The sequence below is a fragment of the Choristoneura fumiferana genome, chromosome Z, assembly GCF_025370935.1.
Source record: "Choristoneura fumiferana chromosome Z, NRCan_CFum_1, whole genome shotgun sequence".
Taxonomy (NCBI): domain Eukaryota; kingdom Metazoa; phylum Arthropoda; class Insecta; order Lepidoptera; family Tortricidae; genus Choristoneura; species Choristoneura fumiferana.
The window spans coordinates 6,795,165-7,083,522 of NC_133472.1; the positions used below are offsets into that span (position 1 = coordinate 6,795,165).

Genomic DNA, 288,358 nt, shown 5'->3' on the forward strand with positions numbered 1-288,358 from the left:
TAACGAATTTCTCGGTTGTTTTGAGGTTGATTGCACTGCACAACGGAATGGTTTCACGAGAAGAACGGGATCGCGAATCTTATACTTAGAATTTGATTATATTTATACATATTTGCAGGTGCATTGTTTGCAGGTGGTAGGACCTTGTGCAAGGTCCGCCCGGATTGCTACCACCATCTTGCTCGCTAACCCTGCCGCGAAGCAGCAGTGCTGGCACTGTTGTGTTTCGGCGTGGAGAGTGAGACAGCCGGTGAAATTACTGGCACGTGAGGTATCCCATCTTGGGCCTCTAGGTTGGCAACGCGTCTGCAATACCCCTGGTGTTGCAGATATTTATGGGCGGTGGTGATCTCTTACCATCAGGAGACCCACTTGCTCGTTTGCCATCCAGTCGAATAAAAAAAAAAAAAAATATTAACCTGTCCTCTCCCAGAGGCACAAATTTGTGCCCAAATTCCTTTGATCCTGTTATCCTGGAAGATGACAGATTAATAAGTAGGATAGGGACATGAAATAAAATAAAAAAAACAAGAAATGATGCTGGCGGGACGCTAGTCTCGTCGTCGTGTTGTGTGCGCGCGTGTCGCGCTGGCTGCTGGCGGCGGGCGCGCGCCGTGCCGCAGCCAGGGTTGAAACAAAAGACGGTCGCATTGCCGGCCAAGGGCGGGAAATTTGTATGAAATCTTTTTGCAGGCCGCTAGAGTGACCGCGCGCCGGCAGCTGGGCTGTAACACTTGTAACACAATGTCAGTATTTCATGTCATGTTTGAGAAAAATAATTTTAATATTTCTTATTTACATAAGTACTGAGATTGTATACTAGCATTATAGCCAAAAATAATTAAGTCATAAGTCATTTATTTGCAGAAAATAGTGTACAATAAGATAGTGGATTGGAATAATAATGACACAACTATTTAACTACACAGTAGCATGCAAATTATTAAAAAAAAACAAAACAATTATATAATTCAATTATACAAGTAAATTAAATACTATATTCATTATAATAAAGATTATGTAAGCCGTGGTGGCCTAGTGGTTTGACCCATCGCCTCTCAAGCAGAGGGTCGTGGGTTCAAACCCCGGCTCGCACCTCTGAGTTTTTTCGAAATTCATGTGCGGAGTTACATTTGAAATTTACCACGAGCTTAGCGGTGAAGGAAAACATCGTGAGGAAACCTGCACAAACCTGCGAAGCAATTCAATGGTGTGTGTGAAGTTCCCAATCCGCACTGGGCCCGCGTGGGAACTATGGCCCAAGCCCTCTCATTCTGAGAGGAGCCTGTGCTCTGCAGTGGGACGTATATAGGCTGGGATGATGATGATGAATAAAGATTACCCTTTGCAAGACAGAAATTCTTTGATGGTGTAGAGTCTTTTTTGCAGTAGCCAATTATGCAACGTTCGTATACATACCCTATATGGCAGGCTAGTTATATTTGTAGGGACATGATTAAATGTTCTTATGGCCATGCAATAACAATTTTTGCTGCAGAGTTTGGAAACCGTTTTGGTATTGACGGCTAGGTTGTGCATTTTTGCATAATTTTGTTTGTGTATTTCGTCCTTGGCTGCATTAAATTCCTCAGAACAAGATAGAACGAGTCCGTATTTACATACGGAACCAATAGTAAAGTACGTAATTGCTACTACGAGTAATGAGTGATCGGAAATACCTTGACAATTTAACCGCTGCCAATATTCTCAATTATCGACAACGGTATCGTTAAATTTAAGTGTTGGAGTAAATTTAAATCAACGGTATCACGTTATCATACTTTTAAAAACCCGGCCAAGTGCTACTCGGACTCGTGCACGAAGGGTTCCGTACCATTATCTATACAACATTATACTTTTTTTAGCATTATAAAGAAGGTAAGCGATCTTGACGTGTCTTTTTATTGAAAAACACTTTTGAAAAATAAGTCACAGCAAATATGTAACAATTAGCAAGGACAATGATCATTTACATGCTTTTGGTATCATAAGTAATAGTTACTGATTTTTTCTAAAGGTGTTTCAATAAAAAGACTCGTCAAAAACACGAGCGAACCTACTGTGTTAAAAATAAAGTTGTGTTAAATACTTGTGATGTATACATATCATTTAATAATATTGTAAATCTGTTTAAAAAATATACCTATACCTCGTTGAGTTTCTTGCCGGATTCTTCTCAACAGAGGTTTTTCCGAACCGGTGGTAGATTTTTTTTTACATTCATATGTGCTTGTTATAGCCTAAATTGAATAAAAATATTTTGACTTTGACACTTTTTATTTCCCGCGCGGTGTTATGTGTGCCCTCTTTTATGTTAGCTCGAATATTACAACCGGTACCGCCTCCGCGCCGCGCCGCACCGCCCCGCCACCGCTCACTGTGTGTTTCAAGCTTTAATGGTGTGTATGCAGGTCCCTAGGCCCGCGTGGACGGCTCAAGCCCTCTCATTCTGATGTCTGTGCCCGACAGAGGAATTATGTAGGATACAGTGATGAGACGAAGTATCTACTTCAGTGGCGAAGCGTCCAAGAACCCTATTCCCACCGGCTTGCCCAGTATTTACAAAACACCCGACTTTGTCACTTCAAAGTTCAATATCTCAAAAACGGCTGAACCGATTTTGATGAAACATGTCTAGGAACCATCGCTAGAAACCCTGATTTCAAATAAAAACCGCACTCAAATCGGTCCACCCATTTAAGAGCTACGGTGCCACAGACAGACACACATAGCGGTCAAACTTATAATACCCCTCTTTTTGCGTCGTGGGTTAAAAATAGGACAACAGGACTGCGTGGAATTCGGTTACCTCGCGCTGTTCCCTCGGAACTGTGCATTTTTCCGCCTTGAAATTAGCCTATGTCACTCTCTGGCCATAAACTATTTCTATGCCAAAAATCACGTCGATCCGTCGCTCCGTCTTGACGTGAATGACGGACAAACATACAAACACACACACTTTCGCATTTATAATATTAGTATGGATGGATGAAAGCGATCTTTGCTTCTTAGGTATGTATTTCTAATTTGGATGCATTCCATTATAACCGCGTGTAGTTATTTTTAGAAGCGCCATTAACGAGATCAAAAACGCCGACGACCACATTTGTTTCCCTTTGGTCTGATTTAGAGTGAAACTTAAAAAGAATAACGAGTCTTCTAGTCATCAAAAAAACCTTGATTTGTTTGCTTTGAAATTCTGACTTTGTTAACAATGTGAACGTGGCGTATACAGCTTCGTCACTGCTTTTAGCAGTAAGTACTTCCCAGAGAAAAGTCCACGAGTGGCGACGACGAGCCGGAAGACGAAGCGTTGGCAGGCCTATCACCAGGTGGACTGACGACATTGTCAGAGTTGCGGGAGACCGGTGGATGCAAGTCGCGAGTTGTCGTTCACTGTGTTGTTCTAAGGGGGAGGCCTATGTTCATGATGACGACTACCCAGTAGCGTGAAGTGAATATTTTCGCTAGGTAACCCGCAAAAACTTAAGCTAAAACTGCTGTACTGAATATGAGGTAATCAAATAGCTGGACGTCTGGAATAACACATAGTGTTCTTTTTATCCCGATATTTTCATGGGATAGGGATGAAATCTCGAAATCTCAAACTCTAGGATTAAAGGATTAAATCCACGATGTAATTTTTGGGAATGCCCATGGGAATTTAATGAAATCCCACAATTTCAATTCAACTGCCGGATTTTATGGATTACGCATGCGCAGACACGGGTTAAGTCTAGTTATTCATATTCTAAAAGTATTGATGTGGTGGATCTTTAGACTTGAGCATCAGCAAACAACATACCTCGGTCATTCTCAGTAATCTGCGCACCCGTCTAATTACCGTGTCTCCTTTTTCCTGTAAAACCGACTTGGTAATTAGACTAAGTGCACAGGTTTGAAAAATAGTTGGCAGCCATTTTAAATCCTCTGTGCAGTCAAGTATATTCCCGTGTCACTATTGAAAGAAGAAAAGAAAAGAATAAGAAAAAAAACATCTATTCACTGGTTAAGTACCAAAAAAATATGCGAAAAAAGGCGACACGGTAATTAGACTGGCGCACAGAGGAATGAGGATGGTATAGATTCCGCTCTAGCGCGTGAGACAGAATGAGGGCTATCGCGAATGAATTCGCCGCTAGAGGCGCTAGTGTAGCGTGAGGTCTCCGAAATGTCAAATCTCATAGTTTTTGGGTGAGCTACGCGGGTTTATTTATAATTAGATTTTTTTTGTGAATATTTTGCATTACCTGAAATTTATTATGGCAATTATGCGTTACGGGGCAATGAATGTCTGTGTTTTGAGACAGTTTTGTCTTTTGGAAACTTTTGTCCTCCCTTTTTTCCCGAACAAAACGGGACTAAGCAACACCGTGGTTGCTGGATATTTTTATGGTACGGTTTTAAGGTTTTTTTTTTTTTATTGGACTGGATAGCAAACGGGCAAGTGGGTCTCCTGATGGTAAGAGATCACCACCGCCCATAAACATCTGCAACACCAGGGGTATTGCAGACGCGTTGCCAACCTAGAGGCCTAAGATGGGATACCTCATGCCCAGTAATTTCACCGGCTGTCTTACTCTCCACGCCGAAACACAACAGTGAAAGCACTGCTGCTTCACGGCAGGATTAGCGAGCAAGATGGTGGTAGCAATCCGGGCGGACCTTGCACAAGGTCCTACCACCTGCCTTTTACCCCTGCCCCTGCCTTTTGCTGTGTTTTAAATATGATTTTAATCTAAACTTTGTTTTAACGCCCGTAATAACAGACTCTGAAAGCCACACTTAAAAACCTCACGCAACAGTGCGCCATCTAGTGAGACAAAAAACGATAGCCCTCATTGCGTTCGCTAGTAGCTTCAAATTTGCCCGGTCAACCTTGTCCTTTAACCTGCAGCCGGCAATGCATTTCATTCGCCGCTGACGTGTTCGCAGATTAATGGAATGGGAGTATTTAGAATGTGGCCTACATAGTACTGGAGTATTATTGTACCCGGCACGCAGCAACTCACTTGGCTCGCCTAAGACATCGACGTTGTATAATTCACCATGCCAACAGAATAAATTAACACTAAGATAACTGCTGAATATAATATAGGTACATAAAAAAAATTGGTGGGCTCTGGAGGGATACTGCTTTAAATCCTTTTGTTAGCTCAGTATACTTAAAGGAATCATTATTTTTTCATCATACTTGCTCGTAAACAGTGACGTAACATGCAGGCTACCTTGGTTGCAACCCCCCAAATAAAACCCTCGACCTTAATGTGCTTCTCATGAAACCCGTGGTCGGTAAATGAGTCATTGCCCATACTAATTTCCATGTCATGAAGCCCAAGGTCGGTAAATGAGTTTGTTTACTGCATGGCGCGCTGCTGCTCCGTGCGTGCGCTGCACACGCACGCCTGCACATGCTGCGGAGGGGGAGGGCGGCGGGGAGCTGGCGCGTTCGGTATCGGCAATTTTTGAAAAAATATTAGTTTTTTTTACAAATATACAATTTTACTCGCAAATGTGATGAAAAACATTGTATGTCGCACGGGCGGTAGGTACTAGAATTACGAACATCGACTCATTAAAGCCCTCAGTCTTCGACTTCGGGCTTCTAATAGACTCTCGTTCGTAACTCCTTATTTACCGCCCTTAAGACACAATGTACTATTAAAGGAAGGAAACTGTATCATTTAATTGGTTTTATTAGTTTTCTTTCATGTACACGCGTTCTTCGTAAATAGACGATAAAAGAAAATTAATGTTAGATTTCACGTATTATTTATAAAAGATACTTAATATGTTTAAAAACCATGGCACTGTTTATTTTTTAACTTCTAGCTGGCTCGATTCTCGGGTGAGCAAGCAAATAATAGAAAATCTTTGGATGCACTGGGTTTCTTGAAAAAAAAAAAAATGTTTCCTTAAAATAAAATCAGTTACTTTTAGGCAGTTTACCTCGAGACCTATCAATTTCTTCTGCGTTGAACATTTGAAATTTACTACGATCTTATCGGTGAAGGAAAACATCTGTCGGAACTGCATAAACCTGCGAAGCAATTCAATGGTGTGTGTGAAGTTCCCAATCCGCACTGGGCCCGCGTGGGAACTACAGCCCAAGCCCATTGTGAGAGAAGGCCTGCGCCCAGCAGTGGGGCGTATACATTTAAGCTGGGATGATGATGATGATGATGATGATCTTATATTTACTTTGTGTTCTTGCATGTAAGTCACGCGCAGGTGCGCCTGCGCCGCAGGTGCGCGCGCAGATGGCGGGGCCACCCCTCGTGCGAACGGAAGTTTCGCGGGAAAAAATGTTCACGATCATTTAGTTCGACAGAAATTAGATTGTCATTTGAACTACGTTTTTGGGAAGAAGTCTGAGCAGAGCTTTTAAAGCTTACCTACACCAAAGATTATTTAATAATTTACTCTTAAGATCCCATTGTAAAATCATGAAATCATATTTTATAACTAGCTGTTGCCCGCGACTCCGTCGGCGTAGAAGTATGAAAAGTTTACTTAATATTCTTAGACCTAGGTACAGAATATCATCATCATCATCCCAGCCTAGCACAGGCCTCCTCTCAGAACAAGAAGGCTTGGGCTATAGTTCCCACGCGGGCCCAGTGCGGATTGGGAACTTCACACGCACCATTGAATTGCTTCGCAGGTTTGTGCAGGTTTCCTCACGATGTTTTCCTTCACCGCAAAGCTCGTGGTAAATTTCAAATGTAATTCCGCACATGAATTTCGAAAAACTCGGAGGTGCGAGCCGGGGTTTGAACCCACGACCCTCTGCTTGAGAGGCGATAGGTCAAACCACTAGGCCACGCACGGCTTCAGAAAAAACACAAATACAGAATATACACAAAAAAAACATTAAAATCGGTCAAGCCGTTTCGGCGGAATTTGATCACAAACATTGTGACACGAGAATTTTATATATTAATAATATCTACGAGATAATAACCATAAATATTCGATTTTGGTCAGCCTCAGTGAAATCAGAGTTTCGGCAGAAACGAAATTTTGATGGACAGAAATTCGACTGAAACCGAAAGTGGGTTCAAAGGCTTTTACCGACACGATTTTTACAAAGGGGCCCTAGTGAAAAAGGGGTTAATTCTGCAGTAGTTGAACAGCTGAATTCGACTTAAACCCCTTTACACATAAAATAGAAAATAATTTGTTATTTCTGCAGACTTAACCCCTTTTTCACTAGGGTCCCAATATGGCCGTTTGTAGCGTAAATTTTTAGACACACCAACAAATTTATTTATACGTAGTAGTTGTACGGCTTGCCGTGGCATTATGCTGAGTGGGGACCTGTTTAGCGTCATGTAGGTATGTCTTTTATTTCTTCTATGTTTGTTTTTATGGCATTAAATAAATGTATTTTCTTTCTTTCTTTTTTAACCCTCGGTGCGAAGTCGCACTTAGCTCAGTTTTTATAAGGCCAACATTGCCTCACTCGCACTGGCTTCTCCAGACCTTCACAACTCCCAATTTTAACTTGGAAGCCTTTAAAATGCTTAGTCTTGTCTAACTCTGTAAAAAACCTGTACTGGTCAAAATAAAACCATTTATAACAGTACTCGGTCCATAACTCACCGCCACATAACGGGAACTTTCATTATAAATCATAACAAAACATAACACTTACTTATTACTGCGTTACTATCGGTTCGACTTCACCGAACTCGTTTGCTTCTCACTTAACTGAGTCGAATCGCCTTGAGATGGTTTTTTGACAGGCGACATATTGCTAAATGGTGTTAGTATTGTGAGGTCCGTTTAATGTTACTGTCTTGCTTGTGATTGGCAAATTTAGTAGGTAAATTTAGTTGTCTAATATACCTTATACTACCGCTTCTAAATACTACCGCCAAATAGCCTGTCACAGAAATCCAGATCAGTATACTCAGGTCAGATGTTGTTAAGCGCGAACGTTTGCCTCCCTTTGGAATTATGACTGATTTGATATCTGTTTTTCATTATATTATGACTTTCAATTCAAAAATTAGACGACTAGATACGCACTCAGTGATATTTCTATTTCTCTTATTATCATAGTTCTGAGGTTTCACTTTAATGATCTATTTAACTATTTAACTATAAAATAGCGTCCAATGGTAGCACCATAATTACTCAATAGAGAATGGTTTAGCACTTATTAATATACTGTAAGTGTAGGTACGTTATATAAGAAAATGGATTGCTATTGTCAGTTTTATCGTGAAAGTATTGTCACATGATTGTAACAGGCGATAAGATTATCTGCTTTTTTGTGCTCACCTACCTGCCTTGTTTTTTTTACTAAGTTATACCTCTTAGAGTTAATGAGGTCAGTACTGAGTACTCAAGTATTCGTGATTTGAATATGGCTGGCCTTTTGACTCTACCTTTTTGTTTTATACTCTTGTTTTTGTTATGTTGACATTTTTTTTTGCATTTATATGTTTAATATGTATATAAGTATGTTTATTCGTTGCCTCATCATCATCATCATCATGTCAGCCGAAAGACGTCCACTGCTGGACATAGGCCTCCCCCAAGGCTCTCCACTCAGGCCGGTCTTGTGCTTTCCGCATCCACCGCGATCCCGCGATCTTAACCAAGTCGTCACTCCATCTTGTTGGAGGCCTACCGACAGCTCGTCTCCCGGTCCGCGGACGCCATTCGAGAACCTTCTGGCCCCATCGGCCATCCGTCCTGCGAGCAATGTGTGTGTGTATTCGTTGCCTAGTTAGTAAGTATCCATAGTACAAGCTTTAGGTCAAGAGGTGTCAAGTGTCCATGATATTTATTTATTTATCTTGAAAAGGTCAAAATTTACATTTACATCAGTGTTGTTAGAAAGGTGCGCTTTGTTTTCACATATCCAGATATTAGTGGAGATGGTTATTCCCCCGATGGAAAACCAATCTATCCTTGCTGGTGCTGTTCCATCAGTGTCTCCCCTTGGCCCAGCTTGGTGTTGAAAAACTTGAAAACGAGACCATCTCATTGGGCAGCGTCCTTTCTACCCATGGAAAGGTCATCGATCTACTCGGTAACCATTAACTGCTCAAGGTTAGGCGCCGATTTTTGAACAATGTGATCCAAGAACAACAGAAACCCTCGCATGGAGGTTGAGTCTTGCTTTCACGATGTAAGTACCAAATTTTCAAGCTTCTAATCTGTTCAGCTTTTTAAGCGTGAAAGAATTACAAATGAACAAACATATACTTACTTTAAAAAAATCACATTTATATTAATCCTAGTAATAAAAAATAATCTTGTAAATTCATTTTGACCCACTTTTAGTGGTCGGATTGACTTGAAATTTAGTACACATATTTATGTGTGCCTAAGACCATGGAAATGTGTACATTCAGCAAATAATTATTTAAGAGGAAATTTGTATTCCATGCATATTCCCTATTAACACATCCATAAACCAACATTACACAGGTCACATTTTCACGGTTCACACGGCGAGTGAAACCGCTTGTCACTGCACTTTATAATTGTGGGTACTTTCTCACGAGCCCATACGAAACACACGATTTACGCGCCGCTTCAAAGCGACAAGGTTCCGATGTTTATCGCGATGGCAAAAAGTTGGAACCGTGTTGTAGCGATGTGTGCTCGATTAAGTGAAAATTAGACGACGATTGTGCTTTATAAAGTAAACTGTGATGTAATTAAAGTGAGGAATCTCCTATTCGCGGTTTAGGTGAGATTACGTTTTAATATCGTCTACTTAATGAATAATAGCTTGATGTTTGTGAACTTTTTTAATTTCTTGCGCTATGTTATTTTTTGTAAGTGTACCACTTTTTGTCTTAAAAAGGGTCTAGAATTGAATTTGTATTTTGTATGTTTGACTACTATTCTGTGCAATAAAATCGAACTTCTTTTGCATCTGTGTTATTCGAGAGTAGCTTTGTTTCATTCGTCTCTTTCGTTCTTACCAATACGCACGAATAGCATGACATTATTTTGCCACTACAAAATACATACGACAAAGATCTTAAAATAACCATCGCTACCAGCTTTCAAATAAGCATCAAATCGGTCCACCAGTTTAAGAGCTACGGTGCCACAGACAGACACATAAAACTATAACGTCGAAAAAACGTGGCCAATAACGGAACTAACGCGGCTATCTTGTAAAATTTGTTGGTCCTGAAACTCGCTGTTTGTATTTCATGTTTGCGATTTTGAATTTACATTTTGAGTTTAAAGCTCTCTAATGATTGTTGCACTATCTCTAGCATAAAGAATCAGTGATGTGATTAGCGAAAGAATGAAAAACAGGAGCTGATAATATAGGTAGCGACATCTAGTACAATGAGTCAAAAACTAAGTCTTCGCTAGTGCATCATAGATGACTTTGAACAAAAGACTGTCTTAGCTACTCACCGCTAGATGTCAACACAATCTTGTAACAGTGAATGTTGCACACTTTCATCACGAAATTGAAATTGACATGCACACACGAACACGATACGATGTTTCGAGTACCGTACCGGTGTCAGTAGGGCTACTACGATATTCGAAGTTCGTATCGTACCGTCACTCTCACTCTCGTATGAAATAATATTAGCGTCAGCGGGACGGTACGATACCAATTTCGTAGTAGCCCTACTGTTTATTAACGAGACAATGTTTCTCACGTGCATATTGGGCATTTCTTTGACATGTTTGACACACTTGATGTAATCGCGAACCGTGATTGTTGAGCCACTGGCAGTGGCGTAGCTACCAAGGGGCTAGGCGGGGCAGTGCCCCGGGGCCCTCAAGCTCAGGGGGCCCTCGAAATTCTGCTTTATAGCTGATGATAAAGTTGCTTAGCATTTTTAAAGTATTGTATATATATAATGATTTTACTTCAAAAAACCTACCAGTTTTGATAGCAGTGGGCCCCATTTTTTTATTTGCCCCAGGGCCCTAGGTTACCTAGCTACGCCACTGGCCACTGGCCACTATTCATATTCTCGTAGTAAATATGGTCACTAATAAAAATAAAATAAACTAGAATAGCATTTAACGGCGAAATTACGCACAGCGGCTAGTGGCTTAACAATCAAGGTTCGCGACTATACCTCGTGTTCAATTTTAGTCAAAATAAAAGTGCATGCCATATCGAGACGAGTTTCAGCTCCGTTTTGGTAATCGGGTTTTTGTTTCTAATTTGCCAAAGATAGAGGCGCCCGTAACTTCAAAACGACGAATTTCTAACACACCTCTTTTTGTGGCAGAGATTAAAAAGTATTATATACATTCCGTTGTGCCGCAGACAAGTAACCATAAGTTTTATGAGTAATCTGGTGTCCCAACGGAGCATTTTGCGATTGTTGATTTACCTATGTGGTTACGATTATACAATATCTCAACTTTAGCTTTAAAAAAAACATCAAATTCGGTCAGTGGCAGACGAGAAAATGATACCATTTTTGTCAAAAAACAACCTCTTTCCACTAAAGCATAGGTGTAGTCATCTGCATTATAATATCTACCACAGCGGAGCGCGCAAAAATATCTGACACGTCTTACCGGCCCTAGAATTAAAGCCGTATCACGTATTTATTTACGCACGAGTTGTTGTGTCAGATATTGGTGCTAGTGTCTGTCCAGTTCTCCGTTCCGTCGTGGGTAACAAGGTGATACAATACAAAAACGGTAAATATTTATCAAATATTTTATTTCCTTTAATGACATACTAAAACAACACTTGTGAATACAGCTCACTCTAATGCTTTCGTTACTTAAATGCTCTTGCATTCGTACTAATAGTTTTGACATAAAATTAGGGCCGGGCCAGACGTGCGCGGAACGCTTTTATTTTTTTTAAATTACATCCTTGCTTTTTAAAGCTACAGGCACATTCCTGTTGCGAGTGACTGAAAAGTAACGCACAGAACATGAGAATGAATATTTTATGACTGAATTACTTTGTTACTATTTTTTTAAAACGCCAAACATAATATTACTGTAGCCACAATGAACTAGCGCTCACGCAAATGTAAAATAATTAAAAAACAAATAAATATTCATAATATCGATAGAGATCACAGAATACTTCAGAAATGGCAGTATAAAACAATATTGAAAATATTATAAAAATCATAAGACTGAATTATCTAGGTACAAAGAACATTTTTTATAACGTGTGATTTTTGATTCTATGGCGACTTCAATTTTGCCGTTATTCTTGCACAGTATCTCAATTTCGCGGCAATAATTCAAGAGGCTTTATTAAATTTAATAATGTCTTTTTACACACTAGTGCATTGCAAACGCTCAGTATCAGGCATGTTACGACAATACGCTATTACTCCGCTAATCGGCGACGCATCACTAATTACGTAAGCTCGTGTGGATTTGTACACTGTTATTAAAATGTATAAATAATAATACTATTAAAGTAACGTCAAATCACCCTATGAACTATGAATAACATTTTTCATCTATTTCATACAACCCTCGGAAGTACCCGCATACCTTCTCCTGTACCTGTTCTTGCGTTCAGTACCGTCTACTACGAAAAGATCGATACGGCCAAAGTTACAAGAATATGTATACACGACTTTATTGACTTAACACGAAGGTCGTGTATACATGTTTTTGTAACTGACCGTATCGATATCTTTGTATTTAGTTGACTGTACAAACGTAGATAATACCCCTTCCCCATTGTATTTTCTCGGTATCTTTCAGACTCTTGTATTCAAATTCCTCGCTAGCGCAGGAGTTCTAGAATATTCTTTTCTAAGAATATTTCATGTCTCTAATGTGAAATGATCAAGGATTTTCATAAGGTGATCGGACCTTACGCTCTCACTTTTTTTTGTTTACATGGTGTTTGGTGTTAGTGGTCTACCGGAGGCACCGGAGCTAACTTTACAAATAAAAAATACTCTCGCAGAACAATCTGTGTACCATCAGCCAAATAAAGTTGATAATCGTTTGCATGTCATAAAGCAATAATGCTAATAGACGTGTCTGTCAACTTGAAAGTTCGACTTTAGCGACATAATTATTTGATAGGAACTTGTTTAAAAATTGATAGACCATTTATTTGGCTGATGGTACCAGATAGTGGAGACTAATGGGTTTTTGAAAGGCTTTAGCGATTATCGTTATTGGATGGAATTTTTTTATATATCATTTTCTCTTTCTGACTTCTAATTATTTAATTTTGTATGACTAAAGCTAAAGAATAACAGAAAGTAAAACGCTGCATCGATCAAAAAATAAACTATTGAACAGCCGTGCGCGCAGATTTATTACCAAGCGGTTACAGACCTTACATTTCGATACAATATAATCTAAAACCTAACTCTAACATTAGGATGATCGTTAAATTATTCGATAGATGTCGCTACTAAACTTTTCCACCAATCACAGACGAATAATCTGTTGCAATGCAACGACATCTATTGGCGACTGGTAACATCCTACTTGTATTCTTTGATACTAAATATAATTTTGAGTTATACAAAAACTTATAATATAAAAAAGACTTGTCTGCAATTGTTTTTCTTACTATTCAAAAAACAATACACATAACATAATTTTTAAAAAGCTCGTATCAATGTAATAAAAGAAATATAAACTACACGCTGTAAGGTAGGGAACTTATCAATTTTGAGATACGATCTTTTTTCGTGACATATTTTAATCCTAAATTTAAATCATTTTAAAATCAAGCAAATTATTAATATCAAATTGATTGAATGGAATAAAAATATTGTGCATAAATAAAAATAAAATAAAAATCAAGACATCAACATTGAAATTTAAATTGACAAACATAAATTATTACTTTAGGTCCCTATCTTTTTTTCATTTAGTTATAATTATTATAATCCAATTTCACGGAATCTATAAACCGTTATTTGAATACAAATTTAAATCTTAACAACTAGACACATAATATTTTCATACGAATACATATAATATGGCAGATACATACGCTGCCACTAAAGTTTTTTAGACAAAATTAAATAATGAGACAAAATAAACAAAATATATTTTGTCATAATCATCATATTTAGTGTAAATAGAATTAAATTAAAATAAAATTAACATTAATAAAGAAGAAATAAGTTACAACGACACCACTCATGAGAATAATAAGTAATACCAAAGCACAGAAGGGACACTCCTTTTAAGAATCGCTGTAATATCAAAATATGCTTGACAGTTGTAGTGCTGTGTCCACTACCCTTAGAATGAGGGCTTTCCGACAGGTACGGCCGTTAAATGGCGTTAGTATCATGAAGTGAGTTGACACTTGTGTCACTTTAGGAATTTGTTTAAAACTAATCTCAAGCAAGGTTGTAACGTCAAACGGGCACAGGCTGTCTTAATGGCCCCATGTGACGATATTTTGTTTGTCAGAAGCCCCAATTCCTTCAAAGCGTCACGTATTATTACTCATTACTCTCATGTAAACATTCTTACACAGAAGTCCATCCTAAATACCTATCCACAGTCATATCTGTGCAATACCTTAACCCTTTCTAACCCCCAAAGGCACTCGTTGCTATGGCGACCAAAATAAATGGCCACACGAATTGCTTTTTGTTCAAAAAATCTGTCATTTCCTTCCTTTTTGTTACGTGTGAAAGAAAATGTAGTGACGCTCTTCTGATGGCCAGAGTATACAGGGGTACCAGATTTAAAAAAAAAATCAAAACAAGTTTCTTTAGCAATATTTTGATGTAATTTGTCCCAAGGTATTATTATTATTAATAATGCTAACTGACGTTATAAAACGCGAACTGGCGAGAGTTCTCATCTTTATAAGTATCTCACGTTATAAGTACCTAAGTCGTTTCTCCATTAATATATCTCTAGCTCTTAATGTTAGACTAAATATACCATAGATACCACCAGAACCATCAGAAGAGTTTTCATTCACAAACTACATAGAACAAATAAACAGTTCTTTCGAGCTACCTTTCTTGGGGTAAAACCTTTTATTAAACCTCACTTAATCTTTGCTATCTTATCATTCAACGGTCATATAGTAAAATAATTATTACAAGGGGTTTACAGCGAAAACTAGGCGTAAGTAACGAACGTGAATTCAGTCTCTTTCTTATCCATTTCCTACCAGCCGAGTAAAAAAGAGACGCAGAAAGGATTAATACAAATTCGCTAATCACATAGTAACCTTGAAATGTTCAAATTAAGTATTAATAATATTCTAATACATATGATTAATAATTGTAACTGGCTAATGTCTGTACACAGGAGAAATTTAAGAAAACTTCATATAAAGGTCTTTACACTGGCATTAAGTTTGAATTCCTTTAGATAAAAATTTTTACACGCTTTCAAAATATGTAATTACCTTGGTAAAATTAGCAGTTGTTTTCGTTAGAATAGGAATATACTGACCACAGACAATTAAAAAAAAATTTTTTTTACTTTAAAAAAAAAATCATTTTAGTCATGTCCATATTATTGCGAACAATGACTCCCGGTCTCCCTGATAGATTAGCGTCAAATCGAATTATAAGTTTATTTTTTACTATTTCATATTTACTGACAATGGCCAGTTACAATAATATTATATGTAGTATAGATACCTAGATAGATATAATATATCAACAACGTTTTATTGTAATACAATGACTAGGACTAGGTTATGTGCACATTTAGATATCCGATACATTGTCTAAGCACACCTTAACGTTTATAACATATAAATTTTATAATTCGCCAGCATCGTCATCCTGTTTCAGTACAGTCAGACGTCGAAATTGGTGAGCGGATTTGGTGTTAAATAACATACACATACGACTGTACTATGCGTTAGAAATAAGATTAGGACAATCATGTGTTAGCTGTGTAATTGAAGAGCGTTTATACCAGCTGAGCTGGCAACGTTGCATTTTTGTTAGTTTTTCTCGATTATTCCATAAAAATTGAATGAAAACTAACCCTTTACGACTAGCTTTAAAAATATTCATTGTCAGGTATGTATTCGATAGCTGCTTTTCATTCTGTGGTAGTATGCTCAAATAAATGGGGCCTTATAAACGGTTAATAATGTTGTCTGGTAGAACACTTCTTAATATATACGTTAATGTGTCTACTCCAATAATTATTCGCCATAGACTTTTATTTTATTTAAAAACCGGTCATAAACATTAACTCGTTTTTAAGGAATATAAAAATCTATCACGAATAATTATTGGAGTAAACACATTAAGAAGTGTTCTATCAGGCAACATTATTAATTTCCATTCAATTTTTATGGAATAATCGAGAAAAACTAACAAGAATGCAACGTTGCCAGCTCAGCAGGTATAAACGCTCTTAAATGAAAAATGATGTCTAATTAAAAAAAAAAAAACAAATATATCTCCACATATATTTGCTATAATTCCTGTGCCAACTCGCATAGTTTGAACGGCGCACGTGTTAATTTCACAAAATTAATGCACGCTCAAAATAAAGTTCAATGCTAAAAGAACGGTCGAATAAAATGTTAGAAAATTGGTACAACCTGGCAATACTTGTTATAAGCAAACCCAGTCTTAATGTTATTTGAAACGCACTGTATTGCCAAATCAAGAAGACGCCTGGTCGTTCTGATCTGTCGCCCGCGGCCTCTCAACGTTGTATCGTGAATATTCGGGACTGGGGGCTACTACGAAATTCTAAAATCGAAATTCGTATCGTACTGTCCCTCTCACTCTCGTATTAAATAATATAAGCGTCAGAGGAACGGTAAGATACGAAGTTCGAATTTTGCACTTCGTTGATAGGGCCAGTCCTTAATGTTCACGAACAAAGCATTATGACGCCGCGGGTAGCGAGTAAGAATGACCAGTGCCCTATTTCAGGAAGCTACAAGTTACAATTTACAAGCGGTAGTCTTTGTTTAACAGTATGCATTGAAAAGAGACTACCGCTTGTAATTTGTAGCTTCTGAGCCACAGGCCCCTTTTATCACAAAAGTTACAAGTGCTACAATTCTACATAATTGCCACTTTTTTGTACAAGAAACTTACAAACATGTACTTGCAACTTTTGCGGCCTGAGCGTAAAAGGGCTTCGCAGACCATTCTGAGCTTCATAACCGCTCATCCACTTCTGCTAACCTTACCACGAGTTAGTTGAAGTTACTGGCGATACTTCGCAATGTTACACAACGGGCTGTGATTAAAATGCATCGCCTTGAAAGTAAGTTCTAAATATAACATTACAATAGGACATAGATCAGCCAATTATTAATGTTGCGCTTAGAATCCGCATCAAGACTGAATACATTTAACATCATGTGACGACGGCAACGAGGCATGTGGGAGTCAACGTGGTCTCTAACCAGATAAATCTAAATAAATAGACAATAAAAATGGATATAAATTCTTCTGTTAACGCGTGTCGCCTCTATATCACTATATAAAATGTATTCTGTGACGTTAGTACTGAGCTTCTTCTTCTTCTTCTCTTTTAAAATATGGCTTTTCTATCCTAATTAATAGGACAATTTCGCCAGTGTCAAAGTACTCTCTTTGAGAGGGACGTTGTACGGTGATTGTAGTTTTTGCAACTTGATAGTAAAATTCCAGAAACCACGTGGAGACAACTTGCGCATTAAAAAATGACAGACACGAGAGCAATACAGAGTTTTGTGATCACTGTTCACTGTTAAGGTTAATCGCCGCATAAAACACTATCAAAATTATACTTCAACTAGCCAAAGAAACAGAAATAGCAAATTTAGATATTGTCTACATCCGCCATGTTCGAATGCTACAAATCGAATCTCTAGTACTGAGCTACGATTCACACCTTGCTGTGATGCGTTTTAGGACAGGTCGTACTTTGACATTGACATGGACCAACGTAGAGGTATCTGGCTCCGTTATAATGTAGCCGAACTAATGGATCAAGTAACGGCTGTCATCTAAAGTCGAGGATTATTTGTAGAAAAAATTACAACACAAACACTTCTGGCGGCTCACCGACAGGGATATGGACACGCGATTTTGGAACTTTTATTGTCTATTCATTTGAATTTCTGTGACTACAAGGTCAGTGTCAAAAGTAACTGAGCCTATTATGTGTTTGTCGTACGTCTATGCGTTAGTGTAAAATACGAGTGCGGTTAATTTGCGACTCATAATTGCCGACCCGGATTGAATGAATAATAAACCTGGTAATTCGTACTCTTATATAGGACAAATTATTGGAGAACATGTATTATCAGGTCGTGCATTCTGGGTCGATAAATAAGCGGTCATACATTAACCGCACCATCAAATACTATACAACAGCTTGTTGCCGATACCCGCCGCTAGAGGCGCTGCCGAGTCGCCTATAGTAATTGAGAGTAAGTGCAAACGCGTTCATGTTTTGCTGTACTTAGGTACAATACAATACAAATATTCTTTATTGCATACCACAAATCAGTACAAAAAAACTTATAATATAAACGCTTAGGTACATTATAGGTTCTGAATTTAGTATTTTTCACATTGACACACTATATAACCACATTGCCGTGCACGTTTAAAAACAACCCAACTTTACAGTTACTAAGAACCCAGCTACATTTTTTTAAAACACTATGTCGCCTACGATGTTAGGTATCAACCAGTCATCCGACTACACGTGTCAAAACAATGCTGCAATAACATATTCATTAGGATAGAAATAAATAAATAGTGAAGAAAAAAAAAACTATGCGAACTCAACATGGAATGGAGTCGAAAGTTTTTTTTTACTATCATGCTAAAACCATCGAAAACATTTTTTTTTAAATAGAAATCGCCTCAAAAAGTACCAGAGAACAAATTTAAAATAATTAAAAACAAAAGACGAATAGACGAGTCGTATTAATTTTACACCAGCCGGTACGCCCATGAAAAAACTAAGTAGCGAGATCGTTACCAAGCTGGGCTTCGGTGCCGTCGACCCATCGGGATGTTTTCGATGGCGGTGCCGCGGCGGTGTCCACTGTCGACTTGCTAGACGTCAAGCTCGACCGGTAGTGTGCGTAGTTTTGCGCTTCTTCCTTCCTGCGGGCCAGGAGGTCCAGGTTGTAGGGGTCAGAGACGCGTCGGTCCACGCTCGCTTGAGCTAGAAAGGGACCTGTATTTAGTAAAAGAATCATGGTAGACCGGTGGCGGATGCAGAATTGTCGTTTCAGGTTACCCCGATTAACATCAAAAATTAGTGTAGTACATAGAGAGAAAAGTTAAAACACCCGAAATCGAAAGTATATGAATTATATATATAAAGAATTTTTTAAAACCGTAAAGATTTTCGGGGTAGGGTTTGATACTGCATCTCCTGGTTATACTCAAGTAATAAAAAAAATCGAAAGTAAAAAAAGTAAAGTAGTACAAGTCAATTCACAAGAGCTGGCACGAATGGATTGAACGAAAGTAATGTCACTTAGACATTTTTGTAGGGAAATGACAGATACATGACATTTTCACATTTGTGTGAATGTATTCAAAAGGTACTTTCATTCACTCACTCCATTCATGCCAGCTCTTGTAAATCGTCCTTTTAAAACAAATAAATCATACATAAGTATAAAATAAATGTATATAAATATTTCGAGTTTTTTTTTAACTAATAGCGACTCCATGCTTTTTAGAACCAAGGCGTGCTACCAAAAACATGCTGGCAGTTTGTCGTTAGTACCTTGGCCATGTGTGCCGGTGAGCGAGCCCTGTCTGCGGAGCTGCACCGGCGCGGGCGCCTCCGACGGTAAGTAGGTCTGGAAGGAGGGACGATTCTGTGTCGCCTCCATTATGGATCCTGGAACGAAATGTTCACACTGTAGTGCAATGACACCACAAATCGATTATTAAAGTGATTTATTCTGCTTTACTTAGCCGAGGTTCGTATCAATGAACAAATCTTTTCCTTGCAAGATGGCCAAGTCTGTACAGTAGCCATCAGATAGGCACTTCGGAGCGAGGTGGTCAAAAATAAAGGAACATTTACTCTATTGTAAAGGTATTAGAGTTGTTCCGATATTTTTGATCCTCCCCCTCCGAAAATCTGATGGCGACAGTACAGTCAGATGACTGCTTTAATATCCTGACAAGTCCTACCGGCTCTAGAAATAGATTCGTATTAAAAATTTATGCAGATAATAAGCTGTATTTCACTCCCACATGAATTCGATTGAACTCCCCTGTAAACGTTTCCATACATTGATCGATGTTCAAAGTGTACCGCGTCGTAGGCGAGACTGCATTTTGGGCCGGCACACATATAGCGAAGAGCAACGCAGACACTTTTTCACTGCCAAAAAAACCTCGCTGTTGCACGGGTTGAAATCAGATCGAAATTTAAATAATCTCCGCAAGCGTCGCTTGAGCATCGAAGCGACATGGGCGTGCGCATTCTCGTAAAGTACGATTCCCACTGATTCGTAACTATTACAATTAAAGTCAAGTCATTTATATTCATATTTGTATTTTACTTTTAAACTTCATTAAAAATCCTATATCCGTAACCGTAACCGGTATTATGTTTGACATACATATATCCGTATCCATATCTAGATCCGAAATTTTATATCCATAACATCCCTGCTCTGGATCTACTGGTTGCCTGCGACCAGAGCGAGTAGGTGAATTCGAAGACACGCAACAGAAGCCGAACGAAGCCTATCGGAGGCGACGGCAGCCGAACACAGCCGTCGGAATGCGCGAGGAGTCGACCGGCCACAAGCGGTGTAAATTCCATTCAAATATGTAACGTTAGTACGGCGCAGACGTTCTAAAATCCTTTGGCATCTGGTAAATTGCGCTAGGACGCCGTCTGGCCCGATGCGCTCAGTGGGAATCGTACTTAACCTTTTGGACGCCAACGACTTATATATATTCGTCCATTACTTCAGTGCAAAAGCAACCTTCGTCCAATTGTGTTAAGGTTCAATTTTAGGCATGGCAATATAGAAGCCTGGCGTATGGGTGATGTCTTTTGTATTTGACGTGGCGGCGAAAAGGTTAACTCGCAGGCATACGCTTCGCTATATGTGCGCCGGCCCTTTGGATCAAAAACTCCGATGAAAAACATTGAAATGGTTGTTCCATCAAACAAACCCAATAATCTCCTGAATTAGGTAGCTTCTGGATTATAAAAATATACTATTTAGTCCGTCAGTAAAGCGAGTTCAAAGTTGGGGAGTGGGGACCTGTGACGTCACCCGCAACTTTAACTGGCTACACCTTCGTTATTTTTCGGTTAATTGACAAAAGGAAAGATACGCTTCTAATATTTTGTGATAATCTACAGTATTTTTTTTTAAATAGCCTATACAGTGTCCCACTGCTGGGCAAAGGCCTCCCCTTTCCCCTTCCACTCGTCAAAATTCGGCAAAATGTTGCCAGTCCGGCTGGAATCGCACTTAATCGTCCCGCCACCTTCTTTTAGGCAACTTATATATATTTTTTTTATATATTAGACTATTATTATAAATGTTCTAATCAGATTCTTAATTGTCAAACTCATATAAGAATCGCATAAGAGACTGACAATATTTTTTGCACTACATTTTACAATCCATAAACGTAACGAGAAGTAGTTCTGGATCTACTATTTCATTCATATATTCAGAAATCGCTCCGTTGCTTATACGATTCTTATTAGAATTTGTTACATTTATAATGCCTTCTCTCGTTACTTATTGGGACTATGCCATCGTTGTATCATTTTCATTGTAATATAACTCTTGTCGTAAATGAATAAGTTTAAATTTGACTTTATGGTATCGTAAGGGCAGTGGAGTGCGTTTTAACAACCTTTATATTATATATTGTTATTTTTAGTTTTATGTTGTAAATATCTGGATGTTTTATAATAACTCTGACAAGTGAATTGGGCACCTTTGTTCCTGGTTTGACGCGGGGCTGTTTATTTGAATGACTTTTTGTATTTATCTGAGCCTATAGTCACTCATAAAACATTAATTGATCTTATGTATCTCTTTATGCAGAAATTATATCGTACTATAACCACTATAAGCTAGCTAGCGAGATATCTAGCTACTATAGCTATACTATATCTAGTTAAATTGACTGATCAAGGAATCTTATAGGAAATATTGAAGTATACTCGTAAATATTGGGGTTAATACTAAGACTAAAAAAAAACGAACAGGCGTCATTTCACTACTCATTGATAAATGTAATGTGACAGATATCTGTGATGACACCTCTTTTTGTTTTGTACGAATAAACAAAGACAGCATCACATTTATCTGTCACATCAAAATTAGTTATAGCAGTTATAAGGCAATTCAAAGGTTACAGAAATAGCCCAAAATTGTTGTTGTTGTTGTACAGTATTACAAAACAATATAACTATTTTTTTATATTATGACAAATGAAAAAAAATCGGCACAATTAAACACGTTTTTATTAAAAAAAAATCACAAAAAAATAATGGCAAAATAGAAACTTGATACCTTTCACTAAGTTACATCACAACTACGTATATTATATATTCAGCGGCAAAAAATTGACGTACACTACATACAAAAGTTCCTGTTCCTGCATACATTTGAGGGCCAGATTTTTTGCCGCTCAGTATACTTTGTTACAATTGCTGTGGAGTTTTTAAACAGAAGCTAACTACAAACTATCTTATTTTAGGTATACGACGAGCAAAGTTTGCATTTGGTTTCTCGAAAAGTCTAATGCCGCGTGTCTGAGTAATGAATTGAGAGCGGTTCGACTAATGAGGCTGACATATTTCATTTGTTCGCACTTGGTACAAAAGAAATTCGAAAAAAAAGCTCGGACCGAAGCGATATACCGGAAAAAAGAAATAATTTTAAGCTGTCCGTAATTATCACTCGCTTTACTATTATAGTTCTTAATATCTGGGAACCTAGTGAAAAAGGGGTTAAGTCTGCAGAAATTACTCAGCTATTTTCTATTTTATGTGTAAAGGGGTTTAAGTCGAAATCAGCTGTTCAACTTCTGCAGAATTAACCCCTTTTTCACTAGGACCCCAGATATTTGCTAGTGATTTAATACGTCTCATTATTATAAATATTTATATCAAACTTCTCGCAGCGTAAGGCTCTAGGATCACTTTGAAATTTTATGCCTGGGAGATATTTGACGTTGGCATTTGACATTTAAATTTAATTGGCATTAAAATGTAAAGCTATTAAAAAATCCACAGCAATATTTATATAACAAAAAAACACACATATTTAAGTATTAAAATATAATCAATTTGGCACAATTTTGGCATCACTCAATAATGAAATAATAAAATGTTTTATTTAAGGAACCCTTATTTATTTAAGGAACTGTTACAACTTATACTTATAGTTTCGCCACGTCTGTTTTCTTTTTTACAATAAATTAATTAAACTCAGTATTAGTGTATTAGCTTTTTATAGCACGTTAGGAACAGCACTGTTTTAGCACAACGAAAAAAACTGCCAAAAATGACAATTACACAGAACTTACACTTAAAAAATCTGCGAACTACTGTTATTCACAAACAAATATTAAAAAGCTAAAAAGAAATGGTATAACTTCTGAAGTATGGACTTAATTATGACGAACAGTTCATAAACGTTTTTTCTATCGATACTGTCATAGAAAAAACGTTTAATAGTTCCACACTTACAATTATAATGCTAGCTAAAATACATGAAATCATAAAAATTAAAAACAAAGTAAACGAACAAAAATAAAAATATCGAAATGTTAAAAGAAAAGAGATACCAACGAACTACAGTAAACAATCAGTCTTGATGAATGGGTGAGCAGAGCAACGCATTTGAAAACACAGAGTGAGCAAATTACAAAAATAAACACTATTCTAATGATACTGGCAATTATTAAAAAAATCTACATACTACGCATGTTTCGAGGTCAATGAATAAACAACGCAACGAATAACTAACCGGCAAGTCTAGGCGAAAGTGATAGCACCCTATGAAGTGTCTGACAAAGAGTCTAGAAATGTATAAGATCCCAGAGTATCAATTTGAAAACGTCAGCGGTGGTAAGGCTATGTTCCCTCGGCCGCTTGCGTTCGACTCCATTACACACCGCTCTAATAAAAAACTTATTCCGTAATACCAACTTCAACCAAATACCTAAATATACACGATGAGACAAAACGCTTAATCAAGACAAATCTAATGGGCAGACGATTAAAATTACATATATAAAAGTATGCAGTTAGCTGGTTGCTTAAATTTAGTTTTATTATTATTTAATTATTCGATTATTTTAAGAAGCTCCACTGCACTCGAGGTAACTATAACATCCTGAAAAAATTGCTAATTTTTTGAAAAAAAAAAACTTGTTTTTTACTTGGCAATCTTCACACATTTCGTTACGTCGATGGCGTCAGACCGATGCGTAAATGCGAAGGACAACGGCTATAATCACGATAACCGCCGAAATAACTATTGGAAAATAGAAATAATGTTAGTACTTTTAAACGCATCTAACCCTGACATAAAAAATAAGAAGTACGTATTCAATTGTTTGAGATATATTTATCGTGTTTGAGGACTTTAAAGTTTTTATGGCAAAATGAAATGACAGATAACAACACACAAACAATACACAACAAAATCGTGACAGATCATTTTTGTTTTTTTGTGTCTGTGTTTATTTTTTGTTTTAATTTTGTTGTATTTGTGTGTATTTGTGAATGTGAATAAATGTCTTCTTTCTTTCTTTCTTTTTTCTTTTAGGTATTGAGTTCCTATATCGATCGGTAGATTCAATCATCGATACTATTGTCCACCTTCAATATTGTAATAACCGTTTTGCTATATGATATTTGTATTTGCATATTTATTTATTCATAAGTAAAGCTAAGTACCTAACCTTCCAACACACCGTATTGTTTTGATAACAAAAGTAGATAAGTTCAGTACTTTAGAAGAGAAGTATCGATAAGGGAGTTCATCGGTATACAAAATACCTGTTATTTTATTTTGCCATAAAAACTTTGAAGTTTGGTTGTTTCCAATAAGATATAGCTTGTAATAAATAGTTAAGGTAGCAACCGTCACCTTTAAAATTACTTGAGCAAGTATTCCGTAAACATTCATCATCTATATTTATAAGACTACTCGTATATGTATACAAGCTGTTAATTATACAACTGACAACCCAACTCCCCAACTGTCTTAAGTTTAATGCATATACTTTACAAACACGTTAATTATTTCAAAAAATATTCGTATGTTATGCTTCAATTGTATTTTTACTTGATTTCTAATTCTAAAATCGTAGTTTGCTGTCAGAAAATCAAAACTAACAGGAAAATGGCTAGTATTAAATTATCAAAATAATATGCAATCTCGCTGAGATGTAACTTTTAGACTAGGCATAGTAAAAGAGCGATTAAAAAAGCAAACTGGTTTAAAGTGTAAAGCAATCGATTTTACTCTCAATTCTACAATCTTTAGGTTTTCAGTTATTTTATTAACACCTTGTACATCTCCACCTTTTACCTTACTCTTCAGCAACCGTCACCTTTAAAATTAGTTGAGCAACTATTTCAGGTACGTCCATACTATAGATACATTCGTGAACATGTACAGTCAAGTGTAAAACTGTCTCTATTTGAACCACTCAAAATATTTTACCACGGCCTTATTACATTTTTAAAAGGCTCAATTTGTCTATATTTTTGCACTCGATTTTATACTTTTATATCTACACTTTTAACAGCGTTTGCACATTATCTGATCCGATATGATAGCTGCACAAGTAAAATGTATGAAATGTATCAGATTGTATATTTTTTTTATTACTGAATGTATTCTAGTTAATGATGCCAGTTTAATATGGCTCTTCCGCACAGTAACAGGTAACTTGCTTAAATTTTTTCAACGTGCTCATATCGAGCAAGGAAGTTGCATCTGGCCCTATACTACAAAGTGCAAAATTCGAACTTCGTATCTTGCCGTCTCGCTGACGCTAATAACTACGAGAGTGAGAGGGACGGTACGATACGAACTTCGATTTACGAATTTAGTAGTAAGCCCCCTGTCCGAATATAATTCAGTAGGTGGTAACCCCAAGCGGTAGGTACCCTCAAAGTGCCACAAGTTACCATATAATGGCAAATTAAAATAAAAGCAGGCACTTTTTCATAATTTTGATAATAATTGAATTTCATTAATTGCTCGCGTTTGCGTAGAATTCTTTGATGGGAACTATGCAATTTTCCAGGATAAAACTATCCTATATTCTTCCCTGGGACTCAAGCTATCTGTATACTGAATTGCATCTAAATCGGTTCAGCGGATTAAACGTGAGGAGGTAACAAACAAACCAACAGACTTACAAACTTTCGCAAAATAACCAGCAAAAAAAAAAACGAAAAAACATTAATCTCGAAAAAGGAAAAAAAATGGCCAATACCAATTCACACGTTCTCGTCCCAACATCGTATCTGCGTCCAACACCAATATCGGATATGATTTTGTGAAAGCGCTCTTACAAAATAGTGAGACAAAAAGTGTGTTACAGATCTAGTGTAATGTTTTCCCATCGTATTTTCTCGGGTAAGTTCGTATTTATCTTGCTTTTTCAATGAGGGGTTTCACAGTGGTGAAATGCCGCTAGATGGCGTTAGTATCGTGTGGTCCGTTTGACGTTTGCTCGTGATTGGCTATCGCGTATGCATTCGCCACTAGAGGCGCTAGTGTAGCGTGAGGTCTCCGAAATGTCAAATCTCATAGTTTTTGGGTGAGCTACGCGGGTTTATTTGTAATTAGAATAATTTTGTGAATATTTTGCAATATCTGAAATTAATTATGGCAAATATGCGTTCCGGGGCAATGAATGTCTGTGTTTTGAGTCAGTTTTGTCTTTCGGAAACCTTTGTCCTCCTTTACTATGCAACACTGTGGCATACTCGATATTTTATGGTACGGTTTTAAGGTGTATTAAATATGATTTTAATCTAAACTTTGTTTTCACGCCCGCAATAACAGGCTTTGAAAGCCACACTTAATAACCTCACGCAACAGTGCGCCATCTAGTGAGACAAAAAACGATAGCCCTCATTGCAAGCAAACGTCAAACGGATCTCACGATACTAACGCCATCTAGCGGTATTTCGCCTCTATGAGAACCCTCATCAGCTTCAGTAAGCTAGTTGAGAAATCAGGATAAATACGAATGTTTCCGAAACATACGATGGCAAAACATTATTCACTAAATCTGTACATGTCATTCTTACTCTTCACCCATTAATACCTGTCTCAACCACATTCGCACCTTATAGTCCACAAACACATCTATCAGCTAAGCACTAAAAACCGACATCGGCAAGGCACTATTTCTTAACGTAGTATTACTTTCAGGTCTTAAAATAATTCACCTACATTATAATTTATAAACCAGAGAGCGGAATTCTCATGGCAAAAATCAAACGTGAATAGAGTGGGAAATGGATGAAAATTTTAGAAACGCTAACCTTTCTAATTAACAGAAAAAAATATCAGATTTTTAAGTAGCATCAACTAAATTTAAAAAAATTGAAAGATTTTTTACCGAAAAATTACGATAGTCCGGTCGGTTACGGGTTGTTCCATAGCCCAGAACAAAAAACATTAAAAAAGAATTTATGTGTCTTTGACTCGTTCGTTTTGGCAGTGACACTCTTTACCGGCCCGGATAATACCGACATGGAAATACCGACCCTGTTTTTCATGTAGGTACACACACACCCATAGAAGCTCATGTCAGTTTCTATGGGCGTGTACATGAAAAACAGGGTCGGTATTTCTATGTTGGTATTATCCGGTAAGTAGTTCCTTACTGACTTTTAACATTAACCTCTTATAATGCAATACTAAGTAAAGTTAAGTAGTTTTTATAATATGATTTGATGTTGTATTTTATTTAAATGATATTCTTTATTTATTGCTGTTAATTATTATTAACGACAGGGTCCTAATGATAGGAAATAAAAAAAATGCAACTTTTGTTTTCTTACACTATACACATTATTATTAATTTTTTGCTTAAATGTGGATTTGATGATTATTTTAGTTAGTAAATAAATAAAGACACGCTTCGTAAATATATAAAACTTATCGATAGTCGATAAAATTCAACGTTCCAACTCTATTGACGTTCGATTTTTGCCATGAGAATTCCGCTCTCTGTTTATAACCCACCATGCATTGTTTGGTCAAGCTTCTAGTGTCCAAGGAATAGGAATCATGTCGTCAACGTACAAGCGGCACTTGCAATAGCATTCAGTCTCTTTCTACCCTCACTTATACAGTTTAACAGAAAAAAATGGTGTAAGACGTCGGGCCCTATAATGTTTTACTACTACTAAGAATACGATTGAATTAATGAAGAAGGTGTCTTCTTCAAAATTCAAAATACAATCGCTCTATTCAAATAGTTATGTAAAACAAAAGATTTTATTCCGAATTAAGTTTATATGTACCTATTACGTGTTTTTTTTTAACTTATCTAACATACGATCTCTGTCAATAATTAAACAAATCTATCTCTCCTCATTTCTGGCCAGACATAAGTGCAAGCAGTGGAATTGGAAATCCAGGGGTCTTTGCCCAGCAGTGGGAAATTACCACACGCTAATAAGAAAATAATATTTGTACGAGAGTTACTGTTTTGTTTTTAATAATTTAATTTCCCTGTAAATTTAATAAATAATAGTGTACCTTAATTATAATAGTTTAGGGCCAAAAAGATCTTCGCATTAGGTACATTTTCTTTTACAGGAACTCCTCGCTACAGGTTACTGCTTGTTGTTGCCTGGAAAGACGCGTCGTTCATTTTAAAAGGGAATATCACAGTTTTTTTTTATGCAAAGGTCCTATGCTCCAACGATTAAATTAAAAACTAATTTAATTAAAGCCCAATGTGTTTTTCTTGTACTGGAATGCAGTTTTTCTAATTCACAATATCTTTAGAAAACAAGGAAAAGAAATTTGGCTTGTTGTATTTGATTTATCGAGATATTCTTTCTATGACGACCAGATGGCCTAGTGGTTAGAGAACCTGACTACGAAGCTTGAGGTCCCGGGTTCGATTACCGTGTCGGGGCAGATATTTGCATGAAAAATACGAATGTTTGTTCTCGGGTCTTGGGTGTTTAATATGTATTTAAGTATGTATCTATATCTATAATTATATTTATCCGTTGCTTAGTACCCATAACACAAGCTTTGCTAAGCTTACTTTGGGACTAGGTCAATTGGTGTGAATTGTCCCGTGATATTTATTTATTTATTTATTTATGAGCTTTTGCATGCGACGCTATAATCATTTCAGAAACTAACAGACCCCTTTTTTTTCAACAACAGGTAGACTCAAAGTAGCAACAAATCGAGGAGTTCCGACATTTATTTTAGAAACCAGTAGAGCCCTTTTTTGTTTGGCAGTAGACTCAACGAAGATGCAAATCGGAAAGTTCCAATTTACACAACTGGCAATTGGAATGTCCCAAGTTTTGACAACATATAATAAATCGAAAACTATTCGGAGAAATAGGCTTTGTGAAGCGTTTTCAGAAATCAGATTCCAAAAATGTGATAAACTAAATTAAATAAACAACATTTAAGTAATGACCCTCATTTGACCCCTGCAGTGTCTCGTCACAAAGGCAGTTATAAAGCAGGTCTACACTCTTAAGCAAATTGACAGTTTGAAATGTTACTGTCCTGCTTATAATAGCAAAGAGTGACAAAGATAGAACTTTAATCACATGATGCGCACCCGGCTTTAAACAGTTGTCAATTATTGTAAAGTCCGAAATGTATACGAGTATATCCAATGTATTTTTACAAATTAAATTGTATTGCAGACGCGTTGCCAACCTAGAGGCCTAAGATGGGATACCTCACGTGCCAGTAATTTCACCGGCTGTCTTACTCTCCACGCCGATACACAACAATGCAAGCACTGCTGCTTCACGGCAGGATTAGCGAGCAAGATGGTGGTAGCAATCCGGGCGGACCTTGCACAAGGTCCTACCACCTGCAAAGTGTTTAGGACCCTAAGGCGTGCTTGAATTATTGTCAAATTGTAATGCCACAGATTATGTTATGTACGACCTGTTCCAAAAATATGATAAACTGAATTAAATAAACAAAATTTAAGTAATGACATAGCTGGAAAAATATGCAAATTGAAGTGGCAATGGGCAGGCCACATCGCTCGAAGAACAGATAGCCGTTGGGGGAGAAAAGTCCTCGAGTGGCGACCACGAACCGGAAGACGAAGCGTTGGCAGGCCTCCCACCAAGTGGACTGACGACATCGTGAGAGTAGCGGGAAACCGGTGGATGCAAGTGGCGAGTTGTCGTTCATTGTGGCGTTCTAAGGGGGAGGCCTTTGTCCAGCAGTAGACGTCTTCCGGCTGATGAAGTAATGACCTTCATTTGACCCCTGCAGTGACCCGTCACAAAGGCAGTTATAAAGCAGGTCTACGCTCTAAAGCAAACTGACAGTTTGAAATGTTGCTGTCCTGCTTATGGTAGCAAAGAGTGACAAAGACAGAACTTTAATCACATGATGCGCACCCGGCTTTAAACAGTTGTCAATTATTGTAAAGTCCGAAATGTATACGAGTATTTCCTATGTATTTTTACAAATTAAATTATTAAATTACTACGTTACAAGTAAATATAAAAGAATTTAAATATCAGATTTTCATAAAAAATATCTCTTTACTATCACACCATTAAACAAACATAGGAATAATCGAAGCTAAAAGAAGAGAAATAAATAAAACTATTTGTCATGCGTTCATTTAGGACCCTAAGCCGTGCTTGTATTATTGTCACATTGTAATGCCACAGATTATGTTATGTACGACCTGAATTATTCTAGGCAATGGGACGTGGCTGTCTCACTGTGACGTCATCCAGCGTAATTCGTTAAAAAAAAAAAGAAAGTTAAATACTCATCTAAATTCAAAATCGATGAAAATGGTATCTTAAAATATCCTATTTTTCCCAAAAATATAGGTTATTTTTTTTGGTGCATCCCAATTGACCTCAGTAAACTGTAGCACATAGTAGATAATATAACAGAGACACCACCTAGTACAAGCAAATGGTATCACCCTAATATTGGCTATTTTTTTTCCCTTCGATTTTCCAATAGATGGCACCAATGAGAACACAAATAACACGATACGTATTGCCATCTAGTGAGACACTAAGGATACGGTACACTGACAACAACCAACAAGCTGACCAACTGAGCCTAGACGACTAGAGATACGCATGATGTCTCTGTCTTATTTACGTCGTTAGAAGATAATGGCATGTTTCTCTCAAATAGTTTCGACGAATGTGTGCAAGCGCGGGGCAAGCCCAGCAAGCGCATTCCGGTTATTCGCCATCTGACGTCTCAATTGCAAAACACTTCGAAAGCCTCATAGCAGAAATGTAGCCACATGTAGCCTATACTTTCGTATTCTCAATTTATGTGTTTCTTATCTTCAAATTAAGGAGTTGAATTAAGGTTGATGTGAAGTTGTGTTTTATAAACACAACTAACATATTTTATTTATTTAGCATATTTTATAATATGCTAGTCTTTATTTTTAATCTCAATATTTCTACTTAATTCGGCTTATTTACATTTTATAATTTACAAATGTTAATGGTAGTGCCATATATTGCTGTTTTTTATTATTAAATATAGCTTGTAGTGGTTGGTAGGCCATGACTGTAGTAAGCTAGTTGAGAAAGCAAGATAAATACGAACTTTCCGGACAAAATACGCACACATCTGTACTCACGGAAATATGCATGTATCGCACAGATGGACTTTGCGTGTGGGGTTTTACAAAATTCCCCTGGGAGTTCCCGAAAATTATATCGTGATCTTCATTAAGTTTGTGTTAAGAACAACTGAACAAAATTTCATGACTCTAAACCTAGCGGTTGAAATTTCAAGATTTTATCCCTATCCCGTGGGAATATCTGGATAAAAAGTAGCCTATGTGTTATTCCAGACGTCCAGCTATCTACGTACCAAATTCCATCCAAACGCGCCCAACCGTTTTAGCGTGAAGAAGTAACAAACATACACATACACTTTCGCATTTATACTATAAGTAAGATAAGTAGGATTCGACTAGCTCACAAGCCGAGCTAGTTTCTACTAAAGGGCGTACGCTAGATGGCACGGGTGCACTGCGCGGGCGCACGCTTGCGGCTACGGGTGCAAGTAAAATCCGTCTGCGCTGCTCATACTACATTTGAATAGGCGTTCACGCGCTCCATTTAAACCGCGTCAGCTAACGTACTGCGTGTAAGCTAACATTGGGGGCGGCAGGCGTGAGCTTGCCTTAGGAATCCAAAAGCTTAATGGTTACTTGACCTGAAATGTATATTTCAGAATCAACTTTTTTATGACGGTGGAAGCATTTTACACTTCCACTGAATGTAGATATACTTAGTGTTTAGTTTTGTAACTACGGCTAAGGGGAGGGTATTATTATTCTTTTTTTTCGCGGCGCATTCTTTTTGGCAACGTTGGTCTTGCCGAAAGCGCTGGTTGTTTAAAAAATGACGTGTAAAAGTGCCCATTGCGGCCTATTTACTGAATAAATTATTTGAATTTGTAGGCCCTAAGTGCCACTGATCCTAGCATACGGCACGCTGATGATTATGGTCGCGGATCTAAAGCATATCAGTACCCAACCCGAATACCTTAGACGGGAAAAAAGCGTGTACATTTAAATAGTGAGTGTATTATTGTTTACATGGTCATTTATAATATTAAAAAATCCTTTTCAGCCTATTGGTATTCTAGCCTTAAGGTAATTCCTTAAGTTATTTTAGAACCCCCGCACATGAGTCAAGCGGCAACCGCTTGAGTACGCTGGCCAGATTATTCCCGCAATGTATAGAACAACATAATCGTCACTCTGAAAAATCTTATTTCCCAAGCATGTCAACATATATACGAGTACTAAACTGAACCTTAAAGCTGTTAGAGCAGAGGTTATTTTACAAGCTTATTGGTTCTGAGATACGAGCTCTTTTTAAAGTAGTGACGATATGTATTACAAGCCTATGCCATACTGTCTTTAGTTTACATAAAAAGTTAACCAAAACCAACATCCCTTTTAATAATTTGCAGAGACGATAATGACGAAAATAACCATTAAAACGCTGTATATTCGCCCTTCTAAATTCTAACTGGACGTTGTTATGCAAACAGGAACCAACCTACACCTCCCCCCAAAGTTTAGATAAGTATGCAACAATACTAGTATTACTAAAATGCACCTTCTATCAACTCGATAGATAGATTTTGGGGGAAGCTGTATGTTGGTTCCTGTTTGCATAACTACGTCCAACTTTCTAAGCGGTCCATTTAGGCACCTAAAGGAAGAGCACGTAAAATATGAACAGGATGTAGGCGAGGACGGCGATTGCGTCCCATCCGAAGAGAGCGACGGCGATCAGAAAGCACTCCGCGTGACTATACTTCTGCTTGGGTTTGTTCTTAGAGCGGTACAATGCGTGTTTCTTACCGAGAGTGCGGACGAGCCAGGGGGCGACGGTTTGCTTCGTGTTCATCGCTGATTGGACCTCGTTCAATGCTGCGTTTAGCTGGTGGCTCAGCTCCTGTAATGGTAAGCGGCCGTTATTGGATACCGGTCTTTTACAAGCATTTACAGTTCCAGTGAATAATAGTGAATTAGTAGTATTTTGGCGGATGAGTTCGTAGTATTTATAGCTTTAGTAAAATTTATAGTAAATACGAACTTTTCCGACGAAATACAATGGCTATAAATTATTCACTATATCTGTATTTATCTTGACCTGTTTTTTTAATCAAATCTTGCAAGTTTATTTTGGCCTATTTCCAATGGTCGGATTCGCTTGAAATTTGGCATACATAACGTAATTTTTTTTAACATAACTTTTGTTTGGTTGAAGAGAAGGTGAAGGAGTAAAATAACGCATCGATATTAGTTTTTTTCTTTTGGAAATTAGACCTTTTTACAATCGCCATTCTTTATTCTAAGGCGCAGATGGTGCCATTTGACAGTTCAAGTCTAAACATGAAAGTACCAAGTACCAAGTACGGATCCATATCGGCTCGCATACTTATTGTAAGACCGAATGTAATGTTTGTCAGAATTATCGTTTGTCATAACTCTTTATTCTCTGAATCCAATAATTGTTCAAAATTTTTATAAATCAAACCTAACCTAACCTATAGTTTTTTATAGAATGACCGTTTAAATTTTTCAGAAAAAATTCAAGGTTTCAGTCAGAAAAAAAATATGACAAACGATGTTTCGGACAAAAAATACGGTATGAAGCGCGTAAGTAGCGAAGAGTATGCGAACTTTGGCGCAGATGAAAACACCTGCAAGGGGAAAAACGGAAAGCGCACATAATGTACCTGGTTGCTGCATTGGGCTTGCACGTGCGCCAGTTTGACTTGCGCCAACTCCAGTTCCAAGTCGCGCACGCGCTGCATCAGTTGCGCTTCTGTATCGCTGTGGTTTTTGCCGTCACCTTTTGGCTCGGTGTCTGTGTAATACCATGCTTACGGTCAAGGACAAATTCAAATTCAAATTCAAATGATTTATTCAGTAAATAGACCGCAATGGGCACTTTTACACGTCATTTTTTAAACTACCAGCGCTTTCGGAAAGACCATCATTGCCAAGAAGAATGCGCCGCAAGAAACTTGGCAGAAAGTCATTTTTTCATAATAATATATACCATACAGGGAGGCTCATTTAGAACGGCCAATATGGGAAAGTCTAAAACCATAAGGCTGAAGACCTGTTCTTTGGAACCATGTCATCGATTTTAATAACAAGAAAAACTGCATTCATACATTTTAAAAAAAAACTTGTACTCAACTCGGGAATCAAAACTGGACGGTTTGAAAATAAAACTTACATTATTAAAAAATATGAAATACAATACATTTTATTCATTCTAGATGCCATGTTTCATACTAGTGCGAGTATTTATTGCTTATGACCTACACTACCGATATCCAAATAGAAATACCTAATGTATGTTTGATTTTTCAAAACGACCGGGTTCGATTCCCGAACTGAGTACAAGTTTTTTTTTAAATGTATGAATGCAGTTTTTCTTGTTACTAAAATCGACGACATGGTTCGTAAGAACAGATCTTCGTATGTCTTATAGTTACAGACTTTCACATACTGACCGATCTAAATGAGCCAACCTGTAAATTTATTTCATGTATTTACATGGACCAACTCCCCCGGACCACTATGAGTATAGCATCGGGGCTTTCACGAAAAGGGCTTATACTTTCTTAGGCCAGTAACTCATTAAGTACTTTGTACTCATGGGCAGTGGAGATCATATCCCATCAGATGACCCGCTTGCTTATTTGCCTCCCTCGCATAATAATAAGACAACAAGATCTAAAAATATCTATACACCTTTATCATCATCATATCAGCCATAAGACGTCCACTGTTGGACATAGTCCTCCCCCATAGACCTCCAGTTGCTTCGGTTGTAAGCGGCCTGCATCCACCGTGAACCCGCGGCTTTGACCAGGTCATCCGTCCATCTCGTTGGTGGACGTCCTACGCCGCGCTCGCCGATCCGCGGTTTCCACTCGAGAACCTTTCAGCCCCAGCGACCATCTGTTCTCCGTGCTATATGGAATGCCCATTGTCACTTCAATGAGCTAATTCGCTTGGCTATGACGGTACAGCCTTATACCTCTAACTAACCAAAAGGTCGATGTACACATAGATTTGACGCTATGATTGTATACATACATTAATAATGGTGAGGGTTTAGGGCCTCAGGAAATATCCCACGTGATAAATTTCAAAACGAGTATCTTTAGTGTAAATATTTTAATTTACGCTTGATTTCGAGTATGCTTGTATGACTTCTGTTAATTACTCACAGTCACCGTTGCTTGCTTTTTAAACCGATTTCAATAAAGGAGTTTCTCAATTCGATTACATTTAGTTACATCCCAAAACACTCCCTATGAATTCAGATACTGCTTCGAGACTTTTTTGTCTTTGAAGTACCAATACAAAATAGTAGATTATTGTCGTGGCCTGGAAGTAGGCAATTGCTGGCTGAGTATGAGTATTAAACGGACGAGCTTGCGAGTCCGTTTAACTAATACGAAGCCAGCAATTGCTATTCCAGCCGAGACTAATATAAAGCTTTTCTCAAAAATGGTGAATAATTCTGAAATAGAATAAACTTTTTCTCAAAATATATTGTAAAATTTAATTTTATTCCAATATTTTTCTTATGCTTTCCCGCCATTTTTCATTAAAAATAAACTGCAGGTGTATTTTTCCACCGAAAACACCACAAGCTATTTCAGACCCAATGGAAAAAGTCCGGAGTTCCAACAAAATATCTGATACCGGCCATTAGACTTGGCTGTATACGACTTGTGTCACATTTCCATGGCCTTTTTAACTTAAAAAAAAATGTGACTGGTGCAGGCGCGCTAATTCATTATTGTCGAGCTAGCGCGCCTGCAATCGTTTTAACTTTTTAATTTTTCGCTGACCATAAACTATGCACTTCACCTTCTGATATGTAAAGAATAATGTCAACTTTTACGGACATTTTTGAGAAAAGTATATTTTTCACCAACACATTAAAAAAACTTTGTAAATACCTTTGTTATCCTTATGGGCAATTTTGGCGCTGCAACTAACACATTCCTTAACGTAAGCCTGCAAATAAAAATAGTGTTATTATTATACTACATACATGATTGCATAGGTGTTTATAAATTAAGATGGTTGGATTAGTTTGATTTAACACCTCTGTAATAATACATTGTGTCTTAAGAGCGGTAAATAAGAAATTACGAACGATAGTCTATTATAAGTCTGATGTCGAAGACTAAGGGCTTTAATGAGGCGATGTTACCACCCGATTACTGAGACTCCGCTGTCTGTCTTTCTGTTCATCCGTCCGTCTGTCACAGGGCTCTATCTCTCGAGTCGTAATAGTTAGACACTTGAAATTTTCACATATTATTTATTACTGCGGCCGCTATAACAACAAATACTAAAAACAGAATAAAATACATATTTAAGGGGGGACTCCCATACAACAAACGTAATTATTTTGCCGTTTTTTGCTCGATATTAATAACGCCGACGCTAGATATATGCACAGAATCTTTGGTTGTAAAATCACTTTAAAAATAAATAATTAAATCAAAATAAAATAAATATTTAAGGGGGGCTCCCACACAACAAACTTGTTTTTTTTTTGCCGTTTTTTTCTAATGTCTATTGTTGTATAAATACGGATGGTATCTATACAACAATAGACACACCTTCGTGCGCGAGACCGACTCGCACTTGGCCGGTTTTTAAAATAAACAAACTTACATAAAAACTTTTAAAAATAAATTAATTTAACAAAATCAGCCCAATTTTTTTTGTGGATGGCGGACTCTTATTTCATAATTTAATACACAAACGTACAACACCATAGCGGCCAGCTAATAAAGCCAAATATGTTTTACGTTAAAACCATTCAAAGCTGTTATTAATATTCGTCGGGTAACAAGCAAAAGTCACTAACAGCAAACAGTGGAATATTAACCTTACAATGCTATGCATTAGTTGGTTTATCCCTCTTGACTTTAGCAGTAATAAGTGACGTCTGCTTGTCACCCTACGTATCTTCCCGATAATATATAGGATATGGCAAATCAGGAAGTTGTCAAATACCCTGGGACTATCACGTAAACGTAGATGCTTGTATAGTATAGTGACTATACTATACTATAGTGATACCTGCAACTGGTGCACTTGGCGGTCGAGTCGGGCGCAAATGTCGCGGTAGTCGCGCGCCACGGCCGCGTGCGACGCTGCATCCTTCTTAGCCAACTCCAGTGCGACACGGGCCTGTAGACGAATAAACATTAGCCGCTGATGCACTAGCTGATGCACTTGGGTCGATTCCAGGGTATATAGTAGCTCGCTACCTGGCCATTTATATTTAAAGTTGTACCCTGAGTTTATATCTCCGATTTTAACAAAATTTGGTCCATGATTCCGAGCTGTAAAAACAGGGTCTCCAGATGTGTCACCAAAATATTATGTCTCCGTTCCGTTACGATTTTTTCTTAATAATTTTCGTAACGGAACGGACACATCCATACAATATTTTGGGGTGACATCTGGAGACCCTGTTCTTACAGCTCAGAATCATGGACCGAGTCTACCTCCCAAATTTTGTTGAAATCAGAGACCGGACAACCCTTTCCGCGAGAAAAGCCTTTCAATGGGCGTCTCTTAAACACGGCTAACCCATTGAAAGACTTTCCAGTTTGAACTGCTAGCCCATTCATTTGACCCCTACCCCTACCCTACCCTTTACCGAAAAACTTAGCAAAAAATAAAGCTAACCCTTTGCAATTGCTTACTGCTATTCTATATGCCTTGCAATCCCTTAATAAGGGTTACCCTTATCATTTAGCGCTTTTTATAAAGCTTTACCTTTAGTAATGTCGTAGTTGAGCCTTGCGTGAAAGAGACAGATTTAGTATATCGTCACTACTTTGAAAAAATCTCGTATCTAAAATCAATATGTCTCAAAATTTAACCTTGATGTAATGTCTATAAAGTTCACTCAGAAAAATTATCTATTTTAAGCTAAGAGTTTTTTTTAAAGTAGTGACGATATATCTACGCTAATGTATACACGTAGACGATTTAAATTAGCACGCTTATCTGCTAAAAAGGCCGCCCTTTATAAGGCTAACCCTTATAAGCTATATGCAAGATGTTGGTGAGCGGATGATAAGGGTTTTGTAAGGGTATTGGAATAACGATTACTCAAATGGGTTAGAGTCTATAAAAGGGCTTTAAAAGCAAAATGTAAGGGTTTCATCGGGCAATGGGTATGGTGAGTTAAGCCTTATGCAAACCCATACAAAACCCTTTGTAAGGGATAGCGGGCCAGTCTGGTTGAAATCGGAGAGATAAACTCAGGGTACAACTTTAAATAAAAATGCCCCTCCCTTCTGCCTGCTGAATGCACACCATAGCTAGACAGCCTCCGATCGAGCGGCTGAATCGAGCAGACGCAGCGTAAGTGGAGACCCTGACTTAACCTGAGACACGTAGCGTCATTAGGCCAATAGATTACTCGTAGATCGCTAAAAATGTGCAAATTAGTCCGTTTTGATAATAAAATCCCTATAGCCGTTTAAAAATGTCATCAGTCAGGCTGTCAAGTGTGTTAACCTAATTCTGGATTCGAGTATAGAAACAACAATACAACAAACCTCCTCCAGCTGAGCTTCGAGAATTTCCTTGTCCTGTTGCAGTTGGGTGTTGGTGCCCTTGAGCCTTTCCAATTCAACGTTGATCTTCTCGTTTTCGGCTGACTCTGTCAATTAAACGGTATCATTTATACTTCGTTTGTTTAGCATTAGAAGGAAGGTAAGCTTTCTTGACGTGTCTTTTTATTGAAAAACACTTTTGAAAAATAAGTCACAGCAAATATGTAACAATCAGCAAGGACATAATTATGATCATTTACATTATTTTGGTATCATAAGTAATAGTTACTGTTTTTTTAAAAACGTTTTTCAATAAAATACTCGTCAAAATTGTTTACCCTTTTTCTAATACAAAAAAACGAAGTATAATTGTTTCCAATTGTAATTAGACGACCAGATGGCCTAGTGGTTAGAGAACCTGACTACGAAGCTTGAGGTCCCGGGTTCGATTCCCGTGTCGGGGCAGATATTTGTATGAAAAATACGTATGTTTGTTCTCGGGTCTTGGGTGTTTACTATGTATTTAAGTATGTATCTATCTATATAATTACATTTATCCGTTGCTTAGTACCCATAACACAAGCTTTGCTAAGCTTACTTTGGGACTAGGTCAATTGGTGTGAATTGTCCCGTGATATTTATTTATTTATTTTATTATTTATTTGCGAGGGAACAGCGCGCGATAACCGAATTCAACGCGGGCGAAGCCGCCGGCAAAAGCTAGTTCTCTAAAAGTATAATTTGATCATGAGGGTTATAACATCCAAGTGTGATATACTTCAAACTCGTGCTTTGACATTTGTCACTAATAAATAAAGTAATATTCATTTCATACAAACATGTGAATTATTGGTCCAATTGGATTAAACGACGCGATGCTATCATGCGAGCTGCGATACATTGCTGTCTGTGGTCAATCGCTTAGAAATCAGTATCAGCTCGGTCCCGCAATGTAACGAGACATGTAAATTTCACGCATATGGGACATTCCCTGTAGTTAAGGAAAGTTGCGTACCTTTAATGAATTTCTCATATTCTTGTTGGTATTTGGTGAGACGCTTTACTTTGATGCTGCAGGCGAGCTTCACGATCTGAAGGGGGGCTTCTTCGGCGCGACACTTCTTTGGGAGCGTTACTCTGGATAGATAATGAAGTAAGAACACAATTTTACATACTATTTTTAATATATCATAAAAAGCTTTTTTGTAAAGCACCTTGAGTAGATAATGCATTGCTAGCGGTACCCCAAGTTCGTCCAACCACAGAAGTAGGACTAAAATCGCATAAAAGTCTTGAAGAACACTGGGCGTCAGCGTATATTTGATCTATTAAGCCCGAAGTATTGATAGAAACCATTCGTTTGACATCAGGGACCATTCATAAATTATATCAGTGGAGTTCACTCAACGACCATCTGTTCTCCGTGCTATATGGCCTGCCCATTGCCACTTCAACGAGCAATGTCGGTGACCCTAGTTCTTCTACGTATCTCTTAATTTCTGATTCGATCCCGTAGAGAAGCTCCGTGCAGCCCAAATTAGCACTAAATTTGATTTACTTACTACAAATAAAATTAAAAAAGGAGGGTGTATTGCTGAACCAACCTGAAATATTTGAGTACGCCTTCGAAGTCGTGCTGCAGCAGATCTTTGCGCGAGCGAGACAGCAGCGACAGCGCGACTTGGAACAGCGTATCCATGCCTTGCAGGAGGAACACGTCCAGGATGTGGTATACCTGGAAGGGATGGTATGTCTCAGGACCAGGCCTAAGTAAGGTAAGGGACTTTATACACGTATTTTTTCTGCGCTAACGACGCGCGTTTTTGATGCGCGCGTTTTCTGCTCGTTTTCTTAATACAATCGCAAGGATCGTGTGTAAGGTCCATAAGGGTACGTATGCACTATGCAGTTAACCACACGGTTTTAGCGTGCCATCCCGCTTTAAAGTATCGTTTGAGAAAGAGAGAGCGCGCTGCGTACATAGCCAAAGAATAAACAGTAGAAGCTGATTGTGAGCATTATTGAGATGACCGGATAGTCCAGTGCTCTTTGGATCCCGGGTTTTTTCGGGTTGATCCCCTTAAGGGCCAAAGACACTAAGGTCCTTGGTTTTGTACACTAGTTTTTAGTTATCATGTTAAAAGACTTACCAAGGGCAGTGGGAACCTCGCAGTGAACACCGTCAGGAACCATTGGGAGGCAAACATGTGGGGTTCCACACCCAACTCTTGGAAATGGGCGCGTAAATCTGTCAGTTGTTCCTAAAAAAAAAAACATTTTTTCAAAATAATTCCAAACAAAATCTTTAAACTTCCCATTGACCTATGAAATGGAAAATTGTTCAAATTATAATTATTAATGATTATTAAAACCCATATTTTACCAACAAATAGCAATATATTGTCTGAAACTTTCGTGATTTACACTTATAGTCAAAATACCACGCACAGGACTTATCACGCTAACACACACGAGTACTCGTCTACTCGTGACCACGGCCACTGTAATGTTGCCGAAACGTCGAGGTAAATATTACTCGTGTGTGTTAGCGTGATAAGTCCTGTGCATGTTATTTCGACTAAATAGCAATACGAATAAATTACATATATTTTCAAATACGTAATTTTTACTTGAGTAACTATTCTATTAGGACGGCATATCCAGAAATACTTGATCGGTTTTTCTACTGCTTTTCTATACTCTCGTCTGAATAGAAATAAAAAAAAATCACCTCCATCAATCTATCGAGTTGATGCAGCCTCATGTAGAGCGCCTCGAACCCGTCCTTGTAGAGCTCTCGCAGCCCGTAGCCGTACATGAGACGGACGAGCAGACAGAACGCTTGCTCTTCCGGCATCTGAAAGGAGCAGGATCATCCAGTATTTAATTACGAATAATGCTAAAATTAGCGCGGAACGTAAGCGATTCTCATCGAGTGGTGCTCAAACACGAGCGAAGCGAGGTTTTAAAATGTGACGAGTTGGGATGTAGTTAAATTTCACGTGCCATACCCATACAACGTTTTATAAGACACTAGTCGAGGGTAATAGTAGACAAACTCACAAAAGTAAAACTCAAAACAAATACAAATTCAAGTAAATAAATACTATGGCAGGTTTTTATGACAGACAGAAACGGGTAACCAATAGCTCTTCGAATGCGATAAGTCAACGAGGTTTTAGGTTTTAAGTTTGACAAAAACGGTATAACCTATATCCTCAGTCGCCTCTTACGACGTCCACGGAAGAAATGGAGAGGTGTAATTCTAACCCGACACCACACGGGTCTTTCATTTTTGGATATGCGTGTAACTTACGTGCAACAGCAGCGTGGCAGCCAGGAAGCTCAGCCCCTGGCAGTATCCGACCTCGATGTCGTAGACGGCGTACGCTCGCGCCATGCGCAACAGCGAGTCTTGTCCCAGGCCACCAGCCTCGCGGAAGAAGTCGTGCGCGGGGAACGTGCGCGCTATGTCGCGCTGGATAACCGATTCGAACGGGCAGTCCTTGGAAAAAAAACCGTCTTGTTAAACTACTAATAAGTACTCCTATACAGGTTAGCACTTTTAAAATTGACAGTATGGTCAAGTCTGTAACTGTATGGTAAGCTCTGGGTCTGTAGCTGTGTGGTGACAAGAAAAACACATGTGACTATACCGAATTTTAACGCCCCTGCTATGTAAGGCTGGTTTTAGTGTCACGCGTACCGTCAGTACGGATCGCTCCGCACAGGCTGATCTATATGAGCGTTTTAGAGTAATATAGAGGGGTCCGTACGGACGACCGTCCGCGCGGATAGGAAACTCATATAAAAAGACTGTGCGGAGCGATCCGTACTGACGGTACGCGTGACACTGAAACCAGCCTAACAGACAGCGGCCGGCGAAGAGTCAGGATTATAATTGGTTTTTTGGAGTCTTTTTGTATTTTTTATTTCAACTCCAAATTTGTTACTTTTACTTTTTGTATTTTCGAAGAGTCAGGACCTAAGTTAGGAAATAATTTCGCCCTATCAGTGCTGGTTATGTACGGGGAACAGCGAGGGTATTCTGGCAGAACCGGATAAGTGCACAATATTTATTTACTTACACGGCTTTGCTAGATAAATAAAGCTGACAAAAAAGAGTATGCCTATGTATGTAGCTATTTGTTTTTTTAAATTGCACTTATTCTGTTTTGCCAGAACACCCTCGCAAGGAGCTCATTATACCTTGCTGATGAGTGTCCTATATGTCTCCATCAGCTTGTCGCTCTGGTCGACGCCCGCGAGTCGCAGCCACACTTCGCCGCGCAACGCTTCCGGCACGCCCACTCGCACGAGGTGACTCAGCGCGCGCGGTCGCGGCCCCGTCCAACTGTACAACAGGCCATGTCTCAGTAATTAGTGAAAGCTGTGTATCGACATGTGTATGTACAGTACCCGGCGATAGAGATTGCACATCAATCTTCGGAAAAAAAAATTGGCTGTTCACGAGGATTACGAACACTAGCGACCGTCAGATCGTGGCGAACAATGATAGTATATATTAAGTGACGTTTTATATCAACTAAATACTGCACTTTTATGGACTTAATTAGTTTACGTCAAATTAATGTCACGTAAACTTCGGATATCTATAGAGAGCTGTTGCAACTACTACAAAAATAATGTTCCCTCTTTTTACTAAAGATGTCATAGTACAATTTAAAGTTATGGGGGGTTTCAACAACTCTTTATTATAATATATTTTCATCTAAATGCGTCCGTACTCTATTGCACCTGTACAACGACTGACAAACGTCACATAAATAGTGTGTGACAAGGCTCTACGAAGCCGAAATTACCCGAGTCTCTTTCCAAAGACCGATGAGCAATCTATATGGCCGAGTACTGTATGTTCGAGCTGCCGCGCGCGGCAGTACGGTATATGCATATACATATACACTATATGCATTGCAATGTTCGACGGTTTGCCGCGCGAAGTCGATACACAGCTGTAAGAGGCGACAACGAATGAAGGTTTTTGGACAAACAAGATGTCGCTAGATGGCGTTATTCACAAGAGATCCGCTTAGCTCTTTACATGCATACTGTAAAACAAAGTAGCTTCGTTTGCATGCACGCTTGGCACGTAATGCTGTTTTTATTAATATGTTTCATTGTTCATATGTAGGTCAAAAAAGAACGGTCTACAGACATTTTATTCAAATATTTTAACACGTTTCTAGATAAAAGTTTTGGTTACGGCCAAAATTAGAGCGAAAACCAAATCATCGGTCGTCGCTAAATGTAAAGCCCCTGGTTTATCTTAAGGGGTTTGCTCCTGGTTAGCTCATGAGCAATGTCCCGTTAGATGGCGCTGTTATCAATAGTTCCTTTTTTCAGGTTTTTTTCGTAAATTATGAAGAATTATTTCACCAAAAACTAATGGCGGGAGTATCTAAGCGTAACCGATTTTTTGACCCCACACTCGAAATGAAATATTCCGCCAAAGCCGCAAACGAGGTGCTTTACTTTGAACGTCAATTGCGGCCGTATACGGACACTAGGAGCTCACGCACACACTCAAATAGACAGCGCCAGCTAGCGAAAGTCTATTGCGACACTTAGCTACCCGATCGGGGTACTCCTTCGAGTAATATTCACATTTCTTTATCGAGTCACGAAATTTTGTACCAACTGTACTTTACTCGAAAATTTTACTACGACCTATAAAATCTATAAGTATTTTATTGATAATTAGAAGCAGGGTCTTGGATAACTGTTCGCATATTATAATACGAGCCAAACGCCTTTCAAGTGTTCATAATATGTGTACGATAAATTGAGAAATTACCGAGATTCTGATCACGGTTTCTTGTCTTGGTTGATGGTCTTGCTATTATTCAGGTTATATTTATAGTTACTTTTCGTAGTTACTACCATGCTAAAGTGGTCATGATCGTCGGTTGAAAATCAGTAGCAAATCTACAGGACGAGTTTCTTGGGAAAATAGTGCGGAGGTTTTTCCTTACCTTCCACGCCGCAGAGCTGGAGTTTGGAATTCGTAGTTGGCAATAGAGAGCGCTGCCACCAGGGCTCTTAGTCACCTTGTACGACACGCACAGGAATGCCCAGGCAATCAAGTTTATCAAGGGCATCCGTAAGGCCAAAGTCCCTTAAGACACTGTTACACATGCTCTTTAGTAGCAAGAAAGCATGCTACTATTGAGCAAATGCTAGCTAGTAGCATGTGTGAACAGGACATGCTACTATCGAGCATGCTTATTAGTGGCAAGCTCGAGACGGGGTGGAAGGGGGAAAGGTATTAAGCAAGTGTGAACGCGTTTGCTTCAGTCCAGTAACGAGCATGTGTAACAGTGCCTTTAGACATACCTAATATTTTATGAACAGTGCTTCGTGTAAGCTCTTTCTATCAAAAGAGGTAATAAAAACCATACAGAGTTTACTATCCTAATTATCATCATCATCATCACTCAATTTCTGTGGTAAGACTTTTAGTAGAGAATTAGTAATCATAAGCTGCTAATATCAATTATTAATAAGTTGCTAACCATGAAAAGAGTTGACGAAGAGTTTATCTAGGCTTCTGCATCTGGATTTCTCAGTTCGTATATATAATTACTAGCTTAATCCCGCGGCTTCGCTCCCGTTGAAGAAAAAATCTACTCTGTAGTGTAGGTATTCGAATTAAAAAAAAAACTTCTTGCACCTCTGCGATCCTCAAGGAATACGTTTGCCAAATCTCATGCATTTTTAGGCCATGTTTTGCCTTTATAGGTATAAATAAATACTTACGAAATACTTACATAACAGCAAAAGTTCACCCACTCGCCGATAACTGGTATCAAATTGCGGTAAAAAATTATCCCGTGCTAATTTTGTACCTACTTATATAAATTGATTTTGTTAGGATATCATAACCGATGATTTGGCACAATCAGCAGAAGACTACGAGCAGTTCCAAAATCATCTACACTACCTTTGTTACCTTCGAGTCGAAAACAGTTGTCGATTCGTTCATATAACTACCTATAGTAAGTATTATCTGCTAGGATTTTTTTCCGATCCAGCAGGTTTGTAGTCGTGCGTACTGGATTATTGGCAGTGTTTCCTTTGGATGTTCGTGCGATGGAACTATTGCGTTTTTTTGCATTAGTTCCTTTACAAGACTTGAAGGAAAAACTGCGTTTATTTTTTAGCCTTTGTTCCTTTCGCAGTAGCATCTTCAGTTCTTGCAAAGGTACAAAGGCGGAAAAATCCCGCAGTTCTTTCTTCAAGGTCTTGTGAAGGAACTAGAACTACCCCAAATAATCCGTCGTACTTGCAGACTACGGGCACGTTCAGTTTAGCTGACACGTCATCATCGGAGACAGATGTTGCATCAAACCTAATTCGAAGCAGTCAAGCTCATAGGTAGCTGAACAGTTTGATACTTTGCCACAGCAAGCTACAGTGCTAAAATGAGCATTTCTAAAAACGTTTGTACATTTGATTTGCGACTCCGATTTGGGTAAAAATTTGCAGGTAGATAGAGTGAATCGTTCACTCTGAGTTTAAATAACATAGTCTCCCGAAATGTCCCAATTATGGAAAGTTCCTTTTTTGTTACCGCAAATCCGTAGTTTTGGTAACAAAAAAGGAAATTTCCATACAAACCAATTGGGACATTTTGAGAGACTATGTTATTACGGCTCAGTATCGTTCACTCTACATACCTGCAAATTTTTATCACAAATAGGAGTCGCAAATCAAATGTACAAACTTTATTTAGAAATGCTCAAATAGTTTTACATGTCCTCAAATACTAAGAGTAAAAAGAGAATGTCTTTACTTTGCTACTTTTTGAGCGCTCTTTGCCTGTAGTATCTACGGCTGACTAGTCTGGTTGACCGGGCAGGGGGTATAATTAATTTGTAATTTTCCCACTGGTACAGTAAATTCATATCCCAATAATAATGCCAATTATTATGCATTATAAATCAAGTAAGTATTTTGGAAACAATATATTTTTAGACACGAGTAATATTTACCTCGACGTTTCGGCAACATTACAGTGGCCGTGGTCACGGGTAGACTGAAGTGTGGGGTGACAAATAAAAATGACGAAGTGCGGGTAGTTCGAAGGACTCGCGCTGCTAGGCAGACTTGACACCCCACACTTCAGTCTACTCGTGACCACGGCCACTGTAATGTTGCCGAAACGTCGAGGTAAATATTACTCGAGTGTGTTAGCGTGATAAGTCCTGTGCGTGGTATTTTGATTAATTCCAGTTTCTTTTAATTATTTTGTTGCTCTATTCCTCTCATCTGTCCGAGCACGCGAGCAGGCTGCAATTACCAGGCCCATCACTGCCGTTCCGCCTGTGACAGTTGCAGTTCTACCATACAATAAAATAATTATTATAATGTATGTAATAAAGTTTATTATTTTTTCGAAAGAACAACTCCATTATTTACATCACTGGTCATATGGCACATGTGCCTCATGGACGCACCAGTAAAGCCACGCATCAAGGGTCAAGGAACCTGGTAACACCGAAACCACTCAATTATTCAAGTATTTATTTCGTTCATCTCTATCCACACAAGACAAGATAGATATACAATCGAACCAATCAAAAATATCACATATTATTACACGTCTTTCTAGGTCAGAATAAAAGTATGTGAAATATATTTTTGAAGCATTATATTATACTACACCTCGTTGTTTCGGGGGTCAATAGTTTGAGCGGCCCATTTAGTGAACGGCATGTCATCGTCTACTAAAAGTACAATTAATATGATATTGGAAAATTGGAATGGTAGGTGTCCGTTATCTCACTCCATATCTCGGTAATGCTGTATGCGGCATCCTATTAACGCCATAGCCCACTCCATGTGAATTACTGTCCGGATCTGGCAACTGTAGAGGCCTGTCCGCTAGCACATCCTTATAGTGTATTTAGGGGATAGACCTCCAAAATTCTGCTCATCTCATCTATATTAGATATGTTGGCTGTGGTCCCATGCCTTTCAAATGACCGGGTCCAGATGGGTTCGTGATCGAAAATCTGAACCAGCTATTACAATAATAAGTAAAGACCTTTATTTCGGACAATATGGACAATATAATGTTTACATCGTAAAATCTGGGCAATATGGCCCAGATTTTACGATGTAAACATTTCAGTCAAGCATATTGAGTCATTTTGAAAATTGTCTATGTTCCGCTCTCATCGAGAGACGTCACACTCTTTCGGAACCAACCGCTCACCCAGACAAGAGTGTGACGTCTCTCGATGAGAGCGGAACATAGATGTCGCTAGTGCTGCTGCATAAGTAGCCTAGTAGAAATAAGCAACCTGAGATATGTATGCATAGGAAAAATTCGTGTCTAGATTCCTGTCCAGCGGTGGTGTAGGGGTGCACGCAGCACGGATTGCTGAGGACCTGGGTTCGATTCCCAGCCCTGGTCTCTTTTTCTGGTTTTTCTGTGCATCCATGTCTCAGTTTGTATTTTCGATATGGTTTCACGGGATACCCGTAAAAGTAACAAATTTGGAGTTGAAATAAAAAATACAAAAAGACTCCAAAAAACCAATCATAGCCTATAATATAATGCAAACTCAAAATCAAACATTATTATGATGCCACTATAATGAAAGCAGTGACGCGAAAGATACAATTTGTAAGCGGAGATCTTATAAAACTAGCTACTAGCCGCGTGCACCTACCATGCAATAGTCCTAAAAATACAAAAGTCAAGGTACCAGAAGCTTAAAAATATATAATTTGTAATAATAGTTACACATAATTAAAAAAAGTAAGCTCACAATAAAAATTTATCAATATATGAACTTATACAATTATTCTTCTGATTTTGGTTCTTGATTCTGGGTATCTGTATGCGATGTCATTTTACACGAGTTTCCTTTTCTTCTGTAAGGCAACCTGACAGTTCAATAGCAATGACACTCGAAAAAGAACGCCATACTACCTACTACAGTTATCGCGGCCGGCTCAGTCAAGAATGTATCTAAAGCTAGACATGAGCAAAGTCTAAACATGAGTGATATTAATCTCGATATCGATAGTCAATATTTAGTCATCCTGTGACATAGAGCATAACACTAACTCTGTTGTTAAAAAAAATGAACATATAATAATTCTACTATTTTTCTACTACAATGTTTATGTTTCACGCAGAAGAAGATTCAAAACTATCGCGAAAAGACTTGTGCTAGCACGTTACTAGTGACAAAACAATAAATAAGTTTCGGAATAAGATGTCAAGTAAACATCGATCTATGCGATCTCCAGGGTGAGACAGCTTCGAAGTTGAGTGTCATACTTCCTGGCGGTGACATGGTGTCGCATGGAATTCACTCAAATCAAAAAATGTAGGTACAGTCACCAGCATTAATATCTACCACAGCGGAGCGTGCAAAAATATCTGACAGGTCCTTCCGGCCTTAGAAATAGAGTCGTGTCAGATATTTATGCACGCTTATTGTGTCAGATATTGGTGCTGGCTGGTGACTGAACATGAAAAAATTTTTTAGCAAAAAATGGAACCGACTTTTATAACAAAAAAAAATCAACTAGTTTGAAGTACTTTCTGGCGGACTTTTCAAATTTCTTGTAAATCAGAAAAAATGTACGAATTTGTACGCTATAGTTAAAAAAAATGAACGTTCAAGTTCTAAAGCGCTTATACAAGGTGCCCATTGGGATTCCGACAGATTGGGATTCCGATTTTTTACTTATAAAAAATTCGACTGCTTCATAGTAAAATAGATAGCGCCCGCCAGAAAGTATCTTTATTACTACCGGTGTACTACTATTACGGGTAGTACTATTATTAGTAGTGATTAGTAGTACTATTATTACGGGTAGTATATTTTTTAAACTAGCGCACAAATTCGTAAATTCTTCGTACATTTTTTTGATGTGAGTTTGAATTCCATGTGACAATATGTCACCGCCAGGAAGTAAGACACGAAGTTGATTATGATATATACTTGTGTGGTACATACTATGAAATGAATTTATATTTCTTCATAACTTAAACGTAACCGGCGATTTTTTGATTCACAAATCAGTCAATTTTGTTTTATTTCAGATATTTAAAAAAATGACAACTTGGGCAAAGTTATCTCAAAGGTCAAAGTTGTACGGTTTTATAGTACTTTATATATATGTACCCCTATTATCTCATCATCTGATATTACTGTAGTTTCATTCGACAAATAAAAACTTAAGATTGTTTTTTTGGAATCTTTTGTATTTTTTATTTCAATTCCAAATTTTTACTTTTACGGTCAGCCCGTAAAACCTAAATTGAAAATACAAACTGAAATATAGATGGACAGAAAAAACAGAAAAATAAGACCATCACTGGGAATCGAACCCAGGTCCTCGGTAATCCGTACCGCTTGCTATACCGCTACACCACTGATGGTCAAAAAATAAAAACTACATACCTGTTGGTATTCTTGTTTTTAGAAGCTCCACTAAAATTTCCACCCACGGAACGCTAAAAGAAAGATGCCTACGAAGACTTTATTTCGTTGTGTACATCATATTTATTTAGAACAAACTTTATAACACAGCGTTAATAAATAAATCAAACATAGTTAATCAGTCAGATATTCCTTAATTTCTTGCATATCAACATTCAACGTTTCTTCTTTTCTTCACCTTGAATATTGCATGACAGCACCTAGGCTACTTCAGCAATATAATGATTCCAGGCAAAGTTATATGCAGTTAGTTAGCATTGAATCTGAAAGGAATTGTGTATTAATAAATACAGAAATAGTATTAGCAGACAGACTATAAAAGGGTCGTTCCGTCATTTCGTGCCAATCACATGTTCTTGTACTTTTCGATAAAAAAATTAAAGTCAACGTAAATTCGGCTAATGCAAAACGATATGTATTTAGAACCTTAATAAAGTGCATTGAACTAATATACTATTATTACATTATTTAAATTTATTAAGACACGAAAATTTGCAAATAATTCATTCACCTCCAATGTTCCAACACAAGTTCATAGTTGGAATATTTTTTTTTTACAATCTCATCACAAGAAAGCCCAACTTGTTTATGTCAGTAGAATCCTTAAATACTCCTTACGTATTGGTATAAATTTATTTATTTTTTTAACACAGTTTTATAGTAAAATTTTGTAACTATATTTTTGTCAAACAAAAAAATTCATTCACTTCCAACAATACGTTACAACAAATTACACCTTCTAAATTCGTCTCTGGTAACTTTATATTGTTCCATTGTATGACCCAATAATCAGTCGACCGGCACGGATCGAACGGGGTGGACGTACGTGAAATTTAAAAAAAATATTTGCGATCTCCGCGACAAGGAAGACGTTTGGTACAGTGTGTTTATAATTACCTTCCGGACATTTCATAAGTAAGTAATGGTTTTGATTTTTTTTATACGTTAAGAAAGTATCCCTTTTGGGCGGATTTATTTACAGTTTTAATTTAAAATTTCAAGAACATCTGATTTAAGAATAATTAATGAAATAGTATCTATTTTTCATTCCTTTCCTTTGCATTACCGTCCATTCCTTCCACATTTGTAGGGGATGGTAATGAAAGCCGTTGGATGGTAATGAACAAATTGCGAAACATTAAATGTTTTTTTAGTAAAGTTAATATAAAGTACTATATAGTTAGTATTTAATACGGATGTAGGTATATCACCTTGAATAAAAACGGTAATTATGGGTAGAATAGATGTTTTATGAATTATCAAGAAGCAGGACATTGAAAAGGAGCACCAGACGGAATTGGGGCTGTTGTCTAGCGAACAGCAGATAATTTTGTAAAATTTGGCGGTGACGTTGGTTCATTCGAGGAATTTGTTAAAGTCATTAGCCAAAAAATTGAAAATATCCACTTCGATATCATCAGTGAAGAGGAAGTTAACAGAAAAAGGTGGCCTGATAAAATCCCTTCTTTCAAAGAAACGATGAAAGTACATCAGGTATTTTAAATCGAAATATTGCCCTTCTTTATTAAGTTCCAATTTGTACGGTACGAGTAGTTAGTTATATTATCTTTAATTATATTATTTTATTTCAGGTTGTTTGGAGTTTATCAGTGCCAGGAAGAGTAGCACTTCGTAGCCTTAGTTGCTTTACTTGCCAAGACGATGTACCATTGAGCCATTATTTATTTATTTAGTTTACAGTTTTTATAAGAAACCAACCAGCGTCTTCAATCCTTTTGAACAGCGTGATTTTATGAAATTTATTCAAGCGAGGGCAGAAGAGCCAGATAATATGAATGTGAAAGATTCAACACCGGTAAACATCGAGGACGATCAAGATTCAAAAGAAAGTAACAATCCGGACGTAAATCAGTCTAGTCAAGAATCCTCAATGGAAGTCGATGGTGTTAATACTAAATTTGCTAAAAATTACTGGGTTATTGTTCAGTACCAAATACACTCTAAAATATACTCTTATATTAGAAAAATTACGAAATCCCTTAAATTTAACTGGCCAGACATTAAAGATGAAGACAGTGTCACTGAAAGCCATATTTTAAAATTACTATCAAATCCTACTTTTAACAGAAAGGGGCAGTTTGAATTTAAAAATCTTCCCAGATACGAATATAAATAATGCTACCTTATCACGATGTATAAGTTATGTTTATGACCATACTTTAAGTATTAATTTTTGTTTTAAACTTTCGTGGTTCTCACTCATTAGACTTATCACGCTAACAAACGATAAATACCTCGACGTATCTGCCACATGGCAGTGGTCGTGGTGACAAGCAGACTGAAATGTAGGGTATCATATTTGCTCAGCCGCGCGAGTCCTTCAAATTACCCACACTTGATTAGAATTCGTACCGGCACCCGTATCTCGAACTACCCGCACTTGGTTGCAATTTTATAACATCACCCCATCACAAAAATTGCGACCAAGTGGGGGTAGCTCGAGATACGGGTGTCGTTCCGAATTCTAATCAAGTGCGGGTAGTTTGAAAGACGCGCGGCTGGGCAAATATAATACCCTACACTTCAGTCTAGTCGTGACCACGGCCACTGCAATGTGGCCAAAAACTCAAGGTAATTATCGTTTGTTAGCGTGAGAAGTCCCGGGGTGTGGTACCTAATAGTTATAATAATTTTTGGTTGTTGATCTCATAATTTTTTATTTTAAGAATTTTTAATAACTATGTTATTTTATGAATGTTGTCACTGCGACATGTGTTCAAATAGTAAATAACTTTGTATAATAAATGAATAATGTAGGAATATAAACTTGACTGTTATGTCGCAGTGAACTTGGGTTATTTTTGTTAGTAATGCTTATTTCTTTTTTTTTTAATTTTTAGTCCGGGTTTGACTAAAGATTGTTTCTAAGTTTATAATTCTTTATTATTTGTTTGTGTCGCAACTAAATGACTATGTAAAACAGTAATTTTACAGTCGATTGCATATCTTATTAGATGTAGCTACCGTTAAAACACTGTTTTTAGTTTATTGAATGTCAAATTAAAGACTGCTGGTAATAAAGAGACTGATTTAAATAATTTAACTACAAATTGTTTCATTACCTACCTAATCATAAATTACCATCCAGAAAATTTTCATTACCTTCTTTAGTTGTTCATTACCAACTTGTCAAATTTCCTTACCATCCTGTGCAGCATTACCATCTTTGACTTTATAGGGAAACCAGGAAATTGGTAGAGGTGCCTTTCTTAAAAATAAGTAGTATTTAGGTACCTTATAACGATTATAAAAAATCTTCATCTAAATACAAACTATTTTTTATTTCGCGGAATGTGTCAAAATGGCACGAAATCACGGAACGACCCAAAAGTGACCGATGCTTTTTAGTTACAGCATAAGGACGTAAATCAGACTATCAGTAGGAAATCCCCTAATGTACCCTACATAATGTTGCACGCAACTCTGTCAGCGTAGAATTCGTTTATAGCTATTCGCGGGGAATATTGCGATTTAAAAAACTACCCTATGTTTTTCTACGACTCAAACTATCTGTATCCCAAATTTCATCCTAATCGGTTCAACGAATTAGACGTAAAAGTAATAAAGAAATAAACAAACAGACTAACAAACTTTCGCATTTATAATATGAGTGGGATTATTGTCTTATTTTAAGTCATCATCATTCATCATCGGCCTATCTTAGCCACTACTGGACATACACAATTGCACGCCACTGAGCACGACCCTCGCCACTCTCATCCAGTTACTGTCAGCTACCCAGTGAAGATCATCGCTCCACCTAGTCTGAGGGCGTCCCTCGCCACGCTAGGCTTTTACTCGTTTACCTTAGCAGTTATCGGTTCTTCGGCTGATATGGCCGGCCCACTGCCACTTCAGTTTGCTTCAGTTTTAAGTAATCCTATAGAAATAGACGGACGGACAGCGTAATATCAAATTATCTGAACTAAGTCTTTGTGACAAAGTTTCTCCATGTCTTTCATTGAATAAAGTTAGAATTCGGCAGCGATGACATACGACCATCATCATCATCATCATCATCATCGTCATTAAGATCGGTTTGTGAACAATACTTATCTTTTTCAAAATATTCCTGATATTGAATTTAGATTTTTGCTATTCCTTTCTGCCTGCATGTAAAATTTACAGAGATTAGTGATATGGAGATAGAGTTGTAAAATTAAATATATAACATTGAATACCCTGGGTATTAAAAATAAACTGGCCAAGTGCGAGTCGGATTCGCGCACGAAGTGTTCCGTACCATTATCTATACAACATTAGACATTAGAAAAAAAACTTAAATATTTGTTTTATTCTGGTTTGAGTATTTGTTGTTATAGCGGCCACAGTAATACATAATCTGTAAAAATTCAGTGTCTAACTATTACTCAAGAGATAGAGCCCTGTGACAGACGGACGGACAGACAGACAGACAGCGGAGTCTCAGAAATAGGGTTCCGTTGGCACTTTTTAGGTACGGAACCCTAAAAACTAAATAATAGTTACGAACCAGTAGAATTTTATGTAGGTACCTACATAATAAATCCCATTTTTTCCTTATCTTAAATTTCAGCTTTTTAGGATGAAAGGTTTGGTGTGTGCGTTGGTAAACAATAATTAAAAAATAGGACAATGATGTAGTGTTCACTTCGAAACACAGACAGACAGACAGACAGATGGACAGATCAACAGACGGACGGACGGATGAGACGGATGTCACTCCTTACAGAGACAAATCTAACGATACCTGATCTATTTCCCAAGACTCTGCTTCTAATTATCAATAAAATACTTATAAATTTTAAAGGTCGTAGTAAAATTTTCGACTAAAGTACAGTTGGTACAACTTTATTCACCATCACCATCATCATCATCTCAGCCGTAGGACGTCCACTGTTGGACATAGGCCTCCCACACAGACCTCCAGTTGCTTCAACTGGCAGCGGCCTGCATCCACCGCGAACCTGCGGCTTTAACCAGGTCATCATCTTGTTGGTGGAAGTCCTACGCTGCGCTTGCCGATCCGCGGCCTCCACTCGAGAACTTTTCGGCCCCAACGGCCATCCGCTCTCCGTGCTATATGGCCCGCCCATTGCCACTTCAACGAGCTGATTCGCTTGGCTATGTCGGTGACCCTTGTTCTTCTACGTATCTCCTCATTTCTGATTCGGTCCCGTAGAGAAACCCCAAGCATAGCTCTCTCCATAGCTCGCTGAGCAACTCTGAGCCTATTTATAAGGCCTAAAGTAAAGCACCACGTCTCGGATCCATATGTCATCACTGGACTAATGATGTAGTGTTCACTTCGAAACACAGACGGACAGACAGACGGACAGACAGATGGACGGATCGACAGACGGACGGACGGATGGGCCGACGGAAAGATACACAGACAGACTCACATACGCATAAAATTAACAACCTGTGTCACTCCTAACAAAGACTTATTTTCTTGTCTTGTTGTTGTTTGTTGTCTTACTTGTTAAGATGCATCAAGGCCTTGTTGCATAGCGTGCGAGAGAAATGACCATACATACGCTCCAAAACCATAACCCCTGCCGTTTCTCACACTTATAAATAAAATAAAAAATCTTGAATCACTTCATAATAGAGTAACAGTACATACTCGTACATATGCAGACAGACGGTGGGAAGCGACTTACTTCTATGGAGTGAAAATGTTCACGACGCTACTAAGAGTTAGGGAAATTTGGTATGTTTTCGTAGTAGGTTGCTGCAGACCACAAGTTTGGTACACACGATAAGCCATACTTTGGCCACCCAGTAGGAATGAAATTTTACAGCCTGCTCTGGTGTTCTTGTAACAAATATTAATGTTTCTGACAAAAATGATAAAATAAACATACCCGTGTATCCAATATCCAATACATAAATAGTTTTAGAGTTGCACTCTTGCTAATTTCCTCTCGTCCGCCAACTTTTTGACTTCTTGATTTGTGTTCAAACCATAATTATTCAAACATAATTGCTTTTGAATATCAATCTCATTGACTTGACGTTGTGACAAAAATGTATTATAATGACGTTTAAATTTTACTTATCTAGCCAGTTATAATAATAAAAAAGGTACGAAAACTACTTCGATTGTGAAAACCTTTTTATTCACCGAGCCTAGATTTAGCGGCCGTAAAAATGCCGTGATATGTAGGAATTTATTTAAGCCTCACTGTAAAACTTGATATTAATACATACACATGCAATGTATGTTGAATGTAGACCTTATTTTTTAACTAATTAGTTTAGTGATTACACCTAGCACCTTTTATTGTGAGAATAAATATGCTTTATATAAATTAGTGGCGCTACTGTCTACGTAAGAATAAATAACTAATATCTGTTCAGAATTTGTAAGTTGAATTTAAACCACTTGTCCTAGATCGAAGCACCGCATTATAATGTATGTAAAGTATGCAATGTTATAATTTTTGCCGAGGACTGGGTCTGTTACTTAAATAATTATTATTTTAAATGACAATTTTAAAAGTAACTTACCTATTTTTCGTCTTACTTACAGTTTGTGTCCTTGCATAAATCAGAAATAATAGTTTAGGCGTTTCAACTTCTGAAAATAACAGATTTAAAAACAAAAAAAGTAAATACTAGACTCAGAAACTTGAACTTGATCTCTCAGTGATTTCATGCTTTCTTCATTTAGTTGTCGTATTATCTGAGCCAAAGGTGATGGTCACGTGACCACACGAAATAGTCGATACCTATTTACAATAGTTTGATTTTGTGACATTGACTCACGCACCCATATAAAATGTCACTACATGTTCGCTGCGAACACTGTCAGTTGTACTCATACAATGGTAAAATGCATCAAAATTTACTGCATCACGCTGCACTTTTGATGCAATAAAGTTACTTTTTTTTGGATTTTGCTTGAAGAGCATATCCATAAATTACTATTCTCAAAAAATCCTCTAAGAAAACATGTCCGTGGAAGCTATGCGGGGTGTCCGTAGGTTTGTATGGAAGAGCAACCCCCTTAATATAAATCTCATGCACATAAGTGTATATACTAAATCAATCATCACAAGGATAGTTTAATCAATCCGTTGCCGCCTCTGGGAATAAACATTTATCCTTATAATTGTGCTCTGGGAAGTTCCCAAACCGCGCTGGGCCCGCGTGAGAACTTGCCCAGCGTTGGGACGTACATATTCCGGAGTTGATGATGGTTTGGGTGATTCACACCATTAAATAATAATTCGAAGACGCAACTGCAATAAGAAAAAAAACTTCCAGTCAGAAAAGCAGAATTTCAATCAACTGCAAAATTAGATTTTTTAGTAGATTAGACACCATTAAATAGTAAATCAATTGAGTCGACAAATAAATGATGTCACAGCTCTCCATAGGCATACATAATCTATGGGGAATCGCGTTTTGACAGAGTTGTGTCTTGAAATTATTGACAAATCAAATAATAATATAACGATGTCCAATGAAAAGAATGTGTTGTTTCTTTTTTTCATAATCATGGACTTATTTTCTATGTTGACAATGACACTCGAGGTTAGATGTTAAAAGGTTTATTGAACTCTGAGAAGAATATTTTTATAACACAAAACTGTCCACCGAGAGTTAATAAAATTAGTTTTTAACTCATTCTATATGCGGCCCAATAAATGTTTTCACCAATGATAATAAAAACATTGAATAACTATATTTATTAACTGTATAGAACAGATTGTCAGTATGGCCGTCGCGTCCGCTCGCCCGTCCGGCCCCGCGCATCACAACAACTTCGTCCGTCATACCACAAAAACTCAGCACGCGCAGGGATAAGCTGCGGAAAAGTCGCTATTCCGAGCTAATATCATAATAATACTTCAACTCTCGTCAAAAAGTAGATAAGTATTATAATGCAGGCTAACTTGGCCTTAACACCCTCAATAAAACCCAAAGGATTTCATTCACTCATAAAGCTCGAGAGCGTTAAATTAATTTTTATTGAAATCAAGTTTTTTTGTGGTTGAGTCACTTTAAGAGCATAAAACACTACGTTCTTAATTGCTTTTATTACATTTTACAGGAGATGAGGGCGGGCGTGCAGTCGGGAAAAATCTATTACGCCCGGTTCACCATAATTCCAGTAAAATCGTGCCAGTAGCTATACATTGCGGGGTCTCAATCCAAACGAGTTACACAAGATAGATCGAGCACCGCAGTGCCATGCTACTGGAACGGTTTTACTGGGATAATGTGAACCGGGCATTATGGACTGGGTAGGGAGGATCCAGACAACACCGGTTATGAAACCCGGCTGCAATCCCCAACTCCCTAGAGCCTAGAGTTGGAGGTTTTTATTATCTACCCACAGAGTCTTGCTGCAGCCATTTGCTGGAAAGCCGGGAGAGCATAAATCAAGTTACCTTCTCAGAACCTGCGCCCAGTTCTCTAGGACGTCTTCGCCGCAGTCTTTGGACACTTCACCGGTGCCGCTTAGCAATGGCTCGTCGCCATCTTTGAACAAAATTAACACGCAATCAGTAACCATGTAGAATTGTTACCTTTGGAGCTTTACCCCCTTATTCATAAACGACAATCAAACCTATTTTAGTTAAAATGCCGCTAAAATTCGTTTGTCCTTATCTGTCACTTCGACATTTGTATTTGTTAGAAAGGGACAAAGCATTTGTTAGTTAACATAGGCTTGTTAAGTTTTATTAATAAGGGGGTTAGACTTTATTAATAACAACTTAGGATCTACATAGCCGTGGTGGCCTAGTGGTTTGACCTAAAGCATCTCAAGCAGAGGAATTATTTGGTGTGCGACGCACACGTGTTATTAGCTTAAGTAACTATTATTTAAGGGTTTCGTTTGATTGTGACATTGCGAGGCCGAGCGGTTTTGTATTTACAGGCGATCCTCACATCTAAGGCAATGTAACACGAATCGCAGGATAAAGGAGCGGCCGCTGCTTGAAAAACGGTGATGGTACAGTCAAGCGTGCATAAATATCTGACACGACTCTATTTCTAAGGTCGTAAGGACGTGTCAAATGTTTTTGCACGCTCCGCTGTGGCAGACATTAATGCTGGTGACTGCACGGAAACGACTTTTGGTGGAGAGCATGTGGTAAAGTCTGTGCGATTCCGCACCGTTTGCGTATTTTGGTTTTTAAGCAGCGGTGTGGCCGCTCCTTTACTTCTTCTAGATAAGTAGTTAACGAATTAGCTCGTTGAAACGGCAATGGGCAGGCTATATAGCACGGAGCACGGACAAGGGGCTATTGGGATCCAAATTTGGGCAGACCGCAGATTGGCAAGCGCTGCATAGGACTTCCACCAACGAGATGGACGAATGAACTGGTTAAAGACGCAGGTTCACAGCGGATGCAGGCCGCTTTCAACCGAAGCAACTGGAGATGTACAGGGAATGCCTATGTATAACAGTCTTATCACGCTAGCGATTCGCAGACGAGTTGAAAGCGAGGCGTGCGCGCAACGCATTCAATGCGTACTTTTGGTAAATTCCGTGACTGTAGGGTAGGCACAGCTTGGCGTCCCAGCCCAATACTCAGCGCAGTATATAGATTCCAAAAAAACCACTCATGTGTTGCCAATAAAATGAAAAAGTTTTTCATCGGTAAGTTTTAACTTTTCTAAATAACATACATAACTAATTTATTTATCAATACAAAAATCATTTATTCGTGACAAATAAAGTAACACAAAAAAAAAATATCAAAAAAAACCTAAACGAGAAAAATAAAAAATAATAATAGATTTATTTATCTCTCTAGAAAATCTTTAGCATCTTTTTTAGAATCTATATACGGCGTTGAATATAGACCCGAAGAACTCGCTGCGCGCTCGCGGCGCTTTCAACACGTCCGAAAAAGACCAGTCTGACTCTAACAGTGGACGTCATACGGCTTATATGAAGATGTTGAGTGGTTACCTGAGTCAGGGTCGAGCGGCGACGGCGGCGCCGGGGCGCTGGCAAGCGGCGACGGCAGCAGGCTCGACAGCGAGAGGGGAAGGTTGAGCCGCGAGCGGTCCAGCTCGCCGGAGGTGTCCACGTTGGCCACTTCGTACTGGAGCATGCCCTGGGCATCGACCGTCTGCCGCGAAACATACACAAATGTATAACTGTGGCTGCTATAAACATCAATAACTTAACCAACATAGAACAGTTTTAAAATCCTTCGACATTTTCATTTCAAAGTTCAGCATGTTAAGGCTGCGTTCCCACCAGAGATGTGCGAGGATGTGTTGCGAGGAATGTGTTTTTCATGAACCAATAGAAACGCTTCATTTACCCTTGCACGGCACCTCTCTGGTGGAATCAGCTAAGCGGAACGAGGCGAGGTAAATGAAGCGATTCTATTGGGTCATAAAAAACACATGCGCGCAATGCAGGTGGTAGGACCTTGTGCAAGGTCCGCCCGGATTGCTACCACCATCTTGCTCGCTAAGCCTGCCGTGGAGCAGCAGTGCTTGCACTGTTGTGTTTCGGCGTGGAGAGTAAGACAGCCGGTGAAATTACTGGCACGTGAGGTATCCCATCTTAGGCCTCTGGGTTGGCAACACGTCTACAATACCCCTGGTGTTGCAGATGTTTATGGGCGGTGGTGATCTCTTACCATCAGGAGACCTACTTGCTCGTTTTCCATCCAGTCGAATAAAATACTCGTAAAAACATCCTCGCACATCTCTGGTAGAAACGCAGCCTAAAAACGGCTGAAGATATTAATGAAACTTATGGAAACGGGTGATATTAATGAAACTTAGCTTAGCCTAGAACCAACGCAAGGACACTTGCTTTCTCTTAAAAAAGCAGCCTCGAGATCGGTAATTCCGTTCGAGAGCTACGATACCCAAACAGACAGATAAGCATCGAATTGTCATCACTACGCGTAATTGCTAAGTTACGTGTCAATACAACAACAAGAACTGGGTTAAAAGGTTAGAACTTCTCGCAAAATAGGCGCACTAACTCGTCGAGTTGCGGAAAAGCCTGCTACTGCCAATAAACGAGTAAAACTATTAAAAAGCGTTTTAAAAAAGGAACCCTTCTGGGTTATTGTGCCAAGACGCTCACTGCAGTTCCCCACTACACTGCGACAGCTACTTTGGCCGAAGATCCAGAGGCCGTATAGCCTAACATTTCTGACGCTCGCGATTCAAACCAAATGACAGAATTCCCATACAAAAACTGTCATTTGATAGTGATCGCGAGTGTCAGAAACGTTAGGCAATACAGCCTCTGCTTTGGGATCGCCAGAGACCTCAACGAATTTGTAAGACACTTCTTTGATTTTTTTGTGTCGGAATAAGGTATTTAACTATTTTGTATATGTTTTATAAATTAAAACTACACAATGCCTGTTATCGAATAGAGAAACAATTTTTAAGCTACCTTTACAAATTACAAAGTTATAAAGGTTTGAAATTCAAGAAGAGACAAAGAAATACTGGCATGTGACGTCACACGCTAGTACCGCCATACTTGCTGCATAGAGAAAAGTGTTTGGGAAAGAGACAGGTATATAGCTTTTTCAAATTTAAGTTTTCTCTTCGCTAAACACTGTCTGTATATCTATATTTTCATAATAATATTAAGATATGGCAAATTCAGGAGTTGTCAAATACCGTATTCTGAATATTTAACGTGGCAATATACTTGCCTCCTTCAGGTTGATATAGAACTGCTGGACCAGCGGCCGCCTAGAGAAGTACCAGAACCTCTCCGTAGGCGGGAAGATCTTCACAGGCGTTTCGATCACCAATCTGTTACAGAAAAAAGCAGTTACAACCGGTGCTGCTTCTAGCAGGAGCGATATATTAAAATACAACTAAACTAATCACCATTCCATTGAACTTAAAAAGAACACTGTTATTTTATAACAAATCTAAGAGATTAAATTTGTAAAAAAATATCAGTCGGTCTGTAGTAGTAGGTTTGTGTCTAGTCAGAATACTTGACATTGATTTTTATGAACGTTTGTAATAAAACATCTATTAAACGGATTAATATTGCTTATTAAATATACGCAGTAATTAATTAAATGGTTAGTTCTTTTAAAGTAACGTTACAGTTTCGTTATCAAGTAGGTGAGGACAAAATGATTAAAACGGTAAAATTACTTTATCCTGTTTGTTTAATAGTTCAAAAAAACAGTGCACTGTGTGTAATCGAAGACTTGAAATTTGGTATACTCTTGTAAATTGCGTGACAATACAATAATCTGGTAGTGACATCCTGGTAGTCCGGATAGGATCGTCTCCACAGGACGGAACTCTTCAACAGTTAACGGCATCGACTTGAAATTTGGTATTCAAATGTAGTTTGGGTGACAATACAAGCACAGTCAACAATTAGTACAGTCAGCAAAAAAAGCTTGTATTAAATAGTAGATTGTACAACAAGAGCATAAAACGAGTCATTTTACCCGAGGTGTTCATATAGCCCTCCGAGCCGGTACGGCGAGAGTGGATAGACACATCCGAGGGGGAAATGGGTTTAATGCTCGAGTTCTCACACTCTACTTTACGAGGAAATAAAATAGCAACAGTGGAAACAAGTGTTCACTTACTATGTACCTTTTATTGTTCATGTATTAGTTATAATTATATTTTTAAATTTTATTTATCTATTTCCATTGATTTAGTTTATTTTTAGTTTAATATAAATTAAAAAATACAAAAAAAATGTACTGACTTCTTTGTTTGTGGCTGTTTGCACCTGATTACCTTGGTCTTAGACGAAGATATTATTTTATGCACTAGAGCATTAAAAGTAATTTTATGTCGCCTAGATCTAGCATAAATACGAACTTTACGAGCATGAGAAGTGAAAAATATTTTTTTTTAACAAAAACTTTTTTTTTTACATAAAACTGACCGTGATTGACCCCTATCTCACCTGGCGTTAAGTGCAGATTAGGCCAAAGGTGTTTTCACTCTAGCCTTGAAGCTCTAACCAAAGCTATGGAGGTTCTTAACAGCGTTCAGAGTGCAGACAGCGTAGCTAGAGCCGAGTTATGGTTACAGGGTGGGTAACGGTGATAGGGTGTACGTTACCGCAGCGGGTCCGGTATGCCGCGTATCACGAGGTCCAGCGCCAGCGACATGTACGCTGGCGCGCCGTCGCCGCTCGCCACGTTGAAAGCCGCGAGAGCTGACTCGCCGGCGTTCCATAGAGCGCAGACAGAGCAGCCGGAGCCGCCGGAAGAACCGCTCACCTGGACATACAAGTGGTTATTGACTCTGTGCACGACATCAGCCCCACCTAGCGTCCGCAACTTTTTTGGCTCTGGTGCTCTGTCGTTTTGAAATTTCATCGCGACATTGTGACAAAAATCAAACCCATAACTTATTAATTTATAATACAAAATTACTGTGATACCGTGATTTGGGTGGACAAAAGGTTGTAAATTCATTTTTGGTCATTAAAATTAAATGAGGTAAGTAAAATGTTTGTTTACTTTATGTTTAGTTGTACTTTTACTGTAAAACGAAAAGATAAAGCTATCTTATTGGTTTCTTTGAATAATAGTAAAATTATATATTGTTCTTATATCGCTAGTAATAAATTAAATATCGTTTTCAGATCAAAATGAGTATCATTCTGAAGACCGGTTTTGAGAGTATCACTCAATATAAAATTTCAACCACAAACCGTTTCATAAGGAAAATTGTTGCTGGACATGTCCGAGATGTAGAGGAATTAAGAACAAAACAGGCACAGTGTTCAATAATTCAAGCTCGCATCATAACACAAACATCTATTACTAAAATTAGGTAGTTAAAGTCTATACAAATTGCTTTGTTAATGACAGATTCATATGAGTATGACAGATGACATAGCCTAGACTATTTCTTCTTTTGGCCACTACGAGCGCTGCGATAGATTTCATTAGCCCCACCACCTAGTACTTCGCACCCTCCCAATATCCTAGTATTGTAAAGACCTCAGCTAAGCGGCATACTTGTTTCATGTCGTCTATGACTATTGCTCAAACTTTTTGAATGAGTAAATAGTCTACTTTTGATGTCGATATTACCTCCTCCTCCCTCGATATCCCCTCTCTGATATCAATAAATTGCGCAGCTGGGCGTGTAATGTTCATCTCAACTCGAATTACTTTTTTTGTTAACGTGGACCACCCTTACCATTTCAAGGAGTCTCATATCGGGATGCTTGACGCCGCGCGCTGGTGCCAGCAGGATACCAAAGCAACGCTCTATGTACAAGCCTCCATAAGGTGTCTGAAACAGAACGGACGTTGACGTTTTAGTGTGCTACACCATACTCACGCTCTCACCTATGTATCCTAGTAGTTGAGTATATAATAATCATTGTATCCTCGCTTACATTCAGAATAAACCCAGCTTTCAACCTAAACAGTTGTCTCCTTGAACGCCATGTAAGGAGGCGATACGAGGGACAAGTGAAACTAAAGAGGTGCTGTGTAAATCCATACTAATATTATAAATGCGAAAGTGTGTGTGTTTGTCCGTCTTTCACGTCGAAACGGAGCGGCGGATCGACGTGATTTTTGGCATAGAGATAGTTTATGGACACGAGAGTGACATAGGCTACTTTTCATCCCGAAAAAATGCACATTCCCCGAGGGAACAGCGCGCGATAATCGAATTCCATGCGGGCGATGCCGCGGGCAAAAGCTAGTACTGTCTATATTCTAAAACCTTAAATGTAACTTACAGTGTAAGTTGTATATGTTGGGAGAGTGGGTGTGTGAGGCGCAACACATACTACAACGTACTCTTATACGTTAGCGCGGTATCACCCGGGAGTATTTTAAAGCAACGATTCCACCAATGTGCGAGGATGTATTGCGAGGAATATGTTTTTCATTAACCAATAGAAACGCTTCATTTACCTCACCTCTCGCTCCGCTCAGCTGTTTCCACCAGAGATGTGCTGTGCGAGGATGTGTGCAGAATAAAGAGTTTCTATTGGTTAATGAAAAACATATACCTCTCAACAGATCCTCGGACATTATCGGTGGAAACGCTGCTTAAACGTGGTAGTCGGACAATGAGGGCTATCGTTTTTTGTCTTACTAGACGGCGCCACTGTTGCTTTCAAACTTTCAAACTCTGTTCTTACGGGCGTGAAAACAAAGTTTAGATTAAAATCATATTTAATACATCTTAAAACCGTACCATAAGAATATCGAGCAACGACAGTCTTGCGTCGTCCCGTTTCGTTCGGAAAAAATGGAGGACAAAAGTTTTCGAAAGACAAAAACCGTCTCAAAACAGACATTCACAGGGCACATGCCTCCTCTCAGAATGAGAGGGCTTGGGCCGTAGTTCCCACGCGGGCCCAGTGAGGATTAAGAACTTCACATACACCATTGAATTGCTTCGCAGGTTTGTGCAGGTTTCCTCACGATGTTTTCCTTCACCGTAAAGCTCGTGTTAAATTTCAAATGTAATTTCGCACATGAATTCCGAAAAACTCAGAGGTGCGAGCCGGGGTTTGAACCCACGATCCTCTGCTTGAGAGGCCATAGGTCAAACCACTCGGCCACCACGGCTTTACTAAGTTTTATGTAAGTACATATAACTTAGTAAAATTATGAACATCGGCGAGCGGCTTAACAATCCTTCCCCAACCCCAGGACACCATTTAACACCACAAAAATGCATGTTTGGTATATTTTAATCCTATACTTATACTTACGGTTTAAAAAGTGATTCAGGAGACCGTAACTATAGCAACGGGTGACAAGAAAAAGTTGATCGAGCCACCTATATAAGTACTTGCTTCGTTTGTTTGATTAAACTAAGTACGTACCTATCAATTGAAATGCGATTGGATATTTTGCCAAAAATGATAGTGGGGCATATTTCTAAAACTTGGAATTAATCATAAACACTTAAAAGTATCAGAGACAGAAAACAAAATTAAACCTTTCCACAGGTGACTGATGAAGGTTCTCCTCCAGGTGAAGAAATTAAAATGGGATGCTATGATGAAATGCCAGGGCTCTGATGAGCTTGAGGGGGTAGAGGGCCAGGAGAAGTCCCCTGACCAGTCCATTAGCTCGGCAACTCCCCTTGACAGTGGTGTTGGGGAAGAGGAAGGTGATCCCGGTCCGTAATGGTACATATGTATACATATTCTCGGCGCGGATGTAACGTGTGCGCATTGAAGGCTTTCAGAGGGGGCAATGTGAGTAGAAAACTCAGAGAAAATTAGAAGCTTTACTTATTAAAGAAAAGTGGGAGCTTTTGCAAATAAAATCTCAATGGCGGTGGTCAAAATAAGATTCAAAAACTATGGTTTAGACATATTGTCCTATATTAAGCACGCCGGGGTTTAGTATAGTACATCATAGTCGCTTAAGCAAATATGGCATTTACCTGTGGATCTTCACCGTCGGCCGGCGCGCTCGGCTGCGCGCTATTGGTGACCTGTTGCACATTGATGGTCACTTGTTTGTCGATGCCGCCGCGAAGTTTGAACCCGAGCCTCTCTTTGGGCACGTTGCTGAATGTGCCCTGTGGAGGACGAAACAAATACTGTTTTACTTTGTTTAGCACTCGAAACAAAAATATTACCTGGAAGACAACAGGCTGCAAGTCCATATGAGAAGTGCACATGAGCAGAATAGACCAATTAGAGTATAATTTTTGCTCTCTCTCTCTCTCTCTCTCTCTCTCTCTCTCTCTCTCTCTCTTTATATTTTAATAAAAGGTATCGAGAGAGCAATTAGGATCGGGACCAGTTCCAATTAAAAGGTTTATCAACCGGGCATTAAAAATGTTCTTACGTACTCTTAATGTTGGTCGCTTACAATTTCGAATTTAAACAAAGAGGATTTCTGTAACAGACTACTTAAACCAGGACAGAATATCGCTAGGTCTGTTTGTTTGACAACTTTGACATTTGTGTGCTCGCGGGGCTGGAAGTTACAAAGCAGTAATTTAAGTTACCTTGGCATCTGTCTCTTTGATCTCCACAGTGCACTCGAGGACGTGCATCAGCTGCATTGGCGGCGCGCAAGGCGTCTGGCTTTCAGTGAGCGAGCCGGTCATAGATGGCGCTGCGCTCAAATCCCCCACGATAGACGACGCCATCGACCTCGGTAGTATGCGTTCGAACGCTTTGGCGAAGCAACCTGTAGTTAACATGGTCAGAGTAAGTAAGCTGTGGTCAATTGTATCTTCTTTTTCATCACACTTGCACGTAAACAGTGTCGTAACATGCAGGCTACCTTACTTGCAAAGCCCCAAATAAAACCCTGGACCTTAATGTGCTTGTCATGAAACCCGTCGTGGTCGGTAAATGAGTCATTGCGCGTACAAATTTTCTTGTCATGAAGCCCTAGGTCGGTAAATGAGTCAGTGCCCATACTGATACTGCTGCGCGCGCTGGCCTACATGCACACGCACGCTGCGGCGCATGCTGCAATGGCGCAGCCTAAGGTATCGCCAATATTTGGAAGAATTATATTTTTTCTTTTAGAAATATAAAATTTTACTCATACTAGAATTACGAACATCGACTCATTAAAGGCCTCAGTCTTCGACTTCGGGCTTCTAATAGAATCTCGTTCGTAATTGCTTATTTACCGACCTTAAGACACAATGTACTATTAAGTCGCACCTCTGGTGTTACACTGTCGCTTATGGAAAAAAGCATGCCACGCGTGATTGACCAATCATACGTTGTTTCGCCAACTAGGTCTTGCGTTTCAACCAGGGATGTGCGAGAAATGTGTTTTTATGAACCAATACCCAACCTCACCTCGCTCTAGTCAGCTGTTTCCACCAGAGCGGTGCTGTGCGAGGATAGGTAAATGAGGCGTTTCTATTGGTTAATGAAAAACACAATTCTCGCACATCTCTGGTGGAAACGCAGCCTTAACTTCGCGCCAAAACCCTACGACACTCGCCTCAAGGTAAAAAGGTACTCTAGCGAAGTTTTGTGATATTACTAAAGATTTTTCTTTTTTCAAAAGCATCGAGGATACAGTGTAGCATCGAGGGTGCGTTATACATATATAAGAAGTTGACTGAATGAATAAAACGACTGGGCCTCGGAGCTCGTAATTTTGCACGTTTCGTTTCTCCTGTTTCCTCCCTCTCTATGTAAGTGAGTACTAAGGGCAGGTTTTTTAGATTTCAACCCCTAAAGGGGTGAAATAAGCAATAGAACGTTGCTACGGGTACACTACATAAATACGAAAAACGAAATTTCGAAAGTCGGAATCACGAACTTCAAAATACCGATTTTTATAATTCCGAATGTTTTAAAGTCCTAATATGACTATTCCGATTCTTCATAAATCCGATTTTTATAAATCCGAAAATTAAAAATACCTAATGTTTAAAATTACGATTTTCAAAATTCCGAATTTTAATAAACCTAACAATAAGAAGTCCGACTCAATAATAATCCGAAATGTCAAAAATCTAATTCCGATTACTAAAATACCGATTTTCAAAATTCCGAATATCATTACACCGATCAAAATAAATCCCGACTTATTAACTTAAGCTATGTAGGTTAGATTGACCTAAAACAGTATTTACTGTTATCCATTATCAGCAATGTGACACAAGGTCGACGGAGCTCCGCAGCGGAGCTCCTATTCCGCGCAGTTGTCGCAATTCTAACCTAACCTAACCTAACCTAAGTATGCAGGTCATTTTATCTAAATTGATTGATCGAAATCAAGATTCCGATTATTAAAACCACGCAGTTTATTTTGCCGAATGTCATATTTCCGAATCAGCGATGTCATTTCGGATAATTGATAATCGGAATATTGTACTTCGGGCCAATAACATTTTGTGCTTTTCATTCTTCGGAGTTTTAAAAATCGGATATTAAAAAAAATCGATATTTTGAAATTCGGAAAAATAAATTTCGTGTTTTTAAGTAATCGGAATTATATGTCTTAGGAATTGTGAAAATCGGAGTTTTGAATATCGGAATTAGCAAATTCGGAATAAAATATTTCGGAGTATTTGGGTGTTCCTCGTTGCTAAGGTAGTTTCTGTGTTTAGGAAATTATGCGCGGACCAAGACGCGGGAAAAATAGTTGTGTTATATTGTAATTTAGCGTTGTTTTGAGCATAATTCATTAAAGATTCAAGCCAATGATTTAAGCTACCTTCATATATTAAACGATATTGTAACGGATAACTCACGTCTTAAACCGAGTTTAGCTCGACATGTTGCGGGCTATTTCGTAGCCCTTCTTCTCAGGAGCACGCCACTCGGCGGCTGCCGCAACACGCACACTCATGTCGAGCTAAACTCGGTTTAAGACGTGTGTTATCCGTTACAATATCGTTTAATATGAGTGAGTCACACGGTAGTTTCATGTTCAAAATACCGTCATATACGCACAAAACTTCAGAAGTTTGTTTAAAAAATTATCATTAAATAGTAATTAGTTAGTAATAGTGAAAAACTCAGTTCACTCTAGGCCGCGTGCAAACAGCCCCTGTGAGAGGACACACATGCCCATAAGATTTACACAAGCGTGAGATGTTCAACGAGGAAGTTACCAACCGCCTCTTGCGTTAACGAAAAATCAAATCAATCTCAACACCACTGCCGCTCGCATACGGAAACACACTGCGCCGTTTCGAGTCCCATGTCACCTTTATATATGATAATGCAAAGTCAAAATCGTTACAGCAATGTTAATGTATGTGCAACCTTTCAGAACTGATCTGAAATAACAATGAATTAGGCATGAGGGACAGCTGAGCGCACTATATGTGCCGGACGAAATGCACTCTCGCGACTACCGCAATTTGAATTCGCCCACACACTTTTATTAGGTACCGTGTTATTTCTGATATTCGTTAGCCTTAAGGGAACTTTCAACAGGTCAAATAAAGAAATTTCTCCATGACACTAGTGCAAAACTTCTACACTTTGAAAGATATCTAATTAGTTTAAAAATTTCATGTTTATTCCAAGCTATTTTGTTGACTGTACTTTTTGTCGACTTTACTTGCATTGCCACCCAAACTACATTTGCATACCAAATTTCAAGTCGATGCCATTAACCGTTGAAGAGGTCCATCCTGTCTATCCTGTGGAGACGATCCTGGCCGGACTACCAGGATGTCATTACCAGATTATGGTATTGTCAAGCAATTTACATAAGTATGCCAAATTTCAAGTAAATCCGACTACTGGAAGTTGGTCGAATTGAACATGCATGCTTTGATGACAAACATCGGGACAGGTGAAACTAAATAAAAATAGGTAAGAAAGTGAGTTTTATATGTCTCTCTTGTGTGTCACGTGTACGTTACTCGTTCAGTTTATGAATTTTACAATTTGTATAAAAATATTGACATAAAATTTGGCACACATATTCCTTGATGGGAGATGTATTTTTCTCAAACATGACATGAAATATTGACACTGTGTTACAAGTAATAGGCCGGGAAGTATCGCGCTGCAGGCGCTGCGGCTCGCCTGCCTGCGCGCGGTCACTCAAGCGGCCCGCAAAGAGATTTCATACAAATTTTCCGCCCTCGGCCGGAAATGCGACCGTCTTTTGTTTCAACGCGAGCTGTGGCACGGCGCGCGCCCGCTGCCAGCATCACCGCCTGTAGCCGGCGACAGACAGACTAGCGTCCCGCCAGCTTTATATCTCAAATATGCTCGGAAATTTATGCAATGTATGAAAATCCAATTATATGTCCGCTGCTCTAACTTTTTAGATCTGCTTACTAACATTAAACTGACAAAGGAAATAGTATATTGTGTCTTAAGGGCGGTAAATAAGGAATTACGAACGAGAGTCTATTAGAAGCCCGAAGTCGAAGACTGAGGGCTTTAATGAGTCGATGTTCGTAATTCTAGTACCGCCCGTGCGATATACAATGTTTTTCATCACATTTGCGAGTAAAATTTTATATTTGTAAAAGAAAAAATATAATTCTTCCATATAGTTATTGGCGATACCTTAGGCTGCGCTCTTGGCAGCGCCGCCCTGCCCCTCCCGCAGCATGCGCCTGACGCGCGTGTGCGGGTGGGCGGTGGTGGCGTGCATCAGTAGATACGGGCAATGACTCATTTACCGACCACGGGTTTCATGACAAAGTCAAAGTCAAAATATCTTTATTAAATTTAGGCTAAAACAAGCACTTATGAATGTCAAAAAAAAAAACTACCACCGGTTCGGAAAAACCTCTTGAGAAGAATCCGACAAGACATTAAGGTTGAGGGTTTTATTTGAGGGGTTGCAACCAAGGTAGCCTGCATGTTACGACACTGTTTACGAGCAAGTGTGATGAAAAATTACAAACAGCCAACCACCACTAGACTCTGTAAGCATTTGCAATACATGGATGGATAGATGGATGGATGAATGGATGGATGGATGGAATATTTCCTCACATTGTTTGAGAAAAGCACTATACAAACCTCGGCCAGAACAGGGATTGCTGGACTTGTTTTATCCGGCCTCGTCTACGACTCGGCCCTCTACCCCAAACTATTCCATCAATCCCTTACTTCATGGCCTCTGCAGTAATGTACTATTCTGTCATGTTTGAGAAAAGCACTATACATGCCTCGGTCTATATCTGCTTGGCCGGCAACCCCCTACTTCTCGGCCTCTACAGTAATGTACTATTTTCAGCTCAGTCTACAACTGCCGCCGTTCGATTTAATCACAGTTCCAAAAGTGATAACATTTCACTGGAGATTATTATAAGTTAGCTAAAATACCTAACCCGAAATACGCGTTTTCCCAGGGATAAGACCATGCTAGATCGATTGTTATCCCCGGAAAAGAACTAAGCAGCATATTTCACTGAAATCGTTGTAAAAAAAATGTCCAGGAATTACTTAATCAACTGTAGATATCAAAAACGGAGACATTTCACTTTTAGACCACGGCGCCTATACTAAATAAATATAAATATCATACTACGCTATAGATTAGGCAAACTAATTAACAGTTCAACGAACTCTTGAGATAATTTACTGAAACAGGCGTTTGTTTGCTAAGACATGAACTAAAACAGTAGATTAAGCGTTTGTGCAACCACTATGTCAAAGTACCGGCCAGCCTTCCACCGCCACCGGTATAAGTAGGTGCGTAGGCACGGAAGGACGGAGTATTATTTCCTAACAAAAACTGCCAAAGAGGATAGAGTTAGTACATGTCAAGGAACGCAGTGAGAGAGCATTGCTGAAACTAATAAAAAATATATATCTTGCTATTCCGCTACCCCACGTAACAGTTACGTTTTAGTTTCATGAACTTTACGAACACAAATTAACACACTAGAGATTCTCAACTAAGTGTTCGCGACATTTCAATAACACCGCGCTAACTGTTGGAAAACTAAACTATAACTTTGTTGCTTTGCTTACTGCTTGTAACCGTTAACAATGACCTTATGTCCTAAAAAATCTAGTTAGATTATTAGAAAATATAGGACAACTATTTTTTCATCACACTTGCTCGTCAATGTTATTCCATGCCTGTTTACTAAAGGACAATGGCCTAAATTGTTCCCAAGCGGGAGTAATGTATTTACGTATAATTTTTCCTCCCAAAGGAGAAAAGGTTTAGTTTTAAAATTCGCAAACAAGTTAGTAGGTGCAAAAATAAGTATCTATTCGAACCACTCAAAAATATGTTACTACGGCCTTATTGCATCGGAATAAGAGTCTGTGGTACTTATTTTTGAAACTTAGAAGAAGTTCATATTTTTACACTTGACTGTATGTCATTTCAAACTAAAGCGGTTTCACGTCAGCCAACGTTTTATTTATATCTTTAAAACTTAGCTATGACCCAATTTTACACCACAGAACTTATCTACGCTTCATTAAACTTCGTTATTTTTATATTTCAAAATATCAAATTGCTTTATCTATGGTAGACGACTTGAAAAAAGTGACAATCATGGGGGCCACTACGAATTTAGAAAATCTAAGTTCGTATGGTATCGCTGACGCTAATATTATTTAATACGAGAGTGAGATGGACAGTACGATACGAACAACGATTTTCGAATTAGTCCCCCCTGTATTGACGGATACCCATTATTTTATTCAGTGGTTTTCTTAGCGTCTTTCTCTGGCGAGCTGTGAAGTGTCTAGACACAAAATACTTAATTTTATTTAAGCATTTTTTTTCCTCGTAATATGATGAAAATCATTGTGTGTATCACGGGCAGTAGGGGGAGGGTTTTCAATGACTCGAGTTTGTAATCCACTTTCTTACGACCCTTAATGCACAATGTACTATTTCTTTTGTCAATTAAAGAAAAACTGATGAAGATCCTAATTATAAATGTGAAAGTTTGTGAGTGAGTGAGTGAGTATGTTTGTTACTTCCTCATGCTGAAACGGCTGGACGGATTTGGATGAAATTTGGTAAAAAGTTAGTTTATAACCTGGTTTAAAACATAGGATACTTTTCATCTCGATATTCCCACGGGATAGGGATAAAATCTCGAAATAACAACCGCTGGGTTTATAATCATGACATGAGTGTTTTAATTTAACGTCAATGAAAACCACGATGTAATTTTAGGGAATTCCCACGAGAATTTAATAAAATCTCGGAATTTCAATTCAACTGCTGTAGGTATCTAATGATTTACGCGTGCGAAGCCGCGGGTAAACGCTAGTCTAGTATAATAATATCCATTTAAAGTTCCGCGTAACAATTTTTAGAGCGGCCTGACGTCACGGGCTCCCACTCTCGAACTTAGAAGTGCAACATCTTTGTCATATTTAGTTTGACTGACAAATAAAATACGTGTTTAATATTTTCTGGTAATCTAAGTGACGGATTAAATTGTTCTTTTCAGGAACCTACCAGATTTTATGCGAATCCGTCCGCGAAATATTCGTTTCTCGCTATCCCGCGATCATGCGATTCTCCGCAACAAAAACTTATCCTAGGTCCTTCACAAATAAATAAATTATCATGAGACACTTGACACCAATTGACCTAGTCCCAAACTAAGCAAAGCTTGTGCTAAGGATATTAGGCAACGGATAAGCAATATACTTACATAGATAAATACATACTTAAATATTAAACATCCAAGACCCGAAAACAAACATTCGTATTATTCATACAAATATCTGCACAGGCCGGGAATCGAACCCGGGACCTCCAGCTTCGTAGTCAGGTTCTCTAACCACTTGGCCATCCGGTCGTAACACAAAACACAAACACAAAGCTTCAAACTATCTCCATACCAGATTTCATCTAAATTTATTCAGCGGTTTATGCATGAAGAGCACAGAGTACATATATAAATGAAGAGGTTGCAGACAGACGGTTACTTTCGCATTTACGAGTATAATATTTACAAGTATAAATGGCAATGGTGGTGAATTTGGTTATTAAAACAAATAAATAAAAAAATAAGGTTCAGCTGCCTCACTGTGTGAATCGTAGCACTTGTAAGTGTGGTACAGTCAACTGCATTAATATCTGACATGGCCGCGACGAGACGCGGTAATTAAACTGTTTAACATTTTTAGCGCATCAATATACCTACTTAAACCTGCTTTTCGACAATCATTCTAACCGCACAAATATCAAACATAAAATTACTTATTAACAAATCGTCACAAAAACTTTTAGAAATAAAAAATAAATTTTATATAAAAAAAACACGACGCACGCGCACTTTATAATCCCGCAAGGCTTACGAAACTAAAAACATTCTGTCAACTGAATGTATAAAAATAATGTATCGCTACAAAAGAGTCATTTCGTCTTACTGAGGCAAGGTTCCAAAACGTTTTTAATGCCGTGCTTCGTAGAACTCTGTCACATTTGTACAACGATCTACTGTCACACGAACAGCATTGTGGTATTTATCTCGACGATGTACTAGCGCGATAGCGGAGTGGGCGTAAACTTAGATAATAATACAAATATTTTGTTTTTGCCGTGCGGCTTTAAAGCCAAAACTCACGTGCTGTGACAACTTTGCACATGGTAACTTTGCCCTATTGAGGAACGATCGGTGTTTATACGTAAATTTAAACGGTGCATAACGAAGGATATAAGGATATAAGTCATGAAGAAGCAAAATCAGCAACATCCAATTTTCTTACTTGAGGAGGAAACCTGAAAAGCCGACTTGCTGCATGAAGTGAATAAAAAAAAACTGTACGCTTTTCAGTTGAAGTGGATGTTACTCACTTTGCTTCTATATAGGAGATTATTATATTTTCAGGAGACCCACTCGCTCGTTTGCCATCCAGTCGAATAAAAACAAAAACATCACTCAATTGTTATAATTTCCATTTGATATAATGTAATTTATCATAAAAACCAAACTTATTTCTATTGTTATCGTGTTCGATGTGATGCACTTTGGGTTAGGTTAGGTTTATTACTCGACTACGGCAAAGCAAAGGAAGAGTAATGATTTTAGCAGTCTATGTATGTTTGTATTTACGTATGTTCCACCGTAGCATCAAGACTACTCGTCCGTTTTTAAGAAATAAGGTGTCAATCGATTCGTTATTTAAAAAAAAGGTCTGTAAAGCTCCTATCCTGTCAAATTATATTAAATTTTGTTATAACGATCATTACACACCCAAAAATAAAAGATTCCACTGAAATAAAGTAAGAACGTTAAGCATAGTGCCACATAAAAATAAAAGTGGCATTATTGCCAAAGCTCGGTACTATTGCCATTCGCGTTTATTTAAAAGTAAAATTCCAAATTAAGCACGTAAGCCAAAATGGCAAAAACGGAACCCTTATAGTTTCGCCATGTCTGTGTCTGTCTGTCCGTCCGCTTTGCTCAGGTACTATCAATGCTAGAAAGCTGTTATTTTGCACGAATGTATATGTAAACTATGCCGACAAAACGGTAAAATAAAAAAACCAAAAAAAATATTGTAAAGGATTCATTTTGTGAAGGAGTAACAAACGTACAGACACACATACAAACTTGACACTGCTATCATATTCGTATTCTCAAATGAGATGCAGATGTGAACTCACCGTCTGCTTAATCTCGCAACTAAATAATGTTCGCTAAAGCCCTGATATGTACCTAATTAACGTGCAAAAACTATCAAATACGGACACTAGTTTCATATTATTTGAGGAAAATAATCGATGCCGTACTAAATATTAACAAATGTCTCGAAATGTGCTGATAAACTGAGCTGTTACTTGTAATGAACATTCTAGTGAATGTAACATTGCAGATAAAAGCTCACAAAATAAGCAGGAGAGCGTTTTAGCGAGCATTCAAGCGAAATGACAGTTGCTTCGATTTTTTTTCCGAGCATCCATGCGACAGCATCGTGAATAATACAGTTTTTGACAAGCATTTACTAGACTTAGAGCGTTCCCTAGAATAACCGTATAAAAGTTTGTAGCAATGTTTGGCTCTGTGTTTGGTTGCGTTCGTCGTTTAGTTTGGCAAATTTTAAAACGGCGAATTCTCGATGTTTTGTTACAAGTGTATGCTAAAGTTTATCAGCATGTATAGTGGCGGAATCGGATTGACTTTGATACATCCCATCTAAAGTAAATAAACGCCCCACTGTTGAGCAGATGTCTCTCAAAAATCTGAAAAATTTACAGACGTGTGCCCCAATTTATGCTCGCAAGTACAAGAACTCGACTGTACTCTGTATTTCCGATGACTATGCAATAACTATTAACAAAAAACGCTTGTGGGTGAAGACCTTAAAGTTACACACCGTTATAGCTGCGTTAGCAGGTAGTTAAAATTTCCATTAACTTTTTCCATTGTGACACGAAAATTAATTTGAAATTTTATAAGCTGGGGGGTGTAGGACTTCAGAAATTATCTGGTAAAGATAAAATTGTTCTCGTTTGATGAATCCTACGGGTATTGCAGATGCATTGCCAACCTAGAGGCCTAAGATGGGATACCTCAAGTGCCAGTAATTTCACCGGCTGTCTTACTTTCCACGCCGAAACACAACTATGCAAGCACTGCTGCTTCACGGCAGGATTAGCGAGCAAGATACCGCTAATAACAAATCAGAACAAGTAACAAAAAATACAAACAAATAGCTACCGTCTTCTCTAAGTTACAAGTTCGAAATTGGAAAAGCTTAACTCATTACGAAATGCCTTTCGTCATTGTAAGCGGTACTCAGGTAAGTGGTCGGTGTTGTAGTGTGTCCATAATAGAACAATGTTATCTTTACCAGATGAGCTCTGCAGTCCAAAACCCCCGAAAAAGCAACCCTATTAAATTGATACAAAAATGTGTCGCATATGTATTCATTGTATAGGCACAATTCGCGTTGCATCGTCGCCTGCAATGTATTATTCATAATTGACCTTATTTACTGTCTGCAGTCAATACATTACCATCAGATCACATGCATTAGAATTAGAATGCAACAAGATGCAACGGCAGTGTCCCGTCGCTCGATACAACGTCAACCGGAAGACTTCTCTTTTTAACCCCCGACGAAAAAACAGGGGTGTTTGACCGCTGTGTGTCTGTGTATCTGTATGTCTGTGTGTCTGTCTGTCTGTGGCACCGTAGCTCTTAAACGGGTGGACCGATTTGAATGCGGTTTTTTATTTGAAAGCAGGTTTTGTAGCGCTGGTTCTTCGGGGGTTTTCCAACTATTTGTTGTTGAACAGCGACCTCCCCCTTAACGACAACTCGCCACCAAAGGCGTTATTGTCTATCACTATCACACTTGGAATCACAATCGTTTTCATCACTTCCTTCTGCAGGGCTACTACGAAACTCGAAGTTCGGGTCGTGCGGTCCCTCTGACACATATACTGTTTATACGAGAGCGAGAGGGACGGTACGACACGAACTTCGAGTTTTGAGTTTCTTAGTAGCCCTGCTGTCACGCGGTAGAAAGAGATGGTGGATGCGATCGCGAACGTCAGCCCGTAATCGTAATGCCGAGTTTTAGACTTGCAAGAACAATCGTGTAAGTTGCATTACATCGCGGCGCTCGATTGACCACTACAAACTCGTTGGCTTTACGGCCTCGCAACAATGTAATGCAACTTGCACGATTTTTCTTGCAAGTGTAAACTCGGCTCAAGACAATACGGCCTCTAGATCCACCGGTTGCCCGCAATCGGGGACCAGCCCGGAATTCTCATCAAGGGTTATTGAATGGGTTTTTAGTAAAGCTTCCCTTACCAAAACCTTACAAAATAGAGGGTAGCCAGCATTTCAAAAGGGAAACTTTATGAAAGTGTTTCGCTGTGTTGTTTTCCCCGTGTGGTCGACACCGCTGGTTAGAATTACACCTCTCCATTTCTTCCGTGGATGTCGTAAGAGGCGACAAAGGATATAGGTTAGGGTATACCGTAGGCGACAGGCTAGCAACCTGTCACTATTGTACCTTTTTTTTTTGTCAAACTTTTAACCTAAAATTGCTAAAAGTGGCTCCGAAGAGGTAACGTTTCGTGTGCTCTGCCTACCCCATTTGGGAATACAGGCGTGATGTTTGTGTGTTGTGTGTGTGTTCGTTTTCAACGGTAGTATGTCATTTCCATTTTTATATATACATTTGCGGACTGGTCGTTCAGTAGAGCCGGCAGGTGGCAGTAAGGCTTTGACACCTTTGACAAAGTAGCCAATCCGTCGTCGCTTACAATGAAAAGTACCTTCTAGCATTGTATTACCCCTATACTATACACGCACTACCCACTACACTACCTAATGCCCTGATCACACGTACCGAGTAGAGTGGCGAGAGAGTGTCCTCGGCCGAGTGCTCGGTTCGTGTGTACTATGTGACGAGTACTCGGCCTAGTACTCGGCCGAGCAAAATGGCGAACGAGCCACTCGGACCCTGGTTTGTTTACTAGGCCGAGTGCCCACCCCCGCAACCCTCTCAGCATACCCCGCGCAGACTCGCTCGCCACTCGGCAGGTATGAACTCGTTCACTCGCCACTCGCCAGTCAGTAGCGTCGTCGTAGCGAGCGGCCGCGCAACCGCGTATTGGCCACTGTCACCAGGAAAATCACGTGTACACCTACTCGCCCACCCTATTCTCTCGGCCGAGTACCAATTTGCTGTCTCGCCATGCTACTCGGTACGTGTGATCAGGGCATAACACTGAAACGGAAACTTCTTCCTGCAGCTAAGTAAAATGAATCATTTTAAATTAATGATAATTCGGTAGAGTAAACGAGTCGTTCGGGCAATTCAATAAGCGACTAAGCCTTCCCGAGGCTTTTTTCTCAGGAGTGGGTCGGCCTCTGCCCACAACGGGCTACTACGAAATTCGATTCGTGCCGTCCCTCACACTCTCGTATTAAATACTAGCGCCTACCCGCGGCTTCGCTCGCGTTAGTCATTAGATACAGCAGTTGAAATGAAATTCCGGGATTTTGTTAAATTCTCGTAGGAATTCCCCAAAACTACATCGTGGTTTTCATTGACGTTATATTATAAAAAAAAACAACCATGCCAAATATCATGACTCTAAACCCAGCTGTTGTTATTTCGAGATTTTATCCCTATCCCATGGTAATATCGGGATAAAAAGTAGCCTATGTGTTATTCCAGATGTCCAGCTATCTACATACCAAATTTCATGACTCTAAGCCCAGCGGTTATTAGTTCGAGATTTTATCCCTATCCCGTGGGAATATCGGGATAAAAAGTATCCAGGTTATAACCTAACTTTTAACGTGAAGAAGTAACAAACATACTCACCTTTATGTTAAAGCGAGTTTCCTTGCCATGTTTCTTAGATATGTTTAAAAAGAATCGGTTTAACTATTTTTGACATACTGAACTTTGTAATGACAATGTCGGTTTTCAACATTTTTAAATTGGTCAGGTTGAAGTACAGTCGGCCCATTTGATTCATGATCCGCCGTAGAACTTTCTCACAGTAAGTGTCGTAAAGAATTCTCTTCAAGCAATACGATGTCACTATGACTTTCAACGAAAAGGTTCCACAGTGAGACACGATTCAGTTGGTTCGAGAGTATGAAGTGATAAAAGTTTTTGCACATCAAAGTCTTTATGACATTGACATAAGATTGATTTTTACTTGGCCTGTGTAAAAACATTTTACACTGCATCTATACAGCAGCTTAAAGTTAACTCCCAGGGTGTTTATCGAGCCAGTTTTGTACGGGATTCCTAAAATAATCCAACTACGTGTTAATTATTCAGCTGGAAAGCTTAATCTGCTGCAGTTTTCCCGTCTCCGGGACAATTGTACTCAAAATGCATTATTCTATCCGAGAGCGGCACGGTTTAAAATAGGAAATTAATTAAATAATTTTCTGAGAGCACTGCGTAAAAGGCAGTGCGATAGGCACAGTACCGTGAATGGTTTGATTAAGTTTTCCACTCAATACGCTATTTGACAATTTATTTATTTTATAGATGAAACCTTGACAATGCATGTTATATAATATATAAAGGTTTCAAATTCAAGATTATACACAGAAATACTTGCTTGTAAAATGACATGCCTCCTAATCCTGCCGTGAAGCAGCAGTGCTTGCACTGTTGTGTTTCGGCGTGGAGAGTAAGACAGCCGGTGAAATTACTGGCACGTGCGGTATCCCATCTTAGGCCTCTAGGTTGGCAACGCGTCTGCAATACCCCTGGTGATCTCTTACCATCAGGAGACCCACTTGCTCGTTTGCCATCCAGTCGAATAAAAAAAAATGTGTCGATGCTCAGTACTATGTGGGCTAGTCCCAACATCATTCTGCACACTGTAGCGCCATTTTGCCCAAATGCTTACCAGCAGAAGATGAGTCTCCTGTTGGTCATGTCTATTTTCAATGTTTATTTAAAAATATATATTAATTACTGTACACTAACATGGTTATTAACGGATACAAAATTCAGATCTATTGTCAAGAAGACATTAATATCTAAGGCGTATTATAAAGTTAATGATTATATCATGGACAGGGGTATTTGGAAATAATTCCGATCCGCATAGAGATCCCTTCAAATAGCGAACCTACTGTGTTAAAAATAAAGTTCACATACTTGTGATGTATAGATATCATTTAATAATATTGTAAATCTGTTTAAAAAAAATATACCTCGTTGAGTTTCTTGCCGGATTCTACTCAACAGAGGTTTTGCCGAACCGGTGGTAGTTTTTTTTTTGACATTCATAAGTGCTTGTTATAGCCTAAATTGAATAAAGATATTTTGACTTTGACTTTGACATTAAGTATTTTCGTGTTTACTAATACTTGGACCATTTTGTAAATAATTTTCTAAGTTTTCGAACGTCGGTTCCATTTTTTGTTAAAAACTTTTTTTTCATAGTTTTAAGTGATTTGTATCCACAGTGCATCTCACAACGATTCCATTAAGCTCAAACACAGCATAGTTATATCATTTTATAACAGAGTATCTACCGGTACCTACGGTCTTCTTTATCAGGGTTCAGTTAGCCAAATGATACTTTCTGAATGTAAATACTTGACTTGATGTTAAAAATGCCAAAATCGCTATAGGTGTACTTTAAAAATTCGAGGGTGCCCTCGATTTCTCTAAGATCCCATCATCAGATCCTGACTTGGTGTCAATGAGACCACCTCGGAAGTATGTCCTTTAGAACTAAAAAATAATTTTGAAATTCGGCCCACAATTGGCGGAGTAATCGCGTAACAAACATACAAAAAAAAAACATACACCCGAATTGAGAACCTCCTCCTTCTTTGAAGTCAGATAATTAATAAATAAAAAATAGCGCCATGCCTACTGCATAGTGAAAAAAATATTTCTCAAAAAATTACTATATATTCAATTTCCACCGGACTATTTATATTTCCATCCTACTAATCTATACAATATTATAAATGCAAAAGTTTGTGAGTAGCGCGTGTATGCTTGTTACTCCTTCAGGCTACAACAGCCAGACGTATTTAGATGAAATTTGGTATGTAGATAGCTGCACGTCTAGGACAACACATTGGCTACTTTTTATCACGATATTCCCACGGGATCGGGATAAAATTTTAAAATCTTAGCCGCTACGATTAGCGACTTGAAATTTGACCCGAATGTCTTATACGCAAACGTTATTAAAATCCACGATATAATTTTCGGGAATTCACTTGGGAATACCGTAATATCAATTCAACAGCCCGATTTAATAGTTTACGAATGCAAAGTCGCGGGTTACAAAAAGTAATATAGTATATATTACTAGCTTTTGCCCGCGGCTTCGTCCGCGGGGAATTAGGTTATCGCGCGCTTTTCCTTTGGGAGCTTTGCCTTTTTCCGGGATGAAAAGTGCTAAAAATCACAACGTTTCGACGTGAAAGACGAACAAACATACAAACACACACACTTTCGCATTTATAATATTATTATCGCTTATGGATGGAAGTATAGATGGTTAATTCAGGCATTGTCAAAGTATCGTGCCGCTTAGCACAATAAGTTATGGATATATAAGTTGAAAGTATGCAACAACTTTTTAGGGATCCATCGGCAGAAAAGCAAAAACGGAACCTTTATAGTTTCGTCATGTCCGTCAATCTATCTGCTTTTCAGGGCCTTTTAGTGCTAGAAAGCTTTAATTTCCATGCAAATTATTCATCATCATCATGTCAGCCGAAAGACGTCCACTGCTGGACGTAGGCCTCCCCCAAGGCTTTCCATTCAGACCGGTGTTGTGCTTTTTGCCAAAGTATTGCTTTCTTCTAAATAATAAACACGATGAAAATGAAAAAGTATTTTTTTAACGTCGGGTACCTACATACCTCGTCTACACATTATAGATTAGCTTTTTTTTCTCGTTCATCCCGTGGTGAGAGATGTGTTTGGATAGATCTTACGAAACAATTACGACAGGCATTTTGATTCCACGACAAGTTTGCGAAATATAGCTTAGTAAAAAAAAAATATTTTTTTGCTAACGAGCGATCTGTGGTAACCGTCGAGTACGAAATCCAAATCTTTAGTCCCTGATTGGACTAAACTTTTGACAACAGTTAAATACTTACACTTATTTTCAAAAAGCGGCACTTTTCAAACAACTCGAGGTCCGGGCCACCCTACGGTCAAATTGACGCGAATTTCGACGTTAAACAACGAATGGGCTCTAAGTTCTATGGACAAAACGCAAACGCGTTCTTCCGGGTTGAGTACAATCGCGACTAAAAATAGTAGTCGCATCCCGATATCGTGCGTGTCATAACCGCCGTGACTAAGGAGTCTCTGAGTCAACACTGGACGGACCGCTCCGAACGGACGCCTGTTGAGCGGGCATGCGCAGAAAACCAGACGGTGGCACTACCGGGGCTTTTAAACAACATTTAATCAGCTTCACCTGTAGTTAGGTAACAATCTTAAAAGACCATTTTTAAGGCTGCGTTTTAACCAGAAATGTGCGAGGTTGCGTTGCGAGGAATGTGTTTTTTATTAACCAATAGAAACGCTTCATTTACCTCGCCTCGCTCCGCTCAGCTGTTTTCACCAGAGCGAAGCTGTGCGAGGATAGATATAGTACATTGTGCATTAAGGGGCGTAAGAACGGGGATTGCTAACGAGAGTCTTTAAAAAGCCCGACGCCGAAGGCGGAGGGCTTTTAATAACCCAAGTTTGTAATCCCCTTACGGCCCGTGATACACACAATGGTTTTCATCACATTGCGAGAAAAGAAATGTAAAAAAAAAATTGTGTCCAAACACTTCACAGCTCAGCAAGAATAAAATATGGCTACCCGCCAATACAGGGGGTTATCACAAAATTCGAAAATCTAAATTCGTATCGTACCGTCCCTCTCACTCTCGTATTAAATAATATTAGCGTCAGGAAAACGATATGAACTTCTATTTTCGAATTTCGTGGTATCGCCCCTGATTGTCACTTTTTTCAAGTCGTTTACCATGGATAAATACTAAGAACCGTGTTTAGTTTAGAATTATAATGGTCTTACGGTCAGATTATTCCAACATGCTAAAAAAAAAATACTAAAATAATTGCAAAACAATTTGATATAAATTTAAAATATAAAAATAACGAAGTTTCATGCAGCATGGCAAATTTTTATGGTGTTAAATTAGGTTATATCTAAGTTTTAAAGATGTAAATAAAACGTTGGCTGACTTGAAACCTCTAGTCTGAAATGACGTACCTACTAACTTTTTAAAACTAAAGTCATAACTCCCTTGGGGAGGAAAACTATACGTAAATCCATAATTCCCGCGGGAACAATTGAGGCCATTGTCTTTTAGTATACAGGCATGGAATAACGTCATTGACGAGCAAGTCTGATGAAAAATATGAAGCGTATCTATTGGTTCACGGAAAACACACATTCCTTGTAACACACCCTCGCACATACAAGCTGCATTTAAACGGTGCGAGAAATCGTGTGTTGCGGTGCGTATTTATAACTATGGTAATCGACGGTAATGTACCCGCAGCAGGGATTTAGGGATGATGGCGTCAAAAAACAATTGAAGTACTTTTGTAACAAGATTCGCTATTTACCCATTCAGTCGACTACCTATTTATTAGTATTTAAAGCAATTAAAAATCGAATTCTGCAGTTAATTGAATCACAATTTGAAAATAAAGTTTTTTTTTACTAGAGTCACGTTTTGGTACTATTGCCGTCACGGCATTTACCAAAACGTGACTCTAGTAAAAAAACCGGCCAAGAGCGTGTCGGACACGCCCAAAATAGGGTTCCGTAGCCATTATGAAAAAATTAAGTAATATTTTTCTAAGGATTTCATATTTTATACGGAATCTTCCAAGTTTAGGTATAGTTTATACCTTAGGCTGCTATTTACTCTTAAACTACTAATAATTCTCAAGCAAACTTAGCCGTTATAGTTTTCCTTGAAAGTTTGATATATTTACTACCATCCTGAATCGGTTTAAACAAACGAATCACTGAATCAAAAAATCGTCTTAGCAAACCCAAAATGGTTTTAAAAGACCTATCCAACGATACCCCACACTATCGGGTTGGATGAGAAAAAAACACCCCCACTTTACGTGTATGTACCCTAAAAATTTTTTTTATATTTTTTACTGTACCATTTCGTCGGCATAGTTTACATATTTCTAGCATTGATAGTCCCTGAGCAAAGCCGCGGACGGACAGACATACATGGCGAAACTATAAGGGTTCCGTTTTTGCCATTTTGGCTCCGGCTTTATACTCTCTTCTAGCTGCCCAATTGGCTTTAAGTTTAACACTTTTGTTGCCGACAAAACACTAATAAAATAACAAAATGCTGTCACCAAAAAGTGTTTTAGAATGGAAATTATTACCTTAACTAATTTTTGAACCCTTTTTCGATATGAACAGGGATGTTTTGGATGCGTTCTATGAATTTTCTGAATGTAATGTGAGTTATTTGGTTTTGAATAAAATTTATCAGTTCGCAGATTTCTTTGTTGTTTCAGACACGAAACATGTAAAATTAAACTATAAAAACAACAAAATCTAATTTATTATAGTTCAAAATCAATTCGCACCATTTGATGCAGGTCTTATAAACTGAGTGTCATTCGTTGTACAGACGAGGTCGAAGATTTTACACTTTACTACCTTGTCGCTGTCACTTCATGTTTAAAAGTTTGTATAAAATTATCTGAAGCCTTACAGACACAAGGTACTAAAGTGTAAAGATATTTTTGACCTTGACTGTACAACTCAACACAACGAACAAAAAACATTAAATGCCGAATTCAAAGGCGTTAATGAACTTCCAGTAAAGCAAGCAGCTATGTTTGTCATGACATGAATAATCGATGTTAGTTTCAATATTAACGCAGATCTCGTGAGCGCGATGGTGATTGTCATAATATATTTTTCACCTTATTCCCGGTACATAACTATCTTACATAATCAGGACAGGAAAGGGCTAATTATCTCCTATTTAAATCAGATTTTAATAATGTAATGTAATGTGGTCAGTTTTAGCGTCAATACAGGTATCAGAAAATTAGGTATGACGATAAGCGAAGCGAGGAGTGTTAGGTGTAATTGTGAGCACGAAACGCGCGAGTCGAGCGAGCGAAGCAATCACGCCGCGGTAGCGGCCGACGAAACGCCAGGACCCGATTTATTTAGGAAATATTATGGCCCTGACCCGACCAGTGCTGGTTATGTAAGGTACGGGGAACAAGGGGTTTTTTTTCTTTTGTCAATCAAACAAAAACACAACCAAACAAGTGTATCAAAGTTTGGGAAGCGTGACGTCACGCGGAAGTTTAAACTTGCTATAGGTATCTTCATGATTTTTTGTTTAATCGACAGAAGAAAAAATACATGTACAATATTTCGTAGTAACTCAATTTAATTGAAGGACTAGTTAGATTTTTGATGGCTAGTCTATTACTTATTATTATCCTCCTAAGTCCTCGCGTACTTTATAAAGGATCAATTAACACTAAGAATAACGGCCGAATGTACTTTATAAAGTACAAATTGTTCATTGAATAAATAATTCTAAGAAATAATGTCCAAAATAAAAAAGCAGGTCAACCACGTCAAGGTCTTAAGCACTTTCTTAAAAAATGTCAGGACTCAGGAGGTTATGCTAGATAGGATAATAAGTAAAAGTATAGTATTAAATTTCACCAGGCGTTCGCCGTCGATGCGTTAGCGCAAACCCTACAGAACGTTTAATATTTAAAACACTTTTTCAAGTCCCCAGTGCGCACCAAACGTCAGTCAATGCTAATAAAACATAATAGGAGGCAAATTTAAAACAGCCAGACAGCTCGACACCATGCATTGGACTGCTAATACTAAAAATGTGAGTTTGTAAGTTTGCGTCGCAAGAATTTCGATTTGACTCTGCATATAGATTACTAGCTGTTGCCTGGGACTCCGTCCGCGTACAATTCGTTTATCGCTATCCCCCGGGAGATTTCTCTTTTTCCGGGACTCAAACTATTTGTATACCTACCGAGTTTCATCTCAATCGGTTCGGTTTTTCGTTCCCACTTCTGCCTCATTAACCTCCGACGCAAAAAGATGGACGTTACAAGTTAGACTCTGTGGCATCCATCTCTCAAACGGACGGACTGATTTTGATGCGGTTTTTTAAGTGCAACCTAGATTCCTTGCAGTGCTTCTTAGAGCAGCTATGTTTGATAACAAAACAATTTAGCCGTTTTTAACTTTTTTAAGTTGGTCAGGTTCGGTTATTTAAAGATGTCACATTAAATACGTTTTCAACTTTTTATTTCGTTAAATGTTGTGTCGAAGAATTTACAAAGTGTACAGGTTCAACATTTATTTAGTAAGCGCACAGCATATAACAGTAACCAAAACACTGCGGGGCTACTAAGAAATTCGAAAATCGAACATAGTAAAATTGCATTTTTTCATTATTAAAGTTACTGTGATATAGTTATAAGGTGTCTTATAACTGGCGTGTGTTTTGAATTCTTCATTCGTATTCAACTTTTTATTTCGTTAAATGTTGTGTCGAAGAATTTACAAAATGTACAGGTTCAGGTGAAGCCGTGGTGGCCTAGTGGTTTGACCTATCGCCTCTCAAGCAGATGGTCGTGGGTTCAAACCCCGGCTCGCACCTCTGAGTTTTTCGAAATTCATGTGCGACATATTTACGACGAGCTTTGCGGTGAAGGAAAACATCGTGAGGAAACCTGCACAAACCTGCGAAGCAATTCAATGGTGCGTGTGAAGTTCCCAATCTGCACTGGGCCCGCGTGGGAACTATGGCCCAAGCCCTCTTGTTCTGAAAGGAGGCCTGTGCCCAGCAGTGGGACGTATATAGGCTGGGATGGATGGACAGGTTCAACATTTATTTAGTAAGCGCACAGCATATAATAGTAACCACAACACTGCGGGGCTACAAAGAAATTCGAAAATCGAACATCGTAACATTACATTTCTTGACAAGGAAATTCATTATTAAACTTACTGTGATAAAGTTATACGGTGTCTTTAACTGGCGTGTGTTTGTGAAGTTTAAACATTACTAAGAATTCGAGAGTTACTTTGCTGAAATCAATCAATGAAACGTACTATTTTTACTCTGTTTATTTTTAAGTTCTGATAACGAATAGGATAGGGAACATTTATTCACAACACAACCTCAATGAAGACAAAAATATAAATTTTGGAAATTTCCAGGGGGATTTTGTAAAATCCCGAAAATTACAATTGCAACTACCAGACCGAATAGTTTACGCGTGCGAAGCCGCGGGTAAAAGCTAGTACAAAATATATATTAGTGCATACATTTGCGGGCCAGATTTTATGCCGCTCAGTATAGTTCGCTATGAATTCTGTTTAAGGCAGTTGTCTCACCGCCGGCGAGGAAACGATTGGCTATCGACTATTTTCTCGCTCAAGAAACGAACAAAAGATATAAGATCCTGTGCGAGTAAAAGAGACATATATATTAATAGTTGATCGCTGGCGGTTCACACTGCCGGCGAGAACTCGCTCTTACATCTTTTGTCGCAGCGACAAGAGCTATAAAACTCTCTGAGCTATAAAACTAGCTCAGCGATACTCGCTTAGCGCTGTTAGCTTGGCGGCCACCCGGCTCGAGCGAGTGGAGCGAGTAATCGCCCGTCGTGCTCGAACACTCGCTTTTCACTGCTCGCCCACTCGTTTCTAGTTACTCGCTCTGCTCGCTTCTCGCTCATCGTCGGCGGTGGGACAAGTGCCTAAGCAAAGCCGTTGGAAAGAAACTAGTGATGTTTTAAATATATTCAGTCGCTATGCGGCTAGTTTATTACAAATTCGCATGGCAGGCCGATCAAGGGCAAGGGGACGGGAGGAATAAAATATACATTAGGCTAGGTCAGGTGTAGGTTTATAGATTCGTAGCTTCAATACTTCATTTTTTACATGATACAATAGCGAGAACTCAGGATCTTATCGAAAGGCAAAATACACACACATGTATACACAGTGTTTTCTTTGATTACCGCCAACATCGGCAAATGGCACAGTTCATTGAAAGAAACTACCTGGCAATTAACTTTTTGGTCAAGTCGAAATATTTCTTCTAACAAAAAATATATAATATAACCTCACAGTTATTCTTAAGGATCAAATTGTAAAATAAACAAACTTGACGAGTGGAATTGATGTGACATATAAGAGGCAAAAAAATCCACATTTTAACCCTTTTGCTGACTTCCGGAATTCACTAACCTAACCTAACCAACAAAAAGTTTGAAAACCCCCGACTTTGTCACTTCAAAGTTCAATATCTCAAAACGGCTAAACCTGTTTTGATGAAACATGTCTAAGAACCATCGCTAAAAACCTGGTTTCGAATATAAAAAAACCCATTCAAATCGGTCCACCCGTTTAAGAGCTACAGTGCCACAGACACACAGAGAGACAGACACACATAGCGATCAAACTTATAACACCCCTCTTTTTGCGTCGGGGGTTAAAAACGGAACGGACTTCAAAAAAACGTCATTAATTAAGAACCTTGCATTGTTTTACCGCGCATAATTATCTTAATAGTTGATCAACTTTTAAACAACAAGTTTTAGGCCAGAATTCTTTTTTTATGTTGCCCATGATATCCTACAGTTGGGCAAAGCAATGTCTTAGGGATATTAACTTCTTTTGACCTGTTGAATGTTACCTGAAAGTTAACGTAAATCAAAAGTAACACGTTGTATACGTCTACGCGTATAAGGTTACTCATAGAGCTAATAATAAAATGAACAGAATTATAGTTCGTATTATCTTCCATATCCAATATCGCGCCCTTCTCGCCTCTCTTACTAACATAATATTATTATTTACTATAAATACCTTGACAAGTTTGTAAGTGCTACTCTGTAGAACCCTGTCGCAGGGAGCGTATGCTGTCTTCATAAAGATTTTTAAGTACGGCAAATGTGCGAAGACCAAAAATTTGTACACCTTAACGCAGGTAGTTTGAATTACGTGATTCGTGTCACAATGGAAAAACTTAATAGCAATTTTAAATACCGACGCGGCGTTAAGAGTAGGTATTTATACCTGCTGAGCTGACAACGTTGCATTTTTGTTAGTTTTTCTCGTTTCTGTTAATTTAATGAAAATTAAAAATGTCGTCTGCTAGAACTGTTCTTAAGATATAATTTAATGTGTCTACTGCAATAATTATTCGTGGCAGACTTTTATATTATTTAAAAACGAATAAAACGGTGCAAGCTCAGCAGGTACAAACGCTCTTAAGGTGTGCACCTTTTTGATTTCTCGCGACAGGGCTCTGCCGAGTGTCACATAAGAACTTGTCAAGATACAGTATCTTAACAAATGCAGTAACGGTAACCGTAACCGCGATTATACCACACCTTTAGTATAGGTAGTCATTCACGATGACGCGTGGTTCTTATTACAATGTCATTAATGTAAATTAAATTTTTCAGGTGGTAGGACCTCGTGCAAGGTCCGCCCGGATTGCTACCACCATCTTGCTCGCTAATCCTGCCGTGAAGCAGCAGTGCTTGCACTATTGTGTTTCGGCGTGGAGAGTAAGACAGCCGGTGAAATTACTGGCACTTGAGGTATCCCATCTTAGGCCTCTAGGTTGGCAACGCATCTGCAATCCCCCTGGTGTTGCAGGTGTCTATGGGCGGTGGTGATCTCTTACCATCAGGAGACCCACTTGCTCGTTTGCCATCCAGTCAAATAAAAAAAAAAATATGTCTTATTTTGACAAAATCACGCATCTTCGTGGATGGCACTAGGTATATCTATGTTTAACTTGCAAAACATTCTAAAATGAACGTTTAACTTGTACTTACAAGCTTTAAAACGTGCAGTAAGGAAACATAGAACACGGAATAGTATACGAGCAAGCCGTGCTCTATCAATTTTGTCAGATGCAATTAGAATTTGCGAGGCTAAGGGGCTGTTTCACCATCCATTGGTTAGCGTTAACCGACGGTTAAATGTGATGCCGTCTCCGTCTATTCGAACAAAACAAATAGAGACGGCATCACACCTAACCGCCAGTTAACACTAAACAATGGATGGTGAAACAGCCCCTAATATTTATATTATTCTTCTATCCATTAAGTGAATTCACGGGAATAGCATTACATAGAATCTGTTGTTTATTGAATTTAAGTAGTATGAAATTAAGCAAATAAATGCAAAGTTTGTGAGTGCGTGCGTATGTTTGTTACTCCTGCACGCAAAAACGACTGGACGGATTTGGATGAAGATTGTTTTTTTTGAATCTTTTTGTATTTTTTATTTCAATTCCAAATTTTTACTTTTACGATCATCCCGTAAAACCTAAATTGAAAATACAAACTGAAATATAGATGCACAGAAAAACCAGAAAAATAAGACCATCACTGGGAATCGAACCCAGGTCCTCGGTATTCCGTACCGCGTGCTATACCGCTACACCACTGATGGTCAATGGTACAGACATGAATTTCCCCTATGCACCTCATATCTCAGCTTGTTTGTTTCTTATTTTAGCCAGCAGAGACGCTAGCGACATCTATACCGCATCGAGAAACTTTTTTTTCGGCACTCCATTGGAACTAACCGCTCACCCGGACAAGAGATGTCGTTACTAAGCAATCAAATTAAGATTGTTTTTTTGGAATCTTTTTGTATTTTTTATTGGATGAAATTTGGTATGTAGATAGAATGGAGCCTAGAATTATACACAGGCTACATTTTACCACAGGATTGGAAAAAAACCTAAAACTTCAACCACCCGTGTCAGAGACCTCAAATTTGGCGCAGATGTTTTATTTGCAACGTTAATGAAATTCAAGTTAAGCAAAGCTTGTTTTAAGTACTACGAGTAGACAACGGATACGTATACTTAAATAGATGATTACATACTTAAATGGGTGGGTGTTAAATGGGTTAAGGTTGACTGGCAGAGACCTTTGTACTTAGCGCTATATTTTTGTATCATTTTGCTACTGTTCTGTTCGGTATTGTAACAAGTAACAGATTGTTTTCTTTCCTCTACATTAGATGGCTTGTTTTTCTTAGTCACTTAACATTGCTACTGTGTATTGCTGGTTGAAGGTAATAAATATGTACCTAATTTAATTTTTGTAGGTTAAACTGTTTTGTTTTGCGCTTGCATTAGTTATAGTTTAGTATATAATTAATGGAACTGTTGGTTCTTAAGTATATATTATGTACGTTGCTGCAATGAAATGTAACCGTTTGTTTCCTAAATAAATTAAAAAAAAATGCATACATTGACCTTATGTTTAGTGGCATAAAGGTGTATAGATATTTTTGACGTCTTGGTAACGTATACAAGGTGACAATTAAATAACTGAAAACCTCAGACACCCCCAAATTTTTTTTTCATTTTATGTAAGTTGATTGAATTTATTTTTGAATATCTTCATTATTTTAAAAGATATTGGTGTGTTTTGCTAAATCAGTAATTCTACTTAATTTCTAACTCTACACTCATTGCAATGATTTGTTTTTAGAAGAAAATCACACAGTGACAGCAAACCGGCCAGTATTAAATTATTGAAATAGTATTCAACCTCGCTAAAATATTTAACTGGTGCCTGTTGCAGTCGTAACTTTTAGACTGGGCACAATAAAAAAGGGAATTAAAAACACAAACACGACTTGATTTAAAACACAGTGTAATCGATTCTACTCTCGATTGTGAGCAAACTGCTTTCTGGTTTTCAGTTATTTAATTAACACCTTGTATATTTATGCCCTTGACCGTACCTATAAATTTGTATGGAACGGTTTTTTAATTTATTATACAGCTAGGCAAAGCGCGGCGATTGTGTAACAACTGGCTATGTTTTATATTCGGTCAACTCATTCCAATAATGTACTTAAACCATAATAAATAGGTCATACACGCAGTAGACAATCGTATGTTTGGTCTTGTATTTAAATCAGTTGAAAAATTATTGTAACAATTGCTTAATAGCTTGCTTCAATTTGATTCGCTAAGGACGATTAGCCGATAAGAATAATAGTTTTGAAAATTATAGTCCCATTCTTCTTTAGGTGATCTGATAATTATAATAAACGATTTATGATTTCATATGTACATAATCACAGATACAGGGGTTTCGAGACCTTTAGTCCGTGGAGTCCTAGCGCTTTGAAGCTTTCTAAGGAAATGACAGAGGTTAGTAGAAATCACAGGACTGAAAAACTGGCAGCTTCCTTGGACAAAGAAGGCCAGCTATTCAGAGAGGAAACGCTGTCAGCATCTTCGGAACCTTGCCTAAGGGGACTCCTTAAAGATATTTGTTATAGTTTTTTTTTTATGCACCTACCGTAAGTTTAGGATAATTACTTATATGTGATAGGCATTCTGAGCGAATCGTTTTTTACGCAAACGACAAAATGGCGTTTTTAGTTTTTGACATTGAGCATATTTGGCCTGCGTATTTGGCATTATGCGTGAATAGGCTTTTTTGCTACGCGAAACGACAAAATAGCACTTTTCGTTTTCGGCATTGAGCATATTTGGCATTATGCGTAGATAGGTTTTTTTATGTGAAACTACAAAACAACGTTTCATGTTTTTGGGGCATTGAGCGTATTTGGCATTATATGTGGATGTTTTTATTCTCAAAAAGTCAAAATGGCGTCTCGCGTTTTTGACATTAAGCGTATTTGGCATTCCTTGGATAGTTTTTTCTTGTTGTTAATTAAGTTCTGCTGCACGCATTGTAAATAAAATAAAACGAACATACCGCGGTCAACGTCTCGCAGCAAATTTCAATAGTAATATTAAAAGCACTCACTTGAAACCTGGTTGACAGCCTCGGCGATATGGCACCGGAACACGTGGCACCTGTACACGGCGGACTCTTTGGTCTCGCCGTGGGACCATGTGAAGGCGAAGCACGAGGCGACAGGCGATCCGGCGGCGCCGCGCGCGTAGAACGATATGCGGTTCACTGCGTAACGGGTCATCACGCTGTTTGTGTCCGCCTGGTACAGGCTGTGAGAGAAGGGAAGAGTTACATCGTCTGTTAACTAAGGGCCTATGCTAGCTTGCGCGGTTAACACGGAGCGGGTGGAACCCTATTGAAAAATAGTATGAGCGGCACTAAGTGGACGCGTCTATGCACGGCGTGTGCTCCGTGCATTCGCGCCAGCTCAGGCCCTTAGACAACCGTTCATAGACAAATCTTGGCAGGTGGCAGGACCTTGTGCAAGGTCCGCCCGGATCGCTACCACCATTTTGCTCGCTAATCCTGCCGTGAAGCAGCAGTGCTTGCACTGTTGTGTTTCAGCGTGGAGAGTAAGACAGCCGGTGGAATTACTGGCACTTCAGGTATCCCATCTAGGTTGGCAACGCATCTGTAATCCCCCTGGTGTTGCAGGTGTCTGTGGGCGGTGGTGATCTCTTACCATCAGGAGACCCACTTGCTCGTTTCCATACAGTCGAATAAAAAAAAACACGCATTGGTGTGTACTGCGCGGGAAATAAGCGTAGCGCGGTATCCTATGTGTCCTCTTTCACGTTACCTCGAATATTACAACCGGCACCGCCTCCGGCATCAGTATTTCTAGCTTTAAGGCGACTCAACTCTAAAAAAACAGAGCGGTAAAAACGCACGAATAATCATTCTGAGATGGAGATGTATATACTCACACGACGAGCCCCTGGGAGCAGACTGGTATCGATATAGAGACCGCGATGCCATCACGGCTCTCCGGCATCGAGCTAAGCTCGTTCATTATACGCTGGATGTCCGACTCCGATTTGGGGAAGGCGATATTCTGTGCGCCCAGATAGCTCACACCGCTGAACACTGTACATTCCTGGTCCACATCTGAAACTATGAGAGGTATTAACTACTACATAGGTCAGGGGTTCTTATACTGTGCGTCGAAGTTCTTATTGCACCGTCCCTCTACTATTACTGCAAATATATACACAGGGGCTGTTTCACCATCCATTGATTAGTGTTAACTGGCGGTTAGGTGTGATGCCGTCTCTATTTGTTTTGCTCGAATAGACGGAGACGGCATCACATTTAACCGTCGGTTAACGCTAATCAATGGATGGTGAAACAGCCCCTTAGTATAGTTATTCTACTTTTTTAAAAGCTCCTACCTCAAGATCGATAATTTTTCCAAGTGAAATTTATGTGTATTATATCAAGGGTCAATTTTGCTGTCGTATTGATTAGAGATACGATGTTTTTCCAAAGTATTGACGTGTTCCTTCCGTGCTGTTAAAATAAATCCATTAATATCCTTACTTCTTGCCCAGACACCTATTGAAAAGTTGTCATGTAGCGTGGGAGAGGTGGTCGAGATTTTTCCATTGTTAACAACCAAGGTATCTTCGACTTAAAGATTTTCCTATACGAGATATAAATAAACAAAATATTTTGTTTTAATAAGTTTTTCGTCTGGTTTTTCATTCACCTAAATTCGATATGTTGGTAATATTATTTCACTTCATTCTGGGTCCGAGGCTATATTGTCACTTCTTTCCATCAAACAGCTGTAGCTTGAGCGTAGAAAGAGACGGTGCACACGGTTGCGCGTGCTTGCACGATACACAATAACGCCTCTTATCTTGTCTGACAGAGAGGGGTAAAACAGAGGTCTTATTTTCTAACGCACTAGGAATCGCCATCGTTTTCACCACTTCTTTCTGTCACACGGAATGAGGTTAAAAGAGCTGGTAAATGATACACATGTCCTGCATCTCCCTTACACCAGCCAGCATTGACTTTTGACATCGCATTCTAAAGGCAGTCGCGTACTCTAAATGAAATTATATGCTTTGGCTCATTCAGTTACCTTCGTCTTCGCTCTCAATCGGCTTCATGTGGTCGTGCTTCTCTGTTGGCGAGGGTGTGCAAACATCCGATGAGGCTGACCCGTCCATGACCTGGTAGAACTTGGAACCGCCCACCAGCTTACACGGCTCCTGCGATGACAATACAATACAGTGGGGTTACCAATCACAATTACCACAAAAAACTAGGATTTAAATATGGAAAAACCAGGACAAAGCGTCTGAAAAACAACGCGCATACAAGTCGCTACGTGTAGGCGGGCCTTAAAAATAACATATAATAAAAAGTAGTAAAAATGTCACGAAGGCTAAAAACGCGAGGTACCAAAAAGTCCTACCTGTTGCCCGCGACTGAGTGGGAAGAATTCCTTTATCGATTCCTGTGAGAACTATGTAATTTTCCTGGTTAAAAACTATCTTACGTGCTTCCCAGGGTCTCAATATTATATCCATACGAGATTAAGTTATAAGACTGAAGACAAAAACAAATAGACAATTGCTTTCGCATTTATATTATGTGAGTTTATACTAATATTGATTAACATAAGATAAGAGATAAGAGAGATTATCCATAACATAAGAGTTACGAATGCGTTGCCCCCTCTGAGAAATGCGAAGTTTTACGTAGCAACTAACGTCTAGAATTTATTCGCGACGAGTACGCGCGACCTGATGAGACTCCCGTTTATTTCTCTTCAGCAAAAATCTTTGTAGGTAAATTATAAAACAATTATTTTTTTATTAATAAGTAGGTATGGAGATGTTCTGGCTGGTTGTGCACTGTTAAAGCTTGCGACTTTCTTTTGCGACAACAATTTAAATCCACTCAGCACTCCCGAGTGTGGGTGATGTCCGTTAATTAGCATTCAGTTAATTGCCTTCGTCGTCTCGAGGAAATATAAACTAAACCTTGTTAAAACATCCTATTTAGGATTCCGCACTGAGAGGGTGTCACGCACGAGTACGCAAAAAAAAGATAGTTCGGTTTAATTCTTTTTGCAAAAAGTCAATATTGAGTAAGCAGGGCAACTGTGTACGTAAAACCGAATGGTTAGACTTAGTTAATCTTTAAGCATAATTATTGAGATAGATCTTGGCGGATTACCGTCGAAATATACAGTCGAGTTCATAAACTTGTAAGAAAAAAATTGATCAAAAATATCTGAACACGCTTCTACGCCGTTAAATGAGTCGTGCTCAGATATTTTTGATCAAATTTTTGCTCACAAGTTTATGAACTCGACTGTACTTTAGTAAAGAATTCTCGTTTCGCATTTTTAACGGGTTTTAATTAATGAAAAATTGTAGGATAGATTACAAGGCAAAATAAATACGTCCCAAAAATACAACCTAATCAGAATCAGACTTACAATTTTGACTTTTGACGAATAATTATCAGATAATGATTTGTTTTAAAAACGCTGATGAATACTTATAAATATACTATCCGGCGGCTAAATGGGTCCATAAATTCCATTTAAAATAAGTTTTAAAAGAAATTTCGGGGAAAATCTCATTAGAGTTTTTTTTTGTTCAATTTTAATCCACAGTATAAACATTCATCAAAACAGACGTTAAAAGTGTTTAGTCTGGAAAAAAGACGTTAATTAATTTAATTTATATTTTTCCATTCGTTTAGAGTGATTTTCATTCTACTGTTATAAATACGAACGTTTGTGAGTAGGTATAATTGTTTGTTACACTTTCAAATCATTATTTTTTATCAAAATAGTAGTGGTTGTTGTTAGAATAGAAATAAAGTATTGAATAAACGTGGGAAAAAATATTGTTTATTTTCTTTAATTAATCTAAATTATAACAAATATTTCTTTTATTTACTAGGAATCAAAATTAAATGTCACGTAAGAAATTAATTAATTGATTGAGAATAATGATGATAATCTAGTCTTTTATACCAAATTTCCCATAGAATCACGATTTGTTACACAAGTAACATCCCAAAATCGCTGTGTAGACATCAAATTTTGTAACTGCAGACGAAGATTATTTTTTTGCAATCCCATTTGTAAATTCGAACGAAACCGCGGGTAGATAATGGATAGTTTATATTATCATTTAATATGTTTTGAATTACCTACTCGTAATTACCTACTTATAGCAAAACGATTAAATACGGAAAGGACGACGTGAATATTTAAAATATTTTTCCTTTAACCTCGTTCTACATATTATATGTACATGTCGTGCGTGATCCTTGAAATTGAAAAATAAGTACCTGCTTAACGTAAAAGATATTTATTTTTGGACAATGTAAACACACCGCCACAAGCTTTTTAGCACAATTTGATTATTTTCCCTTCGCATTTTGGTTTTTATTAATAGTGAATGTACCTACATACGTAATAATTAATAGGTACGAAATTTTTGTAATGGACACCAATCGCTGTAAGGTAAAACGGCAGTGTTGCCATGCATAATGCGTTTGACGGAGTTCATGGTGTACGAGTAGGGGGGGAAACGATTGTCTTGTGTTATTTGTGTCTGGAAAAGGATGACGTTGAAACAGTGATCCCAGACACTACTCCGCATGGCTTAACTTCAATAATTTTCCTTTTAATTACTGTCAATTGTTGTTATATTGACATTACCTATTAGTTAACAGTGTTCCTAGGTTTAAAGTTCGCAAAACTGTTTTGATCCTACGTCAGTTACAATAGTAGACGTTTGTTGCTGCTTCAAAAGATTTTCGTTTATTGCCCAAATTAATAATGTCCTACTCGGATTTTGGGTAAGTCATCCTTAAAAACAAGCCTAAGGGCCGTCACAGACCTAGCTAAAACATATTATAATATACCCAGCTCTAATTTCAATTAATATACATAATATTATAGCTACATCTGTGACGCTTCTTACAAACCCAGTACATATCACAGTAATCACAAGTCTTAACATACAAACAAGCTTCTCACCTTGTCCAAATATTGCGAATACTTTCCGCGAGGCATTGTCGGCATTTGAGAAATTATCATTTTACTATGACACTTAAGTTTAAACTGTACTTATATAACTTTCTAATGATCGGAGCGGTAATAGTTTGCGAACCCAGACGTCTATACAGCGGGCACACAACTATATTTAATAACATGGTCCCACAATGAATCACAGGCGGTTATCCTCTTTGAATAGGTACTGGCAGCGAATAATGTAAATTACTATACGACATTATAACGCTCAGAAATTCAGATGTCGCTCCGACGGTATCAATTCACGCACTACCCACTGTTCTTCCGATTTTTCATACACTTTGTTACTTTATGCGTGTTGGTGTGCTTCGATAAGGTTTTAATAATAACCGTGACAATTTAAAGGACTACATTTGACACGCAATGACGTATTTTGTCGTATACAATACAGTCTAAAGTAATAATAGCCGTGTAGAAACGGCAACAGCGAGTAGCTCTGTTTATTCTCTTACAACACACAGATTATTACGGAAAACCTTTATTGAATAAGTGCGAATGAAAGTTTAGTGACCCTTTAGAAGGATAATGTGAAGTTAGTTCCCGAACTGATAGAAAACGAAGCTAAAACATCGCACAATGTATGTGACGGTATCCATCGCAAATATTCGCAAATCGCAATTGGTAATTTCGTTTAACTTTTTACGTTCCCTCTGACGTCTGAAGCCATTTTAAAGTTTTTACATTATAACACCGACACCGTAACACAGAAAACAAAGCAAAAAACAAAGACACACACAAATCACAACCAAAGTAACAATGCCACTGACACTTCCCAAATACGTCCGCGCGTCGCACCGCCGCATACAAAGCTTGCCGGGGAACTAAGACAGTTCTGTTGTTATGCAAAGCGAGCAATGGATGACTCCTTTAAGATGGTGCAGGATCGGTAATGAGGCTCAATCAGTCGGTCGGAGCCGTAACGAGCTTAAATGGGCAGCAATGGGTTAAGGTTATGTCTGCCCAAAACAACTCTAATTATAACCAAGGCTTGTGATAAAGAACGATTAAGCTTGTTTTTTAAAGATAAAGCTGTAGGACTTTGAGTGCTGAAGGAACGTTATCTAGGAAAACACAGACTGTATGGCAGCTAATGCTGATAAATAATATAATGTTTAAAAATTAAGAAAATGTATGGTTTTATATCGAAGAAGGTCAAAAAGCTTGAAGCTATTTGAAAGAAACAGACAAATTTATAAAAAACTTGACCAATATATTCAAAAATTTAGAAAACACAAAAATTACAATAAAATTTGTAAAAACTTAAACAATATACCTACTCGTCAAGTAGTGATCGGTTTTAATTTTTTTTTTAAAACAGATAGGTATTAAACAAAGGCTCAGTTATCGTAAAAAGTGAGGTCGATGTTCTTGATAAGCTCCTAAAGGGTTTTCGTTAAAACGTGACATTTAAATTTTTGCTGTATTTAAATAAGACTCACAATCAAGCTTCTCGGGACTGATTTTTGAAATCACACTTGTATAAAAAACCAAAGCAGAGAAACATCGATAGAAAGTTTTGACAGTTCGTGAAAATTAAGTATCGTGGCAATTTTCCCCTATTCGCCTCGCGGTATTTGGTATTTTCACAGGTGTGATATCTAAACTTGGCTCCTGGTGTAAGGCCGAGGCCGTACTACGGCATAACCGCCGCGGTTTTTAACCGCGTGACTTTTTTCGACCATTCCCATTTTATTGTGCACCTCTCTAATTACCGTACCACTTTTTCCCCGCACTAGTGACACGGTAATTAGACTTGAGTGCATAGATAAATGTAAATGGCAGCCGTCCTTTTCCTAGATGTGCACTCAGTTGCAGTACCGTGTGCACGATAAAATGAGAATGAACGTTTTATACAAGTAAACTTAAACCGCCAGTGCGGCCGCTTGCATTAGTTTACTTGATTCACAAAGTCACGCGGTTAAAAACCGCGGCGGTTTAACCGTAGTGCTGCCTAGGCCTGAGCCCGGATTTTTATTTAGTGTCCTGGTATTACACCCGGGTTTTTAAACTGTGGACTGTTTGACGCACTAACATTCGAGACTGAATTCGTAAAATCATTATCCAGTAACTCTTGTTCTGTTATTTTTTTATTGTTCACATTGTTGTTGTTTTTATTGTAGTTAAGTTGTTCATTGTTACGTTTTCCGTTGTTTTTCGTTCATTTTTTGTAAAAAAGGATGGACTCCGGCGCGAGGAGGTACTTCTCGGTCAAAAGACGACTTATAAGTTATCTCCCGTAAAAAAACTCTTTTAACAGAAAAAGAAACAAACATGGTAACAAAACAAAAGAACTTTATATAATATTTAAAACTGGCCCATACCTTGAGATCCCCTGAAATGTCACTTTGACAATGACGAAACTTTGTCCACCATCTTTTCTTTTTAAATTGGTAAAAGCTTTTCAAAATGAACCTAACGTGTGAACGAGTCACAAATAAATAATAACTAAAACCTGCAACAAAAAAGATTCCTGAAGGCCTCGAGGCAAGGCGCCCGAAAGGCTAGCGGCATTTGCTTTTTTGTAACGACCATTAAGGACCATTAATTGAGGTAAATGAATGAGATGGCATTTGTACTGATTCTTAAAAGGGATGTATACTTAACATATTAAAAGTCGCCATGTAATATTTAAGCCGTGGTGGCCCAGTGAATTGACCTATCGCCTCGCACCTCGGAGTTTTTCGAAATTCATGTGTGAAATTACATTTGAAGTTTACCTCGAGCTTCACGGGTGAAGGAAAACATCGCGAGGAACCTGCACACACCTGTGAAGTAATTCAATGGTATGTGTGAAGTCCCCAATCCGCACTGGACCCGCGTGGGAACTACGGCCCAAGCCCTCTCATTCTGAGAGGAGGCTTGTGCCCAGCAGTGGGATTTAAATAGCTTGGGATGATGATGATGTAATATTTATATAAATCAAAATAACAAGCTCAGTAAAAAAGCACTATACTTGGTTTGGATAGGTAATTTAACTAATGTAAACAAAACAATGTCAATCGGTGTCTTAAATATTGAAAATTCCCCCATTAAACTATATATACCACGCGCCATATAAATCTGCCTAAAAGTTCGTTACTAAATACTCAGTTTTAACGCATTTTTGAAATACATTTTTTATGCGACGTCTTTACGTTACTCCCGGATTTATACCTGCTGAGCAGGCAACGTTGCATTTTTGTTAGTTTTTCTCGATTATTCCATAAATATTGAATGAAAATTAAAAAATGTGGTCTGATAGAACTGTTCTTAATATATAAGTTAACGTTTCTTTCATGTGTTCGTTTTTAAAGAATATAACGAATAATTATTGGAGTAGCCTATATAGGTATTAAGAACAGTTCTGGTAAAATCGAGAAAAACTAATTAAAATGCAACATTGCCAGCTCAGCAGGTATAAACGCTCTTAATAATTGGTAAAATATTTTATACAAACATGATGTATGTATCGAGTGTAATTATGTCAAAGAACCACTGGCTTGTGAACACTGAGCAAGCCCATAATAATGTCATACATATATGTCAAGATTATCGCATATATTATAACGTTCTTCCAGTCCAGAGGACGCCACACCCTCAACACACATGTATATATACAAGCAAAACCCGAGTACAATAATCACATTTACCTTCATTCTCCTGTTTCTATTACGATACCATTTCATAAATTGTTTTTTGGTTGCCGCTATAGTTAGCTGAAATACCAAAAATACAAGTCATCGAAATCGGGCTTTTTTAGATTTGTTTCAATATGATAATTTCCTATTTGATGGATGCGTGTGCGTGTGCGTGTGCGTGTGTGTGTGTGTCTGTGTGTGTTAGTTAATCCTTTTCGCACTTGTTAAAAATATCAATCCAACTGTCAGATCTAATGTAGCAAATTTATAAAATACTTCGTTATCTAAGTACTTTGTTAAAATTTGCTTAACTTCTTTAGAGTTAGTTCATCAATTTGCAAGAGATTACGACTTTCAAAGTAGTGCAGCTATTCGGCAAAAGATGGCGCCAATCCATTAAAAGTTGCATTTTTTTTTATCCACATTATCTTCAATAATGTATTTTTGAGCAGTTAACTTCGTTACAACCACAGGTTACAACAAACTGAACTGAGAAGATAAACATATATGTCACGCTTTTAGCGGCCGTGACATTTTTATTGCCTTTATGAACTGAAACAATTGTTCACCCGCGACCTTATGATATCTACGTCTATGCAACAAATGTGCGTTCATGCAGTTCCTCCACCACTGTAAGAACACACATAAATCACACTAACTCAACTATAACCACCACCATACTACACTGACGTGTTTCGCGTTTACGTTTCGTGTTAGTAATGTGTGTGGAACGGAACCCTCCGTTTGTACAAGCATGAGTCGTACTTGGCCTTGCAGTATCTGGTTTGCCAATTAGTTTAACCAATATTACGATTAAGGTATTACGCTGCGATACGTAAAATGGAGCGTAACAATCAAGTTGAAAAGCAATAAAATATTTAAAAACATTATTAAATTTAACTAACAATCAAACATTGGAGTTAAACGTTGTAACATTCGTTTGATTGATTTTAAATATATATTTTTTATTATGTCATCAGTTCTAAAGCATGTTTAGGCGTAGCTAGTAGGTACTATTAATAGACTAACCCCGTTATTCATAAAACTTAACAAGCCTATGTTAACTAACAAATGCTTTGTCCCTTTCTAACAAATTCAAATGTCGGTGACAATCCAAACGAATTTTAGCTTTTAACTATTTTGATGTCGTTTAAGAATAAGGTGGTAAGTACGTAATTTGCATTATACAACTTGTAGAGGCAATTACTTGAACGTTTATTACTCAATCACGCAATAACAGCTGAACGGGTTTACATGAAACTTGGCTTACATGTAGTCGAAGATCTGCATTGTGACATAAGATACTTAATATTCCGGTAATGCGTTCCCATGGGATAATATTTAAACAAGCATGTTGACCTTCTGTTTACACTCATCCCAGCATTGAAGCAAGTTGCTTTTTATATGCAAGAATATCACGTTAGGTTTAGACTGAGCAATTTTTTTTGCCTCAATTTTATTGTATGAAATTTGTATAATGTAAATAGGCCTTTATAGAAATGTACGAAATTATTTGAAAAATAAATGACCAAGTGCGTGTCAGACTCCGGCACTGAGTATAAAGGCACGGTTTTTTTTTAAACTAATCAAATATAACTCGTAATAATAATTTATAAAATTTCACACGTGGAAAATTACCATTCCACGTGTGAAATTTTTGGAAATTATTATTGGGACGAATTCTTCACACGAAGAAAAGTCTTAATTTTACCAATTCTTAATTTTCCGTATGCCTCATTTTACTAATTATAGAATTCGGTTTTTATACAGACGAAAGTACAGTTAGATATGTTATAGACAATACAGCCGGTTCTTGGTGACTCGACTAGTTCAACTTCCATTATAAGATGCTAAGAACTATTTCTCACTACTTTCAAAAAATCTCGTATCTAAAATCAATATGTCAACAAAATTGAACCTTGACATAATGTTCATAAAGTTCACTCAGAAAAATAATCTATTTTGAGGTACGAGTTTTTTTTAAGTAGTGACGATTTTCGTTTTAATAAGGCGGCTCGCTTTGTACTGGTGCGTCAGCTTTAAACAATTTCTCACTTATGTATTGTATGGCTGTACTCTAAAGATCTCAATGTCAATTAACTTTTTGCGTAACTGATGCTTATGCAGAAATCTAAATTTTTGGGGCAAAAGAGAATTTTATACCGATAAACTCACTTTACAATACTTTTCTGATACTGTTCCCCTTGAGTAGTATTATAATCACTTAATCATCAGTAATCAGATTACATTCGAAAATTTGTAAGTTTTCTTAAGTTTATTGAATTAAATAAACCACTATTTTTACTTAATCTTCTTTTATTTTGTGATTGATCATGATCACCGACATCTTTATTTAACCTCTGTGTGAATTTGGATTGATTTCTTGGCGAATTAATGTGCAAAGCTCTTGTACGTATAATCAAAGTTGTTTTCCATATTTATTGCTTGCTGTATTTGACTTGATCTTATACTGCCATTACCTGTTAAGCTTGCTCTGTTTCTAGGTAGTAATAATTATTTACGGAGGATGATTCCATAGAATTGTAAATTGTTACCATTTTGTCCAGATCTATGTAATTCTCAGATAAAAGTGTTTGCCATGTATTAGAGTTGCGTTTGTCCATGTTGCATATGAAAAATATTATTGAAAAACAAAACCAGATGTGATCATGAGTCCAGGAAAGTAACGTTGAGTTGAGTGAGCCCCAAAGACTCCGATTTCTTCTTTCGAACACAATTAAATCTAATTTAAAAAAGATGTTTCTAATGTATCCGGTTGCAGCATCGCTAATTATTATAGATATCGGAATTTTAATTGAAAGAATCCGACCTCAGTTAATTAAGGTACGTGATTAAGTATCTATTGATATCTTAATAATGACAAGCCAAAGCTATTCGATCAAACATACAGCTGTCAAATATTTGCAATACAATACGGTATTTGACTATTTTGTATATGTTTTATAAATTAAAACTACACAATGCCTGTTATCGAATAGAAAAACAATTTTTAAGCTTCCTTTACAAATGACAAAGTTATAAAGGTTTGAAATTCAAGATTAGACAGAGAAAGAAGTACTGGCATGTGACGTCACACGCCAGTACCGCCATACTTGCTGCATAGAGAAAAGCGTTTGAGAAAGAGACAGGTATATAGATTTTTAAAAAAATCTTTTTAAAACCAATTTAAATTTTCTCTTCGCTAAACACTATCTGTTTATCTATATTTTCATAATAATATTAAGATATGGCAAAATCAGGAGTTGTCAAATACCGTATTAAGACCACTTTCCACCATGGAAGATAAAAATTTTATTGCTTTTTATTGTTTCGATTTGCCATTTATTAATTTAGACCAACACTTCACCTACGGTTCGCCTGCTTCTGTGTGGCCAGGCTGGCATAAAAATTAAATTTATTGAAAACTTTTTTAACTTTTTAATAGTGTTGACAACCAATGCTACTGCCCACTGCATTATTGCAACGGCATCGGCACACTGGTTGCCCATACAAAAAAAACTAGCCAACTGCAAGTCGCACTCATGCACCGAGTATTCCGTAATACGGGACTCAAATTACGATCAGTTTAACCACTCATTGAAAATTTTTAAGTGTCAGATATCTGACACAGGCGAAACTGGCTGTTAGAAATACTTTTGGACAATTTGTATTACTTTCGGTTAACAAGTTACCATCTTATTGATGACAGACCGACGGACACGAGTGACAGCAATAGGGTTCCGTTTGGACTTTTCGGGTATGAAATAGTAAATGGTTGAGAATGACGAATTATGGAGTATGCGAGAATATCGTCCGAACATGGCAAGCCGCGCGCTTCTGTATTTATATAAGTGATCGGTCATTGACGGTCGTGTATTAATGTAACATGGCTTACACGATATTCCTCGCATCGTTCAAATGTGGTTTTATAGTGGTAAAGGACTATCTAAACACGCCGAAATAACTATACGTTTTCTATCGAAATAATTATCTATACGTTTTCTATCTTATCATAAAGTATCCAAAGGCAAGATGCGCGTATTAGCACTAACACCGATTAAACCACTACCCCGTCACAGTCACACCGACACAAATATAGTTTTAAATTCATATTTAAAGCATCCCACTTTCAAAGCGAGGGCAATGATCGAGATGGCCTAGCGCTAGAGCGTGAAGGTTATCCAGTAATGGGTAATTTACGGGGTTTTTTTAAGTTTTTAAAAGGATTTTGTGTAATATTTTGCAATAACCTGAATGAGCATGGCAATGTCTGATGAGAATTTTGGAATGGAAACTTTTGTTATTTACAGGAAAAAACAAACACCTGCGGGTTGACTGGTTATAATTTTATGGTGGAGGAATAAGGTGTACAAATTTTTTATAATTAATATTATTTTGTTTTAAACCGTAACAGAAACTCAGCCGCTTATCACCAACAACGCTCACTGACACATGTGTAAACAAGTCACAGGACGAACATAGCATATTGCATCCCACTTTCAATTACATACCTTGTTTAAAAATTTAGCCACTAAACGGACCTAAAGGCGACATCAGGAGCACTAAATACGTGTGAACTACGCGACGAACAGTCCACGAAACAATTACTAACATTTTATCGTTAGATGCTTCATGGAATTGTTGCAATTGATTCTTACTCGTAACAAGCGAAACAAGTTACAATCCGATTACAGAAAAATAAACAAAGAAAGTATATAATCTGCCGAAATTCGGCACAACAAGTAAAACAAATTGCAACTAAAAAAAATAAGACAACCTTACATAATCTTATATAAGTAGTAAATAGGAAATGTCTCTTTTAAAAGTAGAAGAGGTGGTAATTCAATTTCGTCGTCTTTTGAAACGCATAATCCTCTAACATTCACATAAACAAAAGCTTGCTAAAACACTCCGTAGCAATTTTTGAAGATTTAGACCTGTGTAACCTTAACCATATCGAAAATACAAACTGAGACATGGATGCACAGAAAAACCAGAAAAAGAGACCAGCGCTGGGAATCGAACCCAGGTCCTCAGCAATCCGTGCTGCGTGCTCCCCTACACCACCGCTGGACAGGAATCTAGACACGAATTTTTTCCTATGCATACATATCTCAGGTTGCTTATTTCTACTACGCTACTTATGCAGCAGCACTAGCGACATCTATGTTCCGCTCTCATCGAGAGACGTCACACTCTTTCGGAACCAACCGCTCACCCAGACAAGAGATGTCGCTACTAAGCAATCAAATTATGATTGGTTTTTTGGAGTCTTGTTGTATTTTTTATTTCAACTCCAAATTTGTTACTTTTACGGGTATCCCGTGAAACCATCATAACCTTAACCACACAGTCACATCTCAACTCTTGAGAGAGAAAAAGTCCGTGTTAATTTGCTTTACTTTTACACCTAAGTTCATTCGAATCCGTAGCGGCCTAATGGTCTATGGCGTCTCAAGCGGAGGATCGTGGGTTCAAACCCCGGCTCGCGCCTCTGACTTATTCAAAATTACATTTGAAATTTACCACGAATTTTACGGTGAAGGAAAACATCATGAGGAAACCTGCAAAACCCTGCGAAGAAATTCAATGGTGTGTGTGATTTTCCCAATCCGTACTCAGGCCGCGTGGGAACTACGTCCCAAGCCCTCTCATTCTGAGAGGAGGCCTGTACCCAGCAGTGGGACGTACATAGGGTGGGATGATGAAGTTAATTCTGGACTATAATATAATAACAAAAACTTTAACTACTTATTTCTATCCCATCGAAAATAAATCATACTTACATAAGTAAAGTGAAACAATTACTTTGCTCACTCGCGACCTTATGTTAGCTACGTTTATGCAATAATGTGTGTTCATGCAGTTCCTCCACCTCCACACTGTAAGAGCACACAAATCACACAAACATAAGTGCAGAAATTTTAATTATAACCAATTACTTTTTTCGTGCATAAACTGTTTGAACCTCTCTATTATTCAGACAGTATAAAACTTTAGAATGTTTTACTTCGAAATATTTTGTTAAAATTCACACAATGTTCCGAATCCTTTGTTTCCCAGGGATTTAAATATAATAAGTTTGACAGATGGTAACCATTTAGGTACTTTAACCATACATTGTTGTTCTTTGTCACACTGCAACAACATTTTAAACGTTTCCAAATGGCAGGTACCTGGCAACGAGATCGGCACGGGCTACTCCATTTACTTAAGGAAGTGGTCTAAAGAAGGAAAAAAAGGCTTTTGTGAATACTGATACTCCTCCGATAAAAGAATAACTACGAAGCTTAGTAAATTTCACAAAGTAAACTGTCGTAGGTATTCATCATCTTATACAGAAGCATCTTTACGCTCTGTCTAGGCAGCTCTGGGTTACAATAAAAGGCTGAAAATTTATTCATTTAATAAGCTAAGAGTTAAAACAACACGAAAATTTCAAATGTATAGCTTAGTTTGTTTAGAAGGTGCAAAGTAACGAAATTTTGATATTGACTGACTGATTAATGATCAAAACAAACCAGAGTTAGCCAAAAATTCTAGTGTTTTTTGTTTCACTCGCTATGCTTGGTTGTTATGAGGTTTGACTACTGTTTAAGAACTAATCGTTTCAATTGAAACGTGAAACCTTTACATCATGTCTTTCTTGGGATATTCGTTTTCTATGCTAGCATTATAAATATAGTCACTACTTACTATAATTATGATGGAAGAAGAAGGTACCTGATATAAATACCGAACGATGTTTACAAATTAAATGACTGCTCACATAAATCAAGCATTAATTTCAAGAGAGCCAACGGCACGTCGCTTCCTATAGTAGATTCATTCGACGCGTAGGCGTGCCTAGACAAGTAGTTATTAATAAGTATAGAAGCGGTATAAAGTAAATGTCCTCATTTCACCTCATTATTCCCCGTATACAAACAGCAGCAGAGGTCAAATGTTTCTCAATTCAAAGAGATTGCGGTAATATTTTGGTCACTTTGAGAGTCAATTTATGTTTCCAAAAATAAGACACGACGACGAACGAAGCGACGATATGGATAGGTACAATTATGACTTTATGACCACGATGCACGAGTCAAGCGAGCGAAGCGAACGCCCTGAGGCCGGCAAAGCGCCAGGATCTAATTAATTTGGCGCCTACTATGTAATGCTGGTTATTTACAGGGAACAAAGCGTAAGTTTTTGTACCAGGACGTGGAACCATTTTGCCTAACAAGCATTACAGCTGCATAGTACAGCATAGCTAGAGTGCGCAGCCTAGTCCTTCTTATGTGACAGGCAAGTAACACGAGTTTTTTAATCGGCATAACATTGATTTGTCCTATCATGAAAACACATAAAAGACTTGGCATAACATTAAAGGTCAAGTAGCCAATAATAAAAAGTTTATTAGGTACTTAATCGTTAAAAACTGTAATTTCTTTAATTGTATAACTTTATCACCTATAACTTTATGCAGCACTAGCTTCTACCTGCGGCTTCATTCGCGTAAACTATTATGTCTGACAGTCGAATTGAAATTACGGGATTTTGCTTTTATCAGTGATACTATAGTGAGAATTGTACGAACAGTGAGAGATACTGAATTTCCACGGAACTTTCCGAAACTTGTGTAACTAATGCGAAATGCACAAAATGCACTGCGACAAGTACATATAAATTGCTTAGAAGCCGAAATACTTGTTATTGTGTAGTTCCGGTGGCCATCTTTGCCCTTTATCAGCAGTTCCACTTCAGCAAATAGTTATTTCTAAGAGCAAATGCACGAGTTACTATTAACAAAAAAATACCCAAATCGCCAAATTTATCCAGGATGAAATAATCAAAACTCGACGTTATGACAGTGGTAACCCTTCAGATACGCTCTTTCGGTTAAAAAAGAGTTTTAAAAATCGATCCACAATCGATAAATTCGATTAAAAAACACAAATAAACACACACACAGTCGAACATATAAAACGTCCTTGAAAACTGTCACACTCAACCCGTGTTACCCGTGTGGTGTCGGGTTAGAATTACACCTCTCCATTTCTTCCGTGGATGACGTAAGAGGCGACTGAGGATATAGGTTAAGGTATACCGTAGGCGACAGGCTAGCAACCTGTCACTATTGAACCATTTTTATCAAACTTTAAACCTAAAATTGCTAAAAGTGGCTCCGAAGCGGTAACGTTTCGTGTGCTCTGCCTACCCCATTTGGGGATACGGGCGTGATGTTTGTTTGTGTGTGTCAGACCACACTCAAACATCACACAACGTCAAAATATTTTAACGCTACCACCGGTTCAGAAAAACTTTTGTCCATTTCATAAGAAACTTGGCAAAGAAACTCAACCGAGTGCTAAGTCTTTACAACAAGTCATCGAGTATAAGTCGACCAACTTATTATTAAGAGTTCCTTTGTTTGTAACAATAAAATGTCTACATTCAACGCCTTGGAGATAGAGACGAAAGTGTGGGTTTTAGTTTGAAATAGGATCCCTGAAAGTCACCGACGAAGGTGAGCTATAATTATAACCTTCAGAACCTTGATAAATAAGAGGTAAATAAAGTAGAGACTTACTCGTACGTAAGTAAGTAATCGATCTCTATTAATAAAACGGAATTGTGTACGGAATCTTAATCTTCTTATTCTAATCTTCCAAGTTTAGGGATATTTTATACCTTAGGCTGCTATTTACTCTTTAATTCTCAAGCAATCTTAGCCGCTATATTTTTCCTTGTAAGTTTGATATATTTACTACCATTCTAAATTTATTCAAATTTTTCCACCCAACAGTTAAGATTTTAGAGGGGGGGGCTCGATTTTAATGAAAATTTGCACTTTAAAGTTGAATATTTCGCAAACAGATCACTAAATAGAAAAATTGTCAACCCCCCAATGGTTTTAAAAGATCTATCCAACGATACCCCACACTATAGGGTGTCGAGAAAAAAAACACCCCTTCTTTACGCCTATGGGAGGTACCCCAAAAAAAAATTGTATTACTTTTTTTACTGTACCACCTTGTCGGCGTGACTGATATGTATATTCATGCCAAATTACAGCTTTCTAGTACTAACGGTCTCTGAGCATAGCCGCGGACAGACAGAAAGACAGACGGACCGACATGGCGAAACTATAAGGGTTCCTAGTTGACTACGGAACCCTAAAAAGATACTTTTATAAAAAATGTGAAAGTTTGTGTGTGCGTGTTTGTTACATTTTGTAACTAAAACGACTGGACGGATTAGATGAAGCTCATTATGATAAGATTAATAAGTCATATACATCCATATGGCTATTATGGACAATTAAACAGCTTTTCACGAGAGCCAAGCGTTCGAATAACTAACCAATAATGGGGGGAGCGCTAAAGTTCGCATACTCTTCGCTAGTTATACAATATTTTTTGTCCGAACCATTGTTTGTCATAATTGTTTTCCCACTGAAACCTTGCAGTTTTTTGAAATTTTTAAATGGTCATCCTATAGAAAACTATAGTTTAGGTTAGGTTTGTTTTATAACAACTCTGAACAATTAATCGATTCTGAGAAAAAAGAGTTATGACAAACGATGGTTCTGATAAACATTACATTCGGACTTCCATTAAGTATGCAAGCCGATATGGACCCACCAATGGGAACGCTTCATTCACCCGCCATCGTGCACCTTAACTGCCATTGGTGACTTATCCACTGCATAGCTGTAAATGCCCAAGCCACTTACCGGTTCCTTTACGTTGCTATCCTGGACAGCTACACCGTCGAGCTCACTCATATCTTGTTCGTTATCACTTTCTACTTCGTATATGACCTTGTAAAGGTCCAGATTGTCGGGAACGTTCGCGTCAATGTTCGCTTCGGGTCGTATCGTGAGCTCTTGGTCAACAAGCTGGCTTCTGTTCAGGCGTATTGAGCCTTGAAGAGATTCAGTCAATGCCTAAAACAAGACATTTAATTGTACATGTAAATTTGAGGCACATCACTAGCTTTTATGGGCAAACGTTGGAAATCAGGAAGCTAAATTGGTAAGGAAGCAGAAGAAAAGCTTTGACGGTAAGAAAGAAAGATAGATAGATAAAAACGTTTATTTGGCAATGCAAACACACACAATCATGATTAGGTACAGATGCAAAACATCAGTAGAGACTTAAAAGTAAACATTCCATATTATTTGTGTGCGCTGCTGTAGTGCAAAAGGAAGCAAAGTAGGGCTGCGAAGGCATAAGGAAGGGTAGAATGAGTGGGGACAGAAATAGGAGCCGTTCTTTCATATTCTGATTACATGTTAATCAAATAATAATAAAACCAGCCAAGTGCGAGTCGGGCTCGCGCACGGAGGATTCCGTACAAAGTTGGAGGTATCTATGAAGTGCAGCAGTCCTAAAGGCTCATTTTCAGTCGTTTTTATTTGCAGCATGCGGGAACCGTTCTCTTTCATAGGCCGGTGGAAAACGCATGCGGGATGCTAGAGGTTTTTGTTTACGCATGTCGTCGCAAGCAATCAATGACTTTTATTGGTCGAAAGGCAGCAGGCGGGGAATCCCGTGTGCTGTATATCGAAAGAGTTTGCTTAATGATTTTTATTGCTCTTTTTCCCGCATGCTATATAGAGGGTTATTGGTAATTCGACGTATTCGACGTTAGGAGGCTATCACCACTATCAGGTGGGGTGACTATTTGCAATAATTTTAGCCCTCATATGCATTATACAAAAGTGAACCATGTTTGAGTTATCATGTTTTAGCTTTTTTCAAAATAAGTCAAAAATGCAACATCAAAAATTTATTAAAAAATAGTATCAATTTAAATCTAATTTTTTCTTCTGATTTATAAGAACGATTAAATACTGGTTATTTATATCAATTTTTTAGCATTAGAAAAACGGTAAACAATGTTGATGAGTCTTTTTATTGCATAACGTTTTAAAAAAATAGTAACTATTACTTATGATACCATTATGGTATCATATGTCAATGTTGACAAGATTTCATATTTCTAAGACTATAATTTGATTCGTTCTCTGTATTCTGGTTGGAAAGAGAAAGACGCTGATATTTTTTAAATTTCGCTACGATTATTAATTAATTTATTACAATTTTTTAAAGATGTGCTTATTCTAAACGGGCATAATTCCAAAACTACCACACAATAGATCCATTACTTTAGTCTAGTCTCTATTAAAAAAAAGATCACGTAAATCTGACATAGAAATTGTCAAAATTATGAGAGCTCCTTTTTCTGGTGAAAAGGGCAAAGAAATCATATCTATTCTGTGGTAGTGTTGGCAAATTCAGATATATTTTTTTATTATTTTTTTGTATTTTATTAAATGTGGAGAAATAAATTATAATAAATATTTTCCCATGTCCAGGAGGCAAAACTCTTTCGATTCCTGTAGTAATTTACAGGTGTTCAAAAAATGAAATCTTGTCAATTGTTACATATTTGCTGTGACTTATTTTTCAAAAGTATTTTTTAATAAAAGACGCGTCAAGATCGCTTACCTTCTTTGCTTCTTTCTAATACTAAAAAAAGGAAGTATAGTAGTCACGCGTTTTTAGTGACACTTGTATTACTTATTATTACTTTCGCGGTACAGCCTAGAATCACTGAGTTCAAAATTAGATGAAACCTTGGAAAACTATAGCACACAATTAGAAGTTGTTAACTTCATGCATGGTCATACACAATTACCGTATCTTGTGTGGCGCGGCCGACGGCCGTATCTAACTTAGGTGTTTATACAACTATAAGCATACATGTACTTTGTACTTAAATAAGTATTCAAGTCAACCAATGAGGAGTTTTTTTTAAGTACCTATAAATAAATAGACTCACAGTCTTAGGCAAGGGCTAGTGTGACTGTTAAATTAACAATAAATAAGTACAAGAAGTATAAACTTTTTTCAATTACATTAAATTATATTAAAACAGACTACACAAAATTACCAGATGTCATCCAAATACCCATTTAACAAGAATGTACAGATAGATTTCAAGTAGTATTACTGACTTAGCAAAATATAGAAATACTTTTTGAATTATTAAGATATTTTTAAGTATATGCATTAGACTTATTTGGTTAAAAATACAGTAGGTGTGTCTGAGGTTTTCAGTTTAATAACTAACACCTGTCCTGTAATATTTATATCCACAGATCCATAAATGCTATATGTAAGTCCTTGTATATGAGGGTGTTGTGCAATATTCCTAGGATGCCATTATCAGATTATGACCATACATCAGGGTTTTCGGTGTGGGAATGCTTGACATTAGCCAAAGAATATTGACATAAAAAACAGAATGCACTGTGGTAGGTCTCTGTCTAACGAATATTTAATTGAAAAAAAATATACATGAAACATAATATTTATATAAATGAATAAGATCAGTCATTAAGATAAGAACCTGTTCTTAAGTCCCTACTCGCGCCTATTACATTTACCGACGTAGAAAGATCGTTTAGTTCGTTGAAATGGATATTTACAGAAAGACGACGTAGCTTGACTGTTCCAAATATAGAAAAAATATTAATATGTATTTTGTTATGAAAATCGCGTCAACTACTATTACTGCATGTACTTTTTAATGTTATTTTTATTATTATCTTATAAGGCTTAGTAGTAAAGTTAAAGTACCCCCCAAATGAGTTAAGATAAAATTGTATCATAGTTTGTATACAATTCGCAGAGAGGTAGTTATTAATTAGGCATAATATGATTTTTTTTCAGACTAACCTCTCTGTTTATCTCTACTTTTCCTGAAATCATTTCTGCACCGAAAACCCCGATGTACCTATTATTATGACTTGCTGACAATGGGGACTACATCAAAAGTAAGTACCCTGTTAAGCAAAAAAAGACCCATGATTGCCTCTCAAATGATTGGTTCATTAATCAGAAATCCGTGTACCAAAAATAATAATAATGAAGAATTATCTTCAATGTGCGAAAAATGTACCAGGTAAGTACTAGAAACTATAATTCGTGAGACTACTTTGACAATAAATTTTGCACAAGTGTTGCCACAGTCGGAGTAGTGCTGTTCATGTTGACATTAAAAAGTATTACAGCTTTGGCTACAGCGGTATTTATCCATTACTTATGGTTACAGTCACATAATCAAATTAATTTAATAATTTGCCTTTACAAAGTAGAGGTGAGACGTACTAAGCAAAACGCGGACTGAGTCTTGCGAGTACGCGTCCACAAAAAGACTACATCCAAAGACTAGGTCCACGAGTATCTGCGAGTATACTTAACTCATTGCGTAAACAAAAGGATTCCCGTAAATGCGCTCCCATGATTCCGTATAAACCGTACTAGTTTTACGAATATCGAACTACCGAATTCCGCATCATAATTCAGTCTTCACACATCATATTTTTTTAATTTTAACATATTAAATACCGACTAAAAACTTCCCTTCATACTTTATACAGGCAACTGCAACAGGGGACTGTCAGCAATTTTTAAGTGTACATAAATGCTTGTTTTCAAGTTGGCGAAACGTTGTCAGCCGCCATACTCCTAAATACTCGTACGCTAAAAGAATCGCGGGCGGGAACGCGTACTCACGCGTCCAAGCCAAATCCTATTCCAAAAACGTAAATATGTCTCACCTCTATTACAAAGTAAGACATCATTGAAGGAAATCCAAATACTAATGAGTGACTATATTATTAAGGACCTGTTTTGTTTTGATTGGCTTTTATTTAAACCCCTCCACAGGTATTCACATTATGCTAATGATTTTTTGTGCCGAAATCTGGTGCACCAACCAAGGAAATGTTTAGATAGTTCCACCATTCACGTTACACATTAAATTTTAAAATGCACCAGAATAATAAAGAGCCTAAGCTGGTACTCTGAAGGTACATGTAACTACCAAGTTGACGCAGTTTAACACATCACACTGAAAGAACCATTTGTTTCTTGAAATTGTTTTGTTTTACCGTGCAAGTTACATAATCATTTCTAAATAAAAAATTCCAAACATACAATATGGCGGCCGGCTGTAAGCTTACAATAATTGGTATATTTTAAAAATCATGTTTTTTGCACATTTTACTGAGTGGCAATTTCAAATGTTCTCGAATTTGTACAAAAATTCCAACTTACCAAAGCATAGAACATAGATAGTTGAATCAACACTGATTATCAATATTGGCCACATCACTATTTAATTTCATCTAACCCTGGTAGCCCTTTAATTGTCATTTAATTGTCAATCTAGTCTTATGGATTATGGTTTCCAGTATCTACATGTATTGGTTGCCTTGGTTCTATTATTAGGCAGCCTTCTACTTATTCTAGCTCAGCTCTTATAATAGATATGCGTTTGTTTGGTTAAGCAACCAAATAAGCTAATGAGGGCTATCGCGTATGAATTCGCAACTAGAGGCGCTAGTGTAGCGTGAGGTCTCCGAAATGTCAAATCTCATAGTTTTCGGGTGAGCTATGTGGGTTTATTTATAATTAGAATAATTTTGTGAATATTTTGCAATATCTGAAATTAATTATGGCAAATATGCGTTCCGGGGCAATGCATGTGTGTGTTTTGAGACAGTTTTGTCTTTCGGAAATCTTTGACCTCCCTTTTTTCCGAACAAAACGGGGACTATGCAACACTGTGGCATGCTCAATATTTTTATGGTACGGTTTTAAGGTGTATTAAATATGATTTTAATCTAAACTTTGTTTTTACGCCCGTAATAACAGACTTTGAAAGCCACACTTAAAAACCTCACGCAACAGTGCGCTATCTAGTGAGACAAAAAACGATAGCCCTCATTGCATAGGCATATATCGAGGGGGTGCCAGGTGGGCCATGCCCACCCCAGTACGGTCTAGTGCCCACCCCAGGATGTTGGGCTACTGATTCAAAATACTATAATACTGATATCTTCACACAAAAATCCAAAATGACCAATAATAAAATGACCACTGTGTGTTGAATTTTCAACCTTATTCCTTGTTGAGTAGGTTTAAAAATGGCCTAAGAGGAAAATAAGAAAGACTAATATCAAATGGACTTTTCAATACTAATCCCATCTAGGACAATTTGCTTAGAAACCCTCATTGATTCGCTATGCATCATACCTATAAAATAGAAATCAAATTTTCAAACTGGCATGCAGCAATAATAAAAGTGAGCGGCCAGTGATTGTTTACTATATTTTGATGTCTATAAATTCATCACTATTCCTGTATGTTACTTAAATTACATTAGGCAATATGAAAACTCTTGTCAAACAAACATTATTAATTGAAAAAAATACTTTCAGAACAAGATTATCATACTTTAGAGAGAATTATTATATATAGAGTTCAGCAAGACAATTTTTTTTAAAAACACAAATCTTGAAAACCTAAATTGAAACAAACTGGTAATAGATTTGTGTATACTGCATAACAGAACCTATTGTTGCCGTGTTTTGGGTTTGCTGTTTGTATCATTCAATCGCACGCCAATAAAAGTACAATCAAAGTACTTACGTCGCTCAAGATGTCTTCTAGCTCACAACATGCATTTGTGGACAGCACGGGCGTCGTAGGGCTCGTTGATCGCGTCCGATCGGCATAAAACTGCACAGCTACCGGTTCCAAAACCTCATTTGTTCGATACTCATTGAACTCCATTGTGTGCTGCCGAGAAACATCGATTTAAAACACATTTACTTCAAAAACAACATCCACCGAAACAAACCGCATTGAAACACTAAACTAACTATAACTACTCGACATAACAATGCCCATCTTACCCATCCATAGCTAGGTCCTCTGATGAGAACAAAACATTTTCATAACTCAATAATTCTGAAGCAATAAAAGCAAAAATCCTAACTCAATATTTACCGATAGTGCACAAGTGTCAAAAGAAAAACGTCAAGGAGGAGAAGCGAGGAAAAAACCTTTCCGTTTCACGCAAGAATCGTCATACGAAACATTAAGTATAAAGTTTGTATGTAAGTAGGTCTTGTTCGTAGGATTTTTAGATTTTTCAAAAAAAAATAAGTTAAAATTCTAAAATTCGCACTAACGAAAAAAGCGACAACTTACAATGTAGTACGTCTTATTTGTAAGAAAGTCCCGAGTCGACTGACTGAGCTGTCACTGGGATACAGGACAGCTAAATAATAAAAACCCAGGTAGTCATCCTTTGTTCAAAATGGGACGGAGGGTTTTCAAGGCTAGCAAAAACACATGCACTTGATGAACTGCACTAGGTACCTGAAACGTAAACAGAGAAACAAGTAAACTTGTGGCGCATATTTGAATGCATGTTAATTTCGATAGTTCAGCTCTGATCTGATATTCCTCAGCCAACTTTGGACTTATAGCTATAGCATGTGCTTAGAGTCTATGACCTACATTAAATACAGCTCCATAGCAATCATTTGCAAAAATGGTAATTGATTGATACCGTTTCCGATCGCTTGTTGCAAACTTTCAGAAGCGCTTTCGATATTACTCGAATATTCCTAAACTGGGAACATGCGTCACTTACTTATTGTAGTAAGATTGAGGACCTAGGTATATCAGTATAGATAAATTATATTTACGTAACTAATAAGTATTTTTACTTTCTTAAAATGTTAACTTCAATTCACAAATGCAACTAAAAGTAACTATTTGCCTGGTATTTCCCCTATGCGTCTGGTATTTGCATTGCAAGACAGTCTAAGTACCGAAATTAGAGTTGATTCTTACTTTTCCCGTCCTCTATATTTCTACTAACCCCCCCCCCCCCTTGATCATCGACTGTGCGTGCACGACGGTGGCGCCCCCGCACTGCCTCGTGACAATCCAAATGTTATTAAAAGGGCGCGTTAATGTAGGACCGTGTCTTTGTCGACCTAGAATGAACGACAATAATGTTCAGCTTGATAACTCATGTCCTCATGTAATTAGCCTTTGCATTCGAAACACATATATAGTATTTTATTTTCACATGAAAGCACAACAAATATAAAACAACACAACGTTTGTAACAATTTATTTCTCTCATCATCCATTATATTACAGTGGCATTCAAACATTTATACTCAATTAATAACAGTTTACAAAATTCACATTAGAATCGTAAAAACATCTAGATATAGGTACTTATAATTACAATTAGATAATAAACTTTGATTGTGTTTTCGCATGTATTCTGGACCTGCCGAAATCTAAAGATTGTTTCACTAATCCATCTACACTACTCCTAATAAATAGGTTACTTTTATCCCGGGTGTGCTATTTTCGCGAGACGCAGATTTTCAATACATACTGGTGCCGTCCCGCTCACGCTAATGGTATTTTATAGGAGAGTGACATTGACTGACGGTATGATACCTTTGAATTTCTGAGTAGCCCCCTTAATTAGGCATAGCATAGGGAGATTCAGCCTGTACACACAATCAATACAATTAGGTGCATTGTTTCATATGATAACCCACTTAAACAGTCAGAAAAAGGGCCTACCACAATGCTATGGGCACATCCCTTCCAGGTAGCATTCGTAAATTACACGAGGTATTTAAAGGGGCGGAAGCGATAATAGAACAACACGGTTTTTTTCGCAAACAACTAGCAACAAAATTGCGAGAAATCTAGGTTAAATTAAGTGAAACATGTTCCTCTAGTAACGTAATGGCTTAACCACAAACAATTATGCACCAATTAACAAATTAAATAGCCAATTTGTAAACTCACTAGAGACACAAGGGGGTGGGGGTCGAGCGGAATCTCGCCGGGAGGACAGGAGGGCCAGTGCCGGATTAGCCCATAAGCAGATTAAGCAATTGCTTAGGGCATCACGTCTTAGAGGGCACCATAAACAGCACCAAAAAAAAATTTTCTAGCATATAAAAGGTAGGTAAAGCTGGCTTTGACTCTAAGCCGTATTTGATGCTCTAAGCTTTAAAGCATCAAATAGTCTTAATCCGGCACTGAGGAGGGCTACTACGAATTCCGAAAATCGAAATCCATCTCACTCCTGTATTAAATAATATCAGCGGGACGCGACGGCAAGATACGAAGTTTCAACAGCCCCCAAAAACATGAGACAAAAAACAGCCGCACGCGCGCTTTGTTTTTCTTTGCCGAGGTCCAATGTGAGAAATCCTTTATACAATCGCGCCTTAGGCATCCGTTATATTTTTTAATTATTTCTCAGAGTAAATATGGCAATTAATATAACGGAATTCAACAAAAATTCAACATGATAGTTACAAATACGAAACAAAGCAATCAGAAGATCAGGCTTTACATGCAACCACATTTCGCTAAATAATAACTATTTAATTGCTTCAACAAAATTGTTAAAATATTTACGAACAAATCAAAAACAAGCATTCTATTATCTGATACCTTATCTCTGCCTGAATACCGGATTTGCTATAACTTACCCTGGTTACAATAGTAGTAAGATGTAGGTATATTTTTTACGCAACTTCAATGGTTGCCAACACGCGCGATACACCGATACAAATATCGACCTTGAGACGTTACTTCTCAGACGTTTGTAATTCAACGTACCCGTAGGGTCGTAGGTACAAAATTGCACAATAATTATTTTTATAATACAATTTACTTACTTCAACTTGTAACTAAGATAATTAGGACGATTAATTGGATAATGAAACCAGCATTATGCTTTAAGAAATATGTACCTACACTCGAACCAATCGAATCGTGACCCACGGTGGAACCTTTTCGTAGAAAGTCATAGACACGACGCACTGGTTGACAAGGGAATTAGTTATGACACTTACTGTGAGAACGTTCTATGTTGGGTCAGGAATCAAATGGTTCGACTGTACGGTCGAACAAATCGAATCATGACCCTTTTGGCTGTGGAACCTTTTGATAATCAATTTCACTATGATTTCCTTGACAAAAGAATGAGATGTCAACTGACATTAGTAGCACAAAGGTTATAGGTGTACCTACCAGAACCTGATGGCATTATTAAAAGTAAAAAAATTGTGATTTTCATATGGCAACTGTCAACTGGCAGCTGTGTCAAATCGTTTGTTTACCGTTGCTTACATTTTGTAATTCGTCTTCAGCGATTGTTATCTGGTGAAAATGTCGAGAAAACCGCTTAGATTTCAAGCGAGGAATATTGTATACAATGTGTATAATACAATACGCGAAGAAGGAGGTGTAAATCAAACACAATCTTTGATTTTAAAGCGTGCCGTGGAGTTGACTGGTAAGTTGAAACGAACTGTTTTGATACTTTTAGGTTTAGGTACATTTTGTCTTACATAAATGCTACTTATTACAGGGGTTCCCAGCACTACCATACGCCGAATTATATATAACTGAGGGCACAGCTAATGATTTTTGGAATAATTTTCTAGTTCTGGTTGAGATTTCAAGTTATTTTTTATACTCATTATATATAAATTCGTGAGAAAGAATGGTGTGTTTATTATTTTATTTGTGAGCAATAATCTAATACCTTACCCCAGCAATATACAACCATTTCATAATTAGCCTAACCCAATCCAACCTACTCGACTCGATGTAACTAGACTTAAGGGCTTCATTATGTAACTATTGTATTAATTAAAGAATATATACATACTATAAATAAAAATATTAATTTACATACAGATACTCACTTTAAACGTCACGGTAGCTCAATTGCCCACGGACGCTATGGGTTTAAATACCGGTAGAGACATATTTGTGTGATGAGCACAGATTAAGGCACTTGTCCCACCGCCGACGATGGGCGAGAAGCGAGTAGAGCGAGTAACTAGAAACGAGTGGGCGAGCAGCGAGAAGCGAGTGTAGTTTTGTCGCTGGCTGTAAGCGAGTGTTCGCGTGCGACGGGCGATTACTCGCTCCACTCGACTAGCTCGTGCGGGGCGGCCGCCAAGCTGACATCGCTGAGCGAGTATCTATAGCTCAGCGAGTTTTATAGCTCTTGTCGCTGCGACAAAAGATGTAAGAGCGAGTTCTCGCCGACAGTGTGAACTGCCAGCGATCAACTGTTAATATATGTGTCTCTTTTACTCACACAGGATCTTATATCTTTTGTTCGTTTCTTGAGCGAGAAAATAGTCGATAGCCAATCGTTTCCTCGCTGGCGGTGAGACAAGTGCCTTATGCTACCAAATCTTGGATGTTTTCTAAGTTTTTAATTTCATATATTTCTTTACATATTTCTATACGATTATAGAAGGTGTTAATTATATACTGCTGACCTGTATATTGTTGTCTAGTACCGTTGTACACGAATAGAGCTTAGTTTGAGTCATGGTATGTATAAAATTGTCCTCAGATATTTCAATTATTATCCTACACTGGGAGTTTAATATAACAGACCTCTAGTGTCATATATTTTTTGTTAATAATCCTTAAAGCATAAAAAAATACAAATTCGCCAAATACTTAACTTTCTCATTTTTTTAAAGTCGGTTAAAAATGACACAGTGTCAATACCGTTTAATCCGATTTCCCCAGTATTGCCCTCTACATTTTTTTATTTCCCCATTTGCCATGAGATTCTGGTACACCTATACCACCCTGGGCCATGAGCATGATTCAATTTGTTTGACTGTACATTCTATTTTGATGCCAACCAACAACATAATAATAGGCTAATCTATACAAACAACAACTTTCTAATTATATAATGTTACTAGGTTAGGTTACAGTACCTGGGCGACCGAGCTTTGCTCGGGCTTAAACTCGAAGCATTTTTCCAGAGATAAGACCAAGCTAGATCGATTTTTCATCCCGAAAACCCCTACATACCAAATTTCCAAATTTCATCGAAATCGTTGGAGCCGTTTCCGAGATCCCCGAAATATATATATAATTATAAAAGAATTGCTCGTTTAAAGGTATAACATGGATTAGGTAGATCTAAGAGTTGAATTGAAATTCCGAGAATTTACTAAATTCCCGCGGGTTTTAATTACGGGACTTTATTAACGTTGCATTAAAACGACCGTGCCAAAGTTCAAGACTATATGCAGCGGATAAGATTTCGAGATATTATCCCTGTCCCGTGGGAATATGTATGTGTTATTTCAGCTATCTTCATAACAAGCTTCATTCAAATACATCAAGCCGTTTCAGCGTGGAGTAACAAACATACACACACACACACACACACATACACTTTCGTAGTTGGTTTTATGACGGAGGATCATATTTGCATTACACATAGAACACGATTATGTAGACAATTTGTATTGAGATTATCATCACAATCTCAGTTTTTTTTTTACAGACAGCGATCCCGGGGTTCCAATACTGCAGTTCCGAAAAAAACGAAAATAATCACTATGTATACAAAATGACGTCATTTTTGAGTCATCCGCGTCAAAAGTTCGCTACCTGTATACTCGTACAACTAAGGACATGGCCTGCGCGGATGTAGTTTTAGGGAAAGAGAATGAAATTGTGAAATATGTTATCTAATCACATCACATTTTACAGTAGATTACTTTTATATTTTCTTTTCGAAGCTGCAGCCTGAAGCCAGTACGGGTCGCTAGTACACAATAAAATAAAAATAAAAACAAAAATTTGAATTAAACACATAATTCTTGAAATGCGCGATGGAGTAATCCACTTAAATAAATCTGTGACGTTTTCCGTTACTTCACAGCCTTGTCCTTATCACACTGGCGATTCGCGGGAGTCAAAAGCGAAGCGAGCGCTTCCTCGACGTTTTACGCAACTAAAGGTGCCGCCACATACAAGTCGCTCGTCGATCGTTTGCAGCGATAAATCTGGTCACGTGACGCTATTTTGAATTTCCCGCGGCATAAAAAAAGCAGCATCAAGATGGCTGCTTGCAGGAATGATCTCGGACTTGGAAGCTGATTTCTTAATCTCATTTGGTAGCAGTCATGGTAGTGGACTAGTGGTACAAATAAAATAAATTGTAGTGAATGAAAACAAAACAGTGTTTTTTTTTCGAAATTGAAGGGGGTTTTTTTTCCAGCGTTACAGCTCAACATTTTCAGCTTTATCATTATATGTCACGCGACCAGATTTGACGCTGGAAACGAGCGTCGAGCGACTGCATGTGGCCCCACCTTCACGCTGCGGTTACTGCTGCATTCATCGCGTACAACAATATTTGGTAATTAGATTATCTGATGTAAAATCATGTGCGTCAAACGCATCGCGTTTAACGTAGCGTTTGCATAAAACAACCGAGCGCTTAAACTCGCTCGCAAAGTGCCAGTGTGAAGAGACTGTAATATGGGATCTATGCTTGACTTTTGGACCAAGATCCCATGGCAGCCAGCCATGGCTACTACGAAACTCGAAGTTCGTATCGTGCGGTCCCTCTGACACTTATACTATTTAATACGAGAGCGAGAGGGACGGTACGATACGAACTTCGAGTTTCGTAGTAGCCCTGTTGACCTTCGTTATTTATAGTAAAAAGGCTCGGGTTCTGCCTTTTCGCAGAATTATTGTTTGCCAAATGTTTCATTTGCCAACTGTTTTATTTCCCAACTCTCATTTTCTCCGAAATCAAAAATTTTTCTCAGTGTATTTTCTTGTGCTTTTATAGAACACAGTAGGTTATACTGCGTTTTTATAGAATTAGAAAAAGGGTAAGCCATCTTGAAGAGTCTTTTCATTGTAAAACGTTTAAAAAAAACCATAACAATTACTTAGGGCAGAAGTACCGTTTGTGGCTTTGTGCCGTTTATGGCCATTTATTGTTTAAATATACGTTTGAAACAAATTTATAGTAATAAATCATTACAAACTTTATTCGTTTCAGTATAATCTTTTCAAAACTCACTTAACATATTATTTTAATACTATAACTTTTTATTATATGACTTCAAATGTCAACTGGCCAAAAACGGGCTTGGGGTGGCCTAAACCGGTACTTCTGCTCTACGATACCAAAAGCATGTAAATGATCATAATATGTCCTTACTAATTGTTACTATTTGCTGTGACTTATTTTTCAAAAGTGTTTTCCAATAAAAAGGCACGTCAAGGTCGCTTACCTTCTTTCTAATGCTAAAACAACGAAGTAGTTAGGTTTGTTTTATGAAAGTTCCGAAAAAAACATGGTTTCATAGAAAATCGTTAGTTGGGAAAACGCAGAGAACCATAAAGGCTACTATTATGTATAAACAAACTTTCAGCCTTCAACCTTTCAACCTTTAAACCGCCACGGTAATTTTTTTTCTGAAAATCGTTCCATATGCGCCACGAAATGCCGACATGGCACTATGGCACTTTTTTTCAGCCGTCGTGTTTTACCGACCGTGGCGGTCAAAGGGTCGAAGGTCCGGCTGCCGCGGGCTCTGGCTCTATTTGTTCAAAGTTCACTTAATATAATTGAGGTAGTTAGCTGCCTGTCATATGTCTACTGTGGAAGCTCCTTCGGGGCTGCAGCTTCTTTTCCTTGTACTCTCTACGGCACGGGCTGTTTCTCATCTCCAGTATGGTGTTTATTTTCTCGACGATTTCCTTTGCCGTAGCGTGGTCGCTTTCGAACACGTGGAACTTGTACTCGTTATTTGGTTGGAAGAAGCTGGCTGTAAATAAATAATAATAATCATCATTCATCATTATCCGAGCCTATATACGCCCCACTGCTGGGCGCATGCCCCCCTCTCTGAATAAGGCTGCGTTTCCACCAGAGGGCTCAGGCCTGAAATATCCGTTTTCCTAAAATGTATTTTTCGCAAAATGTCTGCTTTTCAGAATGCCAACACGTCTTTTGCATAATGTCAGCTTCTCAAAATGTCAGCTATTTAAAATTGCCTGTCTCCAAGTGCTTATTCTCAAAATGTCTGCAACCTCAAAATATCCGCCTTCTTATAACGTTGGCATTCCAGAAAAGTCTTATTCCCTAAATGTCTCCAATCATGTTCTTCAAATTTCATCTAAATCGGTTCAGCGGTTTAGCCGTGAAAGAGTAACAGACAGACAGACTGAGTTACTTTCGCATTTATTAGCATTGATTTTAGTAAAAAAACTAAACTACGAAAATCACTTCGTTCGGGTACGAAACCGGTTAAGAACGAAAAATATCTTGAATGCCAGTTATTTTATATTAGGTACCTATAGATATTTATGTTATCAAAGAGTAAGTATGCAAGCAATTAAACCTTTTAGATTTAGAACATTGATTTTAAAATAAAGCAAACATTATGGGAAAACAAACATAACAAGACTATAGCCTATTTAAAAAAGCGAACATGACGAAAAAGCAGAAATTATGGTAATGCTAATATTATAGGAGTGTAAACATTATGCATAGGGAGATTGTACACATTTAAATAGCAGACATTTGAGAAGCTGACAAAATAGAAGTGCTGAGAATTCTACATTTTAGGAAAACAGACATTTCTGGCCTGAGTCCACCAGAGATGTGGATGTGTTTTTCATGAACCAATAGAAACGCTTCATTTGCCTATCCTCGTTCCTCGCACAGCACCGCTCGCACGGAAACAGCTGAGCGGAGCGAGGCGAGGTAAATGAAGCGTTTCTACAGGGCTTATTAGATTAGATTAGATTTATTTTACCTAATGAAAAAACATTATAAATACATGTCATTTATAAGAAATTCACAAAAAGATCGTCAATTGTATAAAAATAATAATAATAGTAATAGGTATATGATAGCGGTAAATTAAAAACATTGTCAGCCAAAATAAAAATAGAATAAATTTTTAAATAATTAATAATAATCCTGGGTAAAACATGGTCAAAAAGTTAAAATTAGGTACAATGTCAAGACGATAAAATTAAATATAAAATAAAAATAAAATAAAACTTAATTATGGGCGACACTAGCGCAAACCTCCATGACAGCGTCAGTTCTCTTTATATTTTGTGACAGATCATGACCAAAGTGTATTAGTACCTATAGAAATCACGTTATATTTATTAGTAACAAAATAACATGATATTTACATCGATAGTAACGATAGAGCTATATTTCAAAAAAAAATATTGAAACAATATGATATTATGCCATACTCAAAAAACTTACGGCAGAAAATTGAAGTATTATTCCCTATTGCAGTGGTTCCGAACCTAGGGGTAATTAACCCCGCGGGGGTAAATCAGCTATTTTCTGGGGGTACTAAAGAACCTAATAATTAAGACCTAATCTAATTAAATACCTAGCTAAATAGTAGAAATTAAAAATGATAGATCGCTGCTCAGTAAATACCTACCGCAGGTGGCATCTCTTTCTAGCTGTTATTTTTACTTATTCCATTGTTAAAAAAAAACATTGTTAGACTGGTTTTAAAAGTTCAAAGTATTTTTGTGGTTAATAAAGATATTTTTTTTTGCTTGCGTTGTATCTATTTATTAAATTTTAAGGGGGGGGGGGGATCAATTCAGTTTTCCCAGAAGATCATATGGGTAACAATATTAAAAAGGTTAGGAACCACTGCTCTAACCCTTAAATTGATAGTGTTGGCCATAGCGGACATGATTCAAGATAATCTTTTTGTATTTTTTTTTTTAATTTATAATTTTTTGCACTACATGGTAAATACGAGGTTTGAATCATGAACTTTTTTCAATTTTGTCAATTTAGGGATTGAATCATATATTTAAGAATTCCCAATTGATTTTGTGCTATATAATTGATTGTTTTTTTTTCTATGGGGTGCATTGAGTATGCAGCAGGGTAGACAGCGCTAGTGCTGGTGGCGCAGTACTGCGGCGCAAACTATCAAATGCCTACCCTAAGAGCGACCCAATGCACGCCAATGAAGGATAATTTCGCCGGGTGACAAGCAAAAGTCACTAAGTACCAAATACCTACTTACCTACAACAAAGCTCGTATCTCAGTATGAAATTACTAATAGATATGTTTTTGTGAAGATTAATTATTAATAGATATGACTTTTTGAAGAGCAGTGACCGAAATTTTAGTGAGTTTGATTTATCCTCCTTAAACATGTAAATTAACGAAGCAATACTTACATGTGTTACGGTTGGGCGAGGCGGCCTGCTTGCCGGTGTACACGATTCTGAATACGCATTTACTACTCTTCGCTTCTAACATCTGGCACCATGCTATCGTATCTATGGTGTGCAGAAAATATTTGGATTTGGACTGTAAAAAGAGAAAAAATATTTTTTAAATGGGACCACCTTGTTCCTTCACCACAAACACCAACCCAAGCATTAAAAAGTTTTTGGTAAAAATTTCATTTTTTATACAAGCTTTTTTTGCTGACTGTACTTTCCATCGACTTTTTGCAATGTCACCCAAATTTGCATACCAAATTTCAAGTCGATGCCATTAACCGTTGAAGAGTGGGTGCGGAGACGATCCTGGCCGGACTACCAGGATATCACTACCAGATTATTGTATTGTCACTTGATTGTCACGCAATTTACATAAGTGGGCCAATCAACTTTTTTACCGACACTAATCTGTCCGCGACAATTGCAGATTTTTGTAAGTAATCATATTTTTTCTGTAATTTAATAGATGGTTTACATGCCATCCTACGTAAGTTTAAACCGTGAAATATCTTGTTGGAAGTACGATTTTTTGGTAACGCCAGAGACAATTTTGGTAACGCAGGAGACGCCCAAAGCGTCGGTAAAATAGTTGATTGGCCCAAGTATGCCAAATTACAGGGTGCCCCTTGAAATGTCGACATACCGCGGCCTACATTTCCTTACCATGAAATAATGTTTGTTCGCGGTGAGCGGTTCCACTTCTATCTTGTCCAATGATATTCCAAGTTGAACTAGCTTGTTGGGCCTGAATTTCCGCAGACTGTACACCCTATATGTTTTGTACTGCGGCGCTTCGGTGGCTATTTTGTGTAACTTGTCCCGCTCTCGATCGTTCCGTTTGTACAGTCCTGGAAATATTGGACACAAGTATAAAACAAAATAAGTCTTTGCTAATAGTAGATTGATAACCAAGGGTGGAAAGTGACCCATTTCACCCGAGCTATTTCTGGCGCTCGAACGAAGTGACAGCGCCAATAGTTCGAGGTGAAATGGGTAACTACACCCGAGTTAGACACTCTACTTTTCATTTCGACTGTGAGGAAAGTAAAATACTACAAAAAAGAAGAGAATAGTAATAAATTAAATTTACTGATATCCAAACTCCAACCTTTTCGCACTGGCCACTAGCCACATCCGACTATTAAAAAAAAATCGAGTTGGTCACGACACGACCAAGGAGCTTATATACAAAACTGGAGGTTGAGTTGAACGCTGAACGAAGAAGTTTGACCTTTGTTACTTATTTATATATGCCATCTCTTTTTTTTCACATTTCAAGAATGAATTCCATCTCTTTCTTAACCTAACTAAAGAAAGAGACGGAATATTATTCGTGACATAATAAAAGTCAAATTTCTTGTTTCAAACGGATGCTCGGCGTTCAACCTCCAGTGTTGTAGGTATATAAGCTCCTTGGTCACGACGTGTACCTATCTAGATGGCCAGGCCGAAACGTGAAAAAAAAGTGTCACTATCGTAACTCGACTCCGTGGCTAAACAACAGTTTTGTCTTTCGGAAAATTTTGCCCTCCCTTTTTTCCCGAACAAAACGGGACTACGCAACACTGTGGTTGCTCGATATTTTTATGGTATGGTTTTAAGGTGTATTAAATATGATTTTAAATTACGCCCGTAATAACACACTTTGAAAGCCACACTTAAAAACCTCACGCAACAGTGGCGCCATCTAGAAAGACAAAAAACGATGGCCCTCATTGGCCCACTGCACGCCAATGTCTACAGCCCATTCATAAAAAAATGTGACCACAAAAACGAGGCGGTCGAAACTCAGATAACGACTCAACAATACCTTCGCCAACAGCCTCCAGTGCCGACTTCACCGCTTCCGACGTGGCACTGCCTCCAGTATTATGGCGCGATAAGTTATGATGACTGCCTTCCGAGTCTGTACCCTTGTAGAACATATGGAAACCAGCGAAACCGAACCCATCGTCAGGCAAAGAGCTGGTGGCTTGGATGAGTTCGTTCTTGCATTTCAGGTCAACAAGGCCGAGGCAGGTGAAGCCGAATTTGGAGCAAGGCTCGTTGGCGTCGAGGCATGGGAAGGCCCAGTCCACTTCGCCGTCATCCTCGGCTATGCAGAGACCATACTCGTCAATGTCGGCGAATTTCATTTCTGGGTGCTCGATGCTGAAAGTAAAGAAATCTTAAATATAAAACAAAGTCGGGTTTGTTCAAACACTTATAACTCGAGAACGGCCGGACCGATTTTCCGATTGGAAAATTAACGAAAATTTAAAATAAAAGAATAAACATTTTCCCATACAAAATGTTCATGACTTTCCTCCTTGTAGGAACTATGAAACCTTAAAAAACCTTTTTTTACTCTGCTTACCTGTATTTATAGCAGATGAGACCGATCAAATCCCTGATTAAAGCGCTTGCCATAATACACACAACCAGAGGATAATTCTGGTGCTCTTCCGAAAGCATGCTCATGAAAATCTTGAACACCTTGGTGGGGAACCCTATCTGAGCCGTGCCATCATACTTCGCGTACTCCATAAAATGGCGATGAGGCATTTCGGGGCAGTTCACCAATTGATCAGCCAGCTTCGACTTCTGTTTACAAGGTTTCTTGAACTCAATCTTAGTGAACTCTTCGGCTATCAGATCTTCCGTGAGTTCAGTTGAGGTGTCATCCCATTTTATTACTTTTATTTTAGCTGCCTTCTTCAACGCTTCTTCCTTTTTTTCCAGCCACTGCGCCGTGTTGGATCTTTGTCTGGAAGTACGGATATATTCACTAGAGGGCACTGGCAAGCCGTATCAACTCGACTCACACCAGTGGCCGTATTGTCTAAAACCGAGTTTAGACTTGCAAGAAAAATCGTGCAAGTTGAATTACATTGCGAGACCGTAAAGCCAACTAGTTTGTAGTTTCAATCGAGCGCCACAATGTAATGCAACTTGCAGGATTTTTCTTGCAAGTCTAAACTCAGCTTTACGCTCGTACGCAGAACCGTGTGACAGAACGAAGTGATGAAAGCGATCGCGATTCCGACTGTGTTAGACAATAAAACCTTCAGGTTGGGTTGCCTATACATTAACGTGACGTCATGACGTCAGTGATGATAATGTATGGCAAAGGTTCTGTAGTACACTAACTTTGACCGAACTAATTCCGCGTCAGTGGCCTTTGGACATCGGCGTATATAGAGGGGGGCCGGGTGGGCCGTGCCCACCCCAGGATGTTGGGCTACTGATTCAAAGTTCTATTAATACTGATATCTATCTTCACACAAAAATCCAGGCCAGGCCCCCCTGGAAAATAACCCTAGATACGCCAATGCCTTTGGATTTCAGTCTGCTCTTTAGGTCTTATTTTTATAAAATTTGATGAGCAGTGACCAGATTAGGCTAAGTCAATTTACCTACACTTTGCAGTAAGAAAGTAATTATGGAATTATTAATAACCAGGATTCTGAAAATAATTAATATGTGTTTACTATTTATTATCTCTAGAGTTTTTGCCTCTGTAGCACCCTTGAGCGGACACGCGAAATGTCACGAACCATTACAGCCACTACAGAGGAATGCCCTTTACCGTTATTCTGGTAACACAGATACTTAGAAATCAATACAAGAAAACAGTTTTAGTCTTAGATCCGAATTAGAGAGGATTTGCATCCATCCGCAGGGGTACTACGAAACTCGAAGTTCGTATCGTGCGGTCCCTCCGACACTTATACTATTTAATACGAGAGCGAGAGGGACCGCACGACACGAATTTCGTAGTAGCCCTGCTATTTAATGGATGAAAAGTATTTTATATCAATTTTAGTATGTTAAAAAATATATCGCGAGTGGGTGTCCATTTTTGACGTGGCATAAGTATAGGTCGGCAGGTTTAAATAAATACTAGTTTTTTTTCGCCCATTTGTATAATAAATTAATCTTATATCGTATTTATAAGCGCTTTTTCACTGCTAACATGATGGTCTCAGGTTAGCTGCAATAAATCTGGTTCGAATTTGCATATTCGGTTGTAGTTGTTTTTTTTACTTTGGTCAGGAATTTTTTAGGCAACCCACTCGCGGTAAAAAAAAAACATACAAAATTAAGTGTAAAATGCTTTTTATTCATTAAACAGATGACTGAAGGTCGTTTTTAAACGGATCTCATACTATTTATTCAGTGGAAAAATATCATATCATGCACAGTCATTTTTATTGACCAATTTATATCATTTGTGCAGTAGCAGTAACTAGTTTTTGTTTGGTTTCAAGTGCAATTTCAAGTAAAACTAATGACATTAAGCTACCTATTATGGCTCAAAATAAGATGACAAGTCTTTTTGCATTAAACAAATTGCGACCATGTACTTTCTCAACCTCGTATCTACTCTAATTGTATCAAATAAATCAGCACTCTATTGCATAAAGATCATTTTAACGTAATTTAATGTGGCCAGATACGAGGTTGAGAAAGTACATGGACAATATTATTTATTTAATTTGTCACTTAAAAATTACAACATTACAGTAAAAACTAATGCGCTGTAAAATTGAAATTATAAAAAAACACACACAAAAAGATGTACAAAAATGAAACAAAGTAAATAGGGATTTTTGGATGTTGTATTTTGAAGTCAGAAGCTTGGAGCGCATTATAACAACATAGCAATAATTGGGGGGTTTTTTTTTTATTGAAATGGGGCATTTGACATTTCTAATCAGTTTATAAGAGCTATTCAAACTTTTACTTATCAACTTAGTTGATAACCATTTATTGGTTACAAATTGTAACATAAGTAATTAAAAATCAAATTTTATGGTTTTGCAACTAAAATAATTGCATTTTGGAATCAGTAATTAATGGTATTGAATGTAGATGTCAATCACCTCATTGAAAATGCATCTATTCTAAATGATATCCACTTTAAGGACTTTAATTGTTCAGCATTTAAAGATTAGCAGTGTTCTTAATATGACAGAGTTCTACAGTGGCTGCAGTAAATGTTGCCCATATCATACCCATCAGTTTGTCAGACCATGCAATTGCATAATACGGAATTTCGCCATGCAAAAAAATAAGCTCTAATCTAAAAGTTATATAAAAAACAACCTAAGACCACATGGAAATTTAAATGTCGAAGGAAAGAGGAAAGATATAAAAAAAAGAAATTCGCAACAGCAGGAAATTGATATCAAATAGTTCAATATTTAATTCTTATCTTCATTATGTGACATTAACTCATTCACGTCCACATATAGCAGTGCTGCGCTTTGCTCATGACCAGACCAGTAGCGGAATTTTTCTGTTTTGTAGCAAAAACTGCCTACAGACAGAGAATGCTTATGAACAATATGATTATGAACTCGACTGTCGGATTCTTGGCACTGAATGGGTTAATAGGATTGAAAAATGTTAGAAATAAACAGGAACATTATATGTGCACACTAATACATTAAGCTGCAAAACATAGGAAATAGCATTTTATAACAAAAGAATATTCGCAAATCATATGATGAATTGGATATGTTCAATTTTTTGTGAAAACTCGACCTTGAGCAAGTTGTATTTACCAATTAATTGCTTTAATATTTCTAATGAGTTGTTTCATTAGAATAAAAGCAATAAACCTGATCATCACATACCTACACTGGTAAGTGAAAATAGCCATTATTTTAAGCCATACAACTAACATTGAAGTTTAGTGGTAAAGGTATTTCATGTCCGATTATACATACATTTTACTGTTGTTTAAACTTTATTATTGTATAGCAAATAAAGGTTGTTACAATAAAATACTCATCCATCGTATTTGGTTGTACCATACCCATTAGGTTAGCAAATTTTATGAAACCAAGAAAGAAATACATGTGGAGATATTTTATAAACCAACTCAAGCTGCTTGTTCAACCTTTTTTCAATGGAAGTAAAAAAACACTGCATTCTAGTCCTGACCCCATTCTTCAAATTCAGGGTCACTACTAACCATGCTATCTGTTAACCCTTTAACATTCCCAAACCTTCTTAAAAAAATCTTGTACCTGTGTCCCCCTATCTCATCGTAGCGGATGTAGCTGCCACTCAACAAGTCGTCCTCTTCACTGTCTTCTAATTGAGGGTAAGTATCGAACTGTGTCACTATCTCTTTCTCTTCGTCTTCAGATATATTCCCTATGCCGTCACGCCAGCGGCTCGTGCTTGGCTGGCACAGCCGCTCATCACGCACCCTCTCCCTCTCATCCAACGCTTTAGCCTGAAACACTTTAGAGAAATCCTCCCCGATCATAACGATTTCACACAGGCCGGTATCGTCTGTTGCAACGAATGCATCTCTTATGCGCTTCAGCAACCATATCTTATTGTCGAACGTGGCCATTATCGCTCGCAAATTTTAGTAATAATTCATGATCGCTTGCAAATCCTCGTTCCAATTACCCCAATTCAAAACACATGCAAAAGTTGCCATTCCCAAACAAATATCCTGTCAGTTCCTGTTGCGGCTGTCAAATTCAAACAGTTTTTTCGCATCTGTGGTTAGGCGTGTTACACAAAATCTACTTTCCTGGACCGAAACTAATATGTTCCGAATAAACGGAGAACTTTACAGTTTTCCTTAAAAAAAGTAAGCTAGACATTTTATAGACTTTTAGTGTTGAATAATGATTAAATAATTTAATATTGCAATTTGTCAGAAGTACCCCTTCTGATTAATGGTATTCTGATAATTAATGTACGCTGACCCTTATTATAAACATTATTTTTTCAGTTCAGTTCAGTCAGTAAAAATCACGGCTGGTTGTCTTCATAGAAAAAGACTCGCATTATCTGACGGTTCGATTATAGAAAATGACAGCTTCCACTTCCCCCGCGCCTTGAGCCGCCTTATTCTTGTCACTTGTCATAGTTGTCAATGCCAACGACAACGTTAATTATTAGTAGGTATTTCTTATTAGTCTGTGTACATAGTGGTTATCAAAGAGTATTGTAATGTATAGGAATGTGGTTATGTTCTTTTTGGTCTGTGTTCATTATGGTTAATATGGTTTCAAAGTTGATCGAGTGAAGTTTTGCATTTATAAATTTCCGTAACTTATCATCTCACTCACGCTCGACGTTGGAAGGTGTAGGTAGCTTGCAATTATTAACTGCAATAAGTGCTGAGTTGTGAGTTAAATGTGAGTTGTGATAGTAGGCGAAAGGACGTCCATTTGTATAGGTTTCCAAAATCCGAGACAAGATTCAATAAATGGTAAGTGTTTAAATTGTGAGAGATTGCGAACTACTTCTTCAACCTAACATTGATATTAACTGGTGCAACATAATAAATAAAATCCTTACAGGCACAGATGTGATTTGTCTTCAAAATAAGTTTATACCAGCCATGCAAGCGAGCGAAAAAATGTAAAACGAGATTAAGAAATAAAAGAGTGCAAAAATAAAAGTATTTTTCATCACACTTGCTCGTCAATGACGTTATTCCATGCCTGTATACTAAAGGACAATGGCTTCAATTGTTCCCGCGGGAATTATGGATTTTACGTATAGTTTTCCTCCCCAAGGGAGTTACGACTTAATTTTTAAAAAGTTTGTAGGCAGTGGCGTAACTATAGGGTGGCAGGGCTGGCAAAATGCCACGAGCCCCCGACCTAAGAGGGCCCCGGCCCAAGAGGCCGCGAGCTTAGAAATATTTTTTTAACATTGGACCTGAGTATATTATTTTACTTAAAATTAAATTAAGTACAACGTGACGATTTTTACTGATAAGGCCCCATCCAAAGAATTTGCCACGGGCCCCAGATGGTATAGTTACGCCACTGTTAGTAGGTACGTCATTTCAGACTAAAGAGGTATCAAGTCAGCCAACGTTTTATTTACATCTTTAAAACTTAGCTATAACCTAATTTAAACCATAAAAATTTGTCACGCTTCATGTAACTTCGTTATTTTTATATTTAAAAATTTATATCAAATTGTTTTTGCAAAAATTTTAGAAAGTACCTATTTTTTTAACATGTTGGAATAATCTGGCCGTAAGATCATTCGAATTCTAAACTAACCACGGTTCTTAGTATTATCTATGGTAGGCGACTCGAAAAAAGTGACAATCAGGGGGGCTACCACGAAATTCGAAAATCGAAGTTCATATCGTTTTCCTGACGCTAATATTATTTAATACGAGAGTGAGAGGAACGGTACGATACGAACTTCGATTTTCAATTTTTTTTAGTAGCCCCCTGCATTGGCGGGTAGCCATATTTTATTCAGTTGTTTTCCTAAAGCGTCTTGCTTTTGCTGAGCTGTGAAGTGTTTGGACACAAAATAATTTAATTTTTTGCATTATTTTCCTCGCTATGTGATGAAAATCATTGTGTGTATTACGGGCCGTAAGGGGATTACACACTTGGATCATTAAAAGCCCTCCACCTCCGGCGTCGGGCTTCTAATAGACTCTCGTTAGTAATCCCCTTCTTACGCCTTTAATGCACAATGTATTTTTTTTGTCCCGGATTTTTAAATAAATTAGATAATGAATGTACCGAATACGAAGCCACAAACCTTTCTTGGCATAACAGACGATGTCCAAGAATTTTACAAAGAATTAAAAATAAAGTAACTGTCAAAATGTATAAGCGATATTCGTATGGCTGTTTTTTTTCTATGGTAGTTACCCATCTGAACGTTGGTTCTTTGAGTAGTCTGTGGTAAATGTCAATCAGTCAGTTCAGTATTTTGATTTTGAAGTGTCATCACAACGGAATTCAATAGAAAAATTTACTTCAATTTGTTTGGTAAGTTGGATTTCTTTCTTCTATTTACTTATAATAATATTTCTTACAATTTTCAGGCTACAACTAATTCAACTCCCATCATGCCGTGTCTCAGATTATCACATTATTTTCGGTAGGTACGTCTATCTTGAAAAGTCACACCTGCAAATCGCGACAATTTGCAGCTAAAGTAATAAAGAGATCAGAGTTTTTTTATTAAACCCTTTTCCAGGCATAGTATATATAGCAACCACATAAATTTACACAAATATACCTTGCTACATTAACAATATAGTTCAAAATCAATTGAAGTTGTTAAAATTGCTATTCGTTTTTTTATCCCTTATATATAGGGGATCAACATAAAACTATGGTTAATTTTGTACTAGCTTATCTAAATAAGCGGGGCCTGGAAAAGGGTTAAGAGTTAAGGGATTGCACAGGAGATGCAAGCTCTAAAATCTCATTGATGCAAACTGAATTTAAATATAACACTTTTAATGATTTTTTTTTTTACAATTCCTTATTACCGACTTGCATGCTCTGAGAAATTAATGATTGAATTGATAATTACTTTTTTTTGTAACCTTGTGATACCTGCTAATAATAATGAAGGGGGTTGGTATTCTGCAATTTTTTTTGTTTTGTTTCGACAATAATTATTAAGTATGGTTCTCGGGGCCAAATTAATATGAAAACAGACAATACCAATACTAAGATAAGATAATTTATTCAATAATTTGCAGTACAAAATAACAATAGATACAATGTTTTACAAAATTCTATGTAACATGTTTGCCTGCACTAGGGTTACTAGAAAACTGTGTCGCAGGCTTAAGAGAGCTAGCATAAAATAAAATTAAAAATAATTATCTAAGCTTTTCAGTGCAAATAGATACTATGAAAGTATACAGACATAAAATAAAGTGAAAACAATAAAAAGGTAAAAAAATATGCATAGTAGGTAATCAAAATAGTATAAATAAATCAATTGAATTTAAGTAAAGTGTTAGACATGTCCTTCCATTGTGCTTTACTTTCATTGGTGTATCTTGGGTTATTTTTCAGGAGGGGGGGGGAGGGCTGCCCTGGATTTTTGCGTAAAGATATCAGTATTATAGAATTTTAAATTGGTAGCCCAACATTCTGGGGTGGGCACTAGACCACACTGGGGTGGGCACGGCCCACCTGGCCCCCCCTTTATATATGCGCCTATGGTGGGATGGTAATGATGTTTAACCAAGCAGTCCTTGGTCTAAATAATGTTTTAAATAAAAAAAAAACAATTTATTTTAGTAAAACAATTTCACACACAATACAGAATAAAAATGCATGTCACAATAAATCACACCAAGCTGTAGTTTCCATGAGCCAGCATGCATCGCCTAAGGTCTTGTACACAGTTGTAGTAAGAGCGGTATGGTGGCACCAGTGTTGTATCATACAGCTTCAAAACTTCTATGAACTTCTTCATTGCCTCTCCATATTTGCCTTCCTCCATGGCAGCTTTGCCGAGACGCTCCAACATGTCTGTGTCCTGAAAGGAAAAAATAAAGTCAACACTATGCCACAATATTAAATTATAAATTTACTTTACAATAAAGTTTGCTCACATGTTTTAATAAACGCTTGTAAATTGGCTAGTAAGTCCATATGGAGAATGATGATTATTAGTATTTTATTTGGAACAAGGTTTTTCACATGCAGAATAAAAAAAAATGTGAAAGTATAAATTAAGTTGTAGCAGTGCCTAATGTTTAAAAAAATCCTGTGTAAACTTTACTCTATAAAGCTGTAAAAAGGACAGAAGTCCTGCATAGGAGGATCTTAGAGGACCTCAAATACAAATGCCTGTCTGTTTTGTATTGGGCAGGACATTACAGGCTGAAGGAGGGTTATGTTTTTTTATTTGATTATTTAACTGAGCGCAACGTGGGCACAACCATAAGAAGGCTAACTAATCTGGCTAAGGTCCAATCACCTGACATCCTTAGCCATGCATTGCAAATTACTGTAAAAGTGCTCTATTGTTCAGCAGGGCCGGATTTAGGGGAGGGCAATCGGGGCTATAGCCCCGGAGCCTCCACAAAAGCGGGGTCCCCACAGTAATATTTATTTATTTATTTATTAAATGCAATTCACATGTCAAAAGTACAATATAGCACTAACATTATGAAGCCCGGAAGGGCGCAGCATTTTTAAGAGAGAGAGTTTTCAAAACAATAAATTGGTATCTTAGAATTAATTAAAGTTGTGGCAATAATACAAAATCAAAATAGAAAAGAATAATTAAAAAACAATAACAATAATAGTAATATTAATAATTGTAGTCATGCAATACTCGTATGTCAGAATGTTATTGGAATAAGTCAATAATTATTAGTGAATATTATGCTATAGGTATGTCAGGACGATTTAATATTAGTATCATAGTGTCATATAGTCTTATCTTAAACGATGTGTCAATGACTGTGTAGGTTAAGTAGGCTCTGTGATAATTATTCTTTAAAATATTCTTCAAGCAGGTAATAACTTTTTTTTGTCAAGAATTGTTTCAGTAGTTTGTTAAATTTAATATCATCTGCTTCATTTTTTAATTGGTCACTCATTTTATTATAAATTTTAATAATAATAATAATGTTATTTCAACCAACATAGGATCAAGACTTCGGATTTTTTTTCAAATTCCGACGAGTAAACACTAGTAAACAACTATTCATCTATATTTGTCATTCAGGCAATCAGTAAAATATCAAAATCACAAATAGCCCTCATTTTATTTGCAAAAAGGCTCCACACTCTAAGTCCGGCCCTGTTGTTCAGTTTAAATATGTTAATAATAAAGTTTTTTTTACATTCTAGATTGAAACCAGTTTAAAACCAAAATGGCAGATGAGGAAGGTAACTATCAGGTCAAAATTATCTGTCAATTAACAAAACCAAGGTGGCAAACAAGTGGAAATAGTTCCAAGACCCTGGATATAGTTTATCTACTACTGCTTAATATTTTCCCACAGTTGCACATAAGGCTTGAGCGGGAAGGATATAAGGATTGTTCATTAATTTTGATTGATTCAACCATAGTTGTTACATTTATAGTCGAATCCGAAGCATCAGTCTGTCACTTTTTTTTATGCAAACAAGCTAGTGGGTCTCTTGATGGTAAGAGATCACCACCGCCCATAAACATCTGTGACACCAGGGGTATTTCAGATGCGTTGCCACCCTAGAGGCCTAAGATGGGATACCTCAAGTGCCAGTAATTTCACTGGCTGTCTTACTCTCTGCTGCTCCACGGCAGGATTAGCGAGCAAGATGGTGGTAGCAATCCGGGCGGACCTTGCACAAGGTCCTACCACCGGCGTCACTACTGATAATAAGATTTATCTATTTTCTTATTCCAGGAGTGGAAGAAGAGGAGGTACTTGAAGGAGTTGAAGGGAGCGACACAGGGGCGAGCCCGCAAGTGGATCGCAAACCCTTGGACCCGCCGAAGTATGAAGTTAGACCTGGTCTTGGAGAAAAGTAAGTTACAAAATTTTGATTGAAGCCATGCCTAATTTTGATGGTGCCAGTGTGGCTAGCAGCTGCTTAACCTGGTATTGACCTACTCCATGCCAGAACACGTGGACTTTTGTGGATCGGAAAGTTAATGGAATGAGGATCTGCAACAGCAGGTCCAATGGTTGAGAGTGGTGGATCAGCCAACTCGCCACCAATTGTTTTTGTAGTTTTTACAGAATACTTTTTCGAATCCAAGTGCCTAAGAGAATAGTATTATTATTACAGGTATTGCTCTTTCCAGGTTCCAAGCGGAGAACGTGTACGAGATAATACTGTCTTCGATGCAAGAGCAACTGATGGGACGACAGTACCGAGCCGATCAGGCGCCTCGCTGGGTCCGGACCATCGCCAACGGCATCCGGCAACGGACGCAGGAGCTCGGCATGAAACGGTTAGTCTTACGGTATAAAACAAAATTGGAAAGTGGAATGCCCATTTCGTAGCTAGTTACAAGATGAGAATAGTAGATTGATAACCAAGGGTGGAAAGTGGCCCATTTCACCCGAGATATTTCTGGCGCTCGAAAGAAGTGAGAGCGCCAATAGTTCGAGGGAAAATGGGTAATTTCACCTGAGTTAAACACTCTACTTTTTATTTCGACTGTGAAGAAAGTAAAATACTACAAAAAAATGAGTATAATAATTGAATTTAACTTATATACAACCTCCAATGGTACCTTTACGACCTCGCAACTTGCCACGGCCAACTATAAAAAAAAACGAGTTGGTCACAACCAAGGAGCTTATATAAAAAACTGGAGGTTGAACGCCGAACGAAGAAGTTTGACCTTTATTACTTATTTATATATTCCATCTCTTTCTTAACCTAACTAAAGAAAGAGATGGAATATGTTTGTAACATAATAAAGATCAAATTTCTTGTTTTAAACGGATGTTCGGCGTTCAACCTCCAGTGTTGTATAAAAGCTCCTTGGTCACGACGTGCGTCTAGATGGCCATGCCGAATCGTGAAAAAAAAGTGTCATTGACGTAACTCAATTATCTTCGACTCCGTGGCTAATCGAAAAATTACTTTCCACCCTAGAGATAACTCAATTTTCCACCTGGCTATCTACCCATGAAAATTAAACTTTCCGAACGGGAGAGATGAAAAGCAATATTCCTGTTTCGTAGCTAGTTACAAGATGGAAAAGCACCATTCCCATTTCGTAGCTAGCTACCAAATCTGGCTACGAGATCGGAAAATCGTACCTATTTAACCAAGTCCAGCACATGTTGAGACTGTTTGTTTTTCAACAATGTCAGATTTTAAGTTGTGGCATTAAATATTTATTTACTAGCCTGTTACCCGCGACTCCGTCCGCGTAGAATTCGGTTTACACTATCCCGCTGGGATAAAAACTATCCTATGTACTTCCCCGGGACTCAAACTATCTGTATACCGAATTTCATCTAAATCGGTTGAGCGGTTTAGACGTGATGAAGTAACAAACAAACAGACTTACAAACTTTCGCATTTATTTAATTAGTGGGATTTATTTAGTGCTCAGGAAAATTTTGTTGACCTTTTTTATCCCTTTATTTCCAGATACAAAATCCTAGTACAAACCGTCGTTGTAGAGATGAAAGGCGCTGGCTTGATGATGGGCAAAAGGTGCTTGTGGGACCCCGAAACTGATCAGTATGTGCACGCGCTTTTCAAAAACGACTCTATATACTGCCACACAACTGTATATGCCGTTTATATGTACTGAGCAAGTGAGATATTTATATAACTACACTTTATTGCACAATGGGTACATACTCGTAGAGCATCGATACCTAAGAGTTGCCAGTGGCGTCATGGCGTGAAGTAATAAAAAATCGTTAGTCGACCTGTGGGGCTACTACGAAATTCGAAAATCGAAGTTTGTGTCGTTTGGTCCCTCTTATACTTATAATATTTAATACGAGAGCGAGAGGACGGTACGATATGAACTTGGATTTTCGAACTTTGGAGTAGGCCCTCTGGAGGAAAAAGACGCGAAACAGCAACTGGGGTGTTAGGTCTCTGGTTGTAACACCTCATTTAGTTCACACCTAGAGTACAACTAAAATATTATGTCGCTCTGGACTCGTCGGCTTTCTTAATTTTTCTCAAGATTCAAATAAGAAAGAAATAGGAAACCGATCTTTTGTTTAGAATTCCGAACTACCATTAGCAAACTAGTTTAAGTTTTGTACCATTTATATCATATTTTATATTTTTTTACCTTATTTTACTTCTAGCGACCGCTTGTTGCGATTTCTGCTTAGGGCGGTTTCAGACTAGCGTTCTTTTTCTGCGCGTATAGGTATACTTGTTTTTGCTTGTCCAGTTGGCCAGCGAGCCTAGCGGCAAACCACTGCCGGGCGCCTGTTCAAAAGGTGCGCCGGACGAACGTGCGTAAAGTGCGGAGTTTCCAACCCCTGCTTATGGCGGCTTTAGGTATGGGTGCTCGATGATCGAGTCAAACTGCTCGATTTTAAGTATTTTTAAGGATATTGGGCCTTATAGTACTTACAAAAGGCACGGATTGACTAAACTATAGTTAAGTTGGCTTATTTAGTATTAATAGCGTATAAATCTATATGAATAGAGTTTAAAGGCCAATTCACTAGAACTGACACGAATGAATTGAATGAAAGTAATGTGGCTTGTCACTGTGTGAGTGCCGCTTTATAAAGGGTGCCGTACTAATATTTTGTAAAAAAAATACATAATACATATTATAACACGATTACCTATTGAATCAACCTGTATTTAGTAATTTTTTTCATCACACTTTGTCATAAACAGTGTCGTAACTTGCTGGCCAACTTGGTTGCAATCCCTTTAATAAAACCTTTTTTTGCGTATTAAGCCCAATGGCGTAATGAGTTGCTGCGTGTACTGCTGGGCGCGCCGCTGCTGAGTCGACTAATTAAAGCCCTCAGTCTTCGACTTCGGCTTCTAATAGACTCGTTCGTAATTCCTTCTTTACCGACCTTAAGACACAATGTACTATTGTGAAGCACACATGAACATTATCATCAACTCATTCAATCCATTCGTGCCAGCTCTTGTGAGTCGATCTGTATTGCCTCCCTTGATGATATTGGGTGTGTTTTGTTTAGTACTTATAGCCGTTGAAACATGTGTTCAGAGCCAACTAAACGATCATTAGGATGGCTGATTCAATGACAGTATAATACTACGCACATTATGTATACAAACTTCATTCTTCCCTTCGAAGTAAATGCGCCTACTAAAACAGTAACGGCAATGTGGCACTGTATTCTGTTAAAAGTCACTAAAGTTATTAAAAAATGTGATGATTATCTTCATAAAAGCTTTAAAATTAAAATAAAATCAACATATACATTTAAGCAAGGTGCTGTAAGTTTAATCAATCCGTTAAATCGCCTCTGAAAATATTAGTTAAGGTTGTCATAGTTATATAGTTTCGTATAAACTGCAATGTTGCACGCGAAATGACCCATAGTTTTAGGTGCAAATCAAATGCACTACTTACTATTTAAATATACTGTCAGTAGCAGAAGTGGATGAGCGGTTATGGTGCTCAAAATGATCTAAACCACAGTACAAAAAAGGAGCAGTATAACGTCTTCATACAAACGGCCGGAACACGAGTTATAACGCTGAGCATACAACCATCTCGCGAGCACGTACCTCGCGCAACGGCCACAACGATCAGCGAGTGCTACCTCGGTTGCGTACGGTCTCACGCGCAGTTATTACGTACGGTTAACATGATTCGATATAAACAGTATTGTTGTACGGATGTTGTTTAAGTAGTATATATATATAATAATAAAACATATCTAATGAAGTTATTTATCAGAATGCGAATTTTTTATACTCTTAAATTCAACAATAAAACTTTTCGCGCATCCCAGAAGAGGCACAAATACTTCTCCGTAGCTAATTTGTAGGTAACAAATATACGTAGTAATGAAGCCAAATAAAACCGTTTAAATCATAATACGTTTTGTGGTTTATTAAAATAACGTAAAATGCATTTTTGTTAAACACTACTTAGTCCATTCCTTCCATAATTTCTTAGAGCCCCTAATCCTCTCCCTACTTTCATGTGATATTATGAAATCAAATACATAACTGAAAGTGACAGTTAGTGGAGTATAGGCAGCCCTATCGCGCGTTTGTTTACCGAGCGTAGGTAATTATATCAAGGACGCTGCCGAGACGGTATACTGCTCCTTTTTAGGGTTCCGTAGACAAATGGCAAAAAACGGAACCCTTATGGATTCGTCGTGTCTGTCTGTCTGTACGTCCGTATGTCACAGCCACTTTTTTCCGAAACTATAAGAACTGTACTGTTGAAACTTGGTAAGTAGATGTATTCTGTGAACCGCATTAAGATTTTTACAGAAAAATATAAAAAAAACAATTAATTTTGGGGTTTCCCCATAGGTACTTAGAACTGAAACTCAATTTTTTTTTCATCAAACCCATACGTGTGGGGTATCTATCTATGGATAGGTCTTCAAAAATGATATTGAGGTTTCTAATATCATTTTTTTCCCAACTGAATAGTTTGCGCGAGAGACACTTACAAAGTGGTAACATGTGTGTTCCCCCTCCCCCCTGTAACTTCTAAAATAAGAGAATGATAAAACTAAAAAAAATATATGATGTACATTACCACGCAAACTTCCACCGAAAATTGGTTTGAACGAGATCTAGTAAGTAGTTTTTTTTAATACGTCATAAATCGTAAAGTAAAGGAGACTTTTATGTTATGTTACTTGCTGCTACGGAACCCTTCATGGGCGAGTCCGACTCGCACTTGGCTGCTTTTTTGGTCTAAACGCTCTCCTATTACCTTGGCAATAGAGTCGCGTGTATTTGTAGCACCGTAACCGCTCTTGCACTTCTGGTGACTGTACTAACCGTACAAAAAATTATATTGTTGGCATCCAGTGCCTTGCTCTAACAAATGTGCATCGTTATATGTGAGAAAAGGATGGCGACATATTGCCGCTAGTCACATTTTAGTTTGTAGAAATACTTTTAATCAAAAAGGCTGAATTTTGTTTCATCATGTTGCATACTATTATTTTAATATTACACGTTTTTAAGCAAACCGAAAGTTTTTAATTTATTTTACCATATTTGCTAGTGTTGTAGGGATTATGAAATATCTTTTAGCTATAACCATATCATAAGTCCTCTATAATGCATTCAAAACCGGGGTGATACTCTTTACCGACCCGGATATTAGCGACATGGAAATACCGACCCTGTTTGCCTTGTCGGTATTATCGGGGCCGGTAAAGAGTCGATTTATATATATATGCCAATATGCCAACTTTCTTGTCTGTCTGTGATAGTAGGTAACAACAGTAACGTTATGTTGATTTTCATTACAGTATCAAATATAGTACTGTAATGAGCTTCAAATTTGGAACAGCTGTACGCATAGATACAATATTTTATCGATTCAAAATGTCACTTTGGTATATTTTAGACATAAATCGCACGATTGATCTCGAGCGACATATGAATAAGGACTTTACTGATTTGTTTGTATCTTAAAAAAATATTCGTGACAGAGATTTGTCTTGCCGCCATTACTCATTTCGTCGTTGCTACTGCAATACCGCGTAACTAGCATTTTCCATAAGGTTCAATTTTCATTGTCAGAATAGTACTAACATTGTAGCAGTAGCAACGACTATTTGTTGTTTTTTTGCTGTGTTGTTGTTGTAAGTTTATACAAAATAATTTCTTTATCTGTTTTAATTAATTTATTACATTAGTTTGACACCTATAACCAAGTCCAGTAAGGTAGAACAGGTCAGTAATGCAATGCAGCTCATTTGTCATCGGTTTCTGAAAACCGATTATAAACATTTGTTCGTTTTTAAAGAATATAAAAGTCTATCACGAATAATTTTTGTAGTAGACACATTAACTTGTATATTAAGAACAGTTCTATCACACCACATTTTATTTTTCATTCCTTTTTTATGGAATAATCGAGAAAAACATACTTAAATACATATTAAACATCCAAGATCCAGAACAAACATACGTATTATTCCTACAAGAATCTGCTCCGGCCGGGAGCGAACCCGCGACCTCAAGCTTTGTAGTCAGGTTCTCTAACCACTTGGCCATCCATCGTCTATAAATAGACACGTGTGCAATATTTTGTGATAATTTAACAGACGGTCTAAGTAAAATTATGTTTTATACCCAGGAAATTATGTTTTTTTACCCAGGAAATTAGCTAATTCTTCATTGCCTTTAGGTGCGTTTCAAATGGAAAATCCTAAAAGATTTTAAATAACGTTTATTTACTAAATACTTGAAGTACACTGAAGTTTTGCTATAAATAAGTTTTTTTAAGTAGGACTTAATAGCGCTAATTTCATTGTCTAAGGAGTTTTGCGGAAAATTTGCCAAATATTGTAAAAGTTTATTTATTTTTCAATTGTCACATATTTTGAGTCAGTGTCCTAACACGACGTTCCTAAACTGTTTGTCATCATGTCCGAATTATTTGTATTGCAATTTGCGAATGTATCGTAATATCTTATACGGAATTCGAGTGTATAATTGCTGGTCCAAATATAGGTGAAACGAGTCGTGGCGCGCCGAAATTGTAACTACTTTAGTTACATGTAACATGTAATGTATATTCGAGTTAGGATTAGGATTATTTGCCTTTACCCGCTGCGCTCGTCTGAAACATTAGATCAGGTAGTCGAATTGATCGGGATATTACTAAATTTCCATGGGGGCATGTTCTACGGGGGTTACAACAAGGGGGGATGAGGGTTATTGTCTTCATGAAGGCATCGACATCAACCAGAAGACATCTGTTGAACAAAGGTCTTCGAATGCCACATTGGATGACAACGCGCCACATGTATCCACCGGTTGCCAGCAATTCTCGCGATATCCTAGTGAAGAGACCTGCAGTGCCGCGTCTTCCGTTTCGTGGCTGCCTTTCTCCCCTTTCGGTTCTGTTCTTCGATGTTGACTTTGTGATAGTGTAATTATATAAATGGTTTGAATATTTTTCGAGCCAGAAAGAGTCATGGATCTTAAGATGCTTTTGCACCAGCGAGGGGTTGCGAGACGAGGTGGGACGAGAATGGAAATCGCTCCGTCCTATTTCCACCAATAATTACCACCAAATCGTGTTTCCGTTGCAGAGGTAATAAACGATCTATATAAATATACAGTAATACGTTACATTATTACAATAACAAAAAAATATATCATATCGCACCTCCTAGCCCTGTTTCCACCGCAGACGCGCTAGGAGAGAATTGAAATTTTGCACCGTACAAATTACAGTTGTCTGGTCCCGCCTCGTCTCGCTTCGCTAGTGGAAAAGCACCTTCATACTTGCCTGCAATGACTTCAGTCCTTTCATGATGTTTGTGTACTGCAAGCACAGGCCACATTGGATCATGAATTCTTTAGCATCGTACGGCACGGCGACGACATTAGGACAGGGACGATCGGAGTCACATCTGCAAAGTTTGATCAATGTTTAATTCAACTAAAACCATTTTGCTTCCACAACGTTGTATACCTAGTGCCATCCGCGAAGAGGCGTGATTTTGACAAAATTAGGCATTAATGACATTGTATTAAGAACCACGGCACGCGTCATCGTGAATGACTCTAACTATATAGGTAGTGCCACCAGAGATGAGGTCACGCACACAAGAACATATCATGTAATGACAGCGGCATTTTGACATTCACTCATTCATTTAATTCATTCTCCTTTTATGCAATCAAGTTCTTCTTCAATCACTTCAACTCTCGTGGCACCTATACTTATCAAGTATTAATTGCCTATAAATTAGATACCTATGTTTACTTACTTGAATCTCATATATTTTTCAGTCATTTCTTCATACAGCGGCCAGTTTTGCTGGCAGGGCGTGCAGGAGCATTCGAACCAGTATTGCTCTTTCAGCTGCGCCAGCCTCTTCGCCTTCTCTACAGTCGTGAATATAGGGCCATAATTCTCTGCCACTTCCTCGCCCTTTTTTATGTTTTTGACGGCACGCACTACAACGTGCCTGCCACTGAAATATCTGAAAATAATATCGAAAAGGTTACTTGGTGTCAGTAGATTGTCTGCGGAGAAATTGAACTAAAATTCCAATTTAATGCCGAAACTTGTCTTAGGTAATTTTAACTCGCCTGCACATTAGAGCGCTAGCAAGTGCGGCAGGACTTAATATCTCCGTTATTTGCCGCACTGCTAGCGCCCTAATGTGAAAATGGCCTTATTCCTCACCTGACAACGCTAGGGTCGCATGAATGGTTAAACAGAGCTAGAGAAGGGAACACAGCCCCTGCTACAAACACGGATTTACCAACGTGCTTAATCACGTTCTCCCCCACTTGAGGCTTAGGGCACTGCAACTCAAATACCTCGTGAGCGTTGAACTGTAAGACCTGGAGATTCTTCAGAATCAGACCCCCGATCACAGCGACATCGTCTTTATAAATGTCATCGACACCCAATGTCTTTATGTCTTCGGCCTCTAAAGGGCTTTTACGCGGTATCCCACTAAAATAGCCGCTCAATTCCAGAAGCTTTACCAAAAACGAAGTCATCTCGGATCTGTGCAAAAGATCCTGTTTAGTCCTCTCCTCTTCATGAGATACTAAATGGTATATGTTTCTGTAGTCATCTGACTTGTATACCCCAGTTGGTTTGGTATCTATATCTTTAGCGACATTGTGGAAATATTCCTTATTGTTTTGAGTCATCATTCGCAGTGCTAAGTGGCAGGTGATAGAGCATCCTGATTTCCAGATTAGTGGGAGGATGTGGCATTCGTACGAGTGGTACGACTTCTGGGCTACGTCCAAGCAGTTGTCACTGCAGAACACTACGTTCGGGCAGTTGGGACACGCTAACGGTATGGCGCACCTGGAAAAACCACAAAGTTCGTGTTTTATCTGTAGTCACTTGCGATATTTTGTAAAAGGGCCGTGTCAACATAAAGGTAGAAAGCAAAATGAAATCAGAAAGATATCTGGACATCTAACTTATGCGAATAAAATAAATCTAATGCCCGCTGTACCTATGTAAATATGTTGGGCTAGCGATGGCCCCGCCTCAGGTTAGCTGATCTTGGCCCAGTATATACATTAACTGCCTGAGATCCATTTTCTATAAGATTGAATGGTTTAAATTGCAAACAAACCACAACGCGTGAACTCACTTCATAAGGCAATGCTGACAGTGCGTCGTCGAGTGTTCACCGAGCAGCACTCCGCTATGTGGTCTCTCTACTACCAATAATTCTCCAGCTTTTACATCCCTGGTAGCTGTAGCATATCTTCCTTGAGACTCACTATAATCGATCTGAACAGCGTCGGATATCGCTGGGTAATTAGCATTACGTTTTCCTGTTAGCTTTGGATGAGGTGGTGCCTTTATTGTTGGTTCCGGGTCCTTAGGTTTCCCAGCTAGTACCAAGCCTCTGTTCAACATTTCAAGCATTAGTTTGGCATCTGCTACCATCTTTTGTTTTTTATCCTTGGCTAGGTTTGCCGCGTCGTCTAGTGCAACTATTGTATCCCTGTAACAGATAGCTCTTGTTTATGTACAGAAGATATAGTACGAAAACAAAATATTGCAAATTAAGATATACTAAATTGTTCTTACGTCCACTTGCAGGTTTTTTAAACTAGCTTTAAGTGGTCTTAAGTCCTATCAGATTCATATAAGAACTGTCAGTTTAAGCCTTAAAACGAGATTTAAAAAAGCCAACAAAACGTCCTTAGTGTTTGTCAATTGCATCTGTTTCATTTTCTACAAGAAGAACATCTTTGTGTACTAAACCGCTTGGGAATAGAGTAGGTAGGCTGCTGCGCCATTTAAACCTCTGAAGTGACCCCCATCAGTTAAAGCGGGGGTTTGGGTAGATCGATGGATACATTTAGGGCAAGATTTGGTTATTGCCAAGGTAGGGTTGAAGTCTAGCAGCATATGAAACTAGATGACAATGACTTACTGAAACGCAGCAATAGCCTCCTGGTTCCTCTTCAGCACGAGGAGGCATCTCGCCCTTCTCTCCGTCACCTTGTACCGCAGATGTCTAGGGTACCCGAGGGCAAGGCAGCGCCGGATGTCGGTCAGCGCCTCTTCGTGGAGTCCCACGTGGTTTAGGGCTGCTGATCGGTTCGCGAAAGAGGATGGATAACTCTTCACCTGCAGAAGTGAGTCAATTTTTGAGGTTTTTTCAAATAGTTTCCTATCGATACCGTTTTATTCTGTTGGTAGTGTTAAAGGAGCAAGGTACATTTTTTTTTTCATATTATGTGCAAAGGCTGTGTCAAGAAACTTGTTGCTACAGCAACATGCTTGATGGATGAGTGACATGGGAAATGATGAGGAAAAGGCTGGGACGTCTTTTCATGTTTTTTTTTGTGATGCAAGGGATACTAAGGGTTCAAGCGAAATAGTGTTGCGTATGACTAGGAAGAGAAACATCGCGGAGCGCGATGAGCAAAGCCAGGAGCATAGTCTGGCGGTAGTCAAAGCCGAAAGTCGGTAATTGGTAAACCAGAAATTCGTCGTTGAATCGTTCCGGATGCCCATTTTTTAAACCACTTTACTAGAAAACACCATACGAAATTAAAATTTCAACAAGATTCGAATGACTTGAAAAATTAAAAATAAAACATAAAATTAGTAGTAGGTATACCTATTATTTATCCGTTTTTTCTGGACCTCCGGTACCTACCTGTAGTTTAATAACTTATAACAATAGTATTTCCCCACCCATACTTACCTGGTACTTACCCGCTTCTAGTTTTCTAGTTTTTCTTAAAATGATTCGTGCCTGAGCGACCGAGTCAAGCTCTGAGGGCCTACTCCGAAGTTCGAAAATCGAAGTTCGTATCGTACCGTCTCTCTCACTCTAGTATTAAATAATTATAAGCGTTAGCGGGACGGCAAGATACGAAGTTCGAGTTTTACCCTTTGTAGTATAGGGCCAGGGATGACACCAAGCTAGATCGATTTTTCGCTCCCGTAAACCCCCAAATATCAAATTCCTTCGAAAAAGTTAGTGCCGTTTCCGAGGTACTTCAAGATATAAATATATGTACAAGAATTGTTTTTGTAAAGTTAGTACCTATTAGATAGATTATAGACGTCAACATCAGTTCTAGGTAACGGAGAATAATTTATTTCCGATAGGTAACATTCTTAAACGATAAATAACTGGACGTGTTTATAATTGTATTTTATTCTAGGTACCTATTATGACAGTTCACTAGCGATAATGCAACTATAAGTACAATTACATAAATAGGTAGGTACCTAATTTATGTATGAGTCACGAAACTGTAAAATTTTTGGATTAAAAAAAATACTACACGCGAAACGCGATACGATTAGCGATCCATTAAGAAGAACCGAGTATAACCCATTTTTGTTGAGCAAATAGTTATTTGCTCTTTTCAGGTCGAGCTGGGAAAGTCAATTGCTTTTTAGCCATATTGGCGTCTTGGAATTTATAGGCTAGTAAGGACAAAGAGTAGAATCTAAATAACATCAATATCCTCTTGAGAGCGTTGTTGCCTACTGAATTGGTTCACTTAATAAATAAGGACAAACTGCTCTAAAACTTTCAACAAAACGAGATGCATGTTGTACTATTTCAGCGCTTCACTGTTCACGGTCGTTTTGCCGCGTGAATATATCGTTTACTTCTCTCAGCGGTCACGTTGTAACCTGCAGGGCTACTACGAAACTCGAAACTCGAAGTTCGTGATCGTGTCGTGCAGTCCCAATGACACTTATACTATTTAATACGAGAGCGAGAGGGACCGTACGACACGAACTTCGAGTTTCGAGTTTCGTAGTAGCCCAGCTGCGGTCACAACTCGTAACACATTAGGTTAAACCCCGGGGTTGACGAAGAAACTTTGGCACTCACTTTCTTCAATCGGCATGAAGACCATACTATCGCTGTACATTTTCAGTGCTTTGCCCCATTCCCCCTTCTGCACCGCCCCGTTGCCTCCCTCCTTCAGTCGCCTCGCCTTTTCCACGTCCTTCCTCGGAAACTCTTGACATTTGACGACAGCACCCAGCTCGTAATTTCTTATCGCAGGAAGACTGCACAAGTAGGCTACACGTTTCGAGTTAGATTCTAAATTGGAGAAGTTATTTCTTGCGACGTCGTCTAGAGCACCGTCTATTGTGTCGTGTAGTTGCATGAGGAATCCTTCACTATTTTGAGACATTTCTTGTAGTTCTAGTCTAGTTCCCACACTGCTTTTAAAGGGTATTCGGAGTTTTGCTTTGGAGAAAGTAATTGCGGAATAATTTAAGGTTAGATCCACGAGAGCGCACGACAGCCGGTTGCGAGTGTGTATCTATTTTTATATTTAGACTGGTCGGTTCATCACTTCAGTCTGTTCTGTACCGAATCTGTGCTGTTTATCTACTAAATTAAACAACCATTATCTAGGCAGCGACGAGGTAGGTACTGTATCAGGGGGCTGATTTTTGAAATTACGTTCGTGAAAATATCCTTTGAAATCGACAGAACTGTGTAGGTACCTATTGCTTCTAAATTATAGCTCAAATATTTTTTTTTAATCTAATTCGGATATCAGATGCGACACCATTTTTTCATCATTTTCGAGTAATACTTTTCAATCTCACTGACGTGACTTTGTAGATCAGTCGGAAGAATTTTTGCCGAATTTAAAATGCGATTAGAGTAGTTGGTATAAATGTTTTTTACTTGAGTTGTAGTTTTGTAGCTTTTTACCACTTCCAAGTGACGAAATGATGTGACTCCAAAAATCGGTATAAGAACGTTTGCTTTAAAATGCAATTAACAGTGTGCAAAAAATTCAATGCCTTGTTTTCGGCATGCTCTTAGGGTTATCATTACGATTCGACCGATGTAGTTGTTCCTGCTATTTGTAAATATCCGTCTATGTGATAGGTATCTCGACGTATTGGTTTGTCACGAGCAGTAGCGATTTCAAATGCTTTTTGCCTCAGTCAACGTTCTTAGAGACCTTGAAAGCGAAATTCTGGAAAGATCAAATTGATAAAAACTTGGAAGAATGAGTCGTAAGCCGAATTCTCAGCTTAGGTACTTATTGTTTTTTGTGCCCGAACTGAACTGAGGGTGGCTAAAAAACCACGGCTATTTTGGGAGTCGTACCTATTATTAGCTGAGGTAATAATGTTATGACCATTGTGCCAGTGTTGTTAATGATAATTCGGCTTGATGTTTTGTAAATATAGCTCGTGGGAGCGAAACGCGGAATGCTTGTAGTTAAGAAGCGTTATTGAATCAGAAATTCATACCCAAGGGCGTCGCCAGGGGGGAGCAGGGAGGGGCAACTGCCCCCCCCCCCACCAGAGATTCTAAAAAAGTTGCCAAATGTAATGCAACCAAACCAGTCCTAAGTCTTTGACTTGATTTGCTTGATCGATCATTCCTGTACGTCGAAAGCGAAACTCGAATGAATTCACCAATTCCAACAAATATCTACAATTTTATTCATACTTTTCTCACTCTCCATATCAACAGTTGTCTTTTCACCTACTAAACTCTCAAAACAGCTCACCACTTCTGAGTTCTGATTATGACTCACTGTGGAACCCTTTCACAGAAAAAGACACAGTGATGTCGCGTATCCGAACAAGGAAAATTATCATGACATAGCGAATGTTCAACGGTGGATCATCATAGTCATCAGCACCAATATCTGACACACCAAAGCGTGCATAAATATCTGATACTACTCTATTACTGGGGCCGTTAAGGACGTGTCAGATATTTTTCGTTTGTTTTCGTTCTGTTGTGGCAGATAGGTATGGATGCAGGTGACAATACTTATTATTATAAATTTTAATAAACTTTTCAACTTGTTAGCAAGATTGCTTATAGATGTAATTTTCTACTACTCTACTTGTATTTCGAATAAGTACAATTTTTCACCATGTTTTGAATGGTATTTTCGTATGATGCGATTTCAAAAATCGGTATTCAGGTCAGGAATAAAATGTTTGACTATAGGTACGTACATCCACTCCAGTCGCATTTGCCTTACTTAAAAGTGAAGGACAGGAAAATATAAATCATAATAAATAGTAGGTGTTCGAGACCATCAGTTGTATGCTATATATAATACCTACATTTAGTAATGTTAAAAATATTACGCTGTCATAATTATCTTCCTTAAGCTATTATTCTTGTGCATTCTGCATAAAGCTGGACCTTCGGCGAACAATAAACGTTAAACACTACATTTCCTAGTTTCTGAGAACTAAGTTTTCCACGGAAGGCAGCATCTCAACTTCTCAAGACAGATGCATTTTTGTTTCATTGCGTCACTTATAATTACACTCTGTCTTATAGACTTAACGGTGTAATCGGGCTTTAATGTTTGTAACTTAGCCTGATCGTTTAATTTTTTAATTTCGTAATAATTTTTTTATTTCTCTTTTTCTGTCAACTGTATATTGTTATCTGTTAACTTAGTAACGCAACTGGGGACTGATTTTAACGAATTTGAAATGAGTAGAATAGTAGAAAGTTACAGCCCTAACTTATATCCGCAACTAGTCAAAAATATTTAATTTATTTAATTTTCGAGCGGTAATTTTTAGGAACATGCAAAGTTACGCCATTTTCTAAAATATCACTCAAAAGTGGTATTTTAATCAGCGCAAATATGGTTACACAGTTCAACTAAGTTAAGTTAAGTATTGATTAAAGCTGTAATTTTTTACTTTCCACTAATAACTTCTAATTCATTGCAGTTTTTCATAATTTTCTAACGGTAATCATTTTTGTAGTCTAGTGTAGGTACAGTCAAGTGCAAAGATATATTTATGCACTTAACATTAAGGTCGTGTATACATATTTTTATAACTTTGGCCTTGTCATTATCTTTGCTCTTGACTGTTACCTGTGAATTACCCAAAATGTTCAGGTATAAGTGTCCGATCGAACTAGTAAGTATTTACAACCGAAACTGGAACTGAAACCGAATTTCGATTTGTGTTTTTCTTTCGGACGAAAGAGAAATGCATTCATTTTCGCTTTTTTAGGTATTCGATACATTAATACTTTGGTAGCGGTAAAAAAGTGTATCTATTTCTATTATAATAGGTTTAGAATAACTACGTAGCTACCAAATACTTACCTATAAGCAAGTGCAATGACGGCGGGGCTACTCCACGATGTCGATTGTTCCCAAGTTCCCAACGCCGCACGAAAATCTACGATCCTAGTTTCGGTTCTATTTTTGCCAGAATTTCGGCCAAAGCAAAACTAAATCGAAATTACAATTTTACGTTGAAACTTGCCGGAATCGGAACCCAGTGTTCGTGCGGACACTAGTATATATACCTACTTATATACCTAAGCTAACTAGACCGTTGATACCGACCTTAAAACGTAATAACTTACACACAAGACGAGGTTACGTAATTCATTATTATTTGCCTTTCGTTTGTCCACGTTTTTATAGGTTCTCATAAAAATAGACCAATTAAATTATACCTAGGCCTACCTAGGGTGTGTTATGATCTGTATAACAATACTTGATATAATTTCAAAGGATATAACAACATTTGATATAATTTGAAGGGATAGGAGCTTCACAGAACTTTTTTATAAAATAAGCCTAACCTAACCTAACCCAAAGTACATCAAATCGAATTAAGAACAATAGAAATAAGTTTGGTTTTTAAGATAAATTACATTATATCAAAGGAAAATTATATCAATTGTTACATTATATCAGTTGTTGTTATATCCTTCATTACGCACCGCTAGGAGGTACTATGCTAAGTTAACGCAACTTACCCCTGCAATTTACAACTTACGCATTGCATTGAAAGAATTACTTTGTAAGTACTTATGTAAGTCCCATTAGTTTACTGGACGGAATCGTACCTAATCTACATCGAGATAAGCGCGCAATGATTTATTAATTACTTGTAAATGAACTAATTAGTACTCTGACGTTGGTTTTACTGGGATGTTACTTAAAGCTGTACGCGCAATGGAAAACCAGAGGTATTTTTAACCGACTTCAAAAAAGGAGGTTCTTCGTTCCACCGATTACCTCGTCAATTGTGGACCGATTTTCAAAAATCTTTTTTTATTCGAAAGTGTACTCTTCTAAGGTGGTCCCATTGTCACCAAATCAAGATTTGATGACGGGATCCTAGCGAAATCGAGGACAACCCTCAAATTTTATAGGCACACCTATGGCGATTTTGGCATTTTAATACTACTCGTAAGATAAGCATTTACATTCAGAAAGTATCATTTGATGAACTGGACCTGAAGCAGAAGACTGTAGATGGCCAATGGAACTCGTCAACGCTAAGTAATTCTCGCATTAGTAATCATGATTAATATACCTAGATAAGCGACTAAGAAGGAGCTTTAAGTTAATGATTCTTTCGAACTGATCTCATGCTGAAGCTAGGTTCTCTGCGCCTAGTACCTAGTCGAAAAGTTTGAGCCGTAAATTTGTAACAATACACTTGATTTTTGGCATTTTCGAGCGGTGCGATCTAAAAAATCGGTAAGTAATCAACATTTTTCCTCCATTTCAAACGGTGTTATCACGGGTTTGATTTCAAGAACCAGCGCTCAGGACCTACAAATCTGGTTTAAATACTAGATTTACGCGCTAAGATCCAGGAAACTAAGGCTTCGACGCCATCAGCATGCGCATGCGCAAGCGCTGTGGGGACGAATTATTCTAATGCGCACGCGACATGAATACAATAAAGGATCTCCTTGCAAATTATTTTTATAACATGCTAATTCGTCGTAATCTTATTTGATACTTGAACAATACTGCGACTATATGAGATTATGTAAGGTTGTTGCCGTAACCGAGGCTAACTTTAAAATGTATTATACATAATTTGACTGTACGAGAATACATAGGTAATTAACTTACCTTTGTGTTCGACATGTAGGCGTGAAAAAAAGATTGTGATTTTGTTCGCGCAGGAATTAATGAAAATTGACCACATCTTCCATCCTTCGTCGAAACGATAATGACAATATTCCATTCCTTACTTCACCCCTTTAGGGGTTGATTAAAAAACGTGATAGGTAAAATCTATTTTTAATTAATAATGTTTTAACAACAAAACTAAGCGTGATAAGTCCTGGGTGGTGTACATAGGTAATAGTTGAGTGAAAATCACGAAAGCTTAAAACATTACTAAATTTACATAAAGGTATACCAAATTTCAAGTCAATCCGACCACTGAAAGTGCGCCAAATTTAACTTGCAAGATTTGATTACAGACAGACATACAGACAGACAGACAACGGGACAGGTGAAACTAAATAAAAGCTTGTAAAAAAAACTTAGTTTCTCCAACACCCAATTTTATCCCGCGTGGGAAGTATGGACCAAGCCCTATCATTCTGATAAGAGGCCTGTGCCATGCAGTGCTAAGTATGTAATGATGAGGGGTTTGCTTAAAGTAATGGATTTCATAAAATTATATACATATATATACTTGTAGTTAGTTAAATAAATTGTTGAAAACATCTACTAGTAGACAACTAGACACTCATCATGTTGAGTTCATAAAATTGTGAGCAAAAATTTGATCAAAAATATCTGAACACGCTTCTACTCCATTGTACAGGTAATTTTGATCAAATTTTTGCTCACAAGTTTATGAACTCGACTGTACCTAAGTATGGCTAGACCTATAGGTACTATACTCTGTAATTTTTTGTGTATTGTATTGGTCTGCGTTCACCCTGCTACAGATTAACAACTAAAGTAGGTACACTCCTTCTAAATCTAAATTGCATTCATTATATAAGGTACCTACATTGTCTTTTCCTGGCAGACTAACCTCTGAGTACGTAAATAATCAGGAAAACAACAGGCAAACCTAAATTATAAAATGTTACAGGACAATTGGTTACGAGTATAGTGCAGTGATCGGCAATTTATAAATTGTAGTTGTATAATTTAATAAATAAATAAAATGATTAATACAAAGCAATGAGGTCATATTAAAAGTAAAAGGCATCAAATTGGAGTCCACAACCTGATGACACGTCAAAGAAAAGGACAACCGACACAACCGTATGCTTTTCGCAACAGGAACAAAAAGGACATAAGGCATGTTGTGTGTGTGTGTGTGTGTGTGTGTGCTGCTGCTGCTCCAGAGCATATTTTTTTGCCATTTTGACTACATTGTAGTCAACCTGTGGGTCGCGATCCCCAGGGGGGTCGCGAAGCCTCTTTAGGAGGGTTGCGAAGCCTCTATTAGTTGCTGTGCTGGGAAAACTACTTCAGTAAAAAAAAAGTTTAAAAATATATTAAGAAAATGTTAACTAAGTAACAAAATAAAATTCATTAAAAAAACTACGGGTAGGGGGGTCGCGAAATATTTCTTCATAATAAAGGGGACGTGTCATAATAAAGGACTGGACTACTGAACCCTAAGATATCTTTGAAGTTTAGAATAAAATGACAATTGACGGTAATTATAGGCACGGACGCAGAATAATGTGTGTTATCACAATTCGTATCACCGTCACGTAGATATACAGTTAGTCGTCCAGGACTTGTTCTACTGACCTTCAATACACCATTTACCTATAGCAGTGAAGCTAAGAACACCTACATTAAGGGGCTGTTTCACCACTCATTGATAAATTTTGTGACAGTCATCTGGTATGCCGTATACTTAGTTTGTTTTATCCGAATGCACAGAATTACCTATTATTGCATACATTTGAGGGCCAGATTTTTGCCGCTCAGTATATTTTTTCGAAATTCGAATGATTTTAGAAAATAACGTGATACTACGTTTTACTACGAAACTGGTGCTAAAAATTTTAAATAAAAATTTTGATTAAATAAAACATACTGTCATAAAGTTATCCTAACTAAATAATACAAATATGTGAATGTGAGTTGGTTTGTTGCTCTTTCTTTATGGAGGTAGTTGGGAAGGTTTACATTGTGATTGACAAAGTGTAATCCATAAATTGGTAGATGTTCAAAGTGTACAGCGTCAAAGGCGTAAATAAGTACAGTCGAGTTCATAAACTTGTGAGCAAAAATTTGATCAAAAATATCTGAACACGCTTCTACGCCGTTAACAATAGAGCCGTGTTCAGATATTTCTGATCTAATTTTTGCTCACAAGTTTATGAACTCGACTGTACACATAGTACACTTCAAATCAAAAATTGCGATGTAAATTATTACTAGAATGGTCAGCCAAGCTAACCCTATCTTAAATATTTTTTCAAATTAGCAAAATTAATATTCATCCCACATTAATTTATTTTCTTAGTGGTATTGGATGTTATGTGATAACGGTGCAACCGCATGCAGATTGGAATCTCCTCTCTTCTTATAAATTTACGCGGGACTTACCACTAGGGTTCGAATGATACTTTCGATACCGAGTAGGTATCAATACTTTTGATAGCGATACTCGATATTGAATACCTGATACCTTAGTCCGTCAGCAGGGCTACTACGAAACTCGAAATTCGTATCGTACCGTCCCTCTCGCTCTCGTATTACATAGTATAAGTGTCAGAGAGACCGCATGACACGAACTTCGAGTTTCGAGTTTCGTAGTAGCCCTGCAGGTACGTTAAGTAAAGGGCTATAATGGTCCAAATTTTTGCCGGACGCTCAGAAGAGGTTTCAACTTTTTTTTTGCTTCAATAAATACAATTTTCTATTATTGTATTGAATATATTTTTTTTACATATCTCACAAACAAATATTTTATTATAATTATTTTCCATGAAAAAACCTGAGGTTCATGTGCAGTTGAAGCCCCAAATAAATGATCACCGTAACTACTCGATACTGAGTAGTATCGAACTATGCATTTTTCCGGGATAAAAAGTAGCCTATGTCACGCTATGGCCCATAAACTAGCGCTATGCCAAAAATCACGTCGATCCTTCGCTCAGTTTCGACGTGAAAGACGGACAAACATACAAACACACAAACACCACACTTTCGCATTTATAATATTAGTATAGTATGGATATGATATTTATACATTAATATGATAATCTATTTTCGATTGATGTGATTTCAAATACTGAACCCCTATTGTAAGTTCGACATTCTAATACATTTTGACACTACTTAACTGAGTTTAACACTAGATTAAGATAATTTTTGGGGTTCCGTACCTCAAAAGGAAAGAACGGAACCCTTAGGATCACCTCGTTGTCCGTCAGAAGACACTTTTTCTCAGAAACGCGAGGATGTATCCAGTTGAAATTAATTATCAAATTGTGAGCAGTGAAAAGATCAAATTTCCAAGTCAACGTAAAAGCCTGGTTGGTACTGCGGTTGCCCTAGAAATTTGAGAATTTATGGTACTTACCTAGCTTCTACCTAGGTCTTTCTATGTTAGTAGGTAAGCGTAAGCATCTAAAATAACCTCTCACTGCGTACATTTTGCTTAGGAAAAGCGCTCTGCTAACACTGGATAATTTGTACGGAACCCTCGATGCGCGGGTCCGACTCATGCATGACCAGCTTTTTATTTTCATTTACATTCCTGCTGGCAGGCTGAATATAAATATATTTTAACAAATAACCATGTTCGATTATGGTCAATGAAAAACGAACTTTTTTCAGGTTAGGCTAATTATGGTCTATTTGACCATTAATTAATTTTATTGCCTAAATGGTTTCCTTTACTATCGATTGATCATTGATCCTTGAACGCCAATCTACTTGCCAGCGGCGCAGTGACTAACCCATCTACCAAGTATTTATTACTCATAGTTAAGAGAAACACGAGTAAGTTATCATTATAGCATTAGATGGATGTTGGTCTATCAGCTCCATAAGGGGCAAAGCGCGTAGCGTCACGATCGTAGGAAAATTCTTAAGTAATGTAGTTAATTAGATGATTATACTAAACTGCCTTTATCTGCAGCTTCGCGCGCGTCACAGATATAGGTAGATATCTGTGGCACACGTACAGTACAGGCCCAGTAGGTACTAAGAAGTGCTAAATTCGAACTTCGTTTAATGCCGTCCCGCTCACGCTAATATTATTCCATACGAAAGTGAGAGGGCCTCGAATTTCGTAGTAGCGCCCTAGAAGTAGTGTATACTTAATGGTTTACCATCAGGAAAAGTGGAATCTTAGTTGGAACATGACAATTATTGAATTTAATGAGTGACATTTTCATATCCATTAACATGGAACTTTATTATTCAGTGTCAAATGTCAAAATGCAAAATGTGCGGCTGAACTAATGGGTACTGAAACCATTGACATCTAAATATGTACCTTACGGCACTAGACTGGCTGTTTGGAACAAAACGCGCGGCGCATCAATCATCAATATTACTTTGACACAACCCCTGTCACGGACTTCAACAAACTATAGTGAAAGGTTCACTAATCCGCGCTGTGAACAAGTTTTTTTGCGCCGTTTTGATGTAAGAAACATGCAGTCTATACATCGATGTCGATGACTGAAACAAAAATTGAGAGAGCACAATAAATACTAACTTTTCAGATAAATAAAATATGATGGAAAACCATTAAACATGCATTACATTTGACCACTAGGCCTAGCGATTTTTCATAAACAATCAGCAAGGCTACTACGAAACTCGAAACTCGAAGCCGTCCCTCTCGCTCTCGTATTAAATTGTATACCTAAGTACGTGTCAGAGGGACCGCACGACACGAACTTCGAGTTTCGAGCTTCGTAGTAGCCCTGCTGGGATTTCGTAAAAATTCCCGTTTAGATTCTCAAAAATTACATCGTGAATTTTATTAACGTTGCGTACCCACCTACTTAAAAATCCGCGCCCAATCTCATGTGTAATCCTAGCAGTTATAATTTAACGCGCTAAGCTTCCATTTTTGTCCACTGCCTACTTAGTTAAAAATTAAATTTAAAGTTCTGTTTAGTAGCTATACCCGATTTATCCAACATGGTTCTTTGATGTGATTTAAAGGAAACACATTAGTGCTAACAATAGGTCTGTAGGTGTCAAAACTTACTTAATATTCTCTGCATATTTTAGTCGACACTGACGCAGCCCGACCTCTTTTATTATGTTTGTACTTGTTTTTTATCCTCAACTTCTTGGCTCCCGTTGACACTGCAAGGAACATCCGGTATGCAAACTGGGATAATAAGCAGGTAAACGTCATTTTGAATTGATAAGACACACTGCGATGACACTTTATGACCCTGTTGCCACTTGCACTAGGTTTGACAGAAAGGAAATGATGAATGCAAAAGGAATACCGAGCGTGTTAGACAGTATTTTTAATAAATAAGTCTTATGGTTTATGTTTTTGCCAAATAAATGAATACTGAATACTATGACCGTTGTTTGGGATTACTTATCATGTTTTTAAGTAGGTATGTTATCTTAAGGGGATCCCATGCCCCAACGACCTTCGATCTGAATTCCTTAGTTTTCTAATGATTTTTGTAGCTTATTATATTAACAACAACGGCTTTAAGCAATATAGTATCCCATATTAACTTCAAAGTTCATTGTTTTCGAGATATTTGGCATCAAAGTTGAACAATTTTAGGCCAAAAAACTGGTTTTCTGGCCATAACCTTTGTGTTAATTAGTTTCAAATGAAAACCCTCTACCAGTTTTTGGAGACGTCAAAGACAAACCCAAATATGTAGATTTCGTATATGTTAGATCTTTCACATCAATAGAGGTACGAAATACTTAAGCGTTTTTTCAGACAGTGTTTAAAAACATCATATGTACAAAATTAAGTTTTCATTTTTTTTCAAAATCCGGTAGACAAACATGGAGATAAAAGATTGGAGAACTGATAACCGTTTGACTTATAATTCTATCTGTAGTGCAAAAGTAGGAGATACGATTCAAAACTTGTCAAAAATCGATGAAAACCTCGGGTAGCCCCTTAAGGCAAGATGGTGTACCCACCCCACCAAATCGAGTTAGGTATCTGGGCTCTATCTGTCTGATAGATTATGTAACGCGTGGCATGGCAAAATAGATCTTGAGACGAAGATGGAATAAGTACAGGCAGTAAAAAATCCGGCCAAGAGCGTATCGGACACGCCCGAAATAGGGTTCCGTAGCCACTACGAAAAAATTAAGTAATATTTTTCTAAGGATTTTGTATTTTGTACTTAATATTCCAAGTTTAGGTATATTTTATACCTTAGGCTTGTATTTACTCTTAAACTACTAATAATTCTCAAGAAAAGTTAACGTTAACGTTAACGTTTTCAAATTTTTCCACCCACCCGTTGAGATTTTAGAGGGGACGCTCGATTTTAATGAAAATTTGCAATTTAAAGTTGAATATTTTGCAAACAAATCACTGAATCGAAAGATCGTTTTAGCAACCCCCTAATGGCTTTAAAAGACCTATCCAACGATACCCCACACTACAAGATTGGATGAGAAAAAAATCACCCCCATTTTAGGTACCTACGTCTATTTTTAATTTTTTATGGTACCATTTTGTCGGCATAGTTTACATATATTTTCGTGCAAAGTTACAGCTTTCTAGCATTGATAGTTCCTGAGCAAAGCCGCGGACGGACAGACAGTCAGACAGACAGACATGGCGAAACTATAAGGGTTCTGTTTTTGCCATTTTGACTACGGAACCCTAAAAAGCCATATCTTTAATAAACACTATACTTTGACAAGCTTTTTAGGGTTCCGGAGCCAGAATGGCGAAACGGAACCCTTATAGTTTCGCCATGTCTGTCTGTCTGTCTGTCTATCTGGTTTGGTAAGACGATTTTTCAATTCAGTGATTTGTTTGCGAAATATTCAACTTTAAAGTGCAAATTTTCATTAAAATCGAGCGTTTCCCCCCTCCTAAAATCTAAACGGGTGATTAGTAGTTTAAGAGTAAATAGTAAATAGGAAAAATTCGTGTCTAGATTCCTGTCCAGCAGTGGTGTAGGGGTTATAGCACGCAGCACGGAATGCTGAGGACCTGGGTTCGATTCCCAGTACTGGTCTCTTTTTCTGGTTTTTCTGTGCATCCATGTCTCAGTTTGTATTTACGATATGGTTTCACGGGATACCCGTAAAAGTAACAAATTTGGAGTTGAAATAAAAAAATACAAAAAGACTCCAAAAATCAATCATGAGTAGACTTAAAATTTCGCATATGTATATAGTACTTATGTAAATCTGGTGTCAATGCAATAATCTGGCAGTAGTATCCTGGTAGTGCAGTCAGGATCGTCTCGGCAGGACGGAACTCCTCAATGGTTAATGGCATCGACTTGAAATTTGGTACGGAAATGTAGTTTAGATGACAATGCAGTTAGGTATAGTTATACTTTAAACTTATCTTGACTTACTTACTATTTAACTTGACGACCAGATGGCCTAGTGGTTAGAGAACCTGACTACGAAGCTTTAGGTCCCGGGTTCGATTCCTGTGTCGGGGCAGATATTTGTATGAATACGAATGTTTGTTATCGGGTCCTAGGTGTTTAATATGTATTTAAGTATCTTATAATTATATTTATCCGTTGCTTAGTACCCATAACACAAGTTTTGCTAAGCTTACTTTGGGACTAGGTCAATTGGTGTGAATTGTCCCGTGTTTTTTTTACCTATGTACTTATACCTATAGTACGCAAATAAATTCACTTTAAGCCTCAACCTCTTTGAGGAAAATGTATGCTAAAAAATTTCAAACATAAAATTATACAGCGTTCCCCGAATACCTTCTAAATTAAGACTTTCGGTTGATTTGTTTTCACTAACCACTTATAATACAGTAGGAGTTAGGTCTTATTCTACTCTGAATTTCAAAACTTACGAGAAAGGATTTAAGGTTCAACTTTGTCCGATATTCATCGCATTTCATGCAAAATACTAAGAACAGGGTAACCGCAAAAGGTATCCCCCTGGACACAGGAAAATGAATACAATAAACATTAAAATGGTTGGTAATTAGTTGAAAATGTTATTTTACAACTTTAGACGGATGAGCTTTTACAATAGAGTTCAAGGAAAATGATCAACCTTGCTTTCAGCCATAGTCATCATCATCCCAGCCTATATACGTCCCACTGCTGGGCACAGGCCTCCTCTCAGAACAAGAGGGCTTGGGCCATAGTTCCCACGCGGGCCCAGTCCGGATTGGGAACTTCACACGCACCATTGAATTGCTTCGCAGGTTTGTGCAGGTTTCCTCACGATGTTTTCCTTCACCGCAATGCTCGTGGTAAAATTTCAAATGTCAGCCATAGTGTCAACAGGCAAATCATTGCGCGGGACTGCCGCGACACGAGACAGAATGGCTAACTTCCAACGGTGACTATAGATAGATCGATATTTGAATTCTAAATCATCACTCGGAAGTTATAGCTACTTGAAATTTTAGAATTCTCAGCTTAGAATTCAGCTTCGCACGCGTACCTATTAATAAAAATTATCTATAGTTAGTTAAAATTAAAATACGTCCAGAAGTTTTAACGGATCAACAAACATACATTGATTAGCACTTTACAATGTGCTTATAATATATTTATGAAAAAACAAATAAAAACGTTATTCAGTTATAATACAAAACCGAAAGTTAAGACTAATCAATGGATAGTGAAACAGGATAGTGAAAAAATATTACTAAAAGTAAAATGATTATTGTTTTATTTACTCAATTCAATTAGATCTGAGAAGTGAACTACTATGTGAAAATATCTATTATTGGGCTATTATAAAAAAATACCTAACATCGCAGACTAAGCCTTCTGAACCTAACCTAACCGAGTCGGTTTTGCCCTGAACAGGCTAATTCACTCGTTTGATAAAATTATGCGTATTAATTTTATAACATTTTAAGTTATAGTTAATAATGTTATGCATATTTCAATTATGCGGATTCATTTTTATGCTAAATATGCTTCTTAATAATTATGCAAGTTCGCTGTCATGCACAATTATGTTATGCTAAATCTGTTATGCGAATTCATATTAGAAAAAATAATATTATGCGAAATAAGAGGCACCTGATTGGTTGAAACATTGGTCCAAAGTGAGCAGCGCTCACGATTTACCCAATAATTTACGGCTACTGTTTGCTTTAAAATTTGAACCGTGACGCGTCTCTGGCATGCCAACCGTAACAAGATTATCAGCGACAACATAATAACGCTATCAGACAAACAAGCAACCATAACTTGGTGAAAGTAAGCGGCGAGATAAAGAGAATAATGACGTAATGCTTGCTCTGGAGGCGCCGTTGTGGTCTTTATCAGATGTTTGGGCGGTAAACAACCTGGCGGTAGCGAAGGTCGTGCTAACACTGATATGGGGACAGTTTTGATTAAGGAACACTGATTTTTCCTTTTGCAATACTTTAACGCTGGCTGCAGTTTTTTTATGTGTCAAAGTCAAAGTCAAAATATCTTTATTCAATTTATTTATGCTATAACAAGCACTTATGAAAGTCAAAAAAAAATCTACCACCGGTTCACCGGAGGCATATTTTTTTAAACAGATTTACAATATTATTAAATGATATCTATACATCACAAGTATTTTACACATCTTTATTTTTAACACTTTTTTGTGATGTAGGTATATTTTTGACATAATATAATGCTGTAATCGCGATCGAATCCTGTAACAAATGAGTTCAGATCAAGGAATCGCTTTTTTAAATCAAGCACCTCGAAAATCGCTAATGCACTATTAGATTTGAGTTGCACTTAGAGTTAATTTATTTTTATGCTAGATTTATTCATCCGTAATTCAGTGAAAACCTACAAATTCGACGGAGCCCTTCGCGGGGCTCCTGTTTCTAGGCGGTTTGCCCTTCGGGCAGGAGAAGCTACCTAACTAACTTAACCTACCTATTTTATGGTCTGAATTATGGCTGGGTGAATTAACTCTAGGTGCAGTGCAGGTCTAGGTCTACTAGATACACTTCATATTCGGCAGCATAATATTGCCTAAATCCCCGTGGTCCCATCAAGGAACTACGAGAGGGACCATGGGTAACAAGGGGTAAGATGGTTCATTATTCGCAAATGCAGGATCGTCCTCGCTGTAGGTACTCATGCTACGTCCATTCTAGACACCACTTTTAACCAAATCAAACTATGAGTATGACTAGTATGAGCTTTACGGTGAAGGAAAACATCGTGAGGAAACCTGCACAAACCTGCGAAGCAATTCAATGGTATGTGTGAAGTTCCCAATCCGCACTGGGCCCGCGTGGGAACTACTGCCCAAGCCCTCTCATTCTGAGGGGAGGCCTCTGCCCTGCAGTGGGACGTATATAGGCTGGGATGGATGGAAGTAACAAATAAATAAACAAACAAACATGTTTACAAACTTTCGCATTTATTATATTAGTGGCTTACGGTCCTTGCTCTTTGTCACGGTGCCGGTGTCACTCCTTGTATGCCCATTGAGCCCCGGAGGTGACTCCTTGTGCTATAAACATGTGTGGGAGGTCAGCCTAACTACTACCTACATAATCATAACTGGACGACGGACGATGGTTGAAATAAATTGATATCGCATTGCCCGGATGACGGCTGTTTACGACGCTAGATATGTTTGTTACGGGTTGTCGACCGTGATTACCTTAAAGGGTCTCTACCCATAACACCGCATCATACAATGACCGTAATAGCAGGCAGGCAAATAGTAGATTGTACAACAAGGGCATAAAACGAGCCATTTTACCCGAGACGTTCATATAGCCACCCGAGCCGGTACGGCGAGGGTATAATAGACACGTCGAGGGGAAAATGGGTTTAGTGCTCGAGTTTTACACTATGATTTTCACTTCGATGGTGAGGAAAGTTAGTTTTATATAACTTGACGACCAGATGGCCTAGTTGTTAGAGAACCTGACTACGAAGCTTGAGGTCCCGGGTTCGATTCCCGTGTCGAGGCAGATTTTTGTATGAAAAATGCGAATGTTTGTTTTCGGGTCTTGGGTGTTTAATATGTATTTAAGTATTTATCTATCTATCTATATAATAATATTTATCCGTTGCTTAGTGCCCATAACACAAGCTTTGCTAAGCTTACCTACTTTGGGACTAGGTCAATTGGTATGAATTGTCCCGTGATATTTATTTATTTATGTATTATATAAATCTAAAATTATTTAAAAAAATATGGTAACTTCTTTGTTTGCGGCTGTTTACACCTAATTGCCTTGGTCTTAGACGAAGATTTTACGTTATGCACTCTAGAGCATAAAAAGTCATTTTATCCTCCTAACGCCTAAGTCAAATTGTTGATTTATGAACATCAAACTTTATGTCAATTATGATAGAGTTTGATTTAAAATTACAACAAGTCCTTTATAAAGGACTCTGGGCGTTAGGAGGTTATGTCGCCTAGATCCAGCATAAATAAGAACTTTACGAGCATGAGAAGTGAAAAATATATTCTTTGTATTGTAAAGTATTAGACTATGCCCACTAGCACGTTTCCTAACCAACCGTCGCGTGTCAAGTATGCGCTTGACATTTCGTTCCTGACCCGTTCCTATTATGGCCATGGCACGATACGGTGTAGTGGGTAGAGATCTTTAGAGTTCCCGATATTTAGACGTAGTTGTATTATGATCAGTGAATAAAGACGCCATTAACCCGACCACACGCCCGACACCCGACATTGAATGATGTGAAAACCTAGAACCTACTTATTGCAAAATAAATAATCTGTTCAGTAGGTAAAACGATTAATTTATTGAAACCGACGAATACCGAGCGACATTAACATTCTGGTTGTAATGTACACATGACCAATTTTCGAAATCAACTTCACTCAAAAATACTCATCCAAAGTACTTAGTAAATATATGCGAATTAAATAATATACAAAACCTTATCTCCAATTATTTTTAAACTTTTAACAGACTTACATAATTTTATTTTGAGCTTTAGGTACTTTTGTAACAATAAATCCGGATAACTCACGTCTTCGCGCTCGTGCGCGTGTTGCAGCAGCCGCTGAGTCGCGTTGCTCCGAAGACGAAGGGCTACGGATTAGCCCGAAACATGTCGAGCTAAACTCGATTTAAGACGTGAGTTATCCGGGTTTATATTTAATATGAGTGAGTCTCACGGTAGTTTCATGTTCAAAATAAATCCGTAGGTATACCGAAAGCACGAAGCGTCTATAGTCTAGAGTACAACACTCCACAGGGGGTGGAAGTCCGTAGGCGTCTGGTAAGGAATAATTGGCATTGATCACTTTTTTACAATGTGGTCTTATTCCAAAACCATTTCAAGGAATAGGTTTATTAAATAATTTTATAAAATTGTAGTAAAAAAATACTAATTGATCGTGTGAAAAGCCGTGGTGGCCTAGTGGTTTGACCTATCGCCTCTCAAACAGAGGGTCGTGGGTTCAAACCCCGGCTCGCACCTCTGAGTTTTTCCAAATTCATGTGCGGAATTACATTTGAAATTTACCACGAGCTTTGCGGTGAAGGAAAACATCGTGAGGAAACCTGCACAAACCTGCGAAGCAATTCAATGGTGCGTGTGAAGTTCCCAATCCGCACTGGGCCCGCGTGGGAACTATGGCCCAAGCCCTCTTGTTCTGAGAGGAGGCCTGTGCCCAGCAGTGGGACGTATATAGGCTGGGATGATGATGATGATGAAAATTGATCGTGTGTATGTTTGCAAAATAACGTTTGACCTTTGTTTGACTTTCATCGTAAATAAACGTTATATAACTATCCGCCTAGTTCTAACACGCACTGCCAGGTGACAGAAGACACTACGTTTTTTAAATAATTGTGATGGGCAACGAAAAACGTAGTTTTTACCGCCATGGCACCTATGGTTAGCTATAATTCCGGTAACTTCTAAAAAGGGTAAAAAATTAAAAACGCAACTAAAACCAAAATCCTTCAAATAGGTGTCTTAAATTCGGCTATTTTATGAAAAAAAAAGTATAAAAATTAACATTGTTTTTTTGAGACCAATGCCAATTGCCAGATGAGTCGGGCATGCTGCCGAGACCGGCTCGGCGGTATACCTCCCTCGAAAAAAAAAACGGTTTCTACCCACACACTGTAGCCACATACCCTAAGAAGCGTATTGGCACTGTTTTTGACGCACAAGACCGATGACTAACTATTTATGTATTAGCTTAATTGCATATTTTGTAATTATTTCATATACATCGCAATTTTATAACGTTCCAAGAACTTGCACATTGTTTGTTCCTTCAGTTTATTGTTTTGCGGTTAATTGCAGTTTTAATGTTGATGTATTTTTATTAACTAACCACTGCATTATTCTGTTATTAAGTATTACTTGCTGGTTGTGGTACTTGTGGTGAAGGTGAATTAAAATTTCGTAGAAAATATTGCCTTATTTACAAAGCAACTTTCCCTTGCATTTTCTATGTAAGTAGGTATCAAAAAGTTTTTTCCAAACATTTTTTTCTTTGAAAAAAAAATGACGATTGCAAGATTTTTTTATAGTAAGTTACAGCAGTTCATTGTTTGGGCGATCTAGCTTCGCTCAGGCTAAAACTCGAAAACCACCTTTTCCTAGAGATTCGACCAAACTACGAGTAAATCGGAAGTTTCCCTCAGAAATCCCCACAGCAAATTTCTGTGAAACCATTAGAGCTTTTTCCTAGATGCCCGAAATAAATATACGAGAATTGCTCATTTAAAGATAGAATGATTCAGATCGAACAGGGTACAAATTTTTAAAAAACACATCAGTCGAAAATATAATAAGACACGATGGCTCTTTCTCATCTCCATGCAACCTGCAACAGGGCCAATGCAGCATCTGAAGCGGCTGAAAAAGTACAATTGCCCAAATATAAGGGTGTAGGCACCGAAAACGACTTTGTCCCATTCGGTGTTGAGATGAGACCCTTGGTCCGTGGGGTTTTAGCGCTTTAAAACTTTTCAAAGACATTTCCATAAGGTTAGTAGATGTCACAGGGGACCGAAGATCTGGCAGCTTCCTCGGACAAAGAATTAGCTTAGCTATTCAAAGAGAAAACGCTGCCAGCATCTTCGGGACCTTGCCTAAGGGAGTACTTATTATTATTTTTAATTTATGTAAGTATTTTAAGTCTAAGATATTTTTATGTACATAGTTTTAATTTAAAAGTAATAGTATGAAATAAAAATATTAGAATTTGAAAGTTCTGCGAGCAATGTGCCCACCCACTTCAACTTACAATTTTTACAATATAACTTATAATTTACGGAAAGCATTCCTCAAATTTTCCGAAGAATTGTGAAACTGAAGTGGCAGTGGGCGGGGCACATTGCTCGCAGGACTGATGGCTGATGGGGTCAGAAGGTTCTCGAATGGCGTCCGCGGACCGGGAGACGCGGGATCGCGGTAGATGCGGAAAGCACAAGACCGGTCTGAGTGGAGAGCCTTGCGGGAGGTCTATGTCCAGCAATGGACGTCTTTGGATGATGATTCCTCAAATTTTGTAAACTCAACTTTCTTTGGCGTCTGCACTATTATTGAAAAGGATGGAGGAAGGATTATTGTACTGATACCGTGCCGTAGGTACCTGCTTATCGTACCTAATCTACTAAATAAAACCCACTAAAACACATAAATAACATGAGTGCGTATTAATGATGATTAATCGACTCTGGAAGGAAATACCTATAAACAATAACGTTGGTATTCCTCTTCATTACTTCTGTGAATAATAATGGTAAGAATGGTGAGATAATGGTGCCCAGTTTTAAGCTAAGATTGAAACTAAGAAACCCATAATTAAAAACAAAAGTGAGCCGGGTTCTGCCTCGCTTGAGATGCTTGACGTCAACATGACGAAGCGATTGTATCAGTATAATTACAGTTTCCGTCCTTAGTTCGTTATTGTTTGATGCATTCTCACCTTCGACGGAAAAGCACATTTTTTGTCCCGTAAACACGCAAAAAATTCGCAAATAACTCCGCCGGATTGTTGGGATACAACAAAGGTAAACACCATTTTTCGGAGTTTTAACTGATCCGCTGCTGTGCGTGTTTCGAACGCTTCATATAAAGGCTAAATACAGCGTAGGCACATTGCAAGCAGTGTCTGATTAGAACAATATATCAATCAGTTGAAACTAAAATATATGTTCGTAGATGTTCATTTGGTTCCATTATATTTATTAATCAATGAAAAATTACTGGTTTACAGCCAGCGGCGTAGCTAGGTGGACAAGGGCTCCGGTGCATAGAGAAAGAATCGGGCAATTACCTGTCTTTCCACGTAGCTTGAACTTGTATTGGCCTTCAAAAACATTTAAAAACATTTTAAATAAATGGCTAGAGCTCCTCCTCTTCAAAGCTTAGGTTACAGGGCCTACTGCGAGGTCCGGGGCCTGGTGCACTGCACCACCTGGCCATACGATAGCTATGCCACTGTTTACAGCTACTAGCTAAGCCATCTAAAATTCAAAATGGATATAAAAATATACAAATATTTAATATTTTTTATCTTAAAAAAATACGTAAAGTATCCAATATTTCCCGATAATTTAACTGACGGCGACTAATTACAATTTTTAGGAACCTGTCCCGTTTCGAAAATTATTGTTTGTCCTTTATTCTTCACAATTGACAGAGGCGTTGCTCTACCTAATTGTAATTGGTTCTCAAAAAGCATTTGTTTATTGTCACTTCCTCCGATATCAATATCAACATTTGACGAATCTATTGTTATTATCTATAATCGTATAATTGTGTTAAAACTCAAGAATAATAGAGCATTGAAAGAAAGCATTATGTAATAATATAATATGACTGTGCAGCTCTGACCAGTTGATTTTGTGATATTTTCCCATGTTCTTGTACTCGTATATATTTTTAGGGTTCCGGAGCCAAAATGGCAAAAACAGAACCCTTATAGTTTTGCCATGTCTGTCTGTTTGTCTGTCTGTCTGTCTGTCCGTCCGTCCGCGACTTTGCTCAGGGACTATCAATGCTAGAAAGCTGTAATTTTGCACTAATATATATGTAAACTATGCCGACAAAATGGTACAATAAAAAATTAAAAAAAATTTTTTTAGGGTACTACCCATAGACGTAAAATGGGGGTGATTTTTTTTTCTCATACAACCCTATAGTGTGGGGTATCGTTGGATTGGTCTTTTAAAACCAGCCTTTAAAAAAAAGGTTTGCTAAGTCGATTTTTCTGTCTGTCTGTCTATCTGGCACCTGCCCCCCTTGCCCCCCCCCTGGGTACGCCCATGATCACCGTCTCTTTCTACCCTCATCCTATACCGATTGACAAGATAAGAGGTGAACACGATTACGTTTCCAAGTGCGTTAGACAATAACGGCCAGAGGGCCTACTCCGAAGTTCGAAAATCGAAGTTCGTATCGTACCGTCCCTCTCGCTCTCGTATTAAATAGTACTCATAAGTGTCAGAGGAATCGCACGACACGGACTTCGAGTTTCGAGTTTCGTAGTAGCCCTGCTGGACGCACTGGCGGGACGACCTAGGCGTATTTATTAAGGACTGGTCGGACACTGCCTAAAATTGGGACAGATGGGGTAAAGGTGGAAGGCCTTTGTTCCAGTCAAGTGGTGGGACACTTCGCCAGGATAATTGAAAATTTTTATGGTTTGTTTCCGATGAACGGTGACTATTTAGCTGTTTATCTTAATTACTGAAGCTGATTAAATACCTTGTGTTGAAAAAGCGTGAAAGGTTGACCCTGATCTTGATTACACGACAATGACGTTGTAGGTACTCGTAATAATATTCTAACCGATCTAGTACGGAACCTGAAACTTTAAGCTGTCCAGTATTGTTGTCAAAATAATTATTAATTGAACGGAAAATCCGAGACATTTAATTTTGGCGATAAAAACGGCATTATGTTTTTTGTTCGGAGAGTCATCGTTTGTCGGACATCACAACACATCAAAGAGTAATTGGTTTATTAAATGAAAGTGAACTTTGCTCTGTATTATGTTAAAAATGATAATTCTTTGGTCATAGCTGGCCTTGATTTGAATTTGATCTTGTTCTGAGAGGAGGCCTGTGCCCAGCAGTGGGACGTATATAGGCTGGGATGATGATGATGATGAGCTGGCCTTGACCCGCGGATCTGCTTGCCTAAACTATTTGGTCTGGTAGAGTTGTAATCCCGGATTAAAAAAAAACTAGTAATAGCCAATAGATATACATTTTCATTATATGACGGTTTCGATTGATAAGTCAGTGAGTACCCAACTCAAGACTTTTCTTTTTAACCAAATAAAAAGGGGGGGGGGGGTTATTGATTTCATCAGCATGTAAATAATCTTGTCAGAATTACACATTTTTTTGTATATTTAGTTTTAAATATGTGTACCTACCAAATTTCATTACTAGGTAGGTATGTATTATACTCGCATGTTTGCCCAGCACATATCTCAAAAACTATACGTTGGATTGCAAGAAATCTTTCTTAATTCGACTTAATATAGTCCAAAATAAAGAATAGTGTTAGTTTAATCAAAACAGATTTAGTACTTTTTGGAATAGAGATTTAAGTGTGCATAAGTCACTCACTATATAGGCAAACGTGTCGTTGGCGTAATTCAGCGTAGTTCTTAAACATGCCAGAGCCAAAAAAATATTGATTAAATGCAGTGGAAATAAAAAAAATACTAAGTAATTAAAAAAATAAACCTACTTCAAAACTGTATTTTTTATTTAATAAATAACTAAAAAGAGGGAAATAAAAGTTCCGTCTTTAAATAAACATTTGTTATTTTAATTAAAATGCGCCTTTAATTTATCCCATTTTACAAAAATAAAGCTTTTTTTTCATATTTAATTATTTGATTAAGTAATTAAATAAATTTTACTTTTGAAGTCAATTTATTCATTTGAATTCCTTTTTATTACGTGTATTTTTTTAATAATCCCCTTATTCAGAAATGCTAGTTAGGTGCATGTTACCTACTTTGGTTTGACACTACCACTTTGATAATAAATGTTGATTAAAAAATCTTAATCATGACCAGCCGTATAGCAACAGTTAAGTCTTAAAATTTATATTTTTACACGCATTCAAATATGGAACGAGTACAAAGGTATATTATCAAGCGCGATTCGGTATTTACATAAAATAAATGGGACTATTGTGTTTCTAATGTTATGCACTGGATTTGAGTTATTTTAAATCCAGAACCACGCGATAAGATACGATTTTTTTATCGAATTATATTTATACACATATTTAGATACGGATAAAGAAATTGCGAAGATTAATTTAAGATAATTGTTAAATTTAGACTAGACGGTTTTAACAGATAAGTAATTGTTGACGCTAAGCTCCGGTAGCCTCGGCGATTATAGATAAAACTACAACTGTATTAAAGTGTTTTCAATACACGTAATTATTGTTTTAGTGCACAACGCCGCTTGGCGTTTAACATACGTCTTTCATACTGGCGTTTACACTCGGATTCGCTTGCGTGTAACATTGAGTACATTTTAGGTAGGCTTAGGCGAGCGAGGGTGCAAATCAAAAGGTATAAACAACTTTTGATATAAATATAACATTTAATATAATGTTACATTTTGATAAAATGTTACATTTTTTAAAGTGTTACACTTATCTCATTTGGTATAATTCGATGATCATTGTATGAATCATTAATTGTTTAAATATGCATTGGGTTAGGTTAGGTTAGGTTTACTTTATAAAACAATCGTAGAAAGTACCAAATGTTATCTCAAAAGTTTTATATTTTCCATTGCATATGTAACGATCTGAAAGTTGAATTTAAATTACACAAGAGATTACCCTTCACCTACGCTACGGCTTTGCACGAGTAGCAATTGGACTGAAATTCCGGGATTTCGAGAAAATTCTCCTGTGATTTCCTAAAAATTACACCGTGAATTGGATTAGCGTCATATAAAGAAACCCGCACCAAAGTTCATGTTTGTGATCTTAGCGGTTAAAATTTTAAGGTTATACCCGATCTCGAAGGAGTTTTGGGATGAAACGTAGCCTATGCGCTTCCAGACCCGCAGCTATCTACAAAATAATATCAAATTTCCTTCAAATTTCTTCGACGTCCCAAAAATTCCTGCGGGAATTCTCAAAAACGCTACTTTGTATACAAACAATCCGCGCCAAATTTAATGTTATCCAAAGCCTGATGCAATTTAACGCGCTCCTAAAGAACATTATCTCTGACTCCGAAACTATACAAGCTGTTAATGTCAAACTCAGAGTCGTTAATGAGTCGTTTATTAATATCTGACAGATTTCGAAATTTGCGAAGAAAGTGGCGCCCTCATCTGGTTTCCGCTGTTTATTTTCAAACTGGGGACTGATTTTGAACATCACATCAAGTGGATACAAGAAAGTGGTCAAAACTGTTACTGAATTCGAAAGACAAGTAGAGTAGTAGTTACTTTACTAGTCTTTTAAATTCTAAAGGTAAGTTAAAAAAGTTACAACCTAAAAATTACAAATCTGTGATGTTTTGTGATTACTATCGAGTGACGTTATCGAATGTTGTGATTTAAAAAATCGTTGCTCTCTCCGCTACTCTCTTTCTACTTCACGAGGCTTTAGTTAATCTCGGCGCTATATTCGTCCAATTAACCAGTGAAGGTTCGGCGGCGTCTGAAATACCGCGGCTTTGCAGTCAGTCTGTATTCCTGGCAGTGATATAACCGCGATCCGTCTCAATATAAACGTATTTATTCAGCTATTTACCACTTATCGCGACCCCTAATAAATAAATTCGCCGGGAGGAGCGGCATTCTCAGTCCGAGCGCAGCGCAGTTCACACGCAGCTGAATAATAGATTTTAATTAATTTATTTTTAAATTATTCTCGTTTTATTTATGCGCGTGAGTTTGTAGCGGCGTAGCAGTCTACGAACAGAGGCCGTGTAGTGCTTTTCATTTTGTGACGACTCGAACTTTACGAATACAATGGCATCCAAGACTACGCAGAGTAAGTTTTTTCAGTGTTTTTGAAAACTTTGGCGAATGTTTATTTTACTGTTTTTCTCTCACTTATAGGTATCCATTAAGCTGAATAAGCATTACTTTATTTTATTTTGATATGAAAACACTTTTTGTTAGCGGCAACCACAGCGTTATTTTTTTATTATTTACTCATGTTTTTTTAAAAGCAAATGATTCTCTACGAACTGTTTTTAGACCCACGTAGGTACCTAATAAAAAAACCTTTGCGATTAAAAGGCATCGATCTATAATTCCCAATTGTATTGCTGTATAAAAAAACTACCACTGAAAGAAGTAATTTAACCGTTCATTTACTGCGGTTTAATAACTTGACTGGACCAATCATCAATCTAAATATCAACAACCAAAAGCGGTTCACGTACAATACATCAAGGTACTTACAACCAGAATGTTAATGTCGCTGTAGTCGTCGATTTTCTTTCGTTTTCCTGAAGATTCAAATGCGGAAGAAAAAGGAAATCGATCTTTTGTTTCGAGCTCCGAACGACATTAGCAAACTAGTTAGTGTACCTTTGATTATTTGTCAAAGGAATGGGCCATTTTCACCAGACCCTCACTATACCTATGCAACCAGTCAGACCGATAGCAACCGTTACTATTTGAACAAAGAAAAATAACAGCTACAAGACTGCGACCAAATGTTTTCATTGATAGAACCTATGCGGTCCTTTTTTAGATTTTTAGAGACTTTATGAGCAAAGAGCTTAAGAAAAGCCCCTGTCTTTATAACGTATCCTTAAACAAGTTGGTGTTACAAATAAGTCCATCCATTCGCTTGTTGGATCCATCCATCAGAGTTATGGATGGGAAATCCTGAAGGAAAACCGATTAATGACACCAGTTTTCCGTCATGTTAACCCGAGCTCATTAGTCATTTTTATCAAGCGCACTAGACACTTAAATATATGCGTACTTTTTCCTGAACCGTTATTTTGAGAGAGATGAAAGAGATACAAGAGAAGCTAGGAATTTTTACGACCTGTTTCTTCACCCTCTTATATTGTTTTGCTGTCTCTAGTTATTTTGCTCGAATAAAAAGAGAGTGTCATGGATAGTTGTTACCTATATGAAATATAAGGAACTTATCAGTAAGCGGCGAGACAGGCCTTTGATCTTCATAATATAGAATGATAAATCCTCACCCCATCGGCCAGCCGAAATCCTTGAACCTAAAAGCTGTAATTCTGTGTACAGTATTCTATATAAATGTAAACTAGGTACAAGAACTTTAGCTGTAGCAGCTACGTTTTTCTTACATCTTTCAAATAAATTATTTATCTAATTAAAACTTCGCACCAAATTACAGCTTTTAGTATATTATGTACTTTGACTCTCTGAGCTAAGTCGCGGACAGACGGACGAACGGACATGGGGAAACAATAAGGATGTCCGTTTTTGCCATTTTGACTACAAAATCCTAAAAAACATATTGATATAGAAATAAACACTTGAAATTATTAGTTAAGTATAGTTCATAAATTTTATATTTTATATTTTCCCTTCAGTACCTATACAGAAAATAAAATATACGTTAGAAAAATTATAAAATTTCACGCGGTTTACTGTCAAACCACAACCACAAGAATTCTTAGCGCCACCTAATATTAAACTCTTGAAACCACTTGCTACGTCAGCGTCTTTACAGAACACTCGTAGCGTATTGTTTTACTACAAATATTATAAATGCAAAAGTTCTTCACTGATGTATGTTTGATGTACAATAAAACTGGAGGAAATAAGGTAATATGCAGAAGCTACATTCATCATCATCATCATCTCAGCCGTAGGACGTCCGCTGTTGGACATAGGCTTCCCCCATAGACCTCCAGTCGCTTCGGTTGGCAGCGGCCTGCATCCACCGTGAACCCGCGGCTTTAACCAGGTCATCCGGCCATCTCGTTGGTGGACGTCCTACGCTGCGCTTGCCGATCCGCGGACACCACTCGAGAAATTTTCGGCCCGAAGCCGTCTGCTAAGCTACATTGTATCCCGATATTTCCAAATACTACTTATGCACTCAAAATCCAGAAATGTCACCGCCAAGTCAAGATAAATTTTTCATACAATTCAAATAAAGAGCAGAATGTAATGAGTGTAGTAAAATCTTGGGATTTAAATGCAATTGCTAGATCCAGTGAAGCCGCAGGTCTGTAAAAGCTAGTACTACAAAGGCCGTTCATGCTTTCAAAACAATAACTGTCAAGATTCATTAGAGCTGCGCTCTACTCAAATTTGGGTGACACTCTATCCCGGCCCGGATGATACCAAAATGGATATACCGACCCTGTTTTTCGTGTACACGCCTATAGAAGCTCATGTTAGTTTCTATGGGCGTGGTCACGAAAAACAGGGTCGGTATTTCCATGTCGGTATTATCCGGGCCGGGATAGTGTCACCCCTCAAATTTCAAATTGAGCGCTATTTTTTTACTGTTTTCGAAGGGTATTTTTCGGTGGCGCTAAAATATGTTTTCAAAAATCGGTCACCTGGTCACTCGATGCCAGTTGAAATCTTCGCGAAATGGATCAATTTTTTGTTAGATACAGCAGGGCTACTACGAAACTCGAAGTTCGTGTCGTGCGGTCCCTCCCGCACTCGTATTAAATAGTATAAGTGTCAGAGGGACCTAACGACACGAACTTCGAGTTTTGAGTTACGTAGTAGCCCTGCAGGACCCTTGGGCCCTTGGGACGCGAGTGTTAATTCACACTTTTTTACTATTTACTTAGCTCGTGCTGTGTGGCGTCAAGCGTGCGGTTAGTGTGACGCCGTTAGCATTGACAGTGAACTTGATGTTGAAATACTCGCCTCACTCAGATATGACCATTCCATTAACTCGCTAATATTTAAGTGTAACATGCGAGCGTCAAGCAACCGTTACCAGTCTTTCTCTTGTAGGACAGCTGCTAGACAAGGATGGCTTCAAACATATTTTATTTATTTATTTCCTGTTGGAGCTGCCAAACTTTCCCAGATAAATAGCATGATTATGCTTTATCTTAGATGTTTAGAAAATGACTGAAGCACAAACAAATCAATAAATTTAAAAACCTTCACGTTTATGATGTTAATTTCCGAGGTCTCAAGTTACTTTAGGGACTCTAGCGCCATAGTCATCAAATAGATGAACTATTATATCTTATATCACATGAATAGTTTGTGAAATGTGACATCATTCACGTTTGACATAGGTATCCGTTCTTTTTCCTTAGACTCCGGTCCTCAAGCCGTTTAATATAATAGTATTGACGCGTGGTGTTTGCGATTCGCGTTGTCAGTTTGTTGTGGTAATGGTAATGGAGCGGATGGAATGGCGGGTGGAACCCTCTACTCGTCAGACAGACTCGAACTTGGCTATTTTTTACTGGTGTGCCGTGAAACTTCGATGAAACAAAAAGGTTAAAAACGCCTGTACCACTACCATGACTTTACAGTGGCCGTACTCGATAGCGACGGCGTAAATTATTTGTAGAGGCGCTGTACAATTCTCCATACAAATAATTTACGCCGTCGCTATCGAGTACGGTCACTGAAAACTCATGGTTGTGGTACTGACCTAAGCTATCTACGAGTTTTTAACGCTCGACTTCAACACGTTTTTTAGTTTAAGTAAATTTGCGTAACTAGATTATTTGATTACGGTGTAGGTAACCCCAACGGCAAAAATATCATTCTAAATTTGTAAAAACTCAGCTATTATAAACCACATTTTTAGTAGTATAATTGTCGTTTAGCCGTTTTTCATCACGCTTTTGATTTTTTGATACCTATATTTTTTAAATTATTTCAAATATCGGTCACCTGCACCTTTAGTACAAAAACCAGCGACGCGTGGTTGCATACGTCTTACGACTTATGCGTAACACGATAAAGGTTGGAATGCGGTGGCATTGTTCAAGATCAGCTTGGAAGTAGCTATTGTTCAGTCGAACAATCATCTGTTATCATCGCTTAAGGATTTCTTTAATGACAATTAAGCACGGTTTTTTTCAGGTGCACGTGACGTGAGATGACTGGAATTTCTTGATTAAATATATACAAAATTTTATGAATGTACCTTCACTTTATAGATTTATGAGTCTCCGTCGACCCAGGCGCGGATCCAGCCCACAAAAAACGTCGTGGTAACACCCACCTGAAAATCATTTCACTGTATTTTTTTTATTTTATTAAGGGATGGTGTTTATTATTGTCAGCCTACCGATCTTAACAGACCGAGAAAGTGTCTCTTCACAAGTCTATTAGGGTTGTGGGCATGCCCATCGTGCCCACAACGGTGTATCCGCCCTTGCGTCGATCCGCTCATTTTAAGTTATTGTAAGTAAGTAATTAAGTAATTGGTGAGAGACGCGACAAAAATATAGAGAAATTTTTAATGAGAGATTCTTGTCGCTAGATGGCGTTAGTATCGTGAGGTCTGATTGACGTTACAGTGTTGCTTACGATTGGCTCATTTAGACCAATAATCAATCACAAATGTCAAAATTGTCAAACAGCCCTCACAGCGCCAAAGCCTGTCACAGAAACTCAATACAATTTTCTAATACTCAACTAATATTTCAAATTAATCAAATTCAACACGAATTTGCACAATTTGGAACGGGATTCTTTGATAGTATTGTTAGTATATAATCACCGATCAAAAATTAAAATCAGTTCACGAAATAATAAAGTTAAACGTCGATATGTACAAAGGAGAAAATAATATAGCTATCTTACATCTGAAGCCTGCCTGTGGTTACGTAAAATGTGACATCCATAAAATTCACCAAAAATTTACTTTTGCACGCTCAATCCATCAAAACTTATCAAACTGTCTACTGACGCGTCTCTACCTTTATTACATGAAGCATAATACGCCCATGTGCCAGTACAGATTACTTACCTACGTAATAGATTAGGCACTCGCGTCTAACAGTCCCACCTCCAAAGGTTTTGGCAGCAGTCGCAAAGTAGGTACATTTTCGAGTGACTGCTGCTAAAATTAATCCCTACGTGTCAATGATAACACTACATACATTATCTTATTTTAGGATATGCGAAGGATTTTATCAAATCTCAATCAAAATGGTGATTTTAGCTGCAGCTTTTGCCCGCTGCTTTGTCAACGAAGTTTCGTTTATCGCTTTTCTGCGAGTACTATGCCATTTTCCGAGATTATCATGTACTAGTTTTATGCCCGTGACTTCGCTCGCACAGAATTAGTATGTAGCTTAAACCTTTTTTGATCGCACAGGAACCATACATTATTTTCGAATAAAAAGTAGCCTATATGTGAATCCACGTTACATATTACCTGTATGCCAAATTTCATGCAAATCCGTTCAGTAGTTTTTGCGCGAAAGAGTAACAAACATCCATCCATCCATCCGTAATGATATATCATAATATTAGTAGGATCGTGAGCGTATTTTACTTGTCTCAAACTAAACCAAAATATAAAGCTAACCTAGGCTATCCTACGTTATGACCATAGACATAGGATACATAATCGTACCGACAGTGAATTCGTGGAGTTATCAAAATGATAAAATATATTCCGTGTTATTGTACTTTTTTATTTCTCAACAAACCCTATCACACACGCAGTTGACGGTTTCGTTGCATTTGAAACACAGACCGTTCAGTCTTTCTATATTCATCCTTCCTTCGTCTTGCTCTACTTACAATTTGAGTAAGGGAAATCGTGCTCCAGATTAGCCAATTTATCTGTTTGTAACTTGCGCATGATTCGATGTAAACATGAGAACGCGTGACAGTACAACTGGACTTCAAAGGTTTCAAATAGTGGTTGAATGATGCTTATTTTAAACACGCTTTTATAAAACTTGCCCTGTTGAAAAAGTAGAAGTAGAAGTATTTAATTATTATAACTACTTAAACATTTTACTTACATATTTTTTTTCAATTTATCTATCATCATTCTTCTAATCTACCCTCATAAGGCAATTGGCATTATCTCATTTTTTGATATTTCGAGTAAACAGAAAAAAATGTGAAGGCGGTGTTATTGTTCTTAGGGGTTTTTGATCATGTTGTAGACAAGATACGGCCAATTTACTTAGTTCATCTGATAGAGAATGTTTCAAGCTACGTGATGGTATAGATAACTCATTTTTTTTTTGATAGGTACTGCCAATTGCCTTATGACGGCAGTAAATAGTGATAGCAAACCATATAAGTCGGTATTTCCCCTCACAGTTAAAAACATTTAAATATTACACTCAATAATTAATATGGGTATATATAGAGTCATACACGATGACGCGTGCCGTGGTTCTTATTACAATGTCATTACTGTATAATTTTGTCAAAATCACTGTCTTCGTGGATGGCACTAGGTATACACTTAGTAATAAAATAAAATAATACTATCATTAAAAGCCGAATAAGACACGGGTTGATAAATCCAGTGATATAAGGATTATAGATAAAATTAAAACAGTACTTTAATCCGAATTGTCAAAAGCCAGATAGCGCTTGCATATTGTTACTGTTACAAACGGAAAAGCATCGATCATTAGCAATAATCTAATCACCTCTTTCGTTTTAATTTTTGTCACTAAACTACCAATTAATAATTTTTAATAAACAACTCTGCTGTGATTTTTACAAGAATGGCAAACAAGCGAATGGGCACTTGGTGGTAAATGATCACTAGGAGATCTATTTTGGAAATCACATCAATGGGATGAGAATACTATTCTAAGCCAGTAAAACTGGTGTGTTGCTGGAAACCTTTTTTTTATTCGACTGGATGGCAAACGAGCTAGTGAGTCTCCTGATGGTAAGAGATTACCACCGCCCATAAACATCTGCAACACCAGGGGTATTGCAGATGCGTTGCCAACATAGAGGTCTAAGATGGGATACCTTAAGTGCCAGTAATTTCACCGGCTGTCTTACTCTCCACGCCGAAACACAACAGTGCAAGCACTGCTGCTTCACGGCAGGATTAGCGAGCAAGATGGTGGTAGCCATCCGGGCGGACCTTGCACAAGGTCCTACCACCTACCTATAGCTTACACTTCTACACAGACAGGATCAATGAGGATTTCTGTGGCAGGCTAGTTGGCACTACTACTGTGAGGTCTGTTTGACCTTTGTGTCACGTTAGTCATTGGTTGAATACCTAACTAAGTGAGCCAATCGCAAGCAGGGCTGTAACTGTATCGTCAAACGGACATCTCGATTCTAACGCCATCTAGTGACATTTGTCTGTCTATAAATCCTCATTAGAGCAGTAATGGTCTGCCACTCTACTCGTATTTTAACTAGCCTTTATAAGCGACTTCGCTGGCAAAACCGAACATCTGTGTAAAATGTCATGCCTCTAGACTAAAGATTTAGCTAACAGCTAATACCTACTAGGGATTATAGTAGAATCCCCAGAATATCGGAATAAAAGTAGCCTATGTAGGCATTATTCTAGGTGTTTAGATACCAATAAACCAAATTTCATCCACCGTCCAGCCGTTTTAGCGTAAAAGAAAGAATATATGTCAAAAACTTTTGCATTTACAATATTAGTAGAATTCAGTATATATTTTTCTACTTTCGAAACATATTTTCTAGTGATAGGATTTAATAAATTGGTACCGGACCCTGTCACTTCGTGGATCTTTTGAGTTGTCATAGTGACCTCACATTTCCGATGTCGATACTAGATACAGTAAAAAACATAAAATTCATCAAAATATAAACAGTACCTAGAGGTTACATGCTTTCATATCATTTGAGCGACTTCTGTTAGATTTTGGGAAGATAAAATAATTCGACATCTTATTTACAAAAAGCAACAAGAATTAATAATGATAAAACCCGCGAAAGTACTATCGTAAACAACAGATTAAATAGTTATCACCTGCATGACAAGGTAAGTTGCTAATAACCTCTTTTGCAGTATCTATATCGATATGTGCCTATCTATACCGAAAGTCGATAAAAGATCAGACACTATGACAATACAAAAGTGACCACGGACTTGGTCGTCGCCAGGGGGGAGCAAGTAGGGGCAGCTGCTCCCCCTCCACCCCTAGAGATTCTTAAAAAGTTGCCAAATGTACTTGCTTGAACGATCATTCCTGTACGTCAATTCATCAATTCCACAATAACCTACAATTCATACTTTTCTCATTCTCCATATCAACTTGCTTTGCTTCTGGACACCGACTTTAAAAATCACATTATTCTAAAACGACATTAAAATGTGGTCAAGTCTTGTGTTGCTACAAAACTACATCATACAATTATTAAAGGGGGCTGATTTTGTGATTCGCTCCAGTGAAAATACTATCGAAAACGGTTCGGGATTCGAGAAAGTTACAGTTCTAACCAAGTCTTGTTGTAGCAATGCGTAGATTTCCAAAATTGATCCATACATTGAGCGATCGTATCACATTTTTATCGTCAGCCTGTAATAAAGTACACAAAAAGCAACTGGCTTGCATTTCCTGTCAACAAAGTACAAAAACAAAACAATTTAAAAATACATCACAATTACGCGAATGAGATAAGGGTTTTTCCGAGCATTAGCGCGCGTCGGTGCCTACCTAATTAGGATCTAGAATTCTTTATAGTGTATTCTTGAGCTGTATTTACTTAGAATAATTTTACCTAGGTACATCTATTTTATTTACAATGGTTTAAACTTATGCGTCTTTTAATGTAATTACTGCATTCGAGCTGCAACAACTGCCAATGCTCATACATATTTCATTGCAGTTTCTTTGCTGTCGACAAAACTGCACGTAAACTGCAGGCTGACTGCGATTCCAATGTATGGGCAGTCGGTAGTTGCAGTTTTGTTGCAGTTGGAATGCAGTCCGTCTATAACGGTCCTTGGGCTATTTAAACTAATTCCTGTGACTTATTTCCTTAGTTCATTGACAGGCCACCGAATTTTCAAATCCGTTACTCGTAAGTGTTAATTTGGGCTGAATTTGAATTGAAAGTAAATTAGTTAGTAGAAAATTACAGTTATCATTAATTTTGACAACTATAATCGGAAATTTTATATGAGCTATAATGTTGACAACCTAGACGGCTAAGAGGTTAGAAAACCTGACTACGAAGCTTGAGGTCCCGGGTTCGATTCCCGGCCGGGGCAGATATTTGTATGAATAATACGAATGTTTGTTCTCGGGTCTTGGATGTTTAATATGTATTTACGTATGTGTTTATCTATATAAGTATGTTTATCCGTTGCCTAGTATCTATAATACAAGCTTTACTTAGTTTGGGACTAGGTCAATTGGTGTCAAGTGTCCCATGATATTTATCTGATCTTTTTGCAATAACGTAATATACATAACACCTTATTTTAGTTCTTGCAATATTATGCACCTGGGTAGGTTGTACCTACTATTGTACAAACATTAAATGCTAAAATTAATATTTTAAATATTATAATAAAAAATTAGAACATTAGCTAAATATTTATCCTACACCCTACACCTGATCTGATTTTAATTGCATAAACAATTGATTATTATTATTTTGTTAGCAACAAAAGCACTTTGTAAAACTAATTTTGATAAATAACTGTTGTAGCATAATAATATAAATAAATAAATATAAATATAAACATCATGGGATACCTGACACCAATTGACATCTAGGTAGGTACCTAATTCTAAGTATTTCTTCAAATAATGTTTTAAACCTCCACTACTTTAATTGTATGATAAAATTTCACTAAACACAACTGATATGACTTTGAAGATCGATCGGGTCTGATGAGATCGATAATAAATGACGTCTACCAATATTTTGACTAAGACCTGACACTTGACCGGAGCGAGGAAGTTCCGAGCAGCATTGGTGCATGGCAGTGTGAACGCCGGAATCGGGTTTCAATAAATACGTAATACACGGTAATCTGAGATCAAATGTACAGTATCGTCTCGTAAGAGTTACATCTGTTGATAGGCGAGTCATTTAAAGCAGTGTTATTATATATACTTTTGACATAAGTTAAGAGTAGATGCAAAGAAGGGACTGGTCTATAGAAAGGTGTTGTTCTGCAATGAATAGAGTAAACGCTGGCTGTTCGCGTGTAGTCGTGTCCGAGCCGAAAAGCTCCGCTGTCTGTATATAAACGAAGTAAATAATTGAGAGAGAGAGAAAGATTTATTTACACATATTCGATACAAAAACCACTCAGTATAAGGTTGCGGTAAGTCGCAAAGCTATTTTTCAGTGGGACCCATTTACTTATTTAAATTAAAACTAAACAGACCACACACTGTGACGACACGAACGCCAGCGGAAATTAAGTAACTATTTAACGGGATCCCTATATAAAACGTGATTTTTAATTTTCTGCTCGATCTTGGTCAAGGAGGTACGAAACCTTTTGTGTCCGACTAACAGTGGCGTAGCTGAGTAACCAAAGGCCCTGGGGCAACAAATAAAGTATAGCCCAAACTAAACTAGGTATTTAAAACCGTTTCTTCCGTATTCGCCGTGTTCCGAATTCGACGCAAAGCCTGACATGTTCCTATTTAGGTAGAATCCTGTCACAGTCAGCATTTTCCGCACTTATCAAAAAAATACTTGATAACGACGACAGAGGCTCCCTGGGACAGGGTTCCACCGATTGCTAAATAGGAACACAGGCTCAGGCTTTATTTCAGATTTGTCATTTATAGTTTGGGAGTCCGAGGGGCCCCCTGAGCTTGAGGGCCCCGGGGCACTGCCCCGTCTAGCCCTCCGGCAGCTACGCCACTGCCGACTAAACAGCAAAAAATATAAAATCGCGCTCATACTCTACAGAGTAGCAGATAGCACGCTACGGTCATATCAAAGTCAAATAATATTGTCGAGTTAAATTTCCACTAAGTGCATACTTCCGCGTAGATAATTCACATCTCGCGCGGTAAACAAGGTGGAATGCGAAACAAATGTACACCAATTTGATCAATCGAGGGTCTAGACAATCCGTCCAATCAATAAGTGGTGTTTTTATTGAATCGCTAAATAATTGACGATACTTCTTTGGAAACTTAGAGACGGGCGATGAGGATGCGAAGTACTTTAGGAACTTTTTCCAGACCTGTCTTATCCGTGACCCCTTTATCTTTTACACTATTTATAGTGTATTTTACACTTTTATTTATAGCGCTTCTATTTATAGAAGCGTGACTGCTTGGACTAGCTGACAGACACTGCCGAAATTACTGGAACTGGCCGCATACTACGGAGTGCAAAATATTTACGAACTTCTTATCTTGCCATCCCGCTGACGCTAATATTATTTAAAACGAGAGTATATGAGTGTTTTCAGATTATCCGATCCGATGTCGGTATCGGACGCCGATACGATATCGGGGCAAGTAAAATGTATGAAATATGGATCCGATATCGGATCGGATAATCTGAAAGACAGTTTTATAATAATAATAATAATAATATCATTTATTTCATGTAACTGGGACACATATTATGTTAGTAGTTGTTGCTTAGTTTCTAAAGATTAGTAGGTACTTACAAATTAATAAAACTTTACTCATTCTACCACAGTATCACACTGGTAGGGGAATGCAGTCCCTCACAGTGTGACATGTAGTCACAGTCAAGTCTGTCCGCTATCACACGCAGGACGGTGTTGGAACTGCCCCGCACGCGGCGCAGCAGGGATGTGGCGCGCCCGCGCATGGTCGTGTAGAAACAGTTAACGCGCGTACATATTTATTTGTTATATTTCATACATTTTACTTGCCCCGATATCGGTATCAGCGTTCGATACCGACATCGGATCGGATAATCTGAAAACGCTCCAAGAGGGACGGTACGATACGAACTTTGATTTTGGAATTTCATAGTAGCCCCCCTGGAGCTAGAAATCAGTAGAGATTTATGAGCAAAGTAATTTTTCTTTGTTTTCTTGCGTAGTGGATAATTACTCAGCTTCACTCTTGTACAAGAATAAAAAATATAGTATAGTATAGTTACTTCACTAATATCCTAATATCACTTTTACAGTTTTGATAAATCTAGAGAGAACCAAATAAAAAGACCTAAGTACTTATACATTACGCTCGAAAAGCATTAAATAACCCTCCCTCGGGCAGTCGGGTGCAAAGTAACAATTTTTTTTAGAAGTCCGAGACAACTAACGAAGATTTACCAGATTTTATGTCTGTCCGTCGATGACACTGGCCAAGTGTAAACAAAAAAAAAGTTAAAATTATACTTCTTACGTCGTATTCCCTCGTTTAGGATTTCCTGTTTGAAAACATATTTACTACTGTGGCCTCGTTTGTGGTAAATTAATTGAATTGGGACGGTTCGACTTCTGTTCATTGCCCATGCATTCGATTACCTTATAGGGTACCTTATTATCCACACGATTTTCGGAAATGGACAATTATAATCCAAAATTAGCCGGAATATTTACACTTTGCAGAAGGCATAATAGATCGTTCACGCCCCTAATAAATCAATAAAAATATTCTTTGTATTACGCTACGTTTAAAAAATAATTAAACTAAATTAAAAAAAAACTGCAAGTTACAGGTTTTTCGAATCACATGACTCAAAAATACCTTCGATAAATAGTGCTGAAAATTGTGCTAAATTTGAATTACATGTGGACCAATAGAAAATTAAAATTGTGGACTAGTCTAAATTTTTATTTTAAACTTAGTTTTGTAGGTAAAGACAGATTTGTACTCTTTCGAGTGATGTGTTTTCAAAGATCGCCCACCAGCCACCTGCCTCATTCATCATCATCATCATCATCATCCCAGCCTATATACGTCCCACTGCTGGGCACAGGCCTCCTCTCAGAACAAGAGGGCTTGGGCCATAGTTCCCACGCGGGCCCAGTGCGGATTGGGAACTTCACACGCACCATTGAATTTCTTCGCAGGTTTGTGCAGGTTTCCTCACGATGTTTTCCTTCACCGCAAAGCTCGTGGTAAATTTCAAATGTAATTCCGCACATGAATTTCGAAAAACTCAGAGGTGCGAGCCGGGGTTTGAACCCACGACCCTCTGTTTGAGAGGCGATAGGTCAAACCACTAGGCCACCACCTGCCTCATTAATCACTTCGAAATAAGTACCAATGGTTGACAATCTTAACTTTATAAGAACTTTGGAATGCTACAATAAAGTTTTACATCACATTTCTAACTTTCGACACTTCGAACGTAACTATCAATTCATCATCGTGTCGAAGCGTTTTATTAAACTACCAATTACAAAGCATCGCTCTGAATACGAAGAGAACTGCCGGAAAACATCATAATCCTATAAATTATATCATTCATAGTCAGATCACTTAAAGGGGCATGATTGGGCAGAACATTACCCTCCTTTTTACTCTACTACGAGCGAAATAAAGTTGAGCAACAGCGGTTCGGAACACCATTGTAACAGCTATCTAAAAAGCGTGTAAGATGATCAAATCTATGGAAATAAGAATGCTGTAACTCGTTTTTGAACGATATACGTAATATCATGGTTGTTAGGAAACACCTATTTGCAGCTCGGTTATTTCGTATTATTTAGTAAAACATATTCTTGTAGGGTAGTTAAATGTTATTAAATCTATGACGAGATACCACAAAACAAATCTGGGATATTTCTTCCAGAGTTATTAATTCGTTTTGAAAATTCTTACATAATATCGTTCAGAAAACGTATTTTACTGTGGACAAAATTACTTAGTGTCATTAGAAAAATAAGTGAATCTTACTCCTTCCCGGTGCAATTTGGAACGTATAAATAAGCGACTTATAATAGTTGCAAGACGGCACTACACGTTATAACTAAGCGATCAGAGTATCGTGCGGGTTATTGGCAGGAGACCACTTAGCGCTCTCTTGGCGCACCTGAAAAACATTTTCATTAAAAAGAAACTTCCAGTGGTTAAGCAAGTTTAAATTAACATTCCAACATCGAGTTTTTTTCACCGAAAATTTTCATACAAGAAGACTCCGTGGTCTTTTATGCGTTACACTATAAGAGTGGGCTAAGTGCATTGAATCCAAGAGCTGCTTATTAAAAATACTTTTATCAATTGTTTTTTTTTTATTTATATCCGTGATTACTGGCCAATCGTTTGATTGGAACCGGTCTCTTCTACTGGTGACATGGGTGACATTGAAATAGCATTAAGAGTGTTCTTGATTGAAATGCGTGTATTCCAGATGTAGAGATGGGTGCGCCCGCGCCGCCCGAGGCGGAGGCGCCGGCCAAAGCCGCCAAGCTGCCACTCCTCGGTAAGCCGCATGGCATGGGTTGTATGGCACGTTGCACTTTGGTTTAAAAAAAAATACCCACACGTCTTTTAGCGCGAGCTCTCGCCGTAAAAGCCTTTGCACACCACGTTTTAAAGACGTCGTTGACATGCATTTGTATCGATACAAACACGATACGCACGCGAGTAATCTGGCTGCTCTATTCAAAAACGTGGCGTGCTAAGGCTCTAAGGCCACGTACGCACTATGCGGCAAACCGTATGGTTTTAGCGCGCCGTCTCTTTCTCAAGCAATACTTTAAAGGGGGACGGTACGCTAAATCCGCGCAGCTTACCGCATAGTGCGTACGTAGCCTAAGCGAAATGCTATCCTACCTCTGGGTCTCTTCACATCTATCGACGCGAAGTCGACAAAAGCAGATAGAAAAAACCTTTATGTCGAAGCAATAAGAGCTAACAATCATGGTTCGGCTCGTATCGGCTCGGCTGACGCCTGCCGACGCGTCGACGTCTTTTTCGCTCTTATTGCGTGGACATAAAGAGTTTTTTAATCGGCTTAAGCAGATTCCGCATCGATAGATATGGGAAGACCCTTACGCGTATGGCTTGCGGATGAGAGAAGGAGAGCAATTCGCGCTCGGCTTGTATAGCGTTTGACGTTAATCAGGCGTTCGTCTAGCCATTGTTATGTCGAAAAGTTTTATTTTTCACAAGCTTTTGTATTGTCTTGGTTGCGTTGCGTGTGGGTTTTAAGTATTATGGACTTGGTTTCGGGGGTATCGATAAATAGCTTCGTGCATTTTGCAGAGCTGGATAGCACAAAAAAATATATAATAAGGAATAAGTAAATATACAAAATCAAGTAGTATAAATTGAGTGATTGAGCGATGTAATTTCAAAATTGCTCCCTATACCGTCGTAATTTCGAATCCGTGCATAGCAGCGGACAATAGGTAAAGTATAAATGTACATATTTCCAAACAAGCAAATAATAAGATAATAGATATTCTTACGTCTTTCTAATAAAAGTCGTGCGAGTCAGACATAAACAGGTCGCTTATATATTTACTTCACTCAACAGCTCACCATATTCCGCACACTGCGACTATAAATACGTGAATGGCCCGTTCATTTTAATATAACTTTAACAACTTTCATTATGCACCAGTCGCACTTACGCATCTACTGCACATGTCATGGTCATTAAACTCGGTTCTTGGCATGGAATATCATTCTGTCAGTCTCTTGCTTCAACTTTGACGGCGTCCTACGGGAACTTTAAACTTCCCTGGGAAAAAGGTAACCTATAATAATGAGGGTAGTTGTAGCTTTCTATGAGAAAAATAACTTATTAATTCGCTTCAGTGTTTCCAGATATACAGATATAAACAAGTTAGGTATATTTTTTGTTTTTAATTGTTAATTGGCTGTTCTGTAAATATTTTTCCAATTAGTTTTAATAAATGTAAACAAGTGGTTAGATAACTCTTCATTAGTATAGATTTTTACATTCCTTTTAAAATTAAACTATTCTTGTTCAGATTATGTCTTGTTCAGATTATGGACGATGACATAAATATAAGAAAACGACAAACACACGATTCATCTTACGCTTACGATTGTTAGAATGAATACGGTGATAGATCTAATAGATCACGGTGATCTAACATACCGAACCCTGTATGTTTTTTCTGAAAACAATACAATAGGTAGATACATTTGAAAAACAATACGATGCAATACAAATCACTCGAACATGGTCTAGGAAAAGCAGTCTAAAATTGTGCCGAATTTCGAGCACGAGTGAAGCAGTAGAAAATTACAGCTCTACTTATATATCTAACCTAATCATAAGTATCAAATATATACGCTCGCAAAACCTAATCCTCCTTCGGGAAGTCGGGTAAAAAGTCCAAAATTTCATCTAAGCCGAAATAAAAACCTATTGTTGAAATTACTTCCGTCAGAAGTGTGTCCTTCCAGATAACTGTGATATCGGAGCTTTCATAAAAAGGGCTATTTTATATAAATGCCAGCAACTGACCAGTTTCTGTGACTCCCTTTGCGTTGTTGGTACTCACGGGGATATGCATGCTCGTTTGCATTTAATAATAAAATAAAACACCATGCCAATGTAATAAAATGAAAAGCAAACCGTGTGAAAAATCTTTTTTATATCCAGTGAGAAAACTTATTATCAGTGTTGCGTGAATGCTGATAACAAATCGTGCGTTATCCAATGTTTTGTTACATTTAAATAGCGATTACGTAACAACATGTGTGTAAACAAATCGTTTTTCGACATCGTATCATTAGAAATACCTTTAAAGTACTTATATGCTAACTAATTTCAACCAATCAGGAAATTTGTGTCACATCATACATACCTATTTGAAAAATTCAGTGAAGAGCGAGTTTGAATCAATTCCCACCGGATTTATTTAAAATTACAATGCGCATTTTATTAACGTTGCATTTAAACCGGCGCCAAATTACATGTCTCGAATTCTAGCTACATAGCCGTTGAAATTAACCCACGAGGGCTGCGGTTGAAAGTAACCCATGCGGGAACTAAAAATAGTACTGAATTCTAATGTCATCTGTTGATTTTAAAAAATACAAAAAGATAACCTTAAATTTTACACAGATCCGTGTATTAAGCATACGACGGGTTAAGGGACTTTAAACATTCCACTCCTGTAAAAAAGAGAAATGAAATTAATTGTATAATCTCGCAAGATTCGAATTAGAATAGGTCAAATTCCGCTCAGCGGATCCACACAATCATAACAATAACAATGAGTCATAATAGTGGCGACATCGGAACATAGCATTTAGACGACCAGATGGCCTAGTGGTTAGAGAACCTGACTGCGAAGCTTGAGGTCCCGGGTTCGATTCCCGTGTCGGGGCAGATATTTGTATGAAAAATACGAATGTTTGTTCTCGGGTCTTGGGTGTTTACTATGTACTTAAGTATGTATCTATCTATATAATTATATTTATCCGTTGCTTAGTACCCATAACACAAGCTTTGCTAAGCTTACTTTGGGACTAGGTCAATTGGTGTGAATTGTCCCGTGATATTTATTATTTATTATTATTATAGCATAAACTATTCTGCTTGGCATTAATTGGTAGACAGATTGACAGTAAAAGTGATGTCACGTAGCTCTAAATGTTATAAATCGATGTATAAATAATCGATAAATTGGCAATTACAAAAAAACGGGCCCGAGATCCATTTACTGTTAGGTCCATGTTGAGTAAGTAGTTAGCAATGTACACTGGGCACCGGTTTTTGAAATCACATCATTCAGTGGTTAAAATTAAACTAAAGTATTAATTCCAGTGGGATGGCAAAAAAGCCAGCTTTAATTCGTTTTGTTAGCTAATCGAACATTTAATTTGTGCTTTAGGTATTTTGTGACTTATTTCCGACGCTGTTTCTGAGTGCCATGATTAATCTCCCGCGAAAGTACCATTTGAAATTAAAAGTGGTAAAAATCTGAGCACACAGAACTCCAGGTCTTTGGACTAGTTGACAAGATTGGTTAGAGCTTTTTTTTTTCTAAGTACTACTCTAGTCTTATTTCAAACTCAACAATTCACTCAAATTTTATCACTTTCTTTGGTGTTATTGAGTAATGACTATGTACATGACTAGTATGACTTGTATGAAGCCGTGGTGGCCTAGTGGTTTGACCTATCGCCTCTCAAACAGAAGGTCGTGGGTTCAAACCCCGGCTCGCACCTCTGAGTTTTTCGAAATTCATGTGCGGAATTACATTTGAAATTTACCACGGGGTTTGCGGTGACGGAAAACATCGTGAGGTAACCTGCACAAACCTGCGAAGCAATTCAATGGTGCGTGTCAAGTTCCCAATCCGCACTGGGCCCGTGTGGGAACTATGGCCCAAGCCCTCTTGTTCTGAGAGGAGGCCTGTGCCCAGCAGTGGGACGTACCTATATAGGCTGGGATGGACTAGTATGACAAAATCAACATCAATTCCGAATGATACTTTCGAGTGATGTGTTTTCAAAAATCTCCCAGAATTTCAAAGTTAACGAGCCTTTGGTAAATTCAAGTCCAATGATCATTAATTAACTGCTGCATAATGGCAAACAAATCTGATGGATGAGTGAAAGGATTTGACATGTGAAAGTTGCTCCCTTTCCCTTCCACTCACAGCTTGACGTTAACTGGAGCCCATCAAGCACATAGGGTGACGAGCAGCTCCTTGCAACTTGGACCTTATATTGTAACCAGTGGAGTTGTTCTTGTCAGCGAAATATAACGCGAGATACGAGTTAAAATAAGCCGTTAGTATTAGATAATTGCGTCGTACGAATTCGCTACGGTTAGTAGTGAGATATAACGAAGTCGGACGGCTTCGCGGTGCTAACGAAGTATATTGATGGCATCCAGAGGGAAGGGCGGAAGTGTGTGAGCTCTGACCCCGAATGCGGTACGATTTACGTAACGCACGCGTAAAAATATACGACCACGATTCCCTTGCATTATTTGGCTCACGTGTATCTTTGAATGTTTGGAAAATATGAATGTTATGTCGGGATTGGCATCGCGTTTAGTTATTAGTGTCGGCTATATTTTATACTCTAGGTTCGCTTGTAATAGGATCGGTATTGAACGTTTCAACTTATCAAACGATTTGAACGCTTCGTTATACGACTATTTGATGATGGCTGCTCTGCCTGTCTGGCAGTCAAGTAGTCGTCATGCGCCAAAACGTATAATGCGTGTCGAAATAATTAGACAATAATAATGCCGCTGTTTGTTCTTCAGTTTTTAAATAAAACTCATATAAAAATATTCTCACTTTGATATAATTAAAATAAATGCTAAGCGGAGCGATTCTTGAAATGGCAACACTTGCAAGGGCAATGGCGGATACGTGCTTGGAGCCACTGCGTCAATTAGGCTGTGCATTCCACAAAAACGTCTGAAGAAGAACAGCGGTGTGCAATAAAATCATTCATGTACACTGCGACAAATCATTTACCTTTACAAAATACGGTCTCACGGTCTTCTAAGCTAGCCAGGTGGCCCACATAAGCATACTCAGCCACATTTGTAGCACAAATAATACAGCAATCAGCCAAATTGTCCGGTTGTGTCACAACCTACAAATAGTTAGAGGAAACAGTGGGATCGCAAAGTGGACTCGCCCACTCAATGGGCACAATTCCCCCAATTGCGGTACGCTAACACACGTGGGTCTAGAGTTTAGTGCCGAGCCTATACGCCCTCGTAAATCTTAACTATGTTAGTGTTTATAGCTGATAAGTTTAATAGGATTTCTCTCAAAGATAGATTAAAGTAGGAGTCTTTCATCACAGTATAATCATGTCGTTATTTCTTAGTCATCATAAATATTGTTGCTATTTAGTTAGTACTTATTAGCTTCTTCTAGGTAACTCTTTTATATCCCACGGGGATTTCGAAAAAAACATCTTCTTTGTGCATTTCTGTAAGGAATATAATGTTTACTAATTTTCAAGTTTCTAGCTCCAATAATTTGGGCTCCCAAACTTAGTTCAAAAATTACGTAGTGTTTGTTTTAATATCTTAAGCTTAACATAATCACCATTTAGTCACTAATAATAAAAACTAGATAATAAAGGGATGATAACAAGTAGCCAAGTAGCGAAGACTGTTGCGAAATGCGATGCGATACTATTTTCATTGCCAAACTGAAATGGCACCAGATAGACCATCACTGGGAATCGAGAACCCAGGTCCTCGGTAATCCGTACCGCGTGCTATACCGCTACACCACTGATGGTCAACGGTACCGACACGAATTTCCCCTATGCACCTCATATCTCAGCTTGTTTGTTTCTTATTTAGCCACTTAAGCAGTGACGCTAGCGACATCTATGCCGTAGCCCTCATCGACTTACTCCAAACTACCGCTCACCCGGACAAGAGATATCGTTACTAAGCAATCAAATTAAGATTGGTTTTTTGGAATCTTTTTGTACTCTTAATTTTCGTTAACCAAAAAGTTAATCAATTAATAGAAGGTAGGTACCCACCACTTACAAAACTGCGAAACATCATTCCACTTCTAACTCATTGTCACCAAGATAAGTAAGAGCGGATAAAACAAATGTTCCTCTGTTGTTACTTTACCCATGCCTCTTATTCTCATGTCTCTATACTCTTCCAGGGATGGGGAAACTTTTTCCTTCGCGTGCTAATATATACTAACGAAGTATATAGCGGGCCAAGTTATTGCATTTTTGGCTGGCTGGTCGCGGCCGGATTTCAAGCCTTCGCGGGCCGGAGATGGGTGCTCTAGTCAGACGTTTTCAACCGGTGTGCCGCGTATACTTTCAGATGTGCCGCGATTGCCGCGAAATGTATGCTCCATTGAAATCATGAATAGCTATTATATATATAGGTTTTTGGGGTTTCGTACCTAAAGGTGTCAACGAGACCCTTTTAATAAGCCTCCGCTCGTTATGTTATACATATATGAGAACCCTCTACGCGCCAGTCGGACTCGCGCTTGGCTATTTTTTACTGGTGTGCCGTGACAACTTTGATGAACGAAAAGTGTGCCGTTGAAACCAAAAGGTAGAAAACGCCTGAGCTAAACGCTTTGTTTTGCCCCCGAATTCCACGATGACGTGTTTGTCTTCAGGAGGTTATTCCAATAACAGCTGTTCATTCCCGGACTACAATGGATTACAAAAAATATCCAATGCATTGGCATCTCGCCGAAATCTTATTATAGCCCAGTGTAAGGTTACTTTAATAAATTAACTTTTCTTTCATTTTAAACTGAGCGGAGGTCGACCTTTATCTCACCCGATGGTAACTGCTGATAAGGACGAAGATTTCTTTCTTGCGGCGCCATCGTGGCAATGATGGTCTTTCAGAAAGCGTTCGTAGTAGTATAAAAAAATGACATGAAATGGCAACCAATCACAAAGCCGTGGTGGCAGAGTGGTTAGACCTATGGCGTCTCATGCAGATTATCGTGGCTTCAAACCCCGGCTCGCACCTCTGAGTTTTTCGAAATTCATGTGCGAAATTACATTTGAAATTTACCACGAGCTTTACGGTGAAGAAAAACATCGGGAGAAAACCTGCACAAACCTGCGAAGCGATTCAAATACGGCCCAAGCTCTCTCATTCTGAGAGGAGGCCTGTGCCCAGCAGTGGGGCGTATATAGGCCGGGATGATGATGATGATCCAATCATGATTTAACACTAAACATCGGCATACATAACATGATAGACATTTTGTATAATGTTTGATTAGAAATACCCGTCAATTCGACCGTTACATGTCGTACTGCATTGAACAGATGAACTGCGCAAAAACCAGGTCAATGGCCTCCTGCGTTACCTGCGTAGGAATCGCCGGAGAGGCTATTTGAGATCTTTTATTACAAGAGGATTGCGATATAAGTGGATGGCTTCATTTGATTTAAATATGCCCATTATAGCCGGTCAACAGTGACACTTTGTCTGACAGTGCAGTTGTAGAAGCTTAAGGCGTGGAAGATTTCAAGTGGAAGTTATATCTCTGGTCAGCTTAATTCAGTCTATATGAGTATTACTAGACTAAGTACGCTCCTTGTGTTAAGCACAGCACTACCTTCTTCCCAAAGATATTTTTTGGACTGTTTCTAGAGCTGGCACAATCTTATCTATTAGTATCTTTAGACGTTTAGTTTTACGTTAATGACGACTATATTTTTTTAGATACTTGCCCAATGCTCATGGCCAAGTACATTTTTTTACTTTTTAACAACAAGAAAAAAATAAAACCACTCAGTCAATAAATATTTTTAAACAGTTAATTATTTTATCTGTGCCGTAAAGCACCAAAAAAGGGCCTGCTCCACGGCATTACACTGCTGGTATGATTTGTTTTAAATTAATGATATAATTATGTCATAGCCAGTTCAAAAGAGTAAGTGCAGTCAGTGTCGAGTAGGTATAAGGGAAATCGAGAGTAGAGTCGATTTATTTCCAATATACTTAAAGGCAGTTTGTGTGTGTTTTATTATTCTCTTTTCTACTATGCCCAGTCTAAAAGCTACGAACGCATCATTCGCTATTTAAATGTTTTAAGGGATAACCCGAGTTGCTTGAAAAATATTTGTACAGAATCGAGAGTAGAGTCGATTTATTTCCAATATTCTGCCAGTGTTGTTCTATGTGTTAAACGAACGCATGGCTATGAATTTTTTAGATCATTTTTATAAATACTGCCACCTGAGTTATTTCTAGTTTTAAATTTTTATAATAATTTTAATGCCAAAATCACACCTTTTAGTTTTCTTGAATAGCTTGCTTTCGTGTTAAAATTCAACTGCCTTGTAAAGCACACGTGTGTTAGGCGCATACTAGCGTGTACTGCTGGCATTTGTTTGTAGTTTTGCTCACATGTAACAGCTAGAAATAGTTTAATCAATAATTTTAATGTTTCCACTGATAATCACCTGTCAGTTGTAGCTTAGCAGTTTTTCCACGGCTTTCAATGTGACGTAGTAAAGCACACGTGAATAAGCGCGTACATGGTGAATAAGCGGCATTGGTTTTATTTCGTTGAACCTAAGTACATACCAAATTTTCGTCCAAACCTGTCCAGTAGTTTTAGTGTGAAAAGATATACTCACTAAGTCAAGTAAAAGGAAAATAAACCGGCCAAGAGCGTGTCGGACACGTCCAAGATAGGGTTCCGTAGCCATTAAGAAAAAAATCAAGTAATATTATGTGCGTTAAGATAGAAGAATTTGAAGATTAGATTTTTTTGTAATTTAACTACAAAACTAAATAGCGGCTTTGACAAGACATTTGTACCTACTCCAAATTTCATTGATATACATCTTGTAGTTTTCGGACATACGGACGGACGGACATACAGACAGACAGACAGACGGACGGACTTGACAAAACTATAAGGGTTCCGTTTTTGCCATTTTGGCTCCGGAACCCTAAAAAGGTTTATTAAAAATAAAGCTTATAAATCGTTTACAGTTTCATATTTGGGATTCACAACATCAGCATGGCGAGATGACTAAAATTATTTAGTGTAACATGAAATTGAAACCCCCCCCCATGCCTTCCGCAACGACGTCCGTAAATATTATACGAAAAGTATAGCACAGAAATCAATGATATTTTACAATCAAGATATTCATTATATTTTCTATGCCTGTGGTTTTTTCGCCTTTGTAAAAATGCTTTATTAGCCTGCAATTCTCGTGCAAAGTTGACATCTTTTTTTTGTCGTTTTTTGAGCTCCTGTAATTCTGATATTACACATTCATATTATGAAAATCTGAAAAACCACAGGCATAGATAATTACGTCTAGTCCATACTTAAAAAAATCATCTAAGTATTTCTGTTGCCTTGTTTTCAAATGAGACCGGGACTACGTTTGTATGGAGAATGAAACGAAGAGACCTCTTAAGTAGGCCAAGCAGTTAGAATGACACTAATAAATGTCGCTTATAAGAGCGTCCACGCATAACACAGGTTTAGCACATATTTATCTACAGACTATAATCGTTTTATTCAACGTTAGTTTTTCTTTAGTGAAAACTCTACGAATCTGTGCCGGGGTTAATCTTAGTACGAGATCTAGCAGAACAAAAACCTTTTTATTTGTTTCGCAGAATTTGCATCCCGTCTCACATTGTTGCGTCTGCGTGATATTAATCTGCATCGTGTGACGACTTCTTACAATTTCGGCAAATTGTTTCTTAGAATGTCTCCGAACAGGAAACTCGTTTATTAGAATTGCATGAGGGATTTTTATGAATCAGTATATTCGTCCACGGTTCGGGAACACCTACTTTCGTTTGTGGGTCTATTTTAGTGAGAAGTAACGGACATCTTCCGCCAATTTAGACTTCCTTGTTTACTGTATTTTATTACAGTCATGTCATTATTTTTGTGTATCTAGATATACTACGAGTAGGTATTACGATGTTGTTTAATCCATAATAATCAATACTAATATTATAAATGCGAAAGTGTGTGTGTTTGTACAAGTACGTTTGTGTGTATGTTTGTCCGTCTTTCACGTCGAAACGGAGCGACGGATCGACGTGATTTTTGGCATAGAGATAGTTTATGGGCCAGAGAGTGTCATAGGCCACTTTTTATCCCGAAAAAATGCACAGTTCCCGAGGGAACAGCGCGCGATAACCGAATTCTACGCGGGCGAAGCCGCGGGCAAAAGCTAGTTGTTAATAATTTTCAAACCACACCTACCTACCAAAAAAAAGACCATTCAAAAATTTTGTAATTGTATGAAAAAAAAATTTTTTTTTCGTTTTAATACATCAAAACTATGCCCCAAACGCGTTCCCTTATTACAAAATCTGGACGTATTTTATAAATTAATGTTTTTAAATATTTCTGTAATTTTTATTAATAAACTAGCTTGTTGACCGCGACTCCGTCTGCGTAGAATTCGTTTATCGCTGTCTCGCTGGGGCTGCAATTTTCAGGGATAAAACTATCCTGTCCTTCCCCGGGACTCAAACTATCTGTATACCAAAATAAATATCTAAATCGGTTCAGCGGTTTAGACGCAAAGAAGTAACAAATAAACAAACAACCAAACTTAGTGGGAAGTGGGAAATACCAATGTTTTTTTTTATTCGACTGGATGGCAAACGAGCAAGTAGGTCTCCTGATGGTAAGAGACCACCACCGCCCATAAACATCTGCAACACCAGGGGTATTGCAGATGCGTTGCCAACCTAGAGGCCTAAGATGGGATACCTCAAGTGCCAATAATTTCACCGGCTGTCTTACTCTCCACGCCTGTATCATCAACTTGAAATATGGATCGATCCCATGGGAAGGGTATACTTTAACGCAAAGACTGAGCTTGGCTGAACAGCGAGTGTTGCAATTCTAGACATGTGACCCTGAGTAGATGAAACTTAGGTCATTGTTTTAATTTTTTAGTTATTCTTTAAAATTTAATGTATTATTAACGCCATACATGAAATGTGAACACATTTCCCGATGAGTTAAATCAATTATCTATTTATAAAAACTTACTCCAATCCAAAAAACTTTATTACCTTACCTGTCAAAAATACAAATGAAAACTGCCAGACAACGCTAGTCTTTTAGTTCCTATTGGTTATTTAAGTTCTTCTTTGGTATCTAAAAATATATCTAAACGAAGAAAAAAAATAGATTGTTTTTTCAATAGGTACGTACCTAGTAATTGTTAGAAACAAACAGTTTGCTTCTGCTTTGTTCGACAAAGTTTGTTTTGTAATTGCCTTAAAATGAGTTTACGTGTGTGTAAACAGCAGTTTTCTAGAACAAAGCGGCAAAATTAATAGCAATTAACGATAGCGGCAGTTAAGCGTCGTGTTTGAAGCTGTCTTAATTAATTAATAGTTCTGAGTCCCATCAATTGGGGTTAGCTGTGTTTGGAACAGAACACAGTTTTTGCGCATTGTAGCTTAGGGACGTCCCATCGCAACTGGTTTATCGATACACGTTAGAAATCGTAAGCCTATGTATCTACATATATCGCAAATATAGAATAGTATCGCAGTGGATTCTTTAAATAATACTCGTAATTATCGCGATTTTGCAGGTGGTAGGACCTTGTGCAAGTTCCGCCCGGATTGCTACCACCATCTTGCTCGCTAATCCTGCCGTGAAGCAGCAGTGCTTGCACTGTTGTGTTTCGGCGTGGAGAGTAAGACAGCCGGTGAAATTACTGGCACGTGAGGTATCCCATCTTAGGCCTCTAGGTTGGCAACGCGTCTGCAGTACCCCTGGTGTTGCAGATGTTTATGGGCGGTGGTGATCTCTTACCATCAGGAGACTTATTTGCTCGTTTGCCATCCAGTCGAATAAAAAAAAAAATGTTCGATCGGTACATTCCCATACTTTTGATCCAAAGGCAAAGCTATACAATACAGGATACAGCCAAGTCTCACATTGACGTGTATCGATACATTAAAATATCGATACGTATCGGCCATCGCTACACTAAGCGTACATTAATCTCGAATCAAACGCTGTAACTAATCGGTACGAAGAATCGGCTCCTTACAACTGTTTGTCGTTTTTTTGGAAGTTCCAATTTATTTATACTCCACGAGGTTGCCTGTTTGTAAACAGGGAAGTTGCCTTCTTGATAGCGATGGTTCATGTTTAGTATCCATTGTTCTGGTTATTAATAAGCTGAATGTGGTATTGGCTATGTGTTCTACAGCCGTAACAATACAGTGGTCAACGTTTAATTTAGTATGTCTTTAGCATTAGATATATCCGATGGTGGAATATAAAATATCGACTTCCTTTTAAATTTATCAGGTCTTGTTGGGCTACGTCTAGGCGTTGGGCTACGTTTTCATGATCTAATTGTGATTACAATTTATTATTAGTTTTTTCATGGAAGTATGGAGTCGCTTAGTAAAACACCGAATTCAAAACATTTTCGAGCGTGATCTACCACACCGGTGAAAAAAATAAATAGGTACCTACACCTACCAAACAAGATTCGGGGGCCATGCATTTAAGGCAATTGTTCTAGAGTAGATGGCAACTATTGGGACAGTGTCCGGCACTCGGACGTTTACCTTGCAATATACATCAACTAAACCCAGTCTAGAGCCTGATTTTTTAAAACATGTTAGTATTTCTTTTTGTAATTAATTTTTTTATTATGATTTTGCTGCAAACTATCGTCCGCGTGGTATTATTAACAAAGTGTTCGTGTAGAGATTTTCTATGGGATTTTAGTGCTGGCGCCTGCAGTGCGTATCGAACCCCGCGCTGCGGCCTTGGGCGGCGTGCGCAGGTCACGAGCGATAGCGTGTCGTTAGGTGAATAAGATTTTATAAGAAAATATACTTTTTTAAATGTACTTTTTGTGAATTGTACTTGCATTGTCGCCCAACCTATGTCATGTATACTACATTTCAAGGCAATCCGATCACTGGAAGTGGAACAAGGAAAATCTTGTATTGTCACAAGAATAAGGAAAGTATTGTATGTGTACTCGTATACCGGGTGTGGCCTGTAATATGAGCAAATAATTAAAACATAGATCATACTCGTCAAACTGAACAACATTAGTTCAGCGACTTTTAAAAATAATTAGTTTTTTAATTTTTACTACACTAAAGTTTATTCGGAGGAGCAATGTAAAGCAAAATGCTTGATGTTTGCAGCGTGACAGGCAAGGCAACCTCAGTTGGGTTCTAGGATGGTTAACATTGATAACAGTATTTAATTTTTATGAAAAAGGGAAAATCTAAAGACTCCATTATTTTTAAAACTCGCTGAACTAATGTTGTTCAGTTTGAAGAGTACGGTCTATGATTTAACTATTTGCTCGTATTACTGGCCACACCCGGTATAAAACTAGAAGAATATCTCAACTAACAGACAAGGGGCATAATAATGTACGAAATAGAGATAACTAGGTCACTAATGTAATGTAACGTCAAAATAAATAATAGCAATTAAGAAGTATAAATAACGAGCCTTTACCCGTAAATTTCTGGGATTTTACAAAAATTTGGATGGGAATTCTCAAAAATTACATTGTGATTTTCGTTGTGTGATAAACATCCGTACAAAATTTAATGTCTCCATACACAGTAATTTAGATTTATCTGATTAAAGATGGATCCCGTGAGAATATTGGTATAAAAAGTAGTCTGTTTGTTACTTTCGATATCTAAATCTTGTTCAAAAGCCTATTAAACCCAAATCAAATAGTATTAGTAGCCAAAACCTACGAGGGATGGAAACTCTACATAAAAGTAGTAGTACCTAAGTGGTAAACTAATATGCAAGTAAAAGTAAACGAGTTACTTGGGACTTAAAATAATAAAAAGACTCGTCGTAATTAGCCTTCTAAAGTAGTCTGACACAAAAACATACACAATCCTTGATATAACGTCGATATTTTATTTTATTTTATTTGCATAAGTTTTTATTTAAATTGAAACGGTTATTTATATGTTTATTTGTTTGTAACTTACGGTTTAAAAATTTGCAAACCTAATTTGCAAAGCTGAAATTTGACATTATTGTGTAAATTTGGTGACGTAGCAATTAATTCATAGTAAAATTTTGGTAGTAATGCCAGGACTGGCTCCGCAGAGGGAACTACTTGTGGTATTGACTTGAAACTTGGTATGGAATGTATTTTGGATGACAGTGTGAGTACAGCCAGCAAAATTTACATTTCGGAAATAATGTATTAAAAATATTTTATAACTCAAACGTGTTTATTGTAAAACTGCGCCGCTTGTATCTCATGCCACCACACAACAACAGCAGACGCCGCGACAATGGCGTGATACGCGTGCAGAATCGTTCCAAACCACGATTATTTCCTACTCATTTATTCGCATTCAGCTATAGAGTATGTTAGTGATGCACGATCGCATGTCAAGTTGACACCTTTCATAACAATGTTAAAACAATCCTGCGGGCTGCGGACAAAGGCGATTTCCCGCGACGGTCGCTCACAATGACACTCAAAAACCTTCACAGATGCTTTATGCTTTGAATCGGTTTGCATTTGAAAATGAATAGAAAAAAATGAACGTTTATTTTCCATGTTTGTTCACGAATAACATTGCTATTATAATTAGACAGGATTCCAATTGTGTATGTAAGGTAAATCTACGAGTGTTCATCACTGTCATAGAGTACAGCAGGGTGACGTCTATTGGGCGTTAGCGTGTCGAGCACTAGGACATTTACCTTACTTGTTGCAGATTAAATAAAAAAGTATAGACAGAGTTCTGCGACAGGTAAAGTTTTGTCGGTAGAACTACGCCTCGTTGTATGTATACACAAAAGTTGCACGCACAGGTGCGCTCAAACATTTCCAAGCAAACAAGTTGAGCTAAGCCACATTCGTTCCTCTCGTCACTTGTTTTTCGCTGAGTTCTGTCTACATCTGTTGCGTAACTTAGAATGTTAATTTTGTCGTTTTAATTGTTTATCTGTGGTATCCCAACACCAATTATGTTTAGTTAGCCACTGTATTTAGGGTTCAGTACCTCAAAAGGAAAAAAATAACCTTATACTATAATGTCATAGGATCACTTTGCTGTCCATCTGTCAAGATTTTTTTCCAAGGAACATCTGGAGGTATCAAGCTGTATACTGCGGACAGTTTTTTCTTGTCACATCTCTGGAAAATACGCTGGAAAATGATTTAAAACTTTAAATCGCTCTTTTTCCGCACAACTATTCACTACTTTCCAATGCTGTTTGAGTAATAAAAAAACCGTGTACATATATTTCCAAAAGAAACCGCCACGCAATTCCGAAACGTGCAACTGAATATTCCAATGGCTTGTAACGGTTATTGCCCACCATAAGGTAAACGTTCGAGTGCTCGACACGCTAATGCCCAATAGACGACACCCTGCTATCGCCTCTATTGCTAACGACATAAGATTAAAGATGCCAACCATTGGGACAGTGACGAGCACTGGTACGTTTACCTTATTTTTAGTAGAGAGAAGTATTAAAATCTCCTATCATTTAAGGTGATATGGTAACCATACCTCAGCCCTTTACGGTAGCAATATGTAATAAGTCTAACTATCATAAAATTATCGACAAACAAAGTGTGGTAACGTGACCGTGGCAATGGCGGCGGTCGCGCCGATGCGCTAACTCGACAAATTGACAGGCACGACGGACAATGTCAACATAAATCTTTGTATTTAATCATATTATTATGCTCTAGAATTATCTCATCGCCGGACGTTAAGTCGGTCAGTCAAGTTGAATAGTACATTGTGCATTAAGGGCCGTAAGAAGGGGATTACTAACGAGAGTCTATTAGAAGCCCAACGCCAAAGGCTTTTGATGACTCGAGTTTGTAATCCCCTTACTGCTCGTGATCCACACAATGATTTTCAGGTATAATTTATCAAAGGTCATACGGCCACATTTGTGCAACATGCAAAAAAATATTGCAAAACAAATTGATATAAATTTAAAATATAAAAAAACGAAGTTTCATGAAGCGTTGATAAGTTTTGTGGTGTAAAATTGGGTCATAGCTAAGTTTTAAGTAATTATATAAATAAAACGTTGGCTGACTTGAAACCTCTTTAGTCTGAAATGACGTACCTATTAACTTGTTTGCAAATTTTAAAACTAAACTTTTCCTCCCGCGGGAAAAATTTAGGCCATTGTCATTTATTATACACTATACAGACATGGAATAACATCATTGGCGAGCAAGTGTGATGAAAAGAAAATTACGTAAACGATAAAGGCCGTGTCGTCACTGTTTTTTTCTTCGTGTAACTTTTTGTATAAAATTGGTTAGTTTCCTTAGTAAAAAAATACTAGTTATTCTATTTAGTCAGTGAAATTATCAGAAACTGTTGGACCCGTAATATTTCTTTTGTCAATCAAATAATAACCTAATCAACACAAAGTTGGAAAACCCCCGACATTGTCACTTCAAATTACAATATCTCAGAAACGGCTGAACTGATTTTGATAAAACATGTCAGACACACACACAGACACACATAGCGGTCAAACTTATAACACCCCTCTTTTTGCGTCGGGGGTAAAAGATAAACATCAAATTGCCAGTGTCGCACGGAGTGACGTCGCGTGTAACTTTAACTGGCAGTATCTTCATAATCAATATCCCACTATCCAACTATATTATATTAATTAATTAATTAACGAAAGTTTGTATGGATGGATGTTTGTTTGGATGTATGTTCGTTACCCTTTCACGCAGAAACTACTGAACGGATTTGCATGAAATTTGCCATACAGGTAATAATATACCCTGGATTAACATATAGGCTACTTTTTATCTCGATATTCTTACGGAATAGGGATAAAATCTCGAAATAACAACCGCTGGGCTAAGAGTCATTAAATTTGGTATATAGAATAACACAAAGGTTACTTTTTATAACGATATTCACACGGGATAGGGATAAAATCTTGAAATTTCAACCACTGGGTTTAGAGTCATGAAATTTTGTTCTTAACACAACCTCAATGAACATAACGATATAAATTTTGGGATTTCCCAGGGGAATTTTGTGAAATCCCGTAATTTTTATTGTAACTACCAGATCGAATAATAGTTTAGGTATGCGTGCAAGCAACATGTCCCGGCCTACTAGATCCTGGCAAACTTATTTCAAAATTTCGATTTCCTGTAGCAAAATAAACGTGTCATAAAAGTCAGTTAATGAGTAAATTTCATAAATAAGGATACAAGTAGCTGATCGAGTGCTGTGAGATAAATAATAACTACATTATGAGTGGCTTCTGTAAAAGTAAGAGAAAGTCGATGATTTCCTAATTTAGTTCGTTATCCCATGCAGCGCTCTCAAGCTCTACAATTATTTCTAACCTCTAAGTGCTTGTCAGGTTTTGTAAAGGAAAAACAAGGTCAAGTCCAAATCGGACCTTCGCACCGAGGGATCCGCAGTGTAAGTTTTAGATGGTAACTGACATAGCCAGCCAGACATAAAAAAATAAGATTTTTGCTTTTCTTATTGATTATGTCTTCACGTGCCGGTCGCTCGAAACGCTGTTTCAATGAAAATATACCTTTATTCCCTTGTAGTACTTATTCATTACAATAATGTTAATACATGTTATGTCACACTTTAGTACTATCATGTCATTCTGAAAGCTGATACGGTGCTATCCAAAATACCCATAATCATTAGCTGATATTGATTTTAGTAGGTATTAGTTATTTTGAGGATTTAGACACACGTACGTTGCACGATTTTTAGAGTTAGGTACCTTTACATCCCTGTATTTTTTTTTCACTTGTACCCTTGAATCCCTTGGACTCTTTCATCCCTGTAATTTTTTTTTAGGGTTAAGCACCAGTAGAGTAAAAAGTGTAACCCTATTTTTCTGTATCATCATCCCGACCTAAGTATATATTATATATTCAGCACCAGTAATAATATTTACTTTGATCGGGATCGAAAATACAAACTGAGACTGCATAGAAAAACCAGAAAAAGAGACCAGCGCTGGGAATCGAACTCAGGTCCTCAGCAATCCGTGCTGCGTGCTATAACCCCTACACCGCTGGACAGGAGTCTGGACACAAATGACAAATGGAATTGAAATAAAAAAAATACTAAAAGACTCCTAAAAACCAATCATAATTTGATCGGGATGATGATATAGAAAAATAGGGTTCCATTTGTTACTCTACTGGTGCTGAAAAAAAAATATATATTTTTTAAATCACTTTAAGAGCTATCACAGCAAGTGTTTCAAGGATCGTCATATTTAAACACGATATTTTCCACAATTTCGCAGTTGGAAAAAAACTTATAGTCGAGAATAAAGTTAATAAACAAATGTCCTAGTAACTGTAGTTAAATTATTAAATGTTTTTCCTCTTTATTTAAGTGGTCACGTTCGTAATAGCCGACATAACTTGAAAAAGAAGTGACGCGATGTTATTTTAATTTTCAATCTGTTTTTCTGTGATTGTTTTAAAATATAAAATGGTTTGTTTCAACTACTGCTGTACTTATTTAAGTGCATATACTGGTTTTTATTTACAGCTTAGGTCTGCCACACTGCACTTAACTAGATTAGGTACTAGGTATTGAAATTCCTAATAAATCGTGGCTAATATTTAATTACATTTCTATAAGCAACTCTGGAGGTCTATGGAGAGGCCTTTGTCCAACAGTGGACGTCCTATGGCTGAGATGATGATGATGATGTTTTTTTTTTATTCGACTGGATGGCAAACGAGCAAGTGGGTCTCCTGATGGTAAGAGATCACCACCGCCCATAAACATCTGCAACACCAGGGGTATTTCAGATGCGTTGCCAACCTAGAGGCCTAAGATGGGATACCTCAAGTGCCAGTAATTTCACCGGCTGTCTTACTCTCCACACTGAAACACAACAGTGCAAGCACTGCTGCTTCACGGCAGGATTAGCGAGCAAGATGGTGGTAGCAACCCGGGCGGACCTTGCACAAGGTCCTACCACCTGCAAATTATCTCATTAATATAACTTTTGTAAGCATGTCTTATTTCGCTTTAACAAACTTACCTACCAACAAAAAAAATGGCCAAGTGCGAGTCGGACTCGCGCACGAAGGGTTCCGTACCATCATCTTAAGTGTAGATTTTAAACAACATTAGACAGTAAAAAAAACGCGTTTGTTGTATGGGAGCCCCCCTTAAATATTTATTTTATTTTAATTTGATTAACTTGACTTTAACTAACGACTAAATATTCTATGACTATTCCAAGCGTCTACCTGTTGCCGTTACCTATTAATATCGAGCAAAGAACGGCAAAAATATCTAATATTTATCTCTATCCGTTTGAGAGCTACGATGCCACGGACAGACAGACATTGCATTGACAACGCACTTATAACATCCCTCTTTGTGCATCGGGGCTTAAAAGAAATTTAATTCGATTACTTGACCGGTAAAGGGGAGCTTTTACACGTCATGTTTTTAAACTACCAGTGCTTTCGGAAACACCATCATTGCCAAGAAGAAGGCGCCGCAAAAAACTTGGCAGAAAGTCAATTTTTCAAAATAAAATAATTACAAATAAAAAGAACAATAATAATACAGGGATGTATGGGGTCCTTAGTTACAAAACTAGAACTAAACATGTAACTATATCTATATATAACTTAGATACCTATAACTGATCCTGACCTATGCAGTCGTGACGAATTTGGCACTAAATGATAAATTTATTGACCACATAATACCTATATAATAATATAGATTAACAATATCAGGAAGTAACGACGAGCAGATAATTTGATTGCACGCAGAATAACTTTATTAAATTAGTTGTACCATAAAAAAATCGTTTTGTCCGCCAGCACGAAGAATGTTAACAATATTTTTTTCACCGACGTTAATTACTTATATTCGACACTATTTTGGTATACGTTGTTAATTTCAAAAATGATTATTCAAAATCACCAATCAAATCTTTATTTAATTGTAGCAAAAACTGTATTTTTCGTTTAAAACGCAGAACGCCGGTCTAAACTGATGCGTCACAGCTTGATTTGAATATTTTTTGTCTAAAATACCTTGTTATGTCTCGACTGACAATGAAAAAAACCTAAAATATTTTAGGAACAACAAAAAGGTAGCGGTTATTTACATAGAATTGAGATAATTAAATGAAAACTACAATTTTAGCTACAAACAGAATACAGGGTACAGATCTTTGAATTCACTCGAAAATGGTGGAAATAAATGTGTCCACATATTTTTATGACTGCCACAAAACTACAGTACTAATTAAATCGTTGAATAGTTGATAAAGATTATGAGGTAAATATAGTTACAATTTTCTACTGCACTGAACGTAAATATTTTTAATATTTTTTCACCAGTCTTGAGTGAAGTAATTGAAATTAAAGAAAACTACAATTCAAATGTACTCCCCTTATAAGGCAAAAGATAGCACATATCATAAATATAACTCAAAAGTGTTTTTTTTAAGATACCAACTTTTGCCTCAAAAAGGCAGAATAGCTGAGACTGTTGTGGCAAGAGAATAGACCCAGAACCATTTTACTATGTGTGAGTTGACCATTCAAGATATTACGTAACTGCCTTTATAACAGCTTAAATGTGGCGAGTCAACACGCGATGTTTTCTCAACGAGACAATACGGCCATTGCCCACTTATCTCGTTTACATTGCTTACTGAAGTTTTATTGCCATTGATAAGCTCCTTACAAATGTATGCTAGTTTCAGTAGAACCGTGTTGAATGTACAGGACATATATATTTATACACTAGAAAATTATAGCATTGTTTTATATTTTATTTTTATCAACTTGTTGAAACTTTAACTTGAGCTATCGTTTTGAGCAATACACAGATTTCCGCGTTATATCAATGCCCTATTTTTAGCAGCATAAGAGTATTAAGAGTGTAGAAAATGTCCTTTGCACACCTCTCATTCAGAAAAGTAAATTTTCCTCCCTGAGGAAGGGGATCAAAGTGCAACTTTTCTGTTCAAGGCGTTTTTTAAGTGTTTTTCTGCAAATTAAATTTTTTGAAGTTGATAATTGTAAAACCACGCCATTTTCTGTGCTAGTTACTCTTTAATTATATTAAAATGGTTTTTCATATTTCAATTTTCGTCATAGGTACTCGGTGTGAAAAGTTGTATGAGTGACTCAGGAGCAAAATACTTTTATCTTGGGTGCTACTGCTAACGGTTACATATTTGAATATCGAAAATTAAAATACCTACGGTTAAAATGACGAATGAGTAAAAATATCGATAGCCAATATATCTAAGTTGTAAATGTCGACATATTTGAATGTTGAAAATTAAAATATCGTACATAAAAATCCGCTCTTTTTATTGCTCCTTTCTCTTAGTAGCATTTATTTTTACATAATCTAGTCATTTTTAGCACTCGCCGGCTTTTAGGCTTTTAGGCTCGGCTCGTGCGTTGTTGTGGTTACAGTTCTAACCAAGCCGAACCAAATATTTTTGGTAACTCATGTTCAATAGGGTAGGTTAGGTTAGTATTGCGTCAAGGCGCGAAGCACCTCAACTGAGCGAAAGAGGAGCTGACGGACCCTGTCACGTGATAGTTCATACGTAGGATATTCGATACTCTGTACTTCGATATTTTGGACTTCGATGTCACTCTTTTAGATAAATATATTTTCGATATATTGGACGTAGATTATATAACCATTGTACAATATAAACTTTCGTTATTTTAATTTTCGATATTTCGATACAGTCGATATTTTAATTTTCGATATTTTGAACATCGGCATTTTACCCGTAGGTATTTTAACTTTCGATATTCAAATATGTAACCGTGCTAACACTTCGCTACATTCTGGATTCATGTACCGCCCTCGCCGTAAATACATCATTTTGCTCCCTTGTGATACAAATAACTATGTCTTACCGAAAGGGTGAAGTGGGGTGGTCTTAAAAAGCAATGTAACTATAGGGGATAGTAAAGTTGTTATGGTACTTTTGGAGCCACTGTAGGTACCACACAAACCAACTACTCGTAGCATCTACGAACTCTCCGTTATAACCGAAGTATTTTACGTGTGCGTCATTGGACGTACAAACAACCCCGGAACCTTATCAGCGTCTGTTTCGCTTCAGCATTACAAGCGCTTACAAGTTAATAACCAATCAGACTCACATTAACCAGACATACATTAACAATTTTCAATTGTAACCTTAATGTTTGCTCTTGGAAAATACTCCAGCGTCCGTGGCGAATGTAGTGTTAGTACGTAGCAATCCACGCTGATAAAACAATCGATGAGCCAACTGAGCAAACCATAAGCAAGGCGAGTTAACATAATAACAGACTCATTAATAAGGAATGTTCAGGATCGGATACGTAGAAGTACTAGACGACCAATAATTTGTAAACAACTATTTCGAGTGCGTTTGAAATTTGTAATTCGCCGTACCCGTATTTGACAATTGCTTGACTTAGTTGGTATATTATATGTTGAAAATAGCCTGAATGGCTTCGAGAAAAGTATAGTACGGCCGTGCCTTTTGTTTTGTTTTGCTCGACTTGGCGATGATTAGGAATTAGGTTCAATTTCGATTCGGGCCTAAGGGCTGCCACATGTAGGTATTCGAAATTCCGTTTCGCAATTTTCGTTTTCGCAATACAAATCTATGAAACTACGACATACAAACAGTAGTTTTCCGTCCGAAGTGGCCTGTGCGTACAGTGATGTGCTTACGGAATTCCAATCGAATTTCCGAAACGGAATTCCGAATTTATGTGGCGGCCCTAAGTCAAAATATCATTATTCAATTAAAGCTATAAAAAGCACTCATGAATGTCAAATTGAATCTACCACCAGTTCGAGAAAACCTCTATTAAGAAGAACCCGGCGAAAAACTAAACGAGATAATATACTTTTTAAAACATATTAACAATCAATATTATCAGCTATAAGTAGGCACTTTTCTGTTTTTGAACATGTTCCAGTTTCAGATTATTTCGAAAAAAGGGTGACCATAAAGTTGGACCATGTTATTTGATACTTAAGTATATAATATAACCATACAAAATGAGTGACTGTAAAACAAACATTGTGATACGAAATGTAGGGTCGATTGTCGTATCACATTGGATATCGTACTGTTTTTACTTAACTACCGGTTTTAAGGTGTCCAACTTTTTGAACTCATTTTTAATCGTATGTATATTACCCGAGGCTTCGCTTGCGTGAACCTTTAGTTCGAACTGTTGATTTGAAATGTACCGCCTGGGATTTTACTAAATTTCCATACATTCCGTGGGACTATCGGTATAAAGAATAGCTTAAGTATTATTTCCAAGTTCCAGTCATGCCCATACCATACTGATTTTCATCTAAATCTGTCCAGCCGTTACAAACACAGTCAAACTTTCGAATTTATAATAAAAGTCGGTTTTACATGGTGTTTCTTAAGTGATGTGCTCGTGGTGAGAATTCAAACGAGATCCAAAAAACTAAGGAGAGCCGAAACACTTTTGGAATAAAAATTCCGTTATGGTGGCGGTGCACCGTCACCGCGGGTTCGGCTGTCATCCCCGTCGGCACTCAGGCGCATGTAGGCCCGCATTCGAGTCGCCACTCGCACACGTTACTCGCACGCGCACTCGCATGCCAACTTGACGCCGACGAAATCAAAGAAATACGCTCGCAATCCTGCCAGCGCGACCGCAGCGTCTTCGGAATTTTTCAATTACAAATCAAATTAGACTTTCACGGTAGCGTATTTAATATCTTTCGAAAGAGTGCGGTCGCAGTGCATCGCGATTGGCCACAGCCAGCGCTTGGACCCGTTGGAAAGTGAACTTAGAAATGAAAACGGATTACGCAGTGGATGAGATGCAGAAGAGTAAGTCGGGTATTGGCAACATTCTATATTTTTACTATATCAAATTGTTTTTTACCGACTTTGAAAAAGATCAACTCAGCTCTACGTATTTATTTGATAGAATTGTTCGTGTTTTAATATGCTTTGCAGCCGGCGCGGCGATAAAATATTCGGTTATTTTACTTGAAAAGTTTTTTTTTTTCTGTTTTTAGGTATTTTTATATTCTTAATATGCGTAATGTTTATCTCAAAGTTAATATTTGACATTAATAAGTTGTACAACCTAATAAATTAATTTTATTTAATTTACCGATTAAAACATTCTTATACTTACTTAATAAAAAACTATACTTCTTTTTCATTATTTTCTATCAAGCATCATTTTAATAAAGTTAAGTTGTCAATATTAAGTTTTAATAATAATCATTTTTGATGTTATTAAATTCGCTTTACGAGTATAAATATTATACGCTGTTTTATAAACATTGTATGCCTATGCCTTATTACATCTAAAAACAGTGATCACCATAGATACTTTACTTTCGTTTTCATAAATGATTCAGAAAACGTACGGGTTGTTACTACATGTTTTTAACAGTTTCAAATACGTAAGAGGATCGGTGGACATTTTACATTCCGCACAGATTAAATCTCTACAATCTGTACTCTCTAATCTGTACTAAAATAACTACAATTAAAACTAGATATTATGTGGTCTCTTGTTACATCTTTGCTAATAAAAAAATATAAGTCTGTTATCAAGCACGCAAGCGAATCCGATAGTTAATTAACCGCCAACTTGATGAACCAGTAATTATTTACTTACGAGCAAAGCGGGACGGACAAGTTCACTCAATTAAAGTTATACTATTAGACAATCTGGATTACCTAATTTTAGTAGAGTAGGTAACTTCTTGTTTATTTATTTTGAGGATCTCGGAAAGCGCTCTGATGATTTTCATGATATTTGCTAAATTTTCGGGGGCGAAGAATCGATCCAGCTTGGGCTTATGTCTGGGAAATGCGTGTTTTTTTAAGTTTTAGAAAAAAATAACGAGCAAGGCTCGGGCCCAGATACTGAGGTATAATATCCAGAACGGGGAATTCGTAAATGGTAGAATGTCTAGAAGGAGCAGGGGTAATTTTCCAAAGAAACCGATTTTCAAAATAATATGTGTGTTTATAATATGATTCGAAAATGTAGTCAACCTGTGTATGCTACAAACTAAATACTCAAAAATATAATTTGACTGTCTTGAATGATTGAATTGGAGTTGTCAAAATGAATAATACTGTAATTTTTTCCTACTCCACTCGCATTTCAAATCCTATACATTATTTCTCCATTTTTGAATGATATTTTCTCTTAAATATGCAGAACTTGGGATTGAACACATTTCAATTGTGGGTACTTTGTTTAGGTACTTCTTAAAATTTCATAATATAATTTCATCTTGATGGGCGTTCGTTACAATATTCTTGCTGTACATATCATTCGGTCTTTTTTTTCTTTATTATGCTTTTGCTATCGGCGTATATACCTATCTGTTGCTATTTTAGAAGTTAAAGGTAGCCGGAATCATTACTCCGGGTTTAGAAGAAGCAGAAATCCACTAGAGTTTGTCATACGTACCACAAATTATTCAGTTATTTCTTTGATTTCATATTTATACATAAAACAGCTTACAAGGTCTAATTTTATAAGTATATAGGTAATGGGGGATCCCGTTTCTACTAAGTACGACTGTTAGCCCTATTTTATCACACAACTGAGACTAGAGACCGTATTGACCACCTAACGTTTCGGGCGCTCACGATCGCAATCAAATGACAGTTTTTGTATGCGAAATCTGTCATTTGATTGCGATCGCGACCGTCAGAAATGTTAGGCAATACGGCCTCTGAGGCCTAATTGTCTAACACACTTGGAATCACAATAGTTTTCACTACTTCTTTCTGTCACACGCTATAACACGAGGGAAGAAAGAGATGGTGAATGCGTTAGACAATACAGCCTCAGTATTGGTGTTTACTCGGTATGGACTCTGATTGGTAGAAGTATCTTTCTTGTGGGCGCTGAAAGACCCGTTGGCTATGACTTTTGGTTAATATCCATGTTTTGTCACAGGGACCAGCTCCTTCCTCGGGCTGTCCGATGTGACAGACAACAAGATGATCTGGCGGCAGCTGCTGGCTGAGCTGCTGGGCACGTTCTTGCTGACCTCGATCGGTGTTGCAGCCTGCATCGCCATCGGCGGCGAGAGCCGTAACGTCACCAGCATTTCGCTCGCCTTTGGCTTGCTCGTCGGCACCATTGTTCAGGTAAGTCCATGCATTTTTGACAATTTCCAAAGAGACTTGTTCAACACTCTGCTTAGAAGACGTTTGAACTCGAGGACTCAAGGATATAAAAAAAATACAGTACAATTTTCAAAATTAGCTTTTATGAAATTCGAAATAGTGAAATCTTAAATTGATTAAGGTCTGTGATACGAGCGTTATTTTATAGTTATGTTCTATTTTTCCTTGTTGCGTTTAAAAAGTTATTAAAGTTATAGGTGTAGTTGCGTTATGTTCCTTTAGTTTTTTATTTCTTCAAAATAGTATGTAATTGATTTATTAATTGTTCGTTGTGGCCAGTTTGAGTTGTTTTGTGTACATCCTTCTTTAGATCCCGTATGATTTCTAGATAATTTATAGTAGACGACGCAATTATTAACGACAGGCTAATGGGAATGATAGCCACTTATTGTCTGATCAATTACATTTACTGTTTGTTTTTCATTAATGAATTAAGTCATTAGATTTGTGTAGAAACCGCAAGTGGCATAAAAATGATATATAAATAGTCTTACCGTTTTAGGGTTTATGCAGTATCTATTTTTGTTATCATAACGATGTCGCTTCCGTAACAGTGTTTATGACTGCCGGTTTAAAGCGACACAAAATTCAAGTTTAACTGGAACAATTAAGCGTAATGTCGAGTGGCAGGAAGGCAGTACAAAAGGGACATAATTGATTTAGTAGTTTAGAGATTTCCCTCGGTCGCGAGCGGCTTTCTAAGGTATGGAAAGCGTACCTTCTGCCTGACGTTTATACACCTCTCGAAAGTTAATGCGATAGAGTGCGTAAAGATTATCACTTCTTAAGACTTTAAGATTTCAATGATTCAATCAACATGCAAGAGTGTCTGACTTTGCATGTTAATTATAAACACATCAAAAAAAAATGGGATACCCACTATTCCTCGACAAAGATATTTTGGCTCAGTAGTAATGTGCTTATATTGAAATGGTCAAAACTGTCTAAGGATACAAAATATCCTTAGGTACTTGTGACGAGAATATTTGTTGCGTTAGGATCTTAAAATATATTTGGTTGAGTAAACTAATAATCTAGACGATGAGAAGATTTGCGCTTAGTTCCCAAGACACTCGCTGCTGATTGTGAGATGAATAGAATTACTTACACTTACATAATTTCTATATTATATGGGAGGTAGATAGTAATAACTTCTCATACGTTATAAGATTTCGTTCACACAAGACAAGGCACGCAAGGCACAAGATGATAGAATATTTCATTAAAATAATTTTGGTAGTTAATTGCTCCACCGGTTGGATATTTTCTCATGATAAAAAATGTCTTTTAAAATTAAGAAAACACCGATAACTTGTTTTTTACAGTGTTTAATCATTTATGAGTGATGTAGGTAGGTGAATCGACCTCATTTTTGTGAAGGAACCGATAAGCCGAAGAAATATAGCCTAGTTTTACAATACTTAAATATTTACGTCTGTGTTGATATTGTTCACTATAATTCGATTACAAAAGTTACATTTTGTATTTCAGTTCTTTTGAAAATATAAATCGTATTTATAATAATATGTATGTCTGCCCGCCAAGCGAAATTTTTTTTTTATAAATATTAAACATTTTCATCATTCCTGTTTCATAAAAAAATTCGGAAACTCAATTAAATTTCGAAGTGTATTGAAAACTTGCAACTTAGAGAAATATTCGTGAAAAATTCAAATATGAGTCTTATCGCATACAGATTTATAAGTTTAAATAATAACCCCCAGGTTTTTTTAACTTACCTAGTCTTTGCTTTTAGATCTGTTTATAGCTTATAGATCTCCGTTTTTTCCTCACCCTAATCTCATTATAAAAAAAAATTAAGACACCTTGTTCATTTTCTCTAAGGATGTAAAAACGTTATCTCACTGTGATAACAGCCATAAGCTTCAGAAGCAGTTTTAATCTTCAGCACACTAACGATACGAGGCGAAGCAAACAATCTCCGCACACATGACAACTCAATTACTTTGTAAACAAACATAAATATCTCTATAAAGTACCTTTTTCACTTTTTATGCTCTTAAACTTCGTATTTATTCTAGATGTAGGCGACATAAAATGACTTTTTATATTCTAATCCAGGGGTCGGCAACCTTTTGACAGACATGGGCCACGTGGTGAAAAAAAAATAGATAAAGGCGGGCCGCAATTGTAAGATGATTTTTACCTAATATATATCTACCTAGTTATCTATTGTAGGTAGAGTGATATTACAATGGCCCGCGGGCCGCTCGTCGCCGACCCCTGCTCTGATCCATAGCGTATTCCAGTGTTGTAATTTGAGAAATAGTTTCGCTGCTCTCAGAAGAAAACCATTGGCTTAAGAGTCTTTAAATTTGGCAGTCTTATCCTGAGTATCATCATAGCGGTATACCATGGAGTGGTTTTTCATTTTCTTTATTCTCCCACGGTTGCAAAGCCGCGGACATAAGCTAGACTAGTTAGAGATAAATTTGTTAAAGGCTGACCAGGAATAGGTATATAAAACCTGACGCCAGGGCAGCACTTCTACGTTTTATATTGCAACATTCTTTACACTTACTATACGATATCTACCAGTCATATTGACAACGGTGTCGGTGATGTTATTTGAAGGAATATTTTCTAATCCCTCGGACTTTTTCTATAAAAACACTTTTATACATTGTGAACTATTTTCCTTCCAAGGCTATGGAAAATCTTCGGCATTTTAAGACACAAAAACAGAAAATAACACTTTAAAATACCACGCTAAAGTTTGCTACGTTAAAGTTTGACAGCAATAGACAGATGACATTTTAATTTAGTGTTACCAGTGCAAGAAATTAGTTCTATTGGTTTTCCGCAATATGGCGAGGTTTTTTATAATTCTGGGCAGCCTTTATCTACTCCATTTCAAGGTCATTTGTAATAAGGTTTTATACTATTATAAAGTAACCGTATTACAACAGGAAAAGTTAATTTTATAGTACCTACACTTATTTATTAGAATTGCAAAAGCAACTAATCAACTTATTTTATAATACTCACGACCTTATTGCACTCTTATAATGCCGTAACTTGCCCGTTGTAATGAAGTGAGTTTCACATAAGATGTAAATAATACGAGTTAAAGTCATCTATAGTTAAAGTGAGAAAAATTGTTCCATGTCAAAGACAATGATTGATTATATCCACTACATCTAGAGTACCTACTATACGAGTAATTTTAAGAAGTTGGAGCAGAGGATGTTATAAAAAAGAACGTCAAAGAGACGACGTTTCATTAAATATAAAGCTGAAATTGAAAATAATACGCTTGAAAGGAGAAATTGACTAAGCGACATATAAAATTTACGGATTCCAAACATGTATATAACTATCTTAAAATAATGTCGCTTAGTTAATTTCTCCTTTCAAGCGTCGAATTAAGATTAGAGAAGTTTTCATCTGGGACATGTGGCCATTTAGTCTAACTCCTTTCCTGGCGTGCATTCGAAAATTAAATTTTAAGACAATTTTTTTGTAATAATTAGGACAGCAGTTTACGCACACCACCCATTCATCTAACGCTACTCGTAGAGTCAATACGGGTTTCCAAAATACGCTACACCACACACTCCAATATCGTATCCGCTGTCGCATGCTCCGTATATATTCCCACGCTACACATAAGTTATACTCGTATACATATCACTTTTAAAAGGTCTTTTATACAATTTTAATGTACTTCAGTTTGTTCCCAATGAATTCGCCTGTAGAGTCCAAGTTTATTGATTCGAGTCACGCCTTAAATGAAGTCACTTGCATTCAAATTATCGACATTGATTTGATGAGAATGTCGGTTCAACAGGTGACGAGCTTGAACTTAACGGGATAACCTTTATAAAAGTTACTTGGATACTTTTAAATCAAATTCAGCTGTAATATTTTCTATTATTTTTCTATACACGATGAAAGACTGTAACGGATTGATTTTACTGCTTTTAATTTTAGGTTTTATGGAGTTTCGAATCACACATTTCCAAGTTTAATTACTGTAGTATTTTAAAAAAAACTAGCTTTATCCTGCTACTGCGCTCCATTATTCTACAGAAAGAAATGTGAAAATACCTTAGTGCACTTTCATGGTCTTTAAGGAACATGTCTGTCAGTGTATTTCATACCTACCCAGATAGTTCTGAACCGATTTTTTTGGTAAATAACGAATTTAGCAAACAAGTCTTTACGTACGTTAATTTTTTGCAGAGCACGCTGCAACAATTAAAATTCGGACATTTTAACACCTCTCATTCGATAGCTTGTACAATTTTAACCTACGACAAGGTAAGCAAAATGTTCTCCCCCTCTTAAATTTATTTATTTATTTCAACTAATGCAAGTTTAGGCATTACCAAACTAAACATAATTCTAAAACTGAAATAAAACTAAACGAAATAGTTACCCCTCCCCCCTCTTATTTATTTTGTGGTAAATTTAAACTGTTTCAAATGAAAAACAAAAACGAGAAGACATTTTTTTTGCACGAATCTGTGCCCAAGCTGAGACGACAGCTGTCAAATGTGACTTATTAGAACGTCCGAACTTTAAGCGCGGAGGTCGAAATGCAAAACTGCCGATCGTTGACCTTGACACGGGTCTCCCTTTGACATAACTGGTTAGAGTGCGTACAGTACGACTACTTCGCGTTTACACTTGACAGATGGGCGTGCCTTCAGTCAATTTTCAACTTTGAGGTCATACAAATAAAATAGTTTTTACATAATCTGTAAACGTGGGTAGCGGTACACTAAAAATGGCTTTATTTGTATGACGTCAAAGTTGAAAATTGACTGAAGGCACGCCCATCTGTCAAGTGTTAACTCCAAGTAATCGTACTGTACATTAATCGCATTAAACCATGGTTACGGGGACGTACAGTAGAACAAACTGATTCATGTTCACGTACCAGGGTGGACCGTTTTAATAATCAATTTCTTGTTTCAAATTCTATGATTTCTTTGAGAAAGGTATGGGATGCACATGACATTAATAGCACAAGCACAGTAGTGGCTGTTTGCAAATAAACAGGCCTGTGGAAAAAAATATTGTTTAGTTAAAGAAATATGAAGAAGTTAAAGCTGAACAAATTTAAATAAGGAAGGACAAATAAAACGAATGATTTTACGCAGCTGAAAAACATTTAAAATTAACACCATACAAAATATGTCATTATGAGTCTACTGTGTAAATAATGCTACAAAAGCTGAATTATATTTTTCAACTAAATTAGAGCTGTTATTTTCTACTACTTCACTCGTATTTCAAATTGACCTTGTAGTTTAAAAATAGAATCTCTTATATCTAAAACAAGACAACTGAAGAAATATATTTGTTTAACCTAGAATAGAGATATTGTCGATGTATAATGCACTAAGTTGGCGTTGTGAAACGATTGAAAACAGACAACAGAAGGTCCACTTCACTATAAGTATTTGCTTTTATTACGACTAAAAACTTAAAAAAGCAAACAAATAAGATTAAAGAGGTTTCCATTACTTCAAATACAGCAACGGGTTTAAGAATATGGGGCTCCATTTCTTCGTATTTCCCCACTTAATGTAAAGTCGATCTGGATATTTCATAGTACGAGTAAATGGATGTATACCGTAATACATTGCGTATTCAAGTAGCAAGTCTTAATGGCATCTCTAATAGTTTGCAAAGCCGACAAAATCGAATACGGTATCGAAAAGTGTAACTAAACGAAAAAAGTTTCTCGTTAACTCTATTTGCATTGTCATCCAATTAACATAGTGTTCACTCAATTTAAAGTCAAAATGGACACTGAAAAACGATTTTTAAAAAACAGATGACTCGATATCCCATTCCCGATAGGTGTCTGTGTAAGTACTTATAGCAAACACCTAAATACAATTTTAGACTATTAGATGAAATTAATTAGAACTTTAATTGTCTACTATAATATTGTACATGTACTTTTGTTTAGTTTAAGAAACGATCCTCTGGTGTGAAATTAAATTTGACATACAAGATTTCACCTGAGCGTCAATTATTTAATAAACAAGATAAATCATTTGAAAGCACCTAAAAACTTCTCTTTCTTAAACAGAGATAAATATATCATGTAACTCTTGTAACATGAGTTAATTTAATTTTGATTGACTCTTCAATCAATTCTTCACGGCCGTGACCGAATGTAAGAACAACTTAAACATGATTTTGAATGTACTACTTAAATGTGGGATTTGTTTATTAGTGTCAGTAATAAAAAGCATAGATTGTTTACCTTATATTTGAGACAGATGTACCTACATTACTTGGCTGTTTCTGCACTTAAAAACACTACTGTTTTTGGTCTATCTTAATTAAAAAAAAACAGATTTCTTAAATTCATGTTTAAAAATTTTCTTTGTTAATTGAAAATTGTTACGCTAACTACTAAAGCTAACTTTGACAAAGGAAAGCTACTTTGACTTGACCTTTTTGAGTCTAGTAGCGCTTACGGAAAGACCATATCATTGCCGAGAAGAATGTGTTGCAAGATAGTACTATTTCCGATTAAATTAGTTCCAATTTGCTACTGTATGAAAAATATTCAGTTATTAATAACGTCATAAATATGTGTTAATTTTTACCTGTTAATACCTTTATTTTTTTGTAAAAATTAGGCGCACTTAAATATTTAATAATTTCTCCGTAATCACAGTTAATCTTTGAAACACGTACTAAACTATCAAAGGTCCTTCAGATTATGTTTATGTTTATTTACGGAAACAAGTACCTATCGTTTTATTGGTAGAGTAACTTGCGTGCAAGTGGGCAGCATCGGCCAGCAGCCTGACAAATTGCAATAAAATACGCGATATTAACTTCAAGTTATATTTATAGCCGTAAAGAACACGTGTATAAGTTAAGCGGATGATTTAGCAGCGGATATATTTATTTGAAAGGCATTTAGCGCCTGTTTCACCACTTGTTGACTAACTTTAAGTATCAGATAAAAGTAATGCCGTCTTTGTTTATTCGGACCAAACAAACAGAGGCGGCATCACTGATCCGTCACTTAAAATTTACCGTTAGTTAACACTAATCAATGGATGGTGAAACAGCCCCTTAATAAGAAACAAACAAGCTGAGATATGTGGTGCATAGGAGAAATTCGTGTCTGTATCCTGTCCAGTGGCGGTGTAGCAATATAGCACGCAGCACGGAATTCTGAGGACCTGGATGTTGCGGTATTTGCTTACCGCATTATCTTCAAAGCACATAAAAAACATTTTGGTCACACGTATCGACGATTAATAATACTTTACATGCGTTAAGTACACATGTTATTATTATCGATTTGGATCAAAATAATAAAGGCTAGTTTCATGGCCGGGGTGGTAAAATGCATTAATTCAGTGATAATCGCCAAAGTTATATGTTATCTGTGCCACTGTCTGTTCCGATATCGAATCACGCTCCAATTAATAATTTGAATGTTATCCATTAAACCGCATAACGGATCTTAATTTGTCAAATGTCCGATTGATCCGATTCGTCACGATCAAAGTATCGATTGTGGTATCGATATCACGTCGTCGATGTGTAGTGCAACTTACTTAAAGCTTGCTACGGACATTACTTTTACTGTCATGGTTTACCAATTACTTAACACATAAATGATGGTTTGTGTGAAGCTCTCATTCCACACTCGGGCCGCGTGGGAACTTCGGCCCAAGCACTCTCATTTTAAGAGGAGGCCTGTGCCCTGCAGTGAGACGTATAATAATATAGGCTGAGATGATGATGATGATGAATTTGGCTACTCGGATTAATCATTTGAACAAAAGCGAGAAAAATTTAAAAGCTTAGTAGGTACTTGATAAAATAACAAAGTTGTTTTACCAATTAAATTTCTTAGAAAGAAAAAACCCCACGGAGACCGATTGTTGAAAACTACTGCTAGAATCAAATTTCGACTAGTCTACTTTAAGTAAAGTTATACCTAATTATTATTTTCTACTTGTTTTAATCTTATTAAATTCGGTATACGTATAATTTTTCAACAGTTTCGAATCGTATGTCCAAGGATTGGTTTTCCAAAAATCGGTTTCCTAATTCGAGATATTTTTGATTTACTGCAGCTAAACCTTTGAAGTCATTGCATTGTACCTTTGCCGATAGAGGTTCTAATGCGACGAATGTATGGTTAGTATTTGATCTCGTTTAGACATGTTCCTTCACTAGCACCATGTCAACGCTAGTGTAACAGCTAAGAGCCTAAGATCAACTGCATTGTACGAGTACACACGACCTTTGCCGCCTCTGCACCAGTTGGACTGGTCGTTGCGATACGCGTGTCGAAAGAGATATGTCAAGTATTAGCATCACAATGAACAATACTGGGCGTAACAGTTTTGGATCACGAACCTTTTTAATGGTCACCGAGGTGTCTTTATTCAAACCAGGGGATAATTCTTGAAACTATTGCTATAAAATCGTCAACGTACAATGGCACATCACTAAAAGTGCAATGTCGTACTTCCCTAAGCGCGAAAAACAAAAGAATGCGAGAATATGAATTAATAAGACATTTTAGTAAAACGTGTACCTATCTTTCAACTAAAAAATTTTTTTATACAACTGGATGCTAAACGAGGAAGTGGGATCTATGAAATCACAATGCTACACCTAGACCAGATTCAGAATTTTGCACAAAACAGAGCCTATTATACAGGTAGGTATTTTACCGGTTTCTTTTGCAGGTGGTAGGACCTTGATGCAAGGTCCGCTTGCTACCACCATTTTACCGCTAATCCTGCCGGAAAGCAGCAGTGCTTGCACTGTTGTGTTTCTCGGTCGTGGAGAGTAAGACAGCCGGTGAAATTATTTGACTGAGGGTATCCCATCTTAGGCCTCTAGGTTGGCAACGCATCTGCAATACCTCTGGTGTTGCAGATGTTTATGGGCGGTGGTGATCTCTTACCATCAGGAGACCCACTTGCTCGTTTGCCATCCAGTCGAATAAAAAAAAATCTTGATTTAAGCTGTAGCTTTCTAGCATTTTGCTACAAAAGTTCACGATAAAGATAAAGTTAAACAAACTTCCTTCTATTAAAATTAGTTAAGTTAAAGTTAAGGATACATAGGTACTTGATGAATTTGAGTGTTGTTTTTTCGTCTTCTGAGCTAAAATTTTGAGCATAACTTTGCTTTTTGCTTGACATGCAAATATGCAACTAATGTAACCGAATAAATAGCAGTTAAACGGATACCTACATTGTAAACAAAAATCGAAGCTCGACATAGTTTCTGACGCCCGGCCCACACGCACTCAGAGCTTGGCAAGCATAACTATGCCGTTTCAAAGTGTTTAGTGGAACTATTTTAAACCCTACGTCTTCATACATAAGTCGTCATAGCACAGTAAGGTCAGCAAGTTATTGTTGTTGATCATGAAGTGTATACTTATTTGCAAACGTTACTTTACACTTGTTTATCAAACCTTCGTGTTAAAGAGGCTCAGTAAATAATACATTCATTACATTTACCTTTTATAGAGGGTCACTGACCATTATAGCATCACTAGTTAACCTAGGTACTGTCTATTAAATTATTACGTTTTTTACCTTCCATGAAGACAGGTTGGAATGAAGCCGTTGGGTTGGTGATTTTTGAAACTTTTTATAAAATATAAATAACAATGTGACTTAAAAAAATAACCATATTAAATTGTAATAATCAGATAAAAAATGTATATTTAAAAAAATACTAAATAATTTATTTCACCAAAAGAGATAACAGTATATACAACTTATACTTATTCTAGCGGTAGTTCCTCCTGTGAAAACTATTACAACTCGAAAAGTGCTACTTAATAGGAGAGCGATTTTAAATATGACAAGGCTTTTCTTTCTACTAACTTATAGTTTACTTGGAGTTAACACTTCACAGATGGGCGTGCCTTCAGTCAATTTTCAACTTTGAGGTCATACAAATAAAATTGTTTTTACATAATCTGTAAACGTGGGTAGCGGTATACTAAAAATGGCTTTATTTGTATGACCTCAAAGTTGAAAATTGACTGAAGGTACGCCCATCTGTCAAGTGTTAACTCCAAGTAATCGTACTGTAAACATGATGAAAAACAACTGAAAAAAAAAAACAATGAATGAATAAAGAGTAGGTAATATTAAAGCCAACTATCGTGAAACACGTCGACGTCAGTAAACTCAATATTCTTCTCTTAACAATAATATACATATCTCTATTGTTAAGACTGACCGACGTGTATTTGCTCTGAGATTTACTCAGTACTAACTATGCCACTTCCGATTGGTCACAAATATTTCAGCATTGAACATAAACAGCTATAGAATAAGGGACTACAAACTATGACCAGTTTCGGAATAACGTGTTTTATAACAAATCTCGTGTTTGCATACGTTGAATACATTTAAAAACTCTTTTTTTATTATTTATCTTTTTTATACGTTTAATTTAATTAACGTGGGACATTATTATATTCAAATGTTAATTTACACACGATTGTAAGTTAAATTAAACTTAATTATTGTAAACGTTTTATGGGCTCAGATGATCTCTATCTACATCAATTTAATATCTCACTAAAATTTTTAATAACACATCTGTGAACATACCATTCCTAATGGTGGAAAACTGCAGTTTCAACTATTTTTGTCAAGTCTCAACTTTCAGCCCAGCTATGATTTTTCATTAACACACAAATTCCCACTAGAGCTTGTCTAATTTAAAATGACGCGTCCCTCACTCAACTAAATCAGTTCATTATGATTAGTTAGCAAATCTTACAATAAACCGTCTGAGTCCAACGGGGAGCTAAACCAGGATTGAGGGACGCGTCATTTTAAACTAGACAAGCTCTAGTAACTAAAGACTTATTCTAGTGATTTCAAAAATTGCTTCCAGTTCATCTCTAATTCAATCCTAACCTAATTCATTCCATTTCATTTATTTTAGCTTTGAGTGACAAACATCTTTCTTTCGTATGAGCAGGGCTACTACGAAACTCGAAACTCGAAGTTCGTATCGTACCGTCCCTCTCGCTCTCGTATTAAATAGTATAAGTGTCAGAGAGACCACACGACACGAACTTAGAGTTTCGAGTTTCGTAGTAGCCGTGCAGTCACGCCGTTTATTTAAATTAAAACAAAAAATGCGTAAAAAAGGCTCCCGGCTAATTCAAAATGCCGCTGCGTGACTCGTAACGGTGTGTCGAATTAGATATCGCGTGTCGCGATTGGAAAAGGGCAAAAAATCAGGTTGCAGAGGGTCAAGTGCCGCATGTGTATATAGCTGCAGTGTTCACGCTAACTGAACTGCGCGAGACACGTTAGTTGAATTGAAAATCTGATTCGTCAGTTATCAGAAATTATTGGACACCGTAAAAATGAGGTTACTTTGCACTGATTGCTAAAAATTTCGTATTGTTTGTTTTATTTTGAAAATTATAATACTGTGGTATGTTCATATATGTCTTTATGTAAAATAGATCACCCCTATTATAATATGGCGTGCTTAAACTACGTCATAATATATAATTAAAACTTTAATTTAGGAGCAATGTTACCCGTTTGGGTAACTATTGCTTTCGTTTTTAATTCATAACGCCTCCTGTTTGGTGCATATTTAACCCATCATTATCATTCCATTCCGTCTTAGGTACTCGTATCACTGTACGGCGTCTGACAGGAAAAGAAAAGAAAATATCGGAGCAAAAAAAATTTCAAGCAAGACGTTTAAACAAAATCGGTTAACGGTCAATTTGGTAACGCAGGAGAGGCCCAAAGTGTCGGTAAAATAGTTGATTGGCCCTTGTATGTGTTTCATAAATTAAAGCTACACAATACCTGTTATCGAATAAAGAAACAATTTTTAAGCTACCTTTACAAATAACAAAGTTATAAAGGTTAGAAAGAGAAAGACATACTGGCAAGTGACGTCACACGCCAGTACCGCCATACTTGCTGCATAGAGAAAAGCGTTTGAGAAAGAGACAGGTATATAGATTTTTTTTTAAATCGCTATAAATCCAATTTTCAACCGATTTAAGTTTTCTCTTCACTAAACACTGTCTGTATATCTATATTTTCATAATAATATTAAGATATGGCAAATTCAGAAGTTGTCAAATACCGTATTGGAGCATAGTTACCCAGTGGGGGGCAAAGTAACCTCATTTTACGGCCTGAGGGTTTTCACAGAGGCGAAATATCGCTAGATGGCGTTAGTATCGTGAGGTCCGTTTGACGTTTGCTCGTGATTGGTTAAATAACTGAACGAGCCAATCGCAAGCAAACGTCAAACGGACCACACGATACTAACGCCATCTAGCGATATTTCACCTCTGTGAAAACCCTCATTACCTCGGTTGTGACGTCACGGCATATGACATTTTTTTAGACGTCACGGGCTTCTTTGTAATTTTTTGTTTGAAAGAAAAAATAAATTGTTTAATAATCAAACTGATGAACTAAATTGAACAATATATTTTTAGTATTTTTACCCATTAAACTACCCAATTGTCATGGGGTTCAAACACTGTAGGAAAACTGGCAGCACTCGTTTTTTCCCTGTAATTGATGGATGAGTAATTCATAGATACTTACGTAAAAAATTAGGTACTGTAGGGACTAGGCTGTATACCGCTGGCAGGTGGTGAAACGGACCACCTGGCACGCTAGATTGACTTAATTGTGTATAAAGGTAGTTTTTTATATTGTATGATTCTAGAATTTGACTTTAAAAGACGATTGACAGCGGTATACATGCCGGGACACAGTTTGCTCCCAACAGCCTGAGCGGCTGGAACTATCTATGTAATCTAATTATAAGTTCTACAATAAAGCAGAATACTGAAGAAATATCCATTTTATTTGAACTGAGTTAAAGCCACGCGCGTAGATCCCCATTACCTAAGCTCTTACCAAGTTACAGTCCCCACAGTACACAATAGTAATCAAAATAGGAAAATGTAAGGAAACCAGTGATGATGTGAAATAAAAATACCAACAGCAAAAAAGTGTGTTTCTTTCTGCAATACTTAATTTTACATTAATTTTAGTTTATTTCTATGATGAATCTTTTTACTGCTCAATTTATTAAAGGGTCCTCATGAATCGTCTCATACTAAAAACTAATCTATTAGAATTGACGTTATCTCAAACTAATTTGTAAGAATAATTGGTCTTCTTTAATCGCTGTTTGTAAAACCTGCCTCGTTGTTTACAAACTGTGGGCGTACAAGAATAGATTTTCCCACATAAAAAACCTCAAACAGCGATATCATCTACAAACAGCAGCCACAGATACAATTAATCTCGCAGCGAATGCAAATTACAACAACGCAGTCCAATTCTTGGATTTACCAAGCGCGTACATAATGGTCCACCAACTTGGAGAGATAAGGTCCTATATCGCTGAACCTAAAGTGGAGAGCTAAAAAATTCGTAATTCCCCGGAAACGATGATAATCATGACTGATGACTCGCCTTGAACGTGGTCGAGTTTTTGGTTGGCCTGTATTTAGCGAATCATAAATGGCAATGCTGATCTTAGATCACGATGTATCCTCCGCTTAGAGCATCTGAATGCTCCTAGAGGTCGTCCAAAGACTTAAGGTTGCTGCTACAAAAAATCGCATATTGGTAAAAATCGCATATTGGTGGTTTTATTATTTTATTGCCACTTCCATATTTTTCTTATGTAAAATCAGCTTGTTTTGCATAATCATCTTACTTGCAAACGCTCACCCAAACACTGTTACTTACCCCCTGGTTCACCACCCATTGATTAAATTTATTTGACGTATAAATGTGATGCCGTCTCTGTTTGTTTTGTTCGAATAGATGCAGACAGCATCACATTTATCTGTCAAATAAAATTTATCAATGGGTGGTGAAACAGCCCCTAGGCTATTAAATAGGTTTTAATCGTTTTACCAAATATATCACTGTAAGTATGTAATATGGCATCGCTTTTAATAAACTGTACCTCCCTTGCAAAAATACAGCAATGAAATAACTTGATAGATAAGATTTATGAGCCCTTAGATCGATGAGCATCAAACAAACTTCAACTGCATGCTTTACAGCCAATACCGTGATAAAAAATAGCATGTCTTAGGCAGCAGGTTTCTTAATAATCACGCCTGATATAAACTATGTCGTCTAAGAAGCAGCACGATTGCCTAGAAAATGACCATTCACCCTGGCCTTACGGCCGGTTTGATTGTGGCGTCCATGGAACACAAAAGCAGGCAGGAAATTACAGACCAAAACGGGATATCGATTTTTAAAATCAAGACAGTTGAAAATAACGTTCGAAAGAAAAAAATTGTACCTGGCAATCTTACTTTGTGAAAGAAAAGAAAGAAAGAAAAGAAAGAAAATATTTATTAGTGACATGATTACACAAAATACATAGAAGAAAACTAAAAAAATATGTACCACGAAATGGTCTTGGGACCATCATAATCTTGGGTTCAGCATAATGCCGCCCGTACCAACGGCGCTGGTCTTCCTTTGGGACCATCAGGACTGCTACATTTTGCAACAAAAAAAAAAACAACAAACAGCGAAACACTCAAAATATCTGCCAAAAAAAAAAACAAACATTGCATTGCTTTTATGTATAAATCAAATTCCTTTAACCTTTAGGGCAGGAACCGAAATCATCATCATCATATCAGCCGCAGAACCTCTGCTGTCAGACATAGACCTTACTGATTTTTAGGGTTCCTTATAGTTTCGCCATGTCTGTCTGTCTGTTTGTCCGTCCGCAGCTTAGCTCAGGGACTATCAATGCTAGAAAGCTGTAATTTTGCACGAATATATATATATATGTATACTATGCCGACAAAATGGTACAATAAAATTAAAAAAAAATTATAGTACCTCCAATAGACGTAAAGTGGGGCTGTTTTTTTTCTCATCCAACCTTGTAGTGTGGGATATCTTTGGATAGATATTTTCAAACCATTAGGGGGTTGCTAAAACGATTTTTCGATTCAGTGATCTGTTTGCAAAATATTCAACTTGAAAGTGCAAATTTTCATTAAAATCTAGCGTCCCCCCCCCTTCTAAAATATAAACCGGTAGGTGGAAAAAATTGAAAAAATCAGGATAAGAGAAAATAGCATTTAAGAGTAAATAGCAGCCTAAGGTGTAAAATATATCTAAACTTTGAATATTCCGTACAAAATACGAAATCCTTAGAAAAATATTACTTAATTTTTTCGTAATGGCTACGGAACCCTATTTCGGGCGTGTCCGACACGCTCTTGGCTGGTTTTTTTAACATGCTGCTGGACTTTTTGCGAGCGTGGGTATCATTAGTGCTGGGACCAAGGATAACCGCAGAAAAAATCGGCCTGTCATAACTTATTAATGGTTTGAATGCAATTAGAATAAATTTTGACAACCCGATATAGGCTACAATATATAGTTACTTGAATTTGATTGAGACGGTTTTGATGGACGTGAGGGATTTTTTTGTCGCGTGTTGTGCTTAAGCTTAAATCAGTTTTTTTGATGATCAGCGGTCGGATACACGGCTAGCACACGTGGATTCAGCTTGCTTTGTCGCTACATGCGTTTCTGTTTAACCATAACATGTTCAGCAAGACACTCGTTTAGCTACAAACAAGTAAAGTCATTATGAGAGACCTGCAATGCTAATGAAGGTTTTCCGACAGGCGAAATATGGCGTTAGCATCGTGCGGTCCGTTTGACGTTTGCTTGCGATTGGCTCATTTAGTTATTGAACCAATCACGAGCGAAGTCAAACGTCAAACGGACCTCACGATGCTAACGCCATCTAGCGATATTTCACCTCTGTGAAAATCCTCATTGAATGCAAGGGAAAACTTGCTCTGGTGCCTCTGCTGGTGTAAAAGCTACGTGAAGTTACATTTCGAGGTGTGATGCTTCTTCCACTATTTAAAACTTTACCTATTAAGTCTAAGAAAAAAAAATTTTTTTTTCAATTTTTGTGTGGTTAAATTCTCTAATGCCGCATTAAAAAGTGCATAGAGTGAAGACATACTACCTATAAGCTTTATTTATAACTAGCCGTTACTTGCGACTCCGTCCGCGTAGGATACGGTTTCCACTATACCGCGGGAGCTGTGCAATTTTCCGGGATAAAAACTATCCTATATCCTTTCCCGGGACGCAAACTATCTGTATATCGAATTTCATCTAAATCGGGTCAGCGGTTTAGACGTGGTAGAGTAACATACTAACAAACAAATAAATAAACAAACAAACAGACTTAAACACTTTTGCTTTTATAATATTGTTTAGTTACTCGTTTGTTCTTAGCTGTCAGTTTGATATTGACGTGTGCCAACACAGACAAAACAATTATATTTGAATTAGGTCTGTTTTTTTTTAAGGAAAGTGCATGTTATGTTATCTGGATTAACAATCTACTCTTATTTTCCCTTGGACTTAATCCATTTTTCTTAATTCAACACATTTGGCGTAATCGGTGCCTGACCTTTTTCTTATTCATTGGCACGTCTCGATACCCTTTTCGACCCATTGAATCATTTTGATAATGGCCGTGACATTTGTGTTTCGTAACTGAGAAAGATATAACTGGATATGTGTAAGTAATACAATTTAAAGCCCTTTGCTGTATGCTTGTAAGCGCTTTGAGCGGCCGCCTTTGCTACGTTGTCTTAAATTGATGTCGTTTTCGACATGTAAGATAAGATAATTTAAATCAAAACTTTTTAATTTAAGTACAATCACAGATTACATAATGGTAACTAGGTACTAGTGGCAAAGCCTTCATAGAACCCTATTCTCATCGGCTTGCCCAATATTTACAAAATAGGACAACAGGACATACTAATTTTATGAAAGATAATATGTATTTGTGAAAGATGGAAGCGATCTTTGCTTCGGCTTTACCAAGCAAAACTGTCATTGGCAATAGGCGCAACAGTAGCATGAAAGTTAATTTTAAAAGATGCTTTATAACGATAAACGCAGTAAAGTCAATCAATAATGCTTCTCACAAAACTAAACCACCGGACAAATATTCTGGCAGCAGTTATTTTTGATACATTTTGGTATTAAATTATTTCACAAATTGTGGTCCCACTGAAAAACAGCGTTGTGGCTTGCCGCAACATTATGCTGAGTGGGCCCCAATTCGATGTTTTTTTTTACTTATTATTTCTTCCTTACGTGTTTTTTCTGTGTATCGAATATGTGTAAATAAATGTCTCTCTCACACATACTTGCTACTCTAGCGCCAATCTCGAAGGATTTAGAACCTGAATTTACCGTGGATATCTGGACACTTGATACTTTCCTCCATATGAAATTGTTCTCCCTATGACACATAACCCTGTAGATTCGTCACACCCTTTTGACAACTGCTATAATCCGACCTAACTGCCGGCTCACCGCCGACGGTACTAGCAACAGTCAAAGGGTACATTCTCGAGTAACAAACCTAAAGAGAATAGAACCACTACCTAGACTGCCTCTTGACCAATAATTTACTATTACAAATTTTGTTTACCAATAACGAACTAATAGGAAATAATTAGCATATCGTTAATAAGTCCTGCGAATTAACGTGGAAGTCGGAAACCACTTTGTTTATTTTTTACCAATCATCAGATATTTTGACAACAATATAAACAAGACGGATCGCCACGGAAGCCTTCGTGACTCATTCATTATTGTGTTAAACAATATTAAATTAACACCTCTTGTTGCTTACCACGTGAAAGAAAAATACATAATCCTCATCCTCGCCATATTATGACCTATAATATGTACGCATATCAATTTTATACTTTGTCTGAGGGTTTCAAATCACCTTTCGTCCTACGTGCGACAACTATTAGTTTTACATAAATAAGGTGTGTTTGATTCTTCTTTTGCTTTGATCTGTTCTTAGATTTTAGATCACATTTTTTTACATTAATGGTTATGTACTTCTGATGTTAGCTATTTGTGACGTTTTCAACCCTAGGGCGGTAAACTAATTTGTTATAGTCAAAAATAATGTGCATCCATACAATGGACAATTTAATCTCATCATTGATTTTAATAGGGCGGGCAGGTGTATTTTCCTCAATGTGTTGAAGATTTTTCCATTTTCACATTAAAATTTCTGCGAAAACTATCGTTAAAAATAATTATACTTACAATTTTATCTATTTAATGAACAGCAAAGTCATCAGCTGCATCATCCGAACTAAGGTGATTTGTAAAAAATGGCACTGAGATGTTGAAAGTTCCGCGTGCGTAATATTTAATGCTATAAGTATAAAGAAACCAGCGAATTTTGTGGAGGCAATAATAACGTTATGTACCTGCCTTACAACTAACCAACATATTAATAGTGACACTTAAAAATGGTACGAAAAATGTGCTTTAAATTGTGTCGTTAACTCTTATCAATAAATTTATTTCTTCATCTCATATCTGATTCGCAATATCGCTAGCATATCTATTTAGAACGACTGTTTGGTGGTTTTTATACTAAAGAAAACATAATAAAAGTTCTTGCTAACTTAACAATATTTTTGTCACGGGCTAGACATAAATTTAGCTGCTGGGTTCGTACTTAACTTTTTCTGAATAGTAAGGTACAGCCAGCATCAGAAGTGGATGAACAATTGTGAAGTCCCAAATAATCTACACTCGACTCTACTGCCAAGACATAAGATCATTAAGGTCACGATAACCGCTCATCTACTTATGCTGCCGATTGGACATAATAATTATCAAAACATAATTATCGGTCCATAATAATTATTGAAAGTCTGTGACTTTATATCCCTTGGACTTTCAGATCAGTGTTAACATGCACGCTATTCGGAATTAAACTGTTTAATAACATAAGCTTTTTAAACATCTCCAGTCAAAAGACTTGTTTTGATCTCGCCGCCAGCATTCATAAACTCACCGAACTTTAAACGCTTGGTTGACTCTCTACTAATTATAAACGTTCGTTACATATTATGCTAAACTGTTTGACGGTCTATGGATAGCCTTACTTTTCTCCGACATAAGGTCACATAATCATGCGCTATACTTTTGTCTACCGACGCCGACGCACGACTGAAAAGCTGTTTAAGTTAATTATAGGAGCGCGTCAAAATATATAAAGTTCAAAAGGACTAATAAAGAAAATGCATAATGGTTATTGCGTATAACTTTTTTTTATGAAATTTTAAATTGTGAAAACTGTGTTTTTGATAGTGTAATCTGTCGTGTGATTCGTTTGAGGGAGGTTAGACTTATTTTATAATAATCTGTAAAATGGCAATTTATGTCAAAATTGCTTAGGTACCTAGGTACCTGATATTAAATGACCTTTACATATTTTGTTCTCAAACATAACTTTTTGCATTTCGATACATCCATTGAACAACACTGAAAACAAGTTGACCATAAAAACGTTTAAACATATTTTTTTGTTAGTAGTGGACGTAATTTTTTATTCATACAATACTTAAAAATCATTCTTGTGCATTGGAAAGAGTCGCAAATTCAATTTTAAACAAGATTTCAAAACGACCGAAACACTAATTCTATTAGCCTATTATTCGTCAATACAGTCCAATTAAAATTAAATCTGCCTACATACAGCCTTGGCCGTTTGATTCCACATTTTTAATAACTGGACAATATTTGTATGTTTAAATAATAGTTCTATTCGGTAGCCTCGGGGTCTAATTGTCAATGGACTACATTGATTGCGAAATTGCGAATGTAATGTCAAGTAACCTCTTTGACGTTATGAAAAGGTTTAATAACGTGAATGAGACAAGATTAATTTAATCTTATGAGCAGTCAAGTTGTCTAATTCTAAGCATTGTCGTGCAGCCTTCGTAGCGTTTACTAAATGGCGATTTTACTTGATTCGATCTTGCAGTTAATCAAAATCAGTTGCTTTCAAGTGCACTTATGTAAAAGTAACCTTTAATTATGATTCGATTGAGTCTTGAGTACTGCGTTCATCATTGAGTTAAGCCCAATTTACACCGCGGCGCATTAATGAAATGACTTAGTTTAATCAGGCGCGGCTCACTGCGCGATTTAATTTTTCGCTACAAGTAGATGTCTGGGGCCCCCTAGAGTGTGCTATTACACTACATATGCCGCGTGCGAGTGAATACGAGTTATGCGATGGACAGAGAGGCACGATTCTTATGTCTAAACTTCACTTTACTACGGCAGTGTGGCTTCTGTACTTTACTTATTCTGTGGTTTAATTTACATCGACCAACTTCATAGAGGTTCAGTGTAAGTAAGTACTTTTATGCAGTCGATCGTTGTACGTTAAACTAAGTCATTAATGAGTCCGCCCCGCTCGCGGCGGAAACCCAGCTTAAGCTTGATTTAACTAAGTATGCAAGTATAAGTCAGTTAAGTAAAACTTAAGGAAAGCGCTTTTGTATGTAGTAGAGTACAAAATTTATAAGGAACTTGGGTAATTCGAATATGATACATATGCCAGGGGGTTTGTACGGATTTTACATTTAACTTGTCCATCGTTAATTAGATACTCGGTTAAGAATCTAATAGTAATTTATTTCAAGCTTACTCCGCGAACGATCGTTTGTCAGAATAAAAGTTGCGCAGCTTTTTGAGGATAACAAGGAAAATCCGGTTATAACGACGGCCACGGGACCGGTGATATTAAGTCGTACTAACCGGACGCCGGACTAAACGAACGGATGTACTTTCGTGGTGGCTCATATTAAAACCAAACATATGCCTATACTTACGTCGCTAAAAACGGTTGGTTGTTGAATGCGAAGTCGTACTAAACGGACTATACTATACTGTTTACTGTTTAAATACTCGTATACACCATTCTGATAGTCATTCATCTATCATGAATTATCATGCATACCACGAATAACAGTTTCTTTCACGATACTTTGTTTTTTATCTTTTCTCCCTGCTGCGCCACCTGCGTCCCGTGTTTGTTAAAGATATTTGAAATCACAGCACTAAAAAAACATTCAAAATTTGTGAAAATTTATGCTGTACATATTTGACATTCGAGTAGAGTAGTAGAAAATTACAGCTCCTATGAATCTAGTCGACTAAATAGTTCAAAGTTTATTTGAGCTCTAGTTAACTCCCGACGCAAAAAGAGGGGTGTTATATGTTTCACCGCTATGTGTGTCTGTGTGTCTTTCTGTCTGTGGCACCGTAGCTCTTAAGCGGGTGGACCGATTTGAATGCGGTTTTTTTTATTTGAAAGTAGGTTTTCAGCAATGGTTCTTAGACATATTTTATCAAAGTTGCATATTGCAGGTGGTAGGACCTTGTGCGAGGTCCGCCCGGATTGCTACCATTGCATTGTTGCTTGCATTGTTGAGTTTCGGCGTGGAGAGTAAGACAGCCGGTGAAATTACTGGCACTTGAAGCCTCTAGATTGGCAACGCATCTGCAATACCCCTGGTGTTGCAGATGTTTATGGGCGGTGGTGATCTCTTACCATCAGGAGACCCACTTGCTTGGCAAACCAGTCGAATAAAAAAAAGTCGTTTCAGCCGTTTCTGAGATATTGAACTTTGAAGTGCCATAGTCGGGGTATTCCAACTTTTTGTTAGTCAGGTTATGTAGCAACCTAGACAGATTTTACCACTTTCAAATTACATTGTCAAACGTTGTGGTTACAAAAATCAGTCTGTACCATGTCTGTACTTAGAAGCAATACATAGGCTTTGACCACCTCCGAATAGTATAGTTGTAATTCAAGCATATGATTTCAAAAATCGGTTTCAATGACGAGAGATGTCGACGTTTGGCGCTATCGCGCGAAAGCCCACTGATCAGTAGAGGTGAGACGTATTTACTGGAGGTTTTTGGAATAGGTTTTGGCTTGGACGCGTGAGTACGCGTTCCCGCCCGCGATTCTTTTAGCGTACGAGTATTTAGGAGTACGGCGGCTGACAACGTTCCGCCAACTTGAAAACAAGCATTTATGTACACTTTTTTATTGAAAATTTTATAAAAATTGCTGACAGTCTAAGCCTGTATAAAGTATGAAGGGAAGTTTTTAGTCGGTATTTAATATGTTAAAATTAAAAAAAATATGAAGTGTGAAGACTGAATTATGACGCGGAATTCGGTAGTTCGATATTCGTAAAACTACTAAAACTAGTACGAACGGTTTATACGCAATCGCGGGAGCGCATTTGCGGGAATCATTTTGTTTACGCAATGAGTCAATGAGTTCAGTACTCGTAGATACTCGTGGACCTAGTCTTTGGATCTAGTCTTTTTGTGGACGCGTACTCGCAAGACACAGTCCGCGTTTTATCTAGTACGTCTCACCTCTACTGATCAGTCAAGGGAATCTATGAATTAATAATTCTATTTATAGACAGTAACTTGTCGATTAAGCGAGAGCACATGATGTAACGCGGGACCCCGGCGCGCGCACTTGACACAGATCCTGACCGGTCTCGGATCTCTTCCTTTGCCATCAGCCTTTTTACATGTGTTTTTTTACAAGGCGAAAGCTAGCAAAACTAAAACTTTAACAGTGAAAGTATACGATCGGAATCGAGACACTTTCTCTACGTTATTATCGGACGGCCGGAGCGAATGTTATGGATACGAATGCACTTTGGCAAGCGTTCGTTGACCATCGTTTTGGGTAGTTATAGTTATGTGTTGTAACACTTTCAATTACGAAAGTGCCGCCCGTCATGTGATGTCGGGTTTCTACGTTCCATGTCAACATCTACTAAATCTTGTGCGTTACAGACGTAAAAAAGCGTTAGTAAAGATTAAGATTAAGATTTCTATTCGTAAACAACTTACTTTCTGATCCCATTCCTATACATACATTAATAAGTCTCTCGCAAAAGTTTTTTTTATCGATTGAAGACTGTAGATATGTACGCAGTGGCGTAGCGTGGTTGCGGTCCGCACCGGGTGGCACATTTAGGGGGCGGCAAAATACTATAAGAAATGAATGGTATGTGTGAAGTTCCCAATCCGCAGTGGGCCCGCGTGGATTCTTAGAGGAGGACTGTGCCCAGAGGACTGTGTCGGACCTACGACTCGGACCGATTAGAATGAGTAGGTACCCTAAATAAGAGGGCGGCAATAGTAGATTGTTGCACCAAGCAGAAAGTTATTTATTACTGCACCGAGTGCCGATTTCACTATCACTCACTAGCACGATGATTCCATTTTTGTAAGTATACATTCGCACTCACAAAAAATCCACGGAAAATTCGCAAGGTACCAATTTGCAATTTGTTTTTTTTTTAAATTTTTACTTTTTTTGGCAAAGTTAGTAGCCAGTAGCAGAAATATTTACCCGCCATCTGTCAAATTTCAGATGGGCGCCAGGTTGGCCAACCGAACACACAACGTTTTTTTATTAAATATGACAAATTAAAAATATACTACATACATTGACCAACCTAACACTAGCTTTTTTTACACTATGCAGGCCAATTTTATAACAAAAATACTTGTGTTACCTCTTTGGTGGTCAAGAGTGTATCGGTAAAAAATCTAAACTATCTACTATCTACTACATATACCTACAGGTAATCTTCTTGACTTTTTTTCCTATAGCAACTCAAGAGTGTTGATAAAGTGGTCGTGGTCGTCGGTTGAGAATCAGCAGTGCACCGATCATGACGACTTTCTTGGGAAAATGGTGTCGTGGTTTCACCTAGCTTTTCACACCGCAGTACAGAGGGGCTACTAAGAAATTCGAAAATCGAAGTTCGTATCATACCATCGCTCTCACTCTCGTACTAAATAATATTAGCGTTAGCGGAACGGTACGATAAGAACTTCGATTTTCGAATTTCGTAACAGCACCTCTGGATTCCGGAGTTCGCTGTTATGTGTGCTACCCCCCCTCCAACATGAAATACATCAGTATTTATACGATACCCAGGGGAAGAGATAGGTCCGTCCTTATTATTCTAAAAGCAGGGCACGGCACCGACTAGCAAACGAGTAGGTACACGCACCAATTTATTAAAAACTTGCAAAAGCATGAAACACTCTTTTTAGGGTTCCGGAGCCAAAATCTGTCTGTCCGTCCGTCCGCGGCTATGCTCATAGGAACTATCAATGCTCTAAAGCTGTAATTTTGCACGGATATATATGTAAACTATGCCGACAAAATGGTACAATAAAAATTAAAAAAAAATTTTTTAGGGTACCTCCCATGGACGTAAACTGGGGGTGATTTTTTTTTCTCATCCAACCCTATAGTGTGGGGTATCGTTCGAATGGTCTTTTAAAACCATTAGGGATAGCGATTTTTTGATTCAGTGATTTGTTTGCGAAATATTAAACTTTAAAGTGCAAATTTTCATTAAAATCGAGCCCCCCCTCTAAAATCTAAACCAGTGGGCAGAAAAATTTGAAAAAATTCAGGATGATAGTAAGTCTATCAAACTTACAAGGAAAACTATAACGGTTAAGTTTGCTTGAAAATTATTAGTAGTTTAAAAGTAAATAGCAGCCTAAGGTATCAAAACCTAAACTTGGAAGATTGCGTATAAAATACGAAATCCTTAGAAAAATATTACCTAATTTTTTCGTAATGGCTGCGAACCCTATTTCGAGCGTGTCCGACACGCTCTTGGCCGTTTAATTTAAAAATTTAAAGTGCACTTTAATATTTTCCATTAATACAGTACTTTTGACTTCATAATGCTTTTTGTTATTGGAGACCCTAATTCAAAATAACATTCTAATTTCAAAATAACATTCTAATTAAATTCGAACTACCCTGACTCTAAAAGGAATACCACATCACAAAGCCTTAGGCAGCGGTTTTTATTAGTAGGCTGGTGTCTCAGCTAAGGCAGTCACGATTTAATTAAATTCGAACTACCCACTAGTACCTACCTAGCCAAGAGCGGTTTTTAGTTGCATCGGCTCGCTAAGGCAGTCACGATTTAATCCCACTGACAACTGACGCGTATGTCCGAAATGATACAATCGAATATCAATCGACTATCACTCGAGATCTATTGTTTGACAAACGATTGGTGAGATCCACATGCAATGCGGCTGTCGATGTTCATTGAACTGTGCGCTCTCCACCGCGGTGATAAGGTTCGTGGGTAAAAAATCATGTGTAAAGTATATTGGTTAACTCAAAGCCAGTTGTTGGCAGAGACAATCGGTCGATTAACATGCAAATTAATATTTATAGAAGCCTTTTGTGCGATGGTTCCTATTGTCTTTAGTGTGATAAATGACGTTCATTAATTTTCTATTTCTCTTAGGTCACATGCTTCACGATTGTTTGAATGTGAAGGTTTAGTTGGTCCGTAGGATGGCTGAATTGATGTTTGTGTGATCTTCATTAATGATCTCATTAAGAAGGAATACAATTATTTGCAGTGGGCTCCTTTCAACTGCCATAATTTTATAAGTCGTAATCTAACGTTTGTCATAATTATTGTTGGTCAAATTTTTTTTTCGCTGAAACCGTACATTTTTCATAAATTTTTAAATGGTCATCCTGTATAACTGGTTAGGTTAGGTTTGTTTTACGACAATTCTGAAAAATAACGATTGGTTTTTTGGAGTCTTTTTGTATTTTTTATTTCAACTCCAAATTTTGTTACTTTTACGGGTATCTATCTATATTTTGACCAGTCGATACAGCAGGGCTACTACGAAACTCGAAGCTCGAAGTTCGTGTCGTGCGGTCCCTCTCGCTCTTGTATTAAAATAAGTGTCAGAGGGGCCGCACGACACGAACTTAGTGTTACGAGTTTCGTAGTAGCCCTGCAGACCCATTTGAAGCCATCAAACTCGAGCAAGCGTCCGGATAGACGTAAGAATAGTGCAGACAGGGTATCCATTTTTGAAATTACAGCACTATCGAAAATACCATTTAGAAGTGGTGAGAAACTGCCGCAAACTACTAAATATTCTGAAGGTATTTATACTATTTCCGTTTAGACCTGACCTGTCAGTTCGTCAAATGAAATCGTTATTCGACTAGAATACGCAATAGACCAGATAGCTTATAAGTAAATGGATGCCTCATCGGTTGAAATTGCAGGCATATTGATATTTTGACAGGTCAAAACTAGTATGATTGATATACTTCTTTAACTGTTCATTAATAGCACTGCAAGTCTTGAAATTTGTAATGCATATTTAAAACACTATATGTTCATTGCCTAGTTAGGTAAGGTAAACGTTCGAGTGCTCGACACGCTGAATGCTAAATAGACGACATCCTGCTGTCATCTCTATTGCTAATGACATAGGATTAAACGAGCGTGGCGTGACGTGACGAGCACTCGTACGTTTACCTTACGTAAGTTTTGATACAACAAATTATTCAAATACGTTTGCGTTGAGCACATTGGCAGCGCCTCTAGTGGCGTGTGTCGGCAACTAACTGTCCTATAGTATTCAATATCATGAAAGCGCGACCGATCACAACTCCGCAAAATAGAACCGACAGCAAAAATGCGTGTATTGTGTCTAAGCATAGTATGACGAAGATACGCGGTCGAAGTTCTGCGATTCATTTTGCGTTTCAACACATTTGGCTGATATTACACATTATTAGCGCAAAAAATACGCAACCGAAATTAAGCAACTTGTACTTTTATTTATTCTGTATATATATGTGTAACAAAAATAAACCTAACATTAAGCTCAGATTGTCTGTAGGTACTCGTATTTAACCAATTTTCAGTTCAATTTAATACACAATGCTATTTTAATTACTAGCAACACATTTGGAAGCATTTGATTAAAACGTAACGATAATGATAGAAATCAGCAGGGCTACAACGAAACTCGAAGTTCGTGTCGTGCGGTCCCTCTCACTCTCGTATTAAATAGTATAAGTGTCAGAGGGACGGAACGACACGAACTTCGATTTTAGAATGAGGACTATCGTTTTATGTCTCACTAGATGGCGCACTGTTGCGTGAGGTTTTTAAGTATGGCTTTCAAAGTCTGTTTTTACGGGTGTGAAAACAAAGTTTAGATTAAAATCATATTTAATACACCTTAAAACCGTACCATAAAAATATCGAGCATGCCACAGTGTTGCATAGTCCCCGTTTTGTTCGAAAAAAGGGAGGACAAAGGTTTCCGAAAGACAAAACTGTCTCAATACACAGACATTCATTGCCCCGGAACGCATATTTGCCATAATTAATTTCAGATATTGCAAAATATTCACAAAATTATTCTAATTATAAATAAACCCGCGTAGCTCACCCAAAAACTATGAGATTTGACATTTCGGAGACCTCACGCTACACTAGCGCCTCTAGTGGCGAATTCATACGCGATAGCCCTCATTTCGTTGTAGCCCCGCAGTCATGATGACTATAATGCATACGCAATTGTTACCTATGGTCCTACGCGTAAGGTGGCGTGCGATATTGTAGTTAGACAAGTAATTTACACTCTGATTGGTCTCTTAGTAAAAACTGTTTCATTTGCATCGTAACGAATGTGATAATTAATGTATTTGGAACAAATGATAATATTTATTCTAGTCTTTACCGTTCTTTACGTTCGTTTTAATACACCTACAGGAAATTCAGGGACTACAAAATGCTGTTTTATGTGGATATAATCGTGATATCATCAGTTTGAGCTGCAGTTGTCCCTTTCATACTTTTTCAGCAGGTATTCGATGTACAATTACCTATTTCTCGAACGTACAATTAACCTACTTTCTTTCAAAGTCTGTTATTACGGCGTGAAAACAGTTTAGATTACCTTAAAACCGTACCATTAAAATATCGAGCATGCCACAGTGTTGCATAGTGTTTTGTCGGAAAAAAGGAGGACAAAGGTTTCCGAAAGACAAACTGTCTCAAACACAGCATTCATAACGCATATTTAATTAATTTCTATTCAAATAGATGGCGCCATTGTTGCGTGAGGTTTTTAGTGTGGCTCTGTGATTTAGTGCAATTATTTTGCACTACTTCTTTGCCAAATAATTCGATATTTGATCTCGCCATACTTAAATATTTACATTTAAAATGAAACCAGCGAAAAGTTGTCCTTAAGTTTTCAATCACATTTCACGTAACTATGAAATAACATGGAATTAATTTAGATCAAAACATTTTAGCATGAAGTTGTCTTAACATAATTGACGTTTTGCCATTAACACTGCATAAATCCCTTTCGAATCAAGTCAGTCAATTAATTTAAAAAGTGAATTTGAACCAGTACCTACGTATAATATATGCGAGACGGTAACGTTCGACACCCAGTCGGCGATATTTTAGACGCGTTTAGAACATTTATCTTGTAGATTTATATTCGTACTCGAGCCTCATTCGAATTACATACTTGACTTAACATGACCAACGGTATATGTATGTACAGTAAAGTTCTACTTTATATTACCTACTCGAAATAGTATGATACTTGTTTGGTCTATTTTAACCATTTAGTGCTAGAACCTTTTTGAAAGTCCGTTCGGATCGTTACCGCCATTTTAATCGTTAATCCTGCCGCTAAGCAATAAGGGATATTTAAAAAACAAACATACTTTTTTCAAAGGCCCGCCAATGCACCCGTAATCCTACATTATGTTATGGATGTCTGTGGGGGTAATATAGGTAGCTTACCATCGGGTGACCGGCAGCCTCCCATATCCCCAACCATTTAAAAAAACTGATGTCAAAGTCAAGTTATTGCCTGTCATATTTTAGTTATTAAGGCCAGATTAAGGCAGTTGTCATCTCATCTCGTTAGTACTTTGTAATCGTAGTAGCACTAGTATGTACGTAGCTGTTTCGCGGGTGAGTAGATCGTCTTCAGGCTCTGCTGATCCGCTTAAAATACTAGTTTACTATACCACTATAGCCTTTATCTGTGGCTTCGCAAGAGTAAACCTAGCAGTCAAATTAACATTCCACACTTTTAGTAAGAGACTTTGGTATGTAAATAACTCAATTTATTCACTTAATTATATTTTATTCTGTCGTATATCGGTACTTAGTAAGATTTTTACATCCTTAGTTTACACATTCAATACCACAAACAAGATTTTTTTTCAAACAAAATATAAACGGATAAAAAATCGAAACGAATCGAGAAGCATGAGATATTTTCTATGAACATTTGATATATGACTCTGCGCAGCAGCAGCGTCGAAACAACTCGATTCCATTCGGGTTGTTTAAGTTTCATGACGTCGGTGATGAGAAGTATGACAAAACTGCCAAGTGTTGCCTCCGAAACTTACTTAACTCAGTCTCCGGGTGAGCAGAGCTTTTGACTCTACGCCACCGCTGTGTAGTAGGTACCTATTCTAATTAATTTATGATCAGTATGCAAACGTATGCAGGCTACGCACGCCAGCCAGCTTGACGCCGGTCGTCTGATTCGACTTAATTACTATTTTCTTGCAAGTTTTGCAGGTCCGTACCTCAGTGGTCTTCAATATCTAATCTAATTAAATGTGAATCATTAAAAACTTTTCTAAGTAGTCAAACTTCTCACAAATCATGTTAACCGTTTGTTAGCGATATTTAATCGCTATTAGAGGTACTGTATGGCTTTCCCATAGTAGGTAATTGAGATGTATGTCTGAAGCATTTCTTGTAGAAATGACACAAGCAGCGCTGGACTATCACAATCTTAACGTTTACCCCGTTTTATTGGTCGGCTTAAACGGAATCATTGTTATTACGCCAATAAATAACGCTATCTTCATTTGTGAATGCATAAAAGAAATAAAATTAACAGTCACCTACTTGGAACCTGTCCGTTCCGTTAACAGAGGGCAGACTGCAGCCTGCGCGTTGCGCGATGCACTGTAACGGTATTTCTCGTTAAATCAACATAATACAGCCCATAAAAATCTTATTTGGTTAAGTTACCGAATCATAAAATTTTATAGAATTGAAAGTTCAAAATGAACTTTGGCTATTTTACGTTATGTACATAAATTGGTTTGTATAAGTGACGAGTAAGCGATTCTTATCGTAATGTAGCTTTCAAACAGTCAAGACGATGTGTGAATCGAAAGAAAATTTACAATCGTGTGCGTCTTATTATGTATTTTGTAGGCCGATTTCTCTGTAAGTAGCTAAACATTATTATTATGGCACAATCATGCACGGGATTTGACTTGATCAACTTTAGATGCTGTCTAGAATGGTAACATAAATATGTCCGAAAACAGTTAATCAGCCCGTGCCGCAGCCACATACATGCAGAACACCTAAAGTATTTTCGAATCATCTTATGTACATCATTTGCACTCCAAAAACTACTAAAACTTAATCTATTTTACAAGTTACGACAAGGCCACGTATTGCTTGCCTTGGATTTTTTTCTCTATATGTACAGTCAAGTGTAAAGATATGATTTTTTTCAAAGTTTTCAAAAATAAGTACCCAATAAGGCCAACGCAATAAGGCCGTAGTAACATATTTTTGAGTGGTTCGAATAGATACTTATTTTTGCACTTGACTGTACCTGCCCCACATTACTCAATTTTTTTCTCTATGTAGGTTCTCTTTGTGGGCTATTTTCTGTACTGCTAACTACATAATAGTGTGTCATAGTATTGTATTGTTGGATTCGTTAAAAAACTGTCTCTCCCAAAATACCTTTTGACACTCGCGCTAATTATCCAATTATTTGTTCCTACTCCCCAGCCACCACGAGCTTTGCAGTGAAGGAAAACATCGTGAGGAAACCTGCACAAACCTGCGAAGCGATTCAATGGTTCGTGCGAAGTTCCCAATCCGCACTGGGCCCGCGTGGGAACTATGGCCCAAGCCCTCTTGTTCTGAGAGGAGGCCTGTGCCCAGCAGTGGGACGTATATAGGCTGGGATGATGATGATGATGATGACTCCCCAGTGACTGTAAAATTAACGAGTCAATTAACTAACAGTATAAATGGTCTGGTCTACTATTTTCTAGTACAGACGCGAGTTTGCTAATTGCGGTAAGTATCTAATTATCTGTGACATTCCATTGTCCCCGGTGACGAGGTAATTTCATCGCGTAATGATGAAACACATTTAGCGTTTGTTAATTTACGTACGTGAGTTGATGTTTTAATTAATTAATTTATACGCAAATTTTTGTTTTTTGTTTTCGCTTCATTAATGTGACTGAACACCAAACTTTTTTTGCGCCATTACCTTATATTAATGGTAATTAAGGGATGACAATTGCACGCGTCATTTTGACCCACGTAATTTCTTCATCTAGCAATATTTCAAAGGTTTTACTGAGTTACGGCTTGATATTTCGCAGGTGATTTTTAAATAATATCCGTGAAAATATCATACGAAAGTGTTATTATGCTGAAATTATATAACACGACATAACAATTGTACCTTGTAACTTGTAATTGTAACTTGTCAAATATTTAATTCAAGCGGTAGGTAGTTTCGTATAAATGCTCCAATTTTAGCCAATTTACTTCAAATGGTATTTAAGAATCGGAATCGAAAAACTAAAAAATACATGTACTTTACATAATGTATACATACTTTACACATGTGATGATTATTTCTCTTTCTAGAACTATTCAATGTCAGAGCCAGGTTAATCAGTAATTATTATTAATTGGCATGCAGCTAGATAAGTACATGGGTATGCAGGTGGCTATGCTTTGCACACATACCCGCAAACACATGGCGGCCTGAATTAAATAAACGGACCAATCACAGCCACGAGAGTTATCTAGGCTGAGTAGGTACTGCGCGCGCGGCTCCATTGCGGTACAACACGGCTTTATAAATAATTATTATTCGTAAATATACAAATTTCCTTGACTAATATAAAGGGCCCCTTAGGATTGATTCTCTGTTCATCTTTCTCTCTGCTAAGGCCATTTTTCTCTAGGACGCGTGGATTATTAATATATCAAATTGGGATAAATCATTTCATTCAGTCGCTTTATTATAGACCTTAGGCCACTTATAAGATTTTGTTGGGGGGAATTATAGGGAGACGTAGCAAACGCTGGAATATTTTTGGATGCCTATTTTTTATTTCAACTTGATAACTCCACGCATTCGTGCGGGCTACAACCAAAACAGAAAATCGAAGTTCGTGTCGTTCCTTCCCTCTGACACTTATAAATACAATTTAATACGAGAATGAGAGGGATGGTACAATACGAACGTCGATTTTCGAATTTCGGAGTAGGCCCTCTGATAGAGTCTCGACAAAACAGACAGATAACGTAGTAATTCGACAACGCTTTGCTTATTAAGGTACGGAATCCAAAAACAGATAACAAATAATAACATTTATTGAATAATTTGTAGTACAAAATAACAATAGAAACAATAACTAAAAATAAAACTTTAACTAAATAAGGGAGGTGGGCCTCTTGGCATGGTGCCCATCACGCAGGCAGCATTCCCGCGCTGAACTGCGATGCGATTCTTTGCGCGAGAAAACTGCCGGCGAGAGGGTTGCCTGTTGCAAAATTTATAAACAGATCAGTTATCGTTAAAGTACCCGTAAATATGATGCGTACAAGACCATCGATAACATTATAATAAATTACGATGACCTAACCACGACGGTCATGTAATATTTAAAATAATTAGTATCACTTTTAGCTCGTAAACATCGCAGCGTGACCGATCTTAATTAATCGCCCGAATGTATCGATTAATTCATCCGGTGCCATGGAGAAGGCATTTTCATGTGTTATGTATGTGTGATACGGTTGGACTGCGGTGTCGGGCATGAGCTCCGAGCGGGGCGTTAAGGTTACCGTCTACCCTACCTAACTATAACACTTAATAACCTATAACCAAAAAAAAGTTAGGAAACCCCGACTTTGTCACTTCAAAGTTCAATGTCTCAAAAACGGCTTAACCGATTTTAATGAAACATGTCTAAGAACTATCGCTAGAAAACCTAATTTCAAATTAAAAAAAACTGTTTTCATATCGGTCCACCCGTTTAAGTGCTATACGGTGCCACAGACAGACAGACACACATAGCGGTCAAACTTATAACACCCCTCTTTTTGCGTCGGGGGTTAAAATTAATCACATCACTCGAATATGCCTGTGTTTTACTACGAATCCACAGCTCAGCGAAAATTTTAAACTAGATAACAAGTATAATTACAGCTGTGGTTTTCAACCACTCTAATCGTACTTCTAAATATGACTATTTAAGTTCTTAATTGGCTGTGAAAATAAACAAACGCAATAATAATTAGATAGTTCATTAATTAAATGAGTTTAACAAATAAATAACGTAAATAATATCCTATATCCATTAACAACAGAGTAAACATTTACGGGTAAAATTTGTCCATCCTTAAAAATCTTTTATAAAAAAAGAAAAACGAAGGATCTTTAATAACAACGGAAACTGAAGCTTTTTGGCTTGCACGTTTAAAATGCCCTTACTCAGCGCCCCGAAGCTCTCTCTTTCTCTCTTTGATAAACTTTCAAGTCATTAGCAGCCAACAGCAACGCCCGACAGAACTGCACGCATTTTTTAAAACGCTCCGCGACAGCTCGTTTCTCGAGCGCCTACGTTAGGGATTGTAGGCGCCCTTGATCGCGGCTCAGGCGTACGCGCAGCGTTAGCGTTACGTGATATATGGCCGGTTCGGGGGAGCGGCCGGGCCTGCGGCGTTACCCAGCGCGGGCTCCGCTGGTGTCCTCAGGGCTCCGAGTCTCAATGTCAAAGAACTTAGGCCTGTTAACAGAACTCAAGTAGGTACTTGCAGTTCCGGAGTTGTCTACTTATTATAATTATCTGCCTTAGGACGTCCAATGCTGGACATAGACCTCCCCCATATACCTGCAGTGGCTTCGACTGGAAGCGGCCTGCATCCACCATGGCAACACCCAAATCACACGTCCATCTCGTTGGTGGACGTCCTACGCTGCTTGCCGACCCGCGGAGTTAACATATGTATAAAAAAACACTGACTTGCTGCAGCGTACCTACTTACGAGTGCAAATGGTTGCTTTCATTTCAAATTTAACTTCTAAGGTGTTAGTGAGTATATAGGTACCTATGTTTTTTGTATGATAAAGTGACGTGTATGAGTGCTCGTTACTATCCCAATAGGTGCCATCTTTAATTTATTTCATTACCAATAGAGGTGACAAAAGTTGTCATGCATGTATTTTGCATTAGCATTTGGTGCACTAGGACGTTTACCTTAAGGTGTTATTAGATGATGTCATAATAATATTAGTTCATTTCATTAAATTAATAGCAATGTATATGAATCAAACTTGACCTTAAATCAATTATGTAATGTGAATTAATTAAAAGTATTTTCGTTTTAGTTGAAGGGTAAATGACAAAAATTTATAGCGTCCGATCAAGTATTGACATTGGAAAAACTGAAACTATATACTGTATCTAATGCCTGTTTGAACGCTAACACACTCACTAAAAATGTTAAATGTTTTGACTATGTAATTGACCTAATAATAAATTGAAAATTTATTCACACATTATAGCGTGTACCTAATCCACTTTCATTTCTAAATGTGCGTGTCGTTCCACTAATCACAAGGAAATAATTGGAGCTACCATTAATTTAACCTAATTTCGTTTATGCTAATTTTTTTTCTGTATAATCTAAACAACGCACGAGCCGTACATACCTCGCTGTTATTTTTATTATTTTATTATGCCTACCAATACGTGTACTCCCGCTAGCTCTCATGCATTGTGCGTATTAAGTGATAAACTGCAATAAACTGTTCTCATTTTGACACTTAACTAATAAAACATACATAAAGGCCTCAAGCCAAGTCAAAGCGTACCCGTAATACCCGTATCCGTAGAATAATACTAAAAGTGAGCTACCTTGTTTTAATTTTCAGATTAATATCTGTACGCGCCCACAATTTTAATATAAAACTGAACAGAAAAAAGGTACCTACATTTGTGAATTTATAAGTATGTACATGAGTTATGAAATAGCTAAAAGTGAACCGGCATTTGTTACTTTTTAAGTACATACTAAGCGCTTACCTACATAATTTATGTTTGATTTCAGTAGGCAAAAAGAAAAAAAATACATAATTTTATTGAAAAATATAAAATATAAACGTGTCAGATAAGTACACGGGGAAAAACTAAAAATAGTCTTTCTTGTAAACATTATATTGACTTGGATTAATTGAAACTCAAATTTTCAAAGTGACTAAACGTGCCCATAGCCAACTTAAAAAAAAGTTGACTGTATGATCCACAGTTTTTTTTAATCTTATGACTCATAAATTTGGATTGGCTTTTTGTAAAATATTTAACAAGGAAGGTCTCCAAAATTAATAGTCGTCTTCCGCCAAAGGGTCAATAAATAAACCATCAGTTTACTAAAGCCCCTAAATTAGCGTTTAATCGAGGAAACCGTTTAATATACCCATTACATCATAATAATGTTTTTACCAACTTATCCGGATCGCTTACATGAGTGATAAAGATTGAGTTGGGTTAGAATTATGATATGGTCCTTGGCATTTGACAAGGGCTGGCGCTGATTTTTGAAATCGCATCCTTATTTTTACCTTACCTTTTGAAAATTGTTGCTGACCTAACATAATAATATGTTAAAACTAACATACGATTTCAATTAATGACCTGTGGGAAAGCCCGTGAGTTAGTGGTCAAATTGTTTTTTCACCGGCAAATTTAACTTTGTGGCAATTACAACGCTCTATCGTTTGACCCGCCCAAGGCCCACAACTCTGATTCATGTATTATAAAATATTATCCAACTTCTGATTTTAATTGCTAATATACGCTCCAAATTGTGGTAATTCGGGCTGTCAATGCCACGGTCAAAGTACTGTTAGCCTTTGAACGGTAATAACCAAACCGGTAATAAATCTATATCAATTTTCTTGTTATACTGTGTGGGTGTAATTTTAAATTTGCACCTCGTAAATTAGTTTGTCGTGAGAACTTTTGCAGACCTCGACTCAAGCCGTGGCGATGGTCGGGCGGTTACCGATACAAGTTTTTAAATAATTTAGTGTTATTGTAGAGGACATTTACTTAATATCTATGAATCTGATGTTATAATCACTGGTCCAATCTTAATAGGAGTGAAACATATGACATTAAACTCGGTGAGAGCTAGATCTCATACCTATGACAAATTTTTGAAGGACAGTCGAATCATTCTAAAATGGTGAAGACTTGTGCTAAAATATGAGCATATAATTACAAGCTTATCAAATATTTAATTTTTGTTTTATTTATCTCTAAGTGTTAGATATTGTTAGTCTAGTGATATTTATTTTTAACCCCCGACGCAAAAAGGGGTGTTTGACCGCTATGTGAGTCGTGTGTGTCTGTCTGTGGCACCGTAGCTCTTAAACGGGTGGACCGATTTGAATGCGGTTTTTTTATTTGAAATCAGGTATTCAGCGATGGTTTTTAGACAGTTTCATCAAAATCGATTTAGCCGTTTTTGAGACATTGAATTTTGAAGTGACAAAGTGAGGGTTTTCCAACTTTCTATTGGTTAGGTTATTTTACGAGACATTCGTAATTTTAATCAGATAATCATAATTTGCACAAGAATGAGGGCAGCAAAAATTACCCTCATAATCTTCTAACGCCTCACTAGATTATGCTGTAAAATCCAACACAGTTACGTTTTCCGTTACATTAGAATGCCACATAATAGCGGGATGAATAGGTACTCGTACAGGGGGGCAAGGCAACTACGAAATCCGAAATTCAAGGTTCGTATCGTACGTACCGTCCCTCTCGCTCTCGTATTAAATAGTATAAGTGTCAGAGGGACCGCACGACACGAACTTCGAATAGTTTCGTATTAGCCCTGCAGGGCCTGAACGTCAGTTTTGACATGAGGTCGCGGGGTCGGGCTAATGGCAGGTGGATTCAATCCCACTCGAGACCTGACATTATTATGTTGCGGTTTTTAACGTACTTATTGCGCGTGACCTGTGACCGTAATAATATTTTAGATGCAGTGGTTTTGAATCAAGATCATTTGTTGGTAGAACTAAAATTATCTTTGAGATAAAATGCAGTTAATAATTACGTGGAAGAAAGACATGTGTTTACTTACGTCCTTCTTCTATGTACACTGAAAAAAGGGTAGCTGAACTAGTTAGGCTAATGAGGGCTATCGCGTATGAATTCGCCACTAGAGGCGCTAGTGTAGCGTGAGGTCTCCGAAATGTCAAATCTCATAGATTTTGGGTGAGCTACGCGGGTTTATTTATAATTAGAATAATTTTGTGAATATTTTGCAATATCTGAAATTAATTATGGCAAATATGCGTTCCGGGGCAACGAATGTCTGTGTTTTGAGACAGTTTTGTCTTTCGGAAATCTTTGTCCTCCTTTTTTCCGAACAAAACGGGGACTATGCAACACTGTGGCATGCTCGATATTTTTATGGTACGGTTTTAAGGTGTATTAAATTATGATTTTAATCTAAACTTTGTTTTTACGCCCGTAATAACAGACTTTGATAGCCATACTTAAAAACCTCACGCAACAGTGCGCCATCTAGTGAGACAAAAAACGATAGCCCTCATTGACGTTTAGCCAAAATTTACTAATTAGGAACCAATATTGCTAAACTGATTTTGTAATACATCACCTAACTTTTAGGCCTCATTTTTGTAGTGACTCAAGTTATGTTACATACCTACAAGCAACATTTTTTTTTGTTACTATTATTAGCAAATCTTTTTTTTCAGTCGATGTGTTGTCCTGAATATAAAAATAAAACTTAAGTGCAACATTCGCGTGTCGTGGCAACTGTTCTTTGTCATAATATTAAGCATTAGCATTTTCTAAAAATGTTACCATGAAGCATTTACTGCGTACATCGGAAATAAAAGCTATATTTAATGTATTCTTTATTTCATTCATAAAGCTTTCACTCGATGAGAGGACGTTGTTCTACAAAATTGAGGATCTTTTCACGATTTTTCCTTGTTGCAAGTTTCTTGCTAATTCCAAAAAAAAAACAATAAATATTCAGGTCAGATAGTTTCACATTTATACATTTGCTCAAGTAAACGATCTCAAAGCTTAAAGAAAATGCGACTTAAGGTTGATATTACTGTTTCTCTGTCTAATACCTAAAGACTGACCTCATAACAAACGTATTTTACATAAATATTCACCGCTTAACTTGACCTATGACAAGCACGAGATGCGGAGCGGTGAATCAGGGGTCGCAGGCGCATGCGGTTACTATGTTGTAAGGCTGCGTTCATAACTACCGCTTATACTTTTTTTTACTACTTATGAAAATGAACTATAATGTGCTAGTTTTAGCTTTCTCAACTTACTCCTGAAGATATTTTCACAGATATGACTTCAAAAATCGGCCTCTGCTGGAAGGCTTCCTACGTTTTACTTTGTACAAAGTACAAAGTTTGTTGTTGGTAGTTTAATTGAATGTGAGTTGGAGTAGAAAAAAAATTATCGTCCTAGTTCATAGTTTTCATATGAAGTTGAAAATATATATATATTTTTTTAATATATAGTTTTCATAAAATAGGCGAATTTAAGACACTTATTTGAAGAATTTTGGTTAAACCTAGTTGCGTTTTACATTTTTTACCCTATTTAGAAGTTACCGTAATTATAGCTAACCATTGTTGCCATGGCGTTAAAAACTACGTTTTCACTTCTCATGCTCTAAAAGTACCTTAGTCCCTAGGGAGTAAAAGTAATTAATTTTTTAATTTACTTCAAGTGACTTAGATAAACTCAAACCGCCAGTACTTGCTTAGTTTTTTGGCATAAAATAAGTTTGTGTGGGCCATTTTCATGACGAAAATGTTACGTTCTAACCACCTCGGGTATGTATTGGCTTATATTAGTCCCTCGATAAAAAATATACTATTTTCGTTGCCCATCACAAATGTTTAAAAAAAGTATCTTCTGTCACCTGCATGGCAGTGTTAGAATTTGGCGGTTTAGTTCAAACGATATTTAGTATTTTTTACTAAAATGTTCTCAAATGATTTAATAAAGCTTTTCCTCGAAATGGTTTTGGAATTAGACCACATTGCAAAAAAGTGATCAATGCCAATTACATAATGTTCAAAGGTGTGTTTAAAAAAATATGTCCTACTGCTAAATTCGCATACCTAAATGATACAATATCTACTACTGTGTGGCAACATTATAGGGACATAGAATTATTTTAAAAAGCAAGTAGGTATTTTGCGAAATCGTGAAGCGGTCCGAGTTCAGCATTGAGTTGGCCGTGCGCATGAGAAAAAAAAATCACCCCCACTTTACGATTTGCGAGGTTGAATTTTTTTTTAATTTTATGTACCATTTTGTACGGCATGAGCTTCCTTATATATCCGTGCTTTATATACAGCTTTGCGTTGCAGGCGCAGTGTTAGACAGACCTACAGACAGACATGGCGAAACTAATACAGGGTACATCCGCCTTTGCCATTTTACTCCGGAACCCTAAAATGAAGGCGTTAATATGTCAGTAGTATTATGCCTAGAACGCGGCCTTATTACAATTATCGTCGTGTGACTGCACTATAAATGTACGGGGATAAGTGTTCAGACTAACTAGCGGCTGATTTATGTTCCCGTAATAGCTGTAGCAGATTTGCTGCCTATAACCTGACCATTGTAACCTGTGAATATTAATAAAATCAAAGGGAAATCGTGTAGTTTAGGAATTAGAGCTGAAATTTGAAAAAGAAGACGTGTCCCCCTTTTCTTTCCCTTTTTATTAAAACTGCTTAAAGAAAAACTATAGAAATGTTCGAATTTTTAAATAATAGACCAAATTTTATCTTTATCCAATGGGTATCATTATTTTTCAGTGATGTCATTTCAACTCCATTTAAGACACTGAAATTGTTCAATTTCTCCTCTACTTGCATGAAAATGCTCTTTTTTAATAGAGCCACCTTCACTTAGCAGGATTTTAATTTGGCATTTGTAAAGTCACGAGGCAGCAGTTTGCTGGATCGAAGGATGCGGTCGTACCATCGCGATACCGCTCGCAACGTTCAATTACAATTAGAAACTGTGTATAACGTGTTTAATTGAGATTTATAAGCTAACCCGTCATATAAATTGATAAGTATCTCGTGATATTAAATAAATTGCCCCTTTAAACGGGGTTTAACCTTTAAACCTGTGTTTACTTCAGTAAGTGTAATTTCATTAGAGTCTCGCTAGGACTAGGTTAGGATTTTACTGTATTCATTGTAGATGTACCGTATGGGCTCTGTTATAGGCCCAAGTCACAGCCAGACGCATTCATTATAATATTATAGAAGGTACGCCTTACTTGTAGTTTTGTATGTAAAAGACAAATGTTTGTGCTAGAGTCGTGGATGTTTATTATGTATTTGAGTATGTATTCATCGAGATAAGTATGTTTATCCAATGTCTAGTTATCCATAGTGCAAGCTTTGCTTAGTTTGGGACTAGGGCAGTTGGTATTTATTTTTATTTATTTATGTCCAGCAAAAATGTTACCAAGTATCAGTTCCTTGAAAAAAAAATTAATTAGAGTTACAATCCGGTAGTCAATGCTAAACTTAAAATTGATTGCAATATAATTTACGCAGCACTAAAACCAACGTCTGATTACTGTGTCTTTGTATAAAAAATACTCGCTGTATGTATTTACATTATACTTATGTATTTTTTTGTTTGTACACAGACTATCGGGCACGTATCGGGAGGACACATCAACCCCGCGGTGACCGCTGGCCTGTTTGCCGCCGGTGATGTGAAGCTGCTCAAAGCCGTGTTCTACATCGTCGTGCAGGCCTTGGGTGCCGTCGCTGGTGCTGCCTTCGTCAGGGTGAGTGTGAAACGCTGGAACTAAAGACTTGTTATTACGTTATCTAATGCGTTTGAGTTTTTACATATAATTGAATGAAAAGTTTTTATTGTATTGTGTTATTTAGTATTTACTTAGTCGCAATAACACATTTGTTAAATTTGTATAACGTTTAAAACGTGGTTGTAAAACGACGATGTATAAAAGTGTGCAGCTGCTTTTGTCGCTGATCCTACAACATAAACATAACTACTTTTTACAAAAATAATAGGAAAGAGTTCAGTTTAGGTAGGACAGTGTAGTTTAACTTCAATTGTACCTTTTTAATTTAAAATTATATATTTAGAAAATAGTTTAGGTAGGTACATAAAAACACTGTTAGATCATAGATGTAATAGTAACCCTCTTACTCCTAAGTCAAGTAGGTAGCTAAACCCTCTACTCATAATGTGTAGGTACTTAAGAAATTACTGTCGCTCGGAATTCGAAACGAATATCAGTTATAATTTTTCTTTCTCATTTGAATCGTCAATTATAACGAAGAAAACCGACGAGTGAGGAGCGACACATTCAGAGGTCTTAAGGTTCGGCCACTTGCAGTCGCTCGACGCTCGTATGCAGCGATAAATCTGGTCACGTGACGCTATTTTGGATTTCCAGCGATTCAAAAAAGTTGTGTCAAAACGCCGCGTCAAACAGCATCGTCAAGATGGCTGCTTGCAGGAATGACCTTGGTCTCGGAAGCTGATTTCTTAACTTCCTTTAGTGGCAGTCGTGGCAGTGGTACAAATAACAGAAATTGGAGTGAATGAAAAAAAAAATAACAGTGTTTATTCGAAATAGAAAAGATTTTATTTTTTCAGCGATAAACCTTACATTTTCAGGTTTGTCGCTATATGTCACGTGACCATATTTGACGCTGTAAACTAGCGTCGAGCGTCTACATGTGGCCGCACCTTTATTGTCTCACGGACTTGGAATCACGATCGTTTTCACCACTACTTTCTTTTCTGTCACACGGTGTAAGATGAGGGTAGAAAGAGATAGTGCATGCGATCGCGAACCAACGTCAGAACTAGTTAATACGGCCACAGGTTGTACTGTACATAGCAAAATCTTCAAAGAAGGGCTTTATTACTTCGTTTCTTTAATCCACGGTCTAAGCCTTATGGAGACATGGTGGCAGTAAAAAGTGTCGTTCGCCGTGACATTGATGATCAGAATAAAGGCTTGAATTAGAGCGCCGACCTTCATCGAATAACGTGATCGAACGTAAGTGTGATGAGTGCGTCGATTCACAGGGGTCTTGTTAGTGATGTGACAGCTCAAAGACGGCTGATTAAGCGGTTAAAGCGACTTGAAGACTGCGACTGACTTTATTAATTTTTAGGTCTAGTCTGTTTGAAGTTTCTGCCTAATTAAGTGAATGTCAATAACACTTCTGAAAGTGGAAGCGGGTTGGTAAAACAAACTTTAAAATAAGGAAAATAATAATTACTCAAAATGATAAACGTGCAATGTAACAGGCAGAAGAAAAATGAGTATTTGTGGGTAAAAAAAGAAATAATAGAACTTTTTAACTAGATTCACATAAAAAGTTCTATCACTTGTTACAATGTAGGTACATAAGTTTAAGTTCGCACCTTTAGAATTAAACCGACATCATTCTAAATATTCACATTTCCAAAATAAACTTTTTGTTGTTTACAAAAGATAATCATCTTGAATTGAGAACATTTTGAATTGTGCCAGTTTCATTCTAAATGTGCGTAGAACGTTAGTATGTTTATTTTGTGCAACAAAACTATGTAAAAAAAAACTTAATTTAAATATTAGTTCAAGCCGAGTCTGTCACGTAAACCTGGATTGACATAGCATATTTAAACAGAAAATTTGTATTTGTAAATTTCTATTTAGAACGTAGACGGACTACTATAGGCCACTATTATAGGCTATCATAATGAACCCAATCCGATTTTCATGGGATCCTTTCGACTGCCATAATGTTATAAGTCATAATGTAATGTTAGTCATAATTTTTTCCCGATGAAACCGTACCTACCTACATTTTTCATAAATTTTTAAATGGTCACCTGTAGAACTCTATAGGTAGGTTAGGTTAGGTTAGGGTTGTTTTATAACAATTCTGAAAAATAAATGGTTTATGACTAACAATTTTCGACCAGTCGATATAGACCCGTTTTTTATCGCAATGTAGGTACAGTCAAGTGCAAAAATAAGTATCTATTCGAACCACTCAAAAATATGTTTCTACGGCCTTATTGCGTCGAAATAAGAGTCTATGGTACTTATTTTTGAAACTTTGAGTAAGTTCATATTTTTACACTTGACTGTACATATATAACCCTCATGTTCAATAAGTGCGTAAACATGCCATTATAAACGATTAAAGAATTGGAACATTACAAATTGGCGCATCAGGTTGCTTGCCTTCATCGGGCGTGCGCATCACATGCGTCTGCCAATTACATCTGACGTGCGATTAATAATCGCGAATCGTGTGATCTGACCTCAGGGCGCCGGACGCAGACATTTGGCCGCTAGTTTACGGTTTTTAAATCACTTATAGCCACATTAGACTAAACATACAAAGCCATACAAAGAATTTTGTGTACCTACTTTTCTCTTGCGTAAGGCATTTTTTTGTTTTTTTTTTCGTGGGCAAGTAGCTACGGGGCCCGCTCTATGCTTGGTTTTATAATAGGAAATCTTTTTCCCACGTGTGTCGTAAAACGTAAGGGACTTGATGTGAGGCAGCAGTGCTCTCTTTGGCAACTACGTAATCTGGCCTCCAGCTCTGCGGTGTGGAAGGCAAGGGGAGAGCACCACACTATTTTTCCAAGAAAGTCGTATAGTTCACTAGTAATCCTTAACCGACGCCCATGGGCCCATGACACTCTGTGAAGAGTGTAGAGATGTAGGTAATTATGACGCCAGGAAATAGATTTTTGAAATCACATTGCACAAAAATATCGTTCGAAAGTGACATCCCTTCTTGGCCTACGTCTGTGATTATCAAGGAAAATTTATGTACAATTTCAATTATATAGCTCCAGCGGCTTGTGCACTGTCTGTCAGTCAGTTAGTAATTGGGTAACGTCAGATACTATTTTCCTTTATATAGGTATAGGAATAGATTGGTTCTGAAATTTCGAAGTGGCCCTTTCATTAAGCTGCTGAGACGTACGAGCATAAGTAAAATTAATTAACGTGAACATGGAAATTAGTTTCAGTGACAAATTCTATACGTGAATCTCTCTTAGTTACAAGTAAAATTGCGTATTTAAGGTAAGGTAAACGACCGAGTGCTAGACACCCTAATGCCCAATAGACGACACCCTGCTGTCATCTCTATTGCTATGCTAATGACATAAGATTAAAGATGCCAACTATTGGGACAGTGACACGAGCAGAGGTACGTTTACCTTACGTAAATAGATGTCGTCGGAAGATATCTATTTCTATTTATCAGTATCTGTGGTAGTACGCGACGCAACCGATTACATCTTGTTCTAATCTAATGAATGAGCGGGTGCCATTAATAGACGACATCAGGCAACTTTGTGTGCACTAAACGCCATTAGTACCTAAATAATTTAATTCGTTCACAAACTAGCCTTTAAGCTTTGCGTCGTGGTTAGAAATTTATTATGGGTTAACGTGAGGGTTTAAAATATTCAACAGTGATTATTAAACGGTACAGAGGACTGATTAGCACACAGGTACTGACTAGGCGCTTGCACACGTTTAATTAGGAAAATATATGTAAATAATCTGCAGGAGGTAATTAGGACCTTGTGCAAGGTCCGCCCGGATTGCTACCACCATCTTGCTCGCTAATCCTGCCGTGAAGCAGCAGTGCTTGCACTGTTGCGTTTCGGCGTGGAGAGTAAGACAGCCGGTGAAATTACTGGCACTTGAGGTATCCCATCTTAGGCCTCTAGATTGGCAACGCATCTGCAATACCCCTGGTGTTGCTGATGTTTATGGGAGGTGGTGATTTGCTCGTTTGCCATCCAGTCGAATAAAAAAAACATGAGGATAGCGTGGAGGACAGAATTGTAAGAGTAACATTAATACAATTATTAAATAATAATAAAAAAACTGAATGGCAAAAAATTTGGCCCTCAAATGTATGCAGAAATAGGTAATTTTCAAACTCAAACTCAAACTCACAACATTTATTGACAAGAAGAACACACTACATCTCAACAAAAACACAGTAAACACATAAATAGGAGAAGAGAGGAAAATAAGAGACATTGTGCTGTAGTGTGATGCCAAAAGGACTCGGCTCAGCATGTGCCGTATCCCTGTAACCAGAGCTGCAGCGCTGGTTTTCAGCTGAACCCCGGTGAGTGTGCACCCACGCATTTTGTATGTAGTGGGCCAAATTTTGCGCCGCTGAGTATAGTTTCGTTTAGTATTTATAATTATAGTCGTACACTACATGTGTAGTGTACCTACATGTTGCTCAGAGGAGCTCAGCTAATACTGTATATTCATAGATATCATCATCCCAGCCTATATACGTCCCACTGCTGGGCACAGGCCTCCTCTCAGAACAAGAGGGCTTCATAGATATACCCACACTACAAATACTGCTACAAATTCGTATGGAATCGGTGCGCGAGTCCGCCTCGCACTTGACCGATTTTTCCAACGCTTCTCTCCCTTTCTGCAACAACATTGTAATAAATAAAACTATTTTGTCGACAGTTGGCGGTACCTGATGATTATGTCACCACCTTCGGCATGACCATGCCTGGGCCCCAAATCTCGTCTGGACAGGTAAATAACTATTTATTACTAACCTTTACCCGCGTCTTTGCTCGTATCGTGATCTTCCAACGTTACACAAAACATCGCTTACAATTTTATGTATCTACTTAAACCTAGAGGTTTGAGATTTCCCTATTTTATTCCGATCCCGTGAGAATATCGGGATAAAAAGCAGCATGTGTTATTTCAGGTAGAGAGTAATGTCTGTACCAAATTTCATCCAAATCCACTGAGCCATTTAAGCGTAAAAGAGTAACAAACATATGCACGTAAACACAAACTTTCACAATATTATTATTAGTAGGAATACTCGCCTATCAAAATAAAACAAAATGGTTTGAGTGAGGCGTAACAATGTAACAGTCGAGGAAACTGAGTGCTTATACCTACATACCTAGGTACTGTACCAGATGGAACCTTTCCTCAATCAATATTATGTTGAATTATTCCAGAGTTGTATAAAAACAGCAAACCAACAGAACATTAGTAACAAAAAGGTTCGACCCTGGTACGCGATTCAGTTTCTCCACCACTGAGTGGCGTGGCGTCATAAATAATAAATAATGAATTCCCACCGGATTGCCTAAATTTTTTACTTTATTATACATAATTATATTCACTACCTCCGAGGAGTAGCATGCGAAGACATACCTACCTAAAACACGCTTCTCTCAGTCTCTGGCTTGCCTAAAGAAAACGTTCACGCTACGCCACTACAAGAAATTGGATAAGGACAGAAAGAGACAGTGAATGGAATCACGAGCGCCTGTTCGTTAGAAAATACGGCATTAAGTCGCGTCTTCGGGATCACCTTTTACGTATGCCCCATCCAGACCCTCGCGAGGCACCTCCTAGAGCGAGCGGAGGCTGCAGAGAGTGCGAGCTATCCACGCTCTCAATGTACCTATTCAGTTCCCCGCTACGTCTACTTTCCTCTCTCCTTTGACTCGCGCCCGAAAAACCGACACAAAGCGGAGCGACAGCGAAGCTAGGCGAGGGAAGACGAGGGGACACGAGCGTGCGCGTACCATCGTGTAGCCTCGTGGAGTGTCTGGATGGGGCATTAGTGTAGGTTCCAACCTCCCATGCATTAGCCCCCGTCCGTCCGCAAAACAGAAGGTTAAATCGTGTTTTCTGGCCAGGCTGTGCTGATCGAGGCGCTGATCACCTTCGTTCTTGTGCTGGTGGTGATGGGTGTTTGTGACGGCCGCCGCAACGACATCAAGGGCTCTGCTCCTCTCGCCATCGGACTTAGCATCACCGCCTGCCATGCTGCCTGCGTGAGTATCAAGCTATTCCCAATGATATTCAAATAATATATATACGTAAGGTAAAATCTTTGAATGCAGTTTTGTCTCATTTTAAAAATAAAGGAATGTTTCCTTTGAGCTAAATAAAGGATGTAGGTAATGCAGTTTCTCACCTGGGTCCATAATTTTTTTCTACCCTGTAAGTATAAGTATAGAAACTTTTCTGTGTCCACGCACATGTTTAGTTTTGTAAAAAAATTGAAAGTATTAAACCAACTTAAATCTACAAGTTGTTTTTAAATTAATCAGAAAATCTCTGTGGATGCTTTTATGAATTTTAAATTGTGATAGATAAATGATTCCAGACACAGGCCGATGTTCAAAGTGAACGTAGATAATAACGTAGACTAACGTCTTTACTTTTGTAACTAAGGGACCCATACATCACTGTTTTTTTTTGTATTTTTTTTAATTTAATTGTATACTGTAGTTTTTAAGGATTTTATTTGTAATTATATTATTATGAAAAAAATACTTTCTCCCAAGTTTCTTGCGGCGCATTCTTCTTGGCAATGATGGTATTTCCGAAAGCGCTGGTAATTTAAAAAATGACGTGTAAAAGTGCCCATTGCTTCCTATTTACTGAATAAATGATTTGAATTTGATTTGAATTTGAACCACATCAAAGCCGTGACTATGTAAATATTGAATCGAAAATTTTGATGCAAAATCTCTACAGGGTTCTCTGTATGTACCTATAAAACACTTCGTTAATCACGTTTCGATTTTAAAACCACGATGAGAGTAGTCTATCAAGTTGTCTTACTGATTGTTCGTTCCAATAGATTCCTTTCACTGGCTCGAGCATGAACCCGGCACGTTCCTTCGGACCTGCCCTGGTCATGGGCATTTGGACTAGCCACTGGGTAAGTGTGTCTCACACTGTGTATTATCCCTAGACTAGACAATCTCGATGTATTGACACAGTATTAATATGCCATTCTAGGGATACAATTTAGAATTTATCGGTTTGGACATTTTCGAGTGATAATTCAAAAATTGAAATATTCCTTCTGATTAACCTGTCCTCTCCCAGAGGCACAAATTTGTGCCCAAATTCCTTTGATCCTGTTATCCTGGGAGATGACAGATTAAACTACTTAAACTAACCTGTAGACAGTTTTAATCAGAACGAGTATTATGGTAGTAGGTAGGCATTTGTATGGTGATAAGCCCCGCGATGTTTTCTGCGAAAAATAACATTCCAAAACTGCATGCGGTTTCATTTTCGAAAGATCCAAAACTTATATATAAATCAGTGATACATGAATAAGTATGAGATGAATCACGATGTTCTCACAGTGATATTGCAATCTCTCGCCTGTTATTAAATCGAACTTTAATTAAGCTTATAATGTTCACTTTATCACACTTACTTAATACCAGTAATACTTTTCCAGTAAACTTATTTTGAAGCGTATCATATAATTTTCTATTCATTTTCCCTGTGGCAGCTAGGTTATTGTGGGCACGATCTTCTTTTGTTCTGTGTCTAGTTGGATAATACACCGTATTACTATATTATCATGGATCTTTTTAATAGAGTTGCAGTTGCATTGTTTAGATGTTTAGATTTGTGCGAGTATGTTAGTATGAAAGTGATGGGCAGGCCTTTCTTCCATCGCTTTGTAAATTGCCTCTGTTGTGTAATGCATTGTGTTTTACATACCTACTTACATTTGTAAAGCAACAGAATTCGCACGTTTAAAAATAATGTACTTACTGGAAGCAGGAGGAGAATAAGCGGTAGCTCTAAACAATACTTATTTAAGTTATGTAAAGTTTAAGTTAAATAAATACAGATCAGTAAACCATCTTCTACCAATGCCGACAGTATATGGATGATATTATAAGTTACTTTTTCATCCATTTTATATTGATTCATGTTTTTCTCTAGACAGATTTTAGAAATGACATCACGATTGAAATATTTTATCTGTGAAAATTTGAAAGTGGAGAAAAACTTTACTGAAATTGAGAGTTAGGAAAAGTTTCACCCTAATTCATTTACCAAACCACCATTAGCCAAATGAGTGGTCTATCAATTTTTAAACAAGTTCCTATGAAATGAATATGTCGCTAAAGTCGAACTTTCAAGTTGACAGACGTCTATTGGCATTATTGTTTTGTGACATGCAAACGATTATCAACTTTAGGGAGGTAGACCACATATTTGGCTGATGGTACAAGTTAGATATACGAGCGCTAGATTATCAAAGAATCACACCAATTACGAATGGTCATTACTCATTAGGTACCTATCATGGATATATAGTTGCAAGAAATTTGCTCCTTGGCGACCGATTTTTGAAATAAAATCGTTATAAATTACCATTCGAAAGTGGTGCTGAATTTGTAATACAATATACTTATGTTCTTCTTCTGCTTGAGTTGATTCTATTTGAGTTGAGCGTCGCGAATTTTCTTACGAGATTCTACCCATTAATTTACATATTTTCTGAGTTGCGATTGCGACTTCAATAATCGCCGTTTGAGCCTTTTTTTAACTGTCTATTTATAGGTAGTACCTATTTGTCAAGTTGTAAAATCCCAAATGAACTTACCCCATTTGTATCGCAGGTGTACTGGGTGGGTCCGGTGGCTGGAGGCGTCCTGGCAGGTCTGGTCTACAGGTACATCTTCCGTATCGGCAAGAGCGGCGAAAGCGGCTCCTACGACTTCTAAGCGACACTCCTAGGATAGGGGAGGGTCGGAGCCCTACCGTCAAATGTCTGTGTTAAACCGTTCTCGATCCCTCGCGCGTCTGTGACCAAAAATATACAGGAGAATAATGACAGTCAGTTGGATTTTACGCAGAGTATTTCTATAAATAAATACTTAAAACTAAAAATCGCAGTTTTGACGTAAAAACTGGAATAATTTACATACACAATTTTAGTTCTCTTTCATACTCTACTTAACTCTATAAAAATCCAACTATCTCTCGCTGTTCTTTACTCCCGTCTCCGCCTGTGTAAGGGAAAATATATCCTTTTGCTTTATTCGATTTAATGCCAGCAAATGAAGTTAAATAACTCTTTTCTTTGGTTTCGGTCGGTTTGAATAATGTCAGCAAAATTATGTAAAAAATGGGTGTTGTAATCACAGACGTGCTCGGTCTTAGTGTACCTAAGCTCAAGGAATGGATTTCATTTTATTGCCATTTTGTTTTAATTCCAAAGTCTATTGTAAAAGAACTTTATCGATGAGTGTATACTCTTGTTAACATAATAATTTAGTTCCATGATAACTTTGCATAATTACAATGTCTTTTACTCATTTTTGGAATATTATTATCGTATTCATCTTTAAAATATTGTAATTGTGCGCAAAGGCACCAGATTGTTCTAAAGCTATGGAAACCAAATAGATGATCGTTCTCTTCTGTATAGCCTTCTCGTTAATAACAGAAGTCATGGATCGGTAAAATCATTTCACCATAACACTTTCTATTAAAATAAGATAGTATTTAATTTATTTAAGTGGCTATTTATATCATGTGAATGAATCTTTTGTAAGTAACAAAATCAAATATTCCCGTGTGCCTGAGGTATTGTGAATCATAGTACCGTATGTGAGGTTACCAATGGTAAGCATTAGTTTAAGAACGCAATTTGTCGAACATTATCTTATAAAAATTGTTTAATTATAAAATAAATGCGTCTATTTAATTATTTTGTTTTATTTCATTTGAATCACGGCAAACAGGAGAGAAGTATTTTTAACCTATCATACCAGCCTATATATAAGCACGTCCCACTGCTGAATACAGCCCTCCTCTCTGAAGGAGAGGGTTTGGGCCGTAGATCCCAGGCAGGCCCAGTGTGAATTGGGAATTTCAAACACACCATTGAATTGCTTCTCAGATTTGTATGGGTTTCTTTATGATGTTTTTCCTACAATGTTAAGCTCGTGGTATTTGAAGTGTAATTTCGCACTCGAATATGGAAAAAATCACAACGTCCAGAGCCCAGATTTGAAACCGCGGCCCTCTAGGTACCGTAACATTTAAACCGATGTATTTTTAAGTACATATGGGCCAGAAGTACTACTGTCGTTTTTAATAGGTGAAAAAAAGTGGCCAAAAATGTTGTATTCCATTCTGTTACCTTTCCCATATACACAATTGTATGCGAGTAACGGAACGGAATTACAAAAAATATACGCAACTTTTGGGACACTTTTTTTCACCTATTAAAATTGATAGTACTACTGATTCCGAGTAGATATAACATAAAAATTTCAAAATCCCAGAAAAAAGTATGGGTACAACTTTTAAGAGAATGGCCCATATATGATTAAAAAAAAACGATTCCCTGTTTAGTAAAAAAAAACAATGTGGGCTATCTTTTTTGTCTTTCTAGATGGCGCCACTGTTGCGTGAGGTTTTTAAGTGTGGATTAGTCTGTTATTACGGGCGTGAAAACATAGTTTAGATTAAAATCATATTTAATACACCTTAAAACCGTACCGTATAAATATCGAGGAACCACAGTGTTGCGTAGTCCCGTTTTGTTCGGTAAAAAAGAGAGGACAAAAGTTTCCAAAAGACAAAACTGTCTCAAAACACAGACATTCATTGCCCCGTAACGCATAATTCCCATAATTAATTTCAGGTAATGCAAAATATTCACAAAATTATTCTAATTATAAATAAACCCGCGTAGCTCACCCAAAAACTATGAGATTTGACATTTCGGAGACCTCACGCTACACTAGCGCCTCTAGCGGCGAATTCATACGCTATAGCCCTCATTGAACTATTGATTTTAAATCACTTTTCGCCATTTATTGTTGGAAAATAATCTAGATGTAATAGAAATATAGTGCTTTCCTACAGTTCCATCATTACTAATATTGTAAATGCGAAAGTAACTGTCTGTTTGTTTGTTACCTATTTATCCTTAAACCGCTGAAACGCGGTTTTAAGCTTAAGCTCTTAAGTGTTTTTAAGCTTTCCGTCTAGTAGGTAACCGTGTTAGGCTACGTACGCACTATGCGGTTAGCCGCGCGGTTTCAGGGGGCAACAACGAAATTTGAAGTTCGTATCGTACTGTCCCTCTCCTCTCGTATTATAAATAAAATAATAAATAATAAATATCACGGGACAATTCACACCAATTGACCTTGTCCCAAAGTAAGCTTAGCAAAGCTTGTGTTATGGGTACTAAGCAACGGATAAATATAATTATATGGATAGATACATACTTAAATACATATTAAACACCCAAGACCCGAGAACAAACATTCGTATTTTTCATACAAATATCTGCCCCGACGCGGGAATCGAACCCGGGACCTCAAGCTTCGTAGTCAGGTTCTCTAACCACTAGGCCATCTGGTCGTCTATATAATAGAATAGTATTAAATAATAGAAGCGTCAGCGGGGCGGCTGGATACCAAGTTCGAATTTCCCGTTTCGTAGGTAATATAGGGCCAGGGGCACAGTCACTTTCTCAATCGATACTGTGAAGAGGGTCAGCGTGTTAGAAACGCGCGGCTAACCGCATAGTGCGTTCTTGCACTTACGCAGCTAAGTGACGCGTCTGTCCTTTCTTTATCACCCGGCCATTAAACGCTGAGCCTTTGTTGATCCGTAATAAGTACGTAGTAAATGACTTTAATGTAATCATGCAGCCTATTTGCATATGTGTCGACACTTTAAAGGGCTTGGCCTGTCAAGCTATTCAAATTAGAGCTCTTATGACGGCTGGTACCTATATTTTGCATTCGTTGTTGCACAATAGGGTATTCAATACCAAATCTCATGTATAGCCTTATTTGTCAAATATGTACCTACATACCTACCGTGGCCGCCAAGGGCCAATTTTTGACATCGTGCCTATGAAAAATAAATCAAATGGTAAAAAGTTGCATTACCTTGATTCCCGTGCTAACCAAGCTTCGTGCTTCGAGCTGAGCGAGCGAAGCGAGCGCACCGCAGCAGCGACCAGCGAAGCACAAAGATCTAATTATATTAGGAAATAATTTGGTTCTTACCAGAGTTGGTTAAGTAGGTATTTGATGGTTATGTACCTATTTAATCATTGCTTTCGTCAACTACTAAGTAAGTCCGAAAAGTAAAACCAGTCTTCTAAATAAAGTTTATGGAATGGAAATGTACCATTTGCAATTTTTCAAATTGAATTTTTTCTACTTCTGCTGCTGACTGAATAACGGTGTGTATAGTAGTAGAAAATTACAGCAGTAATTAATTTCGTCTACTAGGTACTGGAAAAATAATTTGAACAGTTGTTTATAGCAAATATACCGATATTCACCACTTCCAAATAGTTTTAACGAAGATCGGTCTGTCCAGGGAGCTAATTTTTGGATGATTCCTCCAAAATTGGCTCCCTGGACAAGCCTACATATTAAAAGAAAATAGTTAATATTAGTTCGAGAACGCTCCGTGTTTTGTCGCAATGGTTTGCTCCCTGAGCTTTTGAAGAATCCAAACAGCCGCCCACGCCGGTCGAAAAGTTCATCGCTATCTCAAGTACATTGCACTCCGACACCATATGAGCGACATGAGTGCCGCTGACAAAAAAAAGATTGGCTGACTAAGCAAATAAAGGCATCGCAAACAATGATGAGACAAAAAAGCTGAGGGCAACGCACTGACGCCGTGATACTATTCAGATAAATTTATAAATTAATCATTCCTGATACAATGCATGTTGAATTGAAAGCGTTGGTTTCGAGCGTTGAAGCATCCGTAGATTTGTATGATTAAAGTCAAGTGTTCGAATACGGTATTTGACAACTACTGATTTTGCCATATCTTAATATTATTATGAAAATATAGATATACAGATAGTGTTTAGCGAAGAGAAAATTTAAATCGGTTGAAAATTGGATTTATAGTGATTTTTTGAAAAATCTATATAGTACCTGTCTCTTTCTAAAACGCTTTTCTCTATGCAGCAAGTATGGCGGTACTGGCGTGTGACGTCACATGCCAGTATGTCTTTCTCTGTCTTATCTTGAATTTTAAACCTTTATAACTTTGTTATTTGTAAAGGTAGCTTAAAAATTGTTTTTCTATTCGATAACAGGCATTGTGTAGTTTTAATTTATAAAACATATACAAAATAGTCAAATACCGTATTAGAACAGGGGTGATTTTAGTAACTAACCGTTCTGTTATGCAAAACTGGTAAAATGGAAATCCGTGTGTTGACAGACAGACCAATACGAGTACCTAGACTGTCCTTGTCGATCACTTCGACGTTTGCCTTTGCCAGAAACAGACAAACAATTATATTTTCACAGATACCTATTTTTCACAGATACCTATTGTAAAAAAAATCAGCTTCCCTTTCGCTAACGAAATCATCAGTGAAAAATTCCACCAATAAATTATTTCGAAGTGAAAAATGTTTTTCGTAAATGACGCACGCTGAAATTGAACTGCCTCTACAGCCTACAGATACATCGTGGGTTCATTGAGATCGATCACACAACGCAGGTACTCAAGCGGGGTCAATTTCAGCTCGATCTCACCACGCTTAACCCAACTTGCCCCAACCGTGGGCGCAAAGTGTTATCACAACAGATGATATCTCCCGCACGCCTAATCCATGTCGCAACGCACGACTCCCGCGCTATCATCGCCTGCGCAATACCGTATTAAAAATCCACCTCACCGAAACCAAAAAGTCTCAAGTCCCTTCAAAGTTCGTAGCTATAAAGCTTTTTTAGGGTGGCACGAGTAATAGTCGAGTTGTGAAGGTCGAGTCATCCTCGCGTATTGTCGTGCGACAAGTGGTGCTCAGGTAGTTTGAATGTGGTGGCCTAGTTAGTGTCTGGTGGGCTCGAGGACCGGGCCATTTGCTGACAGCCGCGAGGTCATTAACGCTTGATGCCGCCTCGAGCGTCAATGCACCGTAACTGTGTAAATGATAATTAAAAGTTCAATTGACTTGAAAGTTTACTCACGATCTGAAGGTAAGTACGAGTATGCTATTCTTACGAACTATCTCAGGTGCAGCGATCTAGTGGTTTATATATTGCCCTATTTTAAACATTTTGTCTAGGACAAGGGAGTCGGTTCACCCTTGTCATCACAGTCTCCAGAACAAGAGAGCTTGGACGGTAGTTTCAACGCGAGAAATCACCCTTGTAGGTTTCTAGAATACAGCACTAAATCTAGTATAACCTCTTGAGTCTTCCGCTTCCTTTTTTTTAATATTATGTATAATATGTATCATCAAGCCAAATAAGTGGTCTATCAATTTGTGAACAAGTTCCTATCAACTCGTACTTTCAAGTTGACAGACACGTCTATTGGCATTATTGTTTTATGACATGCAAACGATTATCAACTTTAGGGTGGTAGACCACATATTTGGCTGATGGTACCACGAACTCTTATTCCAACGTATTAAGGCCGCAGTAACATATATTTGAGTGATACGAATAGATACATTAATTTGCACTTGACTACACTTAAAACCTAGACGTGGGAGGGTTTATTCAACTAACAATTTGTGCATTATTTTATTATTATTCACGACGATAAGACAGTATATTTATCATTTATCGAATATAAATACTTGTCTGCATACAGGTACAAATAAAACGAAAAAGTTAAAAGCATCTTTTATTAGAGCAAACGAACACTCAAAGCTGCAAATGGGATAAAACTTGGTGATAAAATACACAATTTAAATAATAAGATACATTAAAATAAATTAATCAATTAATACATGCATTAAAACAGGGGAGGATAATATTGAATTTTCTAATTAATATGGAAAGACATTTAGCACATGATACAGGTGAGTGTAGTCACTTATGGGCCAGTGGGGGGGTTCAAGGTTGTTCGTTGAGGAGGGCTTGCAGCCAGGCGTCGGGCTCGGGGATGTCGGGAAGGAGTCCGGCGGCGTCGCAGAACTCCGCGAAAGAAGCGCAGGGGAGCAGTTCGTCGGTGAGGGTTGTGACTATCCGCTCCGCGGCCTTTGCGTTAGCTTCGTCGTTGTTCCGGATGTATTCGGCGAGCTTCACCGACCATTGGTCTATCGTCGATGCTGTGACGCCCTGGAACAATAAGTTGTATTTTGACGATAAAATAGCCAAGTTGTTAGAGAACCTGACTACGAAGCTTGAGGTCCCGGGTTCGATTCCCGGCCGGGGCAGATATTTGTATGAATAATACGAATGTTTGTTCTCGGGTCTTGGATGTTTAAATATGTATTTAAGTATGTATTTATCCATATAAGTATGTTTATCCGTTGCCTAGTATCCATAGTACAAGCTTTGCTTAGTTTGGGACTAGGTCAATTGGTGTCAAGTGTTCCATTATATTTATTTTTATTTATTTATTAACTTTATTATTCAACGACTGTGTAACTTTACACGGTATTTATCAAAATTTTCATAACATCTTGCCAAGAATCTTACAAATAAGGTTCTTGGATTTACGACCGAAAACATTTAAATTGCGTCATCGCTAAACAACGATTACAATTACCCAAGCATAACTAGGTTTACTAGCTAAATGCATTCACTACACTTTTAGTTATGTACGGGATAAAGGGAGGTTTGTGTGTTGCTTCACTGACAAGAGAAAGCACGCTATTTGACGGCCAAGGTTTTGAACGCTCCACACAAGCGTTGCATAAGGCGGGAAAACACACGGAGCGGTGAGGCATCATTGCCGCAGCGGTTTGGGGATCGATCGACAGCGCGAAGGCGTATGTGCCGCGGAAACACGCGATGCCTTTTCACACAGCGAAGAGTCGAAACGAGCTTATGTCAAAAATGGACTCCGCGGTGGTAGCATCGATAGCGTCAACAACGACCAAAACGACGAACATATTGGGTCGATCGTGTTAAAAATAAAGTTGTATTAAATACTTGTGATGTAAAAATATCATTTAATAACATTGTAAATATGTTTATAAAAATATACCTCGTTGAGTTTCTTGCCGGATTCTTCTCAACAGAGGTTTTTCCGAACCGGTGGTAGATTTTTTTTGACATTCATAAGTGCTTGTATAGCTTAAATTGAATAAAGATATTTTGACTTTGATAAATTTTTATGATGCGAGCAACACCGCGTCTGTGCTGCGCAGTGCCTTAATCCACGTGGTGCACCATGCGGATGAGAGAAAGAAAGAGAAAATTTATCCGTGACAACGTGATAATGAGCAGCAACGCTCTCGGCGGGATACCCTACGCGCGATGCGTGTCGCCGCGGCAGGCGTCGCAACACCGCGCCGTGTGTTCTTCGCTAACCGAAGACAGTTTTCGAGCGGTGTCAATGCCACCGCGGTCGTGAGAAAACCACTCGACAGGTGATTCATAAATAATATTTGAACTCATAGCTCATTTTAAAGCGACGGAGGTTACGATGTGTTGGGCCGACGTTGCGGTTGTCAGATATCATTGGGAAATTAAATGGGATGCTGTGGGGTTCACGGCGCGAGCTGTCTGTCTGGCTTCTGTCAATTGCGGCCGCGAGAGGCTCTGTTCTGACATGCGTGGCTAACAGATATTGTTGATCGAAATATTAACAATACTATCCCGTTTATATTTTACATGTAAGAGTGTATTATTTTTTATGCCTTTAATTTAGCTGGAATTTGAGACATTAATAAATAAAATCACTTTTCATCGTCTGTACGCTTAGATAATTTAAACTATGCGACGGATTTAAAATCGGTGTTCACCACCAGTTACATATTGTTTTTACAGAAGGTGGTACATTTACTAACGACGCACTCCGGCTTCGCACGGGTATAGTTTTTGGGAAATGGAGCTGAAAAATGTGAAGTGCCTTTGATTAAAGACCTTTTTTGAAAATTGTACACGTGCAAGGGGTCGTTAGGGTTTTGACGCTTTGTACCAGATTCGAAAAACACCAGATTCGCGGAACGCCGGAATACCAGATTTTCAGATTCGCAGAATGCCAGATTCGCATAGTACCAGATTCGCAGAACGCAAGATTCTCAGAATGCCAGATTCGCACAATCATCAACCCGGCCTAAAAACGTCCCACTGCTGGGCACAGGCCTCCTCTCGGAATGAGAAGGCTAGAGCCGTAGTTCCCACGCGGGCCCAGTACGGATTGGGAACTTCACTTGGTATTTTGAGAACCAAATACAGCAGACATTATAGGAAAGAGACGTTTGTTGGAAGAAGGCCATTTTGAGAAGCAGACATTTTAGGAAACAGATAGAACGAGCCTGAGCCAAAAATGCTGCTAACAAGAAACGAATCTGGCATTCTGCGAATCTGGCGTTCTGCGAATCTGGCGTTCTACGAATCTGGCACTATGCGAATCTGGTATTCTGCGAATCTGAAAACTGGCATCGTGCGCATCTGGCATTCTGCTAATCTGGTATACTGCGAATCTGAAAATCTGGCATTATGCAAATCTGACGTTCTGCGAATCTGGCGTTCCGCGAATCTGGCGTTTTTCGAATCTGGTACAAAGCGTCAAAACCGACCGTACGAGAGCTTGAATTTTTATCGTTTGATTCTGTAGTTATACTATTATTTTTTATTTGGCTCACTATAATTTACACCAAAACAAAAATATTATTAACAGTCAGAACAACGCATAGTCAAGTTTTTACGTCGTTGCAGTTCATATAGAATTGCGAATCAAGGAATATTCCACATCACAACAATTTTTTTTGTTAATATATTCCTGTGACCCTGACATATTATTATTAGTTAGCCCTAGCAAGCCCCAGCAAATAATTTAAAAACTAAATCTCTTGGCTCTATGTTTTTCTTGGAATTAGTGAAATAAATAAATAGCATGGGACAAAATTACACAAATTTACCTAGTTCCAAACTAAGCAAAGTTTGTATTATGGGTACTAGGCAACGAGTAAACGTATTATATAGAATACATACTCGTATTAAACGGCCAGGACCCGAAAAACATTGACTATGCTAACAAACATTGAAGAAGTATATATTTTGTCCGATGCACTTTTACATCTGCTGATGCTCTTAGTAAAAACTTTCAAAGTATGGGCTGTTAGTGGTCACTCAAGACAATACAACTTGTTGTATCGTGTCTTAGAATGACGTTGAGAGATGCATGCGAAAGGTTGGCCATGGTAAGTTTTTTCGCTTGCCGTAGGAATAGAGTATACCATGGCAATTGCACCATATTCACAAGTTTCTTGTAAAAAAAAACATTTTTTATGTTTCTGTACACATTTATCCGGTCCCTACACCGCAACATTGTAAACATGACGCACCTTGAACATGACAGTGTACAGCTGATCCACGATGGCGATGAATAGCGCGTACGGCTTGTAGTCGGCCCAGGGGCGAGGCGCGCGGTGTTTCGCGGCGAGCGCGCGCATCGCCGGCCCGCCCGGCGCCAGCGCGCGCACGTGCCCGATCACCAGGAGACGCTTCAGCGTGTCGATCTTGTGCGCCTTCCATCTGCAAGCAGAGACGGTTTTAAAAAAGGAACAACCACTGAACTTGTAATCCATACTAATATTACATGCAAGTGTGTGTGTATGTATGTTTGTCCGTCTTTCACGTCGAAACGAAGCGACGGATCGACGTGATTTTTGGCAGAGAGATAGTTTATGGGCCAGAGAGTGACATAGGCTACTTTTATCCCGGAAAAATGCAGAGGTCCCGAGGCGCGCGATAACCGAATTCCACGCGGGCGAAGCCGCAGGCAAAAGCTAGTATGGGAAACAAAAACGCCTAGTTAAATTCTCATGAATTAGTCATTGAAAACCATCTTGATTGTACTTTAAAAACTATCATCTTAAATGGGTCAAAATTATTTTCTTTGTCTTGTTTCCGACCACTCTTCACAAAACGATCTTATTGCTGCATACATTGGAGGGCCAGATTTATGCCGCTCAGTGTATTTGAATATCTGTGATGCGGGATTTACACTCTCGACTCGTGCCTCGCCTCACGCCTCGTCTCTTAACCCGCGGCTCACGTGATCGATGGTAAATGAGCTTCCTGTTTACACTCTCGTGGCGAGTTCAGTTGTCTTTGAGCTTACAACCTGCGCAGCACAAGAATCAAACTCGAATGAAGCGAGAGCGCGAATGTAAACACCAAGCTCGCGTTCGTCGCGAGGTGTTTTGACTCGTGCCTAAAAATCGCTCCGAACGCGAGCGCTGCGAGGGGCGAGGCGAGGCCTCCCTCGCTCGCGACTCGTACCCGTGTAAGAGCGGCTACACATTGGGCGCTCGGCGCTGCGTTGAGCGCGCGTTGTTACCGTACACACACAGCGCTCAGCACGGCGTTCGGCGAGCGTTATCAATATCAAAATGTTCGACCTCTATGCGTCCACTTTACACGAAAGCGCGCGATCTAATATACGGCCAAATGGCGGCGCATGTATCTAGAAGCGCGCAGCTGCAACGCGCCTTCGAACAAAAATCTGTCTGACGCGCGCTTGCATGTGTACACCTTCGACAGACCTCCTTGTTCTTAAAACGCGCGTTACCAAAGCGCGCGCTTTAACCTCGTGCCTACATCCTTCCTTTGGAAAGGATATAAGAAATAATTATAATAGGACACTGACGGCCTTTGTAAAGTACATAGTGAAAAACTAGTAGGAAAAGCCGGAGATTTTTTCCTCTATTTTTCCTGGACATCTTAAGTTCTAAGCAATATAATTTGAAAGTTTCAAAAAATTATTCCAAAAAAAGTACCTTTGGCAGGCAGGAGGTCAAAACGCCTAATGTGTACTCGCTCTAAATGCAGGCATAGAGCGAGAGAGTGTACTCACTTGACCAGCGGGTACACGAGTATCATTTGCGTTGCGTAGTATAGCGGGCCGTCCGCGTCGTGCGCGCTCGCGAGCACGCGCGCCGGAGCCCACGCCAGCGACGTCTCCAGCGCGGCCACCTCGCGCGCCACCAGCCGGCTACTGCACGCAACAAACAATGCATGGCGTTAAATACCCGTAAAGAGGGAAGGGGGTTAAATGGTCCCTTACAATGAGTCCACTAACCTCCTGGGGTTCAAAGCGATAATTAATTTTTTGAAAAAGGAATAGTGTCATTTTCTCTGTATCATTCAAATTTACAAAAAAATAAATTCAACTTTACCCATGAGATATTAAGATTTAAATTTCGATGTCAATTGTTGTTGTATGGTGGGTCTCAGGAGGTAAGTAATATTTGAAACCCACTGGTAGAACTATCCCCAAAAATTATTTTTTTTCATATATATGCAAACCCTAAATCCAGTAAAAATAAGGTTTTAAGTCGATAAATAACGTAATGGGTTTCTGTGACAGACTGGTTGGCGGTAGCATCGTCAGGTCCGTTTGACAATTCTGACATTAGCATCACGTCTGTGATTGGTTAACGAACCAAATGTACCCACCACAAGCAATACTGTAGCCGCAAACGGACCTCTCGACACTAACGCCATCTAGTGATATTTCGCATGAAACTCTTTATTCGATAATGCCTAAGAAACTCCGGACTGTGTTGGTGACTAGATGCCGCTAGCGTCGCCGCGTGTACTCACGTGTTGACCACGTAAAGCCCCATGTGCAGCAGCGCAGGCACCAGCTGCATGTTGGAGAGCGGGCCGCCGCCGCCGGTGTCGTCGTGGAAGGTGCGCCCGCGCGCGAACCGCCACAGCAACAGCTTCAGGTCGTGGATCGTGCTCGTGTTGCTAATGTCGCGGTGGCCGGTGCATTCCTGTCCAATATAAAACAACTAGATTTGCCCGCGGCTCCGCACGCGTAAATCAGTACAGTCGCCATCAGATATTTCTGAGCGGCCAAGGTGATCAAAAATATCGACACATGAACTCTAATACGCATTAACTATCACACATATATGACCGTGAAATTAACATAATATCGGTTTTGAACGCAACCTACAGTCAAGTCAAGTCACGTGAACTGTTTCAATAATTCGGCGATGTCGCCGATATTTTCTGTCCGTCTGCAGCGGCCATATTGAGGCGGTGGCAGCATCAAATGCCTTTACACTTTTGAAATCGCCGCATGCAGCGTGCGACGAACGACTCAGTGTAATTGCCGCTTAATTACCTGTCAATCGACATTACATATCATCACTACTTTTAAACTAAGTCGTACCTCAAAATAGATATTTCCGAAACTTTATTATATCAAGGTTCAATTTTGTTGACATATTGATTTTAGATACGAGATTTTTTCAAAGTAGTGACGATATTAGTTTCTATTAATGAACTGAAATGTTCACCGATAAAGGAAGTCAAGAAACACACTCTGTCGAACTACCCCTAAGCTCATATAATGATTGCAAGTTGTATTAAGGTGAAAAAAAAAATGGTTTACAAAATAACTGATTTTAAAAGTGGGCGTTAGATGAAATAAGTTTGGGAACATCTGGCAAGTCATAGTATTTCTTCGAGTGTACCTGAAGGTAAGTGGTGTGCCGCGCTAGGCAGCTCGCGAAGGCGGACTCGGGCACGTGCGGCCCCCACAGCGGCAGCAGCCCGTTGCACCGCGTGGACGCGTTCTGCAAAGCGGCGCTCTCCCACTCGTCCCTGCTTCGTAACGAGACGCATGTAGCACTACTGTACTGGCTCTAATATCACTAATATTCCAGCCGGCAAAGATGCCAGCGACGCCGTAATCACTAGAGACCGGGTTATATGCGGCAAAACATAAGGCTACGTACGCACTATGCGGTTAGCCGCGCGGTTTTAGCACACCATCTCTCTCAAGCGACAAGCGCCTCTAAAGAAATTTAAGGCTTGAATTTTTATTAGTTATTAAATAGAAGAAAAACAGTATACGAATAGAAGAAAATACAGTTTTTTTTTGCGTAACAGAGGTGTTCACATTTTTATATTAAGTTACGATATTGAAAAACACGTGCAATTTATATTTTCAAGTAATCTTTAATTTCCCAACATCTTCTAAGGTGAATCCATTTCCTTTTTCATTTGAAAAAAGAAAAGAAAAGATCAATCTACTTCACTCGACCTTAAATGAGCGATTCCGTTACTCACCACTTCATACGCCAAATAATAAAATACTTCTAAGATATCGAAAATTTATCAACACGAATCTTCTTCTATTTTACAACTATCGACATCGATTCAAGCTCTACAAACTTTGTGACAGTGTTATGTTTTGCCGCATAAAATTCAAATTTCTAATAATCAGCTACGGAGACGAGCGTTTTAACGGTTTGATCGTTTACAACGCTTAAGCCGGCGACAGACGTACTGATTATGTCCTGAACATAGAATAGAACAAAATGGAATTGAAACCGGGGGACTAGAATGCAATACATTGTACCACTCGTCACACCTACCGATCCGGGTCGGCAGGAATGTTCTGACCGGCCGGCGTGTGTGATAATAAAGCCGGTTTCTATTCTGTTCTTTCAGAACAAAACCGGAAGCTCTGTGGCCGGCTTTTAATGTTAAAATACACATTGTTAAACGATCAAAATGCTTGGTTCAATCAGAAATCAGCGTGCTTGAAATCATGCCGTTTGATTGTCTCCGCAGCCCCTAAACACACGAGAGTACAACATCGTTTTCACCGAACTAATAGTATGAGTAAAAGGAATGTATATCATGTCAGCTAAACGTGCGAGGGACCCATATGGCTAATGAGTCATACAACAACGCGAGCGGAATAGCAAGAGCCAAAAATGAGCCTGAAAAGAAATACAAGCTATATATTTCTCTTATTTATAGCTCTGGGTTCTTTGTTCATCACGGGCAGCGAGACCTGATTAGAGATTGCAAACCGGGCCCGGTCACTGGACCCGGTAAGTAAACCGCGGCGCTGTTCTCTTTATACCAAAGCTACCAAAGTTTATCTATCTGTGTAAACTAAGTTGCTACGATACGTTTCGTACTTTAAGCTGCGTTATTAGTTTCTTATTTTAATACTATGTTTTCAAATATACACTATACAGAGTAAAGAGAAAGACCTGCTTGTTTGAACTTATAAAAATTAATAATTACTAATACTAATGTTACTTTTCCGCCCATAAGTAAAAGTAATCAATTCTGTATTAAGTGTGATTTTGAGACTGAGTGAGACTAATTATTGTGATAATTGTTCATAAGCCAGTTTGAAATAAATACAGGTTTCATCGCCATCGCTAACATTCAACCCGGCCGGGCCCGGCGGACCTGGCCGGGTTGGCGACGAATGCAACCGGGCCCGGCCGGGTTGAGAAACATACCGGGTTGCAATCTCTAGATCTGATACTCTTTAGGCACACGAGCGAAATTCTACGTGTATAAGAATAGATTATAAGGATCGCGTCATTATTTTAAGTGCACGCATCATGTCTAAGGGCACTGTTGCACATGCAACTCGCAAGAGAGAGCAGAAACGTTTACATTATTTTTGGATAGCTGACAGTTTGAGAGAGATGAAGCTATACCTACGTCAAAGCGAGTTAAGTATCAACCGATATAATTTGCGACTGCTAAGCATTAACGTTCTGCTCTTGCATGGCATCATTCAAAATCTATATTACCAATCAGTCATGCATTTTATTTCCTCCGCCATCTTGGCTGTAAAAGTTTTATGGTAAATTTCATGCATGACGTGCATTGATGCTAAATACTAAAAATAAATGCCTGCATGATTGTGTTTCTAGGTGAACTGTGCAATGATGCTGTATAGACAAGGGTCGGAATAACGCTCATTATTTCACATACAAGTTCCCAACAACAACAATTCAGGGCCCATTTTTAAAGCGAAAAGCTCACAGTTTACACATGTCACTGGAGCATATTATAACATGGTAAAGAAATATGATACGGAGTATACGAAACGCGACACATAGCGTGTTTTTTCAAAATATCGGACGTATTTTCGATCCTTAGTTATGGGTGAATGAGACATGTTGTGTTGTTGCAGAGAAAAGTGGCATGGCAGTAAGGCTTAATTGAAATAGACATGCATGTTTACATGCCGTGCGCTAGTAATAATGTGAAATTCGCCTGAATAACGAACCATAAGTAGGTACAGAAAGGTTTAGCTTAAAGTGAAAAAAAAGTGTCTTATTATCATTACCACGTTTAAAAATTCAATAAAATCGAATCGATATTTTTTTTTTTTTTTTTCAAATAAAGACTGCCGATTGTGTTATTGTGAACCTTTCTGAACTAAATGAGACTACGATTAATTTTGATTTTGATACTGACCTAGCATCATTAGGCAGACAACTAAAGTGCGTCGCACACCTAACGCCTCTACATCGCTTCGTCTACATTCGTATCGATACGGAAAACATTGAAAAACTCGTACACAAATCAGATTTCAGTGCGAAACATTGTTTCCAGATAATTAAATACAGATACACAGAGTCAAAGCAATGCGGAGGTTTTCGCTGAGCAAAGAACCATACGAGGAAATGAAGCGATCGCCATAAGATAATAAAATAACAACAGAAAACACAAACGATATCTCTGTCTCGTTGTATCGCTCTATATTCCTTGGATAGTTGTGATGTAGAACCACCCTAAGTTTTAATAGTAGTGGAACTCTCGAGAGGCTACACATTCAGTAACGGCGGTCCATTCAGATTAGAATAGATACATACCAGTTACACCTGTGCCGCCATTATAAGTGGCAACGATTGGAGGAATAAAAAAAATGCACTTTATCAAACATGAAGTAAGTACGCGAATGTCATAAAGCGATGATGAAGTGACAAGAGTAAATTGATAAAAATAGTTTAATAATTTCGTGCCGGAATAAATCTACGAATTTAGTTATATAAAACTATTGTACGGCCAGCTGCGGTAGTTTATGAGCGGATGCAGTGTTTAAATTATATACACACCAATCTACAGCCAACAATTGGGTAGATTTTTTGGTAAAATTATATTATATTTACCCCCTGTTCCACCATCCATTGATTAAATTTATTTGACGGATAAATGTGATGCCGTCTCTATTTGTTTTGTTCGAATAGACGGAGACGGTATCATATCAATGGGTGGTGAAACAGCACCTTAGTCTGTCAGTGAGAGTATCAAAAAATATAGGACACGTATTTGCCAATGAAACAAAAAATGACAAAGTTGAAGCACGTCAAAGTTCGGGAGCGGGGGCCCTTGACTTCTTAGTGAGCAGCGTAGGTAAGTGTAATTTTTAACTGGCAAAAGAAACAATACGCGTCCAATATATTTTTTAAATCTAACTAACGGACAAACTATAATTCTATATTAGGAATCTAGCCCGTGTGTAGGCCATTTTGCGCACCAGAACCACTCATACACTTCCGATGCTGAATGTTCGATGATAAAGAATAGAAATTAAATTAGGAATCCGTTTTCAAACAGCTAAATGAGGGTTTATCGACAGACGAAATATCGCTAGATGGCGCTAGTACCGAGAGGTCCGTTTGACAACTTTGACATTTGCGTCGCGCTATTGATTGGTTAAAAATAAGTAAATGAGCCAATCGCAAGTTAGACTGAAACGTCAAACGGATCTCACGATACTAAACGCCATCTAGCGATATTACGTCTGTTGGAAAACCGTCATTATTGACATAAAATGTTTGAATAGATAGCGTACATTATGAAATACCTTTTTTTAGTTCTTTTCTGCTCTTTATCGTATAAAACTAACTACCTATTAAGGTTTATTTTCCTACAACATTATATGATGCCATATTGTTTTCATAAGATACATCTATTTCAATTTGAGTTTAACCTTTATTTTAAGCAGTAAGGAATTAATTGAGAGCGCTGACTTTTATATGTCAATAATCAATCACAATCGACTTTGCTTTATAGTGCAGTGCATACTGAATTTGGTTACGCTTCAAAAGCAAGCAGCGGGATGCCAACCCCAACAGGACCCTATTGCATAATAAAATACGAGCCAATAGTATTTACAATACAACATCGAAAATACTATTCGCTTGCACTTTGTTATGCAATCGGGCCCAGGTACACATTTCGATCAAGTCGGATTGAATCTTGATTAAATCTTTATTTGCAGTGGTTTGAGTTCGTCAGTCAGTCAGACACAGTACTGTTATAGGTATACATAGATACGTCATATCGTGACTACTTTGAAAAACCTCGTATCTCAAAACAATGCGTCAACAAAATTGTCTCTTAAAATGATGTTCATAAAGTTCACTCAGTAAAATTATCTATTTTGAGATACGAGCTTTTTTCAAAGTAGTGACGATATAAGGCAGCACGAGCCTCACGGATACCCATGGGTGACACTCATTCCCGGCCCGGATAATACCGACATGAAAATCCCGACCCTGTTTTTTGTGCACACGCCCATAGAAACTGACATGAGCTTCTATGGGCGTGTACAAGAAAACAGGGTCGGTATTTTCATGTCGGTATTATCCGGGCCGGGAAAGAGTGTCACCCATGGGCATCATTGTGGGATTCGTTAAAGGGAGACCTATGAGCAGCGGATGTCTTTAGACTGGCAATGATGATAGTCTTATTAAGATTATAAATTTAATTAGAGTGAGATGGCGTCGGTTATCGTACCTTGCGCGAGCGAGACGCACTGCCGCCATGTGGCATTCCACGTGCACGATATTATAGTGCGACACGGTGGTGTAGCCTAGAGTCTTGCGCGCTCGCACCTCGTACTCCTCCACGGGGCAGCGTTTTGTGAACGTGTAGATTCCCAGCACCTGTGGGAGATGAGTTTAGTTGGACGCTGTTTTGCAATACTGTGTCAACCCACTGTCATTTTGCAATACGATGTCAACTACGATGCAACTGTTAAAATTATTTTCTAAGGGTTGACATTGTATTGCAGAATTAATCAGGGTTGACACACTATTGCATAACAGCGTCCAGTTAGGGTTTGGGTTTTGTGTCGCTTTGACAAACTTACTAGGTGAGAATTGTAAAAGTATTTAAACCGTAGAGCGCACCTCGATGTGTTTAGTTAGAGAAAGGCTAAAGTTTAACATCTTCACCGCCACAAAACAAACGAAGTGACGTGCTCTGTACGCCAGAGAAAAACCAGCGACAAATCAACTTGATTTTTAATTCCATTGCAGAAGGATTGATTTGTGGCGTGTGAGGCATTCCATTGGCTGTTTTATGAATTTACCCAGGAATGTTGCGTCTTTTTCGTTGCGTTTTTACCCACGATGTCCGAAGTCATTTTGTTAGTCACCTCACTTACCCCTAACGAAACACAATTTTACCACTTTGTGGGGTAATTACCCCTACGATCGGGACAAATGCCTCGATCTATTGAAACCGTAACGCACCTTGGTGGGCTGGTACTTGTAGCCCTCGCGGCAAATACAGCAGACGGCGCCGGCCTCCTCGGCGAGGTCGGCGACCTGCTGCGTCAGCGAGCACTGCGCTGTCACCTGACCGCGCTCGTTGCTGCGCATGCCCAGTGCGCCCAGCTGCCGCTCGCGCACCGCCATCGCGAGACGCTTCTTCTCCTGTCCCAGTGAAAAATAGTTTATTACTGTAGAGGCCGGGAAGTAGGGGATTGTCGCCCAGGCATATAGGATAGGGATGCGAGGCCGGCAACCCGTTCCGTTCCGTTCCGGCTTGTATAGTGTTTTTCTCAAATATGACATGAAATAAAATAAAAAAAAAAAAAACAAGCATGGCGTGTCGCGCTGGCTGCTGGAGCGGTGGACGGCGGAGGTGGCTGGCGGAAGTGCCGCAGAGCGCGCGTTGAAACAAAAGACGGTCGGATTGCCGTCCAGCGGCCTGCAATGTTCTATGAAATCTCTTTGCAGGCCGCTAGAGTGACCGCGCGCAGGCTGCCGAGCCGCAGCGCCTGCAATGCAATACTTCCCGGCCTATTATTTGTAACACAACGTCAATATTTCATGTCATATTTGAGAGAATAAATATAACGATCGCTTACTTTTTCAACCTCGTATCTGGCCACATTAAATTGCTTTAGAATCATCTATATGTTATGTATGATAGAGTGTTGATTTGTTGTATATACGATTCGGGTAGATACGAGGTTGAGAAAGTAAGCGGTCGATTTCTCCTGTACGAGTTCTGTGTCATACTGACCTGTCTAGTAAACTCCCTAGCCTCCTGCACCTTGGCGGCGCACTGCGGCTGCGAGCGCAGCGCTTCCAGAAGGTTCTCCGCGAGCGAGCCGACGTGCTCGCCCGAGGACACCTGCTCCAGCCGGTGCACTATCGGTATCACTTTCTCGCACACCAGCATCTGTGGGGATTGGAAACGTTAAAAAGGGACACGGCGATGGCAAGGTAAAAATGATGAAGCGAGCGCAGGGCCCGTTTACCAACTACACTAGACAACTTAGCGACAGCGTTAAACACTGTTAAAGTATCGAATTTGAAAATGGTTAAAAAATAATTGATTGCCATAATATAAAAAAAAAAAATTGTTTCGAAGACCATTTAAATTTTTATTTTGTCTCACTTTTAGCCACACAGCAACTGCTACTTAAAAAAGCCGAACGAACCGGTTGACCCGGACTACGAGCAACCAGGGCGGGTATTGTTCACTAACCGCTGTGCGGTGTGCGTCTCTACCGCGCAATGAACATAGAACTTGCTATCGTGCCACTTGGCTACGTACGCACTATGCGGATAACCGCGAGGTTTCAGCGCGCCGTCTCTATCTCAAGCGATACTTTGAAGAGGGACGGTGCGTAAGCCTTAGAGGGATCAATTATTTTAATGTGTCAGATCAGT

At 37.8% G+C, this 288,358-nt stretch overlaps 6 protein-coding genes across 18 annotated transcripts in view; 2 read left to right on the plus strand and 4 right to left on the minus strand.

Annotated features, from left to right (window-relative positions):
* Window positions 1–11,666: 11,666 nt before the first annotated feature.
* Window positions 11,667–119,278, minus strand: GAPcenA (GTPase activating protein and centrosome-associated). 9 transcript variants are annotated; one of them, XM_074109803.1, is made up of 26 exons: window positions 119,131–119,278; window positions 118,567–118,716; window positions 112,794–113,006; window positions 96,477–96,606; window positions 95,314–95,500; window positions 94,457–94,656; window positions 67,711–67,895; window positions 67,138–67,275; window positions 64,915–65,010; window positions 63,823–63,983; window positions 62,427–62,529; window positions 60,698–60,860; window positions 59,166–59,256; window positions 43,484–43,628; window positions 42,591–42,779; window positions 42,006–42,131; window positions 41,425–41,535; window positions 40,879–41,009; window positions 40,290–40,411; window positions 39,278–39,381; window positions 37,782–37,892; window positions 36,644–36,701; window positions 34,391–34,521; window positions 33,510–33,603; window positions 19,660–19,776; window positions 11,667–19,098 (listed from the first exon to the last, which is right to left on the minus strand). In XM_074109803.1, the coding sequence occupies exons 2-26, from the start codon at window positions 118,708–118,710 to the stop codon at window positions 18,878–18,880; spliced, it is 3,471 nt and encodes a 1,156-aa protein (XP_073965904.1). In that variant the 5' UTR covers window positions 118,711–118,716; window positions 119,131–119,278; the 3' UTR covers window positions 11,667–18,877. The 9 variants fall into 9 exon arrangements, 7 of the variants coding, with proteins under 7 accessions (XP_073965904.1, XP_073965976.1, XP_073966051.1 ...); XM_074109875.1 differs by lacking the exon at window positions 119,131–119,278 and adding an exon at window positions 118,927–118,995; XM_074109950.1 differs by lacking the exon at window positions 119,131–119,278 and adding an exon at window positions 118,833–118,920 and having other exon boundaries at window positions 95,314–95,494.
* A 774-nt stretch (window positions 119,279–120,052) lies between these two features.
* Sin1 (SAPK-interacting protein 1) lies at window positions 120,053–135,512 on the minus strand. The gene is made up of 6 exons (XM_074110322.1): window positions 135,079–135,512; window positions 131,418–131,807; window positions 130,872–131,212; window positions 129,725–129,909; window positions 129,014–129,146; window positions 120,053–126,599 (listed from the first exon to the last, which is right to left on the minus strand). Exons 1-6 carry the CDS (start codon window positions 135,411–135,413, stop codon window positions 126,409–126,411), a joined length of 1,575 nt encoding a protein of 524 aa, XP_073966423.1. The 5' UTR covers window positions 135,414–135,512; the 3' UTR covers window positions 120,053–126,408.
* A 2,227-nt stretch (window positions 135,513–137,739) lies between these two features.
* On the plus strand, window positions 137,740–144,980 carry LOC141444827 (dynein light chain Tctex-type protein 2B-like). 2 transcript variants are annotated; one of them, XM_074110569.1, is made up of 5 exons: window positions 137,740–137,826; window positions 140,668–140,706; window positions 141,210–141,330; window positions 141,611–141,760; window positions 142,918–144,980. In XM_074110569.1, the coding sequence occupies exons 2-5, from the start codon at window positions 140,691–140,693 to the stop codon at window positions 143,081–143,083; spliced, it is 453 nt and encodes a 150-aa protein (XP_073966670.1). In that variant the 5' UTR covers window positions 137,740–137,826; window positions 140,668–140,690; the 3' UTR covers window positions 143,084–144,980. The 2 variants fall into 2 exon arrangements, with proteins under 2 accessions (XP_073966670.1, XP_073966745.1); XM_074110644.1 differs by lacking the exon at window positions 137,740–137,826 and adding an exon at window positions 137,911–137,938.
* On the minus strand, window positions 138,517–153,839 carry LOC141444769 (SET and MYND domain-containing protein 4-like). The gene is given in 8 exon segments (XM_074110442.1): window positions 138,517–139,342; window positions 148,736–148,859; window positions 149,220–149,435; window positions 149,642–150,283; window positions 150,579–150,938; window positions 151,374–151,549; window positions 151,551–151,570; window positions 153,306–153,839. Coding segments are annotated over 8 exon segments (2,040 nt in total). The 5' UTR covers window positions 153,616–153,839; the 3' UTR covers window positions 138,517–139,150.
* A 24,158-nt stretch (window positions 153,840–177,997) lies between these two features.
* Window positions 177,998–269,392, plus strand: LOC141444942 (aquaporin AQPAe.a-like). Of its 4 annotated transcripts, XM_074110753.1 has the most exons (8): window positions 177,998–178,328; window positions 192,521–192,592; window positions 218,608–218,801; window positions 259,486–259,629; window positions 264,349–264,420; window positions 265,554–265,691; window positions 266,507–266,587; window positions 268,302–269,392. In XM_074110753.1, exons 1-8 carry the CDS (start codon window positions 178,307–178,309, stop codon window positions 268,404–268,406), a joined length of 828 nt encoding a protein of 275 aa, XP_073966854.1. In that variant the 5' UTR covers window positions 177,998–178,306; the 3' UTR covers window positions 268,407–269,392. The 4 variants fall into 4 exon arrangements, with proteins under 4 accessions (XP_073966854.1, XP_073967003.1, XP_073966899.1 ...); XM_074110902.1 differs by lacking the exon at window positions 192,521–192,592 and having other exon boundaries at window positions 178,000–178,328; XM_074110798.1 differs by lacking the exons at window positions 177,998–178,328; window positions 192,521–192,592 and adding an exon at window positions 216,221–216,509.
* Window positions 269,393–274,313: 4,921 nt separating this feature from the next.
* Window positions 274,314–288,358, minus strand: part of LOC141445375 (protein purity of essence-like) — a 33,344-nt gene continuing 19,299 nt past the window's right edge. Inside the window, exons 25-32 of the mRNA XM_074111221.1 lie at window positions 287,706–287,864; window positions 286,928–287,110; window positions 286,188–286,336; window positions 281,093–281,222; window positions 280,209–280,384; window positions 279,460–279,600; window positions 277,946–278,135; window positions 274,314–274,763 (exon numbers count right to left, since the gene is read on the minus strand). Coding sequence (XP_073967322.1) covers window positions 274,539–274,763; window positions 277,946–278,135; window positions 279,460–279,600; window positions 280,209–280,384; window positions 281,093–281,222; window positions 286,188–286,336; window positions 286,928–287,110; window positions 287,706–287,864 — 1,353 coding nt within the window. The 3' untranslated portion in view covers window positions 274,314–274,538. The remainder of the gene's footprint in view (window positions 274,764–277,945; window positions 278,136–279,459; window positions 279,601–280,208; window positions 280,385–281,092; window positions 281,223–286,187; window positions 286,337–286,927; window positions 287,111–287,705; window positions 287,865–288,358) is intronic.

What these genes read in the sequence shown, in the direction of transcription:
- GAPcenA (XM_074109803.1), bottom strand. Translation starts at nt 118,710, where the DNA reads ATGGAGTTCAATGAGTATCGAACAAATGAGGTTTTGGAACCGGTAGCT. An exon ending in GCCAAGTGCACCAGTTGCAG is followed by an intron (nt 36,702 to 37,781) that starts GTATCACTATAG and finishes TTTTATTTGCAG; the next exon opens with GCTTACGTTAAGGAATGTGT. An exon ending in CACCGGCACACATGGCCAAG is followed by an intron (nt 19,099 to 19,659) that starts GTACTAACGACA and finishes TACTAAATACAG; the next exon opens with GTCCCTTTCTAGCTCAAGCG.
- LOC141444827 (XM_074110569.1), top strand. An exon ending in AGACCTGGTCTTGGAGAAAA is followed by an intron (nt 141,331 to 141,610) that starts GTAAGTTACAAA and finishes TGCTCTTTCCAG; the next exon opens with GTTCCAAGCGGAGAACGTGT. An exon ending in CAGGAGCTCGGCATGAAACG is followed by an intron (nt 141,761 to 142,917) that starts GTTAGTCTTACG and finishes CTTTATTTCCAG; the next exon opens with ATACAAAATCCTAGTACAAA.
- Sin1 (XM_074110322.1), bottom strand. Translation starts at nt 135,413, where the DNA reads ATGGCCACGTTCGACAATAAGATATGGTTGCTGAAGCGCATAAGAGAT. An exon ending in GATGAGATAGGGGGACACAG is followed by an intron (nt 131,808 to 135,078) that starts GTACAAGATTTT and finishes CCGTACTTCCAG; the next exon opens with ACAAAGATCCAACACGGCGC. An exon ending in CTCATCTGCTATAAATACAG is followed by an intron (nt 131,213 to 131,417) that starts GTAAGCAGAGTA and finishes CTTTACTTTCAG; the next exon opens with CATCGAGCACCCAGAAATGA.
- LOC141444942 (XM_074110753.1), top strand. Translation starts at nt 178,307, where the DNA reads ATGGCATCCAAGACTACGCAGA. An exon ending in CTGGTGCTGCCTTCGTCAGG is followed by an intron (nt 259,630 to 264,348) that starts GTGAGTGTGAAA and finishes TTTTGTCGACAG; the next exon opens with TTGGCGGTACCTGATGATTA. An exon ending in GCATTTGGACTAGCCACTGG is followed by an intron (nt 266,588 to 268,301) that starts GTAAGTGTGTCT and finishes TTTGTATCGCAG; the next exon opens with GTGTACTGGGTGGGTCCGGT.